This window comes from Sphaerodactylus townsendi, linkage group LG08 (assembly GCF_021028975.2).
Source record: "Sphaerodactylus townsendi isolate TG3544 linkage group LG08, MPM_Stown_v2.3, whole genome shotgun sequence".
In the NCBI taxonomy this organism is placed as follows: domain Eukaryota; kingdom Metazoa; phylum Chordata; class Lepidosauria; order Squamata; family Sphaerodactylidae; genus Sphaerodactylus; species Sphaerodactylus townsendi.
Window position 1 is genome coordinate 49,729,893 of NC_059432.1, and position 288,358 is coordinate 50,018,250.

General features: G+C 41.2%; 4 protein-coding genes and 1 non-coding gene across 7 annotated transcripts in view; 2 read left to right on the plus strand and 3 right to left on the minus strand.

Annotated features, from left to right (window-relative positions):
• The first annotated feature begins 61,094 nt into the window (after positions 1–61,094).
• LOC125438658 lies at positions 61,095–61,177 on the plus strand. Its single transcript, XR_007245366.1, has one exon. It is a non-coding gene; the product is annotated as a U4 spliceosomal RNA (small nuclear RNA).
• A 48,872-nt stretch (positions 61,178–110,049) lies between these two features.
• On the minus strand, positions 110,050–151,556 carry LOC125437457 (SEC23 interacting protein). Its single transcript, XM_048505014.1, has 19 exons — positions 151,314–151,556; positions 143,561–144,099; positions 141,616–141,817; positions 140,518–140,711; positions 140,096–140,185; positions 137,838–137,958; positions 137,069–137,158; positions 136,179–136,320; positions 128,544–128,752; positions 127,895–128,013; positions 127,287–127,454; positions 126,384–126,479; positions 124,799–125,014; positions 124,074–124,229; positions 123,255–123,357; positions 122,595–122,780; positions 121,711–121,870; positions 116,525–116,649; positions 110,050–111,221 (listed from the first exon to the last, which is right to left on the minus strand). The coding sequence occupies exons 1-18, from the start codon at positions 151,492–151,494 to the stop codon at positions 116,568–116,570; spliced, it is 3,054 nt and encodes a 1,017-aa protein (XP_048360971.1). The 5' UTR covers positions 151,495–151,556; the 3' UTR covers positions 110,050–111,221; positions 116,525–116,567.
• A 44-nt stretch (positions 151,557–151,600) lies between these two features.
• On the plus strand, positions 151,601–184,304 carry LOC125437458 (minichromosome maintenance complex binding protein). 2 transcript variants are annotated; one of them, XM_048505015.1, is made up of 16 exons: positions 151,601–151,851; positions 154,633–154,718; positions 155,424–155,564; positions 158,428–158,469; positions 161,289–161,390; positions 162,486–162,621; positions 163,440–163,591; positions 165,802–165,902; positions 167,694–167,869; positions 170,304–170,427; positions 175,156–175,273; positions 175,908–176,073; positions 178,975–179,108; positions 179,689–179,853; positions 181,294–181,382; positions 183,798–184,304. In XM_048505015.1, exons 1-16 carry the CDS (start codon positions 151,794–151,796, stop codon positions 183,922–183,924), a joined length of 1,917 nt encoding a protein of 638 aa, XP_048360972.1. In that variant the 5' UTR covers positions 151,601–151,793; the 3' UTR covers positions 183,925–184,304. The 2 variants fall into 2 exon arrangements, with proteins under 2 accessions (XP_048360972.1, XP_048360973.1); XM_048505016.1 differs by having other exon boundaries at positions 151,602–151,851; positions 162,486–162,615; positions 183,798–184,303.
• A 2,292-nt stretch (positions 184,305–186,596) lies between these two features.
• On the minus strand, positions 186,597–233,017 carry INPP5F (inositol polyphosphate-5-phosphatase F). Its single transcript, XM_048505947.1, has 20 exons — positions 232,743–233,017; positions 216,949–217,029; positions 209,793–209,929; positions 209,199–209,327; positions 207,434–207,601; positions 207,200–207,256; positions 205,345–205,543; positions 205,024–205,203; positions 202,630–202,697; positions 200,885–201,009; positions 200,382–200,459; positions 196,901–197,021; positions 194,006–194,134; positions 192,981–193,098; positions 192,418–192,616; positions 191,595–191,666; positions 191,398–191,471; positions 191,097–191,225; positions 190,000–190,087; positions 186,597–189,177 (listed from the first exon to the last, which is right to left on the minus strand). The coding sequence occupies exons 1-20, from the start codon at positions 232,837–232,839 to the stop codon at positions 188,016–188,018; spliced, it is 3,411 nt and encodes a 1,136-aa protein (XP_048361904.1). The 5' UTR covers positions 232,840–233,017; the 3' UTR covers positions 186,597–188,015.
• Positions 233,018–279,524: 46,507 nt separating this feature from the next.
• BAG3 (BAG cochaperone 3) overlaps positions 279,525–288,358 on the minus strand; it is a 22,618-nt gene continuing 13,784 nt past the window's right edge. The window contains exons 2-4 of one of the 2 annotated variants that reach the window (XM_048505301.1): positions 283,759–284,115; positions 281,457–281,819; positions 279,525–280,719 (exon numbers count right to left, since the gene is read on the minus strand). In XM_048505301.1, coding sequence (XP_048361258.1) covers positions 279,961–280,719; positions 281,457–281,819; positions 283,759–284,115 — 1,479 coding nt within the window. In that variant the 3' untranslated portion in view covers positions 279,525–279,960. Of the gene's footprint in view, positions 280,720–281,456; positions 281,823–283,758; positions 284,116–288,358 lie in introns of both variants that reach the window. The other variant, XM_048505300.1, reaches the window with a different exon arrangement.

Genomic DNA, 288,358 nt, shown 5'->3' on the forward strand with positions numbered 1-288,358 from the left:
GTATTTGCATTTTTCAGCTTCTTTAGCCACCACTTGACCTCTGCAAAACATCACTGAGCATGTAGAGGTTTTCCAGCCTGATGTTGCTTTATTAAATTATGACTGAAACCAGTGTTTCAGTTCAACGTACACCTATCCGATTGCATTTTTCAAGCTATTTTGAGTTTACATCAGATCAAAATCTTACTGAATTTTAAAGATGCTGGTAAAGCTTGATTAGCTAAAGAGATTTTATTATCACAGAAATAAACTATGCTTTATTACTTCTCAAATAGAACCTTGTTAGACATTGTCCTGTTTCCTATGAAGTACTCCGAAACTAATCTGTTTTTCCCCAGGTACTGATGTTGAGGTAACTAGCATGTAATTTAATAGATCATATTCTTCCTTTCTTTTTTAAATAAAAGGTAATTGATCCTATCCAGGTTTCAAGAGTCACATCACTCCTCTATCTGCTTTCATTTATCAATGACAGAAGTTCTGAGGTTTAGTCAACTCACTCTTTCAAAAACCAAAAATGAAAGTTATTGAACAGGTCTCGCTGACCTGGATTCTTTTACCTTGTCCAAATATTTTGCATGCTTCTTTGTTGTTTATTTTTGTCCCTTGGTTCAGTGGATCTTTAGCAAAAAGAAACTAACCAGCTCTTTTCCATATTTATCCTCATGTACATGCAGAGATTCCCTACTCCTCCTCTCCATTGTGCAGAATTGGGCAAGCACATGGACACACCCAGGAAAAAAAAGTTGGGTGTATATTTTAATCAAGTATGTCTGAAGGATTCACGCACCACAGGTCTCTGGACCCAGAAACTGGAACCACTAGCTCCAGAGCTTTTATCTACTATGTAAATTACTATGTACTATGTAAGCTCCTTGGCTTCAGAGTCAGTTGTTGATCCAGTCTTCTTTGCACAAGAGCATTTTCCTCTAAAATGGCCAGCAGAAAAAACCCTGGCTAGAAGGATCTACTGACAGAAGCTGACTGAAGGTTCCAGTAAGCCCTTTACCACCTGAACAGTTTACTGCAAATTTTTCCAGAAGTCAAACCTTGTGCTTGGAAACGTTCTCTGGCAAATCTTTCTGCACACTTCCTTTTCCCCATGTCATTTTGAGGGGTTTTTTCTCTGTCTCTTCAGTTGTGTTGATTCTACAAGCTACTGTTGAAAAGCTATTATTCCTGATGGTGGAATGTCATCTGTGATGCAGATGAACAACTATCCCCCTTTTTCTTTCTTTTGTGCAGGTGTACTAGTTTTTCTGTCCAGATATATTTTGAAGCAGCAATTCAAAAATGTCTCAGCCTCCATTTCTACTATTGAGAACTGTCAATGCAAATTGGAAGCAAAAACAATTCCTGTAGCAGGTGCCATTATCTGTAGGAACATCCCAACCCCCACAAAGAACCATGGTTTTTGGCGAAATTTAATCTGCAACAATGTAAGCAACTCATCCCTAGAACTATATAGTTGCAGCCTCTTGTGTAATACACTTTTCCATAATGTAAAGACTGCCAGTTCTGCTGAGCCTGTTTTCTGACTCCTGCTCATTTAGATCAATAATTTAACTCTACTTGTGCAAACTCCTCTCTTCTGTTGTGACCCTGACCATGTTCTGTCCAACTCTACAGTTTCATAGCCTATCTCTGATTACCAGACAATTAACCTATATCTATTGGGAGCATTTGATCCTATCTTTCTTTCTAGGAGCTCAGGGTTCCTAGGAGCATACATGGTTCTCCATGTTTCCATCTTATCGTCATACCAGCAGGGAGGTTAACCTGAGACAGAATGACTTTTTTTCACAACAACCAGGGACTTGAATCGAGGTCTCCGGGTCCAACACTTTAACCACTACACATTCTCCTATTCTACCTGGCATGAATTAGGCTCCCAAGTGTCTTGATAATAGCAATTGTGTTACATATCCTAAACTTTGTCTTAGTTCTTGCAGGTAACTATTTTATTTAGGCACACATCCCAGTAGTTAAGCACAGAAGTGTTTGTTTTGTTATCCTCTCAACACTAAGAAACCAAGATCAAGGGAAGAATGTTGATTGGGACATTATTTATACTTTGTACTTTCTTACTGAGAATCAAGGCAGATAACAGTGTAAATCAATGCAGCCAACAGGATGAGACACCTAAAAAGCAATGTAATAGGATTAAAAGTGCAAAAACCTGAACCAAGCAGAAAGCTATAACAAAGCTGAAATAAAGCTAGTTGAAATCACCTGTTGGCTTTGAGTGGTGATAAAGCCCTCCTCTCAAAATAATTCCCTTATCTTGAGGGTTGCAAACAGCTGCATCAGTCCAAGGTTGAATTTTTTATTAAGACTAGTCCAAATAGCCAAACCAAAACCAAAGCTGCTATCATGTCCCACTGAAGTTAGTAAAACTCATGAGTGAGTACACACACAGGAGATTGGCATTAATCTGGATTTCTTACTGAAATGTAGCCATATGTGCACTGTACTTGCAAGATCCATAGGCAAATAGACTCTCTGTGTTCCTCAGCCGTAAAATGAGACTTTATGATTAACCAAGCAAGCACAGCTTGCTGTTCCTCTGCCATTAATTCAATGGCTAGTTTTAGACTTATAAGTCATCCTCACTGGTCTTCTGTAAAATACTAGTAATAATTTGTGCATCTCTGTTAGCCAGGGGGAAGAATAATATTTGGAAACCCTGGTCTGTAGCACCTCAGATATAGGGTTCTACTTGCATGGACCTATCATTCTAATGTACAGGAACTCGCTCCATCATTGGACTGATCATTTTTATTCTGGCTTCCATTTTGTACCACTATTTTGCATTTGTTTATTTCCTGATCACGTATTTTATATTTTGTTATAAAAATATAATAAATTTTTTTAGAAAGTAGACAGTGCAGGCCTGGTCTTCCTACACCTAACCTAAATTATTGAGCATCCTAGGCGTGCAGGGGAACATTGCAGGTGGGAAAAATCAATGGCTGCTAAAAGAACTAGTAAAAGTGGAGTAGTGCAAGGAAGTGGCATGTTCAAAGGCAGAGAGGAAACTTAAAAGATCATATGCACTCCTAAATCATAAGCACCAGATTAAAACCAATGACAGCTAGTAAACATGAAATATGGGGAGGAAGGAGGAGGGAATGAAAGCAAGCAGAAAGTTTCAGAAAGGCATGGTGGGTGAGAGGACAAAAAGCAATAACATTTTAAATAAAAGATGTCTGAGGGGAAAGCAGTAAGAAATCAAATTTCAAACGGTGTCTTAGGGGAAAAAATCAGTGTTGAGAGTCCAGAGCTATAATAGAAACAGAAAGTGTATAGAGGCCGCAATGATGAAAACAATACTGAATTACATTAAGATTTTTGGGAAAGGCAAGAAGCTCCACCGTGCATCATAGAGTGCCCCAGGCACCCGGCAAATGAAGACATAGGACAGCAGCATGGGTTTTAACATGTTTATCTTTTAAAAAAACCTGATCTGCATCATATTATATATTACCACATTTAAAGGGGACAGCACGCACGAGGCAGCCTCACCATGATTACCTTTGTTGTTCAGATCTACCTTGACTCCAAATTCATTTATTTATTATTGCTTACACATAATGTGCCATGAGGTCCTCAGCCTCAGCACCTCTAGCTGACGTGCTGCAAGGCTACTACTGGGTTCAGGAAAACATTGCTCAGCACCAAGGGAGCTTGTTCCCAAGCCCCGCCCTGCCACAAGGCCAGTTCAGGACACAGCCTTCATCATACCCAATGTCTCATCGGAAATCACCTTACCTATCATAAGTAACTTGCCCTATCTCTGCCAAACTAATTATGGCCTAAACAGTCAAGTTCCCACCTCTGGGATGATGTAAACTGATGTGAACTCTGATGTGCCTATAGATCCTAATGCTGACTTTTTTCTGACTTCTACATAAAATTAAAGGTGCTGAGTATGGGCCTACTGCACTCATGTTCAGATGACTGCTTATAGTGCCCCTACCTTCTGATATTCGGTGGGCAGTAACCTGGGGGAGGGCTTGTCCCCAGTCTGCAATACCTGGCTATCTTCCCTTTCCATTTGTCCACCCCACATGCCTTCTCAATCCTGAAAGCTAGTTTAATGGATAAAGTTCTCAGAAGCATCCAGTGAATGTTGTTATGGAAGTCATAAGGCCCTAAATCCTGGGATCCTCTAGAATGAAGAGCCTTATATAGTGGCTTCTGCAGACTTGCTTCACAGAAACAGCTTACATACACACACACACACACACATCTAGCAATTGCTACCCACGGGATCCTGCCACTGCAGTATTGTGTCAGGAGCTATAGCAACATATCATTTATAGGACACACAGTTTGGAAGATTTAAGAACACATGTTTTCGCAAGACATGTTTGTGATTTCTGATGATTATCCCTTCTATTAAGCCTTGGTCTGAGGGGTCAGTGAACCCTCAGGAACAGTACAGGAGGCAAAGTGGGAGTGTACAGTGGGATGGGGGGAATTATCAGACATTTCCAGAGAACATAATACCTTGAAGTCTTCAGAATGTGTGGTTGAATGCAGATCAGTATCTCAATGGGGCAGCTGCATAACTTCTTCTGAGCTTAGATTGACAAGTATGTATAGTTTTGTCACATGCTACTTTAGGTGAAAAGATTTTTTTGTACATCTTCAGTTTTATTCAGTTCCAGCCAAGCATTTTCATTTCCAAAGAATGACTTGCTGACTAACATACATATTCAATAATATCATTACAAGTGATTTTCTAATAAAAGTCCTATTAGTTATGCTACATAGTTTCATTTTATGACCTTCAAAATATTAATGGGATTTGACTGCATGAATACAGAAACGTTTTAAAGGGGGAAACTGAGCTGTTTATCATTTCTGCTATTATTTTGTCACTTGGCCACATAGCATACAGTTATTTAGAGCATGTTAAACAACCCATCTTTAATTATTTAATTTTTTTAGTATATGGCACAATTCTGAGCACACCTGTTCCGTAATACCCCTTGGACTTTGTGCACTTCAGAACAAAAGTTTTCTGCAGAAAGTCAAATATATTCACACAAGGTTTATGAAAAGGTTAAAGTACTACTCTATATTCGAGTTAAATTTGGCATTTATTATAGTTCCTCTTGTAGTCCTCATAATAAACAGGCAGTTCTCATGAATAATCAGCTGGAACTTATTTTTGAAAATACAGCTAGTCAAACGTCGCTTTTAAATGTTCTGATTGGCTGTTATCTGAAACAAGTGGGAATATCATCCTCTCTGGATCAGAATTTATTTCTGAGTAGTGATGTAGTGATAGAGGTGAGTATAAATGACTTTCAAAGGGGACAAGACAAATTAATTGAGGAGAGATTCATTATAGGTAAAATCAACCTCCATATTTAGATGCTCTGAAATCCAGTACTACCGTGTTTCCCCGAAAATAAGACAGTATCTTATATTAATTTTTGCCCCCAAAGATGCGCTATGTCTTATTTTCAGGGGATGACTTATTTTTCCTGGTGTTCTGTTTGCTGGACATGCTTCCAAACAAAAAATTTGCTATGTCTTACTTTCGGGGGAGGCCTTATATTTAGCACTTAAGCAAAACCTCTACTATGTCTTATTTTCAGGGGATGTCTTGTTTTCGAGGAAACAGGGTAGGAGGCAAAATCAGGGGATGGCCTTGTCCACTATGTTCTTGTTTTTGTCCCCCCACCCCCACCCAATCCCCTGGGTCACTTGTGAAATAAAAAGCCAGACTAAATTGATCATTGATCTTTTTTGGGAAGAGAATAATTTTTGTATAAAGATTTTGAAAACATACAGAAAAAAGAAAAACCAAACAAACAAAAAACCGAACAAACAAAAAAGTACACAAAAAGTACATAAAAATCAAGCTACAAGGTCTGTGAGTTCATCTGCACCAAATATAAAACACACTTAAACATTTACTACTTGCTCTCTGAATACAATTGTAACGTTAATTCTTAATTATTCTTACTATTGTTTCACACTTTACTCTATTATATCTATATTCTTGTTCTATTTTGCAAATCCACAAATCATCAGTTCATTTTTTTCTGTTTTATGCAAAAAGTTAAGGGTTTTCAATAATGAATTAATTTAGAGTTCTTTTCTCTAATCAAAGAACAGTCCTATCCAAGGGGTCAGGTGCCAGGCAATGACACTGCTGCCCTGCTACTCCCATAGAGGCTTCCCAACAGCATGGGGAGGCTTGAAAAGTGAAAAAGCCTGTCCACCACCAAGAGGCCCTCCATGGGGCTAAATTAACTTATGCCACCCCTGGGCTGTGGCATATCTGCCTGGGAAGCCTGAAATAAAACCAACTTATGTTGGCTCCACCCCTGGGAATGCCCCGATCCACCCCACCTTCCATGCTGGTGTCCAATCAGATGCCAGCACAGCTCCATAGCACCCCCAACTTCCAGATTTTGCTGCCATAGAGCTGATGGACAGCTGGCCATTGGTGCCTTTGCCCCCTCCACCAGCGGGGGTGCCCCTTGCCCTAGCAGAGGAGTCAAACACATCAGCAGCACAAGGCTGCACCACCCCCTGAAGATGTTTTGCCCCCCTCCCCCAGATTGGTCCAATAGATGCCAGCCCCTAGAAACCCAAATCATATTTATTCTTCAAAAAAGATGTGTCTTTCTTAGGAATAAGTATATTCTCTTGAGTTTCCATTTTTTATCTTCATATGTTCACCAAACCCAAGTTGTCCATCAAATAAAAAAAACAGTTTTGTCAGTCTATCTTGTGTATTTTAAAATTATTTTCAAACCACCTGTCCACTTGTTATGAAATTACAGACTATGTACTTTTGCAGGACGGGCACTGAAGTAGTTCTGGCAAACTGTCATGCCACTGGACTGTTCAATAACAAGACGCTGTATTCAGTTCATTTATTTATTATGAAACAGCACCAGGAATAAGCATTTAGCCTTTTATTGCCAGAACTATGCATAGCCAGGATTGCAGTTACCATTGTACCCCATGTAATTCCCCATGTCATTTTGCCTACCCCTGATTGCCAGTTCCCAAGTGGGGATGGCATCCTTCCAATCTTACATTACAGAGAAGAATGGGTTCAAAACAACCTACATTTCACACCACTGGCAGAGCTACAACATCAGTCTAATGAGCTGATAAGGCATGAGAAGCAAAGCAGAATAATAGCAGAGAGGGAGAATTAGAGGAAAAGAGTTCCCACATCCCGGGCAGGAGACAGGAGACATGACAGGATCAAACAGGGGCTGATCATGACAATTCCAATCTTTCAGCAGGCACCAGCTCTTACAGGAAAGCTCCATAAGCTTATCAAAATGTTTATAAAATATCCTTTGTCTTCATGTGGGGCATAGATTTCCAATACCATTGTTTTAACCCCAAGTAGGCTAACTTCCATCCCACATATCTACCATGCTCATCGGTCAATGCCAATTTACAATCTAAACATCATGTGATATATAACGTCCTGTTTTTCTTTTTTAAATTGGCTGAGATAAATTCTTCACCCAAGGATTTGTGGGACAAATATTTTATACCCTTTTTTCCAATGTGGGTTTCTTGTTGATCAATTATATCTTGTTTTATCTGTTTCAAATTAAGAAATATTTTTTCTCCTCTTTTGTAGAGCATTAGCTTCATTTATATTCCAAGTTATAATTGGGTTCTAGAATATTAAGAATTTATTTTCCATTCTAGTATCTTCTTTTCCTTTTCCTTGTTATAATTGCCCTATTTCTGGTTGATCTGGTTCTTCTGAAGATTCTCTGTCGCTGAATTCGCTTTTATATCTTTCAAGGAAATATGGTTTCATTTGGATTGTGTTCAATCTGAATCTGTGTTGTCTGAAAGTAAAAGACACACCTTCCAAGTTTTCCCAATGAAACATAATCTTCCATTTAGGAAGGTGTGGGACAGGAGATTAGGCCTGAAAATTATATTTGATAAAGAACCACTATTTAAAATTAAGATGGTTCTTTCTCTCTCTTTAGGCCAACTGGTCAGCAGTTAAATGCAAGAAAGAGCTTATCACTAAGGAATGTGGAACATCGTGGTATAGGGCCAAAGATACCCATATCCAACTAGATAAGATGGGCTATGTGAATAAACACAGAAATGAAGAGGTTAAAGGTTAGAGGAGAGATGAATCTGATGAGATAATTGAAAATGTGCTTTTCTATATTTAATAAACTCTGAAATGTATGCGAAATCTTTTTACCCTGGAGATGTCTCTCCCTGGGCATGTTAGGAATTATTTATCCAAGGGCCAGATGCAATACTTTTCCATCGGCCATTACAAAGGGTCGCTACCTATCTATCCCTCTCCAGGATTGGGTCTGTCCACACTGTAAAAACCAAGTGGAGACTCTTGCTCACATTATACTTGACTGTCCGAGATATGTGGGTATTAGGAATTTCTCTCCTGGGCGGGTCTTAGACAAATCTGAAAGAGACTCTGACAACTCTGTTGTGGAGCTTTTGTTAAATAACACAGAGCCCATGCTCTTGGAAAAAGTAGCAAAATTTCTTTTACAATTGACAGAATTTTCTAAGTAACATCCAATGCTAGATACAGTTTATCTGTCTGTGTTTTGAATGTACTTTTGATTTGTACTTCAGAAATGTCTGTAATGCTCTGGAACCTATTTTAATATGCCTAATAAAGGTTGTTGTATTGTTGTTGTTGAATTATTTATCTTGATAAAAACCAGAAATACTGAGTTCAGTTAATTGCCCCATTGCCTATGGGAGGGGACATGCAGCATTTGTGTAAGGAGGGGCAGACTAGCCAATTTGATTTTAAGGAATGAAGGCATATCTGGGAGAAATAAGATCATACGGGGTATGTATGTATGTAAGGATAAGGGTCTATGTATTCTTTGTATCTATTAAAGATGAAGGTCTTTGTCTGGCTGGGTGTGACTCTCTCTCGAGACCACGCTGTGAGAGATATCTATTCTACAAATATTCTTCTGTCTAAAGCCTAATTTTTGGTAATCTTTTCTCTACCATCTTTCTAAATGTAACTGAGTAGGGCTAGATAGGGGTTTTAGCCCAACAAAGGCACATTCTTTTCTTTTACTCGGGATTATAATTGTTTTTTTCTTTGAAAACAATTATATCCACATTATCTATTTTCAATCTTGTCCCAAAATGCTGTTGCAAGTTTGATTCCTAGTTATCTTCCTAACAAAATGAATCATAGTATCTCTTCAGACTTTCTCATTACAGCAAATCTAGAATTTAGTCTGTTGACTTTATCAGCTGATCTCCATATCTTTCTCTGAGATTCCCTAAAAAATTCCCAAAGGAATTATACTCCTTTCTCTATCATTTTCATCTACCTCTGAATCTCAAACAAACTTCTTTCTCTCTCAGCTTCAATAAAGCTAAATTGCCAATTTCTCTTTGTAACTCTCCATTTAGCACTTCTGTTTTCATCTCTATGGTTTCAAATCTATCAGTAGTTTTATTTCTCCAGATATTTGATTTGTAAAACTTTCCAGTTCCTTAACATCTTTTGACATGTGTTCTGTAATTCTTAATTTTTTTCAAATCTAATGTGGTACATCTCTCCTCCATTTTTTCTCAAATGAATCCCATTCACTTGTTAATTGCGTGAAATAATTTTTCATCATTTCTGATGTGATTGGTTTTTAGGCATTATACCCAAGTATTTTTCCTAGTATTTTTCCTGCCATGATGTATAGGCTCCAAAATTAAAATCAAAATAGTCCCTTTAGTCTAACAGCACACATGTCTTCAGCAACTATATTGAAGTACACCAAGCTATAACTTAATCTGTTTACATTCCTATAATCTCCATAGCAACAAGTTCTCACTACCTATATTAAACAAAAAGGAATAGTTCGCTTATATCTGGTTTAAACAGTTTCCATTGTTTTCTTTCAAGCACACTTTTATCACAAAGGGAAAAAAGAAAAAACACATAAGAGCAAAAATAGGATTTATTTACTTTCTTCTTACTTCTCCCTTTGTTCCACTTTCCAAATTATTTTAAGTTCTCTTCCCCTTTCCCCTTATAGTTTTTTAGAGAAAGACTGGTCTCTCTTTATATTTCAGATTAATTATCCTCCAGTAGCAGAGAAATGGGATCTGGACATACTTAAAGTATACTTATATTCAACGTGGCCATGAGCTGCCATTCACTATCCCACCCAGCTCTCCATTACAGAATGAGTTGTAAAACCCTCAATTTTTTCATTGTTTGCTTCGGAGGAGAGCTTTTTGAAACAGTGTGGGGTATCTTCTGACCATTTTTTATCCAGAGTGATAACTTGGCTTGTCATTTATGTCTCCTAGCTGGCAATCCAGCCACAAAGATCCTCTGCAGTATGCAAAGGCTTCAGAACTCAATGAATCCCTTCTGTAAGCTTACCATTGTACCATTGACCTGATTCAGCAGGACCCTTCTTATGTTCTTATGACAGACCAATTATGTGATTCAGTCCAGGTGTCTTCAAAAACCCTTTAAGACTGTTATCCAAAATGGTATAATTCAATAATCACCAATTGTTTTTATTGGTATTTGTCCACAGGCTTGTTTAAAATTGGATGCAGGCTCCCAATGAATTTGAAATCAAATAGCTGCAAAGAAGCCACCATCATAACTCCACAGCCCTACCTATAGTGTAAGGGTGGAAATCTAAAGACAACAGCAATTATCTTGCCAAAGTGCTTATGCAGACTTCTAGGAAATGACAAGTTTTGTCAAGTATTCACATGGAAATTCTGATGTAGTAGATTGGATGAATGGAAGAAAAGAAAGGGTGCACTCTAAACAAATGCACCTTAAAATATGGGGAGTCTGAGTAAGAAAAATGCCATATCTAGGGGGCATGTTTCCAATATCCTTTCATGATAAAGGAAGTATGCATAAGTCTAGGTCTACTCAAAAGTAAGTTCCACGTTCTTCAAGGGGACTTATTCCTAGGGAAGTATTATTAGTATTTGAGGCTTTTTCTTAGAGTCTTCGTGCCACACATTTCTTCAAAATGCAGCTATCTGAGAAAATAAGAGTTCTGAGAAGGCTCCAAGGCTGCTTCTCCTCCAGCTGCATGTTTTTGAAGCTTCTCTCTGTTAAAGACATCATGTAGAAAACAGTGGTGTTGAAAACTGGCACAGCAAGGAAATAAATAATTTCCGAAATATACAAGGTGGCTTTTTGGAGTGAGATTTTTATTCATTACAGCTTGCAAAAAATGGCATCTTCTACAAACAATCTGAAGTGGTACAATCCAAAATTATTGAAGATTCTACCATGTTAATCTTCAGCATGTTTAAACTGTCTAGGTCTCTGGCCAGCTAGCATTTTCCAGTAATATGGATCCAAGCAACAGTTCCACAACCTGCAGCTCTCAATTTAACTACCTGTCTGTTGGCAGGATTAAACTAATTTATTTTCTGTGTTTGTATATGTACATACTTTTTAAATGAAAAAAAGTGAAATGCATTTTTCTTTTACAGAGCATTGGTGTTTGTGAATATGAATAATTTACAATTCTTTACTTGCTTTGTTATTATAATAATACAAAACAGGTCAGCCATACCCATCTGTTCAAATGACATAACACCAAACATTCTTTTTCTCCAGCTTCCCATTATCAGTTCCTCCTTCCTTTATGCCCTTCTCTTATATTACTTTTGTCATAAATAATCTGCAAATAATAAATAATTTGCAGACCAGGTGCCCGGGAGCAGCAGAAGCAGAAGGCCATTGCTTTCACATCCTGCATGTGAGCTCCAAAAGGTATCTGGTGGGCCACTGCAAGCAGCAGAGTGCTGGACTAGAGGACTCTGGTCTGATCCAGAAGGCTCTTTCTTATGTTCTTATGTTCTTAATCTGGCTGCCATTCTGAGAGAGTGAACAGAAAGGAAGCTGTGTTTGTTTCATTTGGGTTATTTAATAAATCCAGTTAAAAGGAAAGATTTTGTTTAACGTTTTTAATTTTTTTCTCAATGTATTTGTGTTTAAGCAGCATCACCAGTTGGTGTGATGGGGTGGGGGGTGTTTAGAAGGTCTAGAATTAAAATGTCTAGGATTAAAAGACATTCCAGACTTTTGTCCCTTGGCTAGCTCCTCATCATCATGATGAAAAACATGGTACTTAACTGGTAGTCAGTACTGTATAATAATTTTGAGCATGTAAATAGGGCTCAAAAAGCCAGGGTAAGTTTGGGTCAGTCATTATTTCCTAGCCCTGTGGTGGCGAACCTTTGGCACTCCAGATGTTATGGACTACAATTCCCATCAGCCCCTGCCAGCATGGCCAATTGGCCATGCTAGCAGGGGCTGATGGGAATTGTAGTCCATAACATCTGGAGTGCCAAAGGTTCGCCACCAGTGTCCTAGCCAATCCTACCTAATAGTACGTTGCTGCCCAAGTGCCTTAAAAAGGGGTTGGGGGTTGGGGGATCAAATAAATAAAGCCATTCACTGTATGGATTACAAAACAAAACAAATAGCCATCTTTAGGTTTCTTTTTTGTAAAACCTGACCCTGGGAGGAGAGAATCAACAGTGACTGTATATAGCCTGCACCTCAGTAAGCTTTTCAAATGTGCCGAATTATAATGTTTACCTTCAGTTATATGGGAAGACCATTTAAATCTGCGATTAAACATTAGTGACTAAAACACTTGCAGCTCATTTTAAATACAATTTGGGCATCTCTCAGCTCTGATCTGAGGCAATAGCTTTGCTCATGAGCTACAAATGAGATTTACCTCACTGGCTTTATGTGTTTAACTTCATGCTTGTAACTGGTTTCCTCAAGCACATCCATTGTAAACTGCTATCTAATGCTGAAATCCTGAAATTATTTACCATCTTGTAAATAACAATGGTGCTTAAGAGCTTTAAGAGAAAATAACTGTTGTACAGCGTGATTCTAATCATAATTCATTGAGAAGCAGATCCCAGTGAGTTCAATTAAAGAACCCAATGCCATAGTTGGAAAACTGGTTAAATATTGGACACCATCGGCATAGTATTAAGCATTCCTGAGATATATTGATTTCAGCTGGGTTACATCATTTCTATTGTTTGAACTTTCAATGGAAAATAAAGTTGAACTAATTGAGGACAATTTGATGATGTCTTGTCTGGGTTTTTAACAGAAAAAAAAAATCACTTACTATTAGTCAAAGTCACTGAGCATATCACAGATTAATTAATTGACTCTATCAAGTAGCAATCAAGCTATATTTCATTAAACTTCTAACTCACAGCGGAGGAGATCTCATTCACTTCCCAGTGGGTGCTTTCACACAAACAGAGGAAAAACTGACAGCAGTAAATGTTGGAGCTAGCACTCATCTGTGATGTTTAAAAGACAGAATTAATTTCTGGATTTCTTGCAGCTAAACCCAATTTCATGCTGTCTTCAGTGAGTTACAGAAGACATATATTTGCATTCATCTAACTTGCTCATTGAGAAGCCCTGTTCACCAGACAGACTATCCACAGTCACATTATGAAGCATATTGTAGGTGCTGCTGGCATAACATTTTTGAACAACCACAATCTAAAAATGACTGTGGGATCCGTTGATCACTGCTGGTTCAAAAATGCATATCTCCATGAGGCTGCATATTACTTTGCATGGCACTGTGGGGCAAAATGAGGCCCAGTTTTCATACACAAGCAGACATGTACAGTTCATGTTTAAGTTAGAAAGGGCAGATGTGATTTAAACAGTGGTGGGATCCAAAAAATTTAATAACAGGTTCCGATGGTGGTGGGATTCAAACAGTGGCGCCGCCGCACACACGCACCTCCAGTCCCTATTGGACAGGAGGTTGCTTTAGTAACCCCTTCTCGGCACTCAGAAAAAATTAGTAACCACTTCTAGAGAAGTGGTGAGAACTGGTTGGATCCCACCTCTGGATTTAAAAGATCAAATGAGTACATAGGAAGGGGGTGTTGCCTCAGCAGTTCAAGCCTTTTCCTCCCAGCCAACAGTGAGAACAATCCAGGCCTGGAATAAGGGATGATTGAAAGAAAGCCATAAGTAGAGGAGATCTCTCATATTTCAGATGAACAGGCAGGCATGTATACTGAATAGTAGAAACACAAAGTGCATCCAAGAGAAACTTTAGAGTTTATATAACATATTGGGGCATGTCCTACTGCTCCAAGTGCGGAAGGTATAGTTTTCCTCCATGGAAGGACATGGAGTTGAAATTATTCTTCCTTCCTATTTCACATGCACAGCTTGGCTGTGGGAAAGGCCAATTTCTTCCCTTTGTCCCTCTTTACTCCAGTCTACTGATCTTAAGACTGTTTCTCTGCATAAATCTTGCATCTCAGGAGTGATCTTGCCAGCTGAACGAGCTATGGAGGAGAAGTGGGGGGAGGAGGACTCTTCATGCCACATCCTCATGGCAGGATATTGTTTACTGAGATAAAGCTGTATAAGTGCCTGACTAAATACCCACATTTACTCACAATTCCCCTTCAGACATTACAGTGGATTTGCATGCAACAGAAGCATGTACCACATTCACCCTTATATTGGCTGAGGCTTTTTATAACTTCCAAAGCATTCTTCACTATTGACAATGAACAAGAGTAGTGCCTGTGAACTGGTAGAGATGCAACTAGTGCAATTTATACTATCCCATCAGCTCAGAAATAACTTTGTTGCAATCACATCAACTATAACAGAAACATATGCAGACCCAATGAAAGAACTGGTTCATACAAATGGCAACTTCACACACTGTGGGCTATCAAACAAACATATTTTTTTTAAAAAATGTTTGTAGCCTAGATACAATCTCAGCAGCATCCCAAAGTATTGTTCAGATAATTAATCCACTCACATTTAGGTAGGAAAACCACAGTTAATCACACAACAAACTTGTTCCATTTCGTTCAGTAGGACCATATAACCTGGACCATTGAACAGAGGCTGCCACTAAGTGTGAACTGTTCAGTCAAAATGCACATCTCATACAGATTATGAACATTGTCCATCTCTATTCCAATTCCTGTTGCTTCATCACTATTAAAAAGAAGCAATTATTGTATTCTATTGGTGTAATACTAATAAATAGTCATTATGTTCCATAATTCCCCTACATATATTATCTTGGTCTATATGACTCCTTTTTGTATGAACAATTAGCCCCAAGATCTTCCCTTTTCTACTTATACCTTTTCAAATTGAAAATGCTAGAAAGGACTCCCACATACCCACCCCCTCCCCGCCATCAAGCAATGTGCTGCTGAAATCTCTGCTTTATCAAGGTATTGCTTCTGGCATGCTTTCCAGAGCTTGCTGAAGGAAGTGGATACACAACAGAAACATGGATTTCCTAAACCTGATTGTTCAGCTTTATTGACTTCTCAGAGTGATATAAGCTTACGCTCCTTTTGTGACGCAGTTAAAGACAAAGCATTTAATTGCTTTTCTCTGAATTTGGCAATGTTGAAAGCCAAAGCAAAGAAGGCTTTTGCAGATTTTAGTGGGGAAAAGAAAAGAATTTACAGCAAGACTATTAAATGTCAAAAATGCAGACTTTTTATGAACATATGTGTTTTGGTATGGCATGAAGGAGAAAATGGGGCCTTTCCTTGGTGGGAAGCTCCCTTAGATACAACTACTGGGAAGTATCCTGGTACTAGCAGCCACCAATCAGAACTTCCTCAGAATGTCTAGACTGACCCACTGAGAAAACCCTCTTACAGCACAGTACAAGAGCAATAACAAAATAACTTTTAACCAACCTAGTAGTACCATGCCGACTAACACCTGGGAAAGAGATTAAGAGAAATAGATCGTACTAAGCAAAGTCAAAATATGTCTTTATAAAAAGGTTTATTGTAAAAGACAGAGGGGAAAGGGGAAAGGATAATTAGAGTCCAAAAGGAGCACAGAGCAACAACAGCACTACGGCATTCTAATGAAAAGCAATACAGTTGAACTAATTAAGCTAAATACACATTATCTACATTGTGGTAGGTTTCTCAGAGAATATACAAAGTTTTTTGTGGTAACAGAAGTAACTCTTTCCCAACTTTCTGTGAACCAAGTTTCCACAGAAGTCAAGGGGAACTCCCAGATATTTATGCTAAATGGACTTGAACCTAAGTCACCCTCCTTTCTAAGAATGACAAGCAGATTTCTTCAATCCCATGCAAACCCCAATCCTATGCTTTCCAACCTCCAGGTTGAGATTGGTGATCTCCTGGAATTACAACTGAGATGGACACCCCCTTCAACCTTCTTTATCACCAAGGCAGGGAAACCACTCACTCTTTTCTCCCCTCTTTTTCTCTTCAGGGACTGAGGTGCTTCAGAAATAAGGTGGTGTTTGTTTGAAAACACTTTCCCTCAGCCTTGTTTTCACACACCAGAAGGCAAAGGATGTCCATTGACTTTTATTTTCCTATCCCAAAAGCACTACCCTTCACAGAGGCAAAAATAAAATAAATATACTAAGGCAGATGTAAACTTAACCAGGAACACAGATTTATTTAACAGGCAGAGGAGATGGTAAAGACAGGAATATTGACTTGGAGATGGATTTGGATGAGGCAAATAAGGCAAGAGACAGAAGGAATATATTTACACTATACACAAGAGAACTTGGCAGACACTTAAAATCACCTGGTTCAGTTTAACTTCAATGTTAGAGATGTTGTTTCATAAGATGGTACACTTCCCTTAAGTTTACAGATGGTTCTGCCTTATGGATTTCCCTCACAATTGAGATCTAACTCAGGCTGACACTTTACACAGTGCCCTCACAAGCCACACACATTTAGACAACCCTCAAAATAAATATAAAATATTATTGTTAGAGGAAAATAAAGCAAAACCCCATAGAACACACTATCTGGTCTCTGGGGGTCTTCTTCCCTCTCCTGGAAGATCTCTCCTGATACCGGTTATATCTATGGCTGTAAGCCTGAGCTTTTCAATAACCCAACTACTAGATCTCCTAGTCTCTCTCTCTCTGTGTGTGTGCATGATTTAACCATAACACTCAAGGCTGTCATCACTGTATGGCAAGACAGAATTTCACACTGGATGCCACTATTTTCCTCAGAGAGGTAATGTTTTGTCACAGCCAAGGCAGATAACTGTTCATGTCAGGAACTCAAAAATCCTTTCCCACCAAAAGATCTAGTGGAGTTGTGAATTAATCCACCACCAGTTCCTCCCCCTCCAACCTCCCCCAAACCCCAAACACCAAGTTGGGCCAGGCAGGTCAGTGGCAGAAGGCCACCCACTGCCTCACAGGCCCGGCACCAGCCCTCCCAAGCCGCCTTCAGCCCTCTCCTGCTCCAAACACCAAGCTGGTGGGGCAGCAGCAGCAAACCACTGTTGCCCTGTTGTGCCCAACACCAGCCCTCCCAAGCTCCCCACCCCAAACACCAAGGGACTATTTTAATGGTGTAAGCAGACTACTCTCTCTGACAACTCTCTCCACCAAAGCACTATTGACTGAGCTTAGATATTTCAGTGGGAAAGGTTATAAAAGGGAGATAACCTCTTCCCCCCTCTATATCACACTGTTACTTGCCCAATAAGAGTGCAGGAGGTCACAGCCAATCAGGTGGCTCCTCTGTTCCTAGGTCTTTCCTGCTTCACTCTGAATGTAAACAATAAGTTTGCTTTGACAGAACTGCATTTTAACATCACCTTTTCCTCGCAGTCTATCACAACAAGTGATTTCCAGGCTTCAGAAATATCTTGTTTAATTATTATGTATTTATTTAAAACATTTATTCCACTTCTCCAGGAGAAAATAGCAGCTTTTGAAGGTGAGCTTTATGGCATGATACTCTGCCTATGTCATGATACTCTCCCCTCCCTAAACCCCACTCTCCATATTTCTGGACCTGGAATTTGCAAACCTATCCTACTCTTCTATATCAATGACTAGTTGACTAGACTAAGACCTTGAATATTAATCAGAGCCATAAACTATATAGTCCAACCTCCGTCAAGCACCTGGTAATGACTTTAAAAAACAAACAAATTCCATCTGCAGTCCTCATCCAAAACCCTGTTTTGTCCACTGACTATTTGGAAAAAAGTATTTGGAGCTCCCTAATCAGAACTTAGTGTCACAGCTGTTTTGACCTTCATGATGAGATGACAGAAAGACATACTTGATCCTTCCATGAGTTTTCAGAAATAAGAGCAGAATGTAAACTGGGGTTTGCATGTTGTTCCAAACAATCTTCAGGGCCTTGTTCTCAGAACATTTTGTGGTTTAGATCTTCCAGTACTCATCTGAGACCTTGAATATGTCATTGCAAACTCTGTTCTCATTTAAGAAGTGGTAACGTACATTACAAGGTTACAGTAATAAAGGACTATAAATACAATCTTTTGCTATAGAACCTTTGTGGAAATCTTTTCATAAGCTGTACTGTGTAATTTAATTTTTTTCAAAACTTTCTTAGAAAAACACAGTTTAAAATGTAGCAAAGGTTTGTACTGAATATTGCTGCCACTAATATTAAAAAAATCTTCCAGCTAACTCTAATGATATATGGTTAAAGCATGATGCAAGTCCTCTCCTTACTAATACATGCTTTGGATCAATGCACATAATCACACAGCCCCAGTGCTTACCTCTATGAAATCACCAGCTCATACACAGAGTATATACATGAGGAAAAGTATGTGTATAGATTTCTTCCACGTGATCAGGAATGTTCTAAAGAAGAAGAACTATATGGCATGTATGGCTCTTCTGCAAGGAGACACAAGGTGGCTTATAAAGTCTTTTCCCTTCATCATCCCACAACAGACAACTTTTGAGGTAGCTGGGGCTGAGAGAGTTCTGAAAGAACTGTAACTAGCCCAAGGTCACCTAGCATGCTTCAGCATAGGAGCGGGGAAACAAATCCAGTTAACCAGATAAGAGTTCCCTGATCATGTGGAGGAGTGGGGAATCAAATCTGGTACTGCAAATCAGAATCCGCTGCTCCTAACCACTACATCACACTGGAACAGCACATACATATATCCACATCCTCCAAGTACAGACAAGCCAGACTTTGTGCACACTTATGCATTCTTCCACCATCCATGTGTTAATTCAGTAGGCATCCATATTGTATGCAGAGGCTACTTTGTTTTGCAGGATTATGTAAATGGCAGATCATATTTTAAATTGTAGTGTACAATGAAAATGATAAGCAGCAGCCACTTCTTTGTGGCCGAGATACAAATACGTAACTGACTTCACATGCTCCTCAAAATGAATGATAAAACTTGCTTTGTGCAGGGTAGACAAGTGAATGAACTCCAGGGACATATTAAACATTTGAATCAATGTTAATGTCGAGCACAGTGTAGAAATGAGACTCTTTAGCATCATACAAATCACTGGCTTTAATGAGTGTTAGGAAAGATTTAAAAATATTTCTAACAAGCTTTTTTTGCATAGGACAATCACATAGACACAACACAGGACATTTAAGAATGTTAGGGTTGCCAATCTCCAGGTGGGGCCTAGAGATTTCCTTGAACTACAACTTATCTCCAGACTACAGAGATTAAAGAAATGGCAACTTTTGGTCACTATAACCTGCTGAGGTCCCGCCCCTCCCCAAACTCTTCCATCCCCAGATCCACCTAACACTCTGGGAACTCCCAGTTCTGAGTTGGTAGCCCTGTCTAATGCCTTTGCTTCAAAACAGGGTTGCAAGGCTGCTAATGTGTGTGGAGAAGCACTGAAGGAAAGTGTGCTTAGGCTCTTGCTCTTACATGCCCAATCTAAATTTCCTCTTTGAAGCTGAAATCAGATGCTGCTGCAGAAAACAGTTACACACACCACACAGGTCCTTGTAATTTCACTTCTTCCCTCCACACACACACACGCACACACACACACACACCCGTTAATATCAGCTAAGGGAAAAGTAAATTTAGGTTAGCAAATGGTGAAAGGGGGAGTTAAATCTTCTATTCCCCTGGAGCTGGTTCTCCAATCAATTGTTAGTCACCAAAGCTGTTTTGCAGTAAAGAAAAAGACATCAGAAGATTCACTGCTGGAATTTTCTCATCATGTCTGTTTTGGCCCTTAATCTTGATTATATTCGAGTGTGGAACTGTGCCATTGGAACTTCTCCATTCTGCCTGTGAAACCTGAAATGGCATCCTGGACAGTGAACTTTTCTTCTTCCAATTATAGCTGGAGATGTTATATATCTATATATAATGAAATATATAGACTTTGTATTTCTTTGCTCATGCTGTTCAAACATCAAAAAGGTAAAGCATCCTGCTGCCTCTGTGATTAACACAAGATAATCTGTTTCCAGATAGCATTGAAGAAGTGCCCATGGAGCACTGAATGGTGTATGTAGATATTTGCAAGGCAAGGGAAATGTTTTGCAACCTTCTGGGCACTTTATTGTTCACAAGTGAAACATAAATCCACCCAATTTATTAAATAAGATCATCCAAAGGCAGAGCATGAAATGGCTACTGTATGCTTACAAGCAGCTCATGAAAAGGCTTAATTTCAGATTAATAGGACTAATTGCTTTCTCTGAACAGGCAGAATAAAAATAGCTGGCAAGACATCATTAGCAACTTGTAATATACCAGTTGTGTTTATGATCGCTATACCACATTATGGGCAATTCCCCATGGTAAACAAATCGCATAATAATCACGATAAAAGTCCCGGTTTGGTCAAGAAGTCCCCACAGCTTCAGTGCCCAACCCGGCTCCATCCCGGCCCTGGCACATGCTCTCCCCCTCACCCTGCGTTTTTCAAAAACCGGCAGGAAGGTGCGACTTTTTGAAAAATATGGGCCAAGTCGGATCAGTGGGGAGACACAGGGGAAACAATCGGTTTATTTTTCCCGCCCTAGGAAGTGACATGAAATGTTCCAGCCAATCAGAGCACAGAGTATGTGAAGCCTTTTTTTGAGTGTGTAGGCTGGTCGTGGCTATGAAGACACGTTCCTGCAAAGAGAGGGGGAGCAAGCATGCATAAGTGTGTAACAACAACAGGGGTCCTGCACTTCTATGAAGCTGTGTGAAATTTAAAAAAAACACAAGCAGAGGGGAGGGGTATTGTTCCCATCCCAACACAACAGCCAATCAGAATGAAGAAGCAAGTGGTGACCCACACAAACACAATGTAATACAACTAGAATGTTAATTTTATTTCAGTTTTTTTCAAACATAAATAATTGTATGTTAGTGCCTAAAAATATATAATTTTGTCCATTCTGCTTTTAAAGCCTTCCAAGTTGGTGGCCATCACCACAGCCTATGGCAGTGAGTTCCACAAATTAACTATGTGCAGTGTAAAGAAATACTTCCTTTAATCTGTCTTGAATGTCTCACTCTTCAGCGTCAGTGGATGACCCTAGGCTCTAATATTATGGGAGAGGGAGAAAAACTTCTCCTTGTCCACTCTCCATGCCATACATAATTTATAAACCTCAAATGCATCACTCCTTTACTCACCATTTTTCTAGACTAAACAGCCCTAGGTGTTTTCACCTTCATAGGGCAGGTGCTATAGCCCCCTCATCATTTTGGTTGCTCTTCTCTGATTCAGTTGCACAAATAGATATAACTTCACATTTAATATCTGCTCAACAACAATAAGAATCCAATCTTGTGCCTGGTGTCGTGGTAATGATACCTGTATAAACAACAGACTTTTCATTGGACATGAGATACAAGAGCTTTCTATAATACATATCCTTGAATTCTTAGATTGAAACTGAACATACCAAGAGAACTAAATCTGTATCAGATACATTGTTTTGAAATGGTCAACAGAAACTGCTATATTATTACTAGATAAGCAGGGTAGCCGAACGTATTCCAAACAAAGATTCTTCTCTGTTTTTGTGTCCATCCTGAGTGTAAAAGGATGCTTATATCATGCTTCACCAGAACTTCCACTTCACCATTGACTTCCCAGTATCTAATGAACGACAATTATTAAATTACTGCCACGAAGGTTTCATCTCTGTCTACTTCTCAACCAAAGCAAATAAATCACTGTGCCAGAGAAGCTTAAATAACAATTAAAAGCGCACCCAGGACTCAACCGGGGCACCATTGCGGCAGGGGAGGAGGGAGCGGTCGGCTCGCCTTCCTTGCTCTGCTGAATAAAGTTATTGTTGAGACCATATTGTTCTTGTTGACCCTCTTTTCCACTTACAGAGCCAGTTTACTATTTTTCTTTGAAATAAATATTCAAAAACATTTAACCTACTGATGCCTCAATTAATGTAATCTTATTGGTATCTATTTTTATTTTTGAAATTTACCAGTAGCTGCTGCATTTCCCACCCTCGACTTATACACGGGTCAATACGTTTTCCAAGTTTTTTGTGGTAAAATTAGGTGCCTCGACTTATATGTGGGTCGACTTATACTCGAGTATATACGGTATGTGCTTTTTGGATGGCTAACCCTTGAATAACCTACTCCAGTTTCATTACGGTTAATTTCTCTTCAAGGGCTGGGGATACCTAGCTCCCAGCTTCTGTTTCCTGTCACTGCTTCTGCAGTTGGTGGGAGAAAAATAATAGGAAGAAATGCATCACTGATGTCACCCCACTTGACCTCTCCCCCCAACTCCTTCAGTTGCCAGCAACCTACTTCTAACCCTTTTCCCAATCTTTTCAAGTGCCAGTTGTGAAAGACAGAGACATTGCACAAAATAATTATGGCTGCAAAAGAAAAAAATATTTGTGGCTGATAGGTCCAGCCTTTTCCAAGGCCCTTTTTTATTCTTCTAGAAGCAAAAGGAGAGAAATGATTCAGAGTTTTTATAAAAATTCGGTGCTATATATATTGTTCAGAGGAGAGCCTCAAACCTGTCAACTTCCAACCAACCCATATATTTATTTATCATTTCACGTCATTTCTCTGGAAAACAGAAAAATGCTATCCTCAGGCAAAATAGCTCTGTGCATCTATATGACAAATGACATAGAGAATCACAGTCCCCCTCTTCCAACCAAGTTCTCCCAGAGATTAAAATGTAGGACCTTAGCCTTGGAGCTCCAAAAAGCAAAAGTGTTCCTTGCATTCAAATTGCCTAAGACAATAGTTTCTTGCTTCTTTCTGTTTGTTCAGTAACAGAAGTCTGTCTTCTGGTGGTGTTCCTAAGGTAGCCTTTCTCCTGCCCTGGGAAAACATTTTCCACTTTTAATAACAGGGAGGAGAACAGAGACTAAACACATTAAAAGGGGGAGGCAGTAAACTGGAAACTTTCAGGACCAGCAATTGTGTGTGTGCACGCACATGTAAAATATGAAGAGTGGAGAGTTAGCCAGAAATTGCCAAATTCACCTCAGGTTTCTTAACCTCACAGATGAACAGAGTCTTTTCAAAAACACAGACCTCAGCCTATTCCAACAGCTTTTCAATCACCCAGAAAGATGACATAGGAGATCCATATATGAGTACACACCTCATCAGGCAACCATATTAAACAGTCCATTTCCATCTCAAGCAAATGGAAAAACAGCAAGATTTCTACCCAGCTTAAGGAACCTCTGAACCCAATACACCTCAAACCTCCATTAAAGGTCACTTCCCTCTTCCTCTAAGAGGCCCTGACTGGTCATTTCTGGGTTTCTTTCCATACCACAAGAGTACAAAAGGATAAACTTGGCTCTGTCAAACATGCTATCAAATAAATAACACCTACACCTTGGACCTCCCAAAATTAACTACAGGATTGTTGAAGTATATCCTGTAGTGTGGTATTTCCGAACTTGTGGGTCGGGCCCCAAATATGGATGGCACAGCCTCTAAAATTGGTTTGTGAGCCAATTTGTGGTTTGTTATCTAATGGCTGCTCCTGCCCTTTGCATCATTCATTCTTCATCTTTCTTGTCAACTTCTCACTTTCTCACCCTCAACTTCCCTGTGCAACAATGGAGGGGGGGGGGGGTATCAGCAACTAGTAACTTTATAGTAGTTGCTGACAGGATGGGAAAATTAAATGCCACTTGCTTGAGGGCAGCTGCAACCTTTGCACAATATTTGTGGGTTGTGCAGCAACATTTGATTAGCCACTGCAGAAAATGAAACTGCTGGACTAAATGGATGAAAAAGTCAGAGTTTGCCTCTGGTGTCTAAGACCTTGGGCAGACCCTGACTAAGTCATCATACCAGGTAAATTTGCATTTATGGGTCACCATACCAAAAAAAGTTGAGAACAGCTGCTCCAGTGGAACAGTCACAATTTATTAAAGAGTTAAAGGCCTGCATCTGGAAGCTCAGAGGTGGTTGAGAACTCTGTGAAAGTTCATTTTGGTGACCTTAATTTATGCATTGATTTTCCTTCCAAATATGATAAATGCTTCTCTTATAAGTTCTTGTTCTCTTTTTGTCCCTGGCAGGTTGTCTGCATTATCCATGCTTGTTTCCAAATTATGAGTAATAACTTGATAAATGCCTTTTTGTCTTCCCTATTCAGGATCTGAAGTTACCCAAATAAATTTTAATTCCATCAGCTGTAACCTTTTTATTTCTGTCACAATGGAGTATGAAGTGAAAATGTCATCCCAGTATGTTTAAATGGGGTGTGTCAACTAATGAACTATTTAGATATGAATCAAATTGCTTCCCCCCGGCTGCCCTTTATAAGACTCTGGGCATCTATAAATGATTTGGAGCTGTACATACTTCAAACTTCCTGATGTGGTACCTCTTCCCATGGCTCTCTGAAGACAATATGAGTAATTAAAATATAACCAAAATACAACATGAAGCTAATTCCTTCAAGCTTACTGCTTACTGTACAGTAGAATCGGAATGCTATGCATATTTATTTATATGTAATCTTAGTCCATCCTATACCCAAAGGTCTCAGGGTAGGTTACAACATAAGATGAAGTCATAAAATATTGAAAAACCTACAAACACTTACAATCTATAATAATATAATAATAAAGCTTCTTTAAAATCCATAAAATCTTTTTTAAAAACCTATAAAAATTAATAAAACATTAAAAGTCATTAAAAGCCATTTAAAAATTCATTAAAAATCTATTTAAAAATCCATATTACCAGAAGGGGAAGAGTGATGGTTAGTCTTGGATCTGCAGTTTGAATAGTCTGCTATTCTCTTCCAGCCTTAGGAATCTTTGGCTTCTTGCAAATAATAATTTAATAGACTTGTGGATGTTTAACTTTTTAGAAAAATTTGCGAATCGTAACGTAAGTAGAAGACTTATATATGTTCAGTTTTGAATTGTAAATGATAAAATGCTAATTCAGTTAGTGAAACACAAAATATTGAGAGGTTTTACATTTTAGATAAAATATGTTTTCTGACACTTTTATTAGGCTTATAATGCTTATTTCTTGTACATAGACAAATTTATGCCAAATAATGCCTTGTCCATTAATAAATGTCTACTCAAGGATATGCAATCTTCCTGCAGTGCGGTGAGTTATGAAGTGGGAAGTCCTAGATTGAAATTTCATCCCAGCTGTGGACTCATAGTGGTGTCAGGCAAAGTACTATGCCTTAGCCTCAGCTCTTCTGCTGCAAATTGGGGAGAATTTTAATAATCCAAGAAATTATAGAAATGTTCAATGTATTGTCGAAGGCTTTCACGGCTGGAATCACTTGGGTGCTGTGTGGTTTCCGGGCTGTATGGCCGTGTTCTAGCAGCATTCTCTCCTGACGTTTCGCCTGAATCTGTGGCTGGCATCTTCAGAAGATCCTCTGAAGATGCCAGCCACAGATGCAGGCGAAACGTCAGGAGAGAATGCTGCTAGAACACGGCCATACAGCCCGGAAACCACACAGCACCTATAGAAATGTTGTTAGTAATTATTGAAAAGTATTACATTTGAATTAATGTTACACAGTGGTAATTTATGCATGCAGTAGGTCCACCAAGGCTATTTACTCCACAGTGGGGCCTCCCTGCATTTCTTAGGCCCTTTCCGCACAGGAAATATATAGCGGTCCAGGGACAGCAAAAACGCAGTCCCTGGGCAGCTGTTCGCACAGGAGGTACTGCTGCATCGCAGCAGCACCGCCCTGGCCACCTGAAAGTGGCGTGAAGCCGCCACTTTTAACCTCACAAAGCAAGCGAGATTTTTGCAAAGTAGCGTCTTCCCAGCAGCACGGTGCAAACCACACCACTGGGAAGACGCAGCTTCCCCCGTCACCTTCACTCACCATCATGTCCAGCGTCATCCTGGAGGGCTGCAGGGACCCAGCCACACTGCCCTCTGACCCCTGGAGGTCGGAGGGCAGCGTGGGCGGGTCCCTGCAGCCCTCCAGGGCGACGCTGGACATGACGGTAAGTGGAGGGGGCTGACCGAGAGGCGGCTCTGTGCGGAGCTGCCTCTCTGGCGGGGGGGAGTGGGGGCCGCTCGCACACTAGCATGCGAATGGTCCCAGAGCCTCCATCGGCATAAATTATGCTGGTGGAGGCTCATTTCCACCCTTGAGCGGAAAGGGCCCCAGATTACACGTGAGGAAGTGCCCTGCTGATTCCTCAAAGCCTAGCTACAATTTTGCCTGTCCCCTGCTATCTGGAACCTTTATTTGGGGAGTTGCATGCAGCCCTTTTTTGGGAGCGGGGGGGGGGGGGGAAGCTTCAATGTTCTGTCTTTTCTTTTAATATGCCTAAAGTGTTTAAAAAAATAAGCCTCATTAACCTCCCAGAAATGCTGGCTGAGGAGTGGGAAGTGCTGCTTAATGGAGAAGGGAGGTGGAGAGGAGTGGAAAATCCAAAGCAAGTGAGACGGACCCACTCACCTTCTCAATTCACTGAGGCAGGATGAACACTACACGGTCCTCCAATAACATAGAGACATAACAAATTACATAAGGAAGTACAGAAATAAAATCCATCAAATTCCCCTAAGGCACAACAAAAAGGAAGTAGCTCAACTGTCTGAATGTTCAGCAAAACAGTAATCAGCTGATTACGAAGTCTTGGTGTCTTTTTCTGACATTGCCAGCATTTACCTAGTGCAAGATTGCAAACACAGTCATATTTATAAGGCATTAGATACTATTGATATACTGTTTTGAAAAGATTTTCCTTTAAATCTGTCAATTACTGACCAAGTCCATTTTTATTCCTTTATACTTGACTATTTTTAAAGAACCCCCCGCCTCACACAAACATTAACAATAAGGAAAGGGGGGAGCTCTTTGTTCCATCGGAGCCTCTATTTTAGGTGAGTGATGATGTCTAGATCCTACTTTCAGACTGTAACAGTGAAGACATAAATGTCATTTTAAGAGCACCGGAGATCTTTGAACAATTTCTATATTAATCTGTTAAGAAATAAGCAACTTTCTGCCCTAGATTTAAAAAAAAGTTTTAAAAAATTGATTCTGTATATATTTTGCAGTGGTTCATCTCAAACAAGGAAAAGCCAAATTTAGACGGTGCCTATCAACCAGCACGAGAAGGGGATTTTATTTTATTTTACAACAATGATATGATGTATGAATATATACCATTTTAAAGTTAATTTTTTTAAAAAAAATGGTCAACTCAGGTGGTGGATGAGGAGGAGTGATCAACAGCAGATTCAGCATTCCACTTGCTGAAATGTATGTCTGAGATGAAAGTTGAAAACTAAACTCATGCCATGAGTGCAGAACCTGTTCTCATTACTGTTAAAATATTACATCTCTGTGTACAATTCCACATGTCCCATCACTGTGCCTAAATCATTTGGGAAAAGCAAATGTAAGGAAAGATCGGGGTGTTGTGTTTTATCCCATCTTTAAATTTTTCATAAAGCACATCCTTTTCTCATATTAAAAATCCCTCCTTTGATTTGAAGAGAAAAACACATTTTTTACTTATCTTAATATGTTCTTTTGTCAAATATGAAATGAAAACTTTTGCTGACATCCATACCCTGTAGTCATTTGCCTTTGATATTTTTTCTGCTGTGCTCATTAGCCCATTCCCTCTAAGCATTTAAATATTTCATCTGTCCCTGCTGGTCTATATTCATTTTGAAGGAAATCCAACTGCTGTGCCTTGTAGAAATGAAACCAAATATCTTGAAGGTGCTTATAAGTTCACATTTCACTTTTTCACACTACCTGCAGGTTATTATTTGAAAGATAGCCACACTGCCTCTTCCTGCCTGTGTCGCAGGGGGAAAAAATCACCAGTCCTTAAATTGTGTTGCTTAGTGAGCACAGAATGAAGCCAGTGTCACAACAGCCTAAACTTTGTGTGTCATTATTTTTTAATATTTGAAAAGCTATTTCTCCATCTGTTGTGCTGCACAAGTATGAGACTTAAGGTAACATATTGTTATCACTAGAATAGAGTTGCCAACTTCAGCTTGGTTCCTCTAGAAGGTGCAGTTTGAGAAGGGATGGGAGCTCAGCAGAGACATGATGTCATAAAGTTTGCCTTCTGAAGCTACCATTTTATCCAGGGGGCCCATTTCTATGTGGGGATCAGTTGTAATTCCAACAGAAAACTCTAGGCTCCACCTTGAGGTTAGCTATGCTGGAAAGAAGGGAGATGATCAAATTTATCCCAGATTGAAACTTTGACACTTGCTGGATGATGAAGAACTAGGGAGACCAGGTTGCCTAATATGGCATGCAATCTCCAGCTCCCAAACCCCAAGTCCCCACTGCTGCTCAATGAAGGAAAAGTGAGGGGACTGGCATTGTGCAATGGCATGTCGCTTCCAAGTACAAATCTAGAAACTATACCATGGTGTATATTTTAAAGTGCAGATTTGTCAGGAGCTATTATTGTTTACACTCAGAGACATAAAGACCTAGGAATTGGGAAGCCACCTAATTTGCTGAGGCAACCCTGCACTCTGATTGAGTAAAAGATCTGATGTTACTGAAAGGGAGGAGGATGTCTCCCTGTGAAAAACAATCTGAAAGGCTATTGGAGGTTGATGTTCCTGAAGTAAAGACCTACCTGCCTTTGCTGTGACAAAACATAATAACTCTGAAAAAAGTAGTGGCAGTCTGTATGTGATTCTGTCGTACCCTACCATATGACAGCCCTGTGTGCTGTGGTTGAAGCAAATATTACATGGACTGGAGTGTACTGGTGGTTAGGTTATTGAGGGTCCAGACTGAGTGTCATGAATTTATATAATCAGTAAGGGATGTATCTTCCAGAATATATATCCCTATAGCATAGTTAGTCAGTAGTATTGGGTTTTGCTTTATTTTCTTCTAAAGAGAGTGTTTTATGTTTACTTTGGGGTTCCTATCTGTAAGGGCTGAGCAAGAATATTGAAGTTAATGTACCAAGCCTAATATTCATTAGTAAAAGTACCACCTGACGTATAAAGAACTGTATTATCTTAGGAAGCAGCTTATTACCATCTAAGTTTACTGAAACTGAACAACCTTATTTAAGCCTGTGCCTGTAAATAAATACTGCTAATTCTTTGCCAAAAATCTCTGTTGTAGATATGTATTTCTGTTGTCTCCTCCATTCCTTCATCCAAGTTATTCATCTCCCATTCCCATCTCCTCTCTGTTAAATAATATTTTATATAAGTTATCTTTGCCTCAGTATTATTATTATTTGTGCCTTATAAGGGGTTCAACAAGAAAGGTTTTTAAATAATGGGCTGCCTTCACCTTCTGGTAAGTATAACAGGGCTGAGTATAAGCACTTCTTATCATCATATGCTATTGTATTAGAAGCAGCTTAGTCCCTGAGGTGAAAAGTGGGAAAAATCTGACAAGCCTGGTCAGTGAATGGTTTCCTGCCTGGATGATATTGGAAGGTGTGTTTAGAAGGTGCATTAGAGATTTGGTAAATTCCTAAAGCATTACACAGCTTCTGGGTATTCCTGGGTAGAGTGTGATTTCTGATAATGGAAATAAATTGGGGGGAGAGGTCTATCATGGCTATGTTTCCATATTATGGGGATTCTTGTCTGGATGCTTCCTAGAAGGAGTTGTGGCAAAGTAATTGTGGACTATGGAGAGAATTAAAATAAACCCTACATTTGCTCCTAAGGCTTAAAAGGGAAAGAGTTATAAATCTTGATCTCTTTGTTTGTTTGCATGTTGCAGAACTATGATTTTTAGTTATGTGAGAATCTATTTGTTTTGCTATAGAGTATCTCTGCAGATTTTAGAACATGTGGAATACCTAGAGAGAAAATTCAGCAGGAATGTGATGTCATGCAGAAGCATCCCCTTCCATCAGGGAAACTGAACTCTGTAGTATGGAAATCAGTTGTAATTCCAAGAAAACTCCAAGTCTGACCTGGAGGCTGGCAGCTTTGCCTTGACCACCTTAAGTAGAAGGCTTTTAAGGAGATTTCTGGGAAAATTAACCAATTCCATAATTACAACATCAAGCCATAACAGAAGGTGGGGGATAAAATGAGCAGTGACATCTAATTTGACCTCTGGTATAACTTTCTTCCTTAAATCAGTGGAGTTGGAGATTACGAAGATGGTACCAACATAATTGAGTCATTTTTTTAAAAAAAATACCCAAATTTCCTCCAGTCCTAGATTTTCCTGCCCTAACATTACCCGCAAGTTCAAAATAATAAACTTTGCTTATTTTTTAATATGACCATAGAGGGTGTTATTTTAAAAAGTAGATTCTGGCATTTATGGTTTTCACTGAATTTAAATTTAAATTAAATTACAAAAATAGAATATAATAAACTGTCTAAAGAAATGCATATCCATCCCTTCTGTTCCCAAATCATTGTAGTTCAAGGGAAATGTGGGAATCTAGCACGGTTGAACATCAATCACGATAGGGTACAGACAGAATTTATACCCAATTTAAATGCATTTGCCTAGAAATTTATATAGAAGCAGGCAGAGAAAACATTGTCTACATGAGAAATGGTCATTTTAAACCTAAAAAATATTTATGCCTGATTCTGGAAACTATGTTTTTGGTGTTTTAATATATTCACATAAACTTGCTTTTCTAGGTCACTTCTTGGAGGATCTTAAAATAATAGTCTTCTAGGCACAAATGATTGATTTGTCCTGGTGCATAAAACTCCCTAAATAAGTTATGGCATCCATTAACCTTAAAAATGAGATTTCCAATTACCTCCCATTGTTTTAAACGAGGTCAGTTTAAAACTTAACACCTCTGTCTGTGATCTGACTTTGGAAAGTTACTTCTTAGAATTAAAATCTAAAAGTCTTAAGATAAAAACCTTGTCCATTCTGACTCCCATGACCTTCAAGGAAAAACAACAGTGGAGGAAGATAAAAACCAAACAAAATATATAAAGTTCATTTTAAAAAATAGCACTGTTTTTAAACTAATCCAGTATCAGGAATATTTCAAACAAAATTAAAAATGCAAATAGAAATCTAAACATAAACCTTAGATTGTGGTAAAATATACTACATTAGCATGATAAAGACAAACACATTTTGATGCAGAGGTCTTCAGCTGTGCTTTTTCAGCAGTTTATACAAATCATAAATACAAAATTAACATATACCCTCCTTAAAACCTTCATCAATAATATTTCAGTTATTTGCAGACTGTAATTATACAATTAAAAATACATCTATCCATAGCAAAGACACTGGCAGTATTTCACATAACAGGCTAAAATCTAGCATTACATAATGGTAGAATAAGAATCTGGATTTTGATAGGATGTGTTGCTCTGTTTTTTACATAAGAGTAGCTTGGTTTGATTTATAATCAAATGGAATAGCTGTGCACTTTAGATGACTAGAGTGTTTTCTGCTGCCTCCCAGTTTATAAATCTGTTGGTTATTATTAGGGTTACCAGCCTCCAAGTGAAGCCAGGAGATTTCCTGGAGTTACAATTGATCTCTAGTCTAAACAGGTGAGTTCCTCTGCAGAAAATGACTGCTTTAGAGGGTCTATATGGCATTGTATTCTGCTGACATCCTTTCCCTCTCCGACTCTTTCCCTCCCCCGGCTCTACCTCCAAATTTCCAGGAAATTCCCAACCCAGAGTTAGTAACCCTAGTTCTGTCCTTGGGTACATAATCCCTACCTTGGCCCTTGCCAGATTTCTGTCTTCCAATATTTGGCAAGCCTATCCAGAAATAAGAAATAACCCTATTTCTTATTATTGGACCATTTGAATTTCCCCCCCTCCCGGAATCACTTTTCTTTTAAAAATTTTGTCTGTGTGGACCACCAAGAGACACACAGAAAAATACTCTAGAATGTCAAACCACAGAAACTTAACACACTAAAATATCCTATTTAGTCCCTGTACTAAAATGGGTCCAGTCTGTCCTTATCCAAACTGAATGATAAAATGATAGCAGAAAGAGGCCTCTTTCCATTCTAAGTAGGCCAGTCTCCTTGAAGTAACAGCTCATCACCAGACTACAGGGATCATTTCCCCTGGAGAAAAATGGGTGCTTTTGAGGGTGCTTTGTACCCCACTGAGGTCTTGGTCCTCCCTAGTCTCCATTCCCCGCAAAAATCTCCATAAGTTTCTCAATCTAGATCTGGCAACCCTACCCCTCTGTCCTCTGCCAGTGGTCGGAGGTGGTGGGGGAACAGTGGCAACCCTAATTCTAAATGAAGCATTGATTGACTTCTGCATTAACAAAGTTCTTTTATCAGGAAAAGGTGACATGAAGCTATAGAAATGACACTCACTATTTTTGTCAGCAAGTAAAACCTCCTACCACCCACTCATTATGTACTTTTTCCATGGAACCAGGCAGTAACTTTCTCCATATTTTACTAAGTAAACAAATGTTATTCACCCAGACTATGAATATCAACACTTTCTGACATTCAGGCTCTATGAACGCCATTCCATTGGCAGCCATTTCATCACTTGCAGCCTTTCTGTCAAGAATCCAGACTGTAGTGAGCTAAGAAATAGCACAGAACAGGAAGAAAAGAAAAAAGAATATGCAAATCAAAGTGACTGAATATATTGTCACAGAAAAAGAGAAAGCTGCATAGGAGGTTGGTGTGTAGATATAAGTTAGCAAGGAAAATATTCATTTCAAAAGAGAGAAATTCAGATTATAAACATAGTCTGTTTCTTTTCAATAAATTTTTTTCAGTTAAACTTGGAAAGAGGTGTTAAATGGTTGTTTTATTTGCTAAGACTTTTAATGGGATTTAAGCATTAGACACTTTCTTGGGAAGAGGGGTTAATGATGTTTTATTGCATTATGGGTGGTTTTCATTTAAAATTGAAAGCATCTTGAACCACAGGGGGAAAGTAAGGGAATGAATGAATGAATGAATGAATGAATGAATGAATGAATGAATGAATGAATGAATGAATGAATAGTCTAGAAACTAGCTGTGAAGAGCTGCAATAGGCAGTGATTGGGAGAGCAATCCACAGTGTATATCCCAGGCACTTTGTCCCAATGAACCCAGTGGTACTGACACCCAGGGAAAAATACACATAGGACTGGGCTGCCTCTCTTTAAGAAACACAGATTTTCAGCATGCCTTTAATATTGGACTAAATCTGAACAGACAACTTCAGTGATGAGACCTGGCTTTGAAGCACCTTATGGGATTCAGGTCCTTACATCCTATGACAAAGATAGCCAAGACATTTGTTTTCCAGTTGGACACTTTGGGCACTTTGGGTCTGTGGCACTTCTTGTTCCTGAGAGATAATTCACAATAGTGTATCTACTTCAGAACAGAATAAGTGGCATATATATTATTTATATCGGGAAAATGTCATGACAACGTTGGTGAGAGAACAGTGTGAAGAGAAGACTAATATCCTTGGAAGTGCAGTGAATGTCTATTGTCAGGCAGTCCATCAACAGTACTAGTTATAAGGATTTACCTGCTTGGATCACTGTCATTCCTAGTGATACTGAAACTAAACAAAATCCAGTTTGATTGTGTGAAAGGAATAGTTTTTACATTACCTGTGGTAGCTTAATTGATGCCATTTTGTAGCTGTCTGATGCCACTACTAGCAATGACTGTAACTTCCACTGATGTAGACAGGACAATTGTTGAGGTTATATAATATGCTGGTGTTACTATGGGAATGTTATTTGCATGGTGTAATCACAGATATTGCTGGTTTTCACAGGGAGCATTATGGAATCTGTCACAAGATTCTGAAGCCTCTGCATTGCAGGTAATGTACAGATAGGCTCTTATTCTCAGAACCCGGCTTCTTGTTAGCATTGTCATTGTCGCTATTGTTAGGATCTCTTATTCGGGCAATTATTTTCTTCCTTTTCAAGGTAAAAGGATTAGCATGACTAAATATTTTGGCCTGATTGTTTATCCAAAATGGGTAGGTGTCTCTTTGTTGTGAGGGGGGAAGGGCAAGGAGATTGTAAGCCCCTTTGAGTCTCCTACAGGAGAGAAAGGGGGGATATAAATCCAAACTACTCCTCCTCTTCTTCTTCTTCTTCTTCTTCTTCTTCTTCTTCTTCTTCTTCTTCTTCTTCTTCTTCTTCTTCTTCTTCTTCTTCTTTGTCTTCATCTTCTTCTTCTTCTTCTTTATAAAACCATTACCTGCTTTTCTGATCCAAGGTGATAAAATTAACAAGCGCTTATTTTCAGCTAATCACGGCACCTGAAAAAAAGTTTCTGTCATGTTTAAACAAACTATCAGTTCTATGTATATCCCAATCTGTCTCCAAGTGATCACAAACATAATCTAACAAGAAGCTATCAGTATTAGAAGCATGCATGGCAGATTCAGTGTGTGAACTGATCCAAACCATAAGATCTGTATGAACACTTACTTTAACAGTCTCAGCGCTTGCAATAAGCTCTGAAATACTGTTCATCAGTTCAGAGAAAATTTATAGATCCTCCATCCAACATGCACAGCACGATTTATGGTCAGTCATCTTAGTAAACAAGTTACATATTTCCCAGTATCTGCTGATGTTAGAGAGTTCCTTGAGGGAAGTCTGAAAGTCCAATGAAGTCCAATGAAAACTTGGGTTCTTTCAGGTTTAGCTGGCATCTATTTTAAATGATATCATTAATATTTATATGGGAATAAACTGCTCATTCTAGAACTACCCAGTTGAATGTCACATTGTTTATGGTTCCTAAGGCTAAATTAAAGCAGTATGAATTTTCTATTTCTTCCATGCTTAAAAACAAAAGCGAGATACTATCATGTTTTAATATTTGTTTCCTATGGGAGTGATAAGTGGAAAATGTTTATAACATCTGAAAGAAATTTGATAAAGCTATGAAATTGCCCCAGAGCTCCCTCATCACTCCCACACTACTATTTTAGAGAAAGGGCTTTCAAAATGTCCCTGACAACATCAGCATTTACTGGCTCCTGAAACCACAGGTGGGTGACAAATATTCTGGCCTTGTCATCTCTAATTTATAGCTGTTAACTGCATGTAGCTATTTTGTTCTCCACATTTCCTCTTTCCTTTTAATTTTCATTGCAATGCTGGGTGTGTGGTGTTTTTTTTTACACTTTGCCTCATCTGTCCTGCATTTGATTTATGGTTTTACCAAGCAAGAGGGAAGGCAGATTTCTGAAATCAGCAGCACAGCAAGAACAGGATAGTTTTTTAACATCCTGACATAAAGTAATTAGAGGACACACCAAGCCATTCCATTTCAAACTGGCACTGTCCCAAGCCCATCCAATATGTCTAGACAATTAGCACCTTATTAAAATTAGTAGACTGGAACCTTCCTGTTCCTCAATGTCCAGCTTTCCACCTAGAATGATGTTTATTGCTTTCAAAAGAGTCATTAGTATGAAGATCTTAGAGATGCATGTTATTTATTTTAAAGTCTACAGTGCTCCCTCACAACACAATGAATTCTTAAATAACTGGCATCATTAGAACCTATTACAGAAACATCAGATGGTTACTGGATAAAGGCCATTAATTTGCAACAAAATAATGTCACAAGGTAGACATATTATGAAAATGCACTGAAACAAAAATATTGTCTGCAAATTCCTCACAGGAAGCTGTTCAGCTAGACATCTAGGGGATAGCTAAGGTACCTTGTCCATTCTCCTAATTGCATTAATAGCTGTTTGGCATTGTTTCACATTGTCAAAACACTGTGTCTTACAATACCTATATAAAGTTACAATTGAAGCCATAATCATCATTAGATTATCATGGATAACAAAATATACAGGTCTATCAAAACTAGGACAAAGAGGCTTAGGCCGCTTCTGCATGGCCACACTGGGGGTCGGGTCGGCGTACATGATGCCAACCCAACCCCCCCCAGACCGTTCGCATGAACGGTCCCTGTAACGACTGGGAAGATGGCGCCGCGCTGCACCGTCGTCCGATCGACTTACCATCCCTGCAACTGTCCGGCCCATCGCCAAGGCCAGGGAACAAGCCCCCCTGCCCTGCACAACCGCTCCGGAGTCGCAGGGCAGGGGGCCTTGTCCCCAGGCCTCGGCGACGTGCCGGACGGTCGCAGGGACGGTAAGTCGATCGGGCAAGGGGGGAGGGATGGTGCCTTCCAGCCGCTGCCATTCGCACGAGGTGGGAAAACAGCGGCTTCTCACCACTGGGGAGGAGCAAGTGTGGCATGGCTGCAAAGCAGCGGCGCCTCCAATGTGAATAGCTCCCTTGGGACGGCGTTTTTGCTGTCCCCAGGGTGCTGTAAAAGGCCTGTGCGGAAAGGGCCTTGGAGACAGCTTCTACTCTAGAGCTGTGGCTATGCTAAACTCCGTGGCTTCATGTTGATGTGTTTGGGGCTCTGTAGGGATGGGTGGAGGAAGGGGAAAGTGAGGATGGGGTATGAGTTTGAAATTGTGTGCATCAAGGAATGCTGCTGTAAATTACGTTGTGCGTGCACAGTGACAATAAATGCTTATGCTTATGCTTTAAAATGGGGATCTCTTTTCTGAAGTCTCATCTGAGTCAAAGTACAAAAACCTGCTCTTGGTTATCCATATTGTTACCATGAATTGCCAGGTAACAATAAGTGATTTCAGCTCAGCAACTTAATGAGGCGCAGAGAGCAAGCGTTCTTCAAAGCAAAAAGGATTTTATTGCAGATGGTGGTCACAGCTCGGTCAGGAGAGAATCGCGTCCTTGCAACGCAGTGCAAGAACTTTTATTCCCAAACTTCAAAAGGGGCAAAGGGGAAGAGAGGGGGCAAATCCCTCACCCCCAAAACACCAATCACAAACAAAACAGTTTACAAACCAGATACAGATTTTCTGAATGGGAAACCCAAATCTCGCTGTCAGGCATCTTCTCGCGGGATTTCGCAATGGTCCTGAATGGACAGCTGAAAGCGTCTATTGTCCGCGAAATCCAGATGGGCTCACTGCCGCACCCAGCCATCAGCTATCTGATGGCTACACCCTTCAGTGATGCCCTAAGGCTTCCGCCTTGCTATACTGTAACAAAAGGAGAGTTCAAACTGCCCAATGATAATTCCTGCACGTCTCCCAACGGCTGGGAGACCTCTGGGTGCTGGCCGCCGACTTGATTTGTAATTCCAAAGGGGGTTGTTGTCCTTATCAAAGAGTCGGCTGGGTGTTGGTCTGAGCTGTATTCCAGAACCAACTTCCTGGTTCTTTAATATCAGACCTTAACTGGCTATTGCTTTTACAATTAGACACAAATTTCAAAAATAACATTTCTAACTTAAACATTAGGAAAACCTTAAGGGATAAACACACATACTTATATTTATAGGCAAGACTGTACATATACCTACTGGCAGGGCTCGCTTAAAACTAGTAGAACCTTGTTAAACTAAAATCCTAAACTACAGACATAAATTCAACTAAAAGGGGCTTTTATTCCATCCTAGAGTGACACAAACACAAGGGAAATCGTATAGTATTGGCACAATCCTGCATATACAATCTTTGGGAGCCTTATGAAGGCTTCTGACCCACACAGATCTCCACATCCTGACTATGAGCCAGTGTAGCTTGGTGACTTAACTTCGAGAAAATGTTTTCTCAAAATTCGAATCGGTAACAATATCAACAATAATGTAAGTGTAGATCAGCGCATGATGTCCTATGAATCTGATTAAGCAAAGTTATTGAACTTCTGGTTCCTCCATTAGTAAAAAATAAATTCTAATTTTATTTATCATTGCCTCTCCTGCATCATTTCAACTTCATACACATATGTATTATAGACCTCTGCTTCTCAATGCTTGCATGAATTGGCTGAAAGTCAAGTGGCATGTTTTACCATCTTGGATTTTTATTTATTTATTTATTCATTCATATAAATTATACTCCATCCTTTCCTGACATATCAGGCTAAAAGTGATGTCCAACACATTTCTCAACAATAAAAACATATAAATAACATTAAAAACTTAAATAATAAACCTTATTGGTGCTTTACAGGGGAGAATCCCTATGTCAACAAAAATTACAAGAAAAAACCACTGTGAAGCAAATAGCTGCAGAGCATGTAGTGCATGGGTCTGCAACCTGCGGCTCTCCAGATGTTTATGGAATACAAATCCCATCTGCCAATTGGCCATGCTGGCAGGGGCTGATGGGAATTGTAGTCCATGAACATCTGGAGAGCCACAAGTTGCAGACCCCTGATGTAATGCATGCATAAATGGCCCAAGAATTATCTGCCATAATCTAAATGTTTCTTTATATGTTGTTGTCTGAGTCTTGCTCTATTTAGGAATTCATTCATTTACTACTTTTATCATTTGCCTTTTTCACTGAGAAACAAGGCAGGTACAAAATATAAAAATAATGTAGCCAGTCTGCATAAAATGACTGAATAATGAGCAATGCAACAGAACTAGGATTATGACATTTGAAGACAATGTAGACTAAAAAAGAAAATATGCAGAAAATTGATTATAAAGATAGAAGACAGTAGCTGGGGCCAGAGTCTCTGGACTTCCTCAAATTTCTCACCAGCCCTCTCCTAGGAACTTATCTTCAAGGCCCAGCAAGCCGAGGCAACACAAGGAGGTGAGAGAGCAGCAACGGGTCCTGTGTCAAGCTGCAGAGCCAACATACGAGCCAGCCATCACCCCCATCATGCCAAGGGATCACCCAGGCCACCAGACTGGAAGAGGCGGCCAGGCAAAGAACAGGCCTACAGATCCCCACCAGACTAGCTGGCTATAAGGAGCAAGGCAAGCGAGGAGGCCCTCAACAGGCTGACAGGAGTGCCTGGCACAGTTCTGGCAGATAGAGCAACAAAAGCAAGATTATACAAACAGTACACTAGAGAACAATCTTGTACCCTTAAAAAGGAAAACTCCTGAACCATTCTACAACCTTTCTGCCTTCATTAAAAAAAAATATCCTCTGGTACTGAACTTTTCTGTAGTACACACAAAAATTTAAAACTGGCTTACAAGTAAAAATAATACCAACACTACAAATGATTAAGAAACAAATGGGCCATGTAAAATAAGCCAGAAACCAAGTCATTAAGCCAAGGCAGCACCATAGAGGCAGCAGTAAACAGCCACTGAACCATGTTTTATTTATTTTATTTATTTCATTTTAATCTTTAATGGCATATAAATGATTAGCATATTTCCATTTAAAAGAGAAAACTTTTAAAACATTTAAATACGGGTGTTTAAAATGCTTTCCAAGAATTTAGCCACTGCCAAGGTGATCGATGGATTACAGTCACTTAGCAGAAAGCGAGTGGCCTGGAACTTGGAGTGCTCAAGTCTTGGAAGCAGCAGAGGGTGAATTAAAATCATGCGCAGGTTACTGTGAAGACAGCATTCCAGAAGAATATGAGTTATGGTTTCTATAGATCAGTGGTGGCGAACCTATGGCACGGGTGCCAGGGGTGGCACTCAGAGCCTTCTCTGTGGGCACGCGCAAACAGAGTGCCCCTCCCCTCCACATCTAGGCTGGCCTGGGCCGCTTTGATCGATTATTAGCATTGAACCTAAGAGCTAGTTTTGGGGAAGCAGTGTAGGTAACCCTGTTAAGCGCTGTTAAGCACTGTTAAGCACTGATTTTCATGCGAAGAACTAAAGTGCAATCCTTTACCTGGGAGTAAGCTCAGTTGCTGGCAATGGGGTTTGCTTCTGAGTAAACCCTCCTAGGGTCGTGATTCACCCATTCGAAGCGTTGCACAGTTGTTCAAAGCAAAGCCACTGACTACCACCAAGCTTACTCCCGAGTAACACGTGCCTTGGAGCCAACCGTTTTTTCTGTACTAAAACCTCAGTATTCGGGTTAAATTGCCGTGTTGGCACTTTGCGATAAATAAGTGGGTTTGGGATTGCAGTTTGGGCACTCGGTCTCGAAAAGGTTCGCCATTACTGCTATAGATCCACATCTGCAACGGCATAGTCTCTGATGTTTAGAGATCTGGAGGTATCTCCCTGAGGTTTCCGCTGATGGGAAAATATTGAGGCGTGCTAGCATGAATGCACAGCGTTGGTTAATGGATAACAGAGATGAGAGATATTTAGCTCTTGCTCTGTAACTTGGTTGTATTCTGAGGGAGCGGGGAGAGCATACAGCCGCCTTTGTTGGATAGAAACGATGATGTTCCAGATCCCTCAGTCTTTTGCGGATCTGATTGAAAATATGCAGTTCACTATCAGTCCCAACGTTGTCCAAATCAAATCCTATGGTTCTGATTTTGTTCTCAATGACTTTGAACCAGTAGAATTGAAAGTTGTCTTTAAAAAGGTTTGAGTTTATATCACCTGCAAGTGATCTAAAATGTATTTTGAGCCAATACTTTATGGTGGCAATCCAAGCTTCTGTTTCCACATATGAGAGGCCAACTTCGAGACATAAAGTTGGATAGGTGACACTATTCGGGACTCCCAAAATCCTTCTCAGAAAATATGCTTGGATTTGTTCAACATCGCGTTGGAAATCGCTTATCCAAATTGGGATGCCGTAGAGGATTATTATTTTATTTATTTCATTGGACTTCATAGACCGCCTCATCCTCGGAGGGCTCTAGGCGGTTCACAACATAGACAATATAACAATCAATAAAATCCTAAAAACCTTAAAATCAATATGCAGTATAACAACCCATCTTAGCGGCACCCAGTCTTAAGGCTGGGAGGGACTGGCAGTGCCCCAGATGGAACTAATATAGAGCACTGCCAGAGATGACACTATGACAGGGCCTCACAAGGGAGCAGCCGATCCGCGCATGTTGATCCATGCATACAAATAGTGACACGTGCAAATACTATTGCGTTGACTCTTTGGAACCGTAGTTTAGTTTCTCCTATCTTGCACTCGTTTGCTTAATTAAGAGAGCAATCCTAAACAGGTCTGCTCAGAATCCCCTACAAGTCTATTCCATGGTCCTTAGGCTCAGGAGAATGCTCTTCGGATGACACTGTAAATGGTCTGAACCAGAGGCGTAGCAAGGGGGGAAAGTGCCCGGTGCATTGGTGCGTCCTCTGTCCCCATCCCGCCCTGCCCCTCCCCAGAATGCCCCCACCATGCCCCCGGAATGCCCCGCCACGTCCCTGCCACGCCCACACAGGGGCACGCACCGTTGCATCGCACTCGCCCCCTGCCCCCTTGTAGCTACGTCTCTAGTCTGAAGCTAGTTCAGAGCAATCAGCAAGAGCTTCACTGAGAGTAAGAAAGATAACAAAACTTATGCATATACTTCAATAAAGCAGGAGCCATTGTAGTCCATGTAGTTTTAAAGCAGCACAGTATAGTTTCATTAAAAGCAAGGAGTTTTGGATATTTAGCTAATTACTGACTGCACAAGTGCATTCTGACCCTGATATATTCTGGAGGAAATGACATTCATTTGTAAACTTGTTAATGGCCACTGGGAGGCTGTGGATGGTGTATTGCCAGGCCTTCTAATTCCTATAAGTCATAGGACCTCAGTTGTTTGGACAATTAATTGCCTGGCATTTGCCATCCACTGTTCCTAGCCTACTTCCCTCCCTCTGAATATCATGAGATTAGTTACTTCAAGGCTCAACAGAAGGTCTTCTATGGCATTTTCCGTACGGACCAAATATCCTGGGATGGGAAGATGAAATACCCTGGTCTGTGCATGATTTTCACATGGCTTCCGGTCCGAAATTGTGCCCGCCCTGAGAGATTTCCCTTATCCCGAGGTTTTCAAAAACTGCTAAATAGGCCGTTCTTTTTTTAAAAAACCGTGCCGATCCCGCTGCCATGCAAACGCCATGGGAGAAGGGCCAGTTTATTTTTCCCTCCTTGCCACCTGCTCTCCCCGCCCCTGTGCCCGTCTCACTGGTCTCCCCTTCTAACGTCACACTCTTCTCTCCCAGTGACCGTAGCAGCCCACCCGTTCATTCAAGATTAGCCCTACAGCTACAGCCAATCAGAACATGGGGGAAACAGGAATGTTTGCACGCGCACGGAAACATTGTGTAGAAAATAAACCGGGATCATGCATAATGAACTGGCGTTCTTCCTCCCGGTGTTAACACGATAATGGGCAGCCATGCAAAGGGAGAAACTGAGAAAGAGTAACCCGGTATGTATGATCCCGGTAGTATCCCAGGGTAATTGTGGAAAATGCCCAAGATTCACTAGTTACAGAACACTCTTTTTTGTCTATTCCATTTTTTTTAGGATGGGTTGATCTTATGACTGATTGGGCAAGTAACTAGTTGGTAGGAATAGGCTGGGTTGCTCAAGTTAACAACTAGCCAATTTTGTGAGGGAATGAACACAAAGGTATGAAACATGATGCATATGAATATAACTTTGAACTGGGAAATGCAGGCCCATTTCAGGGCATTTTTTTACCCAATGCTGAATAAGGTGGTCATCCACTGAGACCTTTATAACACTTGTCATGCTAGTGTATTATAGAATGGTAAATTCTACATTCACCCATAGCCAACATACAATTTGAGACTAGAAGGGGAACATTTTATTTTATTTTTCAAAGCATTTGTACCCCTTTGTCTGAGATTCAAAGCAACTGTGAGCAACATGAAATAGGTCAAATTAACAGACTCAGCTTTTAAAATTTAGCTAATAAAAGCAAGGGCTCTGCACAGGAGCTACCAGGAGTCACAGAAACCACAATGCAGGTAAAAGAGGAAAATGGTGAAGGATTCTTTGAAGTACTTATCTTGTTCAAAAGAGAAAATAGATGCCAGGAGAAACATCAAAAATCCAACTTTTTCTGTGTTCTGTTGTCCTCCACATGAATGCATATAGCTTTGCTGGATCACAATGACAGAGAACAAATGCGTTCATTCAGAAGGCTTTACTCATTTACATAGTGGTCACATGGTAAGAAAAAGCAGACCAGAAACCAACAAGCAAAGCAGAATAATGCCAGTTCAAGAACCAATAAACAAATAACCTTTCAATGGTGCCAGTGAATTTAATTGATGGAGGCTTTTTATGTTCTTCAGTTTAATTATTTGTCTATTAGTTCAGATGAAAACTGTTGAATAATTCAATAATGTTTTGTGTTGTCTTTGAATATTATGTTGTCTTTGAATATTGTTGAAATTGTTTGTCAATTAAACTAGTTATGTAATTATAAGTGATACAATATAAAATCAGTTATTTTATTGAGAATGACATATTAGCAAATCGCTATTTTGATCACCATTTATCTGCTCTAGGTTTACGAAGTGCATCTTTTTCAAATAGAACAAAATTTTAATGTGGGCTTATTATCTGCCTTTCTTCTCTCATGTGACTTCAGTATCGGTCTTGTTCCTAGGGTTCAGCTGGAGTAGGAAGGAAAGCAATAAGATGAAAAATGTAGATGACTGCATTGGACATAGCATTATAGATTCGAAGGACTTTCACCTGACCTATCATGGCTCCTCTCATGTTGTTATTCAGAATGCCTACTATTCAACATTATAAAATATCTTTTGTACCACACAATTTATAATAATGAAGCTCTTTAGTTAGTCTGGGTTCATTATTAAAACCTATTATATTCCATTGATGGATGCTACATAATCATATCCTCCAACTAGCCTGTGCATAATCTGAACTGTTATTTAACTCACATCAATTTATAATGCTAACACAAAATAAAAGCAATAATTTTTACTTAACCTTTCAGACTAAAAAGCAGACAATCAAAACTGCCAATTAAAAAATTGTTCATATATATACTCTAATGTTACATAGACTCTAATGGACAGTTTATTTTGTCCACTGGCATGTTTTTAAAATGGTGCACAGTATAACATGAGGCAGCTGTGGTGGGGGAGTGGGCCAAATACCTGGAAAATTAGTTTTTGTGAATTAGGCAACCAACATCCACTCACAATAAAATTCATTCAATTATTCCAGCATTATTTCACATTAAAATATGTTTACCACTGTAGAGAAAAAGCACTAGAGCAACTGTCTTTGTGCAGTCCCCGTGGAAGTGAATACAAAAGCAAACATGCTTGGGAAGGACATACTGCTTATGTACTAGAGCTTCCTGCATATTAAATGTCATCAGTGGAATTATTAGTGAATTTGTGGGAATTGTAACCAGCAGCTAGTTACATGATGGCAAACAATGCTGCTTAGCTTTAGGACTCCAAAGCAAAGAAATCTGTCTACTAATTAGCATTATATGTAAAATCAGTGGCTGGAACTATATGAAGCACGGCCATCAATAACAAATTGAGATATTGCACCAGGTACCTTTCATTGACGTTAAGTCACAAACAACTTAATGGAGTAACTGTGACTATTTGTTCTTTCAATGTTTATATAATTTTATGGGTATCCTATTCATTATTACGACTGATTTAAAAAATTCAATTATAATTATTAACAGACTTATGGCCCAATCCCGAGGGAAGGTCTAAAGGGAGTTTTGGAGGAGTTGGGGCCCTACATTAGTGAAGGCCAGAGTTGCAGCAGCACCATTCCTGGTTGCCCCAGAGCTCTGGATTGTGCCATGAATGAACTGACTGGCCTGTAATTTCCTGGATCCACCCTAGATCCTTTCTTAAAGATTGGTGTGACATTGGCCACCTTCCAGTTTTCAGGGATGGAGGCTGATTTCAGCGATAAGTTGCACATTAAAGTGAGAAGATCAGCAATTTCATGCTTGAGTTCCTTATGAACTCCTGGGTGAATGCAATCTGGGCCAGGGAATTTTGTAGCATTTAGTTTATCATAGGCTGCCAGAACTTCTTCCGTGTCTATCACTATCTTTGCTAGTTCTTCGGATTCACCTCCTAAGAAGCTTGATTCAGGTGAAGAATTTTCCTCACCTCCTCTTCGGTGAAGACAGATGCAAAGAATTCATTTAGCTTCTCTACAATCTCCCTATCATCCTTTAGCATGGCAGACTACCGTGTACAGAATGTTTACACCCCTCCATGACCCTGATATAATTTTTGCTTTCCTTGATACCAGTGAAATCATTTCATTTTTTTAAGGTTTGATAGCTTTCTTCAGTGAGCTCTGGGCTGTAAAAACAAATTCAAGGATTTATGAAATTATAATGGTGTGTGCGTATGTGTGTGGCTGTGTTGCTCTTTCTCCAGGTGAAATATGTAAAGCTTTTAAAATCCACCCAAATGTTAATGGATTTTATATTGCAGAGGGGCAGGGGGAATATTAGTCAAGAAATAAACATTTGTTTTTGTTTTTTAAGTAAGTCTGTACATTCATTTCGGAGAGCGTATGGGAAAATGTAATGGAACCAGTGACATCCCCATCAATAATTTCTTACTTCTACATAACCCGTAATACAATTGTATAACTTGATCAATATTAATCTACTGAAATTCAGCATCCAAGGTGAAGGTGCTACCAGTCCTCCGAAGTATGTCTGCAGGGAGGTGCAGCATGCTCTCACCTGTTACAAATTGGTCTCATGGTCACTTGCTTTGGCCAGTTCTGAAAACTCTGAAATGTATTTAAAAAAACATGACAAAACAGATATTTGTAATTTTATAGCTATATAAATCAGTCCTGATCTGGATAGCACCCTGCTTACCTCACATCTCAAAAGCTAAGTAGGGTTGGCCTTGGTTAGCATTTGGATGGGCAACCTTCAATGAACACCAGGGTTTATGAAGAGGAGAAGAAGAAGAATTATATCCCCCCTTTCTCTGGCCCTTTCCCCACTTACCTTAAGCCTCGCGCTACTCTCCGCAAGTAGCGCGGGGTCCCACTGCACTCCCCACGTCAGGGGCGGCAACAGTGCAGCCGCCCCGATGCTGCCACTCTCGCGCCCGCTCAGCGCACGGCATCCCTGGCGCTGGCGAAAACGGCGCCTTTGGCGAACGTTTGGGAACGCCGGAATGCACGCCAGGGATGCCGCACGCTCAGAACAGCGCGCAGCGACGGCGGCAGCAGGAGAAGTGGGGAAAGGCCCTCTCCTGCAGGAGACTCAAAGGGGCTTACAATCTCCTTGCCCTTCCCCCCTCACAACAAACACCCTGTGAGGTGGGTGGGGCTGAGAGAGCTCAGAAGAACTGTGACTAGCCCAGGGACACCCAGCTGGTGTGTGTGGGAGTGTACAGGCTAATCTGAATTCCCCAGATAAGCCTCCACAGCTCAGGCAGCAGAGCTGGGAATCAAACCCGGTTCCTCCAGATTAGATACACGAGCTCTTAACCTCTTATGCCACTGCTGCTCCAGTGATGAGGAAGAAGGGAATGTCAGACCTCCATTGAACATCTCTTGCCTTGAAAACCCTACAGGATCACCATAAGTAAGCTATGATTGATGGCACACAAAAAACATTACATCATGTTTAACTCTTGAATACTCTAGTCTAAGTAAAAGGTATATGAGGTTAATGGCTTATATCCAACCACACAGTTAAAATTTTTAATTTAATTTCATGCTGAAGCTGCCCTGAAAGTGACTTATTTCTCCATTTTTACTGCTCCATATGCTCATATGGGTCGATTATGCATAATGGATATTTATTTTAGTAAATAACAAGGTCTGTATACTATGTCAACATAGGCCTATAGAAAACTAATGGAAAAAACACAATAAAGAAATGATTCGACTGTACAACGGCTGGAGCCTCATTTTAATGGGCTGTGCTGAGCACACACACCTGATCATGTAGAATGGGCTTAATTCACTACTTAACCAGTTAGTCACAAGTGAAACTCAGATTTTTTAAAAAATAAAAAAACAGACTTTTCTCCTTGTAAAATGAATTTTACCTCTTTAGTAAAATGTAATATTTAAAAAGCCCTTGGGACTCTACATAAAGCAAATTGGAAAGCCTACAAAAACAATTTAGAACTGTGAATAATTCTTGGCTTACAATCAAGTTCCTTATGGGGCCATGATTTGCAGAATTATTTGTTGCTAGATTTAGCACAGCTTTCAGGAGAGAACTAGATTGTATTTTCCAAGATAGGAAAAAATAATCCAAGGCTGTGAAAAACCAAATGTCAAACACTGTCAAGACCTCATTGTTTGAAATGGGTCATTTTAGAATTGCTAAGAAAATAAGGTTACAACTTTTAATGGGGAAAATAGAAATTATTAGGTCATGGAATTCATAGTGAAGAATAAATGATAAGATCCAAAAAAAAGTCTAGAAAGGAACAAGAAGAAGTTTGTGAGCCTAAGTAAAAATATTGGATGTCAAGGTAGAACTCAAAATGAAGAATAATATTAATCCCTGACCCTTCTAGTATCGTACTATGGTAAGCCATGTTGATTTACAATGCCTTCCTAAAGTCTCTTACAATGCAATCCACAATGGGGAGGTAGCTGAAAGGGCTGTGGAGTTGCCATGACCACACCACTGTCACCATTGCCAGTCCATGAAGCTTAATTGGCACTTATACCACTGCAAGGGCAATTTAGGCTGCCACCAGGGAACTGTGTGGCTTTGCTTCACTTGGTTTCTCCACTGCCGCTTGTCATGAGGCTGTCCCCAGTCCCCAGGAGATGAGCTATCTTCTCAAGAGGAGATATGAATAACAGAGCCAAGCCTTTCCCTGCCAGCTGAGGCTGTGCCAGATGCAGTGCAGCTGGGGAGCCTTCATCCAACCCAGACAAGCTAAGTGATGAGCCAGATGCACAGAGAAGGCTAAGGCGGAGACAACAGCTCAGTAATAAAAAAGGAAGTGCCCACACTGCAGTTCAATTCAGCAAAAGGCTCTGAGAGCTGGCAACATCAGAGGAAGACTGAGTTTTTGCAGCATCCTGGCCTCATTATAAACCCATCTGGAGGCTGGCTCTGCCTGGGTGGAGTGAATCTCTTTGGAAAGCTCCATGCACCTGGTTCCATGCCTTGAACCTCTTCTTCTTTGCTCACTCCTTGGTAGTGGCGGAGCACTTTTTCTCTGAAAGAATAATGCCTGGGGAAACCTAATTCTAGGGCACATAGAATTGCAGTCCTAATCCATTTCAACTGAAACTTGGATGGTCTTTAGTGGACAGGCAGTCCTTACTGCCTTTCAATTTTGGGGCCATTCAGCTGAAACCCAGGACTGGTCCAAGCACATTTAGAGCAGTAAGGAGTCTTACTTTTGACTACTAAGGTAGAAGAAACTAAATCCTGCCCTCATCTGCAACTTCAATTATCACCTGAAAAGTTCCTAAATAAAACATTTACTGAGAAACAGGGGCATATCTTGGGAGTGGGGACAGGAGGGGTCTTGCAACCCAAACAACACTCAACTATGTCACAGGGGGTGCCTTTGGCTCACCCCTTCCCCCCACAGTCCAGAAGAAGCAAGAACCAGGCAAGAAAGGCTGTGGCCTGCATGTTCTTCCCTCCTCCTGCCACCAACCAGGAGGAGCTGCCTGCAGTGCCAGCACCCTCCCAACTGCTGCCTGCAAATCTCATCACAGCATCTGCCTCCAGCCATGTGGTCCAGAAGGGCCAGCAGGAGGGTGACTGCCTCAGCTCTCGGACTAGGACTCTGATGGCCAGGCCATGCTTTTTTGTTTCCCACCACCACTTCTTTAGGGGGGCCCAGCTGCCCAGTCACACACCCACTGCTACACACCACTTGTACACCGCTGCTGCTGCACACTGCAACCCCTTTAAGACTCTGCTGCCCTGGTGCCACACAGCCTAGCTGTGACATTAGGAGCAGGCCCAGGGTGCCTGGCAAGCCCAGGTGAAGCCCAGCACCCTTGTGGGCTCCTGCATAGTGGCAGGGTGAGTGATGAGGAGCTTGGGCACAGCTCTAGGGGGGGAGAGCTGTGGAGGGTGAGCACGGCACTCAAAGCTTGCCCCGAGTGCCATTTTACTACAATACACCCCTGCTAAGAAAAGATAATCTGTGGACACCACAAGTGTTTTTAAAGCATACTTATGTGATTAAAATGCCATGAGCATCCCCTGGCCTGCAGCACAAATGGGTGAGTCACTTGTTTACCCCTCTCCCCTGCACACACGTGCGCGCACACACACACACAAAGAGGCCTTTTTTCAAATGCCAAAACAGCTGGGCTGTGTGGCCATTTCAGTACTTGAAAAGGGAAAATAAGTGTGCTTTATCCTGCCTCTCTGTCCTCGTTAGTTTTTTAAATGGTGGCATGTTGTTTGGCCTTCAGACTAGGAGCACCAGTAGGTTATTCAAGGGTCTGGGTATGTTCACAGTAATTACTCGGTGCATTTCAGAGGATCTGTGGAGAGAAGGAAAGGGGTTCATGGATTCCCCTGAGAATTTTATATCACACTTCAGACTCTTTTTGACAGGAGAGGATGGATTTATATTAAAAGGTGTACACCATATCCTCTCATAGTATGACAATCAGTTTTTATCCATGCCATTTAGCAATAGAGTCCTGAGCATGTTTTCTTTATTTTGCTGAGAAAAAAAGAATAATATGACCTTAATACATTTCTTAATGAGTAGTTTCATATAGAATTCCTTATGATCTGGGGGAAATCATGTAAATTGTCTGGTTGACACACAGCCTTCCACAGAATCATTGTGCCAAGAAAATGTCTGCAAAAAGCCTTATTGCACAATCTAAGGGAAATTAAACACAAATACCCCAGAGTTCACAGAAATATCTTGTTATTTCCTCATGTTTTAAAAATATTCTTTGTCAAACAAAACTCTACAGATCAAAACAAATGTAATAAACACATCACAGTGTCAGCTTTTAAACTCAGCAACTAATGAGGGTCTCTTTTTTCAATAGTCATCATGGATTTCCTGTGACAACAAATCCTCTGAATATTGTGTCTCATGGCAGATTGTAAGGTATCCCATTTACAAATTCCTCTAAGTCTGAATCAGGGCATAGCATAGCAATTGTGATGAGGAGTGTTCTGAATTTATATATGCCTATCCTTCCACCATCTGGAGTGCCTGCTTTATTAAATTTGTTTGCTGTTTTTATATTCACGGTAATTAATTTCAGAGTTAAAAGAAATTTATCTCTTGGTTCAGTAGCCTGTCATGCCTCTGTTTAATATCAGTCTGAAAAACAGACTGCCAATCTAGATGTGTCTGTTACCAGATTTTCTAAAAGATGAACTTGGACAAAGCACTTCTATAGTCTTTATAGATATAAACTGTAATTCTGAGTTCTGTGTACATGTTTCTAAATTTTATCTGTGTGTAGTCTTCCCATTCTTTTCAATGGAAGACATTAATTGTGTTTAATTCTTTAATTTCTTTTCAAAAATTTACATTTCACTTTTTCTCATATTAGCCCAAGGCAGCTTAGCAATTTACACACACACACACACACAGAGAGAGAGAGAGAGAGAGAGACAGACAGACAGACAGACAGACATGGAAACTTTTCAAGGTAAAGAAATATTTCCATATATCAGAGCTCTTCCACCAATAATTAGGCTGAAGACTGACATTTTTAAGTAATTACAAAGTACTATATATTATAATAGAAAGTTGGCAAATCTTTGGATACTTAAATCCTTTACCTGGAACTGAGAACATGCAGGATGGATGTTTCTATAAATCTGAAAAGGGTCACAGGCAGTGGCATAGTGCCAAGGGAACCGGGGGGGGGGCATTCTGCCAGTAAAAGGCAGGGGGGGTGGGCAGGGCCACTTCCAAGCCTATTTTGACTTATTTATTTATTTATTATTTATTGGTTAGGTTTATATACCGCTCTCCCCCGGAGGGCTCAGGACTTGTGGGTGAAAATTCATTGAGGCCAGACCAGACTAGGGTTGGCAGCTCCAGGTTGGAAAATTCCTGTAGATTTTGAGGTGAAATATGAGGAGGGCAGGAGAGGAGAAGCCTTGGAAGGGTATGAAGCTATAGAGTCCACCCTCCAAAGCAGCTATTTTCTCCAGCAGGATAGATGTCTGTAGTCCCTGGAGAAAATGGCCTGTTTGGAGAGTGGAGTCTGTGGCATTAGACCTTGCTGAAGTTGCTTCCCTCTCCAAACCTCATCTTTTTAAGACTCCACCACCAAATCACCATGAATTTTCCAATGTGAAGCTGGCAACTTTAAGGAGGACTGATCTCTGTGATTGGGAGATCTATCACACTTTCATGAAACCCACTACTGTCACTGCCACTGTGGGGGAGGGGGAGCAGGTAGGCAGCTGGGAGGGTGATGGGGGCAGAAATTGAGCGATGGGGTGCTGGGCAGAAAGAAACAGAAAGAGTGATGGGGGCAGAAAGAAAGTGACAGGCATGGAGAAAGAGGTAATAAGAAAAGGGTGGCAGGAGGGAGAAAGAGTGAGAGACTGACAGAAGTATGGAGAAAGGAGAGGAAACAAATATGGTGGAATGGAATAGCAGCTCCTGCAAGTTTCTTGAGAGCCTCCACTTGTAGAAAATAAAATGACCACAATGCTTCTTAAAGACACAACTCTTTTGCACCTGAATCTTAACTTTACCCAGCAATGGGTGCTCGAACAATTCTGCTACTCTACAGAAATCTTACATGGTGGTAATGCCATGAGTTCTGCGGTTCATTGTGGGATTGAAATTCAGGCTTCCAAGCCATGTTCATACCCAGCTCTATCCAGAACACCATTCTAGTTCTCTTTCTTTTTCATGGTAGCTAGTGATTCCTGGGACATTCATAGCCTTGGCTCTTTTATTGCTTTGTGTAAGCACAGGTGTTCATCACATTGGTACAAGTGTCTGCCAGCATAATTGCATGCCCAGAGCTAAGTAAAGTTCACTAAATTCATTCCTACAGATTCACAGTAGTCAGACTATCAGTAAATAGCCTTATCCATGTTTGTGTTTCATTAACATATTTGCTCTGTCTACTGTGAATATTCCTGGCTTCTACTGACCTCTGTTCATTAGTCATTCTGTGAACTTTGAACAGCTAAAATTATTTAAAATTTAAATGGGAGGGTTTTAAGGCATCTGTGTTGGAAAAAAACACAGTATCTGACACTGGTAAGAGGGTTTTTTTTAAATAATGAATTTTCACAGAGAAAGCATTGTAGAAGTAGAAGAATAACAAGAAGAGTTGGATTTATATCCCCCTTTCTCTCCTCCAAGAAGACTCAAAGGGGCTTACAAACTCATTTCCCTTCCCCCCCCCACAACAAACATCCTGTGAGGTAGGTGGGGCTGAGAGCTCAGAAGAACTGTGACTAGCCCAAGGTCACCCAGCTGGTGTGTGTTGGACAGGCTAATCTGCACAGGCTAATCTGCACAGGCTAATCTGAATTCTCCAGATAAGCCTCCACAGCTCAAGCGGCAGAGCAGGGAATCAAACCCAGTTTCTCCAGATTAGAATGCACCTGCCCGATTAACTACTACACCACTGCTGCTCCTTGTATTATGTAACACTTCAAAATGTCTAGTTCTCTTCATCCCCATTTTACCAAATGACAAGCAAGTAAGCATACCAGTCTCCAAGTGGGACCTGGTCATCACTTGGAGTTATACCTCACGTTCAGACTACAGATATCAGTTCCCTGGAGAAAATGGCTGCTTTGGAAGGCCCCTTCCGCACATGCAGAATAATGCACTTTCAATCACTTTCACAATTGTTTGCAAGTGGACTTTGCTATTTTGCACAGTAAAATGCAGCTGCAAAGTGCATTAAAAGTGGGTTGAAAGTGAATTATTCTGCATGTGCGGAAGGGGCCTTTATGACATTATATGCCACTGCAGTTCCAGTCATCTCCAGGTTCAATCCCCAAATCTCCAGGAATTTGACAACCTGGAACTGGCAGGCCCCATCTGGCAGGCCCCCATCTTCCACTGATGGCCAGGGGGGACTTGGCAAATCTAAAAGCAAGGCTTCAGGAAGAGTGAGGTGGAAGGGATCTCAGAAGCCAGGGAACTCATCATTGTCCGGCTGCAATGTGAGACAATGGCACTGTGCAATTTGGACAGTGTTTACTGGGTAAATTTGAATGTGTTGCTGAAAACTTTGCTAATTTCTGTGCTTGTCAGATTGAGTTCTAGCCAGATCAGAGAGAGTACAAGGCAGCACAGAGGTGAACAAAGGAGGATAGGCTAACCCATCCAGGTTACCCAAGCCAGTGTCTAATTGATCTGAAATATCTGAGAAGAGCCATATCCTTATAGTCACAATAGATTACTAAGAGGGTAATTTTATAGCACCAACAGTACTTCAAGATATAAAGAGCCCTGCTTACAAGGCATACCCAAGGTAATCAGCTTTAAACTCTGTTTCCTGTTAATTTAGAAATAAATAAATGTTCCAAATAGAAGGTTTAAAAAATATTCTGGTTTCTGTCAGTCAAAGGCGGGGAAGGGGGCAGGATCATTTCCAGGATTGTTTCAGCCTTTGGGGGAAGACTCATCAAGGCAGGCCGAGCAGCAATCACCTTGTACATTGCTACCACATGACATGCATCATTCACCCTAGCCCACAAGCCACAACACCACAAAGGCCTCCTCCTGGCAAACCTATCATTTCTGGCACACACTCAGCTTCTGAACCTATCTCTAAAGTTGTTGATTTTTACTTCCATCCCTTTATTATAGAAACTTCTTCATATATTAAGGATACCAAGGATTTTATTGATAAAAGTAAAGGACAGGTAGAACCCAAGGAAAACAATAATGACTTCATTCTGCATTCCTACCATAAGACATGACATTTCGCCTGCATCTGTGGCTGGCATCTTCAGAGGATCTGATGGTAGTAAAGCAAGTGGTTTGTCATGGCCTTCCTTTGCAGAGTCATTGCTGGAGGTCTCCAACCCAGCTTAGCGTCTGAGATCTGATGAAATCGAGCTATGCTATAGCATTCCACATACCACACCAAATATATATGCTGGGAAAAAAATTTGGTCCTTTGGATCCTACTGGACTTGAATTTTACTGTAAACATAAACTAGTTTACCATTTGTCATGGACTGCCCTGGGTTAGCATAGGAAGAGAAGTCCTCAGAGGAGTAGTCTTCCCCTGGCAGTCTCTCCCAGTGAGATGGACTTTCCAATATTTCTTCAAAGGGACTCTGAGATAGCATTGGCAACTGAGTCAGAAGAGCCCTGAACTCATCCATGACTATACCTACCATGGTCCCCTGAAGTTTCCAGGCACAGAGAGGGCAAAGGGCCAGCGCTAATGCATGGACCAGACTCAGGAATGCATGCCTGCTGGTTCAAGGCCATTCCTCTGCCAAAAAATTGATGGGAAAGATAAATATGGTACCACAGCATCTAAACCCCAGTAATCCTCATTTGCCAGGAACAGCAGAGCTGTGAGTAGGGTAGCTGACTCAGCTTGCAAGGAAAAGCCTACCATGAAACCCATCAATCCCAGTAGGAAAACACCTACAAGGTGGCAGTCAGTATGCAATGGTCCAGGAACTGACTTCTGAATTTGTGTTCAGTCAGATGCTATTTTGCTATTAAAGTTAGCTCTTCTTTAATTGACTGTCTGTGCAGCTTGACTGTGCTGGCCATTTTAGATCATAAAAACCCAGGGCCAGTTCTCAATGGGTAGCAACAAGCTAGGTAGCAAAAGAAAATGAAAAGGTAAGAGGAAGGGGGAGAAAAGCCCAGATTTGCACTTGCATCTCCTTCACACACAGGCCCATTATGTATGAAATACTTACCTCAGGGCTCTTCACTGTGCAGTGGGTTTGTAGTGGGGTCTTCTTGTGTTTACATGAGAATGCATTGGCTCCTTGCCTCACTGGCAATTCTGCCCTGCTCTAGCAGGGAAGGAAATTGTGGTGTTTTTTGCTATGGAGAGAATGGAAAATGAAAGCAGGGCTCAAGAAGATACATCTAAACAAGAAATCTTGCAGCAATATATATTTGCTCTCACTACACAGCAGACACATTGTGCATAATTAACCATAGACACATTTTCTGGGGGACCAGGAACTCTAGTGGAGGCCTAAAGAGGAAAGAAAGATAAGATTTCTGGGGGTTGTGGCAGCAGCAGCAGGAGGATTGGGTCCCAAACCAAGACACAGAAGAGGAAAGGGTTTTCCCATAACTTGGGAGTTGGGGCTCAAGGAGAACATAAATTAGCCCTTCTTGGTCTGCCCAAGACTTGGATGCAGTAGCAGCAGGAGAAACAAGAGAGAGGGTTTATAACAGCTTTCAGATTATATAACTAAAGAAAGTCAGTGAGAATGTCATCATCTCAAAGTCCAACAGAAGAACAAAACCAGTTTATTTCAAACTAAGCCAAGAAGTTAAGATACTTTTGTGTAGTCTAGTATTTGCTCACATCAAAAAAATTCTGCAAAACATTCATTGATAGTAGCATTAATACTTGGGGCAAAATATCAGGATGTAAGAACAAGCTAAACAAAATTACTGATAAAAAGGACTTGTAATGTTAAGAAATTGCTGCCAGACTACTACAAAGGCATTGCCCTTCTGGAAATTGTGCTCTTGTAAGTTACCTGCAAAGGTGGGTTGTTATTGTTTTTTGCAGAATAAATAATGACTTTTTGCAGAATAAATAATGACGTTTCACTTCCTGCAAATGTCATGAGCTGGCCTGACCTCTCCTCTTCTGAAGATGTAAGCATGGAGGGAATGATCCCTGGTCACTCAACTGCACAGCACAAGGCGCTGAGCTGCTAAAGTCATCTGATGAAGAAGGTTGTTCTTTCTGGCAGGAGTCAAAAGAACAGAGGCGGAGGCCTAAAAGTCCTCCCCTTCCTCTGTCCCCGTCTCCTGAGTTGGTAGAGAGACAGAGAGTAAAGGTATGCTTCTCAACACTGGAATGCCACAGGAGTGCCCATATAATGGCACAACATATGACTAAGCATTTGTCAGAAATGGCACAGCTATGAGATGGAGACCAGCTGTAAGCATTGTGACTCAATTAATCAAGGAAATAAAGCTGGGCTTCAGGCCAGGTTCAGTGTGGGACCAAGTTGAGATATCCTGCCCACCTCACCAATTCTGCTACATTGTGCTATGTTCTTGCTAGCTTCTTTCTTTGTTCAGTATTCCTTGCAAATATCAGAGGCAGTTTGTGCCTGAGAGCCATCCATGAACACCAGCTGAGATCTTGAGGGGATGGAATCTCTGTGTCAGTTAGTGATCTGTGTCAGTTAGTGACCTTGTTCCATTGTTTTGTTTTTCAGCCTGAATTTTGTTGTAACACAGCCTAGCCTTCCCAGGAGAGCAATTAGCATCAGGCTCTGCCAAACAGTATCTTTGTTGCTGTGATTTGTGCCAGAGACCGTGTGCTGTACACTGGAGCGTGCCTGAACATGATAGCAGCAGTTCTCACACACATCTACATGTCATTAAATCTCCATGCAACAAATTTGTATATGGAAAGCAATACCATGGATTAAAGAGTCACAAGCATCAATATGTACATTAAAAGACTCAGAATTCCTCTTCTTATATTTAAAAAAGACACAGCCATATACAATTTATCTTCTAAATAGCAAAACAAGACAGACATAGTAGTCAAGCTTTGCAAAAGAGAATAACTAAAACATTAAACAATGAACTCCAACATTACCAATATTCTAATAAAGTAATTGCTATTGTTTCCCTGTAATAGACATTAAACCTTGCACTGTTAACATGTTTTTAAAACTTAATTGGCCTAATTGACCAAGGAAAGCAATTGCATGCCATGTGGTTTGCATAAACTTGTTTACTATCACGCATGAATGGTATGGATAACAAACCATAACTGAGGGCCATGTTAGAATTAGGCTATGGACCATCTTATAAAATTATTTGTTCCAAATGTGACAGTTCAGTTCATCCTTTAAAAACATTAAAAGTCATCATGCACTGGTGAGAAAATATTATGGGCTACACTTTAGTCATCACCTAGATTCCATTTCTCCAATCCAATTATGCCTTAAACGTGTCTTTCCAACCAACAAAACAACATGAAAAAATGACCCAAAGAGGACAAACTAGACAGTCTGCATTCCTAATTTCATAAGTATAGGGTTCTCTGCTTCATTTATGTGCGTGCCTCATAAACAGAGAGACTGCATGTTTTTTGAAGAAGTTTCTCAGGAATCTGGGAGTAACAATTAGATGAGATTAACTAATGTGCATCAGAATTGTGTGATAGCTAAATCACTAAAGTTAAAAACAAAAATAGCATTGTAGTTGGTAATTTAGCATGCTGTTGTTATAGCACTCTACATCCAATAAAGCTAATTTAAGCAAATGAAGCTGCCTTGTACTGAATCAGCCCTCAGGTCTATCAAGGTCAGGATTGTCTGACTCCAGGGCATCCCCAGGGTCTCAAGCAGCCTTTCACATCACCTTCTACCTGATCTTTTTTTGGCTGACCCTTTCAATTTGTCCAGAGCAACATAACAAATGAAAAACAAAAATGCCAACTTATGTAGCCCTCATAAAAACCCATTATGTACTACCTAATTGCCATATGTTTCCTAATAACAATAATATAGATCCTTCTGGTTATGCTAACCAATGATGTGATCTTTTAAATAGAATTATTATTATTATTATTATTATTATTATTATTATTATTATTATTATTATTATTATTATTATTTGTTGGGTTTATAAACTGCCCTCCCCCGAAGGGCTCAGGGCGGTGAACAATATATAATAGAGCACAATAGTAGGTTAAAATTCAGTAATATAAATTAAATACGGCTCTAATAAAAATAAACCCAGCCCCATTAAAATACAGTACAATAGTGTAGCGTTAAAACAAGATAGCACCAATGAGGAAAAGCTATGGCTTGAATCCAATACAATGCCTCTGTGTGCAAGTCTTTCTCCATTTGGACGGAGACTCAGCTCCACCCCTGCTGCAGCCTTAAATTTCCCACAAATGCAGCTCCTATGGAAGAGGACAAAGTAAAACTCTGTGGGCAGAAATCCTTCCACCCATGGAAATGCCATGTTTATAGCTTCAACCAGCAGATGAAAAACTTGGTTCCTTTGCTTCCAGCAAAGTGTGGTTCTTAACTAGCCATCAGTTGCCAGAGATCTCTGGATTTTGTTGAGAAATCTTCATTGAAGAGGCCATTAATGGCTGACAGGTAACATGACAGCTGAATGGCAGTTCTCATGTGGACAGTCAAGGCAGAAATGCTCTGTGGGAAATGTAGATATTAGGGCTTTCTTGGCAATAAAAATGAAGGCACTGTATGTCACACATTTGTAATGACAAATGTCTGTTCTGACTCCTTTGGGACTCTTTACAAATGGCATAGAGAGGATGGTGAAAATGCTTGTCAATGAAAAGTTTAAAAAGTACTTCCTCTCTCCCAACAGAACGCCTTTGATTTAGAAAGTTTATGGGTCAAAGTAACTGGATCAAACGTGGGGACAGCAGCACCATTTTAAAGCTGTTTTGAAGACTATTGTGGATGGTGTAAAAATGCTGTGAGGCTGTCTCCCACCCCCATGCCTTTTCAAGTGTCAAAACAGCCACAGCGGGTGGGGGGGCACAGCCCTTTCCATACTTGAAAAGGTGCAGGGAGTAACCAAATCCTTTCATCCTGCTGAGCTGTACGTTCAATCTCATATTGCATTTTTAAATCACCAGGCATAGGTGGTTGGCAGACTTATTGCAGATTTTGTTCCCACTGTACTGTTGTCCCAAGAGAGGTGCAGTAAAAAGTAAAAGCAGGTTAAAGCTAAGTGGGACAGATTCTAAGCCCATCCTATGGTAGTCCTATTGGCCATATGAGATGTGAGATTGGTTAGCCTGCATTGACCTCTAGCACTTACTGAGTGCTAGCTACTGAGCACCAAGTTAGCCCTCATCTAAACAGCCATTTCTTGGTTCCATTACAAATAAGTAGTTTAGGTAATGTTGGGAAATGGCATTTATTTCAGATGCCATTTATTACAGATTCAAGAGAGCCTGAAAGAGATTTCTAACAACAGTGCAAAAATGTGGAAAACCTGAAATAGTTCTGCTATTGACATAGTTCTAAGCAGGAAGCATTTTTTGTCAAAGCTACTTAATCCCTGAACACACAATTTATGAGCAAAACTTTGATGTTTTCAAAGAACAGAAAGTATTTTTCTGCATAGTTCTTTTCTCAGTATCTGTCAAAAATATGAAGCTTCTGGGGGGGTTTAGTACACTGTGATCTGTTAAGGGAATTACTATATAATTAAGGGAATGTACTATATAATACAACATAGTGCCTACAATCCATAAGAGATTGTATTTCTGGAATGAGTGTAGGCACACAACAAGTGAATCTTCAAACATCCTCTCTAGTTAAAGGATATAAGGTAACAGGAGCTGAGAAAGACTTATCTCTGCTTCAGTCCCTGGAGAAAAATAAAAAACCTTGCAAATTTAGCTGTCCCATTATAAGAAGGAATATACATACATCATCCCAACAGTCAACATAAGAAAAAAAAACCAATTGCTATATTACATAACCTTATACGTCATCAGATACATAGCTACTAACATGACACTTATTCAACAAAGTGCTCCTTTTCTTTGAGGCCATAAAACAGAATTTCACTACAGCATAAGAAATTGGCTTTTTGTTTCCCAACAATAATTCAGTAATTTGTTTTCCAACAATTCAGTAATTAATTAATTTCAGTAGCTGAAGTGATGTATCCAAGGACTGATAGTAAACCTTCTAATCTCAGAGTAGAATCACAGTTCAAGGGGATATGTGATAGAAATTCCACCACTTCCACTGTTGCTGACCATTTGTGCATCTCACTTGGTTGAGGCTGAAATCCACCAGAGAGGGCTGCAAAAGGCAGAGCATCGAATCGGGCTCTGGAAAAAGTCCATCTTAATTGAGGTGACATAATATTAGATTAATAGAGAGCCAGTCCCCTTTCAATCCAAGATGATAAATCCCTATACATTTTAGGAAGTGGTGCTGACTTGGTCTGCAATTCAGTATCACAAAAGTGTTATTTGACCAGGGATTTAGCCTTACGCAGCCCCAGTTCCAGCAGTTATGCTGGGTCAAGGCTTATTGAAAGCATTTGGGCTTATCCTAACAGATCAGTGTAGGTAAGGCTTGGCAGAAAGATATTGTGATAAAAGTTCGGTCAGCTTAAGGGGCACTTACAACCAGTAATTGATATTAGTTATCCTCCAGAACTTTGTTTCTACTTTATGCAGGCCTGCTTCCTGTCTAAGCGCAACATTCCGTGTGCATTTAAAGAGGGCTCTGAGAAAACTTGATTGAATTCTTTCTAGTGTAGTAAAGTTGTTATAGAGACCTAATTGTGCACTGTAAAGAAGCCGAGATAGAGATTTGACTGTAAGTAGCCTGATAGCTGCAGGAATGCAGTCATCTCCATTTATCCTTTTTAAAAGATCTTAGTATGGCATTAAAGCCATACTTTGCACCTAGAGGATGCAATTTGAACAACTCTCTTGCCAGTGTGGTAGAACACTACTCCCAAATATCTACACGATTTGACCAGCTCAATCTGGCACTTGTTGATCCTCCATGAAGACTTCCTGTACCATGAGTTAAAACACATAATCTTTGTTTTGTAGTAATAGATCCATTTGACATTGCTGAGATGTAGTCTCTAATGTACATTTTAGTCCTATTTTAGTTAAGGATAATATAACTGCATGATCTGCATCCATGAGTATAGGAAGTTTTTTATCAACTGTTGATTGTGGTGCATTCACATCTTCACTTTGTGAACATGTTATAAGGGAATTAATATAAATATTTTTAAAAGGGGGGCTGAAAGGCATCCTTGTCATTCTCCTTTCTTCATTGGTATAGGGTTAGTCAACTGGCCATCATGACTGCATCTTATCTGTAAACTTGTAGTTTCATGGTATTTGACAATTAAATAGAGAAGGAGTTTGTCCATCATAGAGCCATATTACGCCACAGAAGTTCATGTGGAACAATATCAAAGATGGCTTTGTACAGTGGCAGTATTGTAGCCAGTAAGGTTTATCTGAGGCACAATTATTGCTAATTGAAATTGTTGCCAATGCTTCACCCCGCCTTTCACAGCATATCTGTCTAGTGCAAATTATCCCAATCCAGAAAATTCACACCCTTCCACAGACCCTGTGCAGTACTGCCAGCACCAAAAGCTATTCCAGTTTGGTGATTACAGGCAAAACCAATTATGTGAGATCTCATGCTGTTGAAGAAGTGTCTGCATGAACCCCCCCCCCCCCACGCCCGGAGTTAAGCAATACTGACACTGATTGAACTGTGCAGTCTTAGCAGATCAGCAGTAAGAGAACCTAATGGTCCAAAGTTATCCCATTAGAGGTTTATTTGCTTAGAATAAGTCTGTTTTTGTAATGCCACAGCATAAAATACAGAGTGGAGATGCGACTGAATTGCCGCCAGTGTGTTGTATGCCACAGTTTTAAAGCATCTAACTCTAACACTCTCATTGTTCCAGGAATATTTTGTCCTTTTTTTATTGGCCAGTGACTTTGCTGCCTGTACTCAGAGAGTGTATAATCAGACTTACAGTTGCAACCAATTATATCTGTGGTATACCAGGCAATTTGATTCATCAAGTAGGAAGTGAAGTAGAACTGGCGGCTTTGGCCTCTCAAGTGACACTGAGCTCAATCAGGTAACTATGAAAAGATGCCACTAACAGAATAGTGCTTATTAATTAAAGCTGAAGCATAAAAAGTAAAGTGATAACTGCTGTTCACCACTCTCACCCGTTGTTCTTGTTTGTACAACAATTATCTCCTCCATCCAAACGATATACTTGCAGTGAAAATTTTCATTTATATTTATAAAACCGTTAGTGCTGTAACACACTAATCAGAAGTAAAATGAGTCATCATAGCAGGTTTTCCCCCATTAATGTTTAAGGTCACCTTGATGCCACGTCTTCAATTGACAATGTAGATTCAAAGCAAGGAGTGCAGGACACTCTGATCTCATCCAGCATAAGTCAGAGAGGGAGTCTGGAAGATGGAATGATTTGTTTTTATTTATAGAACATGCTGCCCTTTTGGCTGTGCTCCAAGGTTAATTTCCATTGACCCTCATGACTTAATTATTTTAAAAAAACCAACTGCAATGACCAGGATTGGGTTTGTTTGGGTTTTGCTTCTCTGTTCCCTATTTTGTGTTTCTTTGTCTTCAGTAATGTTTTTGCCAACTGTATCAGTTGTGTGTTTGCTCAAGAACTGCATCCACACTTTTTTTGATATTGCACTATTGGTGTACCAGAACAACCATTTGCCATTGGACTGTCTTGTCCATGCTGAACCACTCAGTTGTGAATGCCACAATGCAGTGATACTGTTGCTTCCCTCTGCATGCCACTTGTCTAATTGCGTTGTGGGCTTTTCACTGTCTCAATTAACAAAGCCTTGGTCTGTCCCAAGATTTCCCAGCACACTAGACCTCTAGAATATGATGATGATCAGGTGAATATGATGATCAGGCGAACAAGGAGTCTTGTGACACCTTAAAAATTGTGACATAAACTTTCTTGGGGATTTATTATTGCACAATCTCTCTATCTCTGTGTGTGTGTGTGTGTGTGTGTGTGTGTGTGTGTGTGTGTGTGTGTGTGTGTGTGTGTGTGTGTGTGTGTGTGTGTGTGTGTGTGTGTGTGTGTGTGTGTTACCCAAATTGGTGGTCTGCCTTCTAATAGTTAATTTGGGAGAATTAGAGTATAGAAGGCAGCTGAGCAAAAGTTGGACAACAGTGGTATTCCCCACTAGTGTATACTGGGATCTTTCGTTAGCAGATTAGACCCAGAAATAATGGGAAAAATTATAACCAAAGAAAAGTGGTGTGCAGCTGAAGGAATTCTCCCTGCCACCATTTGCTAATTGTCAGAACTGGCAGGACCAGCTGAGTACAACTATGTACCTTTTGGGCTGAAAAGGCACCCAAGATTGGAGCATACAGAGCAAACATTCTGGGGCAACCTTCTGCAAATGGCAGGGAGAATCCCTTCAACTGCATACAAAATGTCGGGTGCAAGCTAAGGGTGAAACTGGTTGGGTGGGAAACAACTTGTTTTTCCCTCTTATACCTTTGTTGTCTGGAAAGCACACCATAAGCCACCTATTTTAAAGACATCTCCTGGATTTCTTATTTTGGGTGTGTGGAGTGAAAAGAGGCAGTCACCTCTTTTTAAGACATCCCTGCTCTAATCTTTTTTGATCAGGTACAGCAAAATGTTTCATGGTCATGACTATGCCAAACAAAAATTATGTCCAACTACAAATTGAACCTATATGCTAAACATACCCTGTGTAATGTGTGGGTGGGGGAGGAGGGTAGTATTGAGAGCCTTGTTCTTAGGAGCAACAGCATAATTGAAGTGCAGGATAATTGAAAGTACCAGTAATTTGGCAAGGCACTGTATAGGAAGCATAAAGGGTAAAGTCAATTGACATAAAGAGGTGGGAATTAATCAAGTAACTCTGTAAGTGGTGGGTCTGGCCAATAAAGACTTGCACTTCATTTCCAGAATAAGCCTCAATGAGCCTTACAATGTTGTCCCAGCAGATTGTCCAAGAATTAAAAAGTCCATTGACAATTATTCTGGACTCTCTTCTAAAAATTGTCCTACTGATTGCTTTTGGAGTGTATGAAAAACATGCCCTAATACACACAGTATGCTGCATAAGACAATGTGCAGTACTATTCTTAAAATGTTTATTCCAAAGTAAAACTCAGTGAGATAAATCATACTTACACATACTTAGCATATTTAGAAAGACAGTTTTGTGTCTGATTTCTTTCTGGTTCAAGGCTTCATCCTATTTTAAAATGCATCTTCTATTATTGCAACATTCCAATTTCTACTGTTCTCTGTACAGCAGATTAGGTTGAAACTATAACTTCACACAGAGCTGCACCAGTAAGCAGTAATTAAAATTCAGTTTTCTCTTATCAAAGCCACAACATTCTACCTACTGCAGCACAATGAAGTTCTCTGTTTCATCTATGTATAATGGCTACAGTTTGCTTTCATCATTTTTGCCCAGTGTTCTTAGGTTTCTCACCTGCAGCACTTATCTGTTGAATTCTGCCTTTTTTCTCTGCCTTTTTTCTCTGGTGGCAAAAGGGGGAGGAAGCACTCATTTTGACCACCAGAAAGGTTATGCCAAGGACTGGGGGGCTCATCTGAACAAAAATACATGCAAGACAGGTGTGACCTCTTTTTCACAAACCCTGACTCCCTCAACTACCTCTGTCACATAAGTTCACCTATATAGGTAAGTCAAGCAATCACAGTTTGCCATTTGTCTTGCCTCTTTTAAACATGTAGAAAGCCCTTATCCTTTCACATACCAGGGCCTGTGTTCCATTCACAGAGACACCATCAGACAGGGTAGCCCTGTCCCTTTGAGAATTATTCATCACTCAGATACATTACAGAGTTATTGGTGTTGGGGATCACATGCTGCTTCAATCACATGCTGCCACCATTTATTCATATCCTAATATAAAAATAGGTCAAGATCATATGTGTAGGTGTTTCTTTCCCTGAGACCATAAACATCCAGTTCAGCAGGTTAAACAAACATGGAATTAACTTTTATTTATTGCTTAAACACAGCATTCTGATTGAAGTAGACAATTACAACATTTCCACATACTTGAACTTTTGAATACACAAAAAAGGGGAATACAAATCTGGCCCCAAAAATTGAGTGGAGGAGAAACAAAGGTTGAGCAGAAAGAATGTTAAAATTGTTGTGGTCTTCTTTGCATGTCATCAACTTGCAGGTTTCTACTTGTATTATTTACTATAAGCTGAGGACTACTTAGTCTGGTGGTTTCAACCTAGAAGTAAGTAGTATTATTTATTATAGTCAAAGACCAGAACAAAAACGTATAAACCTAGAAGTTAAATTAAACGCCTATGCTCATAATTTGTATTTTAAGTGCATTGTACAATAAGTTGATTTATTTTGTTTAATTCATTTGAACTTCTGAAACATTCAAAAACATTTTGAAACTTTTGAAATATTCTGGCATTTGGAGTTCTTTGTTGCAAGGTAGACTGCTGTTCTGACACTTGCTGGCTTAACCTTCCCACTTCTTCCCTGACTAGTTCTAACTCTCCTTCTATCTGACAGCTTTGACTGTCAGCCTCTTACCGACATTCTGCCAGTTCCCACTGGTTGCTCTTGAGAGGGGTAGAACTTAACCCGTCCATCATATTAGGTGTTACAGAAAGCACTGGATCTGGGCTAGATTGCTTGCTTTGCCTCTTGGTCCCGTAAAAAAGTTTTTAGGATCTCTATATGTTTTGGTGAATCAAATATTAAACCAGTATTGCTTATCTTGATTTTGAAGTTAAGAAACTAACATTTACATGCAATATATTAATTGATAAAATATAGAAGTGTAGTGGACTGTCTTCTGATAATGGGAACATTTTTAGATAAATAGTATCTTTTTATTTAGTTTCTAGAATTCTAGCATGTTTGGTATTCCATTGAAAGCACACCTTTTTCCTGCAAATGCATTCTAAATTATTATAGAACTGATAGTAAAGAGGTTAACCTCTCCACCAGTGAAAATATTAAAAAACAATTAACATCACACAAAAATATCCCTAACGTCATTTGTGACATGCACATTCTTACACAAGCAGTACACCCAATAAAAAGATAATGTCATAATTGACTTTGCTTGAAAATAAGTTCTTTTGAAATTAATGGCTCTTCACAGTAGATTAGTTTAGAGCAGCACATTGCTCTCCTGTTCTATGGTAACAATAGGGGTAATTACACTCTACTTTTACCACTTTTCAAATCTACTGAAACCACTCCTGTTCTCTTTATCCATGTTCCATAAGAATTAAAGGCTAACAAGTGATATGCAGTCCCTTTTTTACCAAGGGATACCAAGATACAAAATATCTTCCTTTGACTAGACTTACCTCTTTGTTTCAGGAATGCACTGGAAGAAAATGAGAAAAAATGAAGCAGCTCTTCAGCAGCAGTGGCGTAGTGGTTAAGAGCAGGTGCATTCTAATCTGGAGGAACTGGGTTTGATTCCCCGCTCTGAGCTGTGGCTTATTTGGGGAATTCAGATTAGCCTGTTCACTCCCACACATGCCAGCTGGGTGACCTTGGGCTAGTCACAGCTTTTCAGAGCTCTTTCAGCCCCACCCACCTCACAAGATGTTTGTGGTGAGGGGGGAAGGGCAAGGAGATTGTAAGCCCCTTTGAGTCTCCTATAGGAGAGAAAGGGGGGATATAAATCCAAACTCTTCTTCTTCTTTCCAGTTGACTGTCTATTTGAAGAATGTTGGGTGACCTTGGGCTAGTCCCGTGGTGGCAAACATATGGCACGTGTACCAGAGGTAGCACTCAGACCCTCTCTGTGGCACACACGCACAGAGTTCATCATATGGGGGGAACAGAAAATCCACACACACACACACATCTAGGCTTGTCTGGACCGCTGGGCATGGCGTGCGCACACCACAGCGAGCAGGAAGGACTCTTCTGGCAGGCTGGTGCCTGTGCTTCGGGTGGCTGCTGCCCGAAGTGGGGGCAGAGGCAGAGGAGGTGAAGATGCTAGAGAGGTGCAGAGTAAATCCAACCTTTTTTCTAAACTAAAACCTCAGTATTCAGGTTAAATTGCTGTGTTGGCACTTTGCGATAAATAAGTGGGTTTTGGGTTGCAGTTTGGGCACTCGGTCTCTAAAAGGTTCGCTATCACTGGGCTAGTCATAATACTTTGGAACTCTCTCAGCCCAGCCTACCTCACGAGGTGTTTGTTGAGAGGAGAGGAAGGGAAAAAGAGTTTGTAAGTTGCTTTGAGACTACTGATAGGAGAGAAAGGTGAGGTATAAATCCAAACTCTTCCCTTCTACATGACGCAGAATTTCAGTTTGGCTGTTGGCACAGATCATACCAGGGGACACATACTGAACGTTATATCTGTAGGATCATAAGTTTGCATGTTATTCATATTCCAACCTAAATAAATGTTGACAAACCTAGTATTTAAGTACCAACAGGCTCATTGACATCTCTTTGCCTTTTCTACAACACTGTCATCAGTGCAACAACACATTTGTCATCATATTATGCTCTCTGCTTGGAGTACTTGGCAACCATTTATGATTCTCTGAACTTCTGATGATGAAGTCATCATGCACGGTATTACTGAAGAGCAGGGGTGCCTATGGGTACCTTGGTGCCCAGTGACACTTTTACTGGTAGTGGGTAAGGCACTTGCCCAGCAGGGCTTCTGATTTGCCAATGGGAATCTGATTGCCTGCACAGATTAAAATAATATTGTTTCAGTGGCAGCTACTGCCAGTGTTGGTTTTCTCCTCTCTCAATCCCCATTCCCAGTTTATTTTAGAAATTATGCCCATTCTTCCTTGCATTTTGGTTTCCTCTGTATGTGTTGCTCTGGCTCCTGAGAGCCATTTGGTGAACGGTTCTACCTCCTATGGCAACCATTTTATGGTTGCACTCACCACCCTCTGTCAAAATTCCAAAGGTGACCACAGGCTCAAAAAGGTTGGGGACTCCTGCTGCAAATCATCTTGTGTAAAATTTGCCAGGTGTCGCTAGGGCTACCTCTGGCAATGCTCACTGCTGTCTGAAGACTCTGGATCATAACTTATAAACTTTTACAAAGGGTTAATGTGGCACAAACCAGATCTGATAATGCCAAGTCCTAACATCTGACATGTTATAAGCAACAGTCCAAACACCTGCTGGATTAAAGGACACCAGAGTCCTATATAAACCATATTCAAAAGTCTTTCAGCCCTGTGATCCATATATTTCATCCTCTGCTAGCATTTACTCCAACCTGTCAAAGTAATCAATACAAGTGCCTGTATCTTGTCTCACCACTGCCAGCTGCAAAGTCAAATCTGCCCATTACTCTGCACAAAATAAGGAGTACCATTTTTTAAATTTAGGAGATCTGTTCAAATATTCAAGTTTCGAGCTATGGAGTCAAACTATATATATCTAAATGCACCCTTTTTCTGAACAATGCTGCCATGACTCCCCATTTTTATGAAAACCTCTGGACTGTAGACCTTCCAATTCAAGTAACACGAACAGCTACTCGGGGTGCCATGGTAACAGGGGTACAGTTCTTGGCAGCCTATTTCGGTACTTAATTCTTGAGCCTGACTTTTATTCTTCCTACCAAATGTGATGGAGAAGCCGTCGCTGGTAATATATACCTGTCAGGAAAACTGAAACTTTAATCTTTTTTTACAACAAAGATATTTCCGAGAATTCATTATCTTTCCACTTCATACACACATAAATACAAGTGATGCCTACATTTCACCAAAGCAAGTAACTAAATAATAAAGGTACTGAACCAAAGGACGGCAACTATTTCTTTTCTCTCAAGTGAAACAAAGTGACAGACACACAAATTAGAAAAAAGGAAACTATATCTAGCCATTTTGAGTAAAAATTCTCATTAGTATAAATGCACAATAGAAAAATGGTTCAATAAAAAGTGATGTGTAACTTTCTAACCATTATTAATATATACATTTTCAAACAGCAGAAATGTCCACATGGCAATTATATTCTGTACAAATACTTTCTGGGCCATGTGGAAAAAGAAATGAAAAACAAAATTAAAAATCAAGAAATGTTAGAGGATAGAAATTAGCACAATTCGATTGAGAGCTATTCTACTGGCACTATCTAAAAATTTAAAATTAAATTTAAAATTTAAAAAATTGACAAAAAGTTCTAGTTGTATGCCTGAAGGAACTTAAATTTGTATAGATCAATGGCATTTACCCAAGATCCTGAAGATGTCACTTGGATAAACCATAGAACTCTTGTTGTACACTTGAAAACTGACTTATTAGTTGAGAGACAGAATAAACACACTTGAGAGTATAGGCACAGTCATTTTTCAAAAAGTAACTGAATCAATTTCCAGTATGGATTTTTAGGCATAAGTTAAATTTATAGCATGAAAGGGATAGTGAGGATTGTGGCTTCTTATTTTATGAGCTAAAGGCTGGAATCCAACAGTATGTTCCATTGATGGGATGGATTTCTGTCCACAAAATGTGAGCTCTTTGCCTCTCCCCTCTACAGTCAGAATGCCCCCAAAATGTTGCTCCTGGAGGACAGGGGGCACACAGGAACTGCTAGAGCAGGGAGTCAGACGTCTGCTGCAGAAGGGGAAAATCAGTGAAAATCACTAATTTCTCCAAGAAATCTAACCAATTGCCTAGCAATGAGGCAAAATTCTTCTTTTAAAAATGGAAGAGGTCAGACAAACCAGGTCCCTGCATATGTCTCAGTGCTATATAGTTCTTGGAAACTCATCTTCACTGTTCTTCCATGTTCCTATACAAGTGAGATAGAGAGCACATCAGATCTTGCCTTGTTCATCAGATTAACTTTTTTGTACACGGCTTTTTAGAAGATTTGGAATAACAGCCTTTAAGTAGAAAATAATCCTCAAAAGAAGCAGAGGCATGTATGTGACAAGGGTCAAAGATCAGGAATTCATTGCTGAAAAGATGAGATAGGCCTAGTGGGTGAAAGCTCAACTTGAGGTCAAATTCTGATTTCGGCTACAAGGCAAGATTCTTACCCTTCAGCTGGAACTAAACTTATTCCCAAAGCACAGCTTTTTCCTGTTTAGGCCAATAGGCCTACCCCTGTCTTGTGATCAGCTAATCCCTGGTCACCTGCCACATCATTCTTCCTCTCTTCCCTTTTGATTTATGTAATTTCTGGATGCTCAGACTGTCTTGGCGACTAGACAAGACTACTTGGGTCAATATGGAAATATAGCTGCTTTAACTTCTCTCTCTCTCTCTCTCTCTCTCTCTCTTTCTTATCTTGAATGAGAGTGTCTTGCAGAATGTGAGAGAGCCTAGAATATCTAGCTCTAGTGGTATTCCTGAATGCTTGGTACTAATTTGACAGCATGAGATTGATTCTCCAACCAAGAACTTTGTATTATTTCCCTCAATAGGATTAGTTGCTGATTTCAATCTCAGTGTTTGTTCCAAACTTATAGGTACCTTATCTCTTTGTCAGTAAATCCTAATAGCTGTTTGTATGGGTCATTGGTCAGATTGGTGTGTTTTCTCCTACTCTGAGTAGAGACCAGTTCTTTGGTAGTGGCAGTGGAAGAAAATATTTTTCCCATATATTTGGGAAAGTTTAGTTTATATTTGAACCAAAATGGAAAGTGAGCCTCATCCACACTGACATGAGCCTAGGTCAGGGGTAGGGAACCTGCGGCTCTCCAGATGTTCAGGAACTACAATTCCCATCAGCCCCTACCAGCATGGCCAATTGGGAATTGGGGAGTGGCCCAATAATTGCATATAACAGGAAGTTTCAGCAAATGTCATTCTCATCATCTTTAACTGCAGTATCTGTCAAGATTCTCTCTTCTACAAAATTATTTTGAAAGTACGAAAATCCTAATTGCGTGAGCACAGCAATCACAGAGTTAACTAACATGTAGTTGCTAATGAGGTAGAGGATATATTAAATCTGTGATGTTCTCCCCTCTCCCGGCCTGCTGCTGTCGAGGTTTACACCCTTCCTTCCTCTTCCAGGGCGGCTGTCGACCAGTCCTTGCTCCCGATGGTCAGGGAGCAGAAGGTACAGTTCGTCAGTTTACAGAGCCACATGGCTAGGTCTCAGTCTTGCTCCTAGGGTCTGCCTGAGTGGGGTGCTCTCAGCCCTGCCTGAATGCTTGGTACTCTGCTTGACCCCTTTGGTCACTCTCTCTTTCTGCCACGCTTCCTCTCTATTTCATTTGCTCTCAATCTAGCTATCTCTCTCTGACTCCCTGCTTTCTCTCCTCTTCTTCCCCTGGCTCAGCTTCCTCCTCCTTTTTATCCCCCATTCTCTCTGCCTGCCCTCCAGGTGCCCTCCCCCAGCCCCAATTGGGTCACAGGTCATTGGTCGAGCTCTTTTTCACATGAGTTGCTGGAAATGACAAAATGCTAAGAAAAGTTGAAGACAGCAGGGAAAAAGGAAGACCCAGCATGAGGTGGATTGACTCTATAAAGGAAGCCACACCTCTCAGTTTTTAAGACCTGAGCAAGGCTGTTAACATCAGGACTTTTGGAGGTCAGTAATTCATTGGGTTGCATAAATCAGAAGTGAACTGACAGCAGTTAACTCGTACGCGCACACAGTTGCTTTCCTTCTGCTAACTACCCTTTTAAAAAATACTAGTGAGGGAAAATCTTTGCAAATTTCCTCACCTCTCTATACCATTCGGGCTTGACAACAAAGGTTTATTCTGTTCTGATTGAACAGAACATGAACAGGAAGAGAAGGAGGGCAAAACTCATGTCAAAATTTAATTCCTGTACAATCAAGATCTCTCATATATCCAACAGAGACAGGAGAATTTTTCTTTTGAAAGAAAAATGTGATGAGCCAAAAAAAAAAACCCCAAAAGGATGAATCAATAGACAGTTCAGACAATCCTTGCGAGATTGATAGATTTGACAGTGATCTTGCAGGAAGACTGTGAGTGTAATAGGGAAATGTCAGACAATCTTGTCTTATTTTTCATTAATATGAGGGAGAAAAACTGGTGGAAGGTATAAATATTTATTTCCACTATCACAGAACACAGATAACATTATTTAGTGGTTATGTAATTCTGAATGGAAAGTTTCTCCATAAACACAAGTTACTGCTGAGATTCTTAATTTAATAGTTAAATAAAACTGTTTCAGTATTTTGGTCATAGAAATGGTGTTGACTAGGTACCTGAATTATAATAATTCACTTTGATTCCCAAAATTCCTTCTCCCCAATTTCCTAGTTGTTTGCTTGAAGAACAAGACAGAAACTGAGATTTACAGTGAAATAGTTTACTAGTGAAAAGAAAAAAGCTGCAACCGAATAACCGGGGGCAGCCATTGCTGCCGGGGTGAGCCTAGGAGCAAAAATAAGTTGCAAGCATGGCTTGGCGGCATGCTGCAGAAACGGGGTGCATTGATTGGCTCCCGGCCGGTAAAGGCGGGAGGAGCCAGGATATATAAGAACGCCTCACCCAGACCTCGCCCTTCCCGGCGGCGAGACTCAGAAAGGCGTGGTGTGCAGAACTGAGTCGAGCGTAAGGCCTGGAAGGAGCCTGGTCTCGGCCATTCTCCCTCTTGCTTGGTCTACTCCTTACCTCTTCTCAGCTTCTCCTTCTTGGACTGACTTCACCTGTGCTTACTTCCTCTTCATTCCTTTCCTCTCCACCACTTCTCCCTTATTTTCACCCTCGGCCGCTGGCCAGGTCTCAGCTTCGCCGCAATGGGTCCAAAGCGGGCGAAGAGCAAGGAGCCCTCCCAGGAGGACCGGCCACCTTCAGGCAGGGCCCGGGCCCTCCCCCAACAGGGTGCGGCGCTCCAGACGGGGCCCAGGGGCAGTGGGGAGGGCCCCGTGGTTGGGCGGATCGGCGCAGCTGCGCAGGCGGCTGCCGCCGCGGCCTTTGGGCTTATCCCCCAGGTAGGGGCAGGTTGGCTGGCCTTCGGGCCGGCGCAGCCTTCTTCATCCGGGAAGTGGGATCCCTGGGGCACAGCAGGGTTCTGGCTTGGTCACTTCCTCCGTGCCTGCCGGGTGGTGCAACTCCCGATCCCAACCCCTGGTCCGGAATTTAGCTTTGACATGCTGCTTCATCTCGCCCAAGCCCCCTCGGGTGGATCACCGTCTGGGAAAGTCCCGGGACCCCGGGCGGATCGTGGGGACTCCGGAGCCATCCACAGTGCCGGGCGGCTGCTGGCGCTGAGGGGAGGCCCGGCAGGCGGGCCAGCAGAAGAACTCCAGCTGTCTCCTCCTGTGAGCATCGCCCCATCGGGCTCCTCCGGAAGCTGGAGTGGCCGAGGAAGAAGCGGTCGTCGCGACACTCCCGGTCCTCCAGGCGGTCGCCCAGCTCCTCTTCATCGGGTGAGTCAACTGATGATGATGAAATGCAGGCTAGCGGGGAGTTCTGGTTTTAGGGGGAAAAGGTGCCCACTCTCCCTCCCTGGCTAGCAAAACGCAGGCGCCTTCGGGGGTTGGAGGCGCCATCTTCCGGCGCGGTCCCCGACGACAATGGGAACCCTCCCGGGTCCCACCTCCCCAGGAAGCTCCGGGAGTGGGCCCTCAACGGGTATTATGTGGACGTATTCAGATGCCTGTGGCGGGAAGGGGAGCAGGGCTTGTCCAGGGGCAAGGCCGATAAGAAATGGAAGGACCTGGCAGCGGCGGAGCGGACCTTTAACAACTGGTTGCAGGGCTTTACTGAATACCTGGCCCTGATAGCGACCGCTTACCCCCTGCGTGCCTGGCACTTGACGGCCCATATGGCGCAACCGTAGCCGCGGCTCGGGTCCTTGGCCGGTGAACCCATGCCATAGCTCTATGATGAGGCTATTCGCGAAGAACGCTTTCCCACAAGAGCCGCTGCTGGGATCTCATCCAATGCACCAAACATGATGATGGTCGTGGTCCAGCTTCGCCATGAAAGGGAGAGCCTTGGAGCCCCTCTTGCCATCGGAGAGGCCTCCCCAGAAGCTACCTGGGACGGGGGTGGGGAAAGGGACTTGCTGGGGAATTTAATAGAGGCGCTTTCGCCAGCGCAATCTCCAAATGCAAGTATGATCAATGCGCTTTGCTCCAATTGTTCTTGGAAACCATAAGCAGGGTGGGCTGCACAAAGCCAGTCGGCCGCCTCCCTTTCTGGCGCGGGTTCGCGCTCCCTGGCACGGGCTCCTCAGAAGGATGCTTCGGCGGCCAGGGCGGCGCGCCGTCAGCTCCCAAAAGCATTGGAAACTTCAGCCTCGGCTAGCAGACCTTTTGGCCCCCACACCCGTCCGGGGTTGGGGTGCTGTTAGACTGGCTGCAGCATTGGCCTACCCCTGACAAGGGTGCAGCACGCCTTTGGGAGATGGTGGCTTTGCAGCGGGTTTCAGAATCCCATACCAGGGTGCAGGAAGGCCTACTCAGGCTTAACAACTTAAAATCGGTCCTGGACCACCCCCACGCGGTTGCAGACAAGCTGGGATAAGGAAGCGAGGGCCGGGCTTCCAATTGTCGGGCTCCCTACAGCCCAGCCTCCACTACTCCAACCTGCCCGGAGGGTCTCCCCCCCATTGGCATGGTGCCTAAGAAGGCCCCGGGGAGTTTCGGCCTGATACAACACTCTCCCATCCCCGGGCTTACTCCAGTGAACGCATTCTTCATATAGACCCTCGGTATGTACAGTGCGGGTATGCCACTCTAGACGAGTGGCCATCAGCCTTATCACAGGCAAGCTGGCCCGGGTGGCATTACTGGCTTAAATGCGACATCCAGTCCCGGGCCCTCGCCCGCTCCTGCCCATTTCTCCCCTAGATTTTGAGCTGCTGGGCATCCACTTTCAAGGGCACTGGTATGTGGACAAGGCTATGCCCATGGGATGCCTCCTTACAGCCTGTGCCGCATCTCGGAGGCTCTTCTGTAGCACTTTTCTCGAATGGGCCTTCAGGCAAAGGGTGCACTCCGGGTTAGTGACACACTACTTGGACGATTTCCTGTTCATCGGCAGGCAGGGCACCAGGGAGTGTGAGGTCGCACTGGGGGCCTTCCAAACACTGGCAGCCGAAATAGGGGTCCCTTTGGCTCCCAATAAGACGGAGGGCCCTTCACCCGCCCTTAGCTACTTCTAGGGCATGCCAGCTGGACACGGGTCCATGGCACGCCCTCACCCCTAGAGAGACAAGCTGGATCGCTTCTAGCCAACCTCATCCAGTCAATCATGCTCCCTGCGAAAAAATGCAGGGTGTGCCTGGTCCAGTCCTTACTGGGTCACCTTAATTCCCTCAGCCTGCAGGGTGGTGGCACCAGGCAGGGCATTCTTGCTCCCCGGCCATGGCGTAGGGTCATTGTATATTGGCTACAGGTCCCCCGACCATCAAGCATGTGCTAGGGGTTACGAGGGGACTGAAAGAGGACCTTAAGGTTTGGCAATCCTTTCTCCATGTCTTTAATGGCATCTCCTTGTGGCAGACGTCTGTAGAACCTGGCCTGGAGCTACAGGTGCATTCTGACGCCTCAGGGGCCTTGGTTTTGGTGTATACTTCCAGGGTCACTGGCCACAGGACCTTTGGCCTGCATCTTGGCACGCACTGGGAATCACCAGGGACCTCACCTTTCTTGAACTGTTTCCCATCCTGGTGGTGGTGCGCATCTGGCACGACTGCTGGTTGAACAAAAGGGTGCTCTTCTGGTGCGACAACCAGGCCATCGTGCGTGTGGTGAACAGGCAATCTAGCAAATCTGCAATCGGGAGTTATGCGCTTTTAACTGGCGCGCCGCTGCCATCTTGTTCTTTTACCTGCTTGAAGTATAACATCTCCTTTAAAGCTGCTTTCGCTCCAGGTTTGCAGAATGAAATCGCTGATGCTTTATCTCGCCAGCAGGTGGATCACTTCAGGCGCTTCTGGCCCCCTGGCAGAGCGCTGTTCCCGTGACAGTGCCAAGGCCCCTGTGGAACCTTGGCAGTGGAACCGTCATCACAGGTGTTTTGAATTCGCTTGGCACCGGGCCACGTGTAGGCAAAGTAAAACGACATGAGCCGCGCGCGACTTCCAGAGTTAAGTGCTGCGCACGGCCAGGGTGTTCGGTCCGCAGTGGTATTGGATACAGGCCTCCTACTTGGAGGTACCTAGTCCACCTTCCATGGGCAGGGAATGCACTCCACGCATCCATGGGGTGCAGCTGGGCCGGGATTGCATTTTACTGCAGGATCTCTGGCTTCCCAGATGTAACTCAAAGCATTTGTCAGTCCGGCCGGTTGGTGGCAGGCTGGCGCCGCGCTGGCCCCAGCGTCAAAGGTGGACTTCAAGGCACCCCATCACCAGGGAGGTGCTCCGGCAGTCAACCGGGAGTTAGCGCGGGCAGGTGTAGCGCTTCACGCCATGAGCACTTGCTCTTTTGCAGCCGCTTCCACCTGGGGCGATCACGGGCTTCTTCAGGCCGTGGGAGCTGGTGGCCCCGCATCAGGGACCGGATTTCAGGTACAGTGCTGCAGCGGCAGCACCTGGTCTTGTCCGGAGACATTGCTGGCTCTATGCAATGGCTTGGCCCATTCCAAAACCGTATCAGGAGGGCCACACGTGCCTGGGTCAACGATGCCGGTGTTGCCAGGTGATGTGACCTGCCCCCTTGCCTTCACTAACCACTTCTGGCTCCGCCAGCAGGCCACGGCACAGGTGGGATGCTCCTGGTGCAACAAGGATGGGTCCCCCCTCACCAGGTTCCAGGATGCTGCTGCAAGCGGTGTTGAGGGCATGCCTGGCCCGGCAGGGTTGCCAGTCAGCCGGAAGTTCAGTCTTCGCACTCCCTTCAGGGATTGGGGCCGCCACAAACGCAGCGCAGCAGGGCAGGCCCATGACGAAATCCGCGATCTTGGGCAGGTGGCGCTTGACGCGATTTCGGGCCTACATCCGCCTCACTTAACATGTTGGATTCCCTTTCAGTGCTCTCCAGGGACGCCAAGAGATTCTGTTTTCCCTCGACAGGTGTGGGTCGTGGGGCAACAGCATCATCAATCAAGCCGGGGACTAAACCTGCTCATCCGACAAATACCGCTTCTTGGACTCGCGGGCTCACGTGGAGAATCACCTGGTTGGGGCAAGGTACATGCTATGGGACGCAGCTTTGAATACAAGCTGGTTGGAATACATTTTCCAATTGGTCACAACCGACATTTTAGTCAGCTCCACCTGGGGAGGAGGACCCTCCTGGCCTTGAACTGAGATGGGCAGTGGCCACCACACTATGGAAGCTTTGGCTAAGCAATCGGTCAAGCATGACTTTGGTGTGGTCCGATCTCCCTCCAGCGTGGTGCACTTCGGTAGGGGGGCGTATGGGACCCCATGGTCGTGGGACAGGGTCTCCGCCGAGCAGCCGTCAATCAAGGCCGTGCCGCCAAGGTGGTGTGCTCTCCTCGGGGGAGCCGTGGCGGACCATGGAGATTTCGCGAGGGATAACAAAGATCTGTATGAGCCAGATGGTGTCCACCCTCAGTCCCCGGGGCTTGGACCTTGCCTGCAATCAGTGCGCAACACCCCTCCTCCGGAGCAGGGTGAGGACCAGACAGGCTCTCAGGCTTGAGAAGTTAGCGGGAGCTGCGCAGAGGGGCAGCTCGTGGGCGGGTTTGGACAACGGGAGTCGGCGACACTCCTGTGGAGAAAACGAGCCTCCCCGCAGGTTCTCTCTTCCCAGGCTTGTGCCCTGTGGAAGGGCCGGGGGTGGGCCGGCAGGCTGGCAGGCCGGCAGGCCGGGCCGCTGCCAGACACCCCAGGGAGTGGTGGTTGGGTCGGGCCTATAGGCATGGTCGTCGGGCTGTAGCCGGTGTCTCCGGCACCCCAGCAAGCAAGGAGAGGAGGGCGGGCCAGTAGGCGGCCATGGGCTTAGCCGTGCCCGCCTCTCAGCAAGCAGGCAGGGGGTGGGAAGCCGGAGTGATATCTCTGGGGCTTCCCTTCCCGTCATTTTCCCAATGGAGATTGGGATGTTGGGATGTTGATGTGCGCCCTGTTTGCCGCCCAACTTCATTTTGTACATAGTTGAAGTTTTGATCATGTTATTGATTAATATATATTAATAAACTGGGCTGCGGCCCATTCCTTTTCCAGCCTGTCGTTGATGTGTCTTTATTTGAGCGAAGAAAGGTCTCACCATCTGCAGCAATTAGAACGTAACATAGAATTTTGTGCAATAGGTACAAACTTTATGATATTATTTCAGAGAAAGACATTTTACAACGATGCGAAAGATGAGGACTAGAAACAATGCCACACATAACAACGAGATTGAGCAAACATAATAAGCATGATTGCTAGGGAGATTAATATGTTAATTTTAGGAGGTTGAAGAAGAAGAAGAAAGAGCTGGAATGGCCACATGGATTCTGACACATTTATCATTTTGAAGTGGCACAGAGATTGCTCATGAATTGGAGTAGGACTGTTGCTCAATGGTAGAGTTTATATGTGGCATGCAGAAGGTCCCAGATTCTACTTCTGGCTGCTCCGGGTGAAGGGATTAGGTAAGAGGTCATGTGAAAACCTAAACCTGATACCCTGGAGAGGTGCTGTCCATCAGAGTAGAAAATATTGACCTTGATAGACTCAAAGTCTGACTGACATAAAGCAGCTTCACATTTTCGAGTGAATGTACTTGAAAATATAATTGAGCATTCTTTTATTCCCTTTAACCACAAAATTATGATATACATAATCAAATGTTCAATGAAATTCACACAGACATAATACATGTGATAGTATTCTAAATCCATTCATTTTCTTATTGGGTATTCATTTTCTTATTGGACTTTTGCTAATATGCCCTTTCATATACAAGGTCTACTCATTCTATGATCCTTGCTAGCTGGACAAGAAGGAATAGAAGATATAGCAGCGGATCCTCTGAACTGGCATTTGGTGACAATAATGGGCTGCATGAGAGCCAATAAATTGAATCCAGACAAATGGAGATGCTGTAGCTGAATGGTTCTTAGACTTGTGACACTGACCATTCTAGATGGGTAAAGCACTCCTCAACGATCAGGTCCACAGCTCAAAGATAACTTTCATTTGGCTTTATCTTTGCATGCTCTAGTTACTGCAGTGTGGAAGAAGGTGATGGCTGGTACCTGTATCCTTTTGTGACTGCCACATCTGATCCATTCAAGACATTCTAAACTGGAGAACCAGCAGTGACGTAGGTATAGATTTTTTATGGGGTGGGTTCAGTGACTGAGCTGACTTTCCACGTGTTCCGTTCCATGCATTGTTTCAAGCAAGCCAGGCATGTAATGGGAGGGGTTTAAACCCGTGAATCCCCCCCCCCTTACCTACATCCTTGAGAACCAGGTTTAATTCCCACTCCTCCATACGAGCAGCAGACTCTTATCTAGTGAACTGGGATTTGTTTTCCCATTCCTACAAACAAAGCCTGCTTTGTGACTTTGGGCTAGTTACAATTCTCTCAGAAGTGTCTCAGCCCCACCTTTACTTCACAAGATAGGGAGAAAAAAGGAAGGAGTTTGTAAGCCACTTTGAGACTCTTTAAAGGTTGAGAAAAGCAGGGTATAAATCCAAACTCTTCTTCTTCTAGAGCAGGTTATATCCTACCAGGGCAGGAAAACCATGAGAGAAGCATGCCCCTTTTCATGAAAGTTGGGCTGCGGAGGAAGGCACTTTCCATGCAGCCAGATTTGGATCTTACAGGAGTGATAGTGGCAGTAGAGACTGGTGCCTCCTCTTGTATCACTGCTGCCATGGATCCATCCAAAGCAGGCTGCACAGCAAGCACTTTCATCTGTAGCTGGCCTTCAGTCCTGGGAGTTAGCTTCAATTGAGAGTATTTGGGTTGGTTTACTAGCTTGAAATAGTCCTGCTAGATGCACAACTTCTTGAACAATCTAGCTATGGTTATCCACTCTGGATAAATCTAGGTCAGTTTCCTGCAGTGTTCTTTGTGTGCAATTAAAGATGTTGGTTATGATTTTTAAACCTCAAAATGATTTAGGTCCCTGAAGACTATATGTTACCATATTGCCAGCCTGTTCACTCAAGTCATCTACTGAGGACTGACTTTGGAAATCCCTGCCAGTTTAGTTGAGAGTGAGATATGTTTTCACAGAACTGGGGGATTCACTATGAAAGATCTTATCTTGTCTAAGGGTAGCCTGTTTTTTGCTGCTCCTGCAATTTTCCATGAAGCCAGCTATCTTATTATTAAAAATAACAACAATGATAATGATGCTGAGCTGATTAAGGAGGGGAAGAAAGGACACAGAATATCTTCAGATCATGATTATAAGTTGTCATCTAGGCTTAAAAACATTCTGGCTTTGAAATATGACCTTGTCTTTCATCATATTCTAAAACTAATATTATTCAATAAGTGCAGTTATATCCATCAATCATTTTTCCTTTATTTCTTGATTTTCTTTCTTGTTCTCCCTATTTCTGCTATGGAATATTGCACAACAGTTTCATTTATATCTGATGTGAAACATAAAAATATGACATTTCTATTATCTAGCAAGGTTTAGGTTGAGCTTTTCAAACTTTTCGCAGGAAAAATGCAATTAAACTGAACTTGAGCAAAACAACTGTGTCAAAAACTTAACTGATTAGATTTAAAATGCCAAATGCAATTATTTGTGAGGTAGCTGTTTTAATACTTTGATATTTCTGACTTAGGTGTGAAAAATTAATCAATTAGAACTTAAAGGAGAAATAATAGTTTTTTACCTCAGACTAATGCTGGTAATGTCAGCAAGTGACAGGTTTCTGGTATCAAATCTGGTGAACCTTGTCTAGTATATTAAAAAAAATCCAGTATAAGATGGGCAAAGTTATGACAGAAATTGTAATCTGTGAAGTGCACTTCAGTGTTGATTCTATTCTACCAAATGGAAGAGCCACTAAAAAAAAGGTTATATTTTGAGAAAATTGATAGCAATGTGACAACTATTGAGAGCTGTTTTGGGGAGTGCGGATTGATCACAGTCAGCAAAAGTCCAGGACCAGGGCTACAGGCCGCAACTGGCCGCAAACCCGGGGTGGGAACTAATATTGTCTCCACCCCTGGGAACACCCTGGCCCCTTACCCCCCACCCTCACACATTGGTGTCTGCTCTGGATGCCAGCACAGCCCCATCGTAGCCAGGACTTCCAGCTTTTGCAATGGCAGAACTGAGGTCCACCCATCCTCTGCTGGCAGATTTGCCCTCTGCACTGGCAGGGTGGGCACCTGCACTTGCCAAGGCTGCACTGGCTCTATAGGTAAGTGTGCCCCTCCCCCCAGTTTGGGCTGTTATTTGGTTGCTTATATACATAAAAATCAAGCAAATACTTATAACCATTTGGTTTTGAATAAAAAATGACAATATTTTGCATCTCATAGTACAAGATTTGTTGTTATAGCATGGTTGTGTTTGCCGATTACGGCTTATTGATATTTGTTGCTTATTGATAATAGTTTCTTGGAAAATGTTAAACAGATATTTTATTTCAGTTTTAGTGTTTGTAGTTAAAGATTTGAACTGTGAGCATTTCAGGCTACTTGTGAAAGTCAGAAGGCAGAAGTTCCCTTTGTTAACATAAACTGTTTCTACCAATTGGTGCCTCTTCCTAGTATTTCGCTATGTTCAGGTGATGTATCTTTTTTTTAAAGTGCAAATGGAAAGGCCATAAAAGGTGAAATCATCTTATCTGCAGGGCATATTAATGAGCATCAATTAAGACACCATATAATGCCCTGACTCACAGTTCACACAGTAAAGCTGTTATTTATTATTATTATTATTAGTCTTGATAGACCGCCCAACCCCCGAAGGGCTCTGGGCGGTGTACAATGAAATATAAAACAGATACAATACAAATATCATAAATATACCAATACCAATAAATATACCAATAAAACATTAAAATACATTATAGCAGCAAATTCATATAAAATTACAGATACAAATACAGGCCCAGGTTGTGCCCAAACCAAAGGCCAGGAGGGCCTGCATTGCCCAAAGATAGATGGAGTCAGCAATCAGGCAATGCCGGTGATGGTAAAACTGTTGTGGGGGCTTCAGAGGGGGGCAAGCAGTCTGTGGCTGGCATCCCCAAAGACCCGGTGGAATAACCCGGTCTTACAGGCCCTGCAGAACTCACCAAGGTCCCGCAGGGCCTGGACAGCAGATGGTAGAGCATTCCACCAGGACGGGGCCAGGGCTGTAAAGGCCCTGGCCCGGGTAGAGGCCAGCCGCATCTACAAGGGGCGGGGGACTACCAGCAAATTGGCCTCCGCTTTGAGGTTTATTTTGAACTGCTGTCAAGCACAAGACAATTATGCTTTTCTAACATACATTTAATCAAAAGAAGAAACATCTTCCTGCCTTTTAAAATGGTAGAGAACAGAAAGTAAGAGTGGCAGTTGGAGAGAAATACTGGATGACAGCAGCTATTCTCCCACATTTACTCAATAACTGACATTTTCCCATCTTAAACTATAACCTTGCCCCCAACCCAGGAGTGTCATCTGTACCAGAAGACACTCCCAGTCACACCCATACACACAAACATTTGACTGAGTACACATCAAAGGGATTATCACTTTAAGTCATCCCTGATCATTATTACATGGGCAGTGTGTCATGCCTGTTTTAAAGCTGGTTTCACTGTGAAAGTGAGTAGATAGATTTGGTGGCATTAGGCGTGGAAGGTTCCAAGACAGAAAGGAATCCCTTATGTCTAGAGTTACTTAATTTTGTTCAAACACACACAAATACACATTCAAATTGCCAAAGGTGTAGCTAGGGAAAATGGAGTCCAGTGGCAAAAATCTGGAGTTTCTATGCTCTCACCATGTTCATTTTCTCTAGTGTTTTTTGTATTTTATAAGTGTTTTCAGTTATATTTCCCGCAGTAATAGTTAGGCTAGCAGCACCAGTACCTCAGGTGTACCATCTTTTAGAAGTCTCTCATGATGATACCACCCAGGTTTGGTAAAGTTTTGTTCAGGTGGTCCAAAATTATGGACCCTCAAAAGTGTAGCCCCCATCTCTTATTAGATGGAGAGTCCATAACTCCCTTTGTGAGTCCATAACTTTGGACCCCCTGAACCAAACCTCGCCAAACCTGGGTGGTGTCATCAGGAGAGTCAAGATACCCTGAAATTTTGGTGCTGCTAGCCTAAGAACTGCACCACCTGCAGGCAAAAAACTGAAAAAACACCAAAAAACACAAAAACCACAAACATGAATTTTTGTGTTCCCCAGGCGCACGCCCAGTGCAATGTGCACCCCCTGGCCCTCTTGTAGCTTCGCCTCTGCACGTTGCAAATATAAGGAATACACTCCCTTTCCTTCTGGACAATTCTGACAATGAAACTTGTGAATTGGTAGCACGATTTTTACTGGAGGTGATGCACAATCAATAATTTATATTCTATCTTAAACCTTTGTATTTGTGTACCTTTTATCTCAGGTTTTTTTATTGTGTTATGATTATTGTTATGCCAAATAAAGGCTTATTATTATTATATAAGGAATACAATGTGCAAAACTGTAGAACTTTGCACATGTTTCTTAATTTAAAAACAAATATTCAAAAAATGAGAAATCTTTCAGACCTTGTTTCCTTGTGTTGAGCTCATACATGTGGTGACCAGGAAGTTGGGAGTACTAGTAATTCTGATTGGCAAGACTTCAGGCTGATGCAGTTTCATATAGGATTACACTATCACACTACCCAACACTACAGAAGTAATGGGTCTCTCTCTTGAAGCAAATACATCATCTCTTCTTTCTTTTAAAAAAACCTCAGCTAGCCAAGAATCAATTCTAGGAATTCACTAATTCCTCTGCTGGCGCATTCCATCAATTTTTTCACCACAAGTGGCTTTACTATGTAGCTGTAACCATTCTACATTATAGTGTACAATTTGTATTTTTAGCTGAATGCGAAGTAAGCTTAAAACAGCTTGGGTCAATTCAAATATGGCCTTGAGGGGAAATTTCCATTTAGTAATCTCAGTTTGGTAGCTGTATTAGTCTGTAGTAGTACAACAAAATATGGATCCAGGAGCATGTTAAAGACTAACAGATGTTTTTAGAGAATCAACCTTTTATGAGTCAAAGTTGACTTCTGCAGATACAAAGAGGAAGGAAGATTATTCACCCCTTATATCTAGACCAGAAAATGGGAGGAGTGTTTCAGAGAAGGGCCAGTAGAATTCAGGATGGTAGGTACTATTCAAAATATGATCAGCTTTATTAGAGCTGTGAGATATACATAGAGGAATGAAATGCAGAAAAGTAGAATCTGTAATGCAATAACAATCGAATGTCCTTCTTCAGCCTAGAAGACTATTGTTATGCTGATGAATTCAAGTTCAGCAGTCTCACACTGTAATCTCTCTTTGAAGCTTCCTTGCAGGAAAACTGCAATGGGTAATAGTTTATAGTTGAGATTCTTAACCATAGTAACTTCAGCAATTTCACCCGGACAATTTCAGACAAACCGTAAAACTTCCTCATGAGGCTTCCCAACACATACACTTACTTTATTTATAAAACAGATTATGATGAAGTTGGGTCAGAATCATTAGCTGAATCAGCTTTTTATCTTGGGCCAAGGTTAAAAAAATTAAGCAACACAAATACATCCTTACTGGCTGAGCAACAGCCAAAGAGATTACAAGCAAAAGGAGAACATGGGTCATTTTGCTGAAACTTGTCTCTTCAAGTCATTTTTTTTTCAAAAATTCTGTAAGAGGCAGTTGTAAACTCATGCTAATGCTTGTTTGCTGCATTCCTAGCAATGCACAGCCCATCAGTGACAGCTTATTTTAAAGCTCAGTCTCTGCAATTCCTTTTAAACTCATATTCAGCATGGTCTGCTGCAGCCATTGAAACTAGAGTAGCATACTAATGTCCCAGACTGAATATACATTTCTCACATTAGTTTCTGTACATTTAGAATAACAAAACAGACAGTAATTTCACAGCAAGGTGCAATCAATTACTAAGTGCTCAGGAAAAGGAACTACTCAAAAGCTTGCATCCTGTTTTGTGTTACCAGAAATCTTCATCAGACCAGATGCCATAAACCAAAAGGGGTGGAGGAAGAAAAGAAAAGATGTGATAAGCCCAGATTTTAAGGCTCTTGTCCATATCTTTAGCAGAATGCAGTTTTAATCACAAATTGGGTTTGTCACCAAATATTGCACAGACTGGGTCTTAAAGATGTTCATGAAAAAGTTCTTCAGTGAAAACAAGAATTAAAGTACCTTAAAATTTGTCAAACAATAATTTCTGGTCACATAAATATGCTGAACACAATGGTAGAATGAGAAACTTGCACTGTCCAGGTGCATTTATCAAGGGGAGGGTTTATATTATCATTCAATTTAAATTGTGGGCACTATGGCTGCTATTTATTTATGACAACTCATAAACAACGTGACATCCTTTATTTTTCATAATGGGCAGAAACTTGGTTCATTGTCATGCTTATGAACTCTTCTCTCCTCTCCTCCCTGCTAAAGTGCAGTTGAAAAGCTTCTAGTTTTCAAAAATAAACACCATGGACTACGAGAGCAGATTTCATATACAGCAAGCACTTAGCAGAATCATGCTTCGTGCAAAGTTGCAATTTTCTACAGCACTTGCAGCAGATGCCAAACATCTAGGGAAGATGAAGAAAATACAATAAACTCCAGACTGCCACCAGGAAAATAAGCAACAAATTCTGAATTCTGAGTCTAATGAGTTTCTTTGTTTTACAGCAGCACTTTTCTGCTCTGTTTTCTTCTTAGCAGAAATATTATCCTACAGAGCAGGCAGCTTCTGGCTTCTGTACTTGCAATCACAACCTTTTATCTGGGAAGTGAGCCAACGCGCAAGCTTTGACTGTTCCTAAATTGCATATAAATAACTGTCATCATTAGCTTTAATACAAGTACTATGGTTGCCATCTTTATGCTATCATTTCAGTTAGACTATTATCACAAATTCTGACACTTATATTAAACAGGATGCAAGGAAAGGTTACACTAGTGTAAGAAAGGTAAAGAATTCTTCATGTTATTTTTGTTATACTTCACTAAGCTCTGAAGAAAACTAGTCTTGTTTGTTATTCAGATCCATAATTCACAAAACAGTGAGAATGCCAAGGAAAGGTTCTTGACTAAAACCTTCTGCCTTTCTGAATGCAAAAATCTTCCTATATGGTGGAACATTTTATCGTGTGAGTGTAACCCCTATGTCAAGGATGGGATGACCCAGAAAGGGGTGGAGACTGAAAGTAGCAAAAGGCTGCAGAACGCATGAAGTTGGAGGAAGCAAGGCTATCAGGCTGGGACCTTGATAGATTGTTGTAAGCTCTTAACACCTTGTTGAAGGTAATTGCAATGTTGTTGGGAACTAGTGGGAAGGGAGATGTTTATTTTTGCTATATTGTAAATGTTAGAATGTATTGTTTCAGGGCTCTGTGTGTGTAATTGGTGAGAATTCTTTTGGGGACCTTCATCATCTCAAATCCAGTACACCAAGCCTCTGGAGTCTTCATGAGCCACCCACTTGCAGGAAGAAATGGACTTGGCATTATTGGACTGTAATTCGAAGGACTTGAAATGAAACTGAAACAGGGCCTTGAACTGTTACGTTAAATGTTAATGTATTGTCAAAGACTTTCACGGCCGGATTAAACTGGTTGTTGTGGGTTTTCTGCAGGGATGTAATGCCCATTGGGCAAAGTGGGCAGTTGTCCAGGGCGCCCCCTTGTGGTGGGCGCCAAAATGCAGGGTTTGTTTGTGAATTTTTTTGTATGTTCAGTGTTTTTCCGTTTTTGGCCTACAGGGGGCACAGTTTTTAGGCTAGCAGCACCAAAATTTCAGGGATGTTTTGGGAGACTCCCCTGATGCTATCACCCATGTTTGGTGAGGTTTGGTTCAGGGAGTCCAAAGTTATGGACTTCCAAAGGGGGTACACCATCCCCCATTGTTTCCAATGGGAGCGAATAGAAGATGAGGCTACGTCTTTGAGGGTCCATAACTTTGGACCCCCTGAACCGAACTTCACCAAACCTGGGTGGTATTATTGGGAGAGTCTCCTAAAGATGCCCTGAAAGTTTGGTGCTCCTAGCTTAACAATTGCACCCCTGGCAACAGGCACCCCCCAAATTTTCCCAGATTTTCCTTTTAAACCCCTCCCCCTTCGGCATGGATTTAGAGAGAGAATCTGAGGTCCCAGTTTAAACATTGAAAGTGATGCTGTTTCAGGGTGGGGGAGAATTAACCCCAAAATAGCATCACTTTCAATGTTGTTTAAACTGGGACCCCCCAGTCTCCCTTTAAGGTTTAAGAGCCCTTTGGGGATGAGGTGGTATACCGAAATTGAATGAACGAACGAACGAACGAACGAACGAACGAACGAATGAATGAATTTAAAAGGTTAATCTGGGCTCCCTAGTTTAAACACCATTGAAAATGATGCTTTTGGGGGTGGATTCCAGCATCAGTTGTTTAAACTAGGGAGCCCAGATACAACTGGATACAACACCATAAAATGTTTTCATAGCAGTATTAAAACATTTTGAAAGCATTTTGAAAATGTTTTCAAAAAATTATTTCTGCTGTGTGGCATGGCCTATTGCTGTGTTCAGATTTGTGAGTTGAGGCATGTTCTATAATGTGATGGTAACTTTGAAATGACCTGGTGTAAAAGATCATTGCTTGGTCATGGTGGGGGAGGGCAGCTGCCTATGGGGGGGCGCAAAACTCCAGTTCGCCTAGATACGCCACTGGGCATAGCTACAAGGGGGCCGGGGGGCGTGATGGGGGGGCTTCAAACTCAGGTTTTGCCCAGGGCTCCAGTTTGCCTAGTTACGCCACTGGTTTTCTCGGCTGTGTGGCCGTGGTCAGGTAGATTTTGTTCCTAATGTTTCGCCTGCATCTGTGGCTGTTACACCATGTGTAACAGACTTCTCTCTGTGATACACTTCTCAAAATTCCAGCCACAGATACAGGCGAAACGTTAGGAACAAGATCTATCAGACCATGGCACACAGCCCGCAAAACCCACAACAACCAGTTAAATGTTAATGTTTGATAAGTGTTACATGTTAAGGAAATGTAAACAATTAAAAAATTAGTTGTTGCAAATTCCTTCCAAGTTCTGCCCCACAGAACCCATAAACCAGAGGTGTAGGGGGGCAAAATGGTTCCCAGCCCGCACCCCCCCACTTGAAGCTCAGAGTTGGGGGCCCACCTCCTGGTCTGCGTGGAGATCAGTGGCATGGCCCCCTTCTTTTAGCAGGCCTAGTCCTGCTTTGGACTATCTTTTCCAGTTATGGTGATCATTTCAACAACATACCCATGAGCCTTTGCTAAATATGCAAATTACCACAAGCCTTTGCCTCTGGGCTTTTGAAAACCAGCTGACACTAAGGCGGTAGGAGGGGCTCCAGGGGCACACTCGCTTTCAAAACCACGGAGGAGAAGACTTGTGGTAATTTGCCCTTGATGGCTTGTGGTAATTTGCCCTTGATGGGAATCATAATCCATGAACATCTGAAGGGTCAGAGTTGGACACCCCTGCTTTAGAGGCACATGAATATTTTCAGGATGCACATCTAGTAATCCTACACTTTTTAAAGTTTCTAGCTGTATGGGAGAGGGAAGATCTGCATAGCTCTCCCAATCTCCTCTTCCAGTCATGCCCCATTGCAACATGCCTCCTTGTTGGTGGGGACAGAGGCACTTGCAACCAGTGGGTGCTAGAGATTTTGGTGCTATCTCTCTCTTATGGGCAAGGTTCTGCAGGTCCCAAGGGCTGCCAACTCCAGGAGAGGGAGGTGGGTAGTGTTAGGGGTGCGTTGCCCAAATTACCTGTGACAGGTGACCATCCCATCAGGAACTGGCTATGGAACTTGAAATTAAGCCTCTTGGGAGGTCTCTGCCACAGAATGTGTGGACTTTTCTCTCCCAACTTTTTGTGCCAAGTCTAGATCTGTTGTAGAAGGTGTTCTCCCTGTGCTCTTGCCACCACCCTGAGTGCAACCCCTCTTGTTCATATGGCAGGGAGCTAACAGGCAGCATGATGTGCCACAAGCCCTAATTTATGCTGTTTGACAGTTTCTGGCTTGGATTTTTTTTTAATGGCCTGGAGTCCTACCATTGGTCCCTGGGTTGGGGCCTTGGCCAACCCCGGGCGCTCACAATTGGCAGGGGGCTAGTCAGCATCCAAATCTTTGTAGACCTTGTGGGTAAAGCTGCATCAATGGGAGGGTGCTTTGATGGAACTTTTGATGGTGCTCTATGGACTGTGCCAACCTTTGACAGGGATAACTTTTTGCCTGGAAAAATAGATTTTCTTGGGCAGAAACAGCTCAGGGAGCCAACTAATGTTGGCCCTGCCCCTGGGCATGCCCCCTTTGGTGCCAGCACAAACCCCTACTCTGGGGCTGTGCCACTGCCATGGCTGTGCTAGCACCCCTCTGTCACATGCCCAAACCCCTTCCTGTGCTTCCAAATGTGCCCCTTCACCTGCTTTGATGCTATTTGCCCCACCACAAGTAGCATGCCACTTCCATAGAGCTTTTGGCCTCACCTTGTGGATTGCACTGTTAATCTGATAATCTCTTTATCATGGATTAATTAAGATTCAAAAATGAATAGCCGTTCAATATTTATGAAACAGGAGGGCATGGGTTATGGAAGTTTTCTTTCTCTTCTGTATAACTTTGAAACCTTCTCACTTCACAAGTAGTCTGGTCTTCACATATAATCAATATTGCTTGTCTCTGCAAGAAATTTTTCAATAGAGTAAGTTTTCCTATTAAGAACATTCAAAATGTGACTTTCCAGACAAAGCATCAGATCAATCATTTGCTGCCACTACATTTTATTTTATTCAGCTTAACTGTAAGACCGAGATACAAGCAAAAGTAATTAAGAACAGTTAAGTGTATGCCTATTGGTAACTCTGTAAGTACCTGTGTTATATCACAGGAAAAAATCCAAATGCAACAATGATGTAATATCTTTACTAACTACACAAAAAAGGATTTAACGTGTTTTTAAGACTATTCAATCTCCTTTCAGATTGGTATGAAACAGAACCGGGGGTATAGAGAAATATATTGTGTATGATGGAAAGCCCCAAATTGTAGATTAGAAGAATTTATTATTGCAACCCATATCAATCTGAGCCTCTTTTGGAAAGTTTCCGAAACACAGCACACTGAAATAGATTATTCATGACTGAATTGCTTGTGGTCGCGCATTTGATGATTCACGCCTGTAGAAACCTGTGAAAATAGCCTTCAAATATATGGTTACAGAGCAGAGAAGGAGAAATTTGTCCATTTCCTTGAAATTGTTAAATGTGACAACTTGTCAGCATTCTGTTCAGAAATTTATACTGAAAAAGGTGCAGTGAATGCATGCATTAGAAAAAAACAGGAAAATGAAAGTAACCTTAGAAACAATTAATTACCACTTCTCACAAAGTTTTAATACTCACAGACACAAACGTTTAATTAAAATACCAATCCCATCAAAAGCAGAGATTTTCCCTTAAGAATGAGGACCAAACTGGATGTGAAACCACAAGGATGCCTCCATTATTTAAAAGTCATTTTAAAATGACTTCATATTCATGAAACTGCAATTGCAGTGCGGCAGTCTGGTTTCACCTCCAACCCCTGCTTTTTCAAGTGTCAACTGTGAGGGAGAGAAGGGGTCCAGTTGTCTTGGCCTTTAATGAGGCATGCAGGAAGGGTCAAGAGTGCTGTGGGCCTCTTGTGTCATTTTTAAATGACTTCAAAAGGGTGACAGCATCCTAGAGGTGGCAATAAGGATGCTTTCATGTCTAGTTTGGTTTTTGAGGTAAATCAATCAACTAGCCATCTGAACATCCAGACGATTCATTCCCATACAGAGCAAGCTAATTGAGAAACACCAGTATCTTTTGGGATCCTTCCCACCCTTCATCAGCATCAGGAGTATGATCATATTCAAATCTGCTCTCTTTGATTTTCCCCCCTTACATTTAAACTTTGATATTATATTAAATGTTTTAAAATATTAACTTCTTAATGGAACATGAATGGAACTGAAAGTCAGGAACAATTAGTAGTTATTCTAGGGAATAATTAACAGAACTGCCTTCTAGCATGGCCCACTTTTACCAATGGTTTGTGTTAGAACTTGTATATCCCAGATGTTATCATAGAGCTGTCAGCATGATGTAGTGGTTAGCCTGTTGGACAAGGCTCTGGGAAACCGAGGTTCAAATCCCCATACTGTCATTGAAACTTGCAGGATGTTTTTGGACCAGTCATACCCTATCTGCTTAATCTACCTCAAAGAGTTTGGGGGGAGTAATATGGAGAAGAGAATGATGTAAACCACTCCCTGTTGGGGAGAAAAGCAGGATCCGTGAGATGAATTAGTACCCCAAAGAGCATTACACTCATCAAACAACAACTTACCAGAGATACCTGGTCCAAAAAGTCTCTGGCTGTCCTCAACCACAGTCTGGTAGAATGCTCTGTCTAGTGAGACCAGATTTATTGCAGTTCTGCAGGGCCTGTAAGACAAAGCAGTTCCACCAGGCATACAGCTGAGGACAGCAACTTTATCTCCAGCTTAAGCAAGCCTCCTTTTTTTCTCTCCTCTCCTTTCCTCCGGCTTATTGATCTTGTCAGTGCTATGGGAAAGGAAGGACACTGGGATTGACATTTGTCTCCACTTGTGGGACATGTTATTTTTAAGACACCAGGTTTAATGTTATGTTGTGTTATTGTCATGTTTCTATTTTGATGCATTTATTTATATGTATATAATTGACATGGGCCACTCTGGGCCTATCTTAACAAGGGAGGGTGGCAACAATCCAATAAATAAATAAACTTTCAAGATTTTGTGTGAAGGAAGCTCTTAATCCCCTAGGATTTTTTTTCCCCAGAAAGAGAATCTAATTGGAGCATTAGACTACAAAGGAAGTAATGATGATGTGTAATGTGAAGCTGGATATTTTGGGGATAGCAATGTCTGATAAAGTAGCTCTGTTAGCCATCAGAAACCTGAAGTACTTTAGGCTTGGTCTGCTTCACATCAGCTGTATTTAATTTGATTTGATTTATTAGATTTGTATACCGCCCTCCCCCAAGGGCTCAGGTTGGTGAACAACAGCTGCAAATGACACTGCCAATAATCATCACATTAAGCAACAAACATCAAAGAACATATTTGAACAAAATAGATCTTTGTCTATAAGCAAAAGCTACTTATATTCCAGTTTGTCACCTATGAGTAGCAACTGAATATGCTGAAATATATCTACTAGACTGCAGTGAAAAATCAACAAGTTATGGTTGATATTCTTTGGGAACTTTTAACTAAAATGTCCTGATAATGGAAGTGCTGGCAAGTAAAATCACTGAAAGTATTACTACTTGGAGGGTCGCTTTCCCATCGACGTTTATTTCGCCTTCCACGCCGCCAAGAGTTCTGGCGGCGAGCGGAAGTTCGCCGCGCAAGATGCAAGCATGCAAACGGGGCCTAAGCTAGAGGTCGTGACAGACGGCTCCATGGAATGCGGAGTTTTGCGCTTTCACTCACGATGTCCTCGTTGATGTTCCGTTACGCGTTTCGCTGGCGTTTAGCCCGGCCGACGCTGCCTCGCCGACTTCTCACCCCTGGAGGTTGGAGTGACAGTGTGGGCGGGCTACTGACGCCTCAGCAGATGACTCCTAACGGTGACATCGTGAGCGACGCAGAAGTGGGCTTACAGGCCAGCGCAGCTTCGCATCACGCCACCGGAAGACACTTTTCTCAACAAATGTCCCTTTAAAGTGGTTGTTGTTTAGGGCGGCCTGGAGGTCAGCCTCTGGGGAGGGAAGCGGAGTTGCGTCGCCGCTGCTGCGCTGGCAGCAGCGGCGCTTCGTGTGAACGGGCGTCCTGGGGGGCGGGCGCTTTTAGCCTTCCAGGTCGTCAGCTTAATGGGCCGTGCGGAAACGGCCTGAGAAAAGGTAAATTGCTCAGATGTCAGTCTTTTAAAAATGTATTTATATCATTTAAGTATTTCTATACTACTTTTCTCCCAGTAGAGATCCAAAACAGCTAACAGGATAAAAACATCATATACGACAAACAGAAGGGGTGGGGAGGGCCTCCAAGGTGCAGAGCAGCTCTAGACTGGGACCTTCAGGCCAAGAGCCCTTTGGCTCTTGCTCTTCAGTTACATCTCTGGGCCTGTTGAGATTTTAAAAGTTTTCCTGCAATGAAGTGACTGTGCAGAAACTAGCTGCAAGGTCTCACAATGGTTTCTGTTTACTCTTCATGTGATACCTTTAAGTGAAATCATTCAGTTTTCAAATAGATTGTCACCAATATGCTGATGGCACTCATCTCTATTTTTTTCTTTATCATCTGATGATGCAGTAGAGACTATGAATCAATCTCTGACTGCTGTGTAATTAAATTGCTATGGATAAACCAGCTGAAACTAAATCATGACAAGATGCAGGTAATGTTGTTTAGGAAGGCAAAAGTGCTGAAGGACATGGTGCTGACTCAGTGAAGAGCCTAGGGATGATATGTGATCCCGCTGCAAAAAAATGACATTCTACCAGCTCAGAAAACGTTCTTTTACTTTGACTCTGCTGACCTGGCCATGTGGATCCATGCTCTTGGGACTACATTACTGTAATGTGGTGTACATGAGTATGTCCTGATAACAACTCAAAGTCCTGTTGGTACATGCATAATGGACCTCTGGTATTTTCATTTGTCAATTTGGGCACTGCTCTGAATCTCAATTTCATTAAGGCTAGATTGTCTTTTCCTCTCTCCAATACTGTATTTAGATTTTCCGTTTTTCTTCAAGAGTTTCAACTGCATCATTAGTTTGTTTTAGTTCTCTTATAGACGTTTCCAGTTTCTTAATCTCAGCTGCAGTCTCATTCTTTGTTTTTCTAATCTTTTTATCCATTTTATTATATCCAACACCTTCTTTTCAAGTGACTCCAATTTGTTTGTTAATTGCTCCATATATTTTCCCATCAAGTCAGATGTAGCTGATTTTCCTGGCATTGTTTCCGCTTGTTTTTTCGTTATGGTTGTCACGGTTCCAAATAACAAAAAAAATTTTTTAACTGTCAGCATTTCTCCCTCTAGTGTCTTATAGCGTCCTCAGAGCTGTAATCTAATTTGTTTAGATTCCAAGAGTCTCCATAACATCCAAATCTTGTGTCCAAGAACATATAGCTCACCAGTTGACATATATGCAGTATAAACTTTTCCCATAACAACCTTTTTTCAAACACACTGTTGTCATAAAGAAAAGAGCCCTGTAGTTGAAAAAAGGTATAAAAGAAATCTCCCTTCTTACGTTTTCTTTCTTTTTCAAAATTTCCCCCTATTATTTTAAATTCTTTTTTGGCATTCTCTTCAAATGAGAAAAGATTTTCTTCACTGTAAGAAATCTCTCTTTATCTTCAATATTTATCATCTTCTGACAGCACAGAGATGAAAGGCGGCCATGTTTAAAGTCCAGTTAAATTACAATGCCGCTATGAGCTTATTGTTAGTCCAGATTCAGAACTCTTGACTCGAGTGAATCACAACTTTCATGTCCACACTTTACTCAAGAGGAGAGCTTTCCTTAAAGCTACATAGGTGATCTTCTCTTCACTTCTTATCCAGAGTGATTATTCAGCTAGAGAATAACATTTTTCCAGCTGGTATTCCAGCTGCAAAGCCATCTGCCTCCTGCAGACACATCAACATGCCATAAATCCTTTCACCAGAAAGCCAGTTAGGATCTTGGCTTGAGTATAAACTCACCCAAGCTTGGATTGATAACTGAGGTAAATCTGACAGGCACTGTTCTTCTCAACTGAACACCTCAGAGTTTATTTCAGGGAAAAAAACACATTGAGGTAAACATTAACACTTATTGAGTAGCTGTGGGATGTTTTATACAGCGCATATGTAGTAGAAAAAGACGAGCCTTTGTTAATAACATAACCAAGCCTTTCTGAGTTGGGCCAGTAAACTCACACTTCTTAATAGTACATTAAAAAACTTTTCTCAAACTTTTAAAAAAGAAAATTAGAACAGTACTTCAAAGTAAACAGAATTACAGCTTAGCAATAACAGGTACACAGAAAGTAACAAACCTAACTTTCTAAATTCTCATTAAATCCTATACCACACTGTTGTTCTTGAGGCCTCAGGTTGCAAATCACAAGTAAAGTTCTCTCTGGCAGCAACAAGGGGGTAAAAGGGGAATACTAGCTGTTACACTGAAGATTTTTAATGAAAAATGATCACCATAGTCAGCCCCTTCCAATCCATCTTGGGGTTGTCCTCACAGAACTTTCCAGCTTTGAAGCAAATCGCCGCCTCCCAAATGAAATGAGCAGTTCACCTCTCCCAACTAGAAATTTCTCAACTGCATCAAATTTTCTAATTAGATTCAGACAGAGAACACATCCTTGAAGATAAACAATGACAAACATACACACACCCTGCACTTGGCCAGGTTTGCAGTTAGCTAAAACTATAACACTTGTCGGTCACATTTAAGACATATCAGCACAGCTGTTGGTCATAACTAAGTTCCGTGCTAGACCCAGCCAGTGCTGCTGGCCTACTATTACCCAGACAGGGAAACTTAACCAAATATCGGCTATCTCCTCAGATATTTAATTCACACCCCTGTTAAACTAATCTTTCTCACTTAACCCACAAAAATTAACCTCTTATTCCTAACTTCAAAACCTAGATTCGAACTAATACTAATCAAATCTTAAATTATCCAGTTCCTAACTCCTATTGGCAAATTCGGTTCACAGCTCTGATCCTGTATCTCTGGGGTATCATTATGTCCCAGGCCTGCTAAAATAGGCAACATCAAATTTTCTTGGGAGGAACCTTCCCCCACCATATGCATACACACATAAACTAAAGCCATCTGCTAAGAATTTTATTTATTCAATAAATTACAGAAACTTTTAATACTGGAGATAGTAAGCAGTTATGCTGTCCAGAATTCCAGACAGTGAAAATGTCTTCCTTAAAAAACAGGAAAATAACTAGTACCCTAAAAGCCTATAATGAATGAAATGGCCAGCCCACATTGTTCAGTCACACACAAACACACTAATTTCAATGCCTATCATCAAAAAAATAATGCAGACAAAAACTCAGTCAGGTGTCTACAAGTACTGAGCTTATGAACCTTATATGGGCAGATTCACACACTATTTATACATTTTTGCCTTTGGTCATGTATAAATCAGATCTGGGATGTGCATTTGGATTATCTGAGCCAGAAAAAAAGGCTCCATTGTATAGGACCTGAAAAAGTTGTCTGAAGAAAGCGAGAAATGTTTAGCTTTTTTCAGATTTTTGGGATTTCCCAAAATGCTTCCATGAAAACCTACAGCAAATACTTGTGGGGCGGGGGGTGGGGGGTGGGGAGAGATACTGATTTTTAAGGTAGAGACGCCATACTGCTAGTGACTCTCTTTCAAATTTCAAAGAACTTTCAAATTTGGTAAAGATTGGGTCAGTGCATCCAATTTTACCTCCATTCAGGGACCAATAAAATTCAACCCTATGACCCAATCTGTACCAAACCCTCGGGAGAGGGAGGTGTTTTTGCAAGGAGACTCACCAACAGGTATGCTACAAATTTTGTGCCTCTACCTTATAAGAAACATGTTCCCCAGAGGCCCACAAAGATTTTCTATAGATTACAAGCTACCTATCGTCACAACAGAGAATCTTGCAGAGAGAATGCTCATCACCATAGCCAGACAAGGAAGAAGGCATTCCCCCATGGAAGCTTGGGGGGCAATTTTTTTAAAGTAGATGTACTAAATTTGCAGCACAGCAACTCTCCCCACCACACACATACACTTCCTGGTACCTGTATGTTCACTTCTCCTTTCCTCCTTCTTTACATATAGCTGACAAGTGAGAGCCACGTAAAGAGCCCTAGACACTACTGGACAGGAGAACAGTCTCTGTGCTTGCCCTGGGTGCTATTTGGAGGAGGAGGAGGAGTTTGGATTTATACCCCCTCTTTCTCTCCTGTAAGGAGACTCAAAGGGGCTTACAATCTCTCTGTACCACATTGGGTCTCACCAGCAGCTACGCTGCAAATTTGATGCCTCTACCTTGAAAAACAGCTCTCCTCAGAGCTCCAGAAATATTTTCCATTGACTAATACAGGACAATATTCTTTAAATTTAAAGAGAATGGCTCCATGTTCGTCAATGGGAAATCTTTGCAGGCCACGGGAAGATTTGTTTTTTAAAGTGTAGCTGCTGGTGAGACTCCTTTTATAAACCTTCTAGATTATTCTCCCCTATATTTTACCCATTGGAAACAATGATGTGGGTATCCAGTTTAGGAGCCCACAAAACTGCAACATTTCGCCCAATCTTTATCAAACTGGAGTTCTTCTAAAGACAGTTGCCTACTGCAAATTTGGTGTCGTACCTTAAGAAGCAGCCCCCCCCCCCCCTTCAAAGATTGCCCATTGACTATTATAGGCCTGAAAATTTTCAGATATTCAGAAAAAAGCCAGAAAAAAACATACTGGGATGGCAATTCAACTTTTCCCCAGATTTTCTGAAAAATCATAGGTCCATTAAATCTGAAAAATACTGAAAAGTTGAGGTGTACACCTAATCTGAACCAAACCTCAAAACAAACACTCATTCTCCAGCAGCATAAATGACAATGAGATATGGCTTCTAACACCCCAAACAAAGTAGTTACACCTAAACTAATAATCCTTATAAATCACTCAAGAAGAGGACAGTGACCTTAGGTCCACAGACTGTATGCAGTTTTACACATCAAAGAGTTTATGGAAAACTGCATATATATCTATATATATAAAAAGCTAACAGTCACATCCTAATGCTGAAACGGCTGGACGGATCGCCCCCAAATTTTCACATGACGTTCCTCCCTGTTCTGGGCAGGTAATCACACCTTCAAATCACCGAAAGTCCATACCTGAGCCAGGTAAAACGTCTTTTTCCTGGCACACCAGGCCATGAAGCTGGCTGTGTTTAACTGTTACCCTTAGAATGTTCGTGCAGCCTGTCTGTCTGTGGCCTGAGGGCTTAGAATGTTCGTGCAGATGGCCAGAGATGAGCAGTGAAAATAGTAAATAGGTAATACTGTTAGGTAATACGAGTGGAAGTGAAACACATACACACTTTGCTGCGTGAGACGTCAGGTGGGGTCCCCCCCACACGCAGGTAACTTTCAGTCTCTGTGCCTCACCCACTGCTACCACACAATACACATCCAGCTCATCCTCACACACCTCACTTCCTGCCCTCCCTCACATCCAAACCACCACTTTCCTACCCACTTCCATTTCACCCATATCTCACTCTACAGCTTTCTTTTACTAAAAGCTGCAGCTGGAGTTTGCCTTTTTCTTCTTATAAGGAAATCCACAGGGTGGGGGCGAACCAACACTACTGGCTCCGCCTTCTTTTGCACATGGCCCTTTAAGAACCCAGAGAGCTGGCCTCGATCTGAGCGCCTCGCCACCCTGCCTCTGCTGTCTAACTGGGATAGCCTCCTTGCCCCAGTTCTGCTTTACCCAGGCCAGGACTGTGAGTGTCAACCAGCTTCATGGACAGCGGGATTCGCACTCTGGACAGTTCCATTATGGAATGGAAAGAGTTACATTATACTAAAAAAAACAAGACACTACCATATAACAATGTGAATTGAAAAGGGAAAGAGGGATTCCATTTGACCACCCCAAAAGGCTATGCTGCGGATCATTGGACATGGACATCTGCATGAACATCTGTGTGGGTTGCGGACTGTGATGAGAAGGACAATTGCCACAGCAACGCGTGGCCGGGCCCCCTAGTGTATATATATTTAGAGGACTTAAGAAGCTAGGACTTCACCAAAAATATCCTGGATACTTCAGGAAAAACTTCTTTGACCTGGCCTAACCTGGTCAGTGGGAGCAGAAAGAGAGATTATAAAACTCTTGGGATCAAAATAGTGCTTGATTTCATTAAGGCATAAAGGACTCTTACTTGAGATAGGGAGTGAAAATAAACCAGGCAGAGACCTTGGACAGCCACTTGTGCCCAGACACCTTGGAAGACACAGTGGAAAAGGACATGCAGGTCAGAGGAGGATTGTTCTGCGACAAAGCCTTCTAAACTTAAGTGTATTTATACAGTTGGCTTCCAGTAGGGAAACCACTATTGTTACCTAAAAGGGAACACAAAATCATACGTTATGCAATTAATATGCCTGGCAGCAAAAAAGGGGGGCTTATAGATAAGTCTTTATACTGTGCTTAGATACCCATGAATACTTATGCTAACAGTGTTTGGCTTAGGATACTGATTACAAAATGAAAATGAAATGTTCACACCACTGTAAATTATTTTTGTCAGAATGTACAAAACAGCAGAAGGGAAAAGGAAAGGCAACAAAATGACTTTGTTCCAACGTAATTTCCATTTTTTTTCAGCTGCTTATCCTTCTTGGTTATTAAAATGTGTTGACTCAAAACTGACTGTTTGGTTTGATATGGAATTAGAAGACAGAGTTACACAAAACTGCAAAAGGAATTTATCATCACCTCCCAAGATGACTATAATGCTCAAGCCACTCACAGAACCATCATTGCAATTTCCAGCTGACTTGCTTTTGATGGATTCTCTTGCAAAATTATAGGATCAGAATTACAGGGTAAGTTCACTGGAATCTTTATATGTCTGAATACTTTGATGGTTTTAAATAGCCAAACAGCATTGTTGTATTAGAGTCACAAACCTCTTAAATAGGTTTTAGTAGCATTCCCTAAGGCTGCGCACTTCCAAACCTAGGTACTTTTATCCACTGATATTGTAGGAGCCAGACAGGAGCCAGAATAGGTTCATCTGGAACAGAGCTTTAAATGCAATATTTTAGTAGCCGTACAGAATGGAGAATTTTATTAATATATATCTATATTTATGTTAGCAGCTCTGAGCCTATCATGACAAAGGAAAGCAGCCTAAAAAAATTCCACAAAATAAATAATACATTTGAGCAAGGGTAGCCTTGCCATTACTGAATCTTCAAAGGCAATCCACCCTTGCAGTCAGATCCCATAAAGAGAGATCCACACCAATCCATCGCTAACACCTTGACCCATGTACTAGCTAAATAACAAAAGTGACATTTGTTCTGAAGAGAGAACATTTGCTGTTTCCACATGATAGTGAAAGGATTTTTCTGTTAATATTTGTACTCTAGTTTGCAACGTAGTTTGAATCTCTTGGAATTAATGCTGCAAAGGCATTCAGCAGTTTACCTGGCTTCCTTGCTACATGCCACAGAGTGCATTGCACTAGGTTGCTCTCTTATGGGCTGGTAGATAACACTCTTGCCAGGTAGCAGGATATTTGACAAGTTGAATTCCTCCAACTAAGTTCATTTGAACTTCATATGACAGGATACTTCCAAAGCAATAGTTGCTTCTGCCTTGTCAGTATATTTACCTGAACAAACTTTGGCTTGTATTTATTTATCTGAACAAACTTTGATTTGTACTACAATTTGCATACTGTGAGGTTACCAAACAAAACCTAGAGTTGATGTCTTCTCAAGATGCAAGCAATGCTAGCTAGTTGATGCTGTCAGCTATTCATCTGTATTAGGATATTGTGTAAGTATAGGCTAAGTTAGCTCTATTATTTTGTAAGTATCGTCAAAGGCTTTCATGGCTGGAATCAGTAGGGTGTTGTGGGTTTTCCGGGTTGTATGGCTGTGTTCCAGTAGCATTTTCTCCTGATGATTCACCTGCATCTGTGGCTGGCATCTTCAGAGGATCAGATGGTGGTAAAGCAAGTAGAGTATATAAACCATATTTTGTAAATGTTCACCTAACTGAGCTGTGTTTTTTTACTGTATTTCTTTCAGTAACTTCACTTGTAATCTACCTAGTCTCCTTTTTTCCTTTTTTAATAAAATTCAAAAAATCCTTAAATTCTGTGTTGACTGGAATTCCTGAGTCAACCCACACAATAAAATAGTTAAAAGGATAATGGCAAAGGTCCTCATTGTTGTCACAAACCCCCAACAAGAACCAACATTGTAATGCACAACTCTAAAATGTAGCATGCAAATACATCACTAATCTCTGAAACAATCTATAATGCAGGTATGCATTTATATCTGCGTGATTCCTAAACAAAGAGACCGCCAATGTTCAGTCTTTTGCTATTGTCACCTTCACCTCTAAATAAAAAATTTGATTAGGGTCTTTTATAGCAGCAAATTTTGTAGTTTCATATAGTCTGTGTAAATTCTCCACGAATACCTCTACCTTGTGTGTTTCATCAAAAATCATTAATCGATCATCAGTAAGTCTCTTGCAAACAAGTATGCAATTGAAAAAAGAATCACTGTTAATAAATTGTGTCTCAAGTCTGGTCATAAATAGGTTCATCAGGGCAGGTGCCATGGGGATTTCCATTGCCATTCCTCATGATTGTAAGAAATATTTGTTGTCAAATCTGAAATAACTATGGTCTAGAACAATAGTTCAAGAAAAAATATCTGGGGGCAATAAATCTGTATGTAAATTCAAATAATGCCTTACCATCAATCTGGCCTCCTCATGGGGAATATTAGTATATAAGGCTGTAATATCCAGCATCAGTAAGCAAGCATTCTCAGGTGCGCACAATCCCTCTATTTTGTTTATAAAGTCTGTTGCATCCTTTATATGAGTGTTTGCTCTTTGGACAAACTGTTGCAGTAAGTGATCCAAGTAATGGGCAACTGGCTGTAAGACTGAACCCATGCCAGAGACTATAGGCTGCTTTGGTGGTGGGAACAATTGCTTGTGTATTTTGAGAAAGCAATAAAATATAGGTGCCTGGGGCTATCAGGCACTTAGCCATTTGGTTGGTCTGGTTATATATGCTGTGGGATCACTCTCCAATGGGGAACAGAAATTGTGATACAAAAGCTGTCTTTGTATTTCATTAATATAATCCTGTGTGTTCATTAATGGAAAAGTTCCTCCATTATGTGTCAACTTAAAAGTTAGGGATTTGTCTTCAGCTAGTCTTTCCAGAATCTCCCTCTCCCTCTGAGGAATATTCAACCAAGGTTTTTGAGAAGTATTCTCCAACTCTTCTATTTTTGTTTAAGACTACATTCTGAAAAACAGTAAGTGATGGGATATTTACTCCAGGCATGAACACAGATCTTACCCTATAGAGGGATCTTTCTAGGTAATTTCCTGTCAAACTTTTCTGGGGAATTTCCTGTCAAAATAACTCCCCAAATGAATATTTCTAACCAATTTAAACAAGTCTACTCTTGTTTAAAATGCATGGCGGGGGGGGGGGGGTTGGTGGTGGTGGGGTTGGTACAAAACCTATCTCCAAGTTCAATGCCTTAATTTGTTCCCCCATGTGGGATTTGGAAGAAATAGTCATGATTAAAGCTTGTATCGCCAATGGGTTTGGATCACTTCTGAAAATCCCTTTGTAACAAGGGCTGTTTGTTTTAATGTTTGGCAACTCTATCCAAATAAGAACAGGATACATACTCATCACCCAATGCATTATATGACTCAGACATGCTACCATAGTCAATAGAACTGGACTCTTCCTCAGATCGATCTTTCCAAGTGACATGTTTCCTATTTCTGCTAGAATATCTATCCTTTGCCAACCAATTTCAAGTTTAGTATCAAAATCCTCAGGTAGGATAGTATCTTTAAGCTTGTTGAGAGCTTCACTTATTAAGATTCACTTGTTCAACCAACAGCCCAATCCAAAGGGAGGAGAGAGGAATAGAGCAGTGATTGGGAACAGCACATCCACACCAGCATTTGCAGCAGTGGCCAGCCAACACAGGGGCTAGTTTCTGAGTTTTGGTGCTGTGATGGCTGGCCGCCTAAGTCCCATGACACTGGCATCTGTGCGAGTTTGCCAAGACAATCATTACATTGCTTCTATGTGACTACACACACACACACACAGGTTTGAATTGTAAATCTTACTGGTAACATAGTAATGTTTTGACAGTCAAAAGTTCCCTTCTACATCCACAGCAGAATTGTGAAACTGTTGGTAACTTTTCTGATAATTCTACACATTCTAATTTCTGGGTAAAAAAAATTCTGGGTCAAATTGAGATGTAAAATATCACATTCTTCCTAAAATTGGTTGCCTCAGCAACCTAATCAAGAAGCTAGTTACTTGATTTCCAATAAATCTTATTCAAAATGTAAGCATTGGTGCCATTTTTTTCTAAAAAGGATTTAGTTTTAACATAGGTAAATTTTGATTTTTTAAAAATAGCTATGGCACAATCTTGCCCATCATGGAAATGCTATTGATGGTAATAGTTTACAGTTTTGCAAAAGGAGTGAGTGCATTGTGTACATGACATATAGAATCATCGAGTTGGAAGAGACCATGGGGCCATCAAGTCCAACCCCCTGTCATGCAGGAATGTACAATCAAAGCATTCAGCCTGTTTAAAATCCTCCAAAGGAGAAGATTCCACCACACTCCAAGGCAGTGAGTTTCACTGTCAAACAGCTCTTATTGTAAGGAAGTTCTTCCTAATGTTTAGGTGGAATCTCTTTTCTTATAGGTTTTCTTATATGTTTAGATGAAATTTCTTATACCTTGATTCCATTACTCCTTGTCCTCATCTCTGCAGCAGCAAAAAACAAGCTTGCTCTATCTTCAACATGACATCCCTTCAAATATTTAAACATAGCTATCATGTCCTCCCTTAACCTTTGCTTCTCCAGACTAAACATACCCAGTTCCCTAAGTCTCTCCTCATAGGTCATGGATTCCAGACCTTTTGCCATTTTGGACACCCTCCTCTGGACCCACTCCAGCTTTTAATATCCTTGAATTGCAGTGCCCACAACTGAACACAGTACTCCAGGTGAGGTCTGACTAATGTAGAATACAGAGGCAATATTACATCCCTCAATCTAGACACTATATGTAAGAGTTGCCTGGAATGTTGGTTCGTTACTGTCTAACACCTGCAGTGGCTTTTTGCTGTGTTATCTGTCTTGCCTTGGCACTTTTCCCAGTCTGATCTGGTCTGGCGTGTGAAGGTTTTTGGTGGGGGTGGAAGAGAGTTTTCTTAGGTACTGTTATGTAGTTTTTATCTTATTGCTTCAGCCAGCAATAAAGATCCTCTTCTTTAATGGTGATTCTGATTGTCTTGTCTCAGTTCATCACTATACTCCTATTGATGCAGCCCAGAATTGATTGGGTTTTTGGCTGCCACATCACACTGCTGACTCACATTCAGTTTGTGGTCTACTAAGACTCCCAGATCCCTTTCACATGTACTGTTGTCAAGCCAGCAGATGGGGTAGAAATCAAATCAACTAAAAAAAATAAAGATGGCCCTTTAAGTACCCTGATTCCCTACTATAACTTTAAAAGTAATAGCCAGCACCTTGAACTAGATTCAGAAGCAAATGTGCAGTCAATTAAGGTCTTTCAAAATTGGCTGGATATGTTCCCTGTCTAGCCAGTCCCAAACAGTAATCTGTTGGCAGCATTTTTAATCAAGTGAAGCTTCCAAATAATTAAGGGTAGCCTTGGATAGAGTGAATTTCAATAATCCAGTAGGGATGTGACCAGAGAATGGATAATGGTGGCCAAATCATCCTTGCTGTAGAAAGGACACAGTTGGCATGACAAGAAAAGCTTGGCAAAGATCTAGACCTCCAACTGAAACTCTGAATCTAAATTATCCTCAAAGCTGTGGATCGTTCCTTTAGAATGAGTATGATTCTGTTCAGTCAAGTTATCCCTCTTTTCCTCCACCAATTTTATTAACTGATACACCTCAGCACTGTCTGGATTGAACTTCATTTTACTGGTTCTCATCCAGCCCATTATGGACTCCAAGCACCCATTCAGGACATCTTCTGGTGATGAAAAAGAGAAATGCAGCTGAGTGCCATCCACATACTGCAACACTATACTCTAAAAATCCCCAGACATCTTCTAACAACTTAACATAGACGTTAAACTTCAAGAGGGACAGACTGGAACGTTTGAAAAAGGCATTGAACAAATACCAGTGGTGAGAATCCCCGCCCCCCACAAAAAAATGTATAATTCATCTCAATAACACCCACTGCTGTTTTTTCTTTAAAAACTGGAAACACAGCAGGACTTTTTAAAAACACACATTGACCCATTCAGGAAATTCTTAGACAATCAAGAAAACGTGATTGTTGTGCTATTAAGTTTTTAATTTCCTTCTTGGAATATTGTTTGATCTTGAAACAGGATTTCTCATCTGCTTGTCAAGGGCTCGTTCTCCTCCCAAGTATTTTTCTCTGCTCTGCACATAAAAATAGCAAATTCCCACTCCCGTCTTTCCTTGCCCATCGTTTCCAGCAAGTAAACATTTAACACATATAAATACTTCTCTTTAAGAAGGAAAGGAGTAAGAAGGAAGCAGGGAAGAGAAACAGGATAGCATGTTATGCAGGGTGGCCAATTCTCATGTAAACTCCATGCACAATTCTCCTTGTGTTTAAATGCAGAGACGTAGCTGGGCCAAACTGCGCCCGGTGCGCAGTCTATATTTTCCGTCTCCCCATGGGGGGCGCCCTCCCTTCCCCCTTTCCCACACTTACCTTAGTTCCTTTCCTTTTTCTATAACTTTTTCAGGCTGAAAAAAAGGCCTGTTCACAGTTCAGGCTTAAAAACGGCCTGATGGGAACTATACTTCCCAGGAGACCTTGTGAGCCCCAAGGTCTCCTGGGAACTGTAGTTCCTCAGGCTGTTTTTAGCCTGTACTGTGAACAGGCCTTTTTTTCAGCCTGAAAAAGTTCTAGGAAAAGGAAAGGAACTAAGGTAAGTGGGAAGGGGGGCATCACAAGGGGGCACCGTGGGGGGAAGGGGAAGGGGCCTGGGGGCAATTTTCCGCCCCCCAGGCGTGCGCCCAGTGCACGGCGCACCCCTCACCCTTGTAGCTCCGCCACTGTTTAAATGGAGATGGGTTTCTCTCTCTCTTCCCCATAAACTGGCTGCCAAAATCCTCTGTCACAAACTGGGGCTGACACAAGCAACAGAGAGAACCTGCTCTTCCTTCCTTGTTAGGGGAGAAGGGATGTGTTGCCTTTCCAGCTGACCTGTGGCTAAGACCACCCCTGCTTGTACCATTTTCTAATAATGATCTGAGACAGGAGCAAAACCACTAAAGTGCAGTTCCCAATCTCTATTCCAAGGCACAACTATTTACTTTTTACAACATCGGTAACTCGCAATTCTGAAGGGCCACCAAGGCAGCTAACAAGCATATATGAGAAAATCACATTTTACATCATTAGAATCAATCTCCCACCAAAAAAGTCCACACACACCAGCAGTGGCGTATCTGCCTAGGGACAAGGGGTACCCCTTGTCCCCGGGCGCCACTCTTCTGGTCACATGGGGGGCGCAAAATCGGCCCCCACGTGACCAGGAAGTCCTGCTGTCTCATCGTTTTCGCGCGCCTCGCCGTCTGAGGCACGCAAAAATGACGAAACAGCAGGACTTCCTGCTGCCTCCAAGCCCCCTCAACCCCGCCCAGGACTCCTCCTTCCCTCCCTCCCCCCTGCTAGCTGGGTCGAGGGCAATGTGGGTGGAGCCGAGGTGGGCGGGGCAGGGGCAGAGCCTGGGGGGCATCCTGAAGACAATTTGTCTCCGGGTGCCATTTACCCCTGGTACGCCTCTGCACACCAGGGTTGCCAACTCCAGGTGGTGGCTGGAAATCTTCTGGGATTACTACTGATTTCCAGGTGATAGAAATCAGTTCACCTGGAGAAAGTGGGGAAAAATGGCTACTTTGGATGGAGGCCCCTATGGCCACTTTGGATGGAGGCCCCTATAGCATTATATCCCTCTGCTCCCCAACCTCCCCTCCTCAGGCTACATCCCCAAAGTCTTTAGATATATCCAAATCAAAAGCTGGCAACCCTAATACACGGATATCAATAAAAGAACTTTTTCAGAAAAACTAAAACACATTTAAAGACATAAAAGAAACAATTAAAACATTGATCAGAAAGGAGGAATCACTGAAGGGAAACCTAATGAAACAAATACCGTATATACTCATGTATAAGTCGACCTGCAAAAAAGTCGAGGCACCTAATTTTACCACAAAAAGCTGGGAAAACGTATTGACTCGTGTATAAGTCGAGGGTGGGAAATGCAGCAGCTACTGGTAAATTTCAAAAATAAAAATAGATACCAATACAATTACATTAATTGAGGTATCAGTAGGTTAAATGTTTTTGAATATTTATTTCAAAGAAAAACAGTAAACTGGCTCTGTAAGTGGAAAAGAGGGTCAACAAAAACAATATGGTCTCCACAATAACTTTAAAAGTACAAAACCCTTAGCTCAACCAGCAACCAAGCTAAAACACAAGAGTTAAAATCCTTCAAAACTGGATTTTTGGTCAGGGGAGGAATGTTTATGTTAGCAGTACCAACATTTCAGAGTATCTTTACTGATGATACCACCCAGGTTTGGTGAAGTTTGGTTCAGGGGGTCCAAAGTTATGGACCCTCAAAATGTAACCCTATCTACTATTGGCTCGCATTGGAAACAATGGGGGATGGGGTGCCCCCTTTGGGGGTCCATAACTTTGGATCCCCTAAACCAAACATCAGCAAACCTGGCTGGTATCAGCAAGAGATTGTCCTGATGATATCACCCAGGTAAGGTGAATTTTGGTTCAGGGGGTCCAAAGTTATGGACCCTCAAAATGTAGCCCCATCTACTATTAGCTCCCATTGGAAACAATGGGGGATGGGGCACCCCCTTTGGGGTTCCATAACTTTGGACCCCCTGAACCAAACTTTACCAAACTTGGATGGTATCATCAGGAGAGTCTCTTGAAAAATCCCCGAAAAATCCCACTGGCCTAAAAACTGCATCCCCTGGCGGCCGACAAAATAAAAACCCTGAAATATTTTTTAAAATACACCTGACTTGCGTATAAGCCGAGGGGGGCTTTTTCAGCACAAAAAAAGTGCTGAAAAATTCGACTTATATGTGAGTATATAGGGTAAGTCTTCATCTGCTGGCAGAATATGGCAGCAGAGTTCCAGAACTTTGCTGCCAAGGCCAAGAAGACCCTCTACTGAGTTGCCACCCATCTAATCTCAGAAGACAGGGCACCTGAAGGCAGGGCTTCCAAAGATTACTGTAATGGAATGGCAGGTTCGTAAGGGAAGAAGTGATCCTTCAGGTATGTTTGTCCCATACCATGGAGCTTTGAAAGTGAAAACCAGCACCTTGAAATGTTCCGAGAAACAAATTGGGAGTAAGCATAGATGGTAAACATTGGAGCGATATGGTTCCCATGACCCACTCAATATCTTGGCTGCTGCATTCTGTACCAAATGAAGTTTCCATTCCAAGTCGACATTATGACATCGACCTGCAGATGCCACCACACTACAGCTGAACACAAACCATTTAAGAGTGTTCCTAAGGGGTCTATAGCAGTGGGATGAGGCATTCTTTCCCCCAGATCTCATCAAGTGCTGAAACAGCTCCCCACCCCCCCAATGGTTTTGGCATTTGAAAAGGTGGAAGAGACAAGATGGCCTGGTCCCACCATGCTGTGGGCCTATCCAGGATCTGGGCGCCTGGAGCATTTTTAAATTTTCAAGTAAAGCATTTTCAAGTTCAGTTGCAAAAATGGCTGCTGTGTCCATAAGTCACTGATGGATGCTGTAATGTCTAGTTATGCCCTTGGACAGGTGACTCAGAATACCAGCGTCAATGGCATCCAAGAGAATCAACATGATCACGTTAGACTTCCATATATAAATTCCTCGTAATCATGTTGACACATACTCACAGTCTCAGAACAGAACAAAAAGCTCAACAAGACATTGTTGTTCAGTTCGATATTAAAATTTCACCATATCAACAAGAGATGCCCTTCTTAGTGACAACTAGGTGTTCCTTAAAAATTGATTACCTATGTTCAGTTACAATGACAGAAGACTTTCACAGAGATGCAAACAGTTTGATTGTTGGGAATGAGGCACCAGCAATAAGAACAAAAAGGCATCACGGCAGCAGAGAAAATCAAGGCAGAAACAAGTTAATAAAAAAAAACCTGACTAAATGTTTCAGTGTCCCTGCCAACACAGTGAGGACTATTAGAGTCAGTGGCAGCAATTCACAGGATGACTTTGATTCCAACAAACCAAAGCAAGGATTGCCAATATTAAAATTAATCAAATTCACAAAGGAAATGGTATATTACAAACCTCCAACTTGAAGCTTAACATAATAACCTTGAACATTTAAGAACTAAGAAGTGATTGCAAGAGCTGTCTTGTCCAGTTTTCCTTCTCTCTGTTCATTCTCTCTCCTCTGGGTGAGGGGAGCACACAAGAGACTTGGCACTATGGCTGCTGCTAGTCTGTTTCTCCCTAACAAACCGGGGGGGAAGGAAATAAAACAGTTACAGATGTAGCTGTCACAGTGTTCAGATATTTTTCCCTGAAGAATGCAAAGCAGGATAATGTGGCAGCTTATGTGGGAACGTGCTGTCAGTCTGCAGAAAACAGAAAGCTCATTCCAAATTGCAACCCCAAACTGTAACGAGAGAAGCAATCCCATTCTGTGTTGTATGGAATCCCAGTGATATGTGGACACAAAAATTCCACCTTTCTCATTACACAAGCTAAGCATTTTATGCTTACATTGCAAGGGCTTCGAATACTTCTGCACAGAAGCGCATCACCCAGAATACACCTTATTTAATACAACCCATAGAATTTGTCAGCAGAATCATTTGCCACAGAAATCAGACTAAAGGAAGAACTCTAAGTAGTCTATTTAGATCTAAGTTCCTTGTTATTCAACATAATTTACTGGCGGGAAGGAGTCCTGAGGATTGCAACCAGAATGTGCAGAGGACACATGTAATGTTTCTTCTGCTCATGAAGGTGTAATTTAACAGTCATATATTCAAATTATATTTATGTTTGATGTAACTGGATGAGCCCATCGGCTTAGACCAGAATCCAAAATCATTAACAAAGATGATTAGAATTGGTTGTTGTGGGTCTTCCGGGCTGTGTCGCCATGGTCTGGTAGATCTTGTTCCTAATGTTTTGCCTGCATCTGTGGCTGGCATCTTCAGAGGTGTATCACAGAGGAAAGTCTGTTACCAGTTGAATCCAGCCATGAAAGCCTTCGACAATACAATGATTAAAATTATTTCTCCACTCAGTCAAATGAATAAACAAATATTAGGATTTGTTAACTAACTTTACATATTCAGGACGACATACAATTTCTGTGTTCTAGGCAATCAGTTGGAACAGTTTAATCAGCTTTCAACACTAAACAGTATTGAAGAAGCAAAAGGAAAGTAAACCTCTCCAGCAGCCTTTTCCTTTAAATTAACATTGAAGTTATAAACAAACACCTTCTTGTTTTTATTTTAAGCAATACATTTATTTGGGCTGCCTTTATGCAATAACTTCAGCACATTCCACACATTGAACACTGTGGCCCGTTCTTGGAAAACCTCTGCACTTCTTTCATTTTTTGGCATGTTATCCAGGACAACCGAGAATGCAATCTGAATATCAATTGTAGGGTCTGGAATCTCTTCGAAGACATTTTTAATCCACGATTTATGGAAGAGCTTTCCCACTTGTTATGTTACTTGACAAGAAGCTGCTCCATCCTGCATTCTTGACAACTTTGTTCTGTTGTAACAAATGACTGAAGGGAAAATTCATTGTGATGAACAAAGTGCCAAATATCCAGAATGAAAAAGGTTGTACTGAGAACATTCCGTTGCCTTCTAAGACAGAGTGGATGTTGATGCTGACACAAACACAAATGCTTGCTGGAGAAGGCCCAATGGCATCACAGCATCTTTTAACGTGAGCTGCTCTAATCTATCGAAAGAGATTTACAGCATCACCTCATCTGTTGTGTGACTACTTTTTCGCAACCAACACAGCAACAACCATCTTTCTGAAAATTAATGTTAAGAATGCAAAAAGAAAAAAAGATACACTTTTAAAAGGCTATTGTTTTACAAGAATCCACTATGCAAAAGAGTAGCAAAAATAAGTTGTAATACCCTCATTACTGAAAAGTAAGTTAATATGTTAAAGAGAATCAGAACAACAGCAAAGAAGTTACAGAAGTCCAGCATGTGGAGACTCCTCTATGTGACTGGCATATTTCACTAGGAGAAAGTAGGAAATGTTCTTGGCCAGGCCAAAGCTCCTTCAAATTTGATCTTCAGAAAACTCCTTGTCCATTACAGGGCTGCAGGCGCATTTGATTTTTACAAGTCCACTCTTCAAATCATGTTAAGAAATACACATCTTAGCCACCATCATTGTCAATCAAGAATTATTTTTTGTTGGCTCATTCTTTTCTGTTCCCTATGCCAAGGAACACAGAGCAAGATGCAAGAATGCGAGCCCAGCCTGGTCATCTCTCAGTACTGTGAAGAGTAAAAAATCACATCAAGCATGTCAAAGAAAACTGTATCAGAGATATTTTATAAAATCTTAATAATAGGCCTACCAGCATAAGAAGTTGTTTATTCCACCACTGGTTTCACACCAGTTTACATCCCAGAAGTCTGAAGCCAAAACTCACATTTTTAGACACAGAAAAAATAGTGTATTTTATTAAATTAAAAAATTATTGCTGTTTCTAAACTTTTTTTAAAAAAATAAATCATACAGCCTGGTATAAAAAACAAGTCTGACAAATCAATTGGCTGAGACAGATTAGAAAAACAAACCTGCATGCCACATGTTTCGTGAAGGGTCGTGTATATTTGGCAAAGTGGTTCATGTTTTGAGAGGGAAAAGTACGCATACCCCAAAGAGCAGATAATGCTTCATCCCACTTTCATCCCAACTTTTTAAAAAATAAACAAAAGTGGCACTATAGAATCCAAGGGCTGTAGAATGAACTGCCTTCAGTCATCTGTGATTGCTGCCACCTTAAAATTATGCCAGAAGGAAATTTGGAAAGATACACAAAAAAACAGAACAAGACAGATAAGCAATGTGTTCTTTTTGCAGTTTGTGTCAGGGGTTGCACTAGACCTAAAATCCCTCCAACCCTTTCAGCTTCTCCAGAAGTCTGCTTCCAGCCTCCTGTTAAACGTGGATAACTCAAGGGAGGAGAAAATATGGGAACGAACAGGAGAAATTCGATCTTTTCTGTTCCTACTGAACTTTCTCTGCCAATACTAGTGCTGATTGAAGAGAGAAGATATTTGTGAGAGACAGAAAGAACACCTGTCTGCACATATGGGGGAAGGATATGCTATTTAAAACAGTACAAGCGCCACACAGAATCCTGGTTTACCTACAACAAAAGCTTTTAATCCTGGTTCACCCAGTACAATCCTGGTTAATCGTGGTTTACCTACTACAAAAGCTCATACTTCAAAGTCAGCAATTCAGATTATGCAAACAATAACTGGTCTTTTAACTCTTTTATTCAAAGTGATATCTGACAAAGTTTGCAAAGAAAATATATAGTGTGCCATGCTGTAATGTGTTTGCATGTACATCCCATGCTGATACAAGATGTAGCCTTTCAGTGATATAATCATACTAGCATTAGTGAATAAAAATAAAGGTAAAGGTGTTCCCCTGTGAAAATACCAGGTCATTACTGACTAATGGGGTGATGTCACATCACAACATTTATTAGGCAGATTATATTTACAGGGTAGTTTGCCACTGCTTTCTCCAGTCATCTACACTTTACCCCCAGCAATATCAAATGAATATCCTGTAGTTGCTCTTTAAACAAACCTAGAAGTATGTATTTGTTTCAAACAGATGCAGTAGTGCTCCTGCTTCCAAGAAATTAACTAGTATTAGACTTTATTTGCCTTCCATAACTACAAGGTCTACTATACATATGTGTAAAGACAACAGCCTTAGATCCAGTGATGACAAGTGGGAATGTAAATGGACTTAGTACAGTTCCACTTGCCCAAACCTCTTGAAACACTCAGAACTTTCCTACCTATATTTTACATTGTCCAGGAAATGCTTACTCAAGGTCCTGCACAAGCACAGAAACTGCTCCATGTCTTGCACAAGCAAAGAAACTGCTGAGGATATGATTTAACTGAGTGCAAAAGACCAGTGCAAGCTAGCACAGAGACCCTAGTGCATGTGTAAATCTCCTAGTGCATCCAGGCCATATAGTGTCTATTTCTATTAGCAATCAACTGAAAAACAGTTGTACTTCGCTCAAAGTCTGTTTAGGCCTTTCAGAGCAATTGGGACTGTCACAGTATAAACAAGAACATTTTGTTTCTAATGTAAAGACAGTGAATACAAGCCCTTGGGTAGTTATTATGAATGTGCTCAGGTATTGGATGGCATCAGTAGCTTGAATGGAGGCTAGTTGTATGGATGGGTGGTACACAAGAAGTGGACATTGTGTTGCCTGCCAAAAACAAAAGGTTCTAGTGTGCTGTTGGCAATCCCTTGGAGATGCTGTGCCTCTTCAGCAGAGGGATTACTTGTCAGGTATGCATTTCATTCTGCTGCCGCTTCTAAAAATGCACGCAAGCTAAAGCAGATGCTTTCGTTAACAGAAGCCATTCAACAATAAAATGCATTCTACTAAAAAATCTTAATTTAACTGAAGGAGTGCAATAATGCAGGCAATGGGGCTGTTCCCTGTTATGCTGATGATGGTGGCATCTATATTGCTTCCTACAAGTTTAACAATATCAGCGTTGTGCCCACCCCCACCCCCCTGGATGTCTTTGTAGAAAGCTCATTGGAGAACTTTATACTTGTTAGGCATCCTGTAGCGCTTATGATTACAGGCATTTGTATTTTAAACATAACTTTGCTTAACAAGCAACGCTTAAATATGTCATGAAGCAGCATGGTCTGAGCCAGAGTGTATATTTCACGGAGTCCCTGGAGTAATTAAAATAATTCCTAGCATCACATTTGCTTGTTTACTGCAACTGCAACAGGTGATTCATGTAGTAAGAAAACATGAAGGTATTAAATCCGGTGGTGCCAAACATTTCACACACGTGTTTGCAGCGTTCTCAGAAGCTGCCAAGGGCACCTAATTAAGAAATCTGGTACAAGTTCAACTCTTCTAAGAATCTACAGACACACACTTCAGCTGAACTCTATGCAGTGCACATGTCTCTTGCTAAACATGTCTCTTGCTAAACAGCACTACCATGATAACAGCACAGTGGTGTCACAGAAACTTGAAAGTTTGGATTTTTTAAATTCAGTGATCAAGATCAGTATTTCTAAAGTTAATCCTACAATGATATGTATATGTGTATGATTTGTTTACTACTATGTTTTTCCTGAGGTTTAAAAAAAATCATTTAAAAACAAGATGGAAAAATTATCCTAACGAGGACCTAACAGCATAACGTGCAAGCAGAACATGGGATGGATCGTACACTAAAATATGCACACAAGGTTGCAATTTTACTGATACAAGGAAGCTCAGGAGACAGGAAGCAAGATAAATATATCTGTCCAAAGGCATCCAGAGGATCAAGGGAAATGGTAGTCTGCTTGCTTTATAAGCCAGGAACATGGAGGAAGGGGGAAAGCGCTCAGTGAACTTATCTCAGGGGTGTCAAACTTGCAGCCCTCCAGATGTTCATGAACTACAATTCCCATCAGTCCTTCCCAACATGAGCATTGGCTATACTGGCAAGGGCTGATGGGAATTGTAGTTCATGAACATCTGGAGGGCCGTGAGTTTGACACCTGTGACTTATCTGGAAGAAGGAAACTAAAACAAATATTAAACTAAAAATCTCATTACTTAGATTGAAGTCACACAAAAAAAGAAAACAGCACTAAAAGCAGTTGAAGCATGTGCAGAAAACAGGTTTTTTTCAATGTATAACATCTCAAGTGCAAGCGACTCATTGCTAAGGAACACTGGCTTATTTACAAAACTCCCTTCGGGCTTTCCAGAGTTAAAAAGGCTTGGAAGAAAAAATCCCTGAAAAAATTCAGGGGGGAAAGTGGGTTTCTCAGTCCTGTCTTCCTTTTGACTGGTTTCAATTTATAACAATGGAAAAATGGGATATTTGCGGAAAGAATTTTTAAAAATCCTATGAAATATTTGTCCACTTAGAATGAGTGAAATGCTTTGAAAGATGAGTTTTTACTTATCCAAAATATGTAGCATTAAGGGAGTTTTTCAAAATATAAGGCCATCAATAACGCTGATGTAAGCAAGGGACCTGGAGAGTGCTCACAGGTACCACACTGCCACTACCTCCCACCACCTTCTTGCCCTGCAAACTGGCTTTCACTACAGATAAGGAAACTAGTACAGAATCAGATATAAGGTGCCCATGTATACTTTTCACATATCATCTAAATTTCAACATGGCCGAATCTATGAACAGTTCAATCTGGAGACTGAAGCCGTGAACAGAAAAGACAAGTCTTTCTATAAGCCTGAGAAGAGCCCCAGGTTTGCAGAAAAATCTGAAATCTTAAAGAAAAACAAAACCCTTTGGGGAATTAACCTCCCAATAATAGAAACAATTAATATACCCTTAAGATAGGAGGTCTCAGTGGGCATTGTAAGGTTTGCTTCAAACCAGAGTTTTTATCAGTGAAAGGAAGGATGAGGGCTCTTTCCAGACCAAGTTGGCCTTCCAGTCTACCCTTGCTTCCCTCCCTCCCGTCCTGGAGAGAGAACTCATCAGGACTAAATCCAGAAGAACCAATGGAAAACTTGCTACCATATAATCTGCCACACAACTTGCACAGCCACTCAACTCACATGAGTAATTGGATGACAGATGACTTTTGCAACTTGGCCAGCCTTTTCTCAGGGAGAGGCTGCCAGGAGGAGTGAACACGGGAAAGCTGTAAGTCGGTATAAAGGTTACAGCATCAGTCTAGAATCTGGGATACCTACCATTCAAATCTCAACTTGATCATGAAAGCCAAGAAAGTTAGACAGTCACTCTCTTGGCCAGTCACTCTCTTAGCCTAACCTACCTTGCAGGGTCATTGTGGGAATAAATGGAGAACAGAATTATGCTTTGGGTTCCCACTAGAGAGAAAGGTAGGGTGTAAATAAGGTAAATAAATGATGCATAAAGCTGAAGAATGGGTAAGGGGGAAGGATAGAAGGAAGCAGGGGAAAGGGTGAGGATACGGAGGCTGCCAGGAAGAAAGTAAGGGGATAAAGTGTGGGGAAAGGGATACAGGAGGAAATGAAGTGACCTCACAAATCCTGTTGTACAGAATATTTACAAATAAATACATTTTAAGTGACTCTTTCCCACCACAATTAATATGCAATTATGTGTACGATGATAACACATTTTGACTGTTTCACTGACTTTGATGCCAACAAGCATTTCCAGTAAGAAGATTTCCCTCAGAGCACAACGTCCTTGTCTCCTGCTTCTGCCCAAAATGCCTCCTGAGATGCTGCTCCTGGGAGACAGTGGATTCCCAAGAACAGTTTGAGGAGGGAGATGGAGGGCTGAAGTGGAAGGCAGGAATCAGTGGAAATCCTACATGGGACCAATGTTATGTTAGCTTAATTTCCAAAAATGCTGTTACCCTTTTATGAGTCTGCCCCAACAATACACTTTCTTTTATCAAAAAATGATCAGTTTTCTTTGGCTTCAGAATCTCTAACTCTACCCAAGAGAAGCCTTATGATTTGTCTAACTTGCATGAAGCTCTATACCTCCATCAGAGAAAACTGTGTGCTACTCTGAAGTTGAGGCATACTTACAAATTCCAAATGACAAGAATTCCAAATGACAAGTATCTATACATCAATGTTGCAGCTGTTCAGGAGAGATATTTACAGTTCTATAAATTTCTTTCAGGAGAAGCAAAGCAGTGTCTTCTGATTCCCTGTAAACAAAAACACTTGGTGATGTTCCAAGAAACTGTCTACTGTGAGCAAAGCACACTTCATTTTATTTTACATTTCTCTTCCCAACGGCACTGTGATCTGGTTGCTTGAAAGGTTTATCACCTTGAAGATTTAATCTTTTACTTTTCTCTCAACTTCATTTCTCCCATAGTCTGAGACATTTATTTTACCTTCAGCCCTCCTCAGAGTTTGTTTACCCTGAAAAGAAAAGTTTTCGGCATCAAAGCTGACTGCATAGCTCGCATCAGTATGTGAAACTCAGCAGTTCATGCAGTTTTCTCTAGGGACATTTTTTTTCTTCTGGGCTCTATTATGACTCCAAACTCCATTCATTTCACTTGTATTTCCCTCATATTTCACTGTTCTAGTCTAATGCCTGCCCTACCCATTCAGCAACCTTATCTAAGGACTTTCAGATTCTTAACTTCCTTACCACTGTGATCCCTCTTGGTCCAGCTCTCTGGGTCTCAGTTTCACTCTCTTCCCCATGAAAGGTTTTAATCCCAATCAAAATGGCCATTTTCCATTCTTCAGAAGAAGTTGGAATATGAACCTCTGTTATTAATGCCTTATTAGTTACAATATTATGGCTATTCATAACACAACACTGCACTGTCTTAGCCAATTTGTGCCTAGGATTTCACTGCCCTCGGAAATTCAGGATTGGATCTCTCAACTCAGTTCTGGTTGTGCTTTCATTTGGCACAAGAAGCCTACTGCCATATGGAAGTGATACCAGTTGTAGAAAGGATTCATAAGAACCACAGATTGCCCTGGATATATTTTAGTGTGCCTGACAGATGCAATTGTGGTATTTTCTGAACTACTCACCTTTTTCTTCAGCTGAGCTTTTTAAAAACTTTAATGTAACTTTCTAGTTACTGACGCTACTATCAGAACATAGTACATTAAAAGTATTAGTGTCGTTGTGTCAAAGTATATGTTTCATTATGTCAAGGTAGTCCTCTGTGCAAGCACCGGGTCATTACTGATTCATGGGGTGACGTCACATCAAAACATTTACTGGGCAGACTACATTTACAGGATGGTTTGCCATTGCCTTCCCCATTCATTTTATACTTCCACCTCCAGCAAACTGGGTACTCATTTTACCAACCTTGGGAGGATGGTAGGCTGAGACAAGCTTGAGGCTGAAACTGATTTCCATCGGGATTGAACTCAGGTGGTGAGCAGAGCTTTGGCTGAAGTGATGCAGCTTACCTCTCTGAGCCACAGGACTCTTAAAATGTTTTAATAAAATAATGTATTTTGAGTTTCTGTAAGAGCTACTTTCCCACATGCACAAACTTTTTGTAATAAAGAGGGTTGGAAAACTACTAGTCAGTGAAAGAAATGTTGGAGATGTGGAATCTAGCAAGAGGAATGAAGGAAGCAGAAAGAAGAAAAAGAATATTTCATAAGGGAGGGAAAATAAAGGAGGACACATGCAGAAATGGGGACTGCATTTGAGAGCCATTCAGATGTTGCCAACGTGAGACAATTAAAGGATGTGGAACAGAGTCCTGCCAACCCCAGCTGAGGAGTGAGCTGAATTGGAAAGTACAGGAGACAGCGGGAGGTGGAGCAGAGGAACTACAGCCAAGGGAAATGTCTGTCTGTGATTGGAAGTCTGACTGAATGGCTGGCAAAATTTCTGGAAGGGAATAACTATCAGGGAACTACTGTTTGTTTAAAGTTTGAGGGTATAGAAGTCAACCCTCAGCAAAGATCCCCCTAACTGCAACTCAGAGCATGGCAGAATCTCCTCATCTGACAACCAAAGAGGGGCCTGTCCTTCCCTTTCCAGTTGGAAAAGAGATGAGCCTTTATAGGGAGTACCACATCTTACTCATCTGCTGATCAGGTTCTACTACACCTGCTCAGGCTCTGCCATCTGTGCTTTTATTGCAGGCTCCTTATTCCATCAGCACACTGCACATTTCAGCATCACTTCCCTAAGAAAGGCACAGAGGTGTATTAATCTCTCTCCAACTCTGGACAAAATTCAGCTTTCATATTTCAATCATCAGTCCTGACTTATTCACAAAGTATAGAGCTGGGGGAAACCACAGACCAAGTACTTCAACTACCTGCTATGAATTTGTGTCATCCATGTGTCCCTCCACTGATCAAGCAATACAACTGAATTCACTGAATTCGAATCCTGGCTAAATTTTCCAGAACAAAATTTTACTGCTTTCTCCCTCCCACTGCAGCCCACCGATCTTCACAAAATGCTACTCTTGAGGGGCTTGCAGAGTGAAGGAGGTATCAGTGGAAATTGCTAATTTAGTCTGGGTCCGATCTAGCAGTTGTACTATCAACTGCAAAGTATCTACTGTTTCAGAAGCCACTAAAAGCTGAGTTAACGTGTCCCAAGTAAAGCTTAATAGGCCATGCTCATCCAGAAGTTCAAACAACAAAACTTGCAGGCCAACCTTTTACACAGCCATAATATGTCCAAAGGTCACTTTAAGATTTTAATGGCATACAGTTGAATATTAACACCTGGCAAGGAACATTCCATCAAGCCCCTATTAAAGGAATTGGAAGTTTTTCCTCCAGTCTGTCGGCAACCCTACTTTTCAAACAATATATTTCATGCTGGAGTTTCTCAACATGGAAATCTGGAGAATTTAATTTGAAGCTCTGCAAGAAAAGCCTTTTATATGGCCAGTCTTATCCTGCCATCTATACAAAAAAAAACACCCTGCTGTAAATATTATTGATTGATGAGGAAAAGTACTATGACAGTATATTTGCCTATAATCTCCAAGACAGCAACTGAAGCATCTCAAGTATAGTTACCTGAACCTATATGGCTAGATAACCCAAAATCTATTTTCCAAAAGCCTAGCAATCTTATAATTTGTTTCCAGAAGTAAAACAAAAACAAAAAAACAAAGACTGCCATCTTGTGGAGAAAAACACAATGCACAGCTTTCATACTATACCAAACAAAATTGTTTGTATAAGAATGAATCTCAGAAAAAAAGTGTGAACATACAGCAAGTCTTTTATAGAGTCACTTATTCAGTTAAAAACCTTGACCTGGTTGGCCCAGAGTAGCTTGATCTTGTCAGATCTCAGAAGATAAAGGATAGTACATGGAATACCAGGATCACTATGCATAGGAAGGCAAACCTCCTCCGTTACCTTGAAAACCCACAGGGGTCAACATAAGTCAGTTGCAACTGGATAGGCCTTTACACATTCAGTTAAAAATAGTGGCATCAAACTTTCAAATTAGAAGGGGTTGTTTCTGGTGCTTCCAATTGACTTGTTTGCTCAAAAGGAAGAACTCGTTAGCTGAATCTCAAGAAAAATAAAGGCAAAGCTACAACACACATCAATCACTACCACCTACTATTTCACCAATCGTTTCTTTATAATGCTAATGCAATCATACAAGCCCAGTTCCAAGGACCCCTGCTTTTCCTATTAAACACCACTATCTTCAGGCGAAACTAGATAGTACAGTTGTTAGCAAGTGGGGTCTCAGTTGCTCCAACCTAACTTGTTTTCCCTGTAGCCCAACAGCAGCAGTAGGGAAAGTCATTATAAAAATCAAAGGGAAGCCTTTTTGCTGTAAAAGCTGAAATGACTCCAGCAGGGAGTTGTTTACAAAAATCTAAAGTAGCACATATTCAGAATACTGAATGGCGCCATTTCAGCTTCTGAAAATGCAGGAGGAGCCCTCCCCGTAATGTCATAGATCTAAGATCTCTTACTGATCTTTAAAATGACATTCCTTGCAGTATGAGTTGGGTCAACTAACCAAACACATAACTTCCAATTTGGTCCTTAGGAACTCCAATCCTGAGGAGATCAAGCAGTTTCTGCATGGAACATGATTATACCTGTAACCGTAGGACAGAACATGAATGCCACACTGTGGCAGAAAGGAGAATATCTAAACCTTAGAATAAATAAAACTTAATATTTAGATTTTGTGGTTTTGTGCTAGAGTAAGGAGAAGGCTCTTGAGTTACTCAAAGTGCAGCATCCTGGGTTATCTGCACCACTATTAGCCACAAAACCATACTGGGCTCTTAAAGTAATCTAGCCACTTTCTACCATTCCCAATACACTGCAAGACTGAGGCTCATTCCACACATGCAGAATAAAGCACTTTCAAACTGCTTTCAAGGCTCTTTGAAGCTGTGCGGAATAGCAAAATCCACTTGCAAACAGTTGTGAAAGTGGTTTGAAAACGCATTATTCTGCATGTGCGGAAGGGGCCTGAGCTTCAAAAATATTACCACTTCAGCTTTTGAGGAAACCCCCAGAAAAGTTTTATCTGACAGAAAGAACAGACCAATTTTCATATTAAAAAGAGAGAATGTTATTGCCCCTTAAGAGGTGATTGATAGTACGGAAAGTGTGTGGGTATATATTTGCTACAATGTCCTGTTTTTCAGTGTAAGACAGAAACACTATTGAGGTAAAACCTGAGACAAATTTCTTTAAAGCTCATCCTCACAGGAGATCCAAGGGCACCAACAAAACAGAATTCCGGTCCTTTTAATAATATTTTCAATATTCAGCTGTTTCTATCTAAAATATATGCATTCTCACATCCTGGTTTTTACCATTTTTCTAGTTTTGACAATAATGATGATAATTTTAAGTTCTCTCACTCCTCTTAAAAAGGTTAACTGGATATTCACTGAAAAACTAGTTCCTACTCTGTAGTATTAGAGACCTAAGATTCTTACAGTGCAATCCTGAACACAGTTACACCTTACTAAGCCCACTTTCAACTTATGAGAGTGCAACTCTGCTTATGACTAGAATTCTTGTTCTACTGCCAACAGTGGTAAATCTACCACAGAAGGGAAGGTCCAGTTCTGATACAGCGTTTCACTCTAAATCAAGATGTAGCAATAAAGCAGGATATCATTTGTCTACAAGAAACAGACATCAGAAGAAAGGTTATTAAACACCTGAGCCAAAAAAAGAGAAAGAGATGTAGCAATAAAGCATGGAATCTAGATTTTCAGTTCTGTGCAGAATATTAAAATAGAAAGAAACCTTACCAGTAACACAAGTGGCTCTGTAGAGCAAACAAATATTCATTGAAACTTTCTATGGGTTTTTCTTGTAAAACGTAATCAATACGACGGCCTCCATTTAGCAGGCCAATTTTTATGGACAATTCTTCATCCTTTGAAAGATCTGGACTTTCCGTGATCTTTTCTGATACCAGACGGGGGGAAAAAGGAGGAAAGTACACCACAAGTTAAAACCTTTATTTGGTGGGAATGAAGAAGTGGTCAGATCACAAAAGAAAAACATAGGGGACATTTCCGGCACTGAACGGGCTTTTTGACATGTCTTTTCCAGGCCTTTCATAACACTTAGCAGCCTGCTCATGAAACCAAGGGGACCTTCAAAAGCAGTTTGTTTCAAAAAGACAAGATCAAAATTCCCACAGGACATACTCAATGTAATTTATTTAACCTGGCTAGGAACACTACATTACTTCCATCTGCCTGTTTTGTCCTCTATTTTAACATCTCTCTTTTCTCAAAGGGAAAAAGGCGGCCGAGAGACACAGTAGTAAATAAGAAAATAAAAAAATCAGAAGCAAGCAAGTCATAGGGGTGGGGGCGCAATCCACTTCAATGGATGTACCCCATCATTAATAATCTGCACATAAAAGTGAATAGGGCTAGCAAAATAATGAACTTTACTTGACAAAGCAAGTTTGAAATGCTTACAGTATGAGCTAAGTAGCACGGAATTCTCTTTTAGGCATAAATTCTTAAAATAAAAAAATATTTGAAAGATTATGTGGGCTCAAGAACTTATCCAGAGGCTTTCAGTTTTCAGAGCCAGAAATAACAGATGAGAATCGAACAGAAGAATTACCATTTGCCATCACTGCTGAAAACGATAAGCTGTGCATGTGCTAACTAACCTTCCACGGCTTCTTTCTCTTCTTGCTCTTTAATCTGATTAGCCACTTTCTCCAGCTCTGCTTGGAGTTGAGGAGAGGATGTGTGAGCACGTGCAAATTCATTCAGGGTTTGCCAAGCACTTTTCAAAGAGCTGATGAAACCTTGCTTCAGATCTGATCCCATGCGAGACAGAGAATCTTTCAGTTCTAAAACAAGAAATGTTTCCTGGAGATTAAGAGAAACTTCAACAACAATCATTAATTATAAGAACTGAACATTATTCAAGAGGCACCAATTTCAGACAGAATTTAAGAAAGCATGACAGTATATAATATTTCAACTAAGATAATCTGGCAACAGCAAGAAATTTATATTCAAGCCTCACTTGCTTTGACAAAAAGAAAATATGCTTTGGGTATCAGTAATGATTGCCTGCATGAACTAATCGCCTCTAGAAATTACATTTTTTAAAACTCACAACTCAATGTTTCATTGCTATAAATCTTCTTTATTCTGTTTAGAGAATCTTGTAACATACAGTTGATCGTTTATTTATTTGTAGAGATTAAAAACATGCATCTGAGCGTGAGCTCCAAAAAACACTTCACCTTAACATAGCAACAACCGAGGAATGCACAAAACTACCATCATCTCTAGCAAAAGAAAAAGGTATTGTTTACCAAGGTGAAGTCTTTTTCTGCCTTTGTGATGTGGAATAAGAACTGGCTTTATGTCAGTATCAGGAATAATCATAGGTTCTAATCTGTAGGCAACTGGATCAAGCTGGAAATGAAAGGGGGGAAAATACTATAAATCTACATTTCAAAGGCCTGTGGTCTGCATCCATAGAACCATGAAACGAGTTACACACACTAAAGAGCTTTTTTCTTGCATTGCTCAAACAGCAGTCCTGACCTCCCACCACCCCTACTGTCACACTGCTTTGGACAATAAAGGCCCTGAAAAAAAAAGGAATGAGATATGCCATTCAAAGGATGAAGTATATGAATTAGCATATAGTAGTAAGAAAGCATAGTAAAAATGAAAACATATTACTAAATCATACTACAGCAGATATGGTATAATCCACTACTCCTAGTGAGGCACATTACTTCTTTGTCCCCAACTTCTTTGGTAAGGTGACCCACAAGTAGAGGTGTGCATTCGGTAAAGCTGAGCCAACCTCCCCTCCCCCCCACTCCTTGAAAAAGACTATATTTTTCCAGGTGAGATTTATCCTTCAAAGCCTCCCTTTTTTTCTTTATGCCAGGTGCCAACTGGCTGGAGGAGGCAGATGAGAAAGACTTCTTGGAAGATTTTTCCTGATCCATAGTGAGATCTATACATTCTCTAAAGGGGCACCCAAAAAGGTATCAAAGAACAGTTTCAGTCTAGCTTTTCCCCCCTAAGCTTTTAAAACGACGCAATTAGCAACTACAGGGGAGTCAGTCTGCAGTCCCTTCACCTAAAGTGACTAAAATCCTGTATTTCTTACTAACCGGATGATAAATGTTGAAAAAACCCTTGCATGTAGGAAGCCTGTAATTTTCATTGATTCTTTCCACTCCTCTTACAGTCAGAAATATACCTATTGGAGAACCCAGGGCAAAGAAAATTTCTGGCTCGAAGTCCAGTGCACTGTAAGCCACAGATACCTAGGAGGCAGAGAACAAAGAATAGATAAACAGCAGCTCTCACACACAACAGCATGTTCACTGAGTCCATATCTCTAGTCCATAGAGTGAGAACAACAGGGGTTATCTGCCAACAATAGAATAAGCTAAACAAAAACCTATTTTGTTAATAGTGTTACTTCGGTGCAGCTGGACTAGCTTACAGCACAGTGTAGTGTGTGCTCTACCCACAGCTTCAGTGATAGCAATATGGCTTACACTATTTTTTACTCCAGTACTCCATCCCATAACCAGCACATGATCATATGGTCTTTATGGCTATCCAGATAAGGCAAAAGAGGCAGCTCCATAAACTGAGAGCTAGGATGGTGTGGCTGTCATAATGTTTGGCCATGATCTGTCAGACTCCCCACTCTGCCAGGATAGCCTGATGGGTGACCTTAGACCAGCCACAGACTCCCAGCGTGATTTACCTCATGGGTTGTTGAGAGGATAAAGTGGAGAAGGGGGTCCCCACTGGGGAGAAAAGTGGAATATGCCTGAAGTAAACAAATAAACTAAAGTGGACTGTTTTTATTCATATAACTTACCTGACCGGTACCCACTTCAAAATACTCATAGTCAATGTGTGCAGATGAAACTGAAGCTCCAACAGAAAGTCTTCGTTTGGCTGAATCCTGGAGTTTACCAGATTCTGAAGATACAGCTAGAGTAACCGCCTTCTGTCTCGTCTGATCAACTTCTCCTTGGTTCTGCAAAAAGGAGGCCATTGATGCCTTTTTTTCTAATGCTGCTTTTTTTTGTTCCTGTTGAAGCAAAGATTTGAATCACCATAAGGAAAATGTCTATACTGCTAACACCTGCCATAAAGAACTGTCTCAGGACTTCGGAGATATATTTTTTTTGCAAGAATCTACCATGCTCACATACCACTACAATACTGAAAGCAAAACATTATTGGTGTCAGTGCATTCAATTGTTCATCTCTAATATCTTTTAAAACCTGATCTTGGTTGGATTCTATATTAAAATTGGCTACACATCCATATCCTCAAAAAGGAACAGCAGGAAGAACAAAGAGCAAGGGTATTACATGTTTTGTATCTGAAGTCTTCCTCATTGGTATAAAACTTCCCAGAATTTCACTCTTCTAGAATAATGGTAGGGGCACATGGTAATAAATCTTCTATCTAGCTGTAACAAAGGGTGATGCTCTTTGTGTTTTAGTCATATTTAGCCCATTTTAATTTAAACAAATAAATGTTTCAAAGAAAATGTGTAAAATGTTGAACAAATATTAAGTTCAAGAAATATCTTGGAAGGATACTACAAAACCATGAGTTTTATCTCTCATGGAAGATCTGTCAGGATCCACTTGACCAAACAATGCAGACACTTGTAGGAGTACAAAGGTTTCTTTATTGCAGGCAGAAGTCAGATCAAGAATACTAAAAGAAAGCTCTGCCTGACCAGCAGAGCTTTCAACAATATAAGCAATATCCCTTCCCCCTCCCACGGGAGCAAAGACACAGTTATGAGAACTGAAAGCATTTGGCCTTCATGAGACCCAGACCAGGAACATTTTGATGATGCACCTGGCTACCAGCAAGCACAGAGATTCACACAGAGCAAAGTCTCCCTACCCCCACAGAAAGCAATCTTGACAAGGTCGCTTTTCTTCTCCTGTGCTCTTTATCACAACTGATTGAAACTGAACACATTTAGATTTCTGGGAGATACAATATGCTGGCATACATTTTCCAGACTAGTTTCTTGTCTGCTTCAAGCAATACTTTCTTAATCATAAGCAAGCAAGGAAAGGTTTCGAACAGTAGCAATGATCTATTTTAATAGCTATGCTTTCTCTCCCTCACTCTTTAACCAAACTCCTGGGAACAATCTTGATTAAAGCTGGAGTGTGACTCCTTACAAGTGGTTTTACTAAGCTTGGCTGGGATATAGATAAGACACTTGTGTTGGAAGTTAAAACTTCAATACAGAATTGTACTAGCTTGGTGGAAAGATACGCTTATACCAAAGATAGAGGGGAAACGTATTCTGCATTGCTGCGCCTAGTCCGTATTTCCTTGATTTGCTCGGTGGCATTGAAATATTACTTCTAAAAAACAGAAACTTACAGAAAAACCTCCACCTCACAAAGCAATTGCTACCTACTTGTTTAGCTGCTCTGTCTTTCACAAAATTTGCAATTTTCTTTCGCGGCCCAAGAGGTATTCCCATTTCCTTCAGGTCTTCAATTGTACACATTAGCTTTAAAAACAAAGGTGGAAGATCCAGAACACATATTTTCAGTAAAAGTTGTAGATGTTTTTAAAAAATATTTAACTCATTTTACAAACATACTGTATATATGTTACTTATAACATCTTTCTTTATAAAATACATATTATGGAATCACAACTGAGATGAGACCAATTTTATTAAGTTTTGTTTTGTTAAAAGGCATACAGTATATAGCTGCAGATCCAAGAGACTGACTAGAGACTACTAAGAGGAAGAGTAAAGGAGAAACGTTTGGCTCAGAAAAGGAATGGGTTGGATCCTGCCATTTCCCCCCTGCCAAGATTTGCATATTCCTCCAGCACAAGGTGCCTTCTGCTAACACAAGATATCCCTGTGGCACCGTCACTCTTAACATTTATTGTGTTAGGCAAGGTCCATCCTGTTCTTTCATGCTTATTTTCTGTTGTCCTCCTATTTTTATCTATGCATTTAATTCAGACTGCAAGTCTCATTTGATTGTATTGTTAATGTTACAGTATTTTTCCAAAAAATATTGTAAACTGTTTCGAGTTTTATGCCAAAAAACACACTAGAAAATTTCTAAACATGATCTCAGTGCAGGATGTCACGCTGTACATATCCCAGTGAACAAATATAATCTCAGGCAATTCTCAGTAAAGATCGTGTCAAAATATATTCTTACTATCACGTATGACGTTTTTACTCTCAAAGCATTATTTCCGTCTCTGGTAAATAATCTCGAATGCTCAGTATTAATTAGCATTCACCATTATCTTGCTGGCTTACAGTATTAATTGTAATTAATTGATATACCAGGGATTCCATATCAATCTTCTCATTTTCAAATGTGCTGATATACTCAGACAAGCTCAATGTTTCCAAGGTTTCTTGTAAGGTTGGAATATACTCCTCTACATCATGGTCTGAATGTTCATCGGAAAGAGCATGCAGTGAACTGGCAGAATTAGCATCCACTGTCATCTTGAAAAGAGAAAGAATTTAGAATTAGAACATGATCAAATGCGCTGCTAGGAGTTTATTTACACTTATCTTGGTATATTTAACAAGATCCAAGTGTAAGTCACCTTATCTTCAGGGTAGCTAAAAAGTCAAATGCTGCAGTGCAAAGGAATGAAATTAAACTCGAGAGTAGAAGCCACAGTTTAATGGCAGAACACATGCTTTGCAGTTAGAAGCTCCCATGTTCAATCTAGATTTCAAGATTAAGGGAACAGCAGACTGTTTTTAGTAGATGGACCAATGGTCAGTATAAAACAGCTGCATAGATTTTCATCTCATAGACAATGCATGTAACCGACTGTACATTTCTAGTAAGATAATTATTTTTACTTTTAAGAAGTATTTAACCATTTGTTATAACTGTAAAAAATTCAAGGACAATTACTTCTTACTACAAATACCTGCTGGTCACATTCAGCAATGTCCTTCACAACACCATTGGCAGTAGCAGGCGTCACAGAATTAACCGTGGAAGTCCAATCTTTTTGGTTGGATAATATGTCAAATAAAATTAAGGAACCTGGGGAGCCAAAACAAGGTGTCATAGCATTACCTTCCAATTCTCTGCGGAAAGCAGAAGCAGGGAACTCAAGTGGCAGTTTTGTTTCAACAGAAAAGTCTAATCCAAGTGTAACACAATTTATAACACAGTTATATGACACAAAATACAACACATTTTTCCACTTTGTATTAATCTAAATTTGAAAAGAAAAGTGATGACCATCACCTGATCTGCACCTGATCTGTAAATATCTCTTTTTTTAAAAAAGAAAACAGATGTTCAAAAATTATCTACAGTAGTAAGACAATGTATACATTCATTGATATGGATCTGTGTTCTGATGCAAACAGATACATTTCAGTTTTGTCTGGTAAAGGGAAGGTTAACTGACCACATCCTAAATGACTATGTTGCCAAAGGAACTCATAGAGAGACAGAAGCAATTTACGACAATTGTATCAAGTAGTGCACAATGAAAACCTTTATTTCTAATGCAGAATTAGTATTTTATTCTTCAAACCTAAATTTATCACATTTTATTAGATTACCTAAACTGTGACCAGATACAGACACTCCTCCTTTAAAATCAGGATTTCTGCTCATGAAAAGTGCATACAGACGGTTCATTTCCAATCCTACTTTATCCACAATCGTTTGACAGTAGATTGGACTATTGTAGAACAATATATCAAGCAGAGTCTCGTTGGTGAAGTGACGAAGACGTCCAATGGTTGGTAAAGTTATTTTTTTAATATTCCTGGAATTCAAATAAATAATTAGCTGTTTTCATAAGCAATTGTAGTAATGCACTGCTGACCCAGCAGCACCGTGGTAGAACGTTGGAACGCCAACGGACCTACGGCCTTCTGGTCGCACCGCACCCCCACTCCTCATCCCCCTATGAGTCAAGCGAACTGTTCAGAGGGACAATGGTCCTGCCTCAGGTGGTGATTAGGCTCAGACGCCATACTCTCCTCAAGACGTAGCCAGGTGAGATCATGCATCACATGATGATCTCTCCCCCACTCCTCCCCCGCCCCGCCTTCCCGAACTCCCCGTCCTCCCTCCTCCTACACTTTCCTATAGAATAACAATAAAAGGTGCCCAGGAACCAGCACGCGGGAGATTCGCTATGAACACGGACCTCCGGGTTCCTGCCTGCTGGCGACTTCCACCAGATGTTATCTTCCGCTGCCTCTGGCCTCGCTTCTACGCTGACCACGCGGCTCGACTACAAGCTGGTGCCGAAACCCGGAAATCTCAACCTCCACCCTGCTCACACGCCGCCTGGGAAAGGGCTTCGACACCGAAGTCCGCTTTGGATCGCTTTATCCTGGGACCACTGCTGTATCGCTTCTGTCCTCTGGATCGGGCGTGATTCAGAGACACGCTGGCCCTAGTCGACACTCTCGTCCGATCGGAACACCGGGGTGTGAGTATGGGAGATTGCAAAAGCAGGGCTTATGACAAGCATCAACGCTGGATCGAACTGAAAGCATGCTAGCTTAAATGCGCAGGGTCCCCGTTATAGAAGTTGGAGCTGCGAAATTGGTTGAGGAGGATTGAAGCTCAATGTCCATGGTACCCAGAGGGGGGACATTGAATCTTGAAAGGATTGGAAAACATCGGGCGACTCTTCGCATACAGAGCCTTCAAGCAATTGATGTCACTGCTACTGGATCGCGGGAGACACAGCTATGTCGCCATCAGCTCAGTAGACCTATGGCTCCCTTTGCAGCTGTAGGTCAGCCCTCCTTCGATCTTCTTCACCTTCAACTTCAACCTCCTCGGAATTTTCTCTATCCACTAAATTGGACGCTTCGTCCTCCTACTGCCCCTTTGCTCCCCGCCTCCGCCTATTTTCAAACTTCTCCTCACAGCCTTCAGGCCGCCTCCTTGCTCCGCTTCTTCATTTTCTCTCGGGCTTTCACTGTGACATCCGGCCAGCCATAATGCGTAATGGCGCTGGTTTCAAAAAACTCGCAGAGAACGATAGCTTTAACGACATCTGCAAAAGAAAGAAAACCCTGACGGAAGACGGCATGCCGAGATTCTCGTGACATTGTGCCCGCGCCCATTTCACAGATACCGAGGGAGAGGGTGGCGCTATTGTTCGGCGTGGTTGTCGAAAGTGCAATCACTTTAAGCTTATAAACATCCTCACTGAGCTCGCGAAAGCGTTTGGCGCGTAGACGTAGGGAATCACTAGCCCCTACGCGGAGAGGCATGCTGGAGGCAATCGCGAAGGAATCACCTAATGGTTCCGACGACTGGAAAACCACTCTTTCGTGATGCTCCTGAGCTCCTGCAACAATTTGTGATCTGGGAAAGCGAAGTTCCGCCAGCAATGCATCAGTTAGGAGGCCCAAGTCAGCGGGCGCTCTACATTACAGCCGCTTCAGCTTTACGGTTTCGATAAGCCTTTCGCCGCAACCCTTAACGCATCAGATTGTCCTGCCTGAGGCCACCCTTACGGTCGCCTTCTGAGTGCTTTCTTATAAGGCATTTATCAAAGTCCCCAATGCCGCCAGCTAACCCAGAGTTTCTCCACCATCCGCAAAACCCCAAGAGCTCGGTATGCCGAAGCTTGTGAACAGGCCTCCCAGGAAGCGCCAAGTATGGCAGGTAGATAGCTTAAGAGCTCCAAACGAAAGCTCCTCATGCGCTCGCTAAAGAGAACGCTCCACGGAGTGCCGCGAGAGCAATCACGGCTCAAGTAAAGATCCTGAACTGGCCGACATGCTTAAGGCTTGCCAGGACATCGGATCCTCCGCTTCACCAAGTTAGCCTTCCTCGGGCCGCAGTGCACTTCTCCATCAGCGGGAGGCAGCCTCAGGGATGACTGCTTTAATCTGCGGCAGACCCGACACTTCCTAAGGGAGTGTAGGCGGTGCCCGGGTGGGGCCTATAACCCCCGATGGGAGGAGGGTCCTCCCCAGGAGTGCAGAGAAGGCCACCGTAAACCCGTGCCCACGATGCCAGAAAGTTGCTTCCACTGGAGAAACGCACTGCCCGCCGGAAACTCCGCACCGGCGCCTCCCCAGCCCAGGACCAAGGAGGAGAAGCCAGAGCAGACCCAAACACCAAGGCTCCCCTGCCAAAACCACCCCCCTCGCGGGCATCTCGCCGCATGCACTCCAGCCCATCTCCTTTAAGTTCCCCACGCAGGTTCTTGTCGCCCCAACCCAGTATGACAGCCCATCCCTACCGGGACTATTGGGCTAGTGCTGCCATGCTGCCTCTGCCGCTGAACAGGTGGGATTCTGTTCATCGCCCCGGAGTGATCACCACTCCACGCTAACTCAAGCGGACCCATCCATCTCCAAGTCTGGACAAAATCCCATTGGTGTGAGTTGATACCGCCGGAGCCAGCTGCACTCAGTTGATTCTTCTTGCCCCATGCTGCCCGTCTTCGTCGTACTCCAATAAAGGCTACAAGCCCCAGTAGCCAACATGGCGCAGCTCTACACCACCGTCGCGAATGTGGAGACGCTTTCTATCGGGAGCTCCCGCCCATGCTACCTGGAGCTCTCGCCATAGAAGGATGTATGTTCAAGGGCCTGGTGGACACCGGGCGCTGGATGTTACCCGGCTACCAGAGCAGCCGAAAGTGGCCCACCATTGTGCGGCCGCATCGGTGTTTGCCCGCGACATCTGGGGGTGGGGAGACAAACCGCGAGATCGAGCATCCGCCACACGGTCAACAGCTCAGGACTCGAGCGGCAGCCACAGTCCGCTTCCCATCGCTTTTAGACATCCATGTCAATCTCTGGGGAAGGGGATTCCTCAAGAGTCAGGTCAAAACGACTTCTTTGGTCTGGGATGGGTAAAAGCCGCCACAGATCATTGATCCTAATCGCAAGTTCTTCCTCGAAAATTACTTTCTAACTTCCGTGAAGCGAAACTGTTTCCTCCCCTCCTCTTCTCCTTCTGTTTTTCGACTAGTAGAGGCGGAGGGCCACCTCGGCTGACTGGCCTCCTCCCTGGATAGTAGTACCCAAATCTGGGCCCGCCCCGATACCGCTAACACTGCCAGGACAGGCTCCCCAGGTTAAAAAGGGGCTAAGCTACCATTATACCCCCCTAATACCCAAATCTGTTTAAGTTATATGCCCTGCTTCTGGCAACTTTATCAATACCACGCAGCGTTAAGGGCGCTTAGTCAATGAACCGCCTTTAAGGAGCGGTTCTGCAGGCGCAATTCCCCAAGATAATTTGATCACAAAAATTTTAGCACTATCCAGCTTCCCAAGTTAACTACCAAGCGTCACGTAAGTGCAACTCCCTTGCAAAAGAAAAAACCCCTTTTTTTTGTTTTGTGTGCGAGAATTCGTCTCTAATCGCCTGATTGCATCAATATTCTCCAGATGCACCTTCCATCCCCTGATTGCATCACTTTCCTCCAGGATGCACCCATCCCCCCCAAAAGGCGCTCCAAAAGCCCCTTTTGTGTTGCTGGATTAAGCATGCATACCCACAACTTCCAGTGACCCGCCTGTCCCTCCCTCGGTGGTTCGGACCTCAGCCTTGACGCACCCTGATGACGCTTCTGAAGCCACTTCCTACCTGTGGGTCGCCACCTCCTGCCCCTCCTCCCTGTCAAACAATTAAAGAAAGAGGAGTATGCGGCCCCTCAGTGCAGGATTGCATTAAAAGCAACCTTCACAGGCTGCAAAACAAGCCTCTTTCTATTAAACTCTCAAACCCCAACTCGTGTAACAAAACCCGATCCTGATCTCCCCGCCATCCTAGAACTGAGCCTGGCGAGGACCTCAGCCTCCCATAACCTGCTGGGGAAAGGGGTGTGTTCCCAGTCCTTCTTCCTGGGTACAGGTCCTCCTGTGGGACTCGATCAGCCATGACAGGCCAGCCCATGGAATGGCGCCAGGAGGAAACCAACCCTATCCCGGAGATGTGGAACACATCTTCTAAAGCGATCCCGCCCCCAGCTGTCTCAACAGGAACGCCACGCCAACGCCCAAAGACCCACGACCTGGGAGACGCTAAGGCTACCACCAGCCAAGTCTTCCTAGAGCTGCCATGCCAGCAAGATTCACCCGAGACACGCCGAGAACCCTCTGTGTCAGCCTCTTGGCGTATCATCACCGCCAACTCAGCTGCCACCATCCTTGCCTGCCTTCCTGGCTCCCGCTTCCATGGCGATCGTCACCCCTGACGAAGCCACCAGACCAACATCTGGGGAGCAGTTTGCCATGCCGCTGCTGAACGCCTTCACCTTTCTGCTCCAGGCCAGTACTCTAGAGTCCCGAGCCTGCTAAGCTCCTGCCTGCTCCTGGCTCAAAGCCTGAGACTTCCTAGCTGAGCCTGGGCTAAGCTTTCTCCCTTCATGAATGCCTCTCATCCATCAGGGTATCTTGGCTATGAGCTACCACTGGGGACCCGCCGCCCAAACCCCGGCTGGCGCTTCTCCCTTGTCACCAAGATCACTGTCGCTAACCACGATTCAAATACCTGCGCTTCGCGATCACCGGGCGCAGCTAAACGGGAACCGTAATTCGGCCCATTCCATCGCTCGCCAATTGAACTGCATTAACACATGGAGGACATTCCTCTCAAGGCTCGAAACATCCTTGCTCTCAGGGGCTGGTTCTGGACTCCGCGGCAGAGAACGCTTTAACTACATTCCCACTGACTCTCCTCTGCCGGAACTTCTTGTTGCCCCTTTCAGTCGCCTTCACCATCGCCCTCTACCTCTGCAGGCTCCACCCCGAGCCCGGACGCCAGCCGCCTCCGGCATTCTGCCTCTCGACCCTCCTGTCGGGATGCACGGGTCGCCTCCGCCAAGCGGAGTTCGCCTCCCTCTAACTTCCTAGTGGGAGTCCCCGACTCGCTTCTACAATGCTAAGACTATTGGGTCGGGCTGGCCTGTGCCCTCGAAGTCCATCAACTTATCCCCATTGCCTCCATGCTCGATGCCTGGCCTCCGAAAGCAACAGGAACTTTCGGCTAAGCGGCCCTAGACAATCGTAGCTTATTGGATACTTATTGCTATTACATCACCAAGGTTGTGAGAATGTACATAATATGTGTTGTTTTAATCTTTCTGGATAATTCCCAATTGGATCTGCTTTTGTGCACGTGAGCTGCAAGAAGTTGTATCAAATCTGACATATGATGTTTGCCTCATTGGTGGTCAGCCCCTCTGGAGCTGGCTGCCGGGAGTGATGGTTGAGTGCTATTGTGCAGCTCTTGCATTGGTTTAATCTGTGGTGCCTCGCTATCGATCTTGCTGCTCAGTGTGTGTGTCTAATATTGCCTGTAACGCGTCTCGAACTTCCTTACCCCGCGAACCAAGTTCTAATGTTACACAAGTACCGGGTCAGCTTGACCAGACGGGCGGAGGAGACAAGCGCCCCTTTAAATCACCCCCCCCTAGCATTTCTCGTCCCCTTCTAAAATGTAAAAAAGGAGGAGATGTAGTAATGCACTGCTGACTCCAGCAGCACCGCGGTAGAACGTTGGAACGCCTAACGGACTCATTTGCCTTCTGGTCGCATCACACTCCCCCACCTCATCCCCTAAGTGAGTCACGGGTCATGAACTGTCCGTTTCAGTCACCGGGCTAGGGACAAATGGTCCTGCCCCCCAGGTGAGGGATTTCAGGGGCTCAGACGCTTTACATTCCTCTCCTCAAGACGTAGGCCAGGTGGAGATCATGCATCACATGATGATCTCCTCGACTCTCCTCAGCCTCCGGGCCCCGAACTCCCCCCCGGGTCCTCCCTCCTACACCATAGAATAACAATACAAAGGTGCCAGGAACCAGCACGCCTGGAGATTCGCTAGGATCATCGGACCTCCTGGTTCCCCCCGGGCTGTTGGCGTATCTCCACCAGATGTTATCTTCCGCCTCGCCTCAGTTTCACGCTGACCACGCATTCGACTACAAGCAATGTTAAACTTTCATAAGCAATGTTAAACTGAACGATTCAGTCAGTGAACAGGGTTTGTGAAGGACATTTTTACAGTCCACATCACCAGTTAAGATTTGAAAAGTTACGACAACCCATGCCTATGGCAATATTTATCCTCCTTTATACCCATCCAACATGCCAACCTCTTTCTTTTGAAAGGTGACTAGATTCTATATCAGCACTCCCATAGGCTCAGGTGGAAAATCAGCTGGCTAGCTGTTTTACTTTTTAGGGGCAGGACAACCTCCTGTCCATCACATCTGCAAAACTGGATTAAAGATTACAGAGCAATTTGCACCACATGTTATAGTCAGGATGAAGTAGGCCCTCTGATGCAGCAATTAATGTCAGACTAGAATCACTTCACAGATAAAAAGCCATGACCAGAATATACCTAACAAGTACAGAAGCAATACAAACCAGCAGTGACTCTAAAAGACAATTATACTACTACATTAGCTGTACTGCAACAGCTCTCAAGGCCATAACTTTATTTATTTTGAACAGAATCAGCCAGAGTTAAGCAGGATTATCAAATTATCCATAGTGTAAAGAAAGATTTTCCCCGTCATTCTCCTATACAATTAGAACTTGGGTCAAAAGTTTAAGAAAGTTAAAGGCAGTATTCCTTCATACAACATATGATTAAGACATGAAATTCATTGTCAGAAGATGCAAACTTGGTAACTGGCTTAGATGGTTGAAAATAAATACAAGGCAAATTCATAGACAAAAGGTCTACCAACGACCATGATGAACTGATGGTCAATTAACCTGCTTTGAGGTTCACCAAAGTCATCTGGTTAACCACTCTTAGAACTAGATGGGCCCTTGGTCTGATTCACCAGGGCTCTTAAGTTAAATACCTTGTTTTATTTTAATGAAGAGAAGGAGATAAGATTTCTGGATTTCTACCTCACCTTTCTCTCCTGTAAGTAGCTTACAAATTCCTTCTCTTCTTCTCCCCACAACAGACACCTTGTGAGGTAGGTGGGGCTGGGAGAGTTTGGAAAGAACTGTGACTAGCTCTAGGTCACCCTGTAGGTTTCATGTGTAGAAGCAGGGAAACAAATCCAGTTAACCAGAAAAATATTTCTCAATTTTAAAATAAGCCCATATTCTCCTGGCATTACAGAACATTTACTTAATGATGATGATCAGACATTGACTAACAAATTAACTCTACTAAATACATTGCTTTGCTCAAGAATGGTATTTTGGTATAGTAGTCATATTTATAAGGCTTACCTGTCCACCCCTGTTGCATCCCCATGCAAAGCACTATGCCAATGGACTGGCAAGAACTCAACCCGGTTCACTTTATGGTCTTCTAATGACTTCCTAAAATGTGTCTGCAACAGCTTTAGGGACACTGTCCGAAAATCATCAACTTTAAAAGAAAACCACATAAATTAGCATAAGCTAATGTTATTGCAACAGTTTAAAATCCACAATCCACTGAACATCTTTTCTAGGATTACTTCATATTGATCTAGCCAATACACTAAATCATGACTTTAAATCATGAACAAGAGAACTAAAAGCTAATTGTTCACGATACCGTCATATTGGAATTTTAAAATTCCACAGTGTTCTGGAGTGAGACCTATCTCCAACAATGAAAGCCATAACTAAGAAACAGTGTACTTAAAATCATAATTCTGCTTTTTCTTCTGTCTATTAAGACAAGTAATGATTTCTACGCACAAAGTCATTTCAGCAACTGCACAAATTCATCCATTATACTAATCATTACTGACCCCCTTTTTACTGACAGTTTTTAAATCAAGCACAGGTTTTATTTCTGTCTCCCTTAGCAAATTCATCTAATCCTTTCCTCTTCAATTCACATGGATTTTTATTCAAATTTTAAAAGGAGCCCTTTTTTGATGTGACACACATTGCCACGTAGAATGGCCTCTGCTAGTAATTACATACCGTGTAGTTTGTCTCTGTTGGCTTGATAACATTAATACGCTACAAGACGCATAATACCTCAATATCGATGCCACTGGCAGTATTTCTCTCATTGAGCAATACAAAAGCAATGAAAAGAAAAAATCTGGATAGTAGCAGTAAGGATTATCAATAGACCAACCATATATAATAATATTAATTTATCTGTATAAAAAACTTACCACATTCAACAATGCTTCTAAATCGAAGGTCGCAAACAGGGCCAATGCCATGCACCATGAACACCAAGTGGTCAACTTGAGACATTTCACCTATAAAAATAAGTAGGGGGAGCATCCCATAAAGTTTACAAAAAGAGCCATTATAGAAAATTATTAATATCATACACAACAATGGAAACATGAAGTATTAGAATATGTGACTGCATATCTTGTCTCGGGCACTTGAGTAGGTCTCCAGCAAAACACCAACTAAATAAAATCCCTGAAAAGAGGCAGCTATTCCACTTATCCTGCCTCATCAAAAATAAAGTTTTCTCAAAAACAACACCACGAAAAATCTGGATCAGACACTGTCACAGTAATTTGAAAATGTGAACTATAAAAAGGTTAAGATAGTCCCCTGTGTATTATTGATTCATGGGATGGCATCACATCACAACATTTACTAGGCAGACTATGTTTATGGGATAGTTTGTCACTGTCTTCCCAGTAATCAACACTTTACCCCAGAATGCTGGATATTTATTTTACTGACCTTGGAAAAATGCAGTCAACTGAGTCAGCTGTGAACAAGCTACCTGAAACCGACTTCCGTTGGGATTGAACTCAGGTCATAATCAGAGCTTTGGCTGCAGTATTGCAGCTTACCACTCTCCACCATGGAACTCCTATGGGGAATAAGCCCTACTCTATTTCCTAGCCTGAACAAAGCATACTATAGAGAGGTAATCAGAAAAAAGGTCTATTCTTCAAAATCTCATCTACTCACCATCTGGAATTTCATCAAGATCATCATCAATCCCACGTTTTACTACTCTTGGTCTTGTTTGACCATCTTGTATGGTACCCCATTCATCTGGTATAGAAGAAGGCTGGAACTGAACAATAACCTGGAAAATATTTCAACAGACCTTTATAAGCCTTTTTATTTGAAACCACACGAAGATTAGAACTGACTGAGAGCCATTAGCTAAATGACTTGACAAAGCCAAACTGGCAATTGTCATGACCTGACACAAATCACCCTTCAAATCCTGAATTATTGACTGGTCACAGAAGAATTCTGTTCTATCGTTCAGAACCTCAAGCTGCATAATCAGAAAATTACATTCATTCCACTGAAATTCACATCCATATGACAATGTGAAAATAATTGATACAATGAAAGGCATTGTTTTTATAGATCTCTCATTTTTGATACAGCAACAAAATCCTATTATGTTGGCCTGAAGGCCTAGGGCAATGGTGGTGAACCTATGGCACGGGTGCCAGAGGTGGAACTCAGAGACCTCTCTGTGGGCACGTGCAAACAGAGTGCCCCCCACAACACATCTAAGCTGGCCTGAGCCGCTGGGCTTGATTATTAGCATTAAACTTAAGACCTAGTTTTGGGAAAGCAGTGTAAGTATCCCTGTTAAGCACTGTTAAACCCCACTGATTTTCATGCGAAGAACTAAAGCACAATCCTTTACCTGGGAGCAAGCTCAGTTGCTGGCAATGGGGCTTGCTTCTGAGTAAACCCTCCTAGGGTCGTGATTCACCCATTGGAAGAGTTGCACAGTTGCTTCAAAGCAAAGCCACCGACTACCACCAAGCTTACTCCCGAGTACCGCACGCCTTGGAGCCAACCATTTTTTCTAAACTAAAACCTAAGCATTCAGGTTAAATTGCCATGTTGGCACTTTGTGATAAATAAGTGGGTTTTGGGTTGCAATTTGGGTACTCAGTCTCGAAAAGGTTCGCCATCACTGGCCTAGGGCAAGACGGGGAGCCATTTTTCTAAAATACTCTACCAGTCATATCTTGGTATCATAGAAAGTTCAAACTAAGATGGATGCCATATGAATTTTTGGACTTTGATACTAAGAGAGGTCTGCCTGAACATGTTTTCCATCTCCCAATCAAAAATGCATAGCAGCAAACAATGCCTTCCTTGAAGGTTCAGCAGCCCAGATCTGGATAACAACTGTGCAGCCTTGGGTAGACACACCAGTCCTTGATCCCACAAAGGACATGCAAACGCTCCACATCCTGACTCAATCAGCTTACCTGATTCTCTTTCTTCCTAACTTTAATCTTAAAACTTCTGTCAGATTATCAGACAACCATTCAACCTTCTGGAATTCCTGTATTATGTCAGTCCAAGCTCACCCTGACTTGGAATGCCTCTGCCATTAATTTCATCAATGCAGCCCCAATCTCTTCAGGAGGTGGGAACTGCAAGGTTTTAACTTAATTATCCCTTTTTCCAAAGCATTGTTCCTGCTGGGAACAGAACTTTGCTTTGTTTCTGGAAACTAGCCCCTCTGATCATTGCCAGAGGGCTAACTTTCCCTACAACTAGATCTTGCAAAAGAGGGTCCCTCGCCCTTTGGATCTGGAGCTGCCTTTAGTTCCAGTTCCATTGTGATGGATTGGATTTCACTTCCTTGGTATTTCTTCTTCTTTCTTCACTCTTCCCTCAATGCCCTCTTCTATTCCCATCTATCTGTCACCTCTCTCTAAATCTTAGGCTCCTTGAAAGCCTCCATGTGTATTTTTATTATTTTTGGCTCTTTAATAAAGCTAAAAACTTCTCATTGAATTCTGGAGTTGTGTGGATTTCTAAGGGGAAAGACTACTGGAGATCCTGGCCCGGCCTTTCACAAAACTGTAAAACCTTCCTCTAAAATTCTGGTTTCGTGTGGATTTCTAAGGGGAAACACTGCTGGTTATCCAAGCCCGGCCTTTCACAATGCAAGATCTGTTCCTGCTAATTCCCTAAATTAAAAGGAAGCAAAATAGACTAATTCAGGTATCACTTAAGCAATAAAGCTTTTTAAGATGGGAAGTTATTAGTACAGAATTTCTATTCATTATTACCTTTCCATTAGGTTTCACGGTTAAAGCACAATTGGGGGGGGGGGGGGGGGGATGGATTTAAGATTTCAAACAAGAAGTTTAAAAACAAGATCTGCTAAACTCCTGTAAAGGCACTCCTGTAATACCACTCTGCAATGAGAAGGAAGCCATTATAACCCTAATTACCTTAGGATTATGCATAACAATAGTTTCTCCACCTGGAAATTCCAGTCGTCGATGCCACTGATTCATGGTGACAGCTTTCTTGTATTCTGCCTGCAAAGGAAGACCAGCTGCGTAAAACCACAAATTTCCTTTTGAATTTGGATGTTACATTCAATATAAAAAATTATTATGGCCTAACTGTCATCTGACTGCAACAAATAGTTCTACAGAAGTCAAACCTCAGATACCAGATAAGAAGGTTTAGTAGGGTCATCAGAAAAGGTAGTTAGCACATGGCACTCTATCCTTGCATATTTTCATCAGAATTATGAAGATTGTATATTCAGCATACAACATTTCATAGCTTTCATTAAGCATTTTAATCTTTTTTTCCTCCAGTGAGTTAAATTTATTTATTAATTTGTTCATTTAAGAACACTTACCTCTAGCTTTTCACTGAAATCCTCTGTGTAAGGAATGAATCGGCTGTCATTGTCTCCTTTATAAAACCAAGTACATCGTCTTACTTCAGATTGTTCTTCCTCCCAGTACACAGCTTTCCTCACCCGGTCATAAAGGTGAACATCATAACGTCCTCCATCGGTGCTTAAAACCACACTTTCTGGATCAGGTTGCACTACAAATGCCAAAAATGATGCCTTATTGCCATAGCAATAGGAACTGCTCTCTTCCAAAATAAGTTATTTGTTTATTAAGAACAAGTAGAAAGTTTGTTTCAGAAACTTTTCTTCTCACTGTCTCCCCACTCTTACCTGGCTCCAAGTTTTACAGTGAAATTCTGAGGATGAATCCAAGATGCTATTGAAAAAAGTGACCGTTTAGAAAGGTTCCTGAAAATTGCATGTTCACTGGCAGTGGGTTGGAATCCAAACAGTACATTAAAAAAACTAGCAGGCTCACAGACAGGAATTCCAACCAATTTCAACTGGCAGCCAATATTTTAAAGCAAAGGATACCACTTCAAGTAGTGAGAAATGGGCTAAACAAGAAATCTTAAGAAGATACCAAATGGAACAAAGAGCCAGAAAGGAAGTCACAACATGGATACAGGTGGAGCTCAATTTCTCTTTGTATTTTCCATTATGAATTAATTTTGGAATTTAAATTAGAATTTTATCTGCAAGTACTGACAAGGCAATGTTTGCTACTCTTGTGACTGGATGTATGCTCTGTCCTTTCTGCTTCTTCTGATCAGCAAGTTATTGTACAATTATAATTTTTTCAGCTTGTCAACAAGAAAATGCACGGATGAGTGATGCCAAGAACTAGCTGTCAAAGCAAATGCAGGACATAGTATTCTCGTTCAAACATGTTCTCCAAAAGCAGGATCTACCAGACACAACATTCCCAATTTTAAAAAATATCTCTGATTGAGAATGGACAGTGTATCCTTTTCTTAAGTATAAGTAGACTCTGCCCCTCTCACTAGGGTTAGAAGATTGTCATAATCATTTTTTTTACCACCAAAACTGAGAGACTATCACACTCACACAAAATGCAGAGACCAACTTAAATCTTACCAGAGTTGTAGACTTCCTCGAGATTTGTCGAATCCAAAACACTGAATGGCATCCAAACCTCCTTGTTTTCCACCTCTTTGCAGAAAAACCAATGAGGCTGGACTCGCTCATACTGATTATGGAACAAAGTAGGAGGCGCCTTCACCAAAGCACCTGTTGACATGGATGTCTGTGGTGACAATGCTGACTGAGGTGATGAAAACTGAAAAGAAAACCAACATAAACTTATATTATTTTGTTTCCAGACTATAAAAATATGCTGTATCATAATTTTTGAATTGTAACAAATATCAACATTATTATTATACATTTCATCAAGAACTGTCGCCTGATCAAATCCAACACAACGATTCTAAATTTAAACTCCCTATGCTGGCTCGCTATTTGGTTACATTCAGTGACATTGAAAACTACTGGCTCCCACATCTGAGTTTTACATCAACACCCCATTTGATACAATTTTCAAAAAGTCATTCTGAATGCAAAAAACTTAAAATGCATTTTTGTACCAATAAGCTGGTCAAATGACTAATCAAAGACTGTTGATCTTTATCAAGTATTGTTGCTCTATAACATCAAGAACACTCTTGGGCAAGTGACAGCCAATTTTTCATAATTCAAACAATACAATACAATACAAAGACCTTTAATGGCATAAAAGAGGTGGTGGTGTACAAAATGTGTTAAAACCAAATGACTAAAACTTACAAAAAGGTTTCACTCTTGATCCAAGTGCCTTGGATCCAAGTGCCTTTTCATAATTCATCATTTATAGCAACGGAACACATAAAGGCCCCTTAATTCCCTAGACTCAACAACTCAAGGCCAGTGGTCTCCACTAGCTCACTTCCCAATTAATTTACCTACGCTGCCTTCTTAAAGTCAACTGAAGTAAATTGTCCAAGAAGGGTGTGAAGGAGTTTAGATTTGTACCCCACTTTTCTTAACCATAAGGTATCTCAAAGCTGCTTACAAACTCCTTCCCTTCCTCTCCACACAACAGACACTTTGTGAGGTAGGTGAAGCTGAGAGTTTGGAGAGATCTGTGACTAGCCCAAGGTCACCCAGTGGGTTTCATGAACAAATCCAATTCACCAGATAAGAGTCCACCACTCATTCAAAGTAGTGGGGAATCAAATCTGGTTCTCCAGATTAGAGTCCACCACTCTTAACCACTACACCACTCTGGCTCTCACCACGCTGGCCTAATTTCTCTGACAAGTCACATTCTGCAGCAACAGGCACATCTGAATAGGAATCGTATATAACAGTTCAACAGAAAAGACAATTATTGTGGGGAAGGAATGACTTCCATGTGGATTATCATGATGTGCTATAAACCCTTCTGGGACAGAATACACACTACAATCTTATTCTGCAGTTAACGCAACTGTCTCTTTTACTGTTAAAAAAAAATACTACTAATCAGGGTCCTCTTGAGCCTGTGGGAACTTTTGGAATTTTAAGAATTGGAAGTGGATGTCACCATAGAATGCATGCCATGAGCATCAAGGACAAATAAATAATAGATGCCATGAGGTATAATCACAGTTTGCAAGTCAAGTATCCCTCTACAGTGGGGAAAGCAATTTCTGAATAGTTGCTCCCTCCTGAGCTCTTCTGAATTATCCATCCTTTGCTCCAGTGGGGTAGAAGAAAGCCAAATGAGCTATTTGCTTTGGGGGAAAAGTTAATAGGTTGCAGGAAGTACATTTGGGAAAACTGTTTTAAATAATTTTCCTTTTATTTGATTGGTTGAATGCTAAGCTTATGGCATCTATGTCAAGAAGCCCTTTGAATTTAATACGAATGGAGCAGTGTTTATTATTTTCAACTATTGCTGAAAATTTGTATTGGAAGATAGGGGGAATGATTTCACTACAGAATTGTGAAGAACCTTTAAAATTTACATGCAGGCTGAGCAGTTAATAAACAATTTTCATACCGGTGGCAGTGCCCCTGGAGGTGTTGAATACATCTGCATAGGAGGTACTGAGGGTGGAGGGTGGACACTCTGGCTGGGTGCTTCAGTCTGTTGTAGCTGTGGAGGAGTAATATAAGGATTGGCTCTACTGCTTAAAGCAGTGTGGCGATATGGGTTATAGCCTTGCTGCAGTGTGCCATGAGGCGGAGTTGTGAAGCCAGCTGGAGGGTGTCCAGTCTGCTGGGGGGTCTGATAGGAACCAATGCCAGGTAGTGAAGTAGGTGGTTTATTAAAAGACTGAGATTTGGAAAGAGGGGCTGGAAAAGTGTTTGGCCCATCCTGTGTTCCCGGTTGAAGAGGGAGAGGAACAGGGGGCTTAGAGAAAACAGATGTTCCACTTGGCAGTGAGGTTGTTACTCCTAAGGGTGGCTGTCCAATGCTTCCAAAGGGATCACTGCTGCTAGGAACTTGGGAGAAATAACTGAAAGTTGATGGGGGATTAGGAGTTGCAGAAGTCTGGCCAAGGAAGCTGTCTTCTTCACCAACATCCGTAGCATCATCTGCAATGAAGGAAGTAGTAGGAAATATGACAAGATGCACTCATGCAGAATGTGATACTCATTATTTTTAGTGTTTTTCTGCTAGCAACCAGAAAGGTAATCCATAGATGAACTCTTTCTAATACATTCTTCTGGAAATAAGGATCTGAAATCTTTGTGGTATTAATTCCAAAAACAGACTTCAAGAACATCTATTAAACAAGCTATTCCATTCAGGACTTTTTGCATATTAGGTTTGTATCTAAAGCATTCCAGACTTTTACCTCCAACTTGGATTCCAGATAGTACCTCAGAATCTCTTAACTGTACTCAGTGCAACAAGGTGTGGAAATAAATTCTCTAAATGGGCACATTCCAGCTCTTGGAATTCTTTCTTGATGTTTTCAAAAGCTTGAGCCTTAGAATGTTTTTGGAGGCAATGAAACCACATGCTTTGTACCAATGCTTTCTATGGGGTACAAGACTATTCACATCAGCATCAAGCAGCAGCTCCATCAAGATTCAACATGGTGGAAAAAACAGGTGCTGATCCATTTCCTTGTACTGTGTCTGCTTCCCTCTCCCCTTTATTTATTATTTATTTATTATTGGGTTTTATATACCACCCTACCCGCAAAGGGCTTTCCAGCCTCCCCTACCCTTTCCATTGTTTGCCCCCCTCCCATCTGTTTGACCACTCTTTCCATACTTTTCTATTGCTCTCTCTCCCCTCCACTAGCACTGGTTGCCACCATCCCCTCATGCCCCCTTCTGGTTCTTCTCTATCCTTCCACAGCCTTTCCTCCTTCCTTCTCCAGCCAACCTCCTGTGTTTTTAACTGAATTATTTTTTAATTTTTAAATGTATTCTAATTGTTCAAATGTTGTAATATTTTTTATGTTTGCTGCCTTATAAGATCCTGATATGGGTGATATGGACACCGGTAGCATAGACATTTTTTAGATAAATAAACTTCCAGCCCCCTTGTCTCCCAAAGGAATAGTCTCCAAAATAGTTTTAAAATGCTGAACATCCCCAAGAGAACTTGGCACTTTGAAACTATTTTGTGTTTTGTTTAATCCTAGCTTCCCATTTTAAAAAAATATTTCTGAAATTTTATTTTGCCTTTCTTCCAAAGAGGTTAGGGCAGCATATGTGGACACCGTCACTTTTATCTTCACAGCCACTCTCTGAAGTAGGTTAGGCTGAGAATGCAGCCCAAGGTTGCCCACAATGCAGTCTTAAACAGCTATACTTTTAAGTCCACTGATCTCAACAGGCTTAGAAGGGTGCAAAGATGCTCAGGTTTGCAATTCTGCCAGTTTCAGAACTGGGATTCGAACCTAGGGCTCCACTGTCATAGTCCAATACTAACCATTAGTATCCTTCAGAATTTACTCTACATATATATCCTATTATATAAAAGGCTAGTCATGGTGATGACAACTCACTTCCAGCCAATCGCCACGCACACATGGCTTGGGAGTGGGGCTTACACAGAACAGGTTAAAAAACAACACAAACAAAACACCGGACTGTGTTGGTTATTCAGTCTCTCGTGTGTTCGTCCTTCTCCCACACTTCTAAATCATTACAGTCATTGTACTATATGCAGCTGCCTGAAGAGGAGCAGGCACAGGCAATGGCCATTCCCCATGGGAGGGTCACAACTGCTGACAGATGCAACTGCGCCATTAACTGTTGTGTGGAGATACAGGCATCCAGGAAGAGGAGTAAGTGTCCAGGAACAGGAGGAGAAGGAAGAAGGAGTTGAAATGAGGCCAAGGGGGAGAAAAGGCAGGAGGGGCAGCCCCTTTGGTAGGCACCATTAACCACTGCATGCAATGCAAGCACCTTGGAAGAGGACGCGGAGAAGGAGGGAGCTGGTGACACAGGACTAAGGGGAAAAGAAAAGAAGGAGGGGTTGCCTCCCTCAGTGGACACCATTAACCCACCAACAGTTTTCTAGAGCCCATTGTATTTGTTTGTACAACGGGCCTTTCTGATAGTTCTGAAGTATACTAATTTATGTTAATATACCATTAGTATTACTATTATTATATAAGTATACTAGTATGTCTAGTATCCATTCAGCGGGAATTATTACAGATTTTCTACTGAATGATTATTTCAAGCGCAAACAATTACTGCAGGGTGTTAATTTTTTTTGTTTCATGACTTTTATGAAATTTCTAATGTCTTATTAGTACTCTGCTGCTATGTCACAATCAGCTACAATAACATTTAGCAGGCACTGAACTATGACTCACATAATTTTTGTGAACATTTTCTTCTGCTAGCAAGGCATACTGATCCAGTCAATTTAAATCACCAAGGAAACAAGTCTGATTTAAATCCAGCTTCCTAATAATACTTCATATAAACCAAGTAGCATATTTACTCCTCTAAGGAGGTATCCTTCCCCACAACCTCATGCATCAGATGTTTCAAAATTATTTCTGCTCCTTCTAAAAATGCAAAGTAACTGAAAAGCAAAAAAAATTGCTTCTTGCTATCCATACTGTCTTTGCAGATATATGTTTAGCAACAACTGAAGATCTAGATTTTTTCAGCAGCAAGAAGTCGTAATTACAGGGAAGTGAACTTTATCTTAAGAGAAGATGAAAGAAGCATCCCTCTAAAAAAGTTATCATTTGAGAACACAATAAATTTAAGAGCTTAAGCAGGACTATACAAAATCATCTAGCTAAAAACAACATATGATATTCTTACCACTATGTAATAACATCTTCAGAAAGTTAGTGCTAGCGCCTGGACCCCAGTGTAGGCAATACCTTGGTAGTCTCTGAACTCCAGGATCAACAAAACAATAATAATACAAAAGTGTGCAACCCTTCATTTTAGAAAGACTTTCCTCAAAATTCTTTAGACAAACAGGAAACACAACTTTTAACTTAATATGTTGGATAAAAGAGCCACTTTTACAAATATAGTATGAGCACTTATAAAGATAACTAGCTTGTGTTCAGAGTAAGACTGAAAAGTATATTAAAAATCTGTATCTATCCTGTTTTAAGAATTTAAAAGAGATATTGCTGGTTAATCCTAATAATTAGCTATGATGTGACCTTCATATTCTCTCACTGCCTACAATGGGCCTTGAGAAATTTTCTTTGGATATGCAAGGCAGCCCAAAAACTGAGGAACTAATATTTTATCCACCCCAAGATGTCACCAGGCCACTTCCCTTAGCATCACTAGAGCCTACCTTGCATTGGGAGGTGAAAACTAATTCTAAGTGTTTAAGCCTGTGAGCTGTTTGTTATTCAGATGTTCCTCCAACCTACTGGATGCGATTCTGGCTTGCAGGGGGAGGGGGGTTGGCTGTCATTAATAAAATGACACACCCAGTCCCATCTATTCTTATTCAATTCTCCTAGTCTTGTGGAGGTCCTGGATTACAGTCTGGCTGCTGTGGTTGTAACTAAAGTGTGAAAAGATAACTGGTCTCCCTACTTTTGATGGAGTTCAACTGACCACCAGAACCACTTGCTAACTCAATTAAAAGTTTTGGGGTTATACCAGATCCAGCTTTATTGCTGAGAATCAAGTTCAAAAAAGTCTTTCTACCAACAGCCAAGCCCATAAGATGGCTGAATAGTAAAGTATTGTGCACTTTGTGCATTCACCGTATTTACAATCCATTTGCAACCATTTTGCTTCTGTAACCTCACAGCTGTGAATATTGTAACATGCTCCATATTAGGCTGCTTCAGAAGACAACTCAAAAACTTCAGATGGCCCAGAGGAATGCAGAAGTCCACTATTGTCAGGGGCAATGGGAACACATGTTGCTCATTTTGAAACAGCTATGTTGGCTGCCAGTTTGTTTCTGAGTCCATTTCAAGGTGTTGGTTATGACTTTTAAACCTTCCACGGCGGGGTCCCATATATCTGAAGTACATCTGCTCCCCATATGTTCCCATGCACTAACTATGGCCTTCAGGGTGCCACTGGTGAGCTGTTCTCCTGTTAGGCATTGGCCAGAGCACAGCCCTTTTGCATCATGGCTCCTACTCTATGGAATGAGAGAGGAGAGGAGCCCTCTTGATGGAGAATTTTAGGAAGTGCTGGAAGGCTTGTTTGTTTACCAGGGCTTTTTATGACCTCTGAACAGCAAGCATCTTCTGGAGATGCTTTGTTTATTACTGTTAGCCACTCTGACCCCAGATGAAAGGCAGAGTATAAATAGTTTAATATAAAATTTAGTATTTGATGAACTATGTTGTGCATGAATAAAATAAGAGTGTGAGAGTCACAAAAAGTATTTTTGGGGGGTGGGGGAATGCTGGTGTTACCACAACCCTGCAAACACATGAACATATATTCAGACAATCATATGGAATTTGCTTATGTGGTTGTGCAAGGAGCAGAAAAGAAGGATCTTTTACTTAAAGAGATGGCTGTGAGCCCAGGACTGTATTACCCCATGAGGATGGTCTCAAATCAGCTCTAAATACATGGGTGGGATCCTTTCACAGGCCTATGCATTCTTTCTTATTTCTTAAGTTGGCTTCTACCAAAGTTTGAAATAGTAAACTAGAATGTGTGCCTCTAATCTGGGGGCTGAAGGAAAATATTGCAGTGTAATCGCCATCTGTGCCTGTATCTGTAGTTTTATATGAATTCGCTGCTATAATGTATTTTAATGTTTTATTGGTATATTGTTATTTATGATATTTGTATTGTATCTTTTTTATGTCTCATTGTACACCGCCCAGAGCCCTTCGGGGGTTGGGCAGTCTATCAAGACTAATAAATAATAATAATAATCACAGCACTTCAAAGAGAGCTCCATGTTTGGGGAAAGACACATGCTCCACAAATAATAACAGGAGCTGCCTTATATATTAGATACATATATCAACTAATCATACATTTATTTCCCTCACTGTGTCTTTTCAAGAATTAATCCCAAACAAATAGACATCATATAACTTAAGATTGCTTTTCCATCTGGGAAATAAACTTCCTCAAATAAGTAATCGATACCCCAATTCCCCCCAACCTTGTTATCTTACTGATCAACCAGTGGGATTTGAATCTTTTCACACCAATCCAATTTGCCTCAAGAAGCATATTTTTTTTCTCCTTCCATCTTTACCCTTTTGGGGTATAAAGCCCCAAGAATCTCAGGGCTGTTCAGCTGTTGGTACTATGGACTCCAACTGCTGGCTCCAAACTCTCGGGTAAAAGCATATCTGCTATCCAAATGCAGGCATATATAAAGATTGTACTCCCTTCTTCCACCCTGCTGGCTTGTTTTTGTTTGTTTGGAGTTTTTTATGGATAAACCTCACTGGACTTCAATCCGTCACTGGACCAGGCTCATATATTTTCCACTGAACTTCCCCCCCACACTTTTTTCCCCCTTTAAACTCACTTCAAGTTCATATTCTTTGTTTAGGTTAGAAGCTAGTAGAATCTGGTATCTGAAGAACCTTCCTTTAATGTTTGCATGTGTTTGTGTATGTTTCAGTTTGCTATTTCCCTTCGCTTTTATTCTTTTTCTTAATAAATCCTTAATTAAAAAACATTGTCCTGTTCATTCTAAGAATCTGCTTACCCTTCTGGGGTGTTAAGAGTAGATCCTGGCATACATCAGGCAATGGGATGTCAATAATATTTGCCCTAAGTGCAGGTGTATGTAGGCTTCTGACAGGGAGGACACTTCTATGATCAAGGAATATGCACATTTGAGCCATCTGAGTAAAAGTGCATGATGAAAAACAGGTCCAAGGACCAAGTTCCAGTACTTTCAGCCAAAGATGGGGGCAGAAAGTGAAGCAACCAGATTCAGATTAGGCCACCTCGGGCCTGTTGGACAAAGGCTGGGTAGTGGCTTGAAGGTCCTCCCTGGGTCTGTGAACAACAAGCATGATTAACAAAGGAGATGGCAAGTAGATAGCTGATGGCCTGGTCTCACTTGTGATTAGGTTTCCAGGGAGCTCTGCATTGCAAGGCAGATTCCTGGATGATCCTAGAAGGCCAATTATTGTCCAGCAAACATGGATCTTTAAACATGGCCTGAAGTTTGATGAGCCCTCGGGAAGCCAAAGAATATGGAGTGGCAAAAGGGGTGTTCAGACCTCCAGGACACTCTGGCTACTTCCCTGCAAGCCAGATTTTCTGTTGCTTGCAATCTTTCTCAGTTTCTCTTTTTTAATATCAAACATGGATTACCTCCCATATGCTCAGGCAGTTTATTAAGTAATGAAGGCAACTGAAAAACATGGTTCCTGACTCAGGACTGCTTTTGGCATACACCAGATAGGGTGAATGGGCTAAGATTCAGAAATAGAAAACCAAAGAGTAGAAAGCTGCAGTTATACACAGGCCTTTCAATGTTTAAAAGAAATAGTAATAGCAAGGTTCAAAGCAGTATGGAAAAGGCTACCACACTGAATTGGAAGTTTTGTTTTATTTCATTTATACTCCACATGTCCCCCCAGTGGGAGCCCAAAGCAGTCCACATCAATCTTCGTTATATCTTCACAAACCCCCTGTAAGGTAGGTTGGGATGAGAGTGTGTAGAGTAGTCCAAAGTCACTCAACAAGCTTCTATATCAGAGTGGGATTCGAACCAAAAATTCCTAGCCGAGAACTCACTACCCCACACTTGGAACCACTCCTGTGAATCCAAGAGAAGAACAGCTAGTATTTTGATGAAGGACATTTATATGTATCCTCCTCAAGTTCCAGGATTAAGATCTGCCACTGAAGGTACATCCTGTGATGAAGTCCTGACAAAACAAAGTCCCACTCTCTTCCCATTCCAGAACCCCCTTCTAACCTGCTCATGTGCCTTCAAGTCTACCCTCGCCAGCACTCCCTTCCTTAAGCCCGTCTCTCCAACCGAAGCTTTTGAAATCCTCCCGGTCTCCCGACCTGTCAATTAGATTTTGGTGCACAGAAGTGGATTCCCCACAGCATATTTATAACGCGTTGCAATCGTTATAAATGAATTCGTTTTATATTTATAAAAAGGGGAAATGAGTTCATTTAAAACTATTGCAACTGATTATAAATATGCTGTGCAGAACCCATAAAAGGGAAGTGGGAGAAAGATGCTTTCCCCCACCTATTAACAGGCCAGCGTTCTTACCTGTTATCAATTCTTTGGACATTGCAGATTACTAACTTAAACAGATCCAAAACACATGTATATATGTATCTCCAGCCATCAAAATTTCTTCCCTTCCAAGTTCCCTTACCGGCAGGCAGGAGACCAGGCCCCGAGGTAACAGAGTGAGGAGAAGGCGGCGCAGGGGCTTGGCTTACTGGGATGAAGGGAACGGTAAAATTAAACTCAGTAGCCGAGGAAGAGAAGAGCAAGTTGGTGCCCGCGGCGCCCGACGAGACACCGCCAGCCACAGAGGCCTTCGGGGCAGCCATCACTGCGGAGCGTCCACGTCTCTCTACAGCCTCTCAGCCCCGACCTTTCCTCTTCCGCCCGCAATTCTGCCCTGTTCCAAGATGGCGCCACAGGAGTCAAGGCCCTCCTCTTTCCTTTCCCGCCAGCCCGAGCCGAGGAGTAGAGGAGTAAGGCGAAGGGAGGACAGGACTCAGCTCGGCCTGGCTGCGCTGCCGCTGTCTCCCTCAGAAGCCTGCCTCGCCATTGCCCGGCGTGTGGCGCTTGGAAAGCTGGGCTTTGCACACCGTCAGTGCCGTGCCCTGAGACTAAGAGCCGAAGGATGCCGTGCGTGGCCGACTGGTTGAACTGCCCCCTCAGTATCGTGCAGGGCATTTTCGGTAAGGGAGAAAAATCAACACACCGACAGGCAGGGAGGGCAACGAAAGCGGTGCCGTGCCAGTACTACTGAGGGAAGGGGGGCGGGGGGGACCCGATACGTTAAGGGAAGAAGTGGACAGAGAAAAAGGAACAGGGTCGGTCTGAGGCCGGCGAGGAAGGAGGAAGTGGAAAAGGTTTAAGGCGGTGGTGAAATAGGCCTGACTGGGTGAAGCAGAGCTAATGTGCGCTTCAGGCCTCATCAAAATAGCGCGAAGCCTGAGGGCTGGGGAAAGGGGCGGCGGGGGGCGGGGGCGGGGGGGGGGGGGGCGGCGGCAGGATTAAATCCCAAACGTGGTTCTGCGGGATCCCTCTTGAAGTTCGAGGAAGATTACTGATAGTGAGAAGAGAGTCTCTCTGAGCATGTGCAGGCTGCCTTGTCTTTACTCTTCCTTTTGAAAAAGAAAAGAGGCCTCGCAGTCAGAGGTTGTGTCTTCCCTCTGTTTATGAGCGAATTGCTAAGAGAGTATTCTGGACGAGGTCAGTGTCAGGTTGAGGTCGCAGCTTTTACACCATGTGTGTCTCTAGACTGTTCTGGGTTATGTTTGCCTCTGGCCGTACAGGTGTTAGATGCTGGGCTAAACCTGTTTTGTATCTATAACTGGGATATTTTTCTGCCCATATATATTTAAACTTTCCTAACTGGCAAGATCCATCAAACTAATAATCTCAGATGGTCCATGTTAATTTAGCCAGACAAGTTGGAGTCTAAAAAATGTATGTCTTGAAACAGAAACTTATGGGGAAAGATCAATTCAGATTAAATTTGTACCACACTTGTTTTCTTTTTAATCTTTATTTTTTTTGTGGCAGTATATAATTGTATGACTATATTGACTAGTAAGTCTGGAAAAGTAGTGTTTAGATGCTAGGTCTGTATCTGGTGCTAAATACATGGAAACCTGTTGCATTTGAGTAAAAATGCAAGCTCAGAGTTGGGCAACCCAATGTAGAACCCCACCCCTGGTGGCCAGGGATGGAGCCATTGTGGCGCTGGCCCAGAGGGCGTTCCTGCGACTAGGAGACGCAGAAAAAGCCCCCTCCCCCAGATCCCACTGCCAGAAAGCCCTCCATAGGATTTAATGGGTTTATGCCCCCCAAAAGTTCAAGCCATGGCATGAGTAGCCTCAAACTGGGAGTGGAAACCAAATGCCCTGGCCCACCCCCTACACCAGCATCTGATCTGGACACCAGTGCAGCTCCATGGCAACCTGGACTTCCAGGTTTTGCTGCTGAGGGCAATGAGCCACCAGCGCCTTTGCCCCCTCCACTGGCATGAGTGTCCCTTCTGCCAGTGAAGGGAGCAAACGTGTCAGGGCAGCTCTGCACCACCTTCCCAAGAGACTCCCCCTCACAATAGGACGTTAGTACAAGATACATACTTTAAATTTAAGATGTTGAAAGGTCCTTAGTGAGGTACTGCTGCTATTAGTTCCTGTGGGTATCGGTCTTTCATGATGCTTGTTCTTCTCTTAGTTACAAAGATTATTTTTATAAAATGCAAAACACATGTTTGACTGAATGGCACAAATAGCAGAATGGGATTAATGTTGTAACACCAGAGAAGTACTGATAGAAGTTGTTGGGACAATTTGAATGCCAAGCCTGTGAGCCAAAAATGTACAGTAAGCACTGTGCATGCAATTACAGAGGGGAAAAATAGTAATTCATTCTGTTGTGTAAGGATGTTTTCACAGTATCCAATAGTTGAACCTTTTCCCTCAAATCAAGCTGTCCTTCTTGGTTTGGCATTGTAGTATATAGAAATGTTGGAATCTGCAGTGGATGCTGAGTAATACTTGAGGGGAAAGACATTTGCTATATTAGCTGTTTGTAAACTGTAAACAGTTCTTGTGATAGTGAAAAAATACAAAAAGTAGGATAGTGAAACGGAGTGCTAACAATATTATGTTTGAAAATATATATTTTAACATAAGATAGAATCATCATAACGTGTCCCCTCCACACACACACACACAGTTTTCTCCAATATCTAGTAATCACATTGAAAAGTGAAGAATTTTGTTTGCAGGAACTAACTGGAAATGATGGAATGATTTTTGAATTAACAAATCTTAAATACAGATAGTAGTGTAGGTGTTTCTGAAAGATAATCTGGTTTCTTGGATTATCCAGAAGTAATTTTATCTATACTATACATTGAAATAGATTGACAAATTACACATCTGAGAGTATTTTAGTTTTCATTCATTCATAATAACATTTTCTGAATTGGATTGTAATTGCTTACATTTTTCTTCCATACAAACTTGAATCTGTATAGAATATTCCAGATGTACAAATTACAGGGATTGAGTGTGATTGCAAAGGAAAGCAATCCTTGGATGGGAAAAAGCAAACAAGGCTTCAGTTTGCAATATATGCAATATATGGGGATCACAGCCAGAAAGCTGGATTGATCAAGAGATTTAAATCAGTTATCTTTTGTAGAGACAGCATTAGAAACATGTAACAGAGCCCCATCTGAAATCCAGAGGCTCAACAGAATCATACTGAGGAGCATGTATTAGGTTTGCATGGCCCCTCCTGTTTTTTTGTGGCAAACTATCATTTTTAAACACCTGCTTTATAATTGTGAGAATAAATTTGGAAGAGAGAAGCATGTACACTGCTCTGAGCATCTTTTAGGAACAGTGGGATAAAAATTGATACACAAATGATTGTGTCAGAGCACTGAATGAACTAATGTAATTCTGTTTTGTTTGGGGTGGGGGGATTTCCAGCTCAAAATAATCCAGATCGTGAATGGGAGGAAAAAGTAATTGAATACTTCAGAGAGAAGCTAAAAGAAAATAATGCAACAAACTGGGTAAGTGTATTTTTCACTTCTTCAAGGGCCTGCCCTTTTGCTTTGGTGACAAAATTATAGACTCTTTTTATTCAGGACTTTTTCCATTTACAGAACTTACTGACTGATCTGAAAGAGGCTCCTAAAGTGAGCCTACAGTTCAGAGCACATACTGTGAAGGATTTTTCTAATAGAGATGTGAAAGCCTGGGAAAGAAAAACCAAAAAATCAGGAAAGGCTGTTTGTTCCCCAGTTTTTCCACCCACACACACATGCAGTTTATGTGATGGGGAAATCAACTAACTTTAGGGACCTGTGGGAAAGTTTCCTATGAGGTGTTTTTTATTTTGAACTGGGTGGGATCCTTTCTAAGAGAAAGGGCTTATTCTAATAAGTTTCGTCTAAAGGTAGGGTGGGATTTTTTTGGAGCACCCCCATGATATAATCCCCTAATCATCTATTTTCCCCCTGATTTTTGAAGATGATATTTTGAGAAAGCTTGCAGTTAAAGCATCTTTGCAATGTGTGGATGGGAACTGTAATTGGCCCAAGGTCATCCAACATGTTTCATGTTGAGGAGTGGGGAATCAGTTTTCCAAATTAGAGTCCTGCCACTCATAATCTTGTTTAATGATTCAGCAAATTTTATATGGACTGATTCCTAATGAATGAAACCTGTTAGTTGCCTGGTATAAGACTGATGATCATTGCATTTATTTTTTACAGGTACCTTCATTGAATGATATCCCCCTACATTATCTGAAGCCCAATAGTTTAATAAAATTTCGCTGTATGATTCAAGATATGTTTGATCCTGAATTTTATATGAATATCTATGAAGCAGTTGACACACATACAAAAACACATGTAAGTACTGAAGGTGCTGATATTTTACTGCTGCATTTCTGTGTGTTTTTATGCTCTTAGTCCACAGTTTTGCAGGGATTCATAAATTTTTGACTAGACTAACATTCCAGCCATTTTCTGAAGTCACCACCAGTCCCTTCTTATTTTTATACCAATCTCCCTGTTTCCACAGTCTCAGAGCGGTTTCCAACGTGGGTTTACAATCAATATATTAATAAATGCAATATAAACACTATAAAATACACTGTAACCAATTATGGAACCTAAAAACAATCCTAGCAAAGAATGGACTAGTCAGCTCAGTACAGTGTTTTGGTCTTCAATCAACCATTAAAGTAAAAGGACAGGGGGAAAGGAGGCCAGCTAAGATGGAATAAAGACTGCCGGGGGCAGTGAAAAAGTGGGAAAGTATCTAATTTTCAGTGTAGCTTTTGCAGAAGCAGAGGAGGTTGCCCTGCTGCTGTCTAGTCCCATTTATCCTCTGGCATATACAGAGCATCTGCAACTTATCTCACCTTTACCTTCAGTCGGTGTGCTCAGCAGTCAAAGGTATGGATGCAGGTGCAATGGGACTGATCCATGAATAGGCAGTATCTTAGGCCATATGTTTTCCCCTTCCCCATTTCTGCCCAAGAAAATATTATGCAAAAGGAAAAAAGATCCAATCCCAGATTCAAGGATCACAGACGGGAAAGAAGTACTGATAATGCCTTACTTGGAATAAGGAGAAAGGTGGAGGGAAAGACCTGAACCCTTTAAAAGGGGCAAACCTGATCCACCTTTCTTTTAGAAGAGATAAGAGGATAATATTCGAAGGAATAAGAGGGGAAGTCCTCCTATGGATTAAAAACTGGTTGAGGAACAGGAAGCAAAGAGTGGGTGTAAATGGGAAATTCTCACAATGGAGAGATGTAAGGAGTGGTGTCCCCCAAGGATCCGTTTTGGGACCAGTGCTCTTTAACCTATTCATAAATGACCTGGAAGTAGGGGTGGGTAGCGTGGTGGCCAAGTTTCTGCAAGATGATACCAAATTACGTCAGGGTGGTGAAGGAGAACCGCAAAGGATTGCGAAGAGCTACAAGCGGACCTTGATAAATTAGGTGAGTGGGCTAAGAAATAGCAAATGCAGTTCAATGTAGCAAAATGTAAAGTGATGCACATAGGGGCAAAAATCCAAACTTCACATGGCACTGCACGCTTACAGAGGTCAAAGTGCGCTACTGCCAGTCACAAGACCAGGAAAGGGGATTTGAGGCGTCTTAGTTGATAAAGTCTCCATGGGAATGTCAACTCAATGCATGGCAGCTGTGAAAAAAGGCAAACTCTATGCTGGGGACGTCATTAGGAAGGAATTCGAGAATAAAAATTCCAAAGATTGTCATGCCCTTATATAAAGCAGTGGTGCAACCGCACTTGGAGTACTGTGTTCAGTTCTGGTCGCCACATCTCTAAAAGGATATTGAAGAGATAGAAAAAGTGCAGAGAAGGGCAACGAGGATGATTGAGGGACTGGAGCACCTTCCTTATGAGGAGAGGCTGCAGCGTTTGGGACTCTTTAGTTTGGAGAGGAGGCGGCTGGAGGGGGGGGATAAGGCGATAGAAGTCTATATAAAATTATGCATGGGGTAGAAAATGTTGACAGAGAGACATTTTTCTCTCTTTCTCACAATACTAGAACCAGGGGGCATCCATTGAAAATGCTGGGGGGAAGAATTAGGACTAATAAAAGGAAACACTTCTTCACGCAATGTGTGATTGGTGTTTGGAATATGCTGCCACAGGAGGTGGTGATGGCCACTAACCTGAATAGCTTTAAAAGGGGCTTGGACAGATTTATGGAGGAAAAGTCGATTTATGGCTTGATCCTCTTTGATCCTCTTTGATCTGAGATTGCAAATGCCTTAACAGTCCAGGTGCTCTGGAGCAACAGCCGCAGAAGGCCATTGCTTTCACATCCTGCATGTGAGCTCCCAATGGCACCTGGTGGGCCACTGCGAGTGTGCTAAACTTTTAAACCTTGTGCCACTTCAGCTGCGTGCTCTAGAGATAATTGTGAATTTAGAATAATTGCTTTTCCCCTGGGGAAAGACAGTAACTATTGATTGGGGAAAGACAGTAACTATTGATGAACTGTTGTGGAAATGAGTCATCTCTTTTTTCTTTTTTTGCCATACAATAAAAAGCAATGATCTCTATGCTGAAATGAGATTAGGACACTGTAATCCTGATCAGTATTATTTCAGTTGTCCCTACAATAATTCACTATTACATATATATGCAAGATCTTTAGTCCTTATCTCCTTTAGAAACTAGCATGCATTGAAGAGCTAACCTAGGACTTACTATTAGCTTGAACCTACCTGAATAGGATCAGAACATAAGTGGCTTGTCTTCTGATGAAGTGAGTACAGTTGGGCTGATTTCTTTATTGTATACTTTTAAATAGACTTTAAGAGTAATGTAGTTTTGTGAAACCTTCTAGATTCTCAACTCAGGCCATGGCCAGAAGTCATTACAGAGTTGTGAGGTACACTGAATGCTGGCAGCATTCTCTTCAATTGTCACCTTTTACAAGTTTAGACACATTTCCAAGCTGTTTTGAGAACATAGACTGCATTTATATTCCAAATTAAATTTATCTTTGCATGAGGATAATCTTTGCCATGTTTATTTTGGTTTTATATTTTGAGTCTATAGCATTCCACTGGAACAAGATTTGTTGTTAGTACAACTGAAAGAGTGTTTTGACCAGAAAGCTGTATTGGTATGTCAAAAGTAGGTATGAACCGATGTTTTGTGGTATGTGCAAAAATAGGTGTGAACTGATGTCATATGGTATGATAATATTACATATTTTTAACAGGTTATGCATTTTGGAAAATACAGAGACATAGCAGAATGTGGGGTAAGTGCAGATATTAACTACTGTAGTACACATAATACATGGTTGTAAGTTTAATCTCTTGAAGCATTCATTATTCTCTGTGGTGATCTCCCCATAAAAATCTAGCAGGCTCTCAAATAAAATGTTACTTTAAAAATGAAAGTATTCTGCTGTGACAAGCACACAAGCTGGGCTTTAGTGGTCAATTCTGCTGTGACAAGCACAATCCATGACTGTGGCTTATTCCATCCAATTTATCCTGCACTTCACCCTGAAGAAATTATAGTGATACAAACTTGTTCATTTTCTCAATAGGCTGAAATATCTTCCTTGTCCAAGAGTACCAATGGCAATTAGTTGACTTCTTAAACCACTGTTTGCATGTATTATAAAACACTATTGTGGTAGAGAGGATGTGTTATCAAATTATGGAAAGTTTTGACAACAAGATTCTTTTGTATCATGAAATCCATTTTTCCCCACAGGCAAACTTTATTTAGGCTTTTCATCTAGAAGACTTAATCTGATGCAGAATAAGCAAAAACAAAAACAAATATTGGTCTTTCACTGTGGCCTGAGTTCTCATAGGCAATCATCTGCTTATCAGATGCCTGAAAGAAGGATTTTGCTTCTGAAAACTAGGCTGTTTTCAGCAACACCTTCAGCCCGGTAAAACACCGTTTTGGAGGGGACACTTCGCACAGGCGCCACTGCCAAATCGATGCAGCGGCGGGTTCCATCCGCTGCCATCCGGGTGGAAGCCGGCGTATTCCCCTCCCTGGTCCCAAACGCCTCCTTACCTCTGTTGGCTGTCATCCAGGGGACACGTCCCCTGGCCTCCTGAAGGTAGCTTGCAGCCAGTCTTCAAGCCATGGGGCCAAATGTCGGTCCCTGGCACTCCCTCAGGCATGCAGCTTAGAGAGGCAAGGGGGCTGTGTGGAGCCTGCTCCAACAGCTGCGCAGCCCATGGGGCTGTTTGTGCGAACGGCTCCAGAGCTTGCATTGGCATGATTAATGGTGATGCAGGCTCTCTCCCTTGTCTGTGCGGAAAAAGCCCTAGTGAAGATACCTCTGAGCTACTGTTTTTCATACTAAAATCGTCATTTGAACACTGCAGATGTTTGAAACTGAGGGTTATTTATATATGTCTGTGTTGAAATTTAATTTAAGCTTGGTTTCTTAAACTTTACTGATGCTTTTGTGGAATCATACAAATACAAGTTGGGGACCCACAAGGACTTCCAGGGACATGTTTTTGTTTTGTTTTTTGCACAGTCTTCCCCTACCCTGAAGCCACCAGAGCTTCTCCCCTTTTTCCTGCTTCCTCCTCTCATTTCCACTCACCAGCCAGCCTATCTTTATCTGATCTGATCTTCACTTTTCCCTCCTTCCCTCCTATCCTTTGGTGGCCTCTTCCTGTGTTCCCATTGTGTGGTACCAGCTGAGCTGGGCCCATTTGCACTGGAAGGAACCTGCTGGGATTTGAGAGGGATACTTCAGCTGTATGTCATCCCTACACTATCGTTCACTCGTCTTGGCAACTTCCAAATCTTCACCGTTTCTTGCTTCTTTCCATTTATCACACTTACCCAGCAACCTGCCTTTTATCTGCTCCCCATCTTCAGCTATATTTATTATTCATTTATTTCAATTATACCCCCACTTTTTCTCAATGGGGACCTAAAGCAGCGTAAATCATCCTCCGCACTTCTGGTTTATCCTGTTTTTAAACCCCCAATGCTTTTTTAAAAAAAGATTTCAGATTTTTCTGAAAACCCAGGGCACTTCTCAGATTTGTTGAAAAAACCATCTTGGCCATTCACTGGTTCAATTTCCAGATTCAAGTATCCTCAGCATGTAGATTAATAGTTTAATGCAGATCATTATGGAATGAACAGCACAATCTCAAACAGGAATTGTATACTACTGTAAATCAACTTTTGTAGGTATCTGTGTCCTAATACTATACTGTTGTGAAAAGTTGCTATTTCTGCATAGGGAAGCCAGCTGTGTGAGAGTTGGAAGTATCATCTGTGAAGATTGTTACTGAAAGAATAAAATATGTTATGTCTTGTAAAATATAATAGGTATACATAGTGATCGTTCCTAAGAGAAAATGGGCTGTCAAGTGACAAATGACTCATGGCAACCCCATGAAGTTCCACCTCATGGGATTTTCAAGAAATGAGCAGACATGGTTTGCCATTGCCTTCCTCTGCATGCCAGCCCATCTTCCTCAGTGGTCTTTCATCCAAGTACTTGTCCTGCTTAGTTTCTGAGCCCTGATGAACTCAGACTAATCTGGCAACTAGGGCTGTTAACAAGGTTGCTAGGACTGCTACTCTCCTACTGAATCAAAAACACTCTGGTATTTGAAATACAGTCTGGTCTGTTAATACCTGTGAGTTCAGTGAGTGATTTCAGATCAGGAGGATGGGAATTATTTCATTTGAATTGGTTGGGGTATGAAATGACAAAATTATGTCATAGTTATATAGCACGGAAGTTGGGTTCAGGTAGCCAGCTCAGGGTTGACTCAGCCTTTCATCCTCCTGAGGTCAGGGAAATGAGTACCCAGCTTGCTGGGAATAAAGTGTAGATGACTGGGAAAGGCAATGGCAGAACAGCTGTAAATATGGTCTGCCTAGTTAAAGTTGTGGTGTGGATAAGTCATTACCTTTTTTACCTATATAGCACCATTCCACAATTCTTGAAGCACCTCACATACATTATTTCTTCATTACATCACCACGGTCAGTGTTTATCATTAGAACAGTATCATATTTATGTTTCATACATTTGCAATATTTTAGCACTGTATTTCTTTTATTCTGTTCTAGCTTCACCAAGAAATAGACTTAAACTCTACAAAAACAGTCACCGCAGAGAGACAAACATTTTATTGTGTTCCAGTGCCTGGAGAATCAGCTTGGGTGAAAGAAATATCCTTTAACTTTTTTGGCTATATATTTTTTGATGCACACAAAAATATACAATCCTAGAGATTACTGATTCAAGACGGAGGGTGAAAATGACTAAAATACATTTTACTGATACAGAAAAAAATGAGGGGTGATTCTCAGTTCTGCGAAAATCTAAAGGCAAAATTTTCAGATGTACTCATAGAAATATTTGACTAATTTTACAGTTTGGTTTTTAAAATTGTAATTAGTAGGAATTCATCTTATGCTGGAGGTGTGGGTAAATGTGCCAGGGTAGCCTCGCTATCTCCCAAAGCGCTTTTGCCGCCCACCCCTGTAGGATTGGGCTGCCCATCTATATTATAGATTCAAGTTTCTCAGGGAGAAAGCAAAGCAATTTTGAATAGCTTTTAAGAATACAACAATTATTCTTCAAAGCACGATTATGGTTTGTTGAAGTGTGCTGAGTAATTATTGATTGGCAGTGGGGGTTGAATCCTAGAATTAAAGCTTAAGGAAATATTAAGTGATACCCAAAGTTTAAAAAATAAAGGGCGAATTAAATGGAACAGAAAACATCTGTTCAAGATAGTTCCGTTGCAAATGAATGATGTTGCTTTGCTTAGGGCAGCTTGGAAAAGCTGAGATCATGGCTGAGATAGTCTTCAGGAGAACAGGCAGGAAGAAGGTTGTTGATATATATCATGAAGGTCCATAGGATATCTTAATTTCTTTGGATATAGCATGAACAAACTAATGGAAATGTAATTATGGGTTAGGAAGTCTCACAGGGGCCCTGTCATGTCCAGTCCCTATTAGCATGTGATCTGCTCCAGCCTTTCTGTATTCCCTTTTGATTTGTATTCATCTTTCTTTTCCCTGAACCCCATCTCTATACAAACACTAAATGGAAACTGCCTTTCCTTGTGAAATAAACATAATGAAAAAGCAGGATAGTTGTGTAATAGAGCCAATTGTCCTTCTTTTACTGATGTGTCAGGAAAGGATAAAATTTCTTTCTATCTTTTATGTAATTGACTACAATAAAAATACCCAATCAATTTGTGCTAAGTAATTGTCAAAGCAGTAAGTGTTGTCTTTAACTTAAAATTTTACACCTATGCCAGTATGAGTCAAGCTCGAGTTTGCCCTTCAACATCCTACACGCCAAGTCGTCACAAGAGGAGTTATGAGGAGGACGAAGATATGGAATTGCATCCATCTAAACAGAGGGAACAGCATCTTGGTATCAGCTGAGTCTCTGATCACTTTGTTTCAAAATTATTTGTTTTTCAGAATTGGTACTTCATAGTACACCCAAATACATAAAAAGAAGTATGTCTGTTGAATTTATAACGGAGTATTTCAGGTTATCACTTATGTACAGTGGCAATATCTCTTCGGGTTGTTGAAATGACAAGGTTAGAGCCAATCCAGGAATATAGTGTCATGTAAGGAACGTGACTCTAGTAATTGAGTATACTAGTATACTTTCAGGTATATAGTGAACATTTTAAATGAAACTAATACACAACCAGAGGGACAATTGGACAGCTCTATTCATCCCGCCAAAAAGAAATGATCAGTTTCCTGCAAAATATTTACATACATTGTGTTTTGTAAGAGCAAGAAAGGTTTGAGGCATTGAAATGAGACAGAGTTCAGTAAGACAGATTCCTAAGAGCCATTAGAGTCTATTAGCCAAGGTAGGTTCCTGTTTGTTTCCGTGTTCAGGGGCAACATATATATGCATTTCAGATGCTGAAGATTCTTTCAGTGTATTTCATTGATGCCTCTGGTTGTTTGTTGCTATTTGAAATCTAGGCTAGATCTTTGGTCTGATTCAGAGAGGCTCTTTGTTCAGTGTAGACTTCTGTCTCACCTGATGAGTATAGCAGCTGATGAATTGGATGCTGACATGATTTCATTCCTGCAGCTAAAGCAGAGTTATAGGGATTTATAGGCATGTCAATATTTCATCCTTCAGTCTTTTCTTAATGTAGCAAGAAAAATACCTCCTAAAATTTTTGTGTTGCAATGGTTCAAAATTGTGTCTGTTTCCCATTGCAGGGAGCACAGCTGATATCCATGGGAGTGGAGAACCAAAGCGATTAGAAACAGAAGCTTCAGCAACACATCAGATGATATCTTTAAATTGCTCACCTCCACTAGATTTAAACTTCCCGCTCCCAGGAGAGAAGGGACCCGCATGCCTTGTGAAGGTAAGATGCTTACTCTGTCCCATCCCAAATAGGATCATCTTGTTAATTTGTGATTTGTGGATGAAAGTGGAAATTTGCATTTCAACTAGTTGCATGTGATCTATTTGTTCGTGGCTATTTGAGATCTCATTTTACGCATCTTCATATTATTTTTTAAAAAACCGTTATTATGCTCAAGTCAGTGATTAGGCTTCGTTCTATTTTACCAGTAGATCATATAAATTTATATTTCCACTCTCATTTTAGGTGATCAGTACCTCCTGTTGAGCTCTTAGATGATAAAATCAATTCTCTTAAGACATAGCATATGTATGATACCCTTATACTTTTTTTTTCATTTCTTTTGTTAGTTTCTATTGCTGTCTGTAGACTTTCATTCAATTAACATAGTATTCTTCTTTCTTTTTAACTCTGTGCACATGCTCATGTGCTAACTGAGAATATCTCTCCTTCAGATTTTAAAAAACAAAACAAAAAACCAGGGCGCAGGAATTGTCTCTTTGCCTTTCTAGCAGGGAATGTCAATTGCCCATAATCAGAAACATCCCAGTCCCAAGCCAAGGTGGGCATTTTGCTGAATCATAAGACTCAAGTATGCATTTCTGAGAGGGCTGTCTGAGTAATACAGTGTTCCTCTGGAGCATAAGTCCCCAGTGGCAATGAAATGCTACAAGATAATGTATTTTGTTGTGTACATTTTTGAAGTTTCTTTGGCTTTACCACAAACTTGTCCTTTCTGTGTTTGGTGTCAGACTCCTCCTTTGTTTCCCCCCCTCTACTCCTCATGCTGCTTGTTTATCATTCCATCAGCTTCTGTTGAGGCTGGAGTTGTCTTGGAATGTTTAGAGGCTTTTGCATTCGCCCTACCTCTATAAAGTTTGTGTGATCTTCTTGGACTCTGTGAATTGCAAGCCATGTTTGTGTTCCATTATCTTTTGAATTCTTTTTCTCCAAGCCTGCATCAGGAAAAAAGGGGGAGGGAGAGTACCAGGTGGCTCTCTGCTCTTATAAACATGCATTGTTTTCCACCTGATAGTGGGAGACTGCTGGTGGAGTTTAAAGCCATTACACCAGAAAAAGGAGTGGAGGGTAGAGAAGACAAAAAGTAGTTAACACCTGATGCCAGCTTTCTGGGATTGTAGAATTTACACACACTCACACTCTCTGGCTAATTACTGTTGGATTTGACAGCCTTGCATGCAGCAGGCACGGAATTCTGGAAGAGCTCAGTGAACATTCTAAAAGTGACAGAGAAAGACTGTAGCTCTTTGACTGAGGAAAGATGTTGTTCAGTGTTCTGTTAACTAGAGCTATATAAAAGCCTCTGATTGAAAGTTTAATACTGTAAACTATGCTTGTTATTGGTAACCAAATTGTAATCAAATGATGGACTGTAAATGTATCCACATATAAGTGTTACTGTGTTTATACACACACACACACACACACACACACACACACCAAGTATAAGTTAAGTTCTTTTGTTTATTATTTCTGAGATAACAAGGCTGGTCTTTACCAAGATAACTGTTCTTATTTAAAGTGGCACACAAGCTACATTCTGCTTGTTATTCTGCTTACAGGATTATATATATATAAATATACCTGTTTTTATAAATATATATTTATAAATATATAAATTGACCTTCAATTATTACATGGGATTACAGCAGCACAGAAGAGAGGAGTGTGATATCTGTGCATCTATTTGTGCTACTCCTCACACGAAATGTGAAAACAGTGGGCAGTTTCCCCTTCCCTACTACCATTCCTGTGCATTAAAGTTATTGCAGTGATGTCTTTTTCTCATTGCTTTTTTAACCCAAATGTTAGAACTGAGGGAATCTGAAACGATGAAATCAAAGCAACATAATGTCTGAACTAGTGAAGGAGGATTTCTTTTACTTCTGGACCAATTTATGGAAGACTGCTACAAGATCTGTATGATAGAAAGCGACAGCCACAATAAAATGTGTAATGCAGTAGACTGATACTGGCTTCATCCTTTTAGTCCAGGGGTCCTGGCCAATTGGCCATGCTGGCAGGGGCTGATGGGATTTGTAGTCCATGAACATCTGGAGAGCCGCAGGTTGCAGACCTGTTTTAGTCTCTGCAGCTATATTTCTGTTTCCGTTTGCTGAATGACTTTGTTCTCTTCATTATATCACTGTCATATTTCAGTTGTTTAAACAAAATTACCTTTCATTCAGATGTATGGAAACTGGGATCACTTCAAGGTGAATGATGTTTTGGAAGTCTACGGGATTTTATCAGTTGACCCAGTCTTGAACATACTGAACACTGAAGACAGGTAATGTGTTGATAGACCCAAAATTGCAATCATTTATCATTTCAAACGCTACAGGATGCTCACAAAAGGCTTCCAAATAACTGTTACTTGTACTTTTCATATAATATGGCATCACTTGGGTAGGTGTGTTTCCGACCTGGAATAAGATAAGCAAATGTATGATGCAGGGGTGCTTCTTCCCCATAGCAGAACTTTTTAATTAGGGTATTTACAACAGCTGTGTTACACACTTTCTGCACAAAGAGCCGGGCAGGTATACTACCCAGTGTGAAGAAATGAAAATATTCCTGCTTGTTATCTAAACTTTGGTGAAAAGGGTCCTGTGCATATGTTGCTGTGTGTGCCCGTGAACAAGTTTACTAAGGGAGGAACATTTAAACCTCTTAAATGATTAAGTAGTCCAGGAGTGGGATTTACTACTTTAGGCTAGTCTTGATTTTTTAAATGATGAATTCACAAACTTTTTTCTGAAAGTATGTCTAAAAGTTCATAGGCTTTTTTTGGAGCAGGAATAGTTGTCTATTACAAACCCCACTGAATCATGTAAGTATTTAAATACAGATATCCTTCCCTTTCAGCTGTACTGTGTTCATAAAGCTTTCTGAAATGTGGTTTCTTTTAGTCTTCCTTTTTCTTAATTTGTTCACAATATTGATATTTCAATCTAATTTCATAATACCAGGTACATTTGTAGATACATCATTGTACAGCTCATTTGCTTTGTGGTCAGACTAAAACTAAAGTAGAGGAATCAAATGTTGTTACCCAAATGGTACCTATAGGCAGATGCCAGAAAGTTTCTAACAGTTCAATTCAGGGGAGTGAAAAAGTTGTGAAAATAGCGTGTCCCTGCACAGCATAGATACCACATCTACACTAGTGCAGGGGCACTCAGGCTGGCTGGTGATGGGGAGCCACCGACGCTGCCTTGGTATTCCTGGCTTTTGTTGGCCTCCTGAGGCCTTTCAGTCCAGGAATCCCCCCTTTTGCTTTCCCTTTTGCTTACACCACCAGGCAGGCAAGCACAGCCCATTGGGATGTATAGGGAGCTTGCAGTGCAGAGGGTAAATTTCCTCCCTTTTTCAGGTGCTTGCACCAGTGGGAATACCTTTGGAAGTGGTAGGGCTGTGCCATACCCAGCCGCCAACCACCTACCCCCCCGCCCTTTGGATTGCACTGTAAACCTCAACTAGTATCGCTTGTGAGATACTTTATAAAGTAGAAGCTCAAAGTTTTTTTGCTCGTATAACTCTTTTTGTATTTATGAAGTTCTTCAAAGTATTAAAAGTGTGTTTCCAATTTAATGTTTACTTTCTTTTGGCGTTCTGTATTTCAATTTCTTGGCATAGATTCTAAAAATATTTTAAATAAACAAATAAGCTATATAAATCATGCCACTTAGGTACCAGTAGTTTCACAGTAGAATGCCAGAAGTAACTTGGTCTTCCATTCTTCAGTTTCCTTGCTGACCTGTGAGTGAAAAATGGGGAAAAATTCCACTCAGGGAGTCTTTTTCCTTTGGCACTCCTGTTCCATCTAGACCTTAACTTCTAAAAGTTCAGGGGTCTATTAGGAACTTGTTTTTATTTCTCTTAGGGCCTATATCAAGTTTATAACTTTCTCTCATAGGAGTGTTTGTGTACCATGTTAAATTTTAGGAAGCTTGCTTTAACACAGTATGGTTGAAAAAGTGCAATCTTTATGTTTTTCTTGGATTCTGTTTGTAGATATATTCATTGAAATTAGCCATACAATAGCACACAATAGTAAGCTAATCTGTTCACTTTCTAGAGAGAATTCATCTTCTCCTGTGGATTCTATGGACTGTATGGACACTGTAGAAGAACAAAGAGTCCATAGTCCTCCAGCCTCATTAGTTCCCAGAATCCATGTCATTTTAGCACAGAAACTTCAGCACATAAATCCATTGTTGCCTGCCTGCCTTAATGAAGAGGAAAGCAAGAGCTGTAAGTGTGTTAGAAGTATATTATCTCATTACTGTTGAGTGTCCAGACTGGACTTTGTGTCTCCCTTCCCCATGCTCAAGGAGGTCAGTTTGTTCCCAGGGGACCTGCTGTCTCTAAACACGGCAACTGTTTTTTCTAGAAAGATGATTCTGAGAAATTTTGAAACATACTTGGGAATTTTTTTATCCAATAAACCTCAGCAACTGAGCCATATATGATTGTTCCTCCCTAAAAACTGGAAGCAATTTATGCATCTGGATCTCTGATTTGTAACTTGTTTCATTTAACAAAACATTTCAAGGTTTGTATTGTGCATGTAAAATGTGTAGTCTGGAGATCTTCAGGTTTACATATTCCCAACCTTCATTCCTTTTATGCAAGGCTAGTTTCCACTTCTGCAGCAAACCATCGTTCTCATTGCATTCAAAGTGGCAGTTTATGGTTTGTGCTTTCTCTGCAAACAGAAGGTGAGGTGTCACTGTAAAGAAAAGGTTCTGGTAGTTTGCAATCATGATTTTTCTGGGCAAGGAAATCCAGAACCTGCTTGTTCAGACAAGGTTTACTGTTAACCCAGATTTATTCAATTAACTGGCTTCACTTGAGGAGAGAAAGGAACTTGTGAGTCTGATGATCCTCCAAGATCTATCTATAATCCAGTTTGGTCTTTTTATTTTAAATTTGAAGATAGATCTTAAGTACTGACATATACTTTTGTTTCTTAGTCATACTTCTCCCAGGATGACACCTAGCAAACCTCCAGGGCAGAATGGGGGATCTGGACCTGGGCTGTCCCAGCTCCTAGTTCAACCACAACCTTTTCAGTTCTGGTGTGGTAGCCACTGCTCTGATGATCATTGCTTCTGAAGTGCAATCTGGTTTGCTGACTAAAGCTATTGTATATTATGTTGCTAATTTCCAGAGAATCACGTGCTGCTTTTTCTGTACAAAAGCAAATATAACATTCATAAATCTCATTTTAACCAGATTTTTTTTAAAAAAAATCAATGATAGGGGGTAACAAACAGTGGTGGTTGTGCCAACTATAATTTGGGCATTGAGTTTTGTTAGAAGCAGCTGGATAAACATGGAAATTTAAGGCTGCAATTTCAAACACACTTGCTAGCTATTGTCTCATTGAACTCAGTGGGATTTACTTCTAAGTGTGCATGCTTAGGATTGCACTTTGACTTTGCATTGGTTTTACTGAGCTTCAGTTTTTGTTTCTAAAATAGCCTTTCTTGAGAACAGGTAATATTTATCAAAGGTTGTATGTTGTAATAAAATATTCCTTTATTGAACAGTACCTCCCAAATTTTGTTACTGCTCTGTGTACATATATGCCACTTTGTCCCACAGTCCTGTCCTGCAGAGGGCACCCACTCATTAGAAACCAAGAACTAGACTTCACAAATTTGAAGCCAGAAGGCTCTTGGAGGTCAGCTTGCATTGCAGCATCCTTCTTTCACAAATGTGGTCCAATCTCCATTGTCTTTTGCACATATCACCCATTATTGGATATAAAACAGAAGAAGGAACAGGCTATGCTGCACTGTAAGGAGGAAAGAGCCACCTTCTCCTTTTCTTTTCCTGGCACAGTTACTCTGGAAGCATCTCAGTGCGTCTCAGAGGCTGTGGAACAGGGTGAACAATCTGCTTGCCCTCAGTAGCATGGGATGGCATTGCGCTATGAGGAGCTATTTCTGTGTATGTTAAGTTCCTTTAAAGGTTGGTGTTACATTAGTGTGTGTGTGAGTAAATTATAGATTTTTTTTCTAAATTGCCAAGTACAATTATTTGAAATTTATATGATTTCTTTAGCTCAAGAAATAGAGTGGTTCTATTAGAATTACAGAGCATTAGTTTGGACCTTTTTAGGTACAGTCTGGGCTTTAGTGGTGAATAGTTATAACACCCATATGCAGTGTAGTTCTTGTAAATTTGTGATCTGTTTAATATGAAAAATCTTGTAATCTGTTTCATTTGAAAAAAAATTGTACACAGCTTGTTCAGTAGCATGCAATTTTACATGTAGAATTGGATGAATAATGTTTTCCTTCTGATAGGATATAGTATTGTATGAATACCTAGAAGTTGGTGTTGCATTGGTTCATTTTCCAAGTCTGTAGGACTGGCAAAGAATTACTTAAGAAAGTGAAAAATGTTGGCAAGAACACACAAAGCAGTCTGGAAGAACTGAGCTGTTCTATAAAGGGATAGTTAAAGCAGTGATCTGTTATACAAGCTACATTCTGCTTGTGATTCTTGACATCCAACCCAGTGTGCTTAAGCTGAGAAAATATAAACCGCTTCTTATGCTGGACATGGAGCTGGCTGTTGCACTGGTTTCAAGTCAAAAGTAGCTGTGTACAATGACACTTGTATTTGATATGATTGCTATAATATTTATGACGCTGCTATCTGGCTGTCTTCTTAGTTGTCTCTAGTTTTATGTCGGAACTGTCACCAGTCAGAGCAGAACTTCTGGGGTTCCTCACTCATGTCTTCTTGGGAGACAGCCTGGCTGCTGAATATATTATACTGCACCTCATCTCCACAGTGTAAGTAACAAGACACCTGTTGAGAATTCTTACCTTTTCACCATAGTTGAAAATGTCAAAGTTACAGCTATGCAGATGTTCTGGAAGCTTTTTTGCCACCTGACAGGTTCAAGGTGATACTAAAGCAGTTACTGTAGCGAGCTTACATAATGTATATGCCCAGTGATCCCTTGATGAGGAAACTTGTCTTCAGATAAGAGAGACAGAGGCGGATTCCACATGGGCCAAAAACAGTGGTGTGAAAATGGTGCAAACCCTTTTACGCCATTTTAAACCATTTTACACCAGGTTCACAGTGCTGTTTTTGGCCCATGTGGAATCTGCCAGAGAGAGGCATTTCTGTGGACATTTTCTAAATCATATCCAATAAGCCCACTACAGTATCAGACTGATTTGTCTTTTGTGCCAGTCATAATCTTATTCGCTTGCTTTTTTTTTCTTGGACAGAGCTTAAACTTTTCCTATGGATAAAGAAGAGATGTAATTATTCAGAGCAGTAACGCTATAGTACATTCAGATAACTATTAGTGACAGTAACTCCTGCTAAATTTGAATTCTGATTTTGACTTTAACTGGCATTCTTTTTAACTAGTTTGTTGTTCTGGAGCGGTGGTTAAACCCACTGCAAAATCTACTGCTAAGTTCTGAAACTACTGAATTTTTAGAATTCTAAAAAGTGCATATGGGAAACTGTTTTGTGTAACCAAGCTCCGCCTTGATTTGAATTGCAGTTGTTGTGATATTCCATTGGGAACCTTCTGCCACACCACCACAAACATCCAAATAAAGGTTTAAAGCATAATGGGGGGAAAGTGTAGTTGTGTGTTAAACTGCTGCCAAGTATCTTGTGTATATACACATTTGTCTTCATGGCTTTTGTACAGTCCCAAATGGGCCCATGCTTGCACAAATCTGCTGCAGAGATCAATTCCAAAGCTATCTAGTTCTCTCTAGAAGGTTCAGAGCACTCCCCCTCCCTTCTGATGTGAGCCAGAGTTTTCCCACCCAAATTGGCACGTGACAAAGGCAGAGAGAGTGTTCCTTCGCTGCTGTGAAGACTCTTTTCTAGCTTTTTCAGCTTACCTCAGACTCTTCAACTCCTCAGTGTCTTCTCCTTTATTCTCTGGTTAGTGCCTAATCAGTCGTTCACCAATTCCTTGTCTTTCATGAGCAGGAATTTCTGACTCTCCAAATCCTGAGGGAATATTCTACCAGCTCCTTAGTAGGCTCCCTCCCTCTCCCCCTCCCCCCCATATATTGTGTAAATATATCTATTCACACTATCAGTTCATAGTGACAAGAGAGAGCCTCCCAGTTGAAGGCATTTCTATACTCTCTCTTCAGGTTCAGTGTTCAACATTGGAGCCAGGGTCATTCTTGGCCCTTAGGGCAATCTGTGATGCTTAGAGGCAACCATCAGTTCCACAGAGTTCTTCAGAAGTACCTCCTAAGAAAAAGAAGTCTAAGCACAAGACCCACTATGCTTCTTTGGCTTTCCTGTTCCCTTCTAGTCTGGAATCAGTGCCATCTCAATGACCTCTTATCCTTTCTCCAATCCTAAGATCATCTGCAACGCCTCCATCTTTGAATGATGTTGCATAGATACCTCCTCCACTTTCTTCTGCCACTAAGGCTCCTTTTGCCAAGCAGTTGTAAAGATCCTCGAGTGACCCTTCAGTTCCATGTTGTTGGGGACCTCAACCTCAGTGGTTCCAGTACCCACCTCCTCCACAAATGCATTGGCTCTTTCTGCACTAGTGTTCAAGCCCTTTGAACCCCTTGTCACTTGTGACCCATCCTTCTTGCCCCACAGAGGTGGTCTTCCTGTTCGCAATTACATCTGCCCATAGGGTTGGGGAACTCAGAGCTCTCTGGTGTACACCCCTGCTTACAAGTTTCATGCAGTCAAGGTGGTCCTCCAAGCTCTGTTCTGCCTTTCATTTTTCCCAGGACATCTTCTTCCCTGTGTTTTTTCCCTTTGCCATCTCTGATAGAGAATGCACACTACACAATTCAGGTGTACAAAGATGACTACCCTTTTATTTAGATCATACTTCACACTTCCATAAGGCAGACAATTAATTGATATGTTTTTCCAGCTCCTGCAAGGAACATGCAGTCTCTGCCCAAACCACATCACGCTAGGTAATCAGGTCAATTCAATTAATGTGTTCTGCTTCAGAAATCAATTGCCCATTTCCTCTGAAAGCTCACTGCACCAGATCTCAGATTTCTTCTGCAGCATTCCTGGGTTACATTTCCTTGGACAGCAAAGCAGTCACTTGGTCTTTTCTTCTGATGTTCATCAAACTTTATTCCATCAATAGTGACTCTGGGAGAGATGTGACTTATGTCTTAAGTTTTCCCTTAGAACATAAGAACATAAGAACAAGCCAGCTGGATCAGACCAAAGTCCATCTAGTCCATCTCTCTGCTACTCGCAGTGGCCCACCAGGTGCCTTTGGGAGCTCACATGTAGGATGTGAAAGCAATGGCCTTCTGCGGCTGTTGCTCCCGATCACCTGGTCTGTTAAGGCATTTGCAATCTCAGATCAAAGAGGATCAAGATTGGTAGCCATAAATCGACTTCTCCTCCATAAAATCTGTCCAAGCCCCTTTTAAAGCTATCCAGGTTAGTGGCCATCACCACCTCCTGTGGCAGCATATTCCAAACACCAATCACACGTTGCGTGAAGAAGTGTTTCCTTTGATTAGTTATAATTCTTTCCCCCAGCATTTTCAATGGATGCCCCCTGGTTCTAGTATTGTGAGAAAGAGAGAAAAATGTCTCTCTGTCCAGCATTTTCTACCCCATGCATAATTTTGTAGACTTCAATCCATATCCCCCCCCTCAGCCGCCTCCTCTCCAAGCTAAAAGGAGTCCCCAAGCGGCTGCAGCCTCTCCTCATAGGGAAGGTGCTCCAGTCCCTCAATCATCCTTGTTGCCCCTTCTCTGCACTTTTTCTATCTCCCTCAATATCCTTTTTTTTGAGATCATAGGCGACCAGAACTGAACACAGTACTCCAAGTCTTGGATTCGCACCACTGCTTTATATATGGGCATGACAATACATTGCAGTTTTATTCTCAATTCCTTTTCTAATGATCCCCAGCATAGAGTTTGCCTTTTTTACAGCTGCCATGCATTGAGTTGACATTCCCCATGGAACTATCAACGCTAAGAGCGCCCTAAATCCCTTTCCTGGTCTGTGACTGATAGCACTGACCCCTGTAAGCGATGCATGTGAGTTTGGATTTTTTGCCCTGTAATATATTGCATCACTTTACATTTTGCTACATTGAACTGCATTGCCATTTCTGGAGCCCACTCACCTAATTTATCAAGGTCCGGCTTGGGGCTCTTCACAATCCTTTGTGGTTCTCACCTCCTTTCTTAATTTGGTATCATCTGCAAACTTTGGCCTGCCGCTACCCACCCCTACTTCCAGGTCATTTATGAATAGGTTAAAGAGTACTGTGGTCCCAAAAGCGGATCTTTGGGGGACACCACTCCCGACATCTCTCCATTGTGAGAACTTCCCATTTTACACCCACTCTTTGTTTCCCTGTTTCTCAACCAGTTTTAATCCCATGGGAGGGACTTCCCTCTTATTCCTTCATTGCTGAGTTTTTCTCAGCAGTCTCTGGTGAGTGAACTTTGTCAAAAGCCTTTTGGAAATCCAGAGTAGACAATGTCCACCGGATTCACCCCTGTCCCACATGCCCTCGTTTACACCCTCAAAGAACTCTAGTAAAGTTTGTAAGACAGGATTTGCCTCTGCAAAAGCCATGCTGACTCTTTCTCAGCAGGTCTTGCTTTTCTACATGTTTTATAATTTTATCTTTAATGATAGATTCTACTAATTTACCAGGAACAGATGTCAAACTGACTGGCCTGTAATTTCCCGGGTCCCCCCTAGATCCTTTCTTAAAGATTGGTGTGACATTGGCCATCTTCCAGTCTTCAGGGATGGAGGCAGATTTCAGGGATAAGTTGCATATTAAAGTGAGAAGATCAGCAATTTCATGCTTGAGCTCTTTAAGAACTCTTGGGTGAATGCAATCTGGGCCAGGGGATTTGGTAACATTTAGTTTATCAATGGCTGTCAGAACTTCTTCCTTGTCTACCACTATCTTCGCTAGTTCCTCGGATTCGCCTCCTAAGAAGCTTGGTTCAGGTGCAGGAATGTTCCTCACCTCCTCTTGGGTGAAGACAAATGCAAAGAATTCATTCAGCTTCTCTGCAATCTCCCTTAAGGGAAAACAATTCTACAGCCATTATTTCTCACACCCACCTCCTTCAGTAAGTGAACTTTCTATTCTCTCATGTGGAACTGCACAGAAGCCACAAAGATGAAAACTTACCTGTACCTACCTGTAACAGTTGTTCATTGAGTGGTCTTTTGTGCAGAGACACATTCCCTCACTTTTCCCCATTGTGGGATTCTCTGTTGAATGAGTCCTTCTTCACGGTGGCAAAAGGAGGACTGAGAGAAGGAATACCCACCCCATCTCCATCACATGCCAGTTGGAACAGAAAAACTCCAGCTCTTTGTGAGGGCGGAAAGAGAGCACTCTGAACCTTGTAGAGAAAGCTACATAGTTCTCATGATGTAAATTATCCAACTAGTTGCCAAAGATATGAGAAAGAGAGAAATCATAATTTTTTGTCTTTATAGTCATTCTCGTAATCTTGACAACTCAACTTATTTGTTGTGTATTATCTAGTTATGCAAGAAGAGATGTCCTTCCTCTGGGAAAATTCACTATCAACTTAAGTGGCTGTCCAACAAATAGTGTCTTCACCGAGCACATATATCGTATTATTCAGCAACTTGTTCCTGCCGTAAGAATGTTATTTTTATACTTTGTTCAATATCTGATTGATCAGTAGTTTGATTGGAGAGGCATGTTGAAATGGCAGCCATTTGTGCAAGTTTTGCAGCTGTTTTTTAATTGTAGTCTTTTGTTTATGGTCAATTTGCCCTGAAAAACGGCTTGTTTTAAAAGGCTGTGAAAAATATGGTATTCTGGTGATTGAATGTGTGAACCAGTCTTAACTAAAATTTAACCAGCTGCTACTGGACATTTGGTATATTTAGATGGATAACATAAGGGCCCAAGATGCTCATGGAATAGAATAGAAATGTGTTTTAAGATTTGTGGTACACTCCTGTGTACAGTTGCTCTAGTCAAAAGCCATTTCATCTGCTGAGTTTAGACTAGAGTAATTGCCCATAGCCGCTTCCACAAGTTTTTTTGCGGGTCCCCATTTGTATAGCTCCACGTGTATGAGGATTGTGTGTAATGCCGTTAGAACTATGTTTCTGGCTGCTTTTGCTCTCTTTTGGACTTCTGCTTTGTGTGCATGTCACAGCTCTATTTCTTGTTTAACGAAGTATAATAGCCATGATCACATGAACGGTAGACACTTCTAGGGCTGACAGTTCAGAGCCACTTATTTGCATTTCTCTTGGCAGTCCTACCGTCTGCAAATGACCATAGAGAACATGAACTGCTTGCAGCTTAAGCCTCATAAGGATTACACAGCTAATCGCTTGGTCAGCGGAGTACTACAACTGGCAAGCAATACTTCTCTTGTCATAGATGAGACTCTGCTTGAGCAAGGACAGCTTGACACGCGAGGTTGGTACTTGAGTATTGTCCCAGCATTGTGCCAAGGCACAGTTTTATATTTGAATATCAGAGTTAGAAACTGAATCATTGCATTGAGGAAGTATGATGGTGGTTATTTCTCCAGAGTTACCTCACTGTTACCTGTGTTGGCAGTGCAGACATACCCAGTCATATCTTGGGAACCAAGAAGGGTGATAAAGTAACTGGCAAACTATTCAGGGGTGGGATGATGTTGTTGCTTCTTCTGGCCTTTGGTTTTCAACCCTGACAGCAGAGACCAGGAAAGCAGGCCTGGTTGGGCAACAGCACTAGCCAATGCTGTGTGACCACCTTTGCCCCAGGGTGGTCAAGGCCAGGGTTGAGCCTTCTTCTCACAAAAGACTACAAGAGCAGTGGGAGCAGGGAGAGTCCTGGCGCTACCCTCATTAGGGATTCTGACACCTGCTAGAGAGTAGGGGCTCCTGCTCTTTCTGGTCAGCCATAGGGAAGTACATAACTTGTATGTTCTCAACCCCCATCCTCTTTAGAATGACACCTGTCAGGACTCCTGGGGGAGGGGTGCTGAAGGGTTTGAGACCCCAATCCCACCGCCAAGTTCCTTGTGCCACACAACCTATTTGTTTTGTCTGTCAGTGTATCAATTCAATTGACTTGTGGGTCTAACTGCACCAGCCTATAACTGGAGATGGATGCCTAATCTGTCACTCAGTGTGTGTGAGTCAAGTGCTGTCTAGTCACAGCCATCTTACAGCAACCCTGTTGAGTTTTCCAGGCAAGAGACAGAGATTCCTTACTATTGCCTTCCTCTGTATGGTGACCTTGGGGGTCTCCCATCCAAGTACTAACCAGGGCCAATCTTGCTTAGCTTCTGAGATCTGACAAGATCAAGCTAGCCTGGGCCATCCCGATCTCTCACTCTAGCATACCTTTATTTGTCCTATTGCTTTTGATAACAAAACTCACCTTGCATTTTTTAGACCAGAGGAAAGACACACTGGCCAATTACGCACAAAGTCTTTGCTGCATAGTGGAGACCAGTGTTCACTGCAAGATTACTTGTACGGACGTATTTTCTGCAGCCCCACTTTCACATTCCACTCAGCAAGGGAAACCATTTAGAGCACGATTTAAATCTTACTTCATCACCAGAGTGGGACAGATCTGCCAGTAGGCACATCTTTGCCCCAGACCTCTTCTCTCTGCCCATGGCCAGCCTTCCCACTCCCTCGCAGCACTTTGCACACCTTTGTCCTCACCTCCTCCTTCATGCTACCGGCTCTTTCCTGCTTCCCTAAGTGCACTGATCAAGAGATCGATCTCTCATGTGTATAGGGGGGGGGGGGAGAACGCACCCTTCTGACATCTGTGTTCAGTCTCTCTTCCACCAGCAAAGCCTCAGCTCAGCCTCAGTTGGCAGGTGCCCTGGAGCCTTAGCCCACCCCCATAATAGTGGCTCCTTTCTGCTTCTCTAAAGTCCTTCTCTAAAGTGCTCATATTGTGAGATCAATCTTTCGATACAAAGTAACAACAGAGAGGGCTTTTGCAATGAACTGTACAAGAAGGCATCTTTTTGGCTCTACCCCACCTCCCCCAGCTCTGCTTCTGCCCTCCCCAAGGCTGAGAGGGATTTTGAAACTTTATTTCAGTCAAGACTCTTTTTTCTGTTGTCTTGCGACAGTGGCAGAGATACATAGAGAGAGAGTGTGTGTATGTGTGTGCAAAGGTGAAGGGGGGGGGGAATATCAGCTCTTTGCCTTTAAGGCTCTTGATGGTCAGAGTTAAGAGAACCAGGAGAAGCAGAGGCCCAGTAGAGCTCAGCAGACAAATTGTGCTTCAGACTGTGGGCTGCCTCCTCGGGTGTAAACAGAGAAATATGAGGCGAGCCCACTGCTCAGAGAACACACTTGAGGTGCATAATGGGCCACTCAGATAGAAACTGACATGTTCTTTCTCTCTGTCTTGGACTCGTGTGTGTGTGTGTGTGTCTTTTCCACCTGGACAAGACTGCTGCAGTAGCACCTTATACTCCAGGTGCTGCCCATTGAGAGGCACACAAGCCTCCATACTGTTTTAAGCTGAATAGAAGTGGGGTAAGAATGAATGGGCCCTGAGATGATTAGCTCTGCCTCATCAGAACTCACCGGCTAAGCAGGATTGGTTCTGGTTAGTACTTAGATGAGTGATTACTAAGGAAGTCCAGAGTTGCTGCAGAAGCAGGCAACAGCGCACCTCAGTCCATTTCTTGCCTTGAAAATCCTGTGAGGTCACCATAACGTGTCTGTGACTTGACAGCACTTACCACTACTAAGAATGACTGAAGCGGGTTAATGAGACTGGCTGCAAAAGAACGTCAGCCTGGAGAAATTGGAACTGGAGCTTTTCACTAAATGTTGTCACTTTTCCTAACAGGATGAAAAAATAATTCCTGAAGTTGAAAAGTTGTGAAATTCTAATTTGGACTAATGCATTGCTACTTGAAGGTTCTGGAAACAAATTAGAGCACCAGAAATGCATAACTGACATTGAAGTTGTGGTGGTGGCAAAAGAGGCACCTTTTTTTCCTAGCTAAGCCACTTGGAAGCACAGCATTTGCTATATACTTGTACGGGATATTTGTAGAGAAAAGGAGTATGAGAATTAATATCTTTGTTTATTTAAAATGTCTCTTTTCAGTTTCCATGTCTCTTTTCAGTTTCCAGGGAGTGGGTTGGAAGGGGCCTCTCAAGTGGAATAGGCCAGTAAATCCTAGATTAGCCTTGACACCATGCAGAAGTGTTTCGATACCTTTGTGTTCCTGCCAATACATTCTGCAGAGTAATTGCCCCTGCCAGATGTTTAAAATACTGTTGTGTTTCAAATTGGTTTACATTGCATCCAGATATTACAGGATTTGTTCTGTTGTGTTCATAGGTGTACATAACGTTACAGCTCTTGGCCACCTGATAACTTGGCAGAAGGTGGATTATGACTTCAGTTACCACCAGATGGAATTCCCATGCAACATTAATGTCCTTATCACTTCAGAGGGCAGATCACTCCTACCGGTATGGCTGTGCTTATCTGAAGCAAGGCTCATCTATGTGTGTTAGCTCCTTAATGAAGAGAGAGAATGTACCATCAAGAGATAGCACAGCTAGTTTTGTGCTGCAGTAAACTGGTAGCGTTAAATTTTTACTGCATTTCCACACTACCCTTTAGAGAGCGGTACCTTTTAATTAAAAAAGAATACCGGTAATATTAAAGTATTAAAAAGTGTGGAACTTAGTGTGGGACCAAGACAACATAACACAAATTGAAAGAAAACTTTTGGTTTTTACCCACAGCTGCCATTTGTTCCTGCAGCTGCAAGATGAGAATTGACACAGAAAGTCTTTATTATGTGCCCCACAAACATGCGCGCACATGCACACCCATACAGTCTTGTACAGAAATTTGAGATTCTGAAAAACATAGGTAGCTTCAAAGCATACTCTGGAAGAATTATGCTTTCTCAGGGCTGATACAAAATGGATAGTTTTTCCAACATTTTTGCGTATTATGAAAATCAAAATGTCACACATCTCTTTTGACTGTGGGATTGAAAACAGTAACTGAGAAGTGATGCTATGCAATTTGTTCCTTCAGTCAGACTGTCAGGTCCACCTGCAGCCACAGCTCAATCCCCCCAACATGGAAGAACATATGAACAGTCTGCTGACAGCAGTGCTGCCGTCCCTCCTGAACAAGTTCCGGATTTACCTCAGCCTGCTGAGGCTGCTGGATTACAGCATATCTGATGAAATTACCAAGGTACAGAAAAACTTTCTTCATAACCAACATAGTTCAAATTAAACATGTAAGATTTGGGGGATTAAATTGCTTTGCTTAGATTACTACATTTTTTTCTTAAAAATAAGCAACAGGTTTAGGATACATCAGTTTCTGTTTCAAACTACCCCACTGGACATGGATCACTCCAGTAATGGATGTGATGTGAATTGCTGCTCCGTGGTGTTGTGGGGGCATAGGCCCTGCCACACTCTCTAACATACCCGAGTGCTTCTGGGCTTGGCCAGTAAACTCACACTAATAAAAGTTAGAACGGAGGTTTATTGGAAAAAAATTAGGAAGTTGTTAAAACCAAAAAGAATTACAGCTTAGCATGGACAGGATACACACACACACACAAATCAATACAAGCTATCTTTTTACATACTCACAGAAGCTCTACACAGCGTATTTGTTCTTGAGACTTTTAGGTTGTGAGTCTTAAGCAAAGTTCTCTCGGGCAGCGGAAAAGAAGGGGGCAGGAGGTAAGGTATGAGGGAATAATTGCTGATACAGTGATGAGTCTTTATGCAAACACTGGCATAGTCTGGGGATCCCTGTTAACCAATTCAGGGGCTTCCCTGGCCAAACCATCCAGACTTGGAGCAAACTGACCCCTCCAAACAGAAATTAGCAGTTGACAGCTCCCATCCAGAATATTCACAGCTGAAGTGAATCTTTTCAGAAGTTCTGGCCTGTGGAATATACCTTGAAAGTTCAGAAATATCTGAACAACAGCTGGTTAGATCTGGAAAGTTCTGCTAAGATGGATACCTTCTTAACAGGTGTAAAGGAAGTTTTATGCTTTATCATAAGTCTCTATTAGTAGAGGTCCCAGTTGGGGAAGTTGTGGATTTCAGCAGGGCGGCTACTTTGGGGAAACAGCACTGGGTGCAATGGAGACTTTTTTTTTCTGTCTAGCACTGTGGTTAGTTAGGCAACTTGTCTTTTAAGAAATAATAAAATGAAAATCCTGTTCAGAGCATAAATGCAGGAAGTCAAGCACCTCCTTCACCGCAGTAAAAGAGAAGGTGATTTTGCTGATGGCACTAGCTAACAAACATTTGCCATATTGTCTTATGAATCTAATTGACTGAAGCTTTGAGAGGATTGGCTCTGGACTGCAACCTGACTGTGCTGCATGGAGCAAAATTCTTTGTGACATTTTGTTAGCCTTTCCTAGCTGTTACAGAAGCTGTTTTGTTTTCCAGGGGCCACAAGGTATTTTTTCTGAGAATTTACTAGGACCGAGTTCATTGCCGCCTAGAAGAGGACATCTAAAAATACAACGCCTGTTTTGGGGATTGACTTGATGGTCCTTCATTATCAGACTCACTACATTTGATTTATGCGGTTCTAACTTGTATATACTTATACAGTGTAGTTTAAATGCAAATAATTCATTAAAACTATCTCTCACAGGCAGTAGAAGATGACTTTGTGGAAATGCGTAAAAATGACCCTGAGAGTATCACAGCTGATGACCTCCATAGAACTCTGCTCATAGCAAGGTGAGGAGCCACATAGCTTTTAATTTCTGAAGTTTCATCAACCCCAGAACTCATATTCTTTGAAATGGCTCACAGTCTTTATCCTGCTTACTTTGTCAGTATGTATCTCTGAGAACTGTACACCCAGAAGCACAGCAAATGAAAATTGGACTTTTAATTTAAATCAGATTGCTTACCTTTTAAAGTTCTAAGTAAGCAAAGTTTTATTTCAAACATAATGCAGACATAAGCACTTAACCAAAATTGTAACCTTCCAAAAGACACTTCTTCATAAAGGAAGGACGGCAGCAAAAACATCTTTATCAGTTATGAATCGCTCAGTACTTGAAGCAGATACTACAGCTTTGCACTGGAAGACCTGACACTGGCAAGTAATTGAAGGTGTTCTTTTTCATGGGTTCACTGTGCAGGCCCACATTGGGTCTGCAAATACACACAGGCGAGCCACAGTAGACTAGAAATCTTTTAAGTGTCTTTGTCTGCTCTGACTTCGGTGGTCGTCAGTCCATCTTCTGCCATGATTCTCATGCCTCCATCTCTTGAGGCTCTTCTGTGGGTCAGTCACCTCAGTTCTTGGAGGAATGCCCATCAGTGTCCTGATGGCATTCTTTGGAGGAGCCCCTTTCGCTCTCCCGGCACTACTCTTTAGAGTCTCGGCACCACTTTTCTCCGGAGGGGTTTTCTGCTTCTTCTCCTGATGAGATTGCTATGCAGAGGGGTATCAGAGGAAATGGTTCCCGGGGACAACAACACCTCCAGCTACCCCCTTGCCCCCTCATGCTCGGGGCAGTGCTTGGGTCAGAGGCGGCTCCTATCTCTGCAGGCCACCTCCTACCCTCCCCAGACCTTGGGGAGGGCAGAAGCCGGCCTGAGGGGGGGCAGAGTGTCGCGGTGGGCGGCCCACCACCGCGATGCCCATCCAAGCTGCCCCTGCCCCGGAGGGCCTGAGGAGGGAAGGAGATGGCTTGGAAAGGTGGCTGTCTTTAGGTCCTTTCCCCACGCTGACCCAGCTCTTTCCACCACCACCCCGCCATTGCGCCCGGGGACAGTTGGTACGCCTCTGTTGCTGTGCACTCTTTGGATGTCCACAAAGCACTTTGTTTTGTATAGACAATTACTTGTTTATTTATTTTAGTGGTCCTCACAAGGGTCAGAAAATAAACATTATCAAAATAGCTTATTAAGGCTATCATTAAAGTATATGATCTTGCTAAGGTCCCCTGCCTCTTAGGAATCCATGCCCATTCCACCAGGGCTCAGGCTGCTTCCACTGCTTGGGGTGTCAGCATTCTCAATATTTGCAAGGCTGCCACCTGGTTTTCCCCATCAGCATTCATTAAGAATTAGGCAGTGGATGTTGAATCTCAGAATGATGCCGCTGTTGGGAAAGCAGTGTTGCAAACGTTATTCTCCCTCACGCCAACCTCCAAGGGGGTTAAGCTTGCCACTCTCCTGCACTGTGAACCCACGAAAATGAAATACAGTGTTACACGTACCTGTAACCGTAGTTCATTGAGTGGGTTCCTGTGTAGGCACCTGTCCCTCCCTCTGACCCCACCGTTGGGCTGTTATTTGAATTGCTTGCTTGTAGCCTTCCTTCAACTGTGACAGCTGAGAAAGGACTGATGGAAAGTGCACTCCTCCCCCTCTCATCATGAGACCTTTGGTGCTGAGGGAGGGGACTTAGTGCATTCCTAGTCAGCTAGCTAGCACTTAAAAGCTTTCTAGTCTACTGTGGCTGGCCTGTGCACATGCGCAGACTCAGCGTGTGCCTGTACAGGAACCCACTCAATGAACTACAGTTGCTGGTGAGTGCAACACTGTATTTATCCACTTATTAATCTGGGTGACCTGTTTTATGCCCAGTCACACACATGAAGTTACCTTATACTGAATCAGACCATTGGTTCACTAAGGTTAGTACTGTCTACATAGATTTGCAGTAGCTCTCAGGGATCATAGATAGAGCTCTTTGACATCACTTACTGCCAGCTAGTGTTCGTCTTTCGTTCTATACCCAATTTTAGGATATTGCATTGACCTGAAAAGTTTTAATGGTTTATGCCAAGCATTCCTGAGAAATGCATTTGAGTTCCCTGAAGCAAATTACCATTGCAGAGTACTTTGCTCCAGGGTAACTCAGTGCATTCAGTGCTAAAGATTATTTCTAATTGGTCTCAAACCTTGAAGTTGCCAATGCTGGAATTTTAGGTGTTCAGAAATTATGTGGATCTATTATTTCTATATGTTGGCTTGGACTGCAAGAAGCCAGGTTCTGTTGCTTGTAGTACAATTTCATAATTCTATTAGCTTGAGTTGTGTCAAGTTAAAATACCAGGAGTGTTGTCTATCAACCAGTTGCACAATAAGGTATGAGTGTTATGGATTTAACTGTACCACACTTGTTGCATTCAGGTTCCTTTCACTCAGTGTGGGACAGACGACCTTGTCAAGAGAGCGATGGCTAAGAGCGAAGCAGTTGGAGGCCCTGCGTAAAACCAGAGTTCAGCAGCAGAAGTCTGTCAATGGAAATGAACTCTAAAGCTACAGCAGCTACTGTACTTACATGACCACAAGCGTTGCCTAATCTATGTGGAGCTAGCATTGAGAGCTTTTGTTTATATTGAATTTTGTAGATAATTTGTACCAGAAAATTATGGCTGTTCTCTTTCAGCTTGAACATGGTTTAGGTGTTCAATGGGTTAATACAGACTATATCAAATTTGGGGCTTGTTTTGTAACTGAGAACTAGTAACTATGAAAAAGTGTTTGGTATTAAATTTTACTAAAAAAACCTGCTGCTGACTTTACTGAAAAACTAGTACTGTTTTTGTTGGATTGTGCTTCAGTGTAAAAGATAGTAATAATCAGCAGGCATATATGCGACTTTAAATCCAGTGAGACAAAAAAAGGGAAAAAATTCTGTACCAGCTTTCAAGTTCTCTCTGTCCCCCAAAAAGTTGTGCTATTGGCAACTTAATTGCAAATATCTTTGATTACTGTTCTACATGAGTCTAAAATCGCTTAATGGTCAAGAGGGGGCTACATTTGGGTTGCTGTTCTGTAAGTTTACCATATATGACAGAAAGTTGGCATAGAACCTAATTTGAATTACATTGTGCTAAATATCATGAAGACACATGATTTCATATAATACAGATAAATTAGTAGAAGAAATAGAAATAATACTCAAATACACAATACATTCATACAGGCTACAGTTATATAACATATAAGGAGTTTACAGCAAGCACAATTCTCGTGATTTAGTAGGGGAAAGGGAACAGGATGCTTCAAGGTAGCTGTACTGATTTACAGAAAAGCCCCATACTACCTCTTGTTTAAACCAAAGTGATCAATTTCAAGCTTTCGGATTCTGAACAACCTTCTCTCAGGTCTGATATTGCTAGGAAGACAATGTCTAGAGTCTCTGTCCATATCTTGTGTAGACTGTCCAGTCTTAATCATATTGGATGCCTACTAAAAAAAGGGGGGGGGTATTTAGTCCAACATGTTTGGAGAGAAGCTATGTGGGCTTTCAGGAAGAGAAAAAGGGAACTGGGAGTGGGAAATGAGGTGCCTCCTGCAAGCCCTTGAAGGTTTCTGCTTATATATTCTAATAGAAAATTAGCCATACGTGAGGATCCCTAAATCTGTTTATTGGAGTTGTAAATGAAAAACAGTAGTTTTTCCACAAACCTAATGCCTCAAGTTTGCACAAAAATCTGAAACCTAAAAGAAAATACTTTGTACAGTTTAAAAAATCCAGAATGATAAACAGAGACCACTGCAGTTTTAAAAAAACAGAAGCCCTCAGTGGCAGTGGCTAGATTTGTCAGTAAGGGGGAGTGGGAGGGACTTTCCAGGACTTTTTTGGTTTTTGAAGGACTTATGGGGGCCAGGCCTGGGAGAACCACTGACTGATTTGATACGCCTGGCTGCATGACTCAACTAGGCCTAGCTGCTTGCTACTCTGTTCAGCAGCAGCCACCCTACGAAAGCCAGTGTGGTAGGGTTTGGGAGACCTGGTTTAAGTCTCCAGTTTGCCAGGAAATCTCATTAGGTCCTTGTGCCAGACACATATTTTTAGCCTAACCTACTTGTCAAAGGGCTATTGTGAGAATAAAAAGGAGAGACCACCAATGTAAACTGCTTTGGTCCCCGCAATGGAGAAAAGCAGAGTATCAATACAGCTGAAGATGAGAGGCAGATATACTGGTTGGTTAGATTGAGAGGGAATAAAGGAAACAATTGTTGTGAGGGGGTACAGGGGAAAGTGATGTGCCCTCCCACTAGATACTGAGGGTGTGCCTGTCCCAGTAGCTGGTAAAAGGAGCACCTGTAGTTTTAAAAAAATGAATCCCCTTCTTGGCAACTGCTAAGCAACCACAGTATTCTAGTCCTGGTTTCTGTCAGTGAAAGGCAGGGGGATGGGGATTAGAAGGTCCTTTTCCAGGGTTGTTTTGGCCTTTGAAGGAGGACTCATTGGGACCAGGGCTAGCAGCAACCACCAAGCAACTTGATACCACCCTACTTGCATAACTCACCCTAGCCTAGCTATCAACTGCTACCCTACGAATGCCAGAGTTGTGTAGCAGTTAGAACTTCAGAGCAAGGTCTGAGAGACTCAGGTTCAAATTACCAGTCTGAAATGGAAGCTCACTAGGTGGTATTGGGTGCATCACATACCTTTATGCCTCACCTACCTCGTAGGGCTGTTGTGGGGATAAAAAGAAGAGAGGGATGTAAGCTGCTTTGTTTCTCACTGTGGAGAAAGGCACAATATGATTAAATATGGCAGAGGAGAGAATGAGGCAGGGAAAAGAGACTTATGGTGACCAGGAAGAAGGAGGGAGAATTAATGTGAAGAGGGGTACAGGAGAAAGTAATATACCTCCCACAATCCTTTAAGGTTCCTTACCATGCAAGTGGGTCTGACCAAGCAGCTGCCACAGCACAACTGGGCCATAGTGTTCCTTTGTAAAAACTGCCAGGAGAGAGGGGGAGCAAATAAAATAAGGTTGTCTGTTGGCTGAGAAGGGGAGAAGGAATGAGGGAAAGGGGACAGGCTATGGGGGTTTTTTAGGAAAAGGACTGAGGAAATAGTGGGAGAGGGGAAAGTGAGACACTGTTCTGGGATATGCCCCCAGCAAGTCCTTACAAGTTTCTGCTAGTTGTCCTTATTGTTTTGAACCAAGTACACCAACATTTGTTACGTATCATTTTTTTATTAAAATATTTTCATGTCTCACATTAAAACAATACAATTTTATCTTAAATAGTCACAAATTTGTACAGACACTCCAAAAAGAAAACATATCACAAAGTAAGAAATAAATAACAAAATGGAAACAGTATCAAAAGATTCCAACAAAAAGACAATCAGGTTAAGTTGATGATCACTTCTGTTATTAGAGATGTTCAAAGACACTACTATCATGATGTCATTTGTTAACTGCTTAGAACACCACGTGCAGCCTAGCTATAGTACACGTGTACTAACATATAGAGATCCTGGCTCGGGACTGGAGGACTAATAAGGCTATGAAGCACAAGATAGCAGAATCCAATGTTACTGTTCCTGCCGCTACATTCTACTAGAGAACACCAGCCACAAGACTGTTCTGGGATATGCCAGTAAGCACTAAAGGAATGTGTATCCCAACACATCAGACTTGTGGAATCCCAGGACAAACATTAAGTATGGTCTCATTCCCTACCAATGTTATAAAGGCTGAGATGATCTCACAATGGATTACAACTACTTGAACTGCTTTGAAATCCTTTGGATTAATCTAGTTTTAAATATCAGCAGTATAATTTTAAGGTTGTATATATTTACTGTGTTATTTTTGGTGGTTATGTTTTGAAACTATTCTAATGTCTTGGACACAGTTTACCTGACCAATTATTTCTGACGACAAGAACCCTTGTACTTCCTCAAAGGCTTTTGGTCAACAGCAGAGCTAGGTTCATTAAATAGAAGACACACAATAGTTTTCAGATACACATACAAGACTTTTTTGAAAAAAAGAAACTTTCAGTAGCTGCACGGCAAGCATTTAAACATTACTATATTAGATTGCTCCAAGATACCATAGAAGTAAATTAAAGGAGGTAGGAAGAAGTAAACCCCTAGTATGCATATTTATCAGCAGAGACTACTTCCTTAGGAATGCAACTAGAACATCAAGGAACACAAGTTAAAACCTTAAATAAAAAAGTTAGTTTGAAAAATAAAAAGAATGTAATCTGTGAGTAAAATATTTCATTAGTACAGTGCAAGATTAGTAAGGTAACAAGTACTCAGTGCCAAGCCCTCAATATAAATATTCTACAGAAATCAGAACAGCTATCAAAACTGATCTTAAAAAAGGTAATTGTGCAATTGATCACTCAAACTAGCATGCACATCAACCGTGGTGTATGAGCTACTTGTTTTAAAGAATTTTATTTTCACCAGAACAGTACCAGAAGATAGTTCTGAAACCAGTTCAGAATTCAGTTCTCTTCTATCCCAAGCCTTTCTGTAAACATAGTTACTGGAGTAATTTTGATACCAATGCTCAATGGCTATCAGTTTTCCCCAAGGGCTTCGTTAACTTTGTTTAGCAATATATAGCAGCTCAGACACTAGATCTGAATTATTCGTGTCTGACACTGTGTAAACATTTCTCTCAGCTCATTCTGCTGAATCTCATTTACACACTCTGAGTCCACTGGGCTCTTCTGGACTTTAGCTACTGCAAAGTTAATTCCTTGAGTCAAACCAGCTTGTGTAATATTAGCCACCTGAACCATGGAGCTGCGAATCTTTGCAAAGGGAGAGACTGCCCTGCTACCATTATTCTCTGCTGGTGAAGGGGTCATAAGAAACCCTGGCTCAGCTTCAAGAACACTAGATGCAGAGCCTGGGGTCTTGCAAGGTGTAACAGAATTAACCGGTTGAACTGTTAAGAGCTGTGAGCCTGGCTCTGTAAGTGGGACATCTAATTTAGAAGGTCTAGAAGGAATCTCTTTAGTTTTTCCAAAGCAAGGGTCCATTTTCTTAGAATTATTGCTAATGCGATCCATATTCTGGTGAGGTTCCTGAGACATGACCTCTATTTCCGAAGCATTGGTAATCTTATTTTGAGCATCTTGTATAAATTGGTGGCAGTATGCTTCAATTGGCTTCGTAAACTCCACTGCTGCATCCTCATTGGATGGAGTTTCCTGAAGTGCTTGGCCTGCAAATTCAGATCTGCTAGTTTGGTCTCCACACTGTTCAATATGGATTTCTGAAGGAACTGGAATGTTAATGTCAATGTCAGCACTGCTTATAGATTGGGACCGACTGCTTAGACAAGGAACAGAAGCAATTATACCACAACTAGGTAGAACATAATCTATCTGTCCCATGGTCTCTAGGGAGTCAACAAATTGCTGATCCTCATCAGATTTAGAATTTGTAAGGAAGTCATCTGAATGGAACGAGTCATTATCCGAAGAGATCTCAATATCCGATTCTGCACAGACCTTAGTATCAGTCATGGGATTTTCCATGGTTTCAAGGCTACTGTCTGACTTCCAAAGATTTACTTTCAGATTGGGCTTTAAAAAATTTACTTTCATTTCAGGCTTGGCAAAGTTACCAAACTTTCTAAGACTGCTGATATTTACATTTGATTTTGTTTGTTTCACTTTCTGATTAAGAGAGGAGAACTTGTTCATTAAATAATTCTTCCCTTGGGACAGGGAACCTCTGTTCTGGGATCTGATGCCAATGATGTCCTCATGGGGTTTGCTGCTCTTTCTGCAAAATTAAGAAGATAAATCTTTGGTACACCCACAATTCAAGCAGATCTACTGGCAAAATCTTAATTTATATGCAAACAATATTATACTAAAGAATGTTTTGTTTAATGAGGCATAAGCTACACTCTAGCTACAATCTATCTGCAGATTCCAGTTTCTATCCGACTATAGCCACAGTCCTTCCTCAAACTCTGAATCTACTGCAAGAGGATATCTTATAGAGCAGACTGCTCAGATACTTGGTTTCTCAACCTCATGTGCCAAAAAGTTCTAAAGCCTCTTCTCCATACCATCACCACAGAAAAAGAAGTAGAAGCATACCTCTGCTATGAAAGACATAATTTAATGTATATTGCTGGTCCTCGAATACAGCATTTGTAAGTAAAGCACATGAATGGCGCAAGTTATTACTAGAAGAGATCTCACTGCACAGATTTTAGGCATAGTAGGGAAAATCCACTAAATGACAAGGAAGACTATGAAGAATAACACAAATGGGTAAAGTATTTCCACTATTCAACGCACTTCAATACAAATGGCCTTGTAAAGCTTATTACAGCCCTGTAAGGTAAGCTAGATTGTAGCAGATGAGGGGCCTATCAAGACAGACACAGGATGGCTTCACAAAGTTCACTAAATGAGTTTATGACAAACTAAACTAGAGATCTTGCAGATCATTTGTTCATTCTCCCAGTTGCAGTGTTACTTACACCAGTTCACAAACCCTCACTTTCTAATGGCAGTTCACAACTAATACCCCAATATTGTGTCAGGGTCTGACAATTCTGGAAAAGGAAAAAACCTATAAAAATGAGCTTACCTCTCCAGTTTTTTCTCAACAATGAGTACATCTGATCCCATGGCTTGTTTAGTGATTCGCAACATCTCTGCAATGCACTGAAGAGTGTCTGCAATACAATTAGTGCTGTCTCATACCTGAGTATTTCTGTTGCTTATATAATTACAAAAGTTAATACATAAAAATCAACATAATAATGCTTATGTCTCAATAATGCTTATGTCTCAAAAATTATTAAGACGCCCCCAACAAGATTATACTTTACACTTGTCTTTTGTGTGTGAATTCACACAAGTACATGCACCACCACATTTTAAAAAATCCTATAAACAGAAAACTTTTTCAAGGAAAGGGGTTCAGTAGACTAGCTTTCTATCTAGTTTTCTGTCTGTAGGACTTGATGGGGTAAATAGAGAAACAAACTAACTGCAGATCCCCATCTTCAGTTTGAATAGGTACAAGACCAGGCCTATCTCATCGGCAGAGGCGTATCTAGGAAAAATGGAGCCCAGAGACAAAATCTGAATTTTCTGTGCCCCATCCCCCACTCTCGTCCACAGGTGCCCAGGTCTACCACCTGGAGTTCATGCTGGCATCCAGGTCTACTGCCTGAAGCTCGCGTCAGCTTCCAGGTCTACTGCCTGGAGCCCTTACTGCCTGGAGCCCTTACTGCCGGGAGCCCACACTAGAATCCAGGCCTACTGCTTGGAGCCAATGCCAGCAACCAGGTCTATCGCTTGGAGCCGCTGCCGGCGTCCATGTCTACCGCCTGGAGCTGGTGCCAGCGCCCAGGTCTATGTGTGCCCAGGGACACGGATTACCCCATGTCTCCATAGGCAGTAAGCCACTGCTCATCAATGAAATCACCCTAAACATAGTCCTAAACAATATTTGAAAACAGTAATCTGGTTATTACCACCCAAGAGCAAAAACCATTTTCTACCTATTTGAAGTATGAGTTCCTTCATTTCCAGCTATTTAACTGTCCACAAATGGACATGTCCAATTCTTGTAATAAATTCTGTCCTCTTTTTATAGTGTACAAAAAAACATAGGAGTGGCACACAAAGTCTAGCACAATGGAGGTGAGTTTTTCAAACACCTTGCCAAAGTGTTACCTTTTCCATCCTCTTCAGGGTTCCGCACAACAGCTCTAAGAGTGTGAAAATATCCACTTGTATCTTTGTACTTATAATGGAGCCTCATACATGAGAATTTGGGTTTTCCAAAGAGAGTTGGTTCAGGTCCTTTTTATAAAAAAGAAAAGTATTAGTATCTTAAAAAAGGAAAGCTAAAATACATCTTCGATTCTGAATCCTCAGCATTTAGCAGGGGAAGGTTCTTCAAATGTTTGCTCATTTATTTTCAAGGTATGCGACAAAAAGAACACTCCAAAATGCAATGACTTTCAAATCTTACCTATTTCTATCTTTTCCAAATCGTCAAGGCTCAGCCTTTGGTACTGATTTACTTTATCTATTTCATCATCATAGCTAGACAAAGAAACATCAATGTCCAAAGTTAGATCTGGATCAACTCATATCTAGAGCTCCAGTGAATTAAAAAGGAGCTAGGATATCATGGAATATTTTCAATGTGAAAAGAATCATACTTACTAGGCTACATAATATGCAGAGTTAGAAAGCAGAAGCAGAACATCCACATCTTTATGAGTGGCATCAATAAGGCTAAACAAAAGTGAACATATTATTCTATAAGTGTTCCAGGCTTACTGTATACATTAACATAGATTAAACTGTTAAAGTAAAAGGGTGTTCAATTAGAAAGCTCTGATGAGACAACGTTCTTTACCTACTTCTTGAAAGACTTCAGAATGAGCAGATTATGTGCTACGCATCTGTGCCATGGCTGCACTGCCCAATAATTAACTTTGTGCCACAATATAAATATAGTGCCTATGCAGAATGGGACTATCTCAAGGGACAATAACGTTTTCTCACACACAGCCAGAGTTGTAGCACTGGTATACTACCACCCTATATAATTCACATATTCCATATGATTAGGAGTTCTGGCTTGCCATGGGATCCACTAATCAGCACCCAGTCTGAAGACACAATGTATCCACTGGCTTTTAAGTCTCAAGACTGCAAACTGAAAAGCTTGAGAATTTGAGACCTCCCAATTCAACTCAAGTCATAAATCTTGACTTCTACAAAGAAATTGGCCATTTAGTACATGAAATTCATTCCACATTAATAGCAGTTACTAAGACAGTACTAATACAGTACTTTCTATATACTAATTGCATCAAGAATCCAATTGTAAAGTTTTATCATCACTGTATAATATATATAACAATCTCTCCCAGAACTACACCTCACAATAAATTTTACCCACCCCCTGACAACATATTTAATAGCTATAGAAGATCCTATATTGTACATAGCTAATAGAACTTTAGAAAATTCCACATACCTTGGATCACAATCAATAAGTGCCCAACCACCATGGAATTTCTCATCATCTGGTAAAAGCAGTTTCATATAACTTTGTAGTAACTGGCTAATTAGTTCCTGATGACTTCTCAGATTTTCTTTGTGCAAAGCTTCATGTTCTTTCTCTTTTGTAAATATGGAATAGAGATCTTCTGTCACAGGAATGCCCTGCATTAAATCTAGATACACACAAAAAATCAACAAGGGAAATGAGGGCCCAAGAGCAAAGTATCAAAGAAAAAAATACTGCTCAAAAATAGACAGCTATGAAGAGTCTTGGGATTTAAATATATTTAAAACTAATTTTTATTTAGAATCAAAGCATTCACTTATCCAAAATATGATAGGTTTTGCTTATAGTTAGATATTCAACATCCTAATAATTTTTAAAAGTAGCCAAATGAGACTGAGAAATTTAACAAGAATATATGAGACAAACATTGTTCAGCAATTACTACCACATATCATAAATTAATGCAAGCTTTTTTTAAGGCAAAGAAAATATCCAGACAATTATTATGAAAACAGATTATTCTTTCTTACCTATGACTGCCTGCCTATAAGCATCCCTGAAGCGGTTTAAGTAGTACCTATTTGCAGAGTTAACTCCATCTTTCATAACTCCTGCCAGTTTCCTTTCACCAGTCCTTGTGAAGTCACCCTGTCACAGTTAAGAGCTTATTATTAAATGCTCAATGGGCTGCTTACTCATCTGTATAACATTTAGTAGAGACTCAGGTTTCAAGACCTTCTGGCATTCTAACATTTTTTTCTTTCAAATTTTTATTAAAGATTTGAAAGATTTGGTCAGTTCATACTAACAAAAACATATTGTGTCATCTCTGTGACCATTTCCACAGAAACCATTTTCCAGCACCAGAGTGGCACCATCCTCATCCGCATGACAGCTTTGGCAGTTTTGGGTTAGGCTGTTATTCAGTCAAATAGATCTTGATACCTGCCTTCAGAATTCAGGAGAACACATTACTGCAATCAATTCCTGAATCTAATTTAGGAGATTTTATGAATTCAATTTATAAAGTCTTACTTCCTAACACATGAGTTGATGATTAAAGGAAACTACTACTGGGGGAAAATTTGAGCCTTTCAGAGTTTTTAGGAAGATTAAGTCATGTGGCAAATTTTCAATCAGCTATTTAACATCATAAAGAGTAAACAATCTGTCGATATCCTGTACCACTCAACTTCAGAATGCCCTTTCATTATGCTCTTCCTCCAGTTTTAAGTGCCATGAATTAAAAAGAACATTAACAATACTTATTATACATTCATAGTATAAGGTAAACAATTCTCCTCACTAATATCATTTATCAGAGGACAAATTAAATGGTGAATAAAACAAAAAATTCAATCATGTAAGCATAGTATTAGCCCACTACAGTTATATGCTAAAGACCAAGAGCCTAACTACTGGTTATGTTCTTCCCAAAGATGTTGCTGTGGAACTTTTAAACATGGTTCTCCACCACATGATTTAATGTATAGTTTGGCCCCAAGACAAAACACTGGAAAAGAGTTGAAAAATGTTTGAAGAGAATTGTTTTTACCTTTAAAGCTGCTGTTCCAGCATACTGCCTGCTTATAGCATCACCATTGTTAGCCCATATTAACTGGTAGATTCTATTGCATTTCATAGGCAGAGGCTGCTCTGGTGGCATCACACCCAATTTCTTCAGCTGGAATTAAATTCATGTCATGTTACTTACAAAGCATCAAGCTTTATTTTTTCCCTTCAACAGCACTACATTGCTACAACATAAAGTTATGTGATGTTTCTTGCAAATTAATAGAAAAAATATGGAGTACATTTCATTTTTCAGAACTTTAGGTGATACACACACAGTACATACTGTTTAATCAATGATAACACGCTGCTGTTAGATCAGTGGTTCTCAACCTTCCTAATGCCGCAACCACCTAAAACGCTTCGTCATGTTGTGGTGACCCCCAACCATAAAATTATTTTCATTACTACTTCATAACTGTAATGAATATGTGTTTTCCAATGGTCTTAGGTGACCCCTGTGAAAGGGTCGTTCGACCCCCCAAAGGGTCACGACCCACAGGTTGAGAACCGCTGATCTAGGGCGTGGACTAGGAATAGGCCTATGGTCTGTGTCAGGTTCTGCCTCAGAGTTAGGATTCGGGTGACAATTTATGACTAAATAAATTATTTTTAAAAACCAAGTTAGGGTTAGGGTTAAGCCAATGACAGGGGATCGGATTCGGGTAAGGGGTGAATTGCGTTCTCAGGCATGGACTAGGACTAAGGCTATTGTCCGTGTCAGGTTTTGCCACATAGTTAGGGTTCGGGTGACAATTTATGACTAAATAAATTCTTTTGAAAAACCAAGTTAGTGTAAGGACTAAATCAATGGCAAGGGATAGGATTCGAATAAGGGATACATTGTGTTCTAGGGCACGGACTAGGAGTAGGACTATGGTCTGTGTCAGGATTTGCCTCATACTTGTGTTTGGCTGACAATTCATGGCTAAATAAATTATTTTTAAAAACCAAGATAGGGTTAGGGCTAAGCCAACAGCAAGGGATCAGATTCGGGTAAAGCTTGCATTGTGTTCTAGGGTATGGACTAGGACTAGGGCTTTGGTCCGTGTCAGGTTTTGCATCATAGTTAGGGTTCGGGTGAGAATTTATGATTAAATAAATTCCTTTAAAAAACCAAGTTAGGGTTAGGGTTAAGCCAACAGCAGGGGATCAGTTTTGGGTAAGGGTTGCATTGCGTTCTAGGGCATGGACTAGGAGTACACCTATGGTCTGTGTCAGGTTTTGTCTCATACTTAGGGTTCGGGTGACAATTTATGGCTAAATAAATTCATTTTAAAAACCAAGTTAGGGTTAAGGTTAAGCCAACAAAAAGGGATCGGATTAGGGTAAGTATTGCATTGCATTCTAGGGCATGGACTAGGAGTAGGCCAATGGCCCGTGTCAGGTTTTGCCTCAAAGTTAGGGTTCGGGTGACAATTTATGACTAAATAAATTCCTTTTAAAAACCAAGTTAGGGTTAAGCCAACGACAGGGGATCGGATTCAGGTAAGGGGTGCATTGCGTTCTAGGGCATGGACTAGGAGTAGGACTATGGTCCGTGTCAGGTGTTGCCTCATAGTTAGGGTTCGGGTGACAATTTATGACTAAATAAATTCTTTTTAAAAACCAAGTTAGGGTTAAGGTTAAGCCACCAACACGGGATCGGATTTGGGTAAAGCTTGCATTGTATTCTAAGGCATGGACTAGGATTTTAGTCCATTTGGTGCTATGGTCCATTTCAGGTTTTGCCTCAGAGTTAGGGTTCGGGTGACAATTTATGACTAAATTCTTTTTTAAAACCAAGTTAGGGTTAGGGTTAAGCCAACGGTGAGGGATTGGATTCAGGTAAGGGGTGTATTGCATTCTAGAGCATGGACTAGGTGTAGGACTATGGTCCGTGTCAGGTGTTGCCTCATAGTTAGGGTTTGGGTGATAATTTATGGCTAAATAAATTCTTTTTAAAAACCAAGTTAGGGTTAGGGTTAAGCCAACAGCAGGGGATTGGATTTGGGTAAGGCTTGCATTGCGTTCTAGGGCATGGATTACGAGTAGGCTTATGGTCCGTGTTAAGTTTTGCCTCAAAGTTAGGGTTCGGTGACAATTTATGACTAAATAAATTATTTTAAAAAACCAAGTTAGGGTTAGGGTTTAATCAATGGCAGGGAATCGGATTCGCGTAAAGGTTGCATTGCGTTCTAGGGCATGGACTAGGAGTAAGCCTATGGTCCGTGTCAGGTTCTGACTCAGGGCAGTGGTTCTCAACCTTCCTAATGCCGCAACCACTTAACACCGTTCCTCATGTTGTGGTGACCCCCAACCATAAGATTATTTTCGTTGCCACTTCATAACTTTAATGAATATGTGTTTTCTGATGGTCTTAGGCGACCCCTGTGAAAGGGTTGTTCGACCCCCAAAGGGGTTGTGACCCACAGGTTGAGAACTGCCGGGTTAGATAATAATGACCACAGTAATGACAGCTACGTACTCCAACCATAATCAGAAATGCACATCCATAAAAATAACCTCAAAATGTTCTTAATGTCAGGTGGAGTTACTTGAGCTTAAATGCCAACTCCCATGGACTGTCTTCATCAAACAGTTATGTTTTCTCTTTGGTAGTATGGAACCTACCTTTGCCAAAGGAATGATGCATGCTGTGAAAACTTCCAAAATCTGAGATTTGAATTTACATGCTAGTGTTTCTTATCTAGCCTTAACAAGATAAATATTTTTGGTGTACATAGAACTGTCATGCTTTGTCGCAGAAGTTTTATTCTGCAGCAGCTTAATCACTGACCACCCTTATTGACATTGTTGAGGGTCTATCAACCACTATACTGACAAATTTACATAGTTTTTCCTGAACAAGAGTTTTGTTCCATTGACATTATAATACCTGCTGTTCCATAACTACACGAGCAATTGCAGCCTGGACAACATTGGTTCGATCCAAACAATCCATACAGTTAACACGGAATATTCCTTCCTGCTTACAAATCACACCAGCTTGGTCCACCCTTCAAAAAAGAAAGCAAATATCAGTGTTGGGTTGTTGTTTTTTTACTGGAAGACTCTCAGCTCCAGTACACAGCTCCACATGGGAAGATTTTTGCACATCCAACACAAAGATATATTCCGCTAATACCTAAGCCTCAATATAAAGTGCACAGTGAATTTATTGTGCTAATGTGATTCCTAACCATCCACTTGTCACTATAGCTAACGGACTACCACTATATACTATTGCCTAATTCTATAACGAATACCTATTGCCAAACATACAATCCTACAACTCTTACTTATAACATACAATTAAATATCCAAGAACCATTAGGGTTGTGTTAGCTCTTCCAGTTTTTATAGTCCAGTTATTTTAGCTTCCTCCTCTTCTTGGACCATGAAAACAACTAAATTGTCTGTAACAAAACAGCAATTAGGTTCAAGCCTTGGAGGTAATCAAAAAAAAATAATAGCCTTCTCTTTTCTCTCCGTCTGCAGGTGTATTCCACATTTTCCAAAAGAATCTTCTTCAGTAGAAGCTCAGGATAAAGTGGGTAGTCAATCATTTGATAAGGGTATCATAAGCAGACAAGCTACCTTTCCCTCTTGACTTGAATCCAAGTTACCAGTAAAGACTAAGAGGAGTTAGAACTCCCATTTAAAGGATGTTTAGGAATCACATTAGCACAATAAATGCACCATGCACTTTATATTGAGGCTTGTGTATTAGCGGAATATATCTTTGTGCTGGAACTTAATTGCTATACACCATTGGATATTGGAAGATTTTTGCACATCACAGAAAGTATGACTTCATTTCCCATACACAATGAGAAAAGTAGACAGCATTCTAAATTTTTTTAATTAATTCATTTTTCTCAATATAAAAACAAGCAAATAAGGAAAGCTAATGAATTAACATCAAAACATTTAAAAAACATATAAGCTAGTGTTCAAAAGTATATACCTATATAAACAAATAACAAATGTAATGAATCTTAGTAAAGTATAACCATGACAGACATCTGAAAGAGAGCCTTCCATCTTACTTTTTTCACCTAACATTGTTACTACGCAAACCATGGTGGTGGTGAGGAAGGGAGCTCTGCTTACAAAGTATGTGCTCCCAATCAGCCTGTCAATCTTTCAGGTTGGCCCAGTAGTGCAGTGCCAAGATGAGGTGTCCATTCTCTGCAATGGTTCAGAGTCACACATGATACAGTAAAACCTGCCTAGACTTGCCCTCACCAACATCAGACTTGCAAATATAACTTGCTTAACCCTTCCTAAAGAGATTAAGAAGAGAGAATATTCCAACCAGGGAAAGCTAGTTCCCATTTCTAGCCCTGGTTGACATGCTCCCATGAAACAAAGAACATGGAAACTGTGATTAGATCAGCTTCCCACTATCTCCAGGCACTCCCGAGCTTAGAGCATTGAATGAAGTCCCCAATCTATAATTTTAATTACCCAAATGTTTAACTCAAGTCACATTAAGTGTCCCTCTCTTGTCTTCCTCTCCTCCCCCCCAAAAAAGTCTCCTGAGTCCTGGGAGATCAGGATCACTTAACATAACCTGATGGCCTGTTTCTCCTACAACTATAACTCTCCAAGCAATCAGTGTTCAGTATTCTTCTGGGCACTTTTCTGTCTAGTTGGTACTATCCGTAACGTGTTTTGGGTAACACAATCTTCTGTTCAGGAAAAAACCACTTGTATATTTTAAATAAACAGCCACTAATAGCCTTGGCTACTAACATATCCATTTAATTGCTCTTAATCTAATTTTAATCTCCAATTGTACTTTAAGAAAAACTGATTCAGCAACGTACAATAGTTCCCACTTCTCACTAAATTCATGTTTTGACTGTCTATTTACAAGATTTGTTCATTTGGTCATAGTAGCATGTTCTCTTTACTTTTACCGCCCACTTTTACCGCCCACAGAGCAATTTCAAGGCAACTTTAGCATTCAAAAATCTAAGGGTTGGGGCAATAAATGAATGGTCGCAGCAGTAGAAGAAGCGTACTAGCACAGAAATGCTACTAGCGGTAGCTAGGAATGCAATCTTCCTATGGGCTTTCCATGAGAGGTTATAAGAAAATAAGAGGCCAAGATGCTTATAGCACTTAACCTGCTCAAATTGGCCCACTGTTCACTGCCCAGTTGGATTTCTTTAAGCGCCTAGAGAAGACCAGTACCTTGGCTTTTTCGTAATTAATTACCAGTCTATTGGATTCACAGTAGTCCACACAGTGCTTCATTAATGTCTAATGCCAACTCTGGAACAGGAGAGTAAAACAGCATTATCTGCGTACAGCAGAATTGATTCACAGGATGTACCCAGTTTTGGAGCATGACTATTCACAGCTGAAAGATCAGAGAGCATGACTATTCACTGCTGAAAGAGCAGAAAGATCACTCCGAAAGAGATTGAAAAGAGAAGGGGTCAGGACACAGCCCTGTTTGACCCCTCTGGAAATGGAAATACTGTCTAACAAAAGGCCTTCTTGGGAACATTTAATCCGGCAACTGGTATTAGTGTGCAGTTGCCTTATTAGGAAGAGAAGTCTGGCATCAATGTCAAGGGCAGCCAGTTCTGCCCAGAGTAATGCTCTGGGCACAAAGTCAAAATCTGCCTTTAAATCAATAAAGGTAGCATAAAGTTTATTGTTTGCATTAAGGGTGTATTTACTGGCTAAGTGTGATAGCACCAAGGCATGGTCCAAGGGCAATTTCCCTTTACAAAAGTCTATTTGTTCAGCCCCCACTGCACAAAAGTGGAGCAGCCACGACTGGAATTATGTGGCACAGTAGCAATTTGGCACAGATCTTCCCTATCACCAAAAGTAGACTGATAGGGAGAAAATTGGCAAGATCTGAGTAATTCCCTTTTGTTATAGATGGGAATCATAGTCACAGACAGTCAAGTCTTGGGAAACATACATGAGATATTTACTTGGGTAAAAAGAGCCAGCATAGGGGCCCACCAGTCAATATGAAATTTCAAAATCTCTGGAATTATAATATCAGGGCCAGGGGCAGCTCAGACACTTCTTGTGTTGAGACAAGAGGCCAACTAGATAAACCTGAGGGGGTAGACGGAGGAAGTCCATTACTTAAAATGTCATCTTTTAAAAGTCTGAAAAATAATTGTACCAAAAATCAGGGATGATAAAAGTAGGGGTAGGTGGCTTTCTTTTATTAAAGTTGTTCAACACAGCCAAGAGCAGCTTGGAGTTATTGGTAGTGACTGCCAAATGAAGGTGTTTCCATTGAGCAATAACATACTCCGTTTGTTTATCTCTAATTAACAGACAAAGGTTGTTCCTACATTGTATTAAATGATCGAGGAGATGCAAGACTGAATACGTACCAACACCACTTCATATCAGTAATAATGTCTGATATGGCATCTGTCAGTGTTTGAACATTTTCAAACTTCATTCCACGGCTAAAATATAGAAAGAAAACAATTTACTGTGAGTTTTATTGCTAGATCAGTGTATACAGATACATACTGTTCAGACGCCGTTCAATAATGATCAAACGAAGTCTGAAAATCAAAGTTATATCCTTAATATTTTCTACTACAAGACACAAATACAGTTTTTTTGTTGTATCGAGGCAGCTGAAGCTTTCTACTTAATAAACTCATATGAAGTAAGGCAAATGGCAAGGTTATCAAAATACTTTACAAAACAGCAGCATATAAAAAATCGAAATCCTGAATCAACAAAAGCAGTTTAAAAAACCAGACAGCTAAACCTTTAGAAATAGCTGCTTCTACATTATAGCAGCTTATAAGAAACACACATCAGTAATTTAATGGTGAAACACATTAAATAATTTATAGGAATGCATTGTTGGCCATCTTACCAGTGTTCATGAAAGTCAAATGAAACATATGTAAGGCTTGAATTGTTGTACAGTAAAACTTGTTTAAGGTAAGAATCACCAATAATTTTCTCCCGTCCAGCCTGGTCCACCAAGTTAACGATAACCTGTTTAATGTTAAGCAAATAAAAAACAATTATGCATCTTTCACTTTGCACAGGCTTTCAACTATACATAGAAATATGTAGGATGGGCGTTGGTAATGTGGTTTATTTATGGAAGATTGTTTACATATATTTGGCTTTTTTAACAATATTAACATGTCTTGAAATCCATAATTCAGATTGTAAAAAAAGTGAGTCGGAATATATCTTCCATTTCAAAAGTAATTAGTTGCATTATGTAAAAAGGACCTGCTGTTGCTGTTAAACTGGCAATAGCAGCAGAACAGAAAAATCTAGACATCTCAGAGGGGAATGGTTCCACTGTGCATGAAATGATGCTTTATTAGTTAACATTATCAAAGGGTTCACAGAAATAAATTTTCCATGTTGAAATAAATGTATTAAGCATTAGGCATTTTTTGTAATGTTTCAGAATGATAGCATGTCTTTCTGCATTTTCAATAACTATCATGCCTCTTTCTTTCCACAGCTAGGAGAATAAAATATTGTTATATTTTATATTATGTTATTTATTGAAAATCTAACTTTAAAAAGTTTATATGTATAAAGCCAACAGCAATTGTTTCCAGAGAACAGCATTTGAGAGGTTTCTGTTTCTCTTAGGAATACCATGACATCACAGTCCCACATTTGGACCCACTATGGCATATTGCTGAAACAGATTTTCAAAGCTACAGAATCTCTGCTGGAAGTAGGGATGCCAACCTCCAGATGGTGGCTGGAGATCTACTATTGCATCTGATCTTCAGGCAACAGAGATCAATTCACCTGGGGAAACCGGCCATTTTGGAAGGTGGAAACTATGGCATTATACCTTACTGAAGCCCCTCCTCTCCCAAAACCTCACTGTCCTCAGGCTCCACCCCTGGAGCTGGCAACCTAGCTCTATGGGATAGTTCTGCAACATTCAGAACTGGGAGACAATAGAGTCTCTTCTCATTCATGGGCAATCCCAGAAGTCAGCAAAGTCAGACATTTACCAGGACAACTGATAATTTTTCATTATTTTTCAAATGCTGCAGATCTACCCATTAAATATTTTAGTTCTGAGGGGTAGGAGGATGCTCTCCGATCAGCCAGTGAGTGCTTCATAGAGATCCTTCAACTGCTAGCAAGAATGAGTTTTCTCTAAGCCTGATCTTTAAGAAGCTTAAACACATTTGTCCTGAAATGGGTGACTGCAGTTCCATAGGCTTATGACTCAAATTATACAGAAACTATTATCAGACAAGCTGACCCACAGGAAAAAAAATCCTGCCATTCAAGTCATTTATTTCCCTTTAGATAACTTTGGGCGTCATGAGAGCAGAAGGTCAGGCTTGTGGAAAGGGAGAGGCAGTCCCCCAGCAATGTCAGTACACACCTCATTCTATCCCCTACTAAAACAGTGATAGATCTGTCTAGGTATGCTCTGGTTTTGTGTGACCGTTAGCAGTCTTGACTTGGTGGGTCTCTTCCTGAATTCCCAAGACTAATTTCAAATCAAAATCTGAGGTAAACTTCTGAATTTACAAATGGTTAAAATTCTGAAACACTTTTTTCTAAAAGAATTAAGAGTCTACATTAAAAAGTGCTGCATTTTATGTTCTTATTAAAACCTACCTGTTTTGTGTAAGTTTTCAATTGTTCTTCAAAATGTGCACGGAAGTAGGGGATAGTTTCCTTTTCACCTGAAGCAAAGAGACACAGAGTTTGGGGGATTAATGGATGCACTTATTGCATAGAGCAACTATGTATATGCACAGGTCTCTGGAAGGTCACTTAAAGAACTAAAGAAAATTGCTGATAAATAATTTAGATGTGAGAAGTACTGACAAATAAGTAACACAAGGATCTCTTTCCATGGGAGCGTTTGTTTGCAATATGGGACTGGAACATCTTACGAAGGGATCTGCAAGTCCTTGTTGTGGGGTACAACACAACTGCATGGTAACATTATAACACACCATATTGATTATGCATACAGAGCTGATCCTGTTGTTAACACAACTAACTTTCATGACATATCTACCCTACTGAAAATTCAGGGGCACCTCCTTAGGACATCCATTTCTCTAAAGCCTTGTGAAGATGTATCCTTTAGCATATGCTAGAATTGATAGAAGGTAAATTCAAGACAGTTGGTAAGTTATTTGAAAAGCTCCCAAATATCACATGTAAGGATGAATGTAATGTCTTTTAATGCTGTGTTTTCTTCATTTAACAAAGTTATGAAAATGAAAACAAAAACTTTTGTTTTCTTCTTTTATTTGAGAAGCTGTATGTTCTGGAAGGTGAACTGATAACCATAACTCAGTGGCACAGTTACCACAGCTTCTGGTCTTGAATTTCCAATCCCATCAAAAGATCTCCAAGCAACCTTCCAAGAGAACTGAAGTCGTGGCATTGTCAAATTGGCTTCATTGAGATAGATGGGCCATGGGTTTGCCTCAGTATAAAGTAATCCTCATAAATTATTTTAAAAATAGCTTCTCTGCTCAAGTAATGGCAATGACCTCAATTCTGCTTACCATTTAGATGAGCTGAATCATCAAGTACTACAAATTACAAAGACGGAAAGAGACAAGAAAGCTCAGGAAGAGGGTAGAATATAAACAGCACAGCAAATGAACTAACAGAAGCACACTATATTTTGTTGGCTAGCATTCTTCCATGAAGAATGAGTCAAAAGTTTTGTTTCAGTTTACTCCTCTCTATGTCAATACAACGTATTTAAGAAAGTGGCACATGAGGTAATTTATGGCAGGGAATTACACAGGCTTTTCTTCTAAACATATTCTAATCTTCTCATTTGATGCACACGAGTTTTAGTCCAACTACAATCTCAATTGAAGATAAGAGATTTGATTAAACCAGGGCCTTCTTATATACATGCAGAATATTGGTTGGTGCCCCAGCATTTCATGTAAAAAGCTTCCATTCACATGGTTCAGCTTGGATTGGATCCAACTCTTCTGTGAGTCTGAACAAGGTTTTATCTGTATTGTCAAAGGCTTTCACGGCCGGATTCAACTGGTTGTGGTGGGTTTTCCGGGCTGTGTGGCCGTGGTCTAGTAGATCATGTTCCTAATGTTTCACCTGCATCTGTGGCTGGCATCTTCAGAGGTGTATCACAGAGAAAAGTCTGTTTCACACTGTGTCTAGTGAGAAGGGAAAGTTTAGTGGCGTATATTGTCCATGTCCCAGGATGACTGGTTACTGATTGGTTCCCCACCCTGGGACATGGACAATATACCCCACTAAACTTTCCCTTCTCACTAGACACAGTGTGAAACAGACTTTTCTCTGTGATACACCCCTGAAGATACCAGCCACTGATGCAGGTGAAACGTTAGGAACAAGATCTACCAGACTATGGCCACATAGACCGGAAAACCCACCACAACCAAGGTTTTATCTGCTTTCTCCCTTTCTAGAGATCCCTGTGCTGTGTCCTTTAATATTCTTGCAGTTGAGAGGATCTTCCTGATCAGTGAGAAGCAGAATAGGGAGTTAAATCAGCAATGGAGAATCAGCAGAAATCCCTGTCAGGAAACCTTTGGGGCAAGACAAGAGACCAAAAGTTGATGCTTAAGTAAACTTGTCTGTTTATTCCCTCTTCTTGCTACAGCCCCTGTACTCATGCTCTTCAAGAGTTCTCTGACTCACAGGACTTGTATTTTATAGAACTGTATCAAAGGACTGCTCTGTTACCTATCCTTCACAAACCATCCCTCCCACAACCTGACTCCATTTGCAAAATGCTGCATGTTTGTAGAATAAGCAGTAACTAACCATTCGAACAGTATACCACTCATGGATCAGGCAAAACTGAACCATGTGGGTGGGAAGGTTTCTAGATCCTAGAATATGAAAGGAAGCATATCACTCCAGATACAAGTAAAAGGGACTCGACCAACCACTTTTATTATAGCATAAAGAATAATAAAATCAGGAATAAAACCTTAACTCTGGTATTGTAAAAACAGAACAAACTATCAGCTTTGTGTTACTTACATTTGTCCAATCGTGGCCGGGGATTGTATCTATAACCAACTTGACTCCAGAACACAGGGACAGAGCCTCTTGTTTGAACAAATGAGAGGGTGTGGTTATGGACATGAATCAGTTGTTCCGTCTCCACATAATTTGCCACATTCCCGTTTTTATCAACCCCTCTCCTTTTGTAACGCATCCCTATAAAACAAACAATGCTCAGCAAAGGGAACTAAGCCTTGTAACAGGTTACAGGCCTTGAATAATAATAGCATTTAGTCACATTGACAAATGCCTGGCTTTTTAAAAAAAACCCACAGTTTAGATCACTAGGAAGCTTACCTGCTCTATGACGACTTCTACGGGAGATAAGCGCCACAAGAAAACATGGATAAATGTCATCCACACAAATGGACTCCTGAGGTGGTGTCTCAGGACTGCTTTTCTCTTCATCTGAAGCTTCATTATAATTAACTACAAGCTCTTCAATCTGTACAAATCCCTGTATGACTGGGGTAATCCAAAAATCCACTTCAGAATCCTGTAGTTTGACATATAGAAATTTATACCTTCACCAACGTTGTGTATATAGACAGAAGCATTTCTACACCAGTGTTATTCAAAGAGATCTTACTTTTTTAAAAAATAAGCTAAGCTTTGCATGTAAACTGGCAGAGAAAATTCACCAGGAATCAGCTAGTCCTTAAAAGTACAGACAACCACTTAGAACAACATAATTTAAGAAAGATGATTACCTATTTGATCCTACCAGCTGCTTCAATCACCTGTATAAGAAACCTCAAGTCCTTTGAAACCTCAACTCTTTTAATAAAGTCCTCGAAAAGGAAATGATTGGGTGCTCTGTGTTTTAAAACTGAATAAAAGAGGCATACCAAGTCATTGCTCAGTGCTACTCTAGGATAAAGAATTCAGATAATGTTGTTTTGGAAGGGCAGCAGTTTTCTGATAGTAGCTGCTGGGCTGACACCCTCATTCCAGCTGGACGGAGAAAGAATGAGCAGTTCTCTTGAACATCTGAGATCCAAACTACTGTGACTGGCCACAAGCATGTAATACAATTCCCAAAGAACAGCCCACAGCACTCAGTCCTGATTGGAACTGTGGTGATGGTTGGGGGGAACCACTTTCCACTCCCATATGGTATTTTTAAAAATCAGAAATGCCCTTCTTCTCACATTGCTTTATACTCTGGAGGAACAAAAATACAGCAATCTTTTTGTATTACAGATTGAATCAGCTCAGGGGAGTCATTTATCCTTCAGAAAATGGCACAGGAAGCAAACAGTTCAACAAGCTAACGCACTCTTCTCTAGCAATACGGACTGAACCTCGGTCCTGTCTTCCCCTGCAGCTGCTTCATAGGATCAAATTAGATAGCTGGATTACCACTCAAGGAACTGTAGAGACAAGTACACTGTAATGTCAAGTCAAAGAACTCTGAACAATACAGCACTAATAAATATGGTTAATACTCTGAGAAACCATTTGGTAAAGAAGAAGAAGGTAACCATGTGCTCATCACAAGGCTGGCTTCAAATTCTCAAGCCATGATTTACAGGAAGGAGGCATTATGTTGCCACTATTTAAATTTTCTTTCACTCTAGTGTCTACTTCTGCACTATGAACTTAATGGCATAATCCAGGTTGTTTTGGCAGGCCCTGGTGGCACACTGAAGGCAGCACCACACTGCCTCCAATGAGCTTTCCAGAGGAGCAGGGAGACAAAAAATAGCAAAAATCCTCCCAGCCACTGGAAAGCCATCTATGGAACCCAAAAGTGTGATACAAGGCCAGGACCAGGACCACAGCACAACTGGCTGCACACCCAGGGTAGAAGCCAACCACTGGGAACATCTCAGTCTGCCCTGCCAACTGGGCAGCTCCGCAACAACCCAAACTTCCAGGTTTGCCCACTGTGGAGATGAGGGGGGGCAGGACACCAGAGCATTTGCTCCATGCACTGGTGGGGCTGCCCCTTATATGGTGGGGGGGGGAAACACATCAACATGGCCCTGCACTACTCCCTGTGCGGGTTCCCCCCCCCAAAAAATTGGGCTGCCTGAACCATAGCCATTTCTCTTGTTTGTTAAATTACAGGGTCCCACAAGAAAGTGGAACAGTTTGAGGTCCAGCATTTTACATATGTACATGCTTTACAATAAAAAACACTACTCACACCAATATTGATCAGATCTTGAACCATGTGCTTGTTCCAAAAAAATCTGTCATCAACCTGAAAAAATGAATTTTTCAAAAAATATTTAGATTATCAAGGCATCTCTCTATTCATTTTGAACAAGATTTCCAAACATTAACTTCATTTTTAAAGCCAGAAGGATAATCATTAGATACACACAGGTTTGTTTTAAAACCCTGTCAAAAACCAGAATGTCTTAGTACACCTCCTTACCTTCTTCCAAAGTGGCAAGTTGGCCTTCTCACATGCACTTTGCCTTTGCACAGAGTTAGTTAGGTCATAAGTCAAACAGTAATAAAAGGAATCTGGATCCATAAACATTTTCAACAATTCTTCTAGAAGTCTCCTTTCTAGTCTCTCCTTCTCTTTACTTTCTCTGACCTTAAAAAAATCAGAATATTAGAAGAGATATTATGTACTGAGCAAAAAGGGGGAAAAGCACAACTCCATTAACTCTTGTGCCCTTTCCTAACTACAAATAAAATTCTTCACACTCATATCTATAGTAGCTTTAATGGAAAAAGATATAGCTCATTGATCTCTCACAGGCTATGTCCTCAGTGGATCTCACTGGAAGATGTAGCTAATTATACAAAAAAGACTTTTGATCAGAGAACTGTACTGAAATAGATTTTCTTGCCTCCAAAGCCTCCTTCCAACCTACTTTCAGTTTAGTCTTTTCCTATGCATTCCTCTCTGGCCTTCATCAAATGTACGGGCGATCCATGAAATGTGACCTCATAAAATATTGTACCTTCAATTCAGATCTATTATTATGCAATTTAGAGATTCTATGGCCCTGACAGGGAAAAGGGCCTACTGTGTCAGGGAAAGAGATGCTTTGAAATCTGTCCATAAATTATTGTTGCTTCCATACAGGAGCAATTTCTCATTTTGCTCACATTGCCACTGAACATGAAAGGTCATTTGCAGTGGAAATGAAGCCCCAGCCAGCAAAGGAATTTTCTCCACTCTTTCCCCTTGCAGCCATTATTCACAAATCTCCAGGTGATTTTTTGCCATTAAAAAAATCATTAGTAGGTATACGGTTGTAGTGTTAGGACAATTTTAAAAAGTATATTAGGACAATTACAAAACTATGCAGCCTGTCAGGTATGGGAGAAAGGGTAATAGGCATGAAGGGAAATGGGGAAAAAACGGTACCAGATTTGGGAAGAGAGGTGCTGAAATTTCACACACTCACATTATACACACACCAAGCACAACTCATCAGCATGCCTTTCTGTTCAGCTGTAAACTGAAATTGACTAGAAAGTATTTTGGAAAAAGGAGAAAGGGAGATTCAGACAGACAAATCAGAAATTTGGCAAACTGGACATTTGGCACTTAACATGAAGTTTCATTTTTCAGGATTCATTCACATGTTACAAGCCAGCATACCCCATACATCCACAATAAGGACTTTCCTCCAGATATGCACTGTGAGTTCCATGCGTGGGACAATTCCCAAGTACAGTCCAATTCAGATTAGGATCACAGAAGAAGGGGATTAATGCTTCACCTGTGCCGTTTCCTAATCTGAAACAGTCCTAGAGAGCTACTATTTGCCCCACAGAGTACATGAAAATTTCTCCATTAGTACACATAAGTTTTGACGTAAATCAGTGTTGGAAATAGAAATTGAAAGTAAACAAGTGTACGGAAAATAAGGGGCAAATAATTTTTGGAATAAGAAGGTCAAGGTGAGAAAAAAGTTACAAGTGGATTGTTGAAGAGTCGCACATGGTTCCCAAGCCTGCTCTGGAATTTCTGAAAACTAGAAGTTAAACAATAGTAGAAGAGGCAGGGCAGATCAAGGGATATTTTTAATGGGGAAAAAATAACAGGTATGAATGAATAGAAAACATATGAAAGGTACTCTGAAATGTTTGGTGGAATAACAGCGTACCAGAAAATTCATACCACTTCACAAAACAGCTAAAAGCATGTTTTTAAAGCCCACCAAAAAACCTCTCACCTTCTTTTTATTAGAAGTAGAAACATTGGATTTAATCTGAGTGAAGGTCTTCATTAGAAATTTAGATTCATCTGGAGACTGTGTAATCTTTTCTGGCTTGTCTATCCCAAAATGATGTTTTTTACAGAGCTAAGTAGTAAAAACATGGAATTAATTTACAGAATGATACAGAATGATACAACAGTGAAAGTATTAAAGAAACAATAGATAACATTAGTGGCGTTTTAATCTGGACATTATGTTTAACATGCATAATTGTATTTTTCATCTCAGAATAGATTACAAACTTAGTTAAACAACCTTTACAAATAACAACTAAGAATCATTACAGTAGCTGTAATAAACACATTCCAATATGTGCAAGTACTTGAGACACAAGAGTAATTAGGCACAGAACTAATTTATCCTGCATATATTTGATATCTATGCATAAAAGATGACAGCAAAGCAGGAGAGAGAAATGGGTTTTATCCCAGAGGTCTGAGTAATTTCTAGATACCTGTATGGTACGTAGGTTGGGTTCTGGCTCCCCAATATTTATCTACAGTTAACTACAAATCGTCTAACTAATAAATGGTTTCAGAACAATCTTACCTCCAACTCCAGATCCTGAGGTTCTGCTTCTGAAAGTGGTACTGCTGCAATCTTTGTTACCTTGCATACTTCATGATCCCCTGGAAGCTTGCCAACCACTACTCTTTGGCGAATAAGAAGCAACCACCATGGCAGATCTGTAAGAAACCCACATCTACTAGTACTGCAACAGAAGGAAATACTTCTCATCCATTCTAGTTTATTAAGCAGCAAAAAGTTGAATTGATTCAGCTATAATAGTCTTCAGAACTTTTAAAAATAACAGCAATTTTAATATTCATATATCAAAGCAATATATCTTCCGCTAAAGGTAAATAGCTACAGGGCAATCAATGTATTTCCATGGAAAATTGCAAGAAGCCGAAGCAGAAACAGTTTTATGCAACATTTGCCTGGCTTGGGGAGCACTCTTTTACTACACACGCAGGGTATTCTTAGCCTGGGCCATTCCAACTCAGTGTTAGCCAGACTGGAGTGGGTAACTGCCTTGCTTGTATCCACCAGGAAACAACAGCATAGAAACAAAGTTTTCACAACCTTGTCTTATCCTCACCCCACCCCTGCTAACACAGAAACAAGTATTTGCTTGTATACTCTGAGGTGAGAAGTGCATCAATTCCACTTTGTAGGGGCAGTCATAAAACCAGGTCAATCTTTCTGGGTTCCATTTTTAGTTTAAAAGCAAATGCCCAACTTCCTAAGATAATACAGGAGCTCCTATCAAATACCAGTAATATAACTACAAAGGCTTTTTAGCCATCAAGTCACCCCTGATTTATGGAGACCGTTGGTGGGGTTTTCAAAGCAAGAAATATTCAGAGATGATCTCTTCATCATGGCCCTAGTATTACTTACAGGTCTCCCACCCAAATGCTGGCCAGGGTCAATCCTTCTCATATTCTGAGATCAAGTGAGATCAGGCTAGCGTGGGCTACTGGAAAGCTAAAACTGCTCTGGCAAAAAGTCTCCAACTGGTCCAGACCCCAAAGTTGCATGACAAACGCTGGAGAATAATAGATCCCCTTTCACCACTGTTCTCTATGCAGGTCATTTATGACTTTAAATGTTGTTTAAACAGAGGGAATGTATTGTGTAGTTTGACCCGGGTCATCTTAACCCCATCTTTCTACTGACAAACTCAGTATTTCATGTGAAACAGGTAATTTTTATTCACTACAGGGAAACAGGTAATTTTTATTCACTACAAAGGATAAGAGAAACAAGCTTGTTCAGGAAACAGGCCTAAAATCTATTTACAGGTAACAGAGGTTTTGCTGGCTCATTAAGTTTTATCATTTCAGTTGTCTGTTCTTCGGCTGATAGAGCAGTAATCAGCCAAGCTTCTATTCTTGAGTTGAATATTGGCCTGGCCTCAATACCAGGAACTTCAATGCAAACCTAAGTTCCACCTGAAAACTATAAATCTTTAGCCAGTTTCCCTCAGAATTGCACTTCAAGGCAGTGATACTCTCTTCCTAATGTATTCATTATGCTAGACTGCTTTATCACAAAAGGCAGTCTCTGAGATGTGAAAAGTCTCCTGAGAGACTATTTTCAGCCCATCCGTCTAAGCAGAAATCCTGTCTTCAAACATTCACTGTTATAGCCAGCCCATACTCAAAGCGGACTCAGTGACCTTCAAAGCTTCCTAAATACAAGTTCTCTCCAACTTAATTTTCTGGAGAAACAAATGCTATTGGATCAGAGCTGATCATGGAACAGCTTTTTTCCTCTCACTCCCCTCTCCATCTAGCTTCCTCGGCAATCTATCGACCCTGTGGCTGTTAGCTGCTCTGTACACATACCAAGCAAGCACACAGGGGACTGGTGACTGGCAGAAACCAACATGACCTTTGCAGAAACATCCATCCTCTCCCACTCATATGAGGCAGGCTTGGGAGCAGCCATCGCACCCACCTGGTAACTTGGGTTGAAATGAAAGGAATACAGCAACACATAGCTAAACTGGCTCTTGTCCATTAGGCCAGGACTGTCCTGGCTATTTCTCTAGCAGTCCTGCAGCTTACTAGAAGGGAAGTGAACAGTATGTCTCCTGCTTGTATTGAGGGATTCTGAGTTACCCTCTTAAAGAGGCACTGCACAGCAATGTTTATAACTAAACTCCAAAATAATTTTAGATACATTACTAATAATTTTAGATGCACCAGAAAAACAAAAGAAGCTGAATTGAAAGGTGTTAGCTACTTGATAGAGAACACATCATTCCAGCATCTTTCTGGAAACTGAAAACATCTGGAGAGGTTTTTTAGAATATGCTATGGACACAGGATGAGGGCTGGAGTAGAATTTTTCTATCTTGCCTTATTGGTATATCCAGTAACATATTATTTAAAAAAAAAAAAGAAAATGAGAACTTCTGGTGAGTGGGGCTGTGTGGCTTTTAAAAAGCCATATACAGTCAGCAACTGTCAACTGATAAAAATTTATGTAACCATTCCTTAGCCATTGCATGTTAGTCCTGAATCTATTATGATCAGTATTTTAAAACCATTTTCACAGCTATTTTTAGAAATAACCATGCATCGTTACAGAAGTAATGCATAGTTTTGTTCTCTACTTTGCCAAGCCAATCTAGCTACTAATAAACATGTGCAAATGTGAAGGTCTTAAAAACATATTCAGCATTCTGAAACAAATTTTTCTTCCTATATTTCCAGGTTGCTAAGAAACCTTTTATTTATTTACACTGTGGTCTTGATTACAAATCAAGCATAATATCAAAGCTCTACAACTGCATCACTAAAAATTATTCCAGAGCTACATCGTGCAAAGTCGTAAAGCAATATTTCAAGCTCAGCTTCCCAAAGAATCAATAGCTGCTAATCAGCTTTCAGCACAGTAGCAATGCAGCATTGTTATTAACCAGGACACAACACACTGGGACTGCTTATAAAAGTTTGATCAGATACTACATTTAAACCAAGGATAGCTGTCAACCAATACCTGCAGTTACTCCAATGCTAAGTGCCTTAGCTTCTTACCAATATTATTTGTAGCCTTTTATCTGATAAAAGAGTGTGCGCTGGTAAGCATAAAAAATCACAAAACAGAGGCATCATCCAAACTCTACTGAAGCAGGCACAGAATAGGATACTCAATGTAGTTTTCCTTATTACACCAAAGTCAGAATCACCCATATTTGCATACCATACAAATTTAAAAAGAAGCATCTCAGTTGCCACCTTAGTATCTACAGATCATTGTAAGACAATGGAATCTGAAACTTTCCTCATTAAAACTGGAAAAATGGGGAATATACATACAGAACGAAGCCAACAACATTTCCAGTGTCTTCCAAGTTTCCAAATTGAGAAAATGACACTAAGAAGGTCTACTCAGAAATAAGTCATTTTATTCAATAGTATTTACTTTCAGTAAGTGTATTTAGGATTACAGACTAAATATCTCCCTAGTATACTAGTTTGCTACTTGAAGGGGCTTTTAACAAAGGAAAACATTCAAAACTGGGACCCACAGTGGTACAAAATCAGAATTCTATAAGTTCAGTCTAGTATGTCATTCTATTCAATTGTTCTGACTACTAATCTAAGAGTCTCAGACAGACTCCTAACTAGACACACTGTATGTTATGTAACTATTCTCTTTTCAACTAAAGATACTTAAAGATCCAAGGACATGGAAAAACCTTTTTTTCTTCCCCCTCTATGAGGTCAATACATTCTTATACCATCTTCATTTCAGGAGCAAAAAAGGACTAAATGTGACCTACAGAAAAGTGAGCACAATACAAACCTTGCTTATCCAAAATTATTACATCCTACATTTCAGACAAATGTCACCAGTCACTCATAAATATGTTCTTTCTGCAAAAGACTGGCTAACTCAGATAGCCAAAAAGGCTGCTTATAAAGCGATTTGTTAAACTTTGGGCCACAACCAATGTGTAATACAACATACAGTTTTAGTAATATAAGGAAAGTGTTCAGAGAATTTCATTAGAACAAGCAAATGAATCAGAGTAACTAAAAACACGTGCCTTCTAACCTTATCTTTACAAAACACTACTTGAGATTTTTATATAAAAGCTAGGATTATTAAACAGACTGTAGGGTATAATTTAGCATACCCTAAGGTTAAAGAACAGGAATAGGAGTCCCCTAAAATCATTAATAAGGGGGAGAAGGGTTTTCAGTCTGCAACCCTCAATATGAGAATGCTTGGATGGAATGCACCTTGAAATTTGCTGTGGGACTTAGAGTCCTTTTCAACATACTGGAAAAAACATTGATCTGCAGAGGGAGGTGAGAAAAGCAACAGCTAGAACAAGAGACAGGAAAAGCAGGGGAAAAGGTCAGAGAGAAAAAGCATTGATAAAATGAGCTTTCCTTCCCCCTGCCAATTCTCAAGGGAACAGCAATGGGTTTCCCCCACAGGGTGCATAAAAGGTATTTCTGCCTGTCTCAAGAAACCTCCGGATTTTGTTAATTAAAAAAATTAATGAAACAGCACAGGGTACAGTGATTGACAGGGGAACTAGAACAGAAATACCAGATGCTAAGGAATGCAAAAAAATGATAGTATATCCATCTCAAAAACAGATTTGTTTTCCTCCAGCAAATGTCAGTGATGAGTTAATACTTTATTTATACATTTACTTCAGCGTTATTTTCATGAGTCAGAACTCACTTTTTCAGATTCTTACTGGGAGAAAATCATTTTGAAGACTTTTACAACAAATCAGAGAAGGGGGAAAGGAAGGAAGGAAGGGGCTCCAGCAGAGAAAGGCTCAGTTTGAATCCTGTCAAATCTTTCACTGTACAAGGGACTGAAACAAATTTGGTTATTACACTCAGTAGATGATTAGTTAGCAAAGGTTCTAGTGTCTCATGGGGAACAGATAAACCAAGTATAATGAAATAGGATGAGTAGTCCAAGGAAGTAGCCCAAGAAAGAAGTGGTCTGAAGAGTAAGAAAAATTACCTGACATTAGTAAAGGTTTACAGTACGATACAAGATGTTAAGGGTCAACCATAACTAACAAGTGGTCACTTTGAACTTTTAGATATTAAAGTAAACCCAAGTTTCTGTTCAGGCCCAAGTAGAGAACTCATCAAGAAGTTAATCACCAGTTCATAATTGGGGAGGTTGTATGTGTTTGTTTTGTGTTTTAAGAACAGTAACTTTCAGATCAACAACAGTATTTTTAAAAAGATGGATATTTTCCCCACTGCATTCTGAAAGGTTTTTTTATATCTTTATTTATTCATAGTCCACAGACTCCATACAATTGTAAAGAAACAGATAACAGATAAACAAGTAATATTATAATTAAGTGGAATTTAAAACAGTGTAAAACAGTGCTATTAACATATGATACAAAATTATAACTTCGTTATCTTAGCCGATCCGATTCTTGAAGCTTGAAATAAAAACTTTGCAACACCTAAAGTTAATTTAAAAACTCTATCCTCAAGTAGGTATTTAACCTTTGACAATTCAGAACTGAAAAGCTATGATTTAACCTTGGAAATAACAGTTAAATAACACCAAGGACAATCTAATAGGATGTGTGTAATTGATTCAATAGTGTTGTTATTACAGGGACCCTCGTACCTTAGAGACCGCATTACCCCATATGCCCCTATTTGGCCTCTGCGTTCAGCAGAGGCAAATTTACTGGTGGTTCCTGGCCCCTCAATGATGCGGCTGGCCTTCACACGGGCCAGGGCCTTTACGGCCCTGGCCCCGACCTGGTGGAACACTCTTCCTCCAGCTGTCCGGGGCCTGCGGAACCTTAGTGAATTCCGAAGGACCTGCAGAGTTGTTCCGCGGGGCCTTTGGAGTGTCCAGTCGCTGAGTAGGGTACCCCCCCCCTTTACTCACTTACTTTTACTATTCTTTTTGTTTACATCTCCGTTACCCTCCTAAGGCGGAGTCCGGCCGTTCCCTCCTTTTGGGGAGGCTTTTTAATAAATTGGGTTATGGGACGCCTGTTATTATTGTATTGACCGCTGTTTTAATGGTTTTAATGGATTTTAGTACATGTAATAATTGTTTATTTTGTTATAAACTGGATATATGTTGATGTTGTTGTGCACTGCCCAGAGCCCCTTGGGGATGGGGCGGTCTACAAATCTAAACAATCAATCAATCAATCAATCAATAGTCTATATTCATAAAGAATACCCTTCAAACAGCCAGACAACATTTCCGATTCAGACACATTTAATGTCGCTCTGAATAATAAGTTTCTATAATAAGGTATAGTTAAGTTATATCAGACTCGTGGAATAATTTTTTTAAAGGTGCAGCAGGACTTCTGTTTTATCTTGGCCTGTATGACAGATCAATTCAACAACAGAATACCAAGATTCACAGTGCTGAGTAACATGCCACCATAGCCATCTTTGGTCTATGACAGAACACACACCATCATTTTATTCTGAAAAAAAGGCTAGTGTCACAAGAATTTTTCCCAGCAGAACTAAAAATTGTATTTTGTGGTTTTATGTGATACACATTTAACTGGCAGGCATTTTATTATTTGTAAAGCCAAGTTAAAAAGCAAAAAGATGCTAAGTAATGGTCTCACATTAAATATTTCACTGTGCACCAGATGATTCTTCAGGATAATTTCTAATGTTACTCCATTAATAATGGCAACCTGGCTTAACTGTTGCTGCATCAGCATGAAACATCCAATGTTTATTACATGAGAAGGAAAGCTTTCAGGAATGTTTGCAATCCAAGAAAATTCCTACTTCCTATGAGTTTGGTTATTTTTCAACCCCTTGTACTTCTAGCATGTTATTTACCACTCTCAGACCAAGGTCTCTAGCTGAAAGAAATGTTTGTTTTTAAATTATGCCTATAGACACTTCTATAGCTTCAAGCAACTAGGTACAGGAAGATGTCCATTCCTTTGAAAAACATATCGTGCAAACAATTCTGAATGAATTATGTATTGAGAGGAACTTTGACAATTGGATCCAAACACAGTCACACTAATTAGACTAACTTAAATGGCTTGTTCATTTGTCAGAGTTGCTGACAATTGCCATTTCAATTCCATCAATCAATGACAGTAAAGATTTGACAGGATTTCCTATAATACAAAAAGTATTTTAATTCTACAGTCACTGTGTCAAAGTAAAATATTTTAATTGTTCCATACCTGTATGAAGCTGAATTTTCCCAATAATTCCCTCTATCAACCCGAGACAAATTGGATTCCATGCAAGGAGAAGGTCAGTAGCTAGGGGAAGAAAACAACAATTACCAATAAAAATATGTAAACTACAATCATTATTAACTCTAATCAGACAATTTTATATAAACCACAATTTGTGTACCAGGTTTCAATAAACCTTTTCTCATTTTTCTCCCATGAAATTGTATGTTCCCATTTTCTGGCATTAGTGTATCTAATTTAAATGGTAGATTCATTCAGTAGTTAAGACATTTTCACTTTTACACATATATTTGAGCTATTAAATTAAGGTGACCAGATGAAGAGTATTCTCATTACTATCTGTTATGGTACAGTATTCATTTATTTAAAATCATCAAAATGACAGCTTTAACAAATGAATCCAAATAAACAGATTACGTAGTTCAGGCTTGCACAATTTGTGTCACTAAGTAAAGCATCTCATATAGACAGTATTTCTGCACGTGCAAATCTAAGCCCACAGAATCCAACTTTCTTGACTCCTCTCCTTCTGCAGCAGCCTGAAATCCTATTCTTGAAGGTTCCCAAAAATGTTGTACTCCACTTATACAAAGAAAACAGAAGGACTGGACCAGCTCAGAGATTTTTTTTTTAATAGGCAAAAAGCAACAGTGCAGATGAGGAAGAACATTTTATTATTCACGTAAAAAATTCCCTATGCATTTCACAATAGAGTTTCTTCAAGGAAATGTATAATACAATACACAATTGTAAGAAATGAGTTCTCACAACAGAAATTGTATTAGTTAATCCCCAATATACAAAATGTTTTTTTATATCAACTGTACAGTTAATAAGAATTAAATAGCAACCATTAAAAGTCACAATCAGTTAAAAGCAGTAAGAGCTACTTATGACTGTATATGGCACATTCTGGCACAATATTAATTTTTTTTCCTATCAAATATTATTAACTGGATAGTTTTTTGATGTTTTACAGAAAGAATGCAAGATCAGTAAAAGATTACTTGTTACAGATTCCCCTGAAGCAGCTTTACTGAGAAACATAGCTATTTTTTTCTTAAATACAAAGTATCTTTCCCATTTGCACCACTGGTTTTTTTGTCTATTTTGATCTCCACAGGTGCAGCAATTTGAGCCTCAGAACAGACCACACTGGATCCAGCTCAAGCTCTTGGCAGGATGTCTTATGTGGACAGTAAGCTGCACAGGCCTGTTTTACTTCATAATAAATCACCCAGATTTTTATATCATTTGCAGTAAAACTAATGACCTTTTGATATGTTTTGATGTGCATAAAGCTATGCTGACTTAGCCCTTCACTGCAATGGACAGGAAAACGCTACAGACAAAGGGAGACAGTAATGAATTTTTATATACCTCCCTTATACCCCCCCCCCCCGAGAGTCTTGTGCTATCCTTCGAACACTTGGTAATCCCTGGCTCAAAGTCCATCCAGTTGACTTCAACTAGGGCCCTTTCAATCTGTGGCCCTTTCCTGGTAGAACCATCTGAATAATGGGACCAAGGCCAAACAGATCTTTCTTCGCTCCAAAGAGCCTATAAAACAGAGATGTAGTTGAGGACACTGATGGTTTACATCCATAATGATTCTAACTGTTGGCCTGCTCTCTGAACCTCCCTCCTATTCATTTTCTCCTTTAATTTCTATTTCCAGCCCCCTTGGTTTGATTTTAACCAGGCTGTGTATGTGTGTTTATCTCCCCATATTGTGCAGAAAATTTTATCAAACACTAGACTCCATTCTAGTCATGAGGAGAAGTTGTTGTTTAGGCACCATAGTTTTTGACTTGTGGTATAACCCAACAGATCTCAGAAGCTAATCAGGGTCAGTCATGGATAGTACTTGAATGGGAGCCCACCAAGAAAGTCTGGGGTTGCTATGCAGAGGCAGGTAATGGCAAAGTACTTCTATTTATCTCTTGCCACCATGTGTCAACTGCATTTGACAGCACTTCCCACTACCACAAAAGCATTAAACACCATTTGGGGGAGGGGACAAAACAGACATATTACACCTTTACGAAAAGATTTTATAAATTGTTTTATTGTCATTCACTTTTCTTAAGATATGTAGAATTCAAACTTATGTAATTCCAAAGGAGCTATAATACATTATAAACCTGCACAAACTCAACAGTCATGGGATAAAAAGGTGGGTCATCTTATGGACTAAAAAAATCAGTTTAATAACAGGAATATGGGAGAAGGAATAAATGGACAGTTCCTGCAACAAAAGAGAATAGTTAGTGGGGTCCTATGTGGATAAGTACTAGACACTGTATTATTTATTTTGTCCATAAATCTGAAATTGCTGTCAAGCAGGAAACTGGAAAAGGCTACAGATCATACCAAATTCTTTGGCAAAGTAAAAACCAAAGCAGACTGTAAAGAGCTCCAGAAAGATTTCTCTAAATTGGCTGAGTGGGCAACCAAATAGCAAATGAAGTTCCATGTACGCATGCACAAGCTGATGTATCAAGCAGAGAAATTCTTACTTTGAATCCATGCTGACTGAGGCCCGTTCCGCATGGGCCTCGCAAGAAGGGGTGCACCGACATAGTTGCCGCTAGTGCACCCCCTGGGGCCATTTGCACAGTGCCCTGCAAACGCCCCCAGTGGCCTGTGGGGCCACGTTCACACGGGCACACCGGCTCTTACCTTGTCTCCTGGCCGCCATCACACTGGAGAGGCCGGGGACACGCCCCCATGGCCATGGCAATGCCTTCAGGACCAGAGGCCAGGAGGCGTGTCTCTGGCCTCTCCAGAGCAACAGTGACCAGGGGACAAGGTAAGAGGGATTTGCGCCGGCATAGGGAAAATGCCAGCCTCCACCTGGCGATGTTCACTCGGTACCGGGTGGACACCGGCATTTTCCAAAAGACTCGCTCAATGAGTCTTTATGGAAGGAATGCTGCGCTCCAGCAGCGGTGCGAAGTCGTCCCCCACAACGGTGTTTTTACCAGCCCCACACCAGTCTATCTGGCCCGTGCAGAATGGGCCTGAGTCTAAAGTGACAGAGACCAAAAAGGGAAAAGATCTTGGCAGTATTGTTAACAGCTTGATGAAAATGTCAACAGTGTAAAGGCAGATTCCATGCTGGGAATTACTAAGCATTTACTAGGTTGAAAACAAAACCACCAATACTATAATGCCCTTGCATAGATCTATCGTGCAATCTCATTTAGAATATTGCATACATTTCAAGTTGCCATATCTTAAAAAAAAAGGCACTGCGAACACTGAAAATCGGCAGAAAATGCAATATAAATTGTTAACAAATACCTTTCTTCTGATGAGGGGAGACAGCTGAGGGGAGACATAATACAGGTTTATAAAATTATACATGGATGGACAAAATGAACAGAGTCAGAGCCATCAATAGTTAACCCAATGGAACCTCCTGAGGATTTGAATCCTGTTTATAAAAAAAAGATTTGCATCCTGATTATAAAGCACCACACCATATCTCTGTGAATTGTGAACAAGCCGACAGAGTACCCCCAACTCATGACCTCGCTATTATTTACTTCATGCTTTTCTGAAAAAGTGGGTTTGCAGCTGTCATGCAAACCAGGATCTAGCCTGAACTAAGTGATTTTCAAAGAAAGCCAAATCAAACCATAATTTGCTTAAAACTAGAAATAAGAACATTCAGGTTCGGGGATAGAAGAAGGAGAAAGATGTGAAAGCCTGCCACTCCTTCCAAGTTTGTCCACAAAGCGCTAAATCTGTACCATGATCCTGTGGGCTAAAATGGAGAAGGACAGAAACTGGACAAGATGTAACTCCACTTCCTATCTGTTTCTGAACAGGCAAGCAAAGGGTCAGTTATTGCTTTTCAATAGACAGGATTTTATCCTGACTACCACAGCAGATTATATTTGCCCAACTGAATTATTTATAAACTACCTACAGGTGTCTACTGGACTCTTAACTTTATTAATAATTAATGTATACTGAGGTTCATCTACACAGAGGATGCTCTCCATACATACTGGGTTTTTGTTTTTAGCATCTATCTAACATAGTGTGCCAATCATCCACTTTTCAGGCTTCCACGTTCTTGATATGTTTTTCAGACATGGTTTGATTTGATTTTTACAGAAAGAATACAAAGAGTGTGAGAAAGGTGAGTGCATAAGAAGATATGAATTTTGATCTGCCCCACCATTTCGGCACCATTTTTCTTTCATCAGCCCCTTGTGGCTACTATTTGTTCAGCACACCACTGGAGGGCTATCTGACAAATTGTTCAAAATACATCATAATTACTGAACAACAACATTATTTGTGGTGATCTATTAAGTCTCAAGCCCTTTTCACTGAAACAGAAAGGGCTAGATATTTCCTTATTCATTTCAAAAGAAAGCTGGGTATTCAGAGTACAGCCAGAGAATGAAAACAGACTGTTACAGTGTTAACTGTTCTTACTGGAATATTGTGATAAACAGAAGGCTCCACCTTCTTTTTCACAGTTCAGTGAGAACCAAACAGGTTTGAAAGGCTGACTATAAGGCTGATGTGGGGGAGACACAGAGGTATGTTGTCAATAACCAACAAACTAAAAAGACAAGTTGGATTTTGGAGAGAAAGGGATAGAATGTGTCCTGCACCAGACAGGAAATCCAGTAGGGACTCCGGTGATTTGTTCTGACAGGCAAGGTTTGGGCGCTGTTCACAGAGAAAACAGTTTAATTGTTCAACCTATTCACAGTCTTTAGGCTAAAATCTGATGAAAGAATAAACATTACAACTTTCAAATATACTGCATCTTGCAGCTCTTGCATCAGCTTGAAGGCTGGAATGGGAAAGAATTATCACACTTGCCAACAAAATAAACTTACTTGCTTTGTTATCCTTAACCCAGATTATCCACTACATACTCTACAGCAACATACCAGAAATGTTAATTGAATGATTTAAATATATGGTAACTGCTGCCAGAGTGATATATGTCTCAAAGTAGAAAGCAGCCAAAATTCTGGAAAAGTAAACTGAGAAAATATGCAATAATGGCAAAATTAATGTTTTAGCACACAATAGGCCAATTACAGAATTTCAAAATAAATGGAGTATATTATTAACTCACATAAATCAAAGATAGGTAAACTACAAAATTAGAAACTTATAAAAATGATTATTGTGACAAGAAAGAACATATGGCAGATATATGGTCTTTGATTATCAAAATTATTACCACTGGCCACATCCTGGAAAAACTACAAGAAACAGAAGGGGGAAATGCTCTGCTCTTAGAGCTCCTAGAAGATTGACCCCATTTCCATTATAAAGTTGAACTTTAAAACTTTAAATTTTCCAGTATTAAGGCCATCTTGCAGAGAATCCTTCCAACACTATCTAAAATCATGACGTTACACAAATGAGAACTCTGAACACTGAATATGTATGTTATACTGTAAGTGGAATCATTTTTCAGTCTAATAAGACCAAACAAATAGTCCATTAAGATATCAACTACTGATGAACCAACTGGAGTTCAGGGGCATCTGGTTGCAGTTTGAGCAAGTAGGTCCAGTAGAACAAGAACTGAATAGGAAAGTTGCCGTTATTCTCTTCAGAGGTTCAGCAGCTCGGTATCCAACTATCAGGGGAATGACTGCTTGTAGAAAGCAAGTGATGGATTTATAGCAAAGAGCAAAAAAGGCAATCAGTTTTGGGGACAAACCGGTATGCCCACCAATTTCAGATAAGCTAGTAATCAGCTCACTACACTCTTCCTTTCTTTGTGAATGAGAAAAATGAGATCCTCTGGTGCTCTACAGCATTCTAAGCAATGAATTATGTAACCTGAATTAGCTTAAATGTTTGCCATGCACAATTAACATTTATCAAGCCAAGCTTATCACATTATTCATAAAGCAATAATGACCAAAACCCAAACATCCAGTCATGAACATTTCACATTTTTAGAGTGCTATTCTACACTGGAAATTAAATAAGAAAAGGTATACTGGGATAAATGTGATTGAAGGCTATCATCATTTTTAAGTGCATGAAGTGTGATCTGAGCATAAATTCTGATTGGAACCTGCATAATTTTTCTTCAGTGTGTCACATATAAATTCGTACATTGCTCTCAGCAATATGAACAGCCTCATTTTAGCACAATTGTGTCAAGTAGAAAGCATATCCTGCCTGGTAAATTCATCTAGCTTGGTTATGCTGATCTTCAACCAGCCTACACTAGAATAGTTGGGGCAATGCAACCCCAGCCTCATGCGCATGTGAAATCCAAATGGTGATATACACATTTCAAAAAGTCAGACAACTAAAAACCAGAGTAAGAGTGGCAGAACCATGAATCCCCAACCTCTGCATAAATATAAACACTGGAGTCAAAGCAGAAACAGTTGTTTGATTTTTAGGGTACACCAGACATGATACTGGGATTTCTGTGAATGAAGCTCCCAGTGAAGTTTTTTTCTTTAAACAAGCATATACAGGTCCAGTTTAAACCGGGTCCCAATGCAAAAGAAAATGGGGTTTAAGCGTCCCGACTTAAAATTTTCCCAAAAGAAAATGACCCTGCAGAGATTATGTATGCATCTTAAGAGGAAAACATGCAGATACTGATATGGGTGTTATTTAAACATGGGATTTGCATTCATTGAACTCCCAGTATCTCAGAACCTAAAACGCAAAAAGTGGCAGCAGAAGACACTGTGATAAGCAGAAGGACTAGAACTCTGGCTTCATGTTTGAGGAAGAATAAATGTAAATCTCAGAGTATGTTTCTCTAACCCACCAGATCCTATCAGAATACTAAATACAATACTTTGTTTAAAAAAATTAAGATTCCAAATTATCTGGAATCTGATTGGGAAAAAAATGACAGTCATGACTTGGAGTCAAGGATGTAGACTAAAGGAAAGCCAAGTTACAAATTCTCAAATCTGTTTTGATTTTAATCCCATGTCATAACATTATTTTAAAATAAGATGGCTCTATCAGGGAACCCCCTTTGTGTTGAAAAATATCAGATTTAAGAACAGGAAATCCCATTTCACATCAACCTGACATAAGTGGTATTTGTAGCTCAATTCTATTCAGTTTTATTGCACTGAACCAAGCTGGCCCAGATTTTCTTTGGAGTTAAAGGAAAAAGAACAAACTTATAAGAAACCACTGGCTCCGTAACTGTCGACAGAAATAAAACTTTCTCCATCACAGTGGGTTGGCCTAAATTGATCAACACTGCCTTGGTACAAGATATAATGGGCAAATCAGCAAACAATATCACTGATCTTCAGGTTCTGAACCTCGTAAAGGTATAGGTGCTGAGCAACTGGTAACTGATTATAACATTCTTCAAGCATGGCAGTTTGCACTGTTTGAAATTGAACAGATGTAAATGCTGATCATAATTTTAAAAATGTGCTCTTAGAGAGGTAGTATGCCTTAGAATGATCTAATTTAATTAATTCACACCATAATGAAAATATGAATCCTAATATGACTTGTCTGTCATACCTTTATGCATCATATCTATATATCTGGGCCCTACAATGAAAGTCAGCCGGGCCGGGGCGGGGGGGGGGGTCCACAAACGACATCTGGCAGATTGTATAACGGAAGGATTTTATTGCAATTGATTGACCATATGGGTTAATTTAGGCTTATAGTAAAGTAAGTACTTAACAGATGACTTGCTTGAGGTCTCTTCAGTTTATGCCAATAGTTAATAGAGCTTTATGTGCACGTGACCAAAAGAAAGGAAGACTTAATTCCACTCTCAGCAAGATGTCTGTAGTGTTTGGGGGTAACGCTAGAATCTTTTTCAGAGATATCTTGGACTATCTCCAAGTTAGTTGGCAAAGTATCATTCCAACCCAAAACCTCAATGCCATATAAAAGATGGGCAATCACCTTGCTCTGAAAGAGCTTTGTAGATGGCTCTATCAGGGAACCCCCTTTGCTACAATAAAATTTAAAGAGGACCACTTCTGTCCAGAGGGTGTTGCTCTTATAACTTCTAGGTGGGCCTTCCAAGAAACTCTCTCACTAAATGAGACTCCCAGATATTTGAAGATTCAACATTGGTCAACTGGGAAATCATCTATGGGCCATCTGGAAATGTACTGCCATTTTCCAAAGACCATCACCTCGGATTTAGAATAATTAGTGTTTAGAGTAATTAGTAATAACTCTAGACATTGTCTAGTCTAGACACTGACCTTCTCAAGTCAATACAAGTTAGGGACAGTGAAGACCATATTTTCTGCATACAGACAAGCTGGTATTTTCTGTAAGCCAAGGCAAGGGGAGGAGAAGATCAGCACCTGAGAACCTTTTATCATTAATGTAAAGGTTGAAAAGAAGGTGGACCAGAACACAGTTATTTTTCATGCCTCTAACCACAGGATGCTGCCTTGTTCTGGAAAGATAATCTGGTTGTCCAGTTCCCAATCTTCCAATTTTCTCAGTTAAGTAGTTTTAAAATGAGTTATGCTTTGTGAAATTCAAACAGATCCATAGATTGCAACTCTTGGTATATTAGTCACAGTTTTAGGGACATGAAGCAGTGCTATTTAGGCTTAAATTAAGCAAAGCAAGGAATCATTTTAATTAGGTTTCATGGTATAAAATATTACCCTTCTTTCAAGATGAGATTAGCAATGCTTCAACTAGGGAAGAGCAAACCATCAGCAGACAGAAGCTTACACACTTCCAATTCAAATGCTATTTAAAATACTGCTGGTGACAACAGCATTGGTACACTGATTCCTATTGTACTTAGACCAGTTAGACGGATCAGTTGATACTATGGGTTCAGCTCAGCAACAAAGACATGACACAAACAAATGCAAACTCTGAAGAAACTACACTCTAAAATACTACTTCCCTCCCCCTTTGCCACATTCAAATGAAGCAATAAATTATGCCAACTTTATGCTTATTCCTTATGAAACAGTACAAGAGTTTTTGATATTAAAAAGGAAACATCTCTGAAAGACTAAAACAGCAGAGTTTTTCCTCTTGCCTTTTCCTCCTATTCCCAAGCTGGGAGGAAAGGTGGCCTGGTATAGCCCAATCTCATCAAATCTCAGAAGCTAAGCAGTTCCAAAAAAGGCTCTGCCGAGGAAGGCAATGGCAAACCACCTACGCGTCTCACTTGCCGTGAAAGCCGCTTGCTGGAGCCACCATAAGTCAGCTGCAACTTGATAGTGCTGTACACACACATTTTCTAAGCTGTGTATGCGCAATGTTTTAGCAACGTAAATATGAAGAGAGAAAAAACAAATTGTACAGAAGTGCACAATACACTTTAAAAATATATTACCAAAGCACAATGAAAGCATGAGATTTCAGATTCAGTCATAAACCATTTCAGGAAGGAGAACTCATTTTAAGAGGGACACATGGAGTTGAGCCAATCAAGTCCTGTTAACATCAATGAAACAACCTGCTAAAACCCAAATGCTAACATTTGGTGAACTCAGTTCAAGTATGCATTCACATACCTAGATTGTGATTTCTGTTTATCTTTGAAGTATTATAGGAGAGTTCTCGTGATAAAGACAGCCATACTGGAGCAGACCAACAGTCCTCTGAGTCTGGAACTGTCTTCTAAACATTGTCTCTGGGAAATTAGCAAGACCTAAAGTACCATGGCAGAGAGTGATAAGCTGAAATATTACAGTCAAAGTTCTGCTCACAACGTGAATTTGATCGCAACAGAAGTCAGTTTTAAGTAGTCGGTTCAAGGTTGACTCAGCCTTCCATCCTTCTGAGATTGGTAGTTTGCTGTGGGGCAAGTGTAGAAGGCAATGGCAAACCAACACATACACATTATCTGCCTAGTAAATATTGTGATATGATGTTGCCCCCTGGGTCTTTAATGGCTCAGTGCTTGAACAGGGGACTACCTTTAAAGTGCCCCCCACACACACACACACACACAGAGTGTCATCCCAATTTCTGGCAGTCAGAGATATCCTGTCTCCAAATAGAAGTTTTGCTATTATGGCTAACAGCTGTGAGAAATCTATGAACTCAATTTTTAAAGCAATTTAAGCTAAATATTATCATCATATCTTGTTGCAGCAAATTCCCGAGTTAATTGAATGCTATGTGAAGATGTAATTTGGTCTGTCCTAAACATAATGCACTGGATTCTGTACCTCCTTGTAAGAAAACTTCGGCCAGCAATATGAGATGCAGTGGAAATTCTGGTCATTTCCCCATCCACACTGTAGCCATTCATTCTGCAGAATGTAGTCCACATGTCCTCAGGATCACCTTTTTGGAGCTAAAAAGTGGCTGATGGCAGAAAGGGGTGCTATGTAAAATACAAACCATTGTCAATAAACTGGGGGAGGGGTGAATCTATTCTGTCATTAAGGACATTCTTTAAAACACTTGTACAGACCGATTTGGTTCCTCTTCCAGTGGATAACCTTCGTCTTTGCTAAATGTAAGCAACTTTAATACTCAAAGCAGGGGAGGAAATCACTTTTACTCCTTAAAAGAATTCAGTTGCAAAAGTACAAAACATACACACCAGCTGTTAAGAGGCAAAGATAGTCTAGTAATCTTAACAGGAAGCTAATCTTAGAAAATATAATGCAACGTCACCCTTACGAGTCAACACTGGTAGTTTCAGATCTTCAAAGAAATGCTATTTTATATATAGAAGGCCTTTAAAATTCCTTTCTAAAAACTTCCTTAAAACACAATGCCATTCTTCAGGGTGTTCTTTTAACATATAGGTTTAATGATGAATAAGTGCGACACAAGTAGATTTGTACTTGCCTGGAAACACCTTCAGTCATCAAAGAAGCGAGCCTCATGACAGCCAAAGCTGTATACCTGCCAGGCTACTAAAGAGAATGTCCCATTAAGTAAAATAATGGGAACCACTTGTATGTAAGATCATATTGAAGTCTGGCTTAAACACCACACCTAGTCAGAGTTAACTGTGACTTTGCAGATTTATTTATTTACACACACACACACCTTTCCCCACAGGGCTCAGGACACCTATTCTAGTCTCTCTTTTCTCAATGCTTGACAAATTAAGAGTAAATCACAGCTGAAGCAAACATAATGGAATATCACACTACATTTCTAAATTCAGCCAGTTCTGTTTGAGATCTTAGAAGTCTGACCAGTAAACCTTAAGATAGTTCTCCCCATTGTAAAGGTACAATCAATTAAAGAATGCTATGACTTTTGTACAGTAAGTCACAAGTCATGTGACTAGATAACACAGTAAACTGCAATATATACACCTGAGTCAAAGCTATTCTTTTCCCTAGAGGTTGAGAGGAATTTCCATAAGTAAAACTACTAAGATTCATATCAGGAAATGTTCAAATGTTTGCCCAGAGGCAAACACAAGAACTCTGAACAAAGGTCTTCTAAGTTGACAAAATACATGTTTCCTTCTCTATGAAAACTACAGTTGAATATGCAAGCCTTGATAAAGTAATCCCCAAAGATGAGCTATTTTGGTAGCAAGTTTCATATGTACACTCAGGCAGGAGACAGACATATTATTGGGCAATTTCATAGGGTATTCTTTGTATCCTATACTTAACAAGTATTTCAGTCTGCACAAGGAAAAAACTGCTAGCCTACTCCTCTTATTGTCCTGATATGTTGCCACAGTTTCCTCCAGGCAAGGAAATCACTCCATGAAAGAAGTTCAAAAATGTTAGCACCTTCTGTAATCAGCAGTAGAAGGAATTCTGTCATCTCCGAACATATACATAAAAAGACAACTTTAGTAACAATAAGCATACAAAAACAGATTATTTGTTGCTACACAAAAAACGCAAACAGTGAAAGTTTTTGCTTACATTCCAATGTTACAATGTTTGTGACCAATGGCAAAAAATACTAAACTACGACTGGATATAGAACTGAGCATACAGAAAATATGGAAATGACTGATGTACAAATATATAATTGTGTCTGAATTTGACTGATAGTTGCAATAGTTACATAAGCCATTAAGCTGAAATTTGCAAGAACCATTTACAATTAACTTCCTAGTTTCCAAGAAGAAAACAAGTTGGCCATTATATCTCCATATGAAAGAGTAGAAACATGCTCTATTTACCTTACACGACTTAATCAGTACAAAAAAGGATCACAGACCTGAGGCTAAGCAATGAGATATACCTTCTATAACAGACTCAAGTTGATGAATGGTAGAAAATTAGAAGAACAAATCTATGCTCTGATTACATATTTCTAAAAATCACTCCTACATTTGCCACTTGATATCTCAAAACAAGCACAACTTCATTCCTGAAAATATGCCCAAAGGCTGAACACGTTACTAGATTTCTATTTTTTTTCAAGGCAGAATCACTAGCTACTTAATATTTACAAATATAAGTACAGGGAGAAATATTAACTGTTCCAGGGTCACTCACAGAGCAAATCTATGCACACTTGGTGGTGGAAAGTACCATCAAGTCACAGCTGACTTATGGCAACCCCATAGCGTTTTCAAGGCAAGAGACATTCTGCATGGGCTGAGGGAGCTCTGAGAGAACTGTGACTGGCCCAAGGTCACCTAGCAAGCTTTAAGAATTGGAGTAGGGAATTGAACACAGTTCTCCAGATCAGAGTCCGCTGTTCTTAACCATGACACCACACTGGCTTTCAATGCTCACTTACCTTGCACTAAGCCCCATAACCATAATATAACTTACTTATGAGTAGACAGCCATTAGATTGCACCATCACTGAACTTCATGGCAGAGAAAAAGACTTCCCAGGCCTAGCCACATCAGGTCGATGTTTACATTTAAGTCCTTGTTGGACAATTGCAGTGTCATTTAATTAAAGAGACAAAGCCTTAGCGTAAAAATTAGAAAGCTAAGTTGCTGGGCATGAGACATCATCTATAATTTGTTTTTCAAACTTCCCACCATTAGGAAACGCTCTTGATTGACTTGCCTGCTGAGGAATCTTTAAATACCTGCCATAAATTCCTGCACATTATAGAATGCGCAGAATCCTAGGTAGGACTGGGTTTTTTTGTTACTGTATCCGAACTGAAAGGACACTCTAGAATAAAACAGTAATTCCAGCCTCTTAGTTTGATGAGATAAATTAGTCCACTGTACAGAATTAGTAGTCTTTTCTCTGAAAAAAATGCAGGAATTTCCCACACACAAAAACTGAAGATTACTCATTATTATTAAACCATTAGATCTCTTTGCTTCACACCACTTGGGTGTAACAAGCACTGCTTTGACCTGGCTAGTCCAGGCTAGCCCCAGCTTGTCAGATCTCAGAAGCTAAGCAGGGTCAGCCCTGGTTGTGGTTTCAACCATCAAGGAAATTCTGGGTCACTATGAAGAGGCAGCAGGGGCGTACCACCTATGGGGACATGGGGTAACCCATGTCCCCGGAAACACATAGACCTGGGTGCCAGCACCAACTCAGGGTGGTAGACCTGGACTCCGGCAGCAGCTCTGAGCAGTAGACCTGGATGTCAGCGCAAGCTCCAGGCAGTAGACCTGGGCGCCTGTGGAGGGGGGGGGGGTGTTTCAGATTTTGTCTCCAGGCTCAATTTTTCCTAGACACACCTCTTAGAGGCAGGCAATGGTCAACTACATCTGAACATGGTCAACTACATCTGAACTACATCTGCCTTACAAACCCCATGGGTCACCAAAACTCAGCTTGGACTTGACAGCACTGTCACACCCCCATCATAACAAACACCACTTGGTGACAATATTTGGGTAATGTTCTGATAATTTCATTAATGCAAACCAAATGTTAGAGAAAATGTGTGTAAAGATCACTAAAGAAGCTTTTGTACACAGGAATAAGGAGAATCTGTGTATCCCATTTTTTGATGTCATGACTTCAAGACACTCATCAGGAATTAAATGAGCAGTAAAGTCTTTCTATTACACGCAGCAAATGCATTCACAGTCTTGACTCTTCTAGAAACAGTCAGAAAACTTGAACGTGCAACACTGTCAGATAAAACAGCAACCATTTCATGCCTCTTCTATAAGACATCAGCAAAATGGCACACTGACAATGCCTCTTAGACAAATAACAGCACACAAATTTCTTCAGTTTGAACCTTATCCAAGAATTTAAAACTCAAAAAAATTACAATAGTTTATTCCTGCTTACTCTTAACTAGATAAACCAAACTAACCTACTTTGCTTCTCAATTTGTCATAATCTTACCCTTCACCTGGGCTCACCACCTACCTGCCTGCCTTCTGCAACAGGCTTACTCACCCTTCAGTTCAAATCAAAAACATCAAACCATTGAAACAACATCCTGCTGTGTCACATTAGACAAACACCCACTATTGAAATGTAAACCCCAGTGGGATCTATATGACAGAAAACCGAGCATGGAAGGGGGATGAGTTAAACTTTTTCCCCTCCTTCACCTTACCTTGATGTTCTGTGTTTGAAGCATTCACTCCCAGCCTTGTTCTAATACTAGATAGGAACCAGGAGAGGCCTTCATCTACAAACACCCTACTTTTTTTTTAAAGTAACCCCACTTTACAAATGGATGAGTCAACATCCAAATACAATTGGATGACTCATCACATCAGTTTGACCCTAAATGGAACAAGCATTTTTCACAAATTCCTTCCACTGGTGGATACTGTGAAACCCTCTGCATTCTTTCCTGTAACAAAGATAGAACTGTGATAATGGGTGTGTGTGTGGAAATGCTCATGCTTGGCATGACACTCCAGCCTGAACATTTTAAAGGCATTTGAGAATTCAATTCAGTCCCCACAGAGTAACTGAATGCAGATTATGTTGATCTTTTACAACACACAGGGCAAGCCACAGGAAACATCCTGAAATGATATGACATGCAAAGCAACACGTTACCTGTAGGGAGAGGCAAGAAGATAGTAGTACTTCCTACGGTGCAAACCTTTTGGCATCTATGCCAACAGCAGCTCACCAATAGTACAAACCCAATTTAAAAAATTACTCAATTTGACAGCACTTTCCACCACACTCAGATCTGAATCAATGAGTTTAGGATTGCATGGTTAAATGAACTATTACAACTCATCAGCATAATGTAGAAGAACTGCTGAAATACAGCCACACGCAAGTAATGTGTCATCATTCAAGCCGTTTCCTCTGCCTCACAATGTCTCTCACACTGAGTCCTCAATGGATTTGGACAAGCGTCACAGTCTACACAAGACAGCATGAAAACGACAACATTAGATGAAGGGCATACCAATTCACATGCTAGAACAGGCTGTTGGACTTTAAGATGCCTTAACCGCTTTGCCTACAGCCAACAGCACGAGCCCAACAGCCTCACCCAGCCCTAAGTGCCCCAAATACACCCAACACTAGCCCCTTCCAGGCCGCTCCTTGGAAGAACCTGCTCCACAGAGCCTACCAACCACTTCCTTTCCCCTTCCTTTTGGGACCTGCGGCTGCAAGCGAGGTTGCTCCTTTCAGAAAGCAGCACCTTTCTCCTGCTCACCTACCACCAAGGGTGCCCAGCATCCCCCTTCACAGTCCACCTGGCCAGTCCCGAAGCAGGTGCGTCCTGATTCGGGACTGGCCAGGTGGGCTGTGAAGGGGGATACTTGGCGTCCTTGGTGGTAGGGGAGAGTTGCTGGGGAGAAAACACTTCCCCCCCCCCACCCTCCCTAGGAAAGGATCCCCGTCTCTTCCTCCTGCAAGCGGCGCATCCCTTCCTCCCCTAGCCGCCAGCCTCTGCAGGTCGTCACCACCCTGCCGGCCTGACTCACCGGGACGGAGCTGGAAGGTGCCGTCAGCACGGTTACACCAGAGCGCCCGCTCGCCCTGCTGCAGAATGTAGTGGTCCTTCGCTTGGAAGAGCTCCATGCCGGGCCACAGAACAGAGCCGGAGGGACAGGCGGCCGGAGGAAACCTCGGAGATGGGACGTTGCGCGCGCCCCGCAGCAGCAGCGCCGCTGCCGACCCGCTCACAAGCGCCCACTCCCGCTGCTGAGAAAGCGGCGGGGACGCGAACAGCCGGCGCGCGACCGCCGCCCCACCTCTCTGCCTTGCCGCTCCGCCTCTCTCGATGCTACCCCCGTTCCTGTTGGTGCTTCCGCAGGTTCCGGCGCGCAACAACTGGTCACGTGACTTCATTCGCCGGGCCTTCTTTTTTTTCTTTTTAAAGAGGTAGCACAAAACCTCAAGGGTGGGGAGTGCCTATGATTGGCTTGTTTGTTTGAAACGTTTGTCATCTCTCCACACACACACAAAAAGGCCTGAGGCGCATACAGTAAAATTAGAAAATGTTTTTAGTTTGTAAGCTCATAAAATTAAAATATAGCAGCATGAAGTGATAAAGCAAAGAATGAGCCAGTGTACAGATATTCATATCCAAATAAGTGACGTTTACAGTGAGATTAAGTTGAGGTGCAGATTTTATGTGTTTTAAATAAATGGTCTGGAAAGCAATAATATTGTGACACTTCCATAGTGCAGTAAATGTCCATTTATACGTTCAACAGGTGAATATAACATGAAGATGGTGGTTCAGCTGAACTGTATAAGGTGCATAAGTGATCTGGATGGCCCAGGATAGCCAGATCTCATCTTATCTTAGAAGCAAAGTAAGGTCTGTCCTGGTTAGCATTTGAATGGGAGACCACCAAGGAATACTACACAAAGGCAAACAATGGCAAGTCACCTCTGAATGTTTGTTGCCCTGAAAACCCTATGGGGCTGTTATAAGTCAGCTGTGATTTGACAGCAAAATAAATAAATAAACAAACAACATCTGTGATAGCTCATGCTGCTTGGCAAAAGTATCCACACATGGTTTCTGGCCATTCACAGTCAAACTAACATAACCCAGACTACAACAGTGCCACATACACAACCAATAACAAAAAATTAAGTGCATGTATAACACAGAAGCCAAGATGGTAAGTTCAGCCATAGACTCATGTTTACATCTGTAGCATGTAATTATAGAATTATGCATGGGTAGAGGGAACTACCCATGTAATTATGACTGAAACTAAGGCTGTCCTGAAAACAATAGACCAGAGCAGTTTAGGAAGTGAGAACTGCAATTGAGGTCAAGTTTTGAACTGATCTGAAACAAAAGATTTCACACTTCCCCACCTCCAGCCACAATATTCAAAGAGCTATAGAGAGAGCAGCAGTGGCATAGTGGCTTGTTTGTTTGAAACGTTTGTCATCTCTCCACACACACACTTCCCCACCTCCAGCCACAATATTCAAAGAGCTATAGAGAGAGCAGCAGTGGCATAGTGTTTAAGAGCAGGTGCATTTTAATCTGGAGGAACCGGGTTTGATTCCCCGCTTTTCCCCCCTGAGCTGTGGAGGCTTATCTGGGGAATTCAGATTAGCCTGTGCAGTCCCACACACGCCAGCTGGGTGACCTTGGGCTAGTCACAGCTTTCCGGAGCTCTCTCAGTCCCACCTACCTCACAGGGTGTTTGTTGTGAGGGGGGGAGGGCAAGGAGATTGTAAGCCCCTTTGAGTCTCCTACAGGAGAGAAGGGGGGATATAAATCCAAACTCTTCGTCTTTGTCTTCATCTTCGTCTTCTTCTTCTATAGCATCCTCCTTCCTTCCTTCCTTCCTTCCTTCCTTCCTTCCTTCCTTCCTTCCTTCCTTCCTTCTGAAATTAGAGAAGCTTTTACAGTTTGTTAAGGAGATTCTACATACCAGATTTCATACAAACAGAACTGATTTTACAGACAAGGTGGCCATTTAACTTACAGGGAAGACTCCCAGTGGGCTGTTGCCTTGGAGGCCAGAGGCAAGCAGAGCCAAAACCCAGTCATTCTACAGTGTTGAATGTGTGATTGCAGCTTGGATCTATTAGTGCAGCGTAGACAGAAGCAGTGGGAGAGCAGGCATCAGTTACTGGAGCTGCTAGCAATGTTTATAGTTGAATTACCCCTGGAAGTGCAAAGGAGACAGGTGGTTTGATTGGCCCCAGGGTCTTTGCAATCTCCCACTCCACCCTAACAGATATGAAAGGAATACAATTTATGCTTTATAATTTTATACTCTTATACAGATTGATGGAGGATAAGTCCATCAATGGCTACTAGCCATGGTGACTAAAAGGGAATCTCCATATTCAGAAGCAGTAAATCTCTAAAACTCAATAGTAGGAAGCAACATCTAGGAAAAGTCTTAGCCTCTATGCTCTGTTGGCTCTTCCAGGTAACTAGTTGACTGCTGTGTGAAACAGGGTGCTCCTCTTATTCTTGCTGTAGTGTATATTGAGAAGAATAATTTGCTTTAATTATGGAGATATACAGAAGTTTCTACAATTTCTGTGAGTTTAGAAATATGCTATTGTGCCACAGCTATATCATGCAGAAGACCACATTGACATCCCTATCCAATGAACTGAGCACTTGGCCACAGTGTCACAGTCATGTCAGCTGCCACTCCCAAGGAAGCCTTCCAATGGTATGGGGAGGCTAAAAATGCCAAAAAAAGCCCCTTCCCACTGCTAGAAAGCCCCTGCTGGGCTTAATGGACTTACACCATCAAAAAGGTGGTATAAGTCCTAAGTCCTAGCCACTGGCACAACTGGGGCAACAGACAGCTGGGAGCCTAGTAGTGATGGCTCCTCTCCCAACCATGCCCCTGGACCACCCCCACTATATTGGTAGCAACAGCAGGGGTGCAGAGGTACCGTTGTGGCCTTCAGCACCACATCCCTCCACCATTGAGGCAAGTGGATTCACCCCTCCATTGAGGCAAGTGCCCCAGGGATGGCATATCCACTGCTGCAGCCTCCCACTGCTCCCAACAGTGGATTCCCCCCATCCTTTGGATAGGACCACTTTACAGATAAACCTGCCTGCATGCTTGAAAGCTTCAAGAGTTGCACATATTTTCAAAGCAATTGTATATTTAAGAGGGGTCCTCACCCAGTGTGGCACCTCATCAGATCATGTTCTTATTTAGTTTCAAGTGGCATATGCCACAGGCATAAAATGAAGCAAAATAACATTTTCTTAGATGACTTGAGATCACAAATTCTCTGTTTGAAGAAATCTGAAAGCTACAAATAAAGATATATAACATATGAAGAATGACATTTTCCTCCTGACATGAATAAATCACACTATTAGAGCTTCAAACTGATCACACAACTGTCAAACTTACAACAATATATATGGCATTAAATATTAGATATACAAAAAGCAGGAAAAGCATGTTTATTCTGGACAAACACTTGATTCTTGTACATCAGTGTTTTTCATCTGTTTAACTGGTAGAAATGCTGTATTTAATTAGGTAATACTAGTGCAGTGTTTTCAAGATAGCCAGCCTGAATATTCACTAAGTTGTGCCAGTTTAACATCACCATGACTCTAATCACCATAGTGATACAAATTCCATAAAACAAATGCGGTACTTTACCTACATAAGGATGTGGAAAGTGTGCAGATCAATCCAGAGTTGCCATACAAATTTAAAGTTTGATAGACTTTTTGGACAGTAGGCACTAGATGGAATCTTCTTCTTTATCTGTTTAGTCGTGTCCAACTGTTGGATACTCTGTAAAACAGTCCCCTCCATGCTTCCCTGTTTGCCACAACTTCTTTCAATTGGTTGATATTCATGCCCATGTCCCTCTTAATAGTTTCCAACCAATGAGTCATTGGCCCACCCCGTTTTCGTTTACCACTGGCCATTCCAAGTGGCATCTCTTTTTCCAGCGAATTTGCCCTCATCACATGTCTGAAGTCAGCTAGCTTCCATCTGGTGATCTTGCCCTCCAGGGACATCTCTGGGTTAATGAGCTCCAGGACAGCTTTGTTGGTGACTCTAGCTTAAGGTGACCAGTTGGTCACCTTTGTGAACTGGGATGGGCACGCGCGCATGCGCACGCAGCCACAGGAGCGCACAGCCTTCTGGGGCGCTTCTGTTTCCCGCCCTGTGACAGAGCGGGAAACGGGAGTGCCCCAGAAGGCCGTGCGCTCCTGCGGCCGCGTGCGGGAGTTTGCCGCACTGCCTTGCGGCCCAGAAGGCAGTGCGGCAGCCTTCAAAAAACCGGGACACTTGAAAAAACCCATGGGACACGGGTCAAATTGTTTTAAGACGGGATTGTCCCGCCAAAAGCGGGACGTCTGGTCAGCCTACTCTAGCTGTCCATGGGATTCGTAAAAGTCTTGTCCAACACCACAGCTCAAAGGCATCCATTTTTCTTCCGGATGGAATGTTATTGATACCAATCATAAAAATTCTTTTCTCATATTTTCCAAAAGGGCCTAGTTTCTGAGAAGTTGAAAGTGTTAGAAGTTGAAAATGTTTACAATTATGAAAGGTCTGTAAGATTTTTAAAAAAAACCTGCTTCTCTGTTGCCAGACATCTTTCTTCCCATTCCCCTGTTATTGCACTTTTAGATGGTAAGTGCTTATAAACATAAGAACCAAATCTAATTCAGTGTCCTGTTTTCGCAGCGGATAGCTAAGTATTTTCAGGAAGGCCACACACAAGGCGTCCCTGTTATTTGCCCTCCATTCTGGACAATCATGCTTTATTTAGTTATTAGGTCAAATATGGGCCTGCTCATTCTGGACAATTATATTTTATTTAATCTTTAGGTGTAATGTGGACCTATCATCCATCACTTTGTGCCCTTGTAAAACCATCTAACTAACTATGCATGACAGAAACCTGCCCTTTTTCTTTGTGTTGCTCTGCAGTGCTCCATACACACTACTGATACATTTTACAAATAAATATGAATAAACCTATGGAAATCTAAATAATTTTTCAGCTTCCTTAAATTAAGAAATGAAGGATAGGCATGTATTACAGAACAAAGACAAGAAGTGGCAGGTCGCAAACACTGCAGAAATGAGTGTATTAACATTGAATATGGAAAAATCTGCCATTGGGGAAAGGACATGCAAACAGAGAAGTCAAACTTTAGGGCACACTGAAAATCTAGTGCCAAGTAAAAAAGATGGTCTGGAAAGGGTTTTATTTTGGGATTTGTTTGAACTGAATTGAATTAGAAATACCGTTATTGGCCTACTATACAAATTTATATGCTCAAAAGACACAGATAAAAATAAGGTATAAAAACAAAATTAAAATTTGAGTTAAGAGCAAAACTTATACAAGGAATGGGATTTGGTTTTGGTTTTCTTTCAGAAAAGTTGCCAGAAGACCAAGACCCTTCTGAGCTGTACCCCCCCCCCCACACACACACACACACAAGCTGTATAGAATAAGTTAAAGACATATTTTGCTCTGAGTTTCTTCTACCAGGGTCATCCCCTCCTTAATATGTGCCAGTTCCAGTCCAGAAAAGTGCACTAGTAGTCCCCTCCCACTGCACAGAAGGCTGGATGCAACTGCACCTTCTCAGCTGGTGTAGTGATTAGGAACAGCAGACTCTAATTTGAAGAACCGGATTTGATTCCCCACTCCTACACATAAATCCTGCTAGGTGATCTCGAGCTAGTCACAGTTCTCTCAGAACTCTCTCAGCCCCACCTGTTGTAAGGAGAGTAAGGGAAAGGATTTTGTAATCCACTTTACTTACTGGAGAGGAGAAGAAGAAGAGTTTGGATTTATATCCCCCCTTTCTCTCCTGCAGGAGACTCAAAGGGGTTTACAATCTCCTTACCCTTCCCACCTCACAACAAACACCCTGTGAGGTAGGTGGGGCTGAGAGAGCTCCGGAAAGCTGTGACTAGCCCAAGGTCACCCAGCTGCCGTGTGTGGGAGTGTACAGGCTAATCTGAATTCCCCAGATAAGCCTCCACAGCTCAGGGGGCAGAGCTGGGAATCAAACCCGGTTCCTCCAGATTAGATACATGAGCTCTTAACCTCCTACACCACTGCTGCTCCTGGGGTATATATACAAACTCTTCTTCTTCTCCTCCTGAATGTTCCATTCCATGCCAACAAGTCACTTGGATGACTTAGCAAGAGCATCAGCCCTGCTTTCTATGGATTTAGCAGTTCCATCACCAGACTTCCTCTAAGTTCTGCCCCACCCCATCCCAGAAGTCTCCATCCCCAGATACCACAATTGATGATGATGATTTCAAGTGCTACTAGCAACCTTAATTTCAGAAATAGAAACTGAGGCCCTGTGATTGAATTTGAATTGTATTCGTAAATGTGTGTTTGTATAAAAATAACTGTGCTTAAACCAAAAGAGTAATGTTTCATTCATCTGCCTGAGACTCGATGTTCCTAACCAAGAACAGGAATGTTCAGCACAATTTGTTTTTAGTGTATATCTCAGGCCATCTTCAAAGGTTTATATTACAAGCAGTAATAAATGCAGCACAGTGCCAGCAAACTTCAACAAATATGCAAGTATGCAATACCATATAGTCAAAATGTCATAGGGATTTTACAGTACATTCTCCAGAATTTAGTCCACTTGTAATACACAGATTATTCTTTTGGAAGTGTGGAGACGAATTCTTCATGTGTAGAACCTCATTGCTGAAAGTGGGTAGGGACTGCAACTCCAAGTTTAATTATTCTCCTCTGTTACCATGTAACATCTGCCTTAAAGACAGCTGGGTTCAGATAAGTCTTGTCAACTCTAAGAATAAGATTTCTTTTAAAATGTTGGTTAATTTCTTGTGACATGATTTCCTGGTTAGCATTTACAAATTTCTATGTTCTGAAATGAGTGGCTGTCATTAAATCTTGCAAAGTTTGTTTAGACTTGTAAACACTGTTCTTACAATGACGTTTCAGTAGTTAGATTTCACTAATAAAAATTCCAAAATCCTGAACTAGAGCATAAACTCTGAGAACAAATACAATTAGATGCACAATTTACACATTTACATGAGTTTATAATGCATCCTAGTTTATTATTCCAGGTGTAACATATGCATTTTTACAGCGCTTTTTATTATTCCTAGGGAACTGATAAAAGTAACTGGAAGTTATGCAGTGGCGAAATGTCCTGCTTCGGAACTGTCATGGCTCTGGCTAATGGCTCTGTGCTACAAAGAAATTTAGCAGAATCAGCAATTGAAATGCACCTCCCTGACCTCCTCCCTTGACAGATTCAGAGCACAGAACAATCTAACACCACAGCAAACCAAAAAGAAGGACAGGCAGACCTTTACCATTTGTGCTTACAAAGGCACATTGAAGAGAGAGGGGAAAAACACCACAATGGCTTATATTAGGTATGATGACTCACATACTGTGTACACAAACTGCAATACACAAAGAGAATTTCACTGGAGCATATTGCATTGTTATAATAACAACTTCTGGGTCAAATATTCCTTAATTTTTTTCTTCTGAAAGTCTTCATTGACATGCATGCCATAAAAAAAATTCCTACAGATATTTGTTTTGGATGAAGATGTCAATAGTTAGACCTAGATTTGTACTGATCAGGATAGTAACGGGTGATACCATACATAGAAACTTTATCCTTCATGAAACATTGGCTGTTCAACATGATAATGACCAGGAGAATTTATAGAAGCTGTATTCCTGCCTTATACAAAAGCACTCTTGCTATTTAGAAAAAAGCTTGCAGTAATCCATATGGACAAATAGCTGGTCCCTGTCCCAAATTTACACATTTGAAAGTCCACAACAGTATGCAACAATTTGGCACGCATTTGTATATTTTATTATACCATACATTTCAAACTGCTGCTCATCAGTCTTTTGCTGAAAAGCTGTCTCTTTTTGCTGTCTGACTTTTTTTAAGCCCTCACATTAGTTATTTGCATCAGCCTGTCTACTTTCAATGCCATTTAGTGTCTTTGCAATGCAGGCCAATATGCTATTATAATTGTGCTAGTCAACTGTCTGCCGAGATGGATCCATCCACATATCTTTCTGCAAAAAATGTTGGGATTAAGATATCTGCTTCTGTGTTGCCCCCCTCCCCATTCTCCTATTTAATTTCTAGCTATTTTTGTCATTGGTCCCTTCCTGTTCTCTCCTGTCACTGAATCATTCTGATTTGAAGCTCTCTTATCTGTTTTTCTCTTCTCTTTGCTGAGCAAGGACAAGTGGAGAGTATTTCACTGCTTCCACTGAGTAAAGTAAAGTTTCCCCTTCAGTCATGTTCGACCCTGGGGTACCACTGCAAGCAGTGATTTCATAGGCAAGCCGTTTTTGTGGGGTAGTTTGCCATTGCTTTCCCCAGCTATTCTTTACCCCCTAGCTATGTGCTAGGTACTCATTTACCGACCAAGAAATGGATGGATGGCTGAGTTGACCATGAGCCAGCTGCCAGGATATCTGACCCACAGGGGGGTCGAACTCCTGACCGTGTGAGTGGCAGCACAAGCACTTAACCACTACACCACGTGGCTCCTACTCCACTGAGTAGATCTGATAATTAAATACTTATTTCTGATCCCTTTAATATGTTAATTGTTATCAAAGGATTATTGTAGGGTTGCATTTCTTGGGAAGAGTTGTCACTGGCAACTAAATGTCAAGCCTGCTCCTAAACATGTTAAGGACACACTTTCAGCACAGGACCGATGTAGACCATCGATCAGTGATCTGATTTGCTGCTTTTTCTTACATTGCAGAATTTCTTGAATTTAAGCCCACTTCATGGTTAACCTCCTACAAAAACAACTGTGACAATGTTTGTTCTTGAATTCACATCTATCCAGAGATTTCATGGGCCTGGCATTACTAGAAGGAATTAACAATTTATTTTCAGTTGCTGGCAGACAGGAAATGTGTGGGATGGTAAAACAGAAGGAATGTTGAAAGAAAGCCATGTGTTATTCACTCCCTCATTCCTCCAGCAATCTCTCTGCCTTGTTTTAAGTTGAATTTGCATTGGATAGGAAGCAGTACCTTCAGCCTCGTCATCTCCATCCAATTATGTAGAAAAGTTTGCATGCAAGCCTCTTCAGGTGGTAAAGAGGACCCCTCTATCACATGTCTTTCCTGAAGATGGCAGTATGGTAAGGGCTGAATAGTGTCATTTCTATGCTCCTTTCTGTTTTACTAATGTGCTATAGTTGTAGAAAAAGTTATATTGTTGGTTGTAACAGTCAGAACATCTCAGGATCCTTTGAACTTGGTATATTGTGCAGTGGGTAAAGTGTAGGTTGAGACCAGGGGCGTACCACCCAGGGGGACATATGGAGTCAAATACCCCTGGGCTGTGGCCATTTAGTCACATGGGGGCAGAAAATCACCCCCCCACACACACACACACACCCCTCCTTCTTTCCCCTGGGTCCATACATTGACTTCAAGACCTGGTCCAAAAAAAGTTGTTTGGTCGTGGTGGGGGGAGGGCAGCCATACTGGGAGGGGGGCCAGAAAACTCAGTTTTTGCACCAGGTTACATTTTCTCTACATACGCCTCTGGTTGAGACAGAGATTATTTTTGATGGAATTTTATTTTGATCCACTGACAAAGGATAAAAAGTTTAATGGTTCACTAATACTGGATTATAGAACAGAAGTTGAGAATATACAAGATGGCAACAAGGTAACAGCTTAGCTCTGATTCCAATATTATGGAGAAGTCAACTCTTTCCAGTTATATGAACAATTCTTCTTTGTCCCCTAGTGAGATTTAGTTCAGAAACATAGGAAATTTTGTGGACAGAATGAATAAATTTGAAAATAAGAGTAAGTTGGATGAGATGATAGGCAAAATAGCAGAAAAAAGAGATGAAATGCTAATGAGTAGGGATGACAGACACCAGGCACCCTCCCAAGAAACCACCAAAGGGGATCCAGTGCTGCCATTGAGGCCATGAACAAATAGTATCTGCGCAACTGCTGTATCACAGTCCCCTGTGCCTTCAAGAAGGATTCTGAAGGTAAAAGACTTGACTCAGCTGTTGAGAGCCTTCTGACTGCTCAGAACCCCCATCACAAGTGGTCTGATCTCACTAGCTGTTCACGAATACCCCACCCCAACTGTGGATGTCCACTCCAGTCATTATCACATCATGACCAGGAGTCCCCATTATACATTCCACCTCCTGGATCATTCCCTCCACTGGTTCCACCTCTAGGAACGATGCCCCCAGGAATGCATCCAGCCATACCACTTGTACCCGTGCCCTGGGCCCCCTTTCTGAAACCACTCCTGCTGGGCTGCATTCTCCTCACCCACATTCTTTTCCTCCCATTCAAGAATGCCTTAAATGCAAGTGTATCATGGAATACCAGGGATGAGTCTATATCACCCAGGGCTGACAGGGGCAGGTGGTTAGCTGCCACCCTGCCCATATCCAGGCATGCTCCACTCTGGCTCACCAGAGTGAATGTCTAATGGGTCATCCTTGCCCCATGCCTCCTCCTTGATGCCTCCCTATCGGTTCAATGGATCTCCTCATGCTCTCCCATTTGGCTACCAATGGATCCCTCACCTTGCCCAAAGGCCCCCGGTGCTTTCACAAGGGCCCATGTGGAGGGCTGCTACCCCCATAAATGAAAGAAAACATGAGCTAGCATCAAGAAATGCCTGGTGATGACAGAATCCTTTCATCTCTTTTTTTTTACTTATTCTTGGACCAACATTCCTGTAAACCATACTGTTGGTTCTTGTCATGCCACTTTATATGTGAACCATTTTTTAGTTGCTGTGCCTTATTCTGGGGAGATAATGGGAAGGCAGAGTGGGAACCCTTTCCACTCACTCTAAATAAGGGCTGGCTAAAGTTCAACAGCAATGGAGAAAGACAGTCCTACAGGCTGAGAACTAATCTGACTAAATTCACACACATATATTATACACAGAGATAAATTATTGTATATATGTTTTTGGTGGATTGGCACACTTGGCTTACAGTAATGTGGCTCTTTTGGTTAGTGGAAGTTGCAAATGTGGCTTTCTACAAGCTGCAGAATGGCTATCACTGGGCTAAACATAGGTGGGAGGGCGGGTTCAAGATTAAAAACAAGGCATTTGTACTAGTTGGGAGCCACTGTTAGGATTTAAGATTGGTCAACATAACATCTGAACTACATATGAACAGCCTGATGTGAATGGCATTGCAGCTGGAATAAATTACTGTGCAAAAATATGAAATTTCTGCTTTTGTTATCTTTAGCTCATTCCACACAGCATATTTATAACAAGTTGCAATCTTTATAAATGAACTTGTTTTAAGAGATTATTTGGATACTACTTGAATAGATTCCAGCCAGAATTGCCTCAGCAACAAACAAACACTTGCTGTGGGCTTAGTATTTAATACACGCTCACAACTGTCAATGAAAACAAATGTTTCTGGTTTTCAAAGTATTTCAGATAATATCACTTTGTTATGTATCCTTACCATTTTTATTTAAAATTCTAAATTGCCTTCTCATTACAGGCACTTTTTGTCATGAATTTTCACTCAGTAAACCACTGACACAACCAATCCTATGCTTGTTTACTTAGAAACAAATCAGAGGGATTTTCTTCCGAGTACTTGTACATACACAAAAATACTGATCAAGGGATAGCTCCCTTGTCCTTTTTCTGCAGCAAAGCTATTTCTGTAGTCATTCTTTTGAGCTCTGCAAGAAAGAATAGCTATATGTTAAACAGTACTTTTTAAATAATCGCCCAGCTTCAAAAAGTAGCACTCCAAGCTATCCAAGTTGACAATCACATAGATGGAAAAGAGGTTTGTTAGAATATTGCCAAGCATTTAGGTTTGAATAGTGCCACACTTCTTTGAAGTGTCTCTAAAGAATTTGTGCTACTTCCATTTAAAATATTTAATAGCCAGAACATCCTTGCTTACATTCAATTCAAGGCTGTGGGGGAGAGATTGGCATCCATCTCACTGCTTGACAGCAACCTAGATGGTTCTGTGAAGCAGATTTCCTGTGGGATACTAGAAGGGACTCTAATCTTCCTGCAATAGGTAAATTGATGGTAGCATAAATCAAATGAGACATACATAGGATTGGCACTTTTTTCTTCCGTGCCATGTTTCTCCAGCTTTAATTCAGAATGAAAAGCATGCTTTTCACCCTACAGCAGTGTGCAAAACACGGCTCTGTGGGAACCAGGTTGTCACCTTTTAAAAAAATTGTCATGCTTCTGGAGACCGACTTGCAGTAAGCAAACAAGCTTTTCCTAAATGCCTGCTAAATGCCCATGTGTCAGGCTGCTGCTGAGGGGTTGTAACAACCCTATAGTGGATTCTGTTTGAGAAAAATGCCACTGTTAAAATTATATGTGTCATAAACAGTTTAAGAACACAAGAGCTCAATCCATTTTTTAAAAAGTATCCACCCAAGGTATAGCACAGACTTTCTTTTGTCCAAATACATCCTCTGATTGATTCATGTTAAACCAGTCCATAGCCTCACTTCCTTTTGTTGAATTAGGGACTATGGACAACAGCATATGAACATCGGGCTGTATAGTTGCAATAGGATTGGCATTTTTTTCATTGGCCTTTCTCCTGCAACTGTAACAGGAGCTTGACCCACAGAAATTAATCAGGTAAATCTGTCTCAATCACCTTACAGGCCAGTTTGGCTTGCTACTCATCTGTGTGTCTACCTTTACGGGAAGAGGTGGAGTAAGGCAGTAGAAGAAATCTGACAATCCTGCTAAAAAATTTGGTGAAGATCCCAAGCATGTTGTTTCTTGTAAGATAACTTTAAGACATTCTTTGCTATGTTGTCAAAGCTGGCACACTTTCCACCATTACCAAACCTCAACCCTGCACTGAACCAACAAAGGAATTTATGGAGCCTATCCCATGATGTGAATTTAGTAAATGTGCTGCCAAGGGGTGGATGGGCCACTAAATCCATTTTAGGAATAAACATATCTGGCTGCCTCCCCTAGATTGTCTTATTTGCCTTTGAATGTGCTCTGTTTGAGGAAGGATCACTGGTGCTCTTTCCTGTGATGTGCGACAGTAGATGGTAGCCACGGTTCAGGAGAAGAGATGCAGAGCATTGCTATCAATTTTGGTTGATTTCCCTTGCCTTTTTTTTCAGTTTGAAGCAGCTGCCCTGAAGCAATTTTAATGCTTTGAGGTGTTAATAGTCTTCCAGCACAAATGCGACCAAGTGCATTCAAAGCAATCTCAGTAGTCAGCAGTATTTTTACAAGAAATATGTAGCACAAGAATTACCTATGCCACTGATGCTGCCCAGGAGCAGAGAAGCCGAGGGCCACCCCCTCCACCCTGTGCCAGCCACATGGTACTCAGCTGGGCCAGCTGTTAGAGGCTGGCCGATGCAGGGCTGTGAGGTCAACTGGGCAGAGCCAGATGTGTGGTCATATACGGCCATGCAAAGTAGGTCCCTGCCCCTTCAACCCGCCTCGGTGCTTCCCAACCCCAGCCTTCAGCTGTATGGTTTCATTGCACACAGTTGTTATGGATATCAGTTTTGTTACTGCTTCTCTTGTCACAGCTTGGTGGGTTGTGCATGGGGACTAATCCTTTTTGGGGGGGAGCCTGTGTGCACCTATTCCCCGTTATTGGAGGCCTCCCTAAGGGGCCTTGGGGTGGGATGGACTTCGTTGTCACATGCCCAGGTGGGGGCTGCTGGCTAGTCTGCGCCCCCTGGCAGCAGGGGGAGAGCCAATCAGTAGCCAGCTCCCAAATGGCTCCCACTAACTTGCTGCTCCTGGTTTCCCCAGCATTTGGGCCTGGGGGAAGGCATGCATTGAGTTCAGCAAGCGTTCTGCCAAGTGATCAGGATCCATCCCCTATGCTGTGCTTCTGCTCTGTTTAGCCTGTTAGCAATTAACAAATGTCTCGCATCTTTTCTGGCAGACTAGAGGCTGCTCCCCCCCCCCCCCGCCCCCACTCTTTGGTCAGCAAATATAAAACCACCTTGTAAACTGAGAGGCTGGTTCGCTTTGTCCCTCAGTGCCCTTCACCGGGAGACTATTGTGAAAGCTGGATTGTTATTCTGCCCAGAACACCTGTGTGGACATTGTACATGTGTGAATAAGAGAGAAGGAAGGATTGAGTAGCAAAAATTAATCCTTCAATTGCTAGGAATCAGGACCCCTGCATTGACTCAAGACAAACAACTTGGATAAAATAAAAATAATGGTATCTCTGCAACAGCCAAGGTTTCCACATTGGAGGGTACCAACATGTGGAACCTCATATGGGAGAGTCAGAGTAGTTGAGAAGAAAAGGAAGTGTTGACCTGATACTATGGCAGGAGGGAAAGCTATAGCTGCGGACAGTGTTGTTGAATCTAGTGCTGTAAAAGGGGTTACAGTTTGGGAGGAAGAGCAAGTCTTTCCTGGTTCTTAACAGTCCCATCAAAAAGGGTGGAAGAATCTCCCGCTGGCACTGGTGTGGGGCTGTGCCAGTGAATTTGCACTCCCCAGGAGTCTTGCCCTGGTGGAAGGGCAAATCCACTGGCAGGCAGCTGCTGTGACCCTCCACAGTGGTGGACAGTGGGGCTGAATACTGTGCCAGCGTCCCTGCGCCCCAGCTGCCGGCATAGCAGGGGTGGTCCAGAGGCATGGCCACGGGAAGGGGTCAACACTCATTGGCTTGCATCCAGCCAATGCCCCCCTTACGCTGTCAGCCTTTTTAGTGGCATAAGTCCATTAAGCCCAATTGGAGGCTTTCCGGCAACGGGGAGGTTGTTTTGTGTTCTTTGCCTCCCTCGGCTGCCAGAAAGCCTCCTTGGGAACAGCAGTGTAGTGCAGCTGCAGTGCTGCATCTTGGCGCCCAGACCTTTGGATGGGGCTGCTGTAAGTGTCTCCTTTATTCCTTACAGATTGCCAAAGGATGTCCTGGCTAGATTGCGGGACCCATGAATTGTATACTGAAGTTTCTTGTGAGGAATTCCAAGACCTACTAGTGATAAAAACAAAATCTACAATAAACATTCTAGTCTTTCTCTTAACTATTACATGTATATCCTTCCCTTTCTCTTTTCTAGAACTTAATGAGGAGCTGATAGGCCATTTATGAGCTTTATATGCTTAGCTTCTTCTTTCTGACTATTTTCCCATTGTTTTATTGGATCTGGAAATCGAAACTGAAGTGGTTGATAGATGGATGGATGTTCAGTGGTATGTTTGAGCAGGATAATTTTAGTAATTCAATCACAATGGGAATGCTGGTTAACTTAATATTTTGTTTGTTGTGTGATTGCCTCCCTAGGTGCTGTTTTTCTGGCTGTCCCAGAAATTCTTTTCTGAATGACCTCTTTGAAAGTGTTATAACTCATACAGCTGATAAGAAGCTAACCACATACAGTAGAATGAACAGTAAGGTTCACAAGACTACATAGTATAAGTGGTTAACTCCATTATAAGCTATGCTTCCAGAGGTGGGATCCAGCAGGTTCTCACAGGTTCCCGAGAGTAGGTTACTAATTATTTGTGTGTACTGAGAGGGGGTTACTAATTGGTGATTTTGACACATGATTTTTGCCTTAGTTACGCGCCTCCTCTCAGCAGTAGCACGCAGAACTTGAAGCAGTCTAGCAGGAGGTGCACTGGCGTGCGTGGCAGCCTGCGCCTGTGTGCATTCGTTTCCCACCCAAGGTCCGGCGCAGTGGCTGCGTCCTTGCCACAGCCCCGCCCAGGAATGCCCCGCCCCTGGAATGCCCGGCCACGCCCCTGTTGTGCCCCGCCCAGCTCCATTGGCGCTACGCCACAGTTTGAATCCCACCACCATGGGAACCTGTTACTAAAATTTTTGGATCCCACCACTGTATGCTTCCCTTCAGAAATATCATTAACACTTCTTGGAAAGGAGTGGAGGAGATAGCAAGCAAGGTTCTCTTCTGCTGTCTGGGCAGTACTGTAGTTCACAAAAGCCACAGTGGGAAAACATACGTAAGCAAAATATTTGGAGGGCAGGATCTTGGCAAGAATGGCAAAACAGCTCCTTTTTCTAGACGAGGGAATGATAATATTTTTTGCAGCTGTGCCTAGGGTCAATAAAAATAGGAGAAAAGCTCTCTTAAAGCAACAAATATAGCTTTAAGCAGGAAAAAGTGTTCACCTAGATCGAAATTGCAGGAACTGTGGAGCTCTTCAGATGTTCAGGGAATACCACTCCTATCAGTTCTGTCAGCGCGTAATTGGCCACCATGCTGGTAGGGGCTTGATAAGGGAAGACCCTTGTAGTTCTGGAAAACATCTGAGCCGCTTGTCTCTACTCCTGACCTAGGATCATGTAACTGCTTTAAAAGAGCATTGAAGTTACTTACCCTGTGAGAAAAGAACAGCATGTGGAGCAGAAAGCAACCGACACCTATCTGTTTGTTGATTTATCTGCTGCTTTTGTCCCCAGTGGGGATCTAAAGCAGCTTACAACATAATGTTCTCCTCCTCTATCTTATCCTCCCAACAATTCTATGGAGTAGGCTGAGGTGAAAGGGTGTAACTGGCCAAGGTTCCCCAATGAGGTTTCATGGCGGAGGGAAGGAATTCAAATCTGGGTCTTTCTTATTTATTTATTTATTTAATTTTTAGACCTCCCTCCCTCAAAGGTTCAGGGCGGTGTACATCAGGTATAAATATCTCAGTAAAATCAGTAAAAATTTCCATTTCCTAGGCACCTTCATGGTGTTGCAGGTGAGTCATGGAAAAATAGACGTGCCTCCGTGTGAATGCGTGTTGGTGACCCACATTAGCTCCAGGGCTGCCTGCATGGAGGCATGTGAACCACCCGGGACTGCACCAGGCTCATGTACTGCGGCTGCATTCTGCTTTGTTTTGGCCATGCGGAAAGGACACAAGTTGGACACTTGAGCCGCTACACCACTCTAGATCAAGTTAGCACCTTGCATGTCACCAAGTAGCAGGGTTGGAAAAATAGTCACCATTCTAAAGCTTCTTTAGGTTATCAGTCTTGCTGCTCAAGCTTTCATGGCTACTTTTGAAGTGTTGTCTCAGGAGTCAGTGCATTCACTCTTTCTAGTTATTTTCTTTGAACTCTTTCATGCCGTAGAGCATCTGTTTATCTAATAAATATTGGTTTCGGCACCTTAAGCTATAAATCACTCTTGTCACAGACAAGTTTCAGGGTAGGACAATGGGCCATAAATAGAAAACAATGTGTGCTTTTCCTTTCTTGGCAGAAAAATCCTGCCTAAGCACAGCGAGATCTGCTGCAAATTGGCACCATCTCTTTCATAAAGAGGAGGAAAGTTTGCCAAAGGCTGGCACATTGTTACAGACCCTTCATTTGGTGTTTACAGGGCTGCTAGATGCTAGGACAGAAATGACCTAATTCATGCCCAAAACAAAACATTCAGTAGCAGAATGTCATTGAATTGACAAATACTAAGATATTCTTGTCAGTCTTCCATTCCTTTTTCATTTTCCCTTTGTACTTTGTTCCCAGGCAAAATCCTCATGTTAACTATATGTGACAGAAAATAGTTTCTAAGTGTTTTGTTATATTTGTGGACATGAAGATGATAAATATCTGTATTTTTCTGCTGCTGTCTCAATCTATATGGAAACAGCAATACATAATATTTTACACCAGATATAGTCCATGAACTTTTTGGCTAGCCAAGGTACATTTTCTTGCCCAGGCTGTCAATTTCCTGGCACTTTAGATTCTCCAATTAGGATTTCTCTTCCGAAATGCAAAATTCGAAAAACAAAAGCAACTCCTTTTATTAGGATGACAAACAACCCCACAAACCAAGTTTTTGTGTTCTTCAGAGCTCATCCTCAGGCAGGATGTTAAGAAACTAAGAAAGGGGCTGGGAGAGAAAAAATATGACATTACGCAGGTCTTGTCCTCCCTTCATTTTTTCTTTAAAACTGACTTGAGGAACAATGGTGAACTCAAAAGGTTGCACAATGCTTTGTGTTATTTGGTTTGGTCTTTGTGGCTTTGCTTCCTGATTTTGCTTTGCACTAGTATAGATACCTGCAATCTGCTTCTGAAAAACCATAATCTTGTATCCTGACAGATGAAGAACTCTCTAGGCATTTTAGTTCAATAAGTTGTAAAGCGCTTTGAGAGAGGTCCACAAATCACTAACAAGTTAACAAATCGAGAAGCATCAATGACTGGTGAAGAATACATTGTTAGCCGACAAAGTCCCAGGAGAAGCATTCTAAGCAATTGTGGGCAACTATTTTGTAGAGCTATGGGCAATCCTGGTGCCCTATGCCCCAGAAATTATTATTGCCCCAACTTATCTCAGGAACTTTAGTTCACCTGACACATGGCTTTGAGAAAATCATATTCTAACAAGGTAGACTATAACAATTATAGTTAGTTGACTTATAAAATAAAGAGAACAGTCAGCTAGGTCTCCCCCTTCCTGTCCCCGCCCCCCTGATACATCCGCTGTGGCTTTTGTATCATTTGCTACTTTTAGAATATTTGCTGCATAGTGAAGCATCATGCTTTTAATTAAAGGCTTCTAATTCTCTAATGGGGTAAGCAGAAAGATTAAAAGAACAGTAGTTCCATCTGCAATTGTTCTACACTCAGCAAACTGTACCCACTGATGATTATCCCGAGAAAGTTACAATGTTTGTTTACTGCTGCCTTTGCAAGTGCTATTATATATAGGTCATCCCAATAACCTTGGAAGAGATATTGTTCTTTGTTTGGCATACAGGCTTAGCGGTCAAGCAATCTGAGTTTTTCTCCTGGCTGTGTGACCTTGGCAGACACTGGCACAGCTGCCATGAAAGCATAAATGATCCAGAACAGATGTCAGCAGCTTCCCTGCGGAGGCACAAAAAGGTGCTCCTGCTGTGGAAGCAACGACAAGTGGCAGGGGAGGAGCTGTTGCCAGCTCCAGGTTGGAAAATTCCTGGAGACTTTGGGGGTGGTCCAGGGATGGGAAGGACCTCTGCATGACTTATGATGAGCTCTTAGGGTTTCCAAGGCAAGAGATGTACAGAGGTGGCTTGATAGGGTTGCCAAGTCTTACATGGCCAACAGGCATGAGATGAAGGGATGGGATTGCCAGATTCAGGCTGGGGAATTCCTGGAGATTTGGAGATAGAGCTTAGGGAGGACAGGGAGTTAAATGCCATAGAGTGAAATGGAGTGAGTGGAGTGAAATGCCATACATCCCACCCTCCAGAGCATCCATTTTCTCAAGGGTAACTGATTTCTGTAGTCTGGTTTCTCAAGGGTAACTGATTTCTGTAGTCTGGAGATGAGCTATAATTCCAGGGGATCTCTAGGTCCCACCTGGAGACTGGCATCCTTACGGTTTGCCAATGTCTGCTCCATCTCATGCGCCCCACCTCCCATCCTAAATACTCGCCAGGGCTGAGAGCGCGGCTTAACCGATGCACTCCACAGTATTTTCTCCTCATTGTCATTGCCCCCATCCTATCCTTCTGTTCTCCCTTATTTACATCAGTGTAGAAGCTCTGACAGAATGATAGTTGTGCTACTCCCTTTTGCAGACCAGCAACTTCACTTCCCCATTTGTAGATGAGCAAAGACACGACCCCTAGGGAATCCGTAGAGCTGAGGTGGTTGTAACGTGTTAAGTGTGAACAAATGGGGGGGGGGGGTGAAATGTTTTGAAAATATTTTCAATTTTTTCAATGACTTGTATGGAAGTGGCCATTGTCTCCTTCTATTTATTTATTTATTTATTCATTTTATTTTGATTTCGATGATATACCGCCTCCCCCATCCCCTCGTGAGGGCTCTGGGCGATTGTGTACAATACAATGCACATATACAAATAAAGATGCACGTGTACAAATAAAATAACTAAAACCATTAAAAGCAGCAGTAAAATAACTGGTATAGAGATTAAGACTGGCATGCAATGAGCGCCCAACAGATCCATTCCCAAACCCTCTCTTCGAAAAGTCCAGCAACCCCCCAGATGGCAGAGGCACAGATGTAGTTGCCACGGGGCACCATCAACGGCTGGATCCTCCAAAAGCCCGGGCGGAACAACTCCGCTTTTACAGGCCCTGCGGAATTCAGTAAGTGTCCCGCAGGGCCCGGACGGGTTGCGGGAAGGGGTGTTCCACTGAGGGCTGGGGCCAGGGTTGTAAAGCCCTGGCCCGTGGAGGCCAGTCAGACATCGAGGGGTCAGGGACTACCAGTAGATTGGCCTCCGTGAGAACAAAGAGGCCTTATAAAGGGATGCCATGGGGCCACGCTGGGTCCCGGCGATAATGGAAGGTCCCGAAGGTCAGGCTGCGAAGGCCTTAAAGGTCAGCACTAACACGTTGGAAGATGATTCGGAACTCTACTGAGCCAAATGCAGCTGGCGAAAGCACAGGCTGGATATGATCCCCAGGTGGCATTGCTCACTGTAAAAGCAGACTGGCCCGAGCTGCATTTTGGACCAGTTTTTAACCTCCTCAATCAGACGTTAAGGGGAGGCCCGCCAGAGCGAAGTTACAATAGTCTAGTCTGGAGATGACCGCTAGATGGATCACCGTGGCCAGATCGGGTCTGGGAGAGGAAGGGGCCAGCAGCTGGCTACTGACGGAGGTAGAAAAGTAGCAATCTGTTATATGGGCTACCTGGGTCTCCATTGATAGAGACGTATCCAGGTGGACTCCCCAGGTTGCGTGACTGGAGGGGTCGATGCCAATGTGAGCCCCCCCCTCCCACACCGGGCGGGCTGAAACATCCCTCTCCCCCCCCCCTCACGCACTCCAGCTGAGGATCTCCATCTTCGATGGATTCAATTTTAACCTACTCTGTCGCGAATCCAACCAGCTTAACGCCTCCAAACAATGCTGTACAGAGCTGCAGGGGCGGTGGCTGTCTCTCCATCAACAGAATGAGCTGAGTGTCATCCTCGCATACTGGGATGACAGGACAGCCTAAAACTCGCGACCAGCTGAGCAAGGGGCTCCATGTAGATGTTAAACAACAAGCGGGGGCTAATAATGCCCCCCTGGGGTACACACGCTAATTAAGCGGGCACTCCGGGAGGCCTCTATCCCCGCGACACTCACTTGCTGATTCCACCCTCGAGAAACTTGAGGCAATCCATTGAAGGACAGTGCCCCGCGACTGGAGGCAGCTCCGTGGCTGTGGGTCAAAAGGTCGTAATGGTCGAGCCACATCAAAAAAAGCGCTGCAGTAAGATCTAACAATTACCAGCAGGCCGGAATCCGCCTTTGGTCAAGCTGCATGCGGAGTGTGTATCTGTGGACGGCGAATTTCCAGAACAGTCTCGGCCCCATGCCCAGCACGGAAGCCGGACTGGAAGGATCAAAAGCCGCATGTGTCATCCAGGAAACCTTAGAGCTGCTCCAGCATTCACTTTCAATTACTCTCCACAGAAATCGAAGAAAGATTCAAACGTGGTCGGTAATTGGCCAGATCCCCAGGATCTAATGATGGTCTTTTTTTAAGAGTGGGTGGACCACTGCCTCCTCTCTAACCCACCTTGGGAAAACTCCTTGCTCAAGGGAGTTATTGATGATACTCAACAGATGGGGGTCAGAGGCTCCCACCTGGCAGGCTTTCACAAGCCAAGACGGGCACGGATCCAGAGGGACAGGTAGTAGGTCCTAACAGCTTAGCTAAGGTCCTGTCTACAGCGGTTTCACAGAGTGAGGGAAAATTGGGCCAAACACGTGGCCAGAAGACGGCAAGGGAGTCTCCAGTTCACTAATTGTAGCTAACGATGGATGGAAGGTCACAAGGCGGGCAGCTAATTTAACTCCATCCGCCAAGAAGAAGCTCATAAATGCCTCACAGCTAATATCCAATCATGATCCTGATAAACTTTGGAGATTGCTCATCCAAATCCTAACCAGTCCAGGGCCAACTCTGCTTAGCTTCTGAGATCCAACGAGATCAGACTAGCCTGGGGCTGCCAGGGCAGGGCATATACCTCTCAGAAATGGGCTTTCTGACCACGTTAGGTCTATGTTACTCCATCAGATGTGTTGCTTGGTTACTTAACTTTGAACTAGTTCACACACGCACTAAAGCATGATGAGTGTAACATCCCATGAAGTGTGAAATTGACTCATAGGCATATTACCATGGACAGAACTATTATTTCCTTTGAACTATAGACCCTGGTGCTGTGTCACAAACTATTTCTGAAAAGTGCCCCGTTTCAAAAATGAGTAGTGATATGGTATGGAAGACTGCTTGGCAACAAGCCCAATATGTCCTTGAGTACAGTGTACTAGTGTGTTTCTTTCAATCCCAGCCAGTATCTCTGGGTTGGATCCAGAGATCCATGGATGTAAAGGTTGTGCATCTTTTCTGAGTTCTCCCCTCTCCCTTCTGTCCTTTCTGGTCCTGGGGAAGCTGATTCCTGTGTCATCAAACTCACGTAGGTCAGGGGGTTGCACTAGAACAGGGTAGCAGGCAAAATTGTCCTCTCCTTTCTGTTCCATCAGTGCAGCTCCACTGTCAGAAGAGGCAGGAGGAGAAATGTTGTCCCCCTCTTCCCACTTTAGATTGGTGGGCTATTAGTTTACATGAGTCTCACATGAGTATATGAAGCTGCATATATTGGCCTATCAAGGTCTGCATTGTCTACTGTAACTGGCAGTGGCTTGCCAAGATTTCAGAAAGAAGTATTTTGCATCACCTAAGAGCTGAAACACTTGCCCAAGACCCGAAATGCTAGAGAGCACTTGTTAACAGATATGCTACTTAGCATGGGAGGATCTAACTAAATTACTATCTGATTATTTTTTTTGCTGGGGATGCTGGGTGTTGACCTTAGACCTTCTGTATGTAAAACAGAGACTCTACCACTGAGTCCTTCAGTCAATATTCAGTCAGCTCCCCTGAGGTGGCATAGCAGTGCTATGGAAAAGGGAACATGGGAAAGATATTTGCAGCCATCAATGTCTTCTGCTGAGAGGTCACTGGATTCCACCTACAGGGTTTATCTGTACTGTGGCTTTTCAGAAGATACCTTCCTATTTTTGTAAACTGCATGCTTTTGACATCTCATCATAAAGAGCTGCAAAAGCGCAGAATCTCATCTCATTCTTTGTTATTCATTCTGATAATTTGTGCAGATCTCTCAAATCCCTCCTCTGAGAGTTCCCATCCATCCCTGACAGAGTTAAAAATAAAATAAAACTCAAATCCAGACTTCTAACAACCCAGGCCTCTAACAATCCAGTGATGCAAAACTTTTGGACCATGGATCCTAATGGAGCTCCATGGTTTTTATGTTCATATTTTCTAAATCCATCCTCTAATCACATTTGTTCCTTCTGTTTGCAGAACATTATCAGATCCTGTAAATCCTGGTACAATGGAAGCACAAAATACCAAATTGGAGCAGGCCATGGATGCTTTGCAGGCAAAACGTCACCAATTAATAACAGCTACCTTTTTTTGATAGATCCAGAAAAATGTGTATCCGGTGCCTTGTGAAGTTGCGAATGATATAGGGCACAAGCTTGACATTACCATGGCTCCTTATGGATCCTCTTGACTGCATAAGCTAAAGCTGGCACACAAGTTTTTGCCACAATAAATACCTTAAAGACTCATTGTTTGGATTGCAGTAAATGGACACAGCTCGCCCTCTGGAGTTCCTTTTTAAAAACGGATGTTACATGTCTGCTCTCTAATTTTTAGAGTTTTTACATACAAAAATAAACTATCACATCCCTGGGGATATTCCAGCAGAATGTGTCATTTGATTTGAAATGCTGAGGCCAAAGTCATCGTAAATTAATCTGGCCTCCTAAATTTTCCACTGCAAATGGTGATATTGAGTGCCCTTCTTTTGCATTTGACCTTCAACAGTGTTCCATAGTTGATTTTAATGTCTGAAATGTTAGATTATATGACATTTTGATCATACTATTTAAAAGAATATAGCTGACATTCAATCTGATAGTATTTGAGAGAGATAAGTGGAAGTTATAGTTTGACAGTAAATATGCAGATACCCTGACGCGGATGGCCCAGGCTAGCCTAATCTCATCAGAAGCTAAGCAGTGTGAGCCCTGGTTAGGGCTACCAAAGAAGACCAGGGTCCCTATGCAGAGGCAGGCAATGCCAAATCACTTCTGAGCATCTCTTGTCTTGACAGCCCTTTGGTGTCACCATAAGTTAGCGGTGACTTGATGCGGGGTGGGGGGGAGATATGTGATCAGGGTTGCCAACCCTGGGTTGGGAAATTAATGGAGGTTTTGGAAGGGAGGCTGGGAAGGCCAGAGTTTAGGCAGCAGAGGGACCCCAGTGGGGTATAATGACATAGAGTCCAGCTTCCAAAGGGACCGTTTTCTCCAGTGCACCAGTTCTCTGTAGGCTGGAGATCAGTCATAATTTGGGAAGATGCCCCACCAGGAGGTTTGCAACCTTATATGCAATAGCGTATTATCAGTATTTGACCCAGGATTTACTATTTGGCAACTGAAAAGTTAAAACTATTTTCATAACTAACTAAAAGCACTCTACCAAGTGTACATATACTAAAAATTCTTTTTTGGGAGTCACGTGTAGCATTCTGAATTACAAAATTTGATATATTTATTTAAATGTTTCTGTTCCAGTATGGCCTGATCTTGCTGCAAGAAGAGCAGAACCAGCCAATTATCAGAGCTTCCAAGAAAAGAGTTGTTTTGACTTGAATGTATATTTCTGCCCCATTTCTGGCCTTCAATGCTATTGTTGTCTTCTGTTTAAACCTGCTTTTGACTAGCACCATTGCTGCTCTTCTGCGCCAGGGACATGAATGACATGTGCTGTAAGGGCTCGGTGTCTCTTTAACACACAGCATGCTTTTGGCTCCTGGAATGTGCCAAGTTGCTTCTGGCTTCTCAGCCATATATGGTTCTTTCTTGGAATGTTCCACGCATACAGACACATCCCAAGTTATGGGAGTGATTTGTGGGAACATCTGTTGGAGTTCTGGAAATCATGTGAGCGGGCAAGAAGCAGTTCTAATAACAAAAGAAACGAAGTTCAAGTGTAACTGCTTTGGGCTGCAGGGTACTTCAGTTTTGAAAAGGAGTAATGAATAGATAGAATGCATGTCTGCCTTGCGTGTATTGCAGAATGGGTATTTAATGGTAACAATGACAACAGCAAAGCAATTCATATTCTGTCAGTAAGCCATCATCATTGGTGGAGAGCGGAGGCAGACAGGGAAGCAAAAAAGAACAGTTTTTTTTATTTTTTTTAATTTTTTTGTTTTTATTTTTTTTTTTTTTATTATTTTTTTTTTTTTTTTTTTTTTTTTTTTTATTATTTTTTTTTTTTTTTTTTTTTTTTTTTTTTTTTTTTTTTTGTTTTTTTTTTTTTTTTTTTTTTTTTTTTTTTTTTAGTTTTTTTTTTTTTTTTATTTTTTTTTTTTTCCTTTTTTTTTTTTTTTCTAGGGAGGGGAAAAGCATCTTTCTGTATAAATGGTATTGAACTGCCCTCTGCTGGTTGGGATGAAACATATTTCTTCCTAAGCATAGAGTTAAAATCATATACATGAACTTTCTTCAAGACATTTGGGTGCTGTGTGGTTTCCGGGCTGTATGGCCGTGTTCTAGCAGCATTCTCTCCTGACGTTTCGCCTGCATCTGTGGCTGGCATCTTCAGAGGATTTCTTCAAGACATTTTGCCTGAATGCTAAAATAATAGAAACAAGACAACCCAGCAGGGCCAGGGTGGGGGGTGGCTTCATAAACTCATCCTCCACTTGAAGGATCAATGTTTCCACACTCATATACCTCACACAGAGCTCTTTGGGGGTGGACAGTATAAGAAATCCAATAAATAAATAAATAAATAAATATGTCATCTTGTAATATGTGATGGCAGTCCCATTCTGAGAAAGGTCCCAATAATCTGATAGAACCTTATTTGTGTGTAGGAATGCTTCTGCGCGATGGTATTCATGGCGGGCTCGAGACGGTAAACACCGTCTCCAGGCCGCCGTCAACGCATCAAGGCTACAGCTGCAACGCAGCGCGCTGCCCCTGCCAAGCCCGGCAGTTTACCCAGGCCTGAAGGCGTTTCCCCAGAGCGCTTCCTCAGTGCTCTTTTTTTGGAAAGCCGGCTGGCATGAAACGCCGCCGTCAGCTGTAACGGCAGCGGCTTCATGCCGCCTCCCCACCCGGCACTTCACGCTACTGGAAGCCTGTCGCCAGCCGGAGGTTCTGGGGATCACGTTTCGAGCCTGCGAAGCAGGCCTGGAAGCTGGTATGCGCAGGAGCCAGCGTGTCCCCAGGCCTCGGCGACGGGCCGGAGGCTTCCGGGGATTGCCGCTGTCGGCTGGGCGCCGAGGCATACCGCGGCGCCCGGCTGCCCAGTTAAAGCTGGGCAAGGACCGGGTCCATGCCGGGGACGGGTCCCGAAAGCGTCTTCCAGGTCGGGCGCCTGCTAATCGCGCCGACCTCGCCGTTTCCGCCGCCGTGCAGAAACGGCCTAGGTAAGAAGGAAGAGGAAGAAGAGTTTTAATTTATACCCCCTCACTTTCTTTCCTGAAAGGAGACTCAAATGGGCTTACAAACTCCTTTCCCTTCCTCTCCCCACAACAGACACCTTGTGAAGAAGGTGGGGCTGAGAGAGTTCTGAAGAACTGTGACTAGCCCAAGGCCACCAGCAGGAATGAAGGCGAGGGGAAACAAATCTGGGTCATCAGATAAAACTCATGTGAAGGAGGGGGGAATCAAACCCAGTTCTCCAGATTAGAGTTCACCTACTGTTAACCACTATGCTGGCTCTCAACCACAACAGATTACAAAACATAAAAAGCAATCGAATAGGACTTGGATTCAGCACTGGAAAACAGTGCAAACTGAAAACTGTCTGAGAAGTGGTATAGTGTAATCAATGTAGAAAGTGGATTACAAACAGACAAGACACTGTAGCAAATTATCTCACAGCAATGGAAATCTCATCTTCTTTCCTGTGAGGATGACTGATATGCAAGATCTTGTTATAAGGCAGAGAATCATATGTAACAGGAAAGAAGCTCCTGAAACCATCACCTCTATAAAGCAAGATTTCTTGCATCTGTTTGAATAGTAATGCCTCACCTTTAAAGCTGCCAATTCAAGGTTCGGAAATTCCTGGAGATTTAGATGTGGAGCCTACTAGGGATGGTAGGGTCAGGGAAGGAGATATCCACTTGGTAGTCTGGAAATCAGTTGTAATTCTGGGAAATCTCCACATCCTTCTTGGATGATGGCAACCCTCCTTCCTTTCTCAGCTCTTTGTTTAGTTGGATCCATATTATTGCCTCTCACCACGCCCTTTCTCATTCTCCATTCCTATTAAAATCTCTACTTTTACCACCTATAACCTATTACTTTCTTCTGTTATCGAATGAGTTAGACGGGGGGGGGGGGGAGTTACATGGAGTTTTTTGTTATGTTCAGTATCCTATGTAGAAAAACAATTTTAAAATCTTAACAGATAAAAAGTTCAGTAGAGGAAAGAAGAAGAAGAAGAGTTGGATTTAAATGCCCTCTTTCTCTCCTGTAAGGAGTCTCAAAGGGGCTTACAAACTCCTTTTCCTTCCCCCCTCGCAACAAACACCCTGTAAGGTAGGTGGAACTGAGAGACCTCAGAAGAACTGTGAGTAGCCCAAGGTCACCCAGCTGGCGTGTGTTGGAGTTTACAGGCTAATCTGAATTCCCCAGATAAGCCTCCACAGCTAAAGCGGCAGAGCAGGGAATCAAACCAGTTCCTCCAGATTTGAGTACACCTGCTCTTAACCATTACTCCACTGCTGCTCCTAAGCATTGTAATAAATGAATAACCTATTCCTTCCTTCCTTTCTTCTCAAAGGGATTCAAGTTGGATTACATATTGTGAGATTAGTACAATCAACAAAATGGGATATTCAATAAAAATTTCATTAGGATTTTAGAATTCTGGAAGCAACCAAAAAGAACTGGAATGGAGCATAACATGACACATTAAGGCTGATTTTTCACAGACAAAATGTCCCATTGTTAGCACAGAGGATACTCCTGTGCATCTGGGAGTTCTTCACGGCTCCCGGCGCTGCAGCATGTCTGCCACATTGTTGCCCCGGTGCCAGCCCGCAGTATTGGCTTTGCTCTGCAACTTTCGAAACCCGCCAAATTTGAGATACTTTTGAAATGCCCTTTTGATACTCCAGTGGCTTCCACTGCAGCAGAAACCAGGGCCATTTTTCCCACCTGGGTTCTCTGGCCCACCCCACCAATTAACAGGCACTGAATGTTTTTGACCGAATTGGTGCCTGCCATCCAAGGCAACCCACAGCCTCCTTCCATGAGTAAAATCCATGTGTGTGAGAGAGAAACTGTGCCCTACCATCTGCGGCGACCTGCACCCCCTTTCCATGAGTAAAATCTAGCGGAGGGGAATGCAGGGTGGGTGGGGAGAGCCATTTCACTCTCTGCTTTGCAGCCATTTCCCTCTGCTTTGGAGCCAGCAAATGTGTGGATTGTGGAGGGGAATGCAGGGTGGGGAGGAGGGCTGTTTCCCTCTGTCTTTTGTCAAGCCCATTTCTTCTGTCTAAATCCATGGTCTTTCCCTCTGTGTTTTTTTTCCAGTGCTATCAAAGCCACATCTCTTATCAACATGGAAGGAGTTTTGGGTTCAAAATAATTTAAAACTACACTAGTGGAAGTGAATGGGGGAATGGGGGGAGAATCAGGCCAATCAGAATGCGGGTGACGGAGGTTGTCCGCACATGCATGGAAGCGATTGCAGAAGAGCTCGCGGTACAAATGGAAAAGCACCAGGCTCGTGAAGAAATAGCTGGGGCACAACATGCTGGACCTGCCTTGAATCCCAGGATAAACAGTGAAGAGTTAGGGCAAAAAGCGCTGTTGCAGGTAAGCTCCCGGATCTACCACAGGGCATTTTGACCGTGAAAAATCAGCCTAAGTGGTGTAAAAATTAGTTAAGAGGATTCTACTTACAGTAAGCTATACAAAGGTATATAGAGCACAGTTCCTAATTTTTTATCCAAGGAGTTTGTAAACTATTTTGTATAGTGCAGCCCTATTAGCTGAGTCAGTTTTGAGGAGAGGCCAATGTACACTGCATTAAAGTAATCTAGTCTCAATGTTAGTGTGTTGTAGATCCAAATGTAGATCAACTATATTCAAGAGATCTTTATGGAGGAAGAGGAAGAGGAGGAGGAGGAGGAGGAGGAGAAGGTGGTAGTGTTTGGATTTATACCCCATCTTTATCTCCTGTAAGGAGTCTCAGAGTGGCTTACAAACTCCTTTTGTGCCTCTTCCCACAAAAGACATCTTGTGAGGTAGGTGGATTGAGAGAGTTCTGAGAGAATTGTATCTAGCCAAGGTCACCTAGAATGTTTCATGTGGAGGAGTGGGGAAACAAACCCAGTTCACCTGCTGTTCAGGTGAAGGGGTGGGGAATCAATCCCAATTCTCCAGATCAGAGTCCACCACTCATAACCACTATATCGCACTGGCTCTCAAGAAGACAAAGCTCTGGCACTGGCTTGATAAAGAAGACTGAGGCTAAAAGTTACCAGAAAAACTCTCTAGTTGCAATGCAGAGGCAGACAAAACACCTTTGAATGTCCATTACCTTGAAATCTCCATGGGGTCACCATAAGTTGTCTATTACTTGAAGGCAAAACAAAAAACAAACCAAAAAATAGATCAGAATGAGCTGGCCATAACAGCAAACAACCTAGAACACAGGCTTACAAGATGAAGCATTATTTTTCCTCCAGGGCAGCTGAGGCGGAGATTTTATTTGGTTCTTTACCTTCCCTTGATCTGCTGTGGAAGATAAGAGTTAAGAAATACTTAATACCTCTACAATAAGAGGTTGGGTGTAGGAGAATAATTCAGAGGTGCCACAGGTATGAAGGGCCCAGGAACACAATCACACCAACAATTGTGCTAAAGTAGTGCTTCAGTCTTTCAAGCTGGCTCCAATTCAGAGCTGCGGCATGCTTTGTTCCCACAGGTAATAGTATATTCATTTAATACCAAACCACAGTCACTCTGTGCAAATAAACTGGCTTATTAGCTGTCCCAAAGGGGATAATTCAGCTATCAACTTCCTCCAGCAGTTTAGAAAAGAATCTTTAGAATCCAGCTTGGTTTTCCCAGGGAATCTGCTTGAGAAAGCTGAAAGGAGAAGCTTTGGTGCAGCTAATTTTCCATCTGCTTTGATGCACCCTTCCCAAACTCACCACACCATTATTTGAAACTTTATTTGTTTACATGAATCTGATGTTCCAGTAGAGCAAGCTCACAGTTGGATCTTATCATCTATTTGCCATGACTGGTAGGCTTCCTGCTTCTGAAGGCTAAAGTCACATAGAAGATCATTTTGAAACCTGGCCTCAGAGCTCAAACTTAGGGTACAAAATAATGAAACTAATATTTGTCTGTAGATTGTGGTTAGAAAGTTGTACCTTACTGAAATGTATTATGTGAGTATGTAAACTGGTGATATTGCACATATGATTTTTTAAAAGTATGTATCAAATATAGCTAATAGTTGAGTTCTGTGCATTTTATGACTGCTTTTAAGAACTGGTCACTTGCAATAAATGTGGATTTTGTGGCTGTTGATATTTTGACACTACCTTGGCTCACAGGGTGCTTGTTGTGGGTGGGGGGAGGGAGGGAAAGAAGATTGTAAGCCGCTTTGAGTCTCCTCCTCCTCCTCCTCTTCTTCTTCTTCTTGTTCTTCTTGTTCTTCTTCTTCTTCGTTAAAGTCAGTGCATAACTTTCATCATTAGTGTTTTGAACTGAGTCAAACACAACAGTCTCCTTTCATATAAAATATATCATGCATAAAGCTCAATCTCCTAATGTTCACAGTTAGTAAGACGTGTAAATTAAGTACATCATAATCTTAGGCAGACTGTTGGCTATTATCCATTTGTGACTATACAAAGTTTTGTTTTTCTGCAGCTCTTAATGTAATAGGAATGTCAAAAAAGTTCAGTTATGAAGACCTTTTCCACCTGGACTGCTTACCATAGATTTACCCAATGGTCAAAACCTTGTGTCTTGGAAACTTTTTCTGTGGAATCATTCCACACACCTCCATTCTCCCTGTCATTTTGGGGTTTCTCCTCTTCCTTATCTCTTTAGTTGCATTTATTCCACAAGCTACTGCTGAAAATGTATTATTCCTAATGGTGGTGGGATGTAATCATTCACACAGAAGAACAATCTCCCCCCCCTTTTTTTTTTCTTTTGTGCAGACGTTCTAGTATTACTGCACAGTTACGCTGAAGTGGCAGTTCAAAAATTGCCTCCATTTGAGTCACTGAGAACTACCCACGTAAAATGGAAACAAAAAAAAATCCTACTGGATCAGGCGCCATGATCTCAAGGAACAGAAATACATAGCCCATCTTTCCCCAAAAAACACAATTTTTGGCTAAACTAGAGCTGCAATAACACATAATTGTAATGTGGCAATCTCTTGTCAATTTCACTCACTCCTAACTGCAGACCAATTGACAAATCTGATCTAATCACCCCTACTTCTTTGTACTTGTGCCTAAACATTAACATGGCTATCTCTATCTGAAATTGACAAAGCTGAAGAGGAGGAGAAAATAGCTCAAGGGGAGATTGGGTGACTATGCTGGGACAAGGAGGTGGATAAGGGCCAGGTGTTTGGTGGGGCAAAGAAATAAAGATTGCTTCAATATAATCACATGCTCCGTGGTAGCTGGTTCATTAAAATGTGGTAAAAGTGCTCAGGAAAACAGTGGAGGAAAAATTTATTTATTTTATTATTTATTAATTAGGCTTTTATACCGCCCCATCCCCGGAGGGGAAAATGATGTTCATATGTTTCCAGAACCAAATTGGGGTGAGGTGGGAGGATGTGGAGAATTCCAAGAAGAAAACTCAGCATTTGACAGCAAGATTAATTGTAAACAACTTGTATGGAAAAGGCCTATCACTTATCAGCATAATCTTATCAGTTTAGCTGTTCAAGTCTTCAGGTCCAAAAGTAGGTTTGTTCTATCAGCTATTATGTTTAGTAGGATTCCCCTTCATCACCTGGATCATGAACTAGCTGCCTCCCCATCCATCAGTAGTTTACGAAGTCTTTATGAAAAATGTAGGTAAGTTAATGGCCCTGAACTGAATGGTTCAGACTAACCTGATCTTGGCGCTAAGCAGGGCTGGCTCTGGTTAGTACTTGGATGGGAGACCATCGAGGAACTCCAGGGTTGCTACTCAAGAGGCAGGCAATCAATGGCAAGCCACCTCTGTTTGTCTATTGCCTTGAAAACCCTAAAGGGTCATTGTAAACCAACTCCAACTTGACTGCACTTTCCATCACCAGATAATTGAACTGATCTGGACAAATGTCCCGCAATAACTTTTAGTAGAGTCAATCAAAGCCCCCAAACAGTGTACAAGCTTTTGACTTCTGCAGAAGTCTTCATCAGGCTGGATGTTAAAAACAAAGAAAGGGCATATCTTTCAGGTCATGGTATTAAGGCCTCTTTGCACTGCATAGGATGTCTGTGGCTTGCCTTGTTGACTTTGATAGGCATAGGCATAGGTTGCAGGTATCTGGTATCTGATTGGGCCCCTGGCATGCTGAGAAGAAAAAGCAAATCATGGAAACATCTCACTGAAAACCAACAACCATCAGTTGACTAAATGACTTTCTAATACAAGGCAGGATACACAGATCCCTTGGACAACTGAAATCAGGGGAAGAACATGGTTAACAATGGGATTTTCCCCATGGCCAATATATCCAGGGATAAGGAGGTGAAACATCCTGGTTCAGCCATTACTTCCTCATGGCTTCCGGGTCTAATTTGGGCCCACCCTACGAGATTTCCCTTATCCCGCACCTTTCAAAACCAAGAAAATTGATGGTTCTTTTTTTTTTAAGCGCCGTTCCCGTTCCCATGCAAACACTGCGGGAGATAGACCAGTTTATTTTTCCCGCCTTGCTGCCTGCAGCCAATCAGAAAGTCGCAAAAACGGGACAGTTCGGGGCAATGTCAGTGAGGAAAATGAAACTAAACCGGGGCTATGCAAGTTCTTCATCGTGGCCTGCATGTGCTGACGGGCTGGCGTGCGGAGAGAGAAACTGAAATAGAAACATCCTGGTATATATGATCCCAGTTTTCCCCGGGGATATTTTGTCCATCTGGAAAATGCCAATGATGGCGTTTCTTTAAGTTGGTGCACTAGGTAAAACATCAGTAGAAGTCACATTAGGCACTATTACCTTGTGTGGTTAGGAAATCCCATAGCCTTTCCCCAGTCTTTTATTGGCATATAATATGCTGACCAAACAGGACCAAGCAGGATCTAGCGCAGTATAATTGTACCCTAAAGGAAACATAGCAATTCCAAGGATTACTGCATAGGAAATGGTGGTTTTAGACTCCAGGGAAAGGTGTTAGTGTAGAGAGAAGTAATATTGCCAGTCAGATGTTCTACAGCATCTTTCACCCTTAAATCCTAAAGCATTTCTCTGAGTCTCAATTAAGTATTACACCACCTTCATAGTGCAATCATTGTTACTTCCATTTTTTAAAAGAATAGAAGGGTGAGGCTGGAATTTTCCAACTAGGATGCCTATATTTAAAGATGTTTTAATCTCTATTTAAGCACCTGCCCATAAAAGTGTTCCATTTATTAAAGAGTACAGAGCTTTTACCTCACTTACTTTGTGAAGAATACCATATCACTCATTTAAAAGTTATCTTTCTTCCTCCATAGGCTGTTTTAAAGCCCAGTTCTCACCACATATCTCTGAGCTCTTGGACTGCCTCTTAACAGGATGGATTGTTTCATTTGAAAGTGGCTGTCTCATGCTTAATTGTCTGTGGGCTAGCTGAGTGACAGCCCCAACAAGAGATGTGGTTGCTCTGTCTTTTTCTATCACCCTTTCCAACTAGAAACTGCACATCGGGGAGCCACGCTATAGGGAGAGCTAGTGGCAGGACCTCTCCTGGAGAGGAGTTGTGGCTCCCACCTAGGTTCTGTATGTTTTTGGAAAGAAAGTCACTACCCTGTTTCCCCGAAAATAGGACATCCCCTGAAAATAAGACGTAGGAGAGGTTTTGCTGAAGTGCTAAACATAAAGCATTCTCCGAAAGTAAGACATAGCAAAGTTTTTGTTTGGAAGCATGCCCGTCGACGAGAGCATGCAGCTGTGGAGCTGAAAAATAAGACATCCCCTGAAAATAAGACATAGCGCATCTTTGGGAGCAAAAATTAATATAAGACACTGTCTTATTTTCGGGGAAACAGGGTATCTACTCTATTATTGTTATTATGCTGCTAATGATGCTTGTTGTTATTGAGCATTATTGCTTTATACAATTGAAGATGTTATTATTATTGATACTGTTATATGATGTTATGATGTTATAATGTTGATGTTTGTTATTATAATTCTAAGTGATGTTATAATGTTGACGTTGGTTGTTATAATCCTAAGTGTAGAATGTTATATTCATTGTAGTTAGGATGATGTTATAATGCTATGTTAATTATTTATGTCCATTGATGTTATGTTTGCTGGTTATTTTTTGATGTTGTCATTTTTACAGCTGTTGTCCACTGCTCTGAGCCCTCCGAGGGAGGGTGGTATACAAATCTAATAAATCATAAACCATAATATGTACAGTTCCTACAGATACCATATTGTTAGCAGCTAAACCCCTCTTCCCACTAAAACTTGCATAAGGTCAAGACACTGCTCCACACAAAATGGATGCCTCTTAGATAATTCTGGGATCCATCTTGTGTTTCAAAGAAAGTTGGCAACTAACTTTTCCTCTGGCCCTAAGGTGTGCCTGGCTGGACAATGGAGCTTAGGTAATCTTCATTGTGTCACCCTAAAATGAATTAGCACTCCAACCAAACCATTGCTTACCCTATCTGCACCCATCCCAGCAATCAATCAATATTCAAGAGAATAGTCCAGGCAGTCTCCAGGGTCATGGTGACTCATCAAGCCTCTCCTATTTTATTGTTGTAACCCTGGAAAAGCAATCAGTTCTTTGTCTCTGTCTTTTCTGACAGTGGAACTCATTTTGGGGTGTAAATGTTGGTCCTTTGGCCATTCATAGTGTGTGTCTGACAAGAACGATATGATAACAGCCTTGGCGGCACTCTTTTTTGGCCACAGTTCTGATGGAAAGATTCCACATATAATATCCCAAACTTAAAAGAGGATACGTAAAATGATACCTTCCAGACAATGTAATATTTGAAATAACTTCCATTTGTCTAATTTTAAATTCCAATTTTGTTTTTAGGCAAGAACGTCTAACTAGACCTGTTTTTGTTGGGTTTTTAAAAATGTCATTAAAAGTTTCTGATTCTGATTCATAGCGTGCGTGTGTGTTCTGGATCTGTGCATGCACTCTCATTTGAATGTGAGCTCTTTCCTTAGCTACTTGAAATGCTGGTCATTTTCCTCTTCTGCGCTGCTTTTACTGGATGTCCCTTCAAGACTAGTAGCAATCGCCCATCCTGAAACCCCATCCAACTTTATCCTTTTTCTGTTAGTCAGCCCTTGTATGCTTTGAGCATGTGTGCGTATTACCTAAAATATATTCCTTGTTTTCAATAATTATTATAAATAAAATACAATTAGTTGATGTTCAACTGGTTGTTCATTTGAGAATTGCCAGCCAAGATCATCCTGGTATTCACAAGTTATCGATTCTGCCTTTACTCTGCCTCTGCAACTAATTCCCCTAACAATACTGGGAGCAGGTTACGTTCAGTGCATCATGATAAACGTGAAAGGCCACACATCATGACAAATGTGAAAGGAAAGTCAGCTTACAGATTGTATGGTCTTTCTTGGCAATAATTTTTAGCACAATAGTTTTAACTATTTGATAAATGCAATTCTGATACTTTCCCCTGACATAACATTCCGGCCACTGCAGAGTAGCTTGTGCATGCCCTAGAAGACCCAGGATGAGATCTCAGAAGATCTGCTCTGGGCTTCTTTTCTTTTCAAGCTTTTTATTTCATAGGAGCTTTCTCTGCATTGTTTATCCAATAGCTTTATTTCTGATGTTCTTCCTATCCATACTTTGCTGCTAGGGTAGACTTGGTAACATGCCAGAAAGGGGAGTGGAATAGCTTGGGATTTTTTCTTCATTAGAAGTAGTTCTCATTAATACCTGATATTTCCTGCCAGCCATAAAGGGTGAATGTGAACAGCCCTCAGAGGAATCATTGCAAGAATCAGGGCAACACCCTGATTACATGGGAACAGTACTTTAAAAGTTTCCGCTTTGGCAATCCAGGCCTTTAAGGGATCATAAAGAAAGTATGATCAAGAACAAGTTTCCTAGATCCTTCCTATATTTAGATGGAGGATACCCACAGAACAGCTATCCAGCAGCAGCAAGGATATTTCAACCTCTACCATACAACACACACAAAAAATGGATTAGATATCTCCCTATTGCTTTTGCATAGAGACTTCTGGGTTGTTGGATGAAACCTAAAATCCAGTCGCATTCACTGAAACTGTGCAAATGGACAGGCTGGGATTTCAGGCTGGGTTTCCAGCGCAAAAGTGCTTACTTTCAGCAAAACTCTAGGACAGGCATTGCTTATACATATAAGCAGTGGTGGGATTCAGCAGGTTCACACCACTTGGGCAGAACCAGTTGTTACAATGATGCTTGCAAACAGCCAGTTGTTAAATTATTTGAATCCCACTACCGGAACCGGTTGTTAAATCAGTTGAATCACGCCACTGCATATAAGGATCAATGGGTTGTGGAATGTGGAGTGATTTAGTCCATTAAACCAAACAGATTACCAAATCAAGGGTTGGTGGGAGATGATAATTTCATAAAATGGCCAGAGGGCATATTTTATATGTACAAGATTCAACTCTTGGTTTCTCCATCTAGAAGAATCTATGCTGCTGGGGCTGGGGATGATCGCTGGCTGAAATTCTTGTAGGTATTGGCAGCCAAGAATACTTGTTATTGGGATAGATTATGAAGGCCATTTGTGTGGGTCAATATGAAACAGATTCTTTATCCAAAGTGTAATCTGATCTTTCTGCTCCAGGAGAGATGTCAATATATCTGATTAACTTTGTTACCAATTTAAAGTTCAATTCTAACCATATTTACACAGAAGTAAGTTCAGGTCATCTCAGCGGGGTAAACTGTCTAGGAAGTGTGTTTAGGATTCCAGCCTACATTTTAAAGCATTAGAAGAGGCAGAATCAGAATTCAGAACTCTTCCATTCTGCCCCCACACACATACATATAATTAAGCACCCACCCCTCCCTAATGTTTAATGCAACTGATATCAAAGGAAAGTTCTTATGTCATGCATGTTTGGCATATGGGAAACCACAGAACTCTGAGTATTAATATGAAAAATATATAAATCTTACTGCCAGTTTTGTATTCTAAGTCCTATATCTTCCCTTTGCATAATCAGGATTCTGCTTATGTGCATTCCACCTTGAGTATTTCCCACACCCCTTCTGCTGCTGTATCCAGACATCTTTGGGTATTATTATTAAGTAATCCTTCAAATGCTAGAAAGACATAATTGTTTGCTCAGTTCTGTCAAGATAAGGTATTTTGTGCTAGCTACCACGTGGCGTAGTTGGTGGAGGATCTACAAGCTGGGAAACCCAGTTTCAATGCTCTACTATGCCATGGAAACATTCTGGCTGATCATCAACCAGTTACCTTCATTCAGCCTAACACACTTCACAGGTTTGTTGTGAGGATAATATGGAGAAGATGGGAAGAGTGTTGTAAGCTGCTATGGGGGGGTGGGGGGTGGAGTATAAATAGCCAAATAAATGAATGAATTCATAGTTGTTTCTGCTTGGAAATTCAGGTACACCCTCATTGGTGTAATTCTGTATGGTTGCCGGCATCCTCCAGAAATTAGAAAAATAGTTAGATGTGACTTTTCATAGTCGAAGCCAAAATAACTCTTCTTCAGTGCAATAAATGCTGTTCGTTTTTGAGGTGCCATGTGGCTTTTGATTTATTTTGCTTAAACAACCTAACCCACTTACCACTTTGCCAATCTTTTTCAGTACTGAATGTTTCACTGAATGTTAGTCAGCTTTAACTATTAAAGGCCAAGAGGTTAAATTCCCTAAATATATACAATTTTATCCTGCTTTTCAGAGTTAAAGTACTCACAGTATCTGGAAAGCCAAAAGGGAACAGACACCAGCTTGCCTGGAGAAAAATATCCTGCCCCTTTAATGAAGGCTTAATGTGTGAAAATGGGCAGCTGATGTTTGTTATGGCATGGGGGGAAAGGACATTACCTGATAAGTAAGCTTCTGTTAAAGGAACTTGCCTCCCCTCCCCTTCCAATAGGTGCCATGCAGGTATACAAAAGAGGGGGTCGTTTGCAATCTCAAGTCAAAGACTTGGGACTTGTGGACAAAATCAAATATCTTCTATCTCAGATAAAAGTTAAATTGTCACACACACAATTTTTAACTTCCTCAGAGATTTTGTTTAGCAGTTGATATTTTATGCAGTCAGCAAACCCCGCCCCTAACAAAGTTTAATTAACATCATTAGTGTGTAACTGAATAGCTGTTTTCAGCTTTTTTCTTTTCTTTTTTTAGTAGATCAATTTGCCAGCGTGTTTATTTTGTAAACCACTTGATTCTTGCTTTTAACCACATTGATGTTCTGAAGATAGGATTCATCTGTGGTATGTTATGGTATGCTTGTATCTGAGCCTGTCAGTTGGTACTTTTGAATACAGCTAGCACTATACCATCTGTAAATTGTAAACTCAAAGGATTACAGTTAGCACTTGATGGAAGATATAAGATGGGGGAACAAGTCAAGGACTGGCAAATCATACATGGAGGTGAGATTTTCAAGTGACAGCTGAAGTACAAGTAAACTGACCAGCTCCAACTACACCAAATCCCAAATTTGAAAGAAGCCCTGAGATTGTGTACACAGAAGAGTTATTGGCAAGTGCAAACTCTTCTACCAGGAAAGCACTATGATTAGCAAGACCATAATGGCCAGAAATATTCATTTGACTCGGTTTATAAAGGGACAAAACCCCTGGTTCTAAAGTGACAGAGGCTGCAGATAACCAGCTCAATTGACCTAAAGCAGGGGTCTGCAACCTGCGGCTCTCCAGATGCTCATGGACTACAATTCCCATCAGCCCCTGCCAGCCCCTGCCAAGCTGGCAGGGCTGATGGGAATTGTAGTCCATGAGCATCTGGAGAGCTGCAGGTTGCAGACCCCTGGCCTAAAGCAAAATTAAAAGCCATGTGATGGAGAGAATCAAAGTCTGAGAGATCTGATGCAGTTTCTCAGGGCCTGTAAGACAGAGATGTTCTGCAAGGCCTATAGTGTTGGAATGTTCAGCCTTGCTTACATGCAGCAGCAGCACCAGCAGCAAGGAATGCAGGAATACCTCTACGAACATTCTAAAGATAACAGTTAAAAACCGTTGGTAGTTCTTTTCTTCTGCTCCCTGACTGACTGAAAGATGTTCTCAGTGTACTGCTAACCAATGCTACATAAAATTATACGTTGTCTAAGATACTGTATAAGCTTACTATTACAACCAAAATTGTAACAAACAGTGAGCCATGAATGAAACGATGTATGTGATACTTTGTTGATATATATATATAGTTTATTTTTCTCTCTTGGTTAAAATAAAAGTTTTATGTTTATGAATTTCTGAGGAAAAACAGCTGGTTTTTTGAAAGATAACTATTCTTATTTAACGTGCCACACAATCCACATTTCTGCTTGTTACTCTGCTTGACAGGATTATATATTGTGAATATACCTGTTGCCCTTCATATAGTTGAGGACAGTGATAGTTTTGGTAGTTGGTTCTTCTTCCCTCTCTCCTCCCCCCACTTTTTTTGGTTAGATAGTTTAGTTGTATTGTCGAAGGCTTTCACAGCTGGATTCAACTGGTTGTGGTGGGTTTTCCAGGCTGTGTGGCCGTGGTCTGGTGGATTCTGTTCCTAACGTTTCCCTTGCATCTGTGGCTGGCATCTTCAGAAGTGTATCACAGAGGGAAGTCAGACTTCGCACTGTGATACACCTCTGAAGATGCCAGCCACAGATGCAGGTGAAACATTAGGTACAAGATCTACCAGACCACGGCCACACAGCCTGGAAAACTCACCACAACCAGTAGTTTAATTGTTTCTTCCTTTTTTCTTTATTTGCTTCCCTCAACTGTATGTTTGGTGCTGCTGAGTTTTAGATAATAAGGTTTTAATTGTTATATATGTATTTTTAATCATGTATATGTTGTTGTAAGCCACCCTGAGCCTGATAGACCGAGAGTGGGCAGAGTGGAAGCTGTATTTATAAAGAAGCCAACAAACAAGGCAGTGTAATGGTTTGAGGATCGGGATTATGACCTGGGACACTCAGATTTAGATCCTCAAACTGCACAGAAGCTTGTGCCAATCACACAAACTCAGTCTAACTGACCTCGCAGGATTGCTGTGAGGATAAAATGGGGAAGAAAGATTAGTGTAACTGCCCTGAACTCCTTGGAGGAAGTGTGGGATTAAAAAATGCTAGACAGATGTACATAAGAAGCAATAGCTTTTATTAGGACCACCCAGAATAATACAAAATAGATAAATAAATAGCAATTAATAAAAGGAGGGGTGTAAAGCAGATATTTCTGACCCTGATTTTAAAACCTCCTGTTTGTAATGCACCAGAAAGATTTGATTAATTAAATAAAAAGGTACTTCTATAATGCTTTTACCATACATTAAACTATCAACAGTTTGCCTATCAACAGTTGGGAGTGGTCCTTGCCCACTCCAAGTGATTGATTATCCTTCGAATCATAGAGTTGGAAGAGACCACATGAGCCATCAAGTCCAAAGCCCTGCCACACAGTAATATATAATCAAAGCACTTCTGACAGTTGGCCACCCAGCCTCTGTTTTAAAACCTGCAAAGAAGGAGACTCCACCACACTCCAAGGCAGTGTATTCCACAGTTAAACAGCCCATACTGTCAGGAAGTTCTTCCTAATGTTCAGGTGAAATCTCTTTCCCTGTATCTTGCATCCATTTTGCCCTAGTCTCTGGAGCAGCAGAAAACAAGCTTGCTCTATCTTCAACATGACATCCCTTCAAATATTGAAACATAGCTATCATGTCACCCCTTAACCTGCTCTTCTTCAGACTAAACATACCCAGCTCCCTAAGGTTCTCCTTGTAAGGTATGGATTCCAGACCTTTTTAGTCTGGAAAGGCATGGATTACCATTTTGGTCACCTTCCTCTGGACCCATTCCAGCTTTGATTGGATATTCTTTTAAACTGATCTCTCTCTGTAACATCTCGTCCTTTTTTGTAGCTTTGAATATAAATATACAGGCTTAATGGTTGAACGCTCCATGCATCTGGATGGAGTGATTTATGAGTTTAGGCTGGAGTACAGTTTGCTAAACTTTACAGTGTCTCTGGACTCCTGTATAACTGAGATGCTGGGTGGATGCTGCACCTTTGGCCATTTGACAGGATTGCCATAGGCCTGGAAATAAAAATGTCTTTCCCTGAAGAGGAACTATGTAAGCCAATAGCAGTTGCTGCTTAGGTTTGTTTTTTTCCTTAACTGGTGAAAAACTGCACCCATGGGGGTTCTTGTGTGGCATGGATTAACTCTTTTTTACTTCCCAGAGATGATACTGGTGAAGTATCTAGAATGCAGGACAGCTATCTACATTTGGCTCAATTTAGCTGTGTGTCCACTCCATTTCCCATGTTTTTGATGATCAGGTTTAAAGAAGCCACACCCAGCAACTATTTGCTTGTTGAAACTTGTCTTAATCTCCAAATGTAGTCAAAACACAATATACACAGCAAATACTTAATAAGATAATCAGTCCTCATCTTCATCCTGCCCTAGCTTGCACAACTCAGCCAAGGTAATTGGTCCAGTCATTTGAAGACAACACAGCCCTTGTTTGGAATCTAACCAAGTTTCCAATTTATATTACTGGCCTCGTGTGATTATTCTCCACTTTGTCTACAGAACTCTATAATCCTGCATTAAGTGCACCTTCTGTATACCTGCCATGTATTATGTTGCTGGATGAGATTTCTCTCAGGCATGCAAGAAGTTGAACTTTCCCTTAGGACAAGGATGGCCTATTGGCAGCCAACAGGCCTCTGGCACCACCACTTAATTTTAATCACAGTTTGTTATATGTTTGTCTATTTTAAATAGTAAAGAACATTGTTCACAAATGGCAAATGGGTGCATTTAATGTGAGAGGGATTTGCTGAGGAGGCGTGCCCAGCTAAGCAAACAAACAAACAAACAAACAAACAAACAAACACTCAGGACAGACTGGTGACCAAGTCTTTATACTAAACCATACTCAGTGTTTGTACTGAGCTAAGACCTACTGAATGAGGTGCTATATCTATCTTAATTACTTTCTACAAAAGTACATTTTTAACAGCAGGCTTGATGATGTTCACGAATTAAGTCAAATGTATTATTTCTTAACAAACTTTCAGCTTCTCCCACCCCCACGTAAATGATGTAGACAATAGCAAAAGATCTCAGACTGCCTACTGCCTCTGATAATCCAGGTCATTTTTTCCAGCATGATAAAAAAAAAAGATGGTAGGTAGGTGTTATATGTGGGAGGGTGAAAGCAAAAGAATTTCTGTTTATAATTTACATGTTGGAAGTCACCACAGCTGACTCTTCTATTTAACAGGTATTTTTGTTGCCTGACATCAGCTATGTGTCCTCAGCCAAAATGGAATCTGCATGAGGAACATGCTGCCAGTGAACTCATACAGGAACTTCGAAGGAACATGAGACCCTACATTGAGAGGAATGAAGTACAACACATGGAAGTAGTGTTTTGAAAATGGACCTGTTGATTCTCAAAGTGAAATTACAGTAACTCCGGTCTATTTGACTTAGATGTTTACAGGCCTACAAGCAAAGTGTTAAACCACAATTTATGGTGTGTGTGTGTACGTGTTATCTTTTATATGAACATTAGAGATAGAGTTGAAGACATCTGTCCTTCTCAAAGGAATATTCCAAAACCTATCCCACTTTCTACTCCTTTCTTCATGGACTGGCTGGTTCAAAATTATAAAATCAAACTTCTTTCCTTCAACCGTCTATATGGGCAGGCAACAGCACCACCTCTATAGAGCGCTTATTAATCAAATTTCAGGATACAAATGTTATAAACCTTATATACAACTGAGTAGTACAGCCATATAACTTTGCTTTGAGTCCCCAGAAATAAATGTTTGTTGTTCTGGCAAATGCATATTTCTAACTGGTGAAGTAATGCAAATGCACTAGTAGAGGGGTAAGTCTGCAAAGGAGTAATGGGAGCCATGATTAATTTTCTTATTCACTGCTAATTTCGACCTGCAAACACCCTCAAAGCTGTTTTTCTCCCATAGCTGAGCTTCACTTGAACCCCCAGCTATGAATTAAAATGAATTTAAAATAGCCTAGGGAGAATTTGTAAGCCTGTTTCTCTCCTGAAAATGCCCTTTGTTGGGGGGGGGGGGGACATATTTCCTTTAAAAGGAGTTCCATTCTAAGATCACAATTGGAGGTTTCTGTCATTATTCAAGAGATCTCCTCTCCCTACTTAAAATGTTTCATCCTTTGTTCATGTAAAGAAGGAGAAAATTTAAGTTATTACCTTAAAACAGCTGTTTGTAAAAAAAATTCTTAGCAAAGGAGCCTTGATTAACCTATCAGTCATGAACTCTGTATTTAATAAGAACTTCATGTCTCATGGACTATGCAATTTGTAACCAGTATTTCAGGTACAGGCCCATTATGCATGGAAGGCTTACCTAGGGCCTCTTCACTGCACTGTGGACTCATAGTGGGGTCTCCTTGAGTTTCTCTGTTTACACAAGGACGCAGACCACAGCCTGCATGCAGTTTGCTGAACTCTGCTGGCTCTCAGTTCCTCGTTCTCTTAACTCTGCCCATCAAATCAGCCTTAAAGGCACAGATCTCTCCCCTCTCCACACTCTCTCTCTGCTACTGTTGCTACAGCAAGGAATAGAGAGGCTTGTTTTAATAGAAAGGCTGGTTTGAAATAAAGTTTTTAAAAGCTCTCCTGATCATTAGGGAGGACAGAAGTAGAGTGGGGAAGGTGGGGTAGAGACAGAAAGAGATCCTGCTTGTAGTATTCCTTCAAAAAGCTCTCTCTGTTATTACATTGAGATATTGCTATCTCAGTATAATCATTTATAGAAGCAGGAAGGAGCTAGCAACATGAAAGTGGGGGCAAGGGGTAAAGTATGGATGGCAGGGTGAAACTCGGTAGGCTGGCTCTGGATGAGGAAAGATATCTGGGGCAAAGCTGGCAAATCGGTCCCGCTCTGGCAGTGAAGCAAATTAAAGTCCTGCTAGAAGTGGTTTTGCTTGCCGTGGTGAGAATGGAAAGTGAAAACAGGGCTCCAGAAGATACATCTGTACAAGAAATCTTGGTGCGATGGAAATTCGCCCATCGCACAGCAGAGACACCGTACATAATCAACCAGAGTTTATGAAGTAGTTCATTCCACCTTCAAACACTTCTATAGTGATTTATCTAATTTACACATCAACATATTTTACTTTAAATACTGCTCAACTTAAATGTTTACATCTCTACCCTTAACTGAATAGGAAAACTGACTGCTTACGTAGGTTTTCAGTGTGCAAGTTATTTTGAAAACCCATAAAAGAGACTCAAAGCACAGTTCTAAGAGTTGTGTCCTCCTAAACCTATTCACTTCAATGGATAAGGTGTAATTTAATTTTATTGACATAAGACGACAAACTAGGAGTGATCACAGCATGCCTCTGAAGGCAAATCAGCAGAAGAAACTTCTAGCAATTGCTTGGTTTTATAAGATTTTTACATAGGAATGACTCTCACATGTTGTTAAAGCTGCAAAACTGCCTGCAATTGGATACAGAGAAATGAGAAAATGGAATATCTCAGGAAAAAGAAAACATCTTTTCACATTTCTACGTAAAAGCAGCAGGTAAGGTGGGGAAAAAAGAGTTGCAACTATAGAGAGTGGCCTTATCATGGCAACAGCCACTTGAAAGCAATTCGGTGATGCAGTTCCAGGGCGTGCAAGATAGAGCTGTTCCACCAGGCATAGGGTTGAGGCAGCTACCTCAACTTGGCCTCCCAGTCTGCCATCTTCTAACTTCCTTTTCCCCACTCCAGGATGACAGAAATATTTTTAATGAACTTCGCCATTAGCTGAATAACTTTTAGTACGAAGATTTGTTTTTAAATGTTATATTGTCTTAAATATTTTATGAATATTGACAGCTGCCCTGCGCCCATATGGGGGCAAAGGCAGAATATAAAAATAATAAAATTAATAAAAATGAAATAATTGCATCTCACCCTCTAAACATACCAACAAGTTATGGCACAGCTGATGGTACCCTGGCCCAGACGGAGCAGTGCTAGACATTCACCAGCAGTATTTTTGCACTGTAATGCCTGGAAAACCACAGACTTCCCAAAGACAGCTATCTGTAGGGACATTCAGCCCCATGCCTCTTCTCACCTCTCTATGCCTTCACTCCAATTCACCAGTTGCCACTGCATCAATGTCAAGAATTCTGACCTCTCTCAATCTATCAAAGCAGTGTGAAATATCTGCCACCAGAACCTAATTAACTTTTTTGCACATAGCCTTATGCTTAAGTCTCTCCGCTGTATACTGACTGAATATATTATCTGTCTTCATTTGGGCAAGACATGCTGGAATGTACATGAACTAGACAGATCACAGACTCATTTGAAATTTGATTTTGAATCAAGTTCAAGTAGGCATTTCCTACATCAAACCTAGTCAGTATTACCTGGCACCTTGATTTTGCTATGGACAGATGAAGGCTAGCTTGGATTTAGCCAACCAAAAAAATAAGATTCTGTCTGGGAAATTACATGAGGCAACAATATACTAATATGCAATACACTGTCTCTGCTTACATGAGGGGTGTCCAACTCTAGCGCTTCAGATGTTCATGGACTACAATTCCCATGGGAATTGTAGTCCATGAACATCTAAAATGCCAGAGTTGAATGCCCTTGGCTTATTGCATCTACAAAACTTAACCTCCAGTATTGCTAATACCATGTTTTTCTTGTGCCATAAGCCTTCTAAAGGACCTGCTTGTTTGTCGAATGTCACAGAGACATTTGACATTTGCTGGGCTCTGGGTTTTCATATGGATGGTGTCTATTTTTGCTGCACCTTTCCAGAAGGCCATGAGTATAACCTGGTTCTAGTCACACCCTGAAATACCTTACATACTATGACTTCGGACCTACATCAATGGAACAGTATTTTCTTGCCTTTCCCCCTTCTAAGTAAACAATGCAAAATTGCAATTAGTATCCAATTTTGCATTGTTTACATAGTATTTGTGTATCCATTCCCCTTTATGCATTGCATGATGACTTTCCCCCTTCTAAGGCAGCTCACTGATGTCCACAAAATGGATAGGAAGCCTTAAGAAGCAACATGAAGGAGGGGGACCTGCAGCGGGAAAGGGAAAATCAGTATAAATTGCTAATTTAGTCTGGATCCAACATAAACATTTGTTGTTTGGCTGCTCCAAAATAAAAGTATTATGTAGTTTTTGCTTTTTGATTAACGGACTGTAAATGCAGTTGCTCGTCATTTTATAAACCACACAGGTTCACCAGGTTTCTACAGTATTGTTTTATTTTTCCCCCATTTAAAATATAGCACTGAAATTCTGAACACATATAAATACCCCTATGATTTTAAACATACTTTTCAAGTGTCATTACTTAAAGTGACTAATGAAATTTTAATGGGAAAGTAAAGAGAAATCTGTTTTTTTTCCCTGATGTGGCTGGGTAACGATTGAATTTGCCAGTGTTAACCCAATACATTTTTTATTTGGAAACATCCATTTTACAACTGAGCAGTGTACAGAATATAGGATAAATACATTTCTTATGACCTCCCCTTATCTACCCCACTTGAATGTTTACAGTGTCCCAAGCTGCTATGTTTATTAAAAACCAATTGGTGCAAAGCCGCCTGTAATGCATGCAAGTTAAAAATCACTTAACACACACTTTAAGAGTCTGAGGACTTTAATGTTCACTTGTGGCTATGGTTCAGTCACATTTTCAGATGTATTTGTTTCTTTGGCAAGACTGGTAACTACTTTTTCCTTAGACTCAGGATGATGTATTTCCATTTTAATCTGCTCTTTGGCATTCTTGTTATTTACATCCTTAGCAGTGTTTTCCACCACAGAATCAATATCCATTTTTTCCCGTAGATGGTTTTCAGGCAAAGATGACCCATCCACTTGTACAGACTCTGGGACATCTTCTGCTTTCTGTTCAAGTCTTTCCAGTATATTCTGGACTTTTCTTACACCGTCTCTTCTGGCCTGCCGAACATCTGCACGACCCTCAGGATCAACAGAGTCTAAGGCAAGCAACTCTTTGGTCAAATACTCTTCTATCATCAGGTACTTTTTGTCATTTTTCTTACCCTCAAAGGAATTAACTGCCTGTTCCAGTGACTGCACATTATTCAGAATAGCTTCAACTTTCAAAACTCCTGGGTGCTTGGGAAGTTCTTCTGCCTCTGAAGGTTTCTGTGCTTCGGATTCTTGTGGGATATGCCTTTCTTCTAAAGGAACAGCTTTAACAGGGCAAGGAATCTTTTTATCAACATTCTCTGCTGGGGAAGGTGGTTTCTGGGGAGGTGCCTTTGTATCAGCATCAGTACGAACCACTTGAATGGGGATGTAGGAAGCAGGAGCCTCTGTTCCAGGTGAGCCTGCCTTGTTATCCAGCTTGATCTCAGGCGGTAGGCTTGGTGGTGATCCTGGAGTTGGCATTTGTTGCTGAGCAGCCTGGTGGAAAGGCATGGTATACTGGTTAGTGATAAATGCAGCCACAGAAAACAAGATTTCAGTTTTCTCAGGTATTGCCTATCTAAGGGTTTATGTCCATCATTGCAATTTTTAGTAGTTACCTCATAGCCCAAAGCTCTGAGAAGAAGCTTGTATGGACCACAGACATTAAAAATTATGAAAAAATACGAAGGGAAATTTAAAAGAAAAAAAAGAGAAAATAAGGTAATTTTAGAAGTATGAAGAATGGGGAAAAGGTATGAGAAAGTACAAAAAGGGAATTAGTGCATCAGATGCTACAGAGTTCAAAAGTCTAGTGATGGAGCAGGCTGAAGTGAATTGCGTTAGAAAAAGTAAATTAACCCAATTATATGGCTTTATCAGAAAATCCCCTGGAGGTTTCTTCAACTGATGGAAAGTAGATGGGGAATATTATCTGTACTATTATTTCTAGACCTTTCCTGTTACCATGAAGAGCTGCAAAGAGTAAAATATGCGGAAGAAACAGTTTACTTCTTTGTGGGAAGCCCAGAGGATTAAGTTTTTTAAAAACTGAGTTGCAATTTTTTAACAATATTGTGCAGTGACTACCTGATTAATTTTGCCAATTAATGGATTAAGGTTTTCAGCAAAAAAATTTTTTGGATAAGTCTACATGACTAATATAAAATTTTGCAGAGTAACTGCAAATGAAAACGAAGGAGCAATTTACTGGAATCTATATTCATCATACACACCTGAGGTTTGACAGTCTGTATTCTAATGGGAGGTTGGGGCTGGATTCTGGCTGGTGAGCTTTCACGACTTGTTGAACCTCTTTGTGACACCTTGAATGGTGACTGTGCCCTTTGTGGCCTCTGATCCCGGTCATCACCCTGAATTTGATGGTACACTGGTGAGTGAGCATGGTAATCACTCTGCTGAGCTGGGTAGTGGGTCTTCTGTGCCTGATGATAGACTTGTGATGGTTGTCTTGGATTTTCCTCATGGATCACAGGGATAGGAATATATCCACGAGGGAGCTGATGACTTCCTGAGCTGGGCCTGGCTGAGGTCGGTGAAGAAATAGTTGATGATTCAGGAGATGCAGGTGATGGAGGCTGCTGGAGGAGAACAAGATTTGTTATTAATGTTCATTTTGATGCTTTCTGTTTTATTTTCAAAAAAGACCCATAAAATATTTAAAGCAGGGTTAGTAAATGGCTGACTATCCTATCATAGTTTCTCCAGCAGCCTGGAGAAGTGCAATAGTGATTGACTTATTGATGTCAAGATAGTAGCCATGGAGGCTACTGGACGAGTTGCTTAATCAGATCTATGTGAAAGAATTCTGCTGCCTTGGCACACCAATTATGCTAAAAAAAATCGTACATACAATAACAGGGAACTCCATGTTAAGGCTTAATATCTAATAATTTACAACAATTAATATACATAAATACTAAAGAAACATCTTATACCAATATGCTAAAATGCTTAAATCAACATAAATGTGCTATTTTGACCAATCAAACTTGTTTTAATAATTATAGGAAACAGACAACATTCTGTATAGCGCATATGTTAACATAAATAAGGTGTTTGTCACACTCAGTCTTGTATTCAATATGTATGAGCAAGCAAGGGGGCTTTACATTCTCCGCATCAGAAACTGTTCTGGCATTTTTGCTAGCAAATACTGATGAAGTTTATGTAACAGTGCAATAGCTAGCTTTCTGTTTGTTTGCCTATTGGCTATATATTATTCTGGATGTAAGTCTGATGTTGCCTGTTGCTCATATATATATTGAATATAAGGCTAAAAATAATTGAGCAACTTTATTAATGAAAACTGTCTGCTATCTGACTCCATTGATTTAATTTCTTTGGAGATATACACATTACAGAGCATTGGTATATGAAGCACATACAACAGCCTAAGGACTACATACAACCTGCCCCACACACACAGGATCCTGAAGGCACTGGACATGCCCATTTCAGCACAAAACTCTTCACTTTATGATTGTGCTGTTACATCAACAGGCATATGAGTTAAGATAAAATAAAACATTTTGGCATTATATTCAACATAATTTAGTTTGTAGAAAGAACAATCCATGAAGCATATGAGGATTTTGTCTATTCCAACTTGTATAAAAAGCAGAAGGCAACTGTTATAGTCATTCTCAACAATTCTGTTCTAACAAATTTCATGTCCAAATGGAGATTTGGACCCAGACTGCCCACAGCCTAATCTAGCATTCTAACCATTACATAACACTGCCTCAATATATTAGTTAGCTACCATCTCAGAATACACTTGAAGGGCATATAAATGTGGTCTATACTACTATATACTGCTTATCGCTGTAAATATGCTCTAACTATGTAGTTTCTTATACACCATTCAATGTGTCATGTTTAAATGTGTTCACTTTGTTTCATTTTTGTTTCAGCTGTTTTAGATATCTGCTTGTTTTCAGATTTCCATACTCAAACTCTGTTTAATTGAATGTCCCATCCTGTTGATTGTATTTGATTTATACCATGTAATTTGCCTTTAGATAAATATGCAGTAATTAACATAAATAATATTTTGAAACTACTGGAGAAGACAATTATGCTGCAGCTATAACTCAATTTCATGTTATCGTTTGGGTCCTAAACCACAGACGTAACTTCACAGGAAGATAAAACTGGTATTCCTTTCAACCCATAATTGATATTACTGAATTTGAATTATGCTGCAATAATACCAAATAAACTGCATAAATCTGTTTTATCATCATGGCAGCACATTTAGTGTTTCCAAGGTATTCGAAAAAAATCTTCTGCTTCTCCCTTGAAAGAATGGATGGAAACACTGTGTTTTCTTATGTATTTTAAGTTAACATATTTGGATCAGTCAAGAAAATTACAGACCTTGAATAGATGGGAGAACAATATTTCAACTCACAAATCACAAACATATACACACATTTTTTGGGGGAAGGGGATCTCTTAAGCCATGTAAAGATTCTGGTGCAAAATATATATACAGTAAAGCCATCATCTTACCTCAGATCCATGAGGGGAGGGTACTTGGGCTGGTGCAGCTGCTGTTGTCTGTCCGCCTTGTTTATCTACTTGGGCAGCTTCTGCAAGTCCCCGAGCAGGAGACTGTGGACGGGCAAAACTTCCTCTCAGAGGTGATGGAGCCCGCATTGTTGTCGGAATGGTGTCCGCCTTGACACGCTGCATGTCAGGCTGGTGCCCAGGATAGTAGGAATACTGATGCCTGTTCTCTGCACCTTCATGGATGACTGGAATGGGGATGTAACCAGGGCGAAGCTTTGGATATATAATATTCCCTTGTGTGATTTGGGACTGGTTTGGACTGTTTCGAGATGGGCCATTTGCGGATGACTGGCTTTCCTAAACAAGAGAACAGAACACATTGTGCAAGTTTAGAAGTTAGGATCTGTATAGTCCAGAATATGCTGCTAGTAAAGAATGCCAACTCAAAAAATCATGTATTCTTGCCAGAACTCCTCTGAACTGCTAATACAGTTACATGCAGGTAAAGAATAGAAATAAATTTGGCTGTGTATAAAAACAAAACATACTTTACAGTCTGTCACAATGACTGTCTGTTACTTCACAGCTGGCTTATTTAACTGGGCAATGGATTATAATAAATAACAAATTGACACATATGTGCAACTTGCAGCCTAATCCTATCAATTCCAGGAAATTATGCGGTGAATGCAAAAGGCTGTGATGCAACAACTGCCGCAGCATGCTATACAAGACAAGCAGTGTACAGCAGGAGAGCCCCACCCAGTGCAAATTCTAGCATGAAAAAGGCAGAGATGATGGGGGAAATTGTAGACCCAAACCACAGGAACTGGACCACCTGCCCTCCTCTTTACCTAGGGGAAAAGAAGACCTTTCCATAGTGCTTCTAGACAATATTAAGAGTTCCTCAACACCCAGTCCAGAACAAGGGATGGATATCCCAGCACTAGGTGACAGATACAGTACTCTATGTCATTGCAGGTGTCCCTGAGTGCCATCCTAAAAACCTGAATAGCATAAATCAGGGAGGATAATATGTCATCAAGACTTATGTAAACACAAGCAAAGTACATAATATTATATACTGGACCCATTTTTTAATCTGTATCTATGCCATGTTTATCTGTCCAAAACCTCTTAATTGAGATTGTAAAGGAGGACAGGAGCACCTACACTTTAAGCTTCAGAGTACCTAGTCCTAAATAAATTGTATGTGAGCCATTGCAGAATTAGCTCCTGTGTTGCGATTTCACAGAATATTCACAAATATTCTGATCACTAGCACTGCCTTATTAAAATGTCACAGAGAAAGCCAAACTTCAGGTTTTCTTTGAGAACAAATCCTCAGATAACAATAGCAGATAATGGTTCCCATGCTTCAGCATATTTGTAAGAGAATACTAGAATGGCACAGGATGGAAATGAAACTTTGTACAAGAGGTCTTTTTCCCCACCTACCCACCAATAACTCTTCTAATGAAGTTCTTCCTGCAGCAGCCTTTCTATTTTGGGACTACATTCTAGATGAATCTCCAAATGAGATCAAATGACAAGCACTGCTGTCACTCACAGAATAAATATCATTCAGTAAGGGCCAGACGACATATGACGGTGGCAGACCTGTATTTTAAAATGAGGATCTGTCCCAATTATCTGTATGATTTAAAGCAAAATGGTTCTCAATCCTTCTCAAACCTGTTTAGCAGTATGTTGATAACAGTCAGTGAAACAGGTACCTTTCACACTCCTCCGTGTAACTGAGAAACCAAGACTTTGAAACCTCTCGCTCAGCAAGTCATATACTTGTTCTACCACATTCAAAATTTCCTTAAATTTTGGTATATATTTATGTATTTTATTGTTTTAACAAACTGCATGCTCCTTTGGAGATGTTTTTAATGGCAAGAACAGGATATAAATATCTTAATTAAATAGTAAATAAATAATAAACAGACAAAACTAGTGCTCAACTAGATAGTACATCTGCCATAAAAAAATCTCTAAAAATATTTGTTTCAAAGTAGGGCAGAAAACTAAATTAATTTCCACAAAGTTTGGTCACATTTGATAAAAAGGATGGAAACCAATATAACTGATTCTACCAGGAGCATAAGAATCTGATTCTAAAATCACTTTCATTAATATAGAATAATGTTTTTATGATAATTATACTCCCATCTGCATAATAATACACTAGCAGGGGTATCTGTCTAGTCTGACATTCATATACAGTGCATGCATTTCAGATCAAAGTGGAAAAACCCCAGAAACTAGATTCTGATGCCCGCAACTTTTAATGAACCAAGTGGTTTCCAGGAATCCACAGCATAAGTTAATTATACATTACAGCAAGACTATCTATTTAATTCAATGTTCACGTGAAGTACATGTAGACAGTGAAAAATAGATTCTGATGCAACTTTTGAAAAGAATAGATTCTGATGCAACTTTTGAAAAAGAAAAGGACTCTAAGAATCCACACTCTCATAAGATACTCATGAAAAGCCTCCACAACTGCTGGAAATTCTGGTTACTCTCCTTCTTCCCAAAGGGTAGACCCTTTGAGGTTGAGGTCTCAGGGTCTTCCTCAAGTGACCCAGAGCCAGCACTGATACCATCCTCTGAGCCAGCAGGGGCCTCAGGCTTGGGACCCCATCATGGACCTGCTCACAACCACACCTGCCATGGTTTCCTAAAGCACCCCAGGAGCAAAGGAGGTGAAAGGCTAGGGCTGAGGCAAGGACCAGGTATAGGGGTGTATGCCTGACAGCCCACAACCTCTCCTCTGCTAAGGATATGGTGGAAGAGACCAATAAATCATCATAGAATCTGGGACCCAGTACTCCTCATGAGTTGAGGAGCAGAGTTATCTTGCAGGGAAGAACCTAACAGTGCGAACCAATGGCACCTGTAGAGAAACTCCTTATATGAGGCTGCAGCCAGCATGGGATCAATTTGTCTGCAGTTTTGCAGACTACCCCACTAGTTGTCAGACCTGTTTTGTAGCCATTTTTGTTACCTGATCTGTGGACTGCTTTTGACTCTGCCTTTTGGAATTAATAACCTAACCTTGAACTGCTTTCTGACTTTGCCTTTGATTGTATTTTTGGAATCTGGAATATGATTTTTGGAGTGTGATCTGAGAACCACTGCTGCCAAACCCTGAGGTTAGTGGGACTTGCCTCTCACATGATGATAATCAGGTCTGGTCCAGAGAGCATAGCAATTGTGCCAGAGTCCATAACAACAACACTGGCACTTTCCAATCATGATTCAGTGTGTTGTCCCCAATTACCTCCACTCCTGGGACAGGCAAAGATGAAACCAGTCAACCTGAACACACTGACCACTTATCCCTGCCATCAGCCTGCTATCCCCCAAATGGACAATGTAAGATTTTTACTGAATTATGCTGACAAAAAGCTTAGTTAATATCCTAATATATTCAGAAGATAATTCAGATGGCATCCCTACAGTACCCCCTTTACAATGTTTAAATTCAAATACAGATTGTATTACATTCAGATTTCACTTTAAATCAGTTGCAGATACACATAAAATTGTTCTCAGGTGGTGATGGTGGGATTAAAAAGTGAAGATTGATTTTCTTTGATCAATTTTTATCCTCCCTAATCAGAAAATGAAATAGTACGTGGAAAAACTTTCTCCACCATTGAATCTTGTGAACTCTCTCTTACTTTAGCTTTCAAATGAGTAATGCCACTTATATGTTCTACTAACAATGAGGGGTTCCCCCACTATGTGAACATTGCAAGCAAAACCCACTGAAAACATAACACAACCACATCAATAAGCAACCAAGACAGAGATGAACTCCTCTGTCAAAGTTCCACCCAGTGTGAAGTGTTTAAACACAGAAAAAAGAATTTATAAGGGAAGTGCTCACATCACCCTGGAAGAACAGCAAGAACTTGTACTTTTGTTAATGCATTATTCTTAACAGCTGCTCAGAATTTAAGAACCTGGGACTGAAATCTAGTTCCTCTACATTTTATAAAAATCTTGAACAGAGATGATAAATTCAGCTATAACACTTGTGTATATTTAATAGACTTATCTAGGCTTAATTTTTTTCTAATTTAATCAAAATACAAAGTCTGGAATGTTTGCCAAGTGATTGGAGTAATGAACAAAATGGAGTAAGTGGAACAGAATGTACTGGAGAATTAAGAGTGTGGGATAAAAGTCACACCCTTGACTACTGGGAAACCTTCACAGTCCCTTTCTGGTCTGTGTTTAGCAGACACTGCCCATATTTTCAAAATGTCTCTACAACCAGAAAGCCTAGGCACACATAATTTAAAACATAAACATGAAAAGGCTAAGGATTCTACATTTTTGTCAACACTAAATAAATATTTGCCCTCAAGAAAATATTCTAAATGATCAATTCAACAAAGTGCAATATATTTCAAACAAAATCAACAATTCAGACTATCATCAATATTTAGTTCTCAATATGGCCAAATCTGTGGATATTTAAATACAAAGACAGGACTCATAAACTGACATCAAATCTGCATATAAGCCTGAAAAAATTCTGAGGTTTTTAGAAAAATCTGTAATTAAAAAAAAATAC

Bases quoted from the DNA above. Each gene is read 5' to 3' on its own strand.
- LOC125437457 (XM_048505014.1), bottom strand. From the start codon at position 151,494: ATGGCTGCCCCGAAGGCCTCTGTGGCTGGCGGTGTCTCGTCGGGCGCC. The intron at 127,455-127,894 runs GTATTTGTAGTA...TCTCTTTTCAAG, and splicing joins TTGCTGAATGTGACCAGCAG to ATGACAGTGGATGCTAATTC. The intron at 116,650-121,710 runs GTAAGGTTTCTT...TTTTGTTTACAG, and splicing joins CAGAGCCACTTGTGTTACTG to GGAATCAGAAGACACTGCTT.
- LOC125437458 (XM_048505015.1), top strand. From the start codon at position 151,794: ATGCCGTGCGTGGCCGACTGGTTGAACTGCCCCCTCAGTATCGTGCAG. The intron at 154,719-155,423 runs GTAAGTGTATTT...TATTTTTTACAG, and splicing joins AAAATAATGCAACAAACTGG to GTACCTTCATTGAATGATAT. The intron at 165,903-167,693 runs GTAATGTGTTGA...TTCACTTTCTAG, and splicing joins ATACTGAACACTGAAGACAG to AGAGAATTCATCTTCTCCTG.
- INPP5F (XM_048505947.1), bottom strand. From the start codon at position 232,839: ATGGAGCTCTTCCAAGCGAAGGACCACTACATTCTGCAGCAGGGCGAG. The intron at 205,544-207,199 runs GTGAGTAGTGTT...GTCAAACTACAG, and splicing joins AAGATCTGATCAATATTGGT to GATTCTGAAGTGGATTTTTG. The intron at 192,617-192,980 runs GTAAGAAAGAAT...GTGTGTATCTAG, and splicing joins TTATAGGCAGGCAGTCATAG to ATTTAATGCAGGGCATTCCT.